Consider the following 288,358-nt stretch of genomic DNA (forward strand, 5'->3'; position numbering starts at 1 on the left):
CTGAGTCCAGGTTTCACCTCAAAGCTGGACCGCAGGTCCCCTGTTGGGCGGGTAGAGGCTCGCAGAGCCGGAGACCCTGAAGTGACATTCCCCTGATGAATGACTTAGGACTGATTTCTTGTTCCTTCTTTCACTGGAGGCAGGATGGTGCAGCCCTAAAGAAATGGGCCTTTGCAGCTAACCAGATCTGCATTTTTCTCCTGTCTCTGCCACTTTTCACCTGTTTACCTTGAGCAACTCCCTTCCCCTTTCAGATCTTCACCTTCCTTACCTGTAATATGGGACGATGATAGTACCCACATTGTAGGGCTCTGGTGAGGATTACACAAGAATGCACGTGAAGGGATCAGCCCTCGATCATAACAATGACTCGAGTTGGAGGCACCCATATCAGCTATTAATACCATCCATTTGTTCATTCAACAAGCATTTATTAAGCGCCCATTGCATGCTGGTGCTTGACATAAATGAAAGTATTTGATAATCCCAGAGGTAGGTTCTATTATCCCCATTTAAAATAACCCCCTTCATTGGAGGAGGGGTGCTTGGTATTCTGAGGCAGTTTTAAGTCTTTACGGATTAAGGTACCAAACTAACCCTAAGGATTTCATCCCCCTACCCCCAATATCCTGCACTATGCAGCAACGTGGGGCAGTGGCTAGGGAAGGATTTCCGTTTAAGGGGTCTAGGTTTGAATTCCAGCTCTTCGACGCTGTATATATAGCCCCTGGGCAATTTCACTGCTTTGTGCCTCCTTTTTTTCTCATTTGAAGAGTGGGACAGTAATAGTGCCCACCTCAAGCATATTAGAGAATTAAAAGATTGAATTTGCTGTAAGAGGTTTTAAAAGGTTTAAAGCCCTGCCTGGCACAGTCTCAAAAAGCTTAGCTAGGGCTTCCCTGGTGGCGCAGTGGTTGAGAGTCCACCTGCCGATGCAGGGGACACGGGTTCGCACCCCGGTCCGGGAGGATCCCACATGCCGCGGAGCGGCTGGGCCCGTGAGCCATGGCCGCTGAGCCTGCGCGTCCGGAGCCTGTGCTCCGCAACGGGAGAGGCCACAACAGTGAGAGGCCCGCGTACCGCAAAAAAAAACTTAGCTATTCCTCATGGGAACACCTGGCAAACCCCTCCACCTCCCTCAAGTCCCCCCAAGGAGCACCTATCCCAGTAGGCACCCCTCCTCTGTGAAGCCCACTCCCGACCAAGCACACTTCCCATCAGTGTTAAAGAAACTTTGTGGATACATACCATGAAGTTGTTAGGAGTACAGACCATGGTGGGTTCAAATGCCAGTGCGACCAACTGGCAACTGTCATGACTTGGTAGAGTGGCTTTACTTCTGTGCACCTCAGTTTCCCCATCTGTAAACTGGGGATAGTTGCAGCAGCTCCCTCATAAAGTTAAGAGGAGTCAAGCACTCTGCTAGATGTATAGGAGTACGCAAGGCAGAGGAGGACAAAATGAAATGCTTGTGAAGGGTTGAGACGGTGCCTGCAGAATTATAATCGCTCAACATGTGTTACATGCCATGTGCTACAAATGAAATAGTATATCATACTTAGAAATGTATATGTATGCTAGATATTTACACAAAATATTTACACATATGTATATTACACCTTTTGTTTATAACTTCCGCATTAATTTCCTCATTTACTCCCACAAGACAGCCCTGGAGGAAAGGCAGGGCAGAGATTTTATGCCATTTTTACTGATGAAAAGACAGCGGCAGTGGGAGATTAAAAAAGCGGGTAAACTGGTGACGGGCAACTGGAGGTGACTGGCAACTGGAGATGGCTGGGCATTTTAAAAAGAGAACCAGCGAAGAGCAGTGTTCCACTTCATATCCCTCAGTGGAGACCCAGCCTCAGCTCTGTGGCCTTGGGGTGGGAGGATCGGTTTGGGGGAGGCCTCCAGGCCCAGAGCGTCCCAGCCACGAGGGCTGGCAGGCTGGCGGTGGACACGCCCGGGGGCGCACGCTCGCTGGCGCGGAGCTTCGAGCGGGCAGAGACGCAGGACGCTGGGCGCGACGCTGGGTGGCGCTGCTGGGCCGTCCCGCGCCAGACCTGTTGCGCCCAGGGCGCAAGTCCGGCAGCTTTAGGGTAAAGGGACGCGCCGATCTCTCCGCGCGCCCCTGCCACCCTGGCCGCTGTATCTTCCCTCGGGGAGCCCAAGGCCCCACCTTAACTTGAGGCTCCCATTCGTTTGGCCTTTGCGTTCCTCACCGCAACAGTTCTAGGCGCGTCGGGATGGGGGGGGGGCGGGAATAAAGTTTTTCCAACCTGGTCTGGGAGAGGGCTGGATGGGGAGGACTCTCCCAGCTCCAGACTACAAGGTGGGCTGGACCGTGCCCCTTCGGCTTCACGGCCGCCTCGGAGGCCCCGCTCTTCGTAGGTGCCAGCATCGGTGCCGACGGGATGGGCTGACCCGCGCACCGCCCCCTCCCACCCCGTTCCCCTTCGCGGTCCCCTCCCCCGCCTCTGGCGCGCACTGGCCCCAGCGTCTCCGGCCCCGCCCGCGCCGGGGTCGCTGCAGTCTCCGTGGTTGCCCCGGGCTCCCTCCCCAGGCGTCCCGGCCTTAATCAAGCCGGGGGAGCGCCTCGGGGGGAGCGCGGGACAGCGAGGGAGGCCGAGGCGGAGGCCCTGGGCGCCCGGGCTCTCCCAACCTGGGAGGCGGCCCCGACTCCGGGAGCCGGAACGCAGGGGAAGGCAAGGACGGGGCGGCCGACGGAGGGGCGGGAGCCGCTCATCAGCCACGCCAGTCACGTCTGGGGCCACCCGGCTGCCTTTTTCTTTCCTTCCCCCTTTGCTTTCTCCCCTCTCTCGGGTTGGCGAGGGCAAAGTGGCCGTGGCGGCGCCATGCCCGGGCCGGAGTGAGTGCGCGCGGGCGAAAATGGCGTACATTCAGGTAGGGCTGAGGCCGGGGGGCCAGGTCCGCGGTGTGGGTGAGGGGTGCCGCGCCCCCTGTGACTGTGAGCGCGCGGGAGGGAGGGCAGACGGCTGCGCTGCCACAAACTTGCCTGGAGAAAAACGGTGTCTGAGCGCAGGCTACCTGTGCAGCAGTGGGGGGTGCGCCCCAGGAGAAGAGGCTGGGGACCCCCGCACCGCGTGACGAAAGGCCCTAAGCGGACTCTTCACGCGCGCCCTCACCTCCTGGGGAAGGAATGGGGGTGGGGCGGAGTTTTCTTCTCCCTTCCCCCACCTCCTCCCTCGTGCACCCCTCCCCAGGGGAGGGGCCGCGGGCAGGGCGGTCCGGGGCGCGCCAGCCGCCCGGCCCGCTAGCTGCCGTTGCCTTGGTGACGGCTCCGGCTAATTGGCCGGCTGAGGGAGCCTGTTCCGGCCAGGAGGGACAAGGACGTCGTCTTTCCCGGGCACTGGGTGTTGAGCGGTGGGGGACACACCAGAGGCGCGCTGGTGGTGTTGGGGGGCAGCCGATTACTTTGGGCCATTGCATTGGGGTCTGGGAGTTGTGGACCACCATCATCTTGGGGACACCCCCCAAGAATCCTTAGGCTGAAATAATTTACAAGCACCTTCTTTAGGGGGCGGTGAGGGGGCGCTGCTTGACTGAAAGACCTTTCTTCTCAATACATGGGGGGGAAGTGGCGACGGGTCAGCGCCAAGGTCATGCAGTCAGACCCGCTGAGCTGCTTGCTTCTGGGGTTGGCTCCTCAGCCTGGCAGAGAAGCCTCCAGGCTCCCACAGTCAGGGTGCATCTGGGCTCACGTCTCCCCTCGGCTACAGCTGGGGTTGCTGCTGGTCCCCTCGTCCCCCTTTGGCTCACGCATCCCCTCGTCATGTCTTTAGGCTTTTCCACCTGCCAGGAGCTCTGCTCTGCCACCTAGGCCATAGCCTTCACATCCCAATCCTTAGATTCGCTCCATTGACTTCTCTTTCATGGAATTCCTAGGTCATCTTTTCAAGTTCAATGAAGGTCACATTTACTGTTCACCTACTGTGTGGATGTTGTCGGGCGGGGCGCTGTTCGACAGTTGCTCAAGAGACACTTGGCTAATCACCTACTATGTATGGGCAGTGGGGACACAGCTGAGAAAGCAGCAGGTCCCTGCCCCTCAGAATGCACAGTGCAGTGAGAAAGGAACAACGCTTCTACGGGTCTTAATGACTGCCTTCAAGCACAGAGTAATTAAGTGACTTGCCCAAGGCCATACAGGTGCTTAGGGGTCATGGTGAGGCCTAAAAGGGGGGCTGGTGGGGATCGGTGGGGGATTTGTTAAGCATCCGGTATGAGGATGGCCCGGTGATGTCGACTTTCCTCCTAGAACAAGGTGTTAAACTTTTTTTGTAAAGGGCTAGATAGTAAATACTTCTTTTTTCTTGGAGGGCTTCATGGTCTGTGTCACAACCTCTTGACTCTGGCACTACTAAACAGCCATAGACAGTAGTAAATTAATGGGCATGGCTATGTCTAATTAAAAGTCTGTGGACACTGAAACTGAATTTCATATACTTTGTATGAGTCAAGAAGTATTAATCTTTAAATTTCTTTTTCAACCAAATAAAAATATACAAACCACTCTTAGCTGGAGGGCCATGGAAAAACAGGCTGCAGGCTGGATTTGGTCTGCTAGCCATAGCTTGCACCCCCTGTTCTAGAATATCTGGGTTCTCCTCTTTCCTCCTTTTTTTCCTGGCTCGAATCAGTTCTCCTCCATTGGGTCAAACACATGAAACCGAGCCTCAAAGACTTGGCATTCCTGGGAGCCTCAGAGCATCTTCCCTTTCCTCTTTCTTCATTTTCCTTGTTTCTCTTTGCTGCCCTGACAGTCACCTTGCACCTGGGCCTTGAGAAAGCTGCGTGGTTGTACCTCATTGGGGCCCCTGAGGTGGCCTTGCCTCTGTTCATCATGGTTTTAGAAATGGTTCTCTTTGGATCACTACATACCCAAGAAACACTTCCCTGTGAGCCTGGCTTGTTGTGAAAAAGCATCACTTTATCCTTGCACTTTACCGTAAGCATTTTAAAGCACTTTCTCACGTAAGCCCCACGAGGGCATAGCTTTTTGCTGCATTGTTCACCTCACCGCTGTATTGGCCAGGACAGTCCCCGGTGCCTAGCAGGTTCCAACTGGACTTGACAAACCGTCTGGTCCTCATAAGCCACAGAAGGGGTTCAGATATTGTGCAGCTGGGCAGGACAAAGCATTTTCATAGTGTCCTAGCTTAGCCCTTCCACTAAAGAGAAGAGGTTAACTGAGGCTCAGAGTGCCCCACCCCCGCCACCCCTACTTGCCCAGGTCACATGATTGGCCACTGGTGAGGCCAGAACTAGCGCTTCTTCACTCAGTTTCATACCCTTCTCCTCACCCGCCTCGGTGTGATTAGTGCCCAAGACGTCGTTTCCCAAGCTGCAGTAAACCGCTTATCACTTCAAGGATTTTGAGTTTTTCATGAGCTGCGAACCACCTGTGCTGTTATTCACTTAATTTTTTTTCTATAAATGGACTTGCAGTTTATTTTAACTTTAAAAAATAGTATGAAAAGGAAACTTTATGTCATTACCATAATAGAAAACCAGGGTCACGTGATGTAAACAGAAGGCAACAGGAAAAATAAACACCATGAGAATAATGCTACATTCTCGGGATTCTAGATGGGTAGGCTGTCTCCAAGGCTTTGAGCTGGGGTCTGTTCTCTGTTGAAAAAGGAAGCCGGGGATGGGATTTGCAACTGTTAGAAAAATGTCACATACAATGGTACCAAATTAAGACTTTCTCCTCCTTGCAAGAGAATTGAAAAAGACAGTTAACTTTCTCCCTCTTGACTCAAAGTTCTGAGTTCTATGGGGGACTCCTCCTAACCTACCTGGTTTACTTGGCCCGTCTGGAAAGCCATTAAGACTCTCTCCCGGAAGGGGGTGGCGGGAGCCTGTGCCTTGGGAACCGGAGAGAAGAAACTGGGGTGGAGGTGGGGCTGAAGAAGGGAGGGGCTCCCTCCCTTCTTCCCGAGGACCAGACTATGGCTTTCTTTTCTTTGGCTCCCTCTATTTGTGGGTGGTCATGTGAAGCTCCCCACCATTGGAGCAGAATTGGAAGGTAGGGCCTCGGGGAGGGCGGGGGAGCCAAGGCACATCCACGCTGTGCCTGCCTGCATGTTAGCTAATCATGTCCTTTTGGGTTGGCTTCATGGCTATTTCTGTATAGGAAGGTTTGCTCCTCTCCTGAAGTGTGGCTGCATTGGATAGCACGACTATCTGTCCACCCGCTCTGATTCATAACAGCATACGGTGCAAATCAAATCGAAATGCTAAAGTTGCCCATTTATTCGGTGTTGGTTAGCCAGGAGGCTACCAGCAACCCTGAAGGTAGCAACACCTTGTTAGGAGGTCAGCTCCCTTCCCAGGATGGTAAGTGGAAAGAAGCAAGCAGGGCTTTTCTTTTTTTTTTTTTTTTTGGGTTGCTGGAATATTGCTAAACTGGTCTTGTCTCTCTCTCTCTGTCACCCCCCTCGCCCTCTGCGCCCCTTGGCTTCACGTGGATCTCTAAAAGGGCAGTTGGAACCTTTAAACGAGGTGAGTTAATTCGGTGATTCGTTTGGTCTGGCTTCTAATCAAGAAATGCTTGCTTGTCATTTTGGAGCCTTATGTGGGGCTGCGGGGATATTGAATATTAAACAGCAACCGGATGTTGATAACGGCACAGTTTCCATCCCCTTCTACGGAAGGGAGATCCCGGTGGAAAGACGACTAGTTGATGAGATAAGTTTTCCTTCCCACTCCCTACTTATTGCCATTTGATTATCTCTGTTTACTCTCACGTCATGAGATTATTTTTTTTTAATATTTTTGCTCTGCTTTCAAGAAGACAAAGTAATATTCATTGTGTTTTGAGAACATACTGCATAGCCCTCACGATGTTGAATAAACCACCCCCATGTCAAGAAAGACGTTCACATAAACTGCAAAAGAAAATAACCTGCAGCTATTTTGCTCGCTATTAATGGCTCGAAAGGGTTGGTGTTTGCCATATCTTTGTGCCTGCAGTTGGTAAATAGAAATGGAAAACATTTTGTTCTGAGTGCTCAGTGGCTGAGACGGACCTCCTGAAAGTCGTTATTTCTCATCAGGGATCAGCTGCTTGTAATTTTGGGTGTTTTTCCTCTTTTTCCTCCCCACCCTTTCCACCTCCCCTCTACCCCTCTTCACTACCCACCTCCCCCAATGGCCTCAGGGTTTTCTTTCTAGAATCTCCGATCTGCTGCTCTGCAGATGGACTTGCCGGCACTGCTGTCAGAAGTGCTATGAATCCAGCTGTTGCCAGTCGAGTGAGGATGAAGTTGAAATTCTGGGACCTTTCCCTGCCCAGACTCCTCCCTGGCTGTAAGTAAAACTGCTCCGAACTTCCTGGAAGGCAATCTTAAGACCTTTCTTTTCTCCGTTTCTGCGAGGGGGTTTGGGGCACGGGAAGGAGGATTTGGGGTATGAAAGTGGGAAAGGCTGAGTTTCCATCGACCTCTTAGCTGCTGATAGGATGTGCTCTGTGCCTCGTTGCGTTCGGCAAGCTGGTGAGACCAGCTGGGGGTGGGGCTTCGGTTTAGCTCGTTTCACATCGGGCCTTCTGAGATATGAACTGTGTAACGCTAAGCATGTGGGCACGTTTAATCACGTTGAGTGTCGTTCCAAGCAGAAAAAGAGATCTGTGAGCATCTATATTCTTCAAGGGATGTCCAAATTCTAAAGGTTTCAATCCAAGTCAGTACGACAAACTCTCCTAGCACCTGGCCCGTGCCTGGCTCATGCTAGATGCTCAAGGAGTATTTGGTGTGGATAGCATGAACAGACAAGTGCCTCTCTGCTGGTTTGAGCAGGAACTTCAGAAACAGGGGAGCAGAAAAGCACCTCCAGTCGCCATCGTGTCCTCCTTCGCTGTTTATGTTCTCTCTGGCGTCTTTCGTTTTATTTCCAATTCGTTTTCCTCCCGCGCCCGCATACAACATCTCCATCTGCCAGTCGCTCAGATATTTTGGGAACGCAGTTTTGAAGCTTCTCAGCCACGTGTCTGGTCCACCTCTCTGTGGCTGGGAGAGGAATGTGGCCGGAGAGTCTGGGTTGAGTCTAGAGGGCCAGGGCCTGGGAATCATCAAGTGTCACTTCTCATGATACAGAGGGGAGGCTCAGAGAGTTGGGAAGACAGTGTGAGGGCCCACAGCTGGAGCCTCAGTGGGGATCCAGTGCTGTCTCAGCTAAACCCTTGGGCTAACATTCCAGAAGCCTCTGGCGCCCCATCTTTCCCTCCAAGTTGGGGGTCATGCCTCAGTCCTCTTATTTTCTTAGAAGCAAGTATCACATATTTCCATAGCCAAATGGCTCTGTGTCAGGCTCTGTGAGTTCAAATCCTGTTTCTCCTACTTTTTTCTAGTTCTGTTCCCTTGGACAAGTTGCTTGATCACTGTGCCTTGATTTCCCATCTGTCAAATGGGCATGATAAAAAGAATAGTATTTATCTTATAGGGCGGTTGTGGTGATTGCATGAATTAGTGTATGGAAAAGTACCTAAGGCTGCTTGATACCTTGTTGGTAATCACAGATGTTAAGTGATTCTTTTTACCCTATTCTGGGTTTCCCCATCTGTAAAGTAGGAAAAGTAATAGAACTTACTTTATAGGGTCGCTTTTAAGTGTAATGAGATATGCACGTAACATGCTGAGCACGGTCGTAAGTATTCATCTCTATTATTATTAGGTATAGATAGAGATTCTTTCAACTGATAAAGATAATGTTAAGGAACTTCCCATTACTCACAGGTTGTAGCCTGAATCCTGCAGGTGTGCATAGAGTTGAGATGTTTGGTGAAACCAACTCGTTAATCAAGGGATCGTTCCCATTTTCCAGTGACAGAGGTTGGCTCAGCCCATCTGGTGTCTTTAAAGCCATGCTCAGAAGAACTCCAGCTCTGCTGTGGCAGGGCTATCTTGTTCATTCCAAAAAATGGCTGTTGACCAGCTGACTAACCTGCAGGCAGAAATCGAGTCCTGAAAGTGGCAGTCATGCCATTGAAAAGTTAGTCTCAGTTTCTTTGGTAGTTTTTCTCTTGAGGTTGCCCTACAAGGCTAGATAGAGTCCTGTTCCCATGCTCAGGGGATTTAAACTTTAGTATAGGAGATACAGCAGGTATATAAGTTCAGTTTGTGTGTTCACACCCTGCACACCCATATGACGGTCTTGCATAGAGTTTTGTTATGGAAAAATCCTGGGAGAATGACTGCAGTCATAGCTGGATCCAGGGGCTCAAATGATGTCATGGGCGTGCATGTACATGCTGTCACTCTCTTTCTTTATGTTTCTTCTGTTTTGGCCTCATTCTTTTTTTTTTTTTTTTTTCCCTGTGGTACGCGGGCCTCTCACTGTTGTGGCCTCTCCCGTTGCGGAGCACAGGCTCCGGACGCGCAGGCTCAGCAGCCATGGCTCACGGGCCCAGCCGCTACGCGGCATGTGGGATCTTCCCAGACCGGGGCACGAACCCGCATGCCCTACATCGGCAGGCGGACTCTCAACCACTGCGCCACCAGGGAAGCCCTGGCCTCATTCTTAAGCTTTGTTTTTCTCTGCCTCGTTTTTTTTTTTTTTTAAAGACTTTAATTAATTAATTTATTTTTGCTGTGTTGTGTCTTCGTTTCTGTGCGAGGGCTTTCTCTAGTTGTGGCAAGTGGGGGCCACTCTTCATCGCAGTGCACGGGCCTCTCACTGTCGTGGCCTCTCTTGTTGTGGAGCACAGGCTCCAGACACGCAGGCTCAGTAGCTGTGGCTCACGGGCCCAGTTGCTCCACGGCATGTGGGATCCTCCCAGACCAGGGCTCGAACCCACGTCCCCTGCATTGGCAGGCAGATTCTCAACCACTGTGCCACCAGGGAAGCCCCTCTGCCTCATTTTTAACAGCAACAAATGTATCAGGAAAGGCTCTCATTGCCCTGTCTCGGGTCGTGTGCCAATCACTGGATGCAATCACTTTTGCTTGGAGGAAAAAGTGCTGGGATCATTCCTGGGTTTCCTGACCATCCTGGAGCCAGGGAAAGGGTTATTCCACCTGAAACACAAGAAATAATAAGCTAGTCGAACAGGGGTTGACAAACTTTTCCGGTAAAGGGCTAGATAGTAAATATTTTAGCCTCATGGGCTTAGTTTCTGTTGCAGCTACTCACTTCTATCCTTGCAGTACAAAAGCAACCATAGACAGTTCATTAGTGAATGGGCATAGCTGTGCTCCAATAACACTTCTACAAAATTAGGCAGTGGATTTGGCCCTGTAGTTTGCAGACCTGGGTAATAAACAATTTGGGTGCTGTGACTGGATCCAGGGTGGACAAACGCCACGAATCGGGGGGCTCATAGAAAACGGGCCTGCGAGCTCAGGTCGTGTAGGGTCTCAAATGCTAGATTAAGGAATTTGGATTTTCTTCTGAACCAGAGTAGACCCCTGATAGACATTGAAAATCACAGCCTGGTGTCTGTTTGCCCCAGATGCGGAGTGTTACAGATGCACGGCCACTGGGTTGGAGGATAGTTTTGCTTTGCCCAGGCTGCCGACCCTTTGTACAAGCAGGGGATTTCTTCTGGGGTGGGACTCTCAGGGAAGACACTTGTTTTGGTTATGCCACAAGCAGAGAAGTGGGCTGGAACCTTCCAGCAGAGCCAGCACACCACACAGCTTCAGGAGGTGCCCTTCACGTGGTGGTCATTATGAATGGGACCACCTAGAGTTAGTGCAGTGTACAGTCTGAGCAGCTGTACATGACCTTCATGCTTCCTAAGATGACCCAGGTCTTCCTTGAATCCTGGGCACACTGAGTACATTTTTGACTGTCAATATCATGCATAATATTAAGAGGAATCTGTAAAGGGGAGGCCGGTTAAATCCTTCAGAAAGAGAAGTTAGTGCGCGTGCTTCCCTCACATTTATTTACCAGGCAGGCAGTTGCATGTTATCAAACAGGCAGGGAGTAGAAACGTCGAGTGTACAGGCCTTGTGGTGCTTTCCTACTGTGACATTAGAACCAAGAACCACAGAACATGCCTCTCTGTGGGGTGGCATGTGGCAGATGAGCTGGCCCTTTGTGTGTGTGATTTGGGGGGGACACACCATTAATTGTCACATATGCTTCCATCATGTGGGTCCCCCCAGCTTTCTTGGGCTGGGCTGGGCTGGGCTGGTGAGGGTCAGAAAAACGGTACAATCCGACTGGCTCCTTTTGGGGCAGTGCCAGAAGGACCCTCACTGAAGAGTGAATTAGGTTATTTCTTTGTCCGACAAGCATGTGTTGAGTACCTACTAAGCGCAGGGCTCTTACAGGCCTCCCAGGGGATACCCAGCTCTGTAGCGTGGGGCATGTGATCCGGAGTCTGGTACTGCTGCATTCCACTGGGGTTCTGCCATTTCACAGTGGTGCAGGTCAATTCTCCACCCCTCCCTCCATGCGATTGGGGCCTCCATTTCCCTGTCTGTAAAGGGGGTGGGGGTGATTCATAACGACTAACTCCTGTATTGATTCAAGGATGAAATGATGGTTCCTACAGAGCATTTAGCACAGTGCCTGGCACACAGTAGGTGCTCAGCACCTGGTACTTTTGATCATAGTAAATACAGATCCCACCGTTAAGATCTGTACCCTGTTATGGGAGGAGTGACAAGGCGTGCACTCAGATCAGAGTGACACAAGATAAGTCAGATAAGAACCACTGGAAAGGTGTATTCATTCACCCATTCACTGAAAAAAATAAATCCGAGCACCCCAGACGTGCCAGGTGCCGTGCTAGGGCAAGGAGGGCAGTGGTGAGTAAGGCAGATACTGCCCCTGCCCGCATGGAGCTGTGGCTTAGTGTGAGACGCAGAAGATAGGCAGGCAGGCCACACTGAAGAAGAGTTATGTGCTGAAGTGGGAAACAGAAAGTGCAGGGATAAGGAGTGACGGAGTGGAAGGAGGTGACGGGACAGGGTGGGGCCTCTCTGAGGAGATGCTGTTGCAGCTGAGATCTGAACAATGAGGAGGAACAAGACAGGTGACGGGGGCAGGAAGAGCATTCCAGGCGGAAGGAACAGAGGGCACGGAGGCTTGATGGTCGCCAAAGGGACAGGGGTGGGCTGGGCATACACTGCTACCGTGTCTGAGAGGACTCAACCAAAGCTTCAGGAAGCAATGGCATTTAAGCTGATCCTTGAAGACTGATGGGACTTCACAGGTGGAGGCAGCGGCCTCGGTGAGGTATGACAGCCGGGGAACAGGCCATGCAGGCAGAGGGGCCCCAGTGGCCGCGTCACATTTTGGTCCCGCCTTCCTTGGGAGGTGCTGCTGCTTCATTTACAGGAGAGAGAGAAGGATCGATCTAGTACGATCGCATCTCTGTGCCCTCGTCTGCCCCCTTCCATGCCCCACATTCCATCTGCTCCATTCTCCTTTTTTTTTTGTGTGTGTGGTACACGGGCCTCTCACTGTTGTGGCCTCTCCCGCTGCGGAGCACAGGCTCCGGACGCGCAGGCCCAGCGGCCATGGCTCACGGGCCTAGCTGCTCCACGGCATGTGGGATCTTCCCGGACCGGGGCACGAACCTGTGTCCCCTGCATCGGCAGGCAGATTCCCAACCACTGCGCCACCAGGGAAGCCCCTCCGTTCTCCTTTTACAGACCAGGAGCAGGAGGCAAGCAAGGACTGGGAGCTTCGCCCCGTAACGTGCCCATTCGTCCTGGCTGTGACCCTAGCTTTGGAGGAACATCAGATCAGTCTCATGTCATGCCCAGGCTGCATCTGCAGACCTTATAGAATTTGAAAGTTGCTATTTTTAAGACTAGTTTCGCCTCAGGTTTAAATGTCAAGTTGGGGGATGCAGTCTTGAAGGTGTGGCTGAGGGGCTTGCTGTCAGCAGCATCAATCTCATGGCCACTTTGCAAGCTGTCTCCCCGCTCCTTTCCCCTCCCAGCGTCCTTAGTAGCTGTGTGAGTATTGGGGGATCTTAAAACCACCTCTGCTATAGTAACATCAACTAAAATGTATTGAGCACTTACCTGCAACATGCCAACCACTGTTCTAAGCATTTTATATTGTTAACTCAGTGTTCACAGCAACTGGGTAAGGCAGGTACTATTATTAGTCCCATTTTGCAGATGGGGAGACGGAGGCACAGAGAGAGGGAGGGACTTGCCTTGAGCTAGCTCTTGATTACTACCTTGTACTGCCGCCCCCCCGAAGTGCTTTCTGTTTTTTCAGCATTTCTCATCCTTACTGGGAGCACATTGAGTTGCGGCGGCTGCTCATTCACAGCTGTTTCTACACTTCAAAATGTTGCTCTTAAATCACTGATTCTCAGGGCCATTTTGTAGCCACAGCCTTGCCATTCAAAGGGCCTTTGCGTGACATTGTTATAGGATATTTTTTAAAGACGTTATAGACACAGTGACTGTTGAAATAGTGGGACACTTCTTACCAAAAGCCACTTGCAGAAGTTCTGATGCGTATAAACAGCCCCATGAAGATTGACAGGTCTTGTCTTGGTTTGGTCAAAGTGACGCCCTCCGTGTGGCAATATCCTGAGTAAGTTTACATATCCCTCCCCCCACCCCAGCCTCAGCGTTGAAATTATGCAAATTCTTGGCAGATTGTTCTAAATTGGGAAATACTCATTTATATCATTTCACATTTTGTACACCAAGCAAGATGTTATTGAGAGTTAACGGCTATTGAGAGTTTATTTCAAATTTGCATTATTCCAAGTTGCATAAACTGGGTCTGAGAGCAGTCTCGTCATGGGTCTGTCTCCCACAGGACAGAGATGCCAATCCCTGGGGATTCTCTGACAACCACTGAGACCTCTTCTCTCCTACAGGTTGGCCAGCCGGAGCAGTGACAAGGACGGGAACTCTGTCCACACAGCCAGTGAAGTCCCGCTGACCCCACGGACCAACTCCCCAGATCGGAGATGCTCGTCCTCGGACACATCTAAGTCTACATACAGCCTGACCCGGAGGATTTCAAGTAAGCGTCTCTGCCGTGACGGTCAGGGGTCCTGGCTCGAGCAAGCCTTGCTGCTCAGCTGCCACTCAGAGTCCGTGAAGTACACCCCCGCTATCTGGGTCCCCAGGACAAATGGAGAAAGCTGGCATTCCCAGACACTCAGGAGCATCCCCGGGAAAGACGTGAAGGACAGGGTCATCTCTGGGGAGGGGGTGGAGTGGTGTGACAGTCCAGGAGACAAGATGACAGAGATCACGGCAGTGTGACAAAGGAGGGCATCGCACCTGATTTCTTCCAAGTTCAGTAAGAAGCGATCATTTTGATTGATTTTTGTAGTATTGATCGCAAGTTTCATTGAATTGGCTCAGTTGATGACATTGTCAGCATATTATCATTTCGGACCCCGAAAGGCAAGTGCTAGTTACCATGTTACGTAGCAGGGCTTGCAAATTCACGTGACTTCAGGGACCAAATGGATTGTGTCAGTGACTGAGTGCAGAGGGTTGGAGAGAGATAGATATCACCCTAATGCAGTGACAAATGGCAGCCGACTCTTGGCCTTGTACTAGGGCAGGGTAGGGATTGGGGCCAGTTAGGAAGCTAATGTCTCATTGAATGGGGCCAGCTACTACTCAGCTCTTGCCATGTGGGATTGTATTGCCTGATCTCTGGAAAGAGAAACTGGCAGTCTGGGTTTTTATATGAAACTTCTTTACTTTTAAACCCAAACAGAATGTATCTCTGGGTTGAATGTGGCCCTGAGGCCACTCAGTTTGTCCACTCTGATGTATAGCCTGTGTGTTTGACCAGATGGCATGATTTGGGTGGGAAGGAGAAAGCCCAGAGACTCCCAACCTCCTGTCACTCCCCAAATGGGTCTCCTCTGTCTCATTCAGCTGGTGTCTGAAATTCACTTAACAGGGAAAAAGCTTAAATTCATGAAACTAATCCACTCAGCTGGAAATGACTGATGTCTGATCTTTCCTGGGACTATGTGGGGAAGAAGAAGGAAGTAAAGTTCAAGGGCTTGAAATAGTGAAACGGAGGGGATGTCAGGCTTCTGTAGCCTCAGTCCTTCCATCTGTAGAATGAGAGGGCTGATCTGCCCCGCGCTGGTCACAGCGGTCACCACCCATGTGGCTGAGCTGAGATGCCCCGCACCTGTTACATACCCAGTGGATTTTGAAGCCAGTGTGAAAAAAGAGAATTTACAGTGTCTCACTAAAATGTTTTTACATTGAGTGCATATTGAAATGATTATATTTTGGATATATCGGATATTAAAATTGATTTCACCTGTTTCTTTGTAGTTTTAAAAACTTGTGGCTACCAGAAAATTTTAAGTTACCTTTGTGGCTGGTACATCTGTATCTGGCTCGCATTTAGTTTCTCTTGGATGGCGCTAGTCTAGATGATTCCTAAATCTCGTGCCCAGCTCTATACAGAGATGACTGCATCTAGCACACATTTATCAGAGAGTGCAGCCATGCACCGGCAAAGGCTCGTGATTTTAGCCAGCAAGACAGGCTTTGGGCAATCAACAAGATGCCATGAAAGGACAAATACCAATGCTATTAATACGAGGCATCTCAAAATCAAACTCCTAAGCCCGGAGAGTAGAATATGGTTACCAGGGGGATCTGGAACCAGGCAGGTGTTGGTTTCACTTACGCCAGATGAGTAAGTTCTAGAGATTCACTGTCCAGCAGAGTGCATAAAATTAACAGTACTGTGTGGAGTACTTAAAAAAGAGGGTAGCTCCTATGTTCTTACCACACACATAAAATTAAAGAAAGAAAGAAAGCAGGAGGAAACTTTTGAAGGTGATGGATACGTTTATGGTATAGGTTGTGGTGACGGTTTCATGGGTGCAAACTTATCTCCAAACTCATCAAGTTGTGTATATTAAATATAGACAGGTTTTTTGTATGTCAATCATGCCTCAATTAAGTGCTTTAAAAATGAAAAAAGAATGCCATGAGCTCATTGCCAGAATAGAGGGAGGAGTAGAGATTGGAATGATGAACCTGGGAGCAGTGAACTCTGCTGCTTGCTGGGGCGAGGCACCCCGTAAGTGACGAGGTGTGAATGTGATCCTTGAAGATGGGCAGTAGCTACCATTTAGTGCCTCTTAACCGTGTGCGTGTTCTGTGCTGAGCCCTCTCTGTGCATTACTCAGTGAATCTTCACCACAGTCCCTGAGATGGGTGCTGTGGTGGACTCCATGTTTCAGATGGGAAAACCGAGTGTGTAAAATGTGCCTGGAGTCACATGGCTCATTACTAGAGATTCACACTCACTGGGAAGTAACCGGGTTGGAATTTGACCCAGGCACTCTGGCCCCAGAGCCTACTCTGTGAAAGTGGAGGCAGTATAGGGTAATGGTTAGAGCCAGCCTCTGGGGCCAGACAGGTGGGGCTGGACTCCCGGCTCCTCCTCTTACTAGTTCTGTGACCTTTGGTGAGTGACTTAAAGTTTCTGTTTCCTCATCTGTAAAGTGGAGATAACAGTCACTGGCTAATACCTTGTGAAGATTAGATAACTGGATATACACGGTGCAGTTAGGGCAGTGCCTGGCGCTTAGCTGCCGTGATGATGGCTATGGGGATGGCGGTACCGCCAGGCTGCCTCCCATAGAGTAAATAAGAGGATTTCCGGGAGTGGAGAGCACCTGGCAAAGCGCATCAGGAAGCAGAGCGAACAGGTGTGAGGATCCGGGAAATGTCGTCAGTCTCACAGATCGGCCCAGGTCCGGTCCAGTACTTGGTGTGGTGTTCATTGTTATTTCTGATGGGTGTGTAGGTCTCGATTCCAGACGACCCAGCTCCCCACTCATCGATATTAAACCCATCGAGTTTGGCGTTCTCAGCGCCAAGAAGGAGCCCATCCAGCCCTCGGTGCTCAGACGGACCTATACCCCGGATGACTATTTCAGAAAGTTCGAGCCCCGCCTGTACTCCCTCGGCTCCAACAGCGACGACGTGGACTTTCTGACGGACGCAGAGATCCTGTCCAAGTACCAGCTGGGCATGCTGCACTTCAGCACCCAGTACGACCTACTGCACAACCACCTGACGGTGCGCGTGATCGAGGCCAGGGACCTGCCACCTCCCATCTCCCACGACGGCGCGCGCCAGGACATGGCGCACTCCAACCCCTACGTCAAGATCTGCCTCCTGCCGGACCAGAAGAACTCCAAGCAGACCGGGGTCAAACGCAAGACCCAGAAGCCCGTGTTCGAGGAGCGCTACACCTTTGAGATCCCCTTCCTGGAGGCGCAGAGGAGGACCCTGCTGCTGACTGTGCTGGACTTTGATAAGTTCTCACGCCACTGTGTCATCGGCAAGGTGGCCGTGCCTTTGTGCGAGGTCGACTTGGTGAAAGGCGGACACTGGTGGAAGGCGCTGATTCCCAGTTCTCAGGTAAGGGATGGGTTGGCAGCGTCTCCTCTTGGGAGCTTTTTAAAAAATGATTATTTTTATCTCAGTAGTTAACTTTTTTTTTTTTTTGCATTTTTAAAACCTCTGGTTTTTAAAATAATTTTTGACTCCCAAGAAGTTGCAAGAACAGTACAGAGAGTCCTGTGTATTCTTCATCCAGCTTCCCCGATGATAAATCTGATACGATCCGGGTGCATTAGCGATACCAGAAAACGGATGTGGGTAGCTAAACTACAGACCCTATGCCATTTTACCATGTGTGTGGGTTCATGTGGCCACCACTGCCCTGGGAGCTCTTTGTCATTGATGCTGGGTTATTTACTAAGGAGAGTGATTGTCCTGGGTATGAAGCTGTCAGTCATTTTGACTTTCAGAAATTGATTTGGGAAAAATAAAATGAAGGCTGAAGAACGGGATGATAGATGGATGTTTATCAGGCAAATTGTGAGATTAGCTTCCTTCCCTCTTCCAGCCCAGGGAAGAGAAACTGGCTGCCTGGGGAGCCACCCATGGACCAGGCTGTCTCACCAGTGGGCTTTTAGGGTCCCTCCCTTGGGCATTCTGTGGGCTGGAGGACAGCACTGCCCCCACCGTGGGTAGAAAGATATGAGGGGAGTGTATGGGAAGGAAAAAACCCCACCAGTTGGAGGCTGGTCTAGACCATCCACACGGGGACAGTGATCCCGTGTAATGCAGATGGGATTATTTTGCATCAAATACATCAAGGTGCTTCTGAAGCTGAGGTCTACTGGCCAGGGAGTTGATGGGCTAGCATCACATTTGGGGTGCAGGTGTTAAACATGAGGACTGGAGGGGCTGTTCCACTGGTGTGTGTGTGTGTGTGTGTGTGTGTGTGTGTGTGTGTGTATACCTCTTCAAAGCTATCACTCTCTTAGTTTATATTCCCCAAGAAAAAGAAGACCCTGAGGCAGGGGAAGTCATTTAATAGGGAGGTGACACCAGAGGAAACACCAGGAGGGGGTGGGAAAGTCGCATGAAGGGTGCAGTTATTGAGCCAACCACCACTGTGGGTGACTGGAGCTGAAACCTGCTGGGGGAACTGGGAGCCAGTGTCAGACACACACCTAAGAGCCTTTCCACCTGAGCAGTGAGGGAGCCGGGGTCTTTGTACAGCACCTCCTATCAGCCGCTGAATGAGGGATGGGGGGATGGGGAGGTTCATTTCCTGCTATTTCTGTCCTGTTACGCTGGCAGGTACAGAGACTTTTATTGTTGTTGTTGTTGTTGTTTTTTGCGGTATGCGGGCCTCTCACTGTTGTGGCCTCTCCCGTTGCGGAGCACAGGCTCCGGACGCGCAGGCTCAGCGGCCACGGCTCACAGGCCCAGCCGCCTCGCGGCATGTGGGATCTTCCCGGACCAGGGCACGAACCCGCGTCCCCTGCATCGGCGGGCGGACTCTCAACCACTGCGCCACCAGGGAAGCCCGGTACAGAGACTTTTGACATCCACAAATGCAAAAAAAGTGCAGGAGCTGGCAGGCTGAAGCGGTCACGGTCAGGAGAAGGTGGGCACGATGTTGGCAATGTCTGCTATAATCCCAAATCCTCTTTGCCGTCACACGATCAGGATATATTTGGTGCTTTCTGTGTATCCTCCTCGATATTTGATATCACTCGGTTTTCAACTGTCAAGAAAATTATGTTGAAAGAGGGAGGCCCACCTGACAAAATAAATTTCAGATTTGCCAGCTCCTCTCTTCACATCAGTGGAAGGCCCCGGAGGTAGAGAATCCGGACATCCCCATACCTGGCTCTTGTAGGTCTTGGATGAAAGGTTACCTTGCCTGAAATGGAAAGTCTTCCTGGCCCGTCTGCCCTGGTTTGGTTCTCCTGAAAGCTGAGGCCAAGGCAGGGGCCTGGGTGCAGATCGTGAATTTAGGAGGTGATCCCAAGAAGCAGGAGTGAGAGCTGAGGAGGAGACGGGGAAGGAGGGATCGTCAGAGTCAGTGGTGGTTCTGAAGGTCGCCATTCTGGCACTGGGACGGGCGTGGAGCCCGTCCTGGCACACTGGCCAGGTGGGCTCCCGAAACCTCACAGAAGGGCTAGGGCAGAACAGAGAAGGACCCCAAGTGTGCTGGTGTGCACCAGGTGTGCTGCCCTCTGCCTGAGCCCTCGCCCTCGTCCTACAGGACCATGGGAGCATTTGTATCAGACGCCAGAGGCAGCCCCCGCCCTGGGCGCTCCCTGCCCGCTTCTCCGGCTTTAGTTTTCCCTGTGGCACTTGTCATCATCCCGTAGACCGTACATTTTATGGTCTGTCTCCCCTGCTAGTATGTGAACCCTGGGAGGGCAGTGGCTTTTGTCTATTCGTTCACTGCTCTCTCACCTGCTCCTGGAAGAGTGCCTGTCACGTGGTAGTGCTCAGCAGTATTTATTGAGTGAGTGGAGGATGGAGGAAGGAAGGATCCCCAAAGTAAATTTCCTTCTCCTCTCCCTCCCCCCTTCCTCCTTTCCTTCTTCTTCTTTCTCATGTAAAGAAAGGCTCGTGGAAATTGAGGGAAGAGTGGACTCATATCTGCCATCTCAAACTTGCTCTGGAATTTATACTCTTTGAGTGGGAAGGTCAGCTGCCTGCGGTTGGGGTCCCGAGAAGCAGAGCTTGAGATAGGATTTCAGTGTGGATTAGTTTCCTTAGGGCTGCCGTGACAAAGCACCACAAATTGGGTGGTTTAAAACTACAGAAATTTGGGGCTTCCCCGGTGGCGCAGTGGTTGAGAGTCCGCCTGCCGATGCAGGGGACACGGGTTCGTGCCCCGGTCCGGGAAGATCCCACATGCCGCGGAGCGGCTGGGCCCGTGAGCCATGGTCGCTGAGCCTGCGCGTCCGGAGCTTGTGCTCCGCAATGGGAGAGGCCACAGCAGTGAGAGGCCCGCGTACCGCAAAAAAAAAAAAAAAAAACTACAGGAATTTATAGTCTCAGAGTTTGGAGGCTTTAATTCAAAGAGCAAGGTGCTGTCAGAACCGTGCTTCCTCTGAAACCCAGAGGGGATCCTTCCTTGCCTATTTCTAGCTTCTGGTTGTTGGCAGTCTTGGCTTATAGCTGCATCGCTCTCATCTCTGCCTCCCCCTCACTTAGCCTGCCTTCTCTCTGTGTGTGTCCGTGTCTTTTCTTGTAAAAACATCAGTCATGTTGGATTAGGGGCCCACCCTACTCCAGGATGACCTCATCTTCAATAATCCCATCTGGAACGACCCTATTTCCAAATGAGGTCACATTCTGAGGTACTGAGGGCTAGGAGGTCAACACACCTTTGGGGGATACAATTCAATCCAAAAGGGGACGCAAGAGAAAACCCTGCAGGGGTGGGTGTGAAGTGGTCTAGGTGAAGGGTGACAACCAAGCAAGGCTGAGCCCCAGCCTGGTGTGTGGTGGGGAGGGGACTCTGGGTCCTGGATCTCATTGCAGCATTTCCTCCTTCAGACAAGGGAGCCAGCCAGCCCACATTGTCAGTCATTGGCGGGGACCGTACTGGGAAATCCGATTTTCAGCCGGGCAGCCCTGGGCCTTCCTGAAGCCTCTATAGTATGGAGCAGTGGTTCTGAACAGGGACAGTTTTGGCCCCAGGACACTTGTCAGTGCCGGGGGACATTTTGGGTTAGGTGGATGGCAGAGTGCTGCTGGCCTCTGGCGGGTAGAGACTAGAGATGCTGTTGAACATCCCGCAACGCACAGGATAGACCCTACAACACAGAATGATCTGGCCCAAGATGTCCGTAGTGCTATGGGGTGAAGGGGAGGATGGAGGTTGAGGGGACGGAGCAGGGTCTGCCATGACAGGCAAGACGGGAGCTGGGCTGTTCCCTGTTGGGGAAGGAGGGTTTTCCAGGGAGAGACAATTGTCAGGGGTCGGGGTCGGGCCAAGGGGAAGATGATGTGAGGGGTAGATCTCCAGGTAGCTGCTGTGGTTTTCATTCCAAATGTGAAAAAGGAGATACCGGTTTTGAACAAAAATCCATATGAAGCAAAATAGACCTGCACTGGAGACAGAAAACGAAATCCTCACGCAGTGCGTCCAGGCGGTTAGGTTGGCCATCACCGCCGATTTCCACTGGAGGCAGGCGTCTGCCTTCACCAGAGAGCTCAGAAGATGCACCTGCGTGGGCGGGGGGTGGAAGCAGTTTCTCGTTTTCAGCCTGACTTCGCGGTATGTGGGTCAGAGTGACTCTGAGGGTTTATTAGTTCTACAGTCTCTGCCGTGGAGACCCCGTGGGGGCGTATAGATTGCTGGCTTGTAGGGCCAGCATATAGGCATCTTCTGGCTCATGGCAGAATGTCCCAGTTGTTTTGTGCCTTTGAACATTGTGTCTTTGATCTTGACATTCAGGAAATTAGCAGCTAATGGATCTACTGCAGATTTTTTGGTCACATTGAGAACGCTGGGCCAAAAGATAATGGAAATGAAGACATAGAAATACCGAAGTGTGTGGTGTGATTGATGTGGTATGAAGTTATAGTGGCCTCTGAGAGAAATTCTCTCATCCAAGTGGATTGACGTGAATTGATACTTTGGCCATTTAGAGGTGAAATCCATGTAGTCTCAACTCTTTTTAAAAATTATTAATAATTGTGACAAAACACACATAACATAAAATTAACCATCTTTCAGTGGTATTGAGTACATACACACACGTCATCACCCTCCACCCATATCCAGAACTCTTTTCATCTTGCAAGAAATGAAACTCTGTTCCCATAAAACAATAGCTCCCCATACCCCACTGGCTCCAGCCCCTGGCAACCACCACTCTACTTTCTGTTTGACTGCTTTGGGTACCTCATACAAGTGGAATGACACAATATTTGTCTCTTTGGGGCTGGTTTATTTCACTTAGCCTAATGTCCTCAAGGTTCATCCATGTTGTAGCATGTGGCAGGATTTCCTTTTGAAGGCTGTGTAATATTCCATTGTGTGGATAGACCACATTTTGTTTTTTCATGCATCCATTGATGGATGCTTGGTTGCTTCCATGTTTTGGTTATTGTGAATAATGCTGCTATGAACAGGGGTGTGCAGTTATTTCTTCAACCGTTTTTTGAGCCAGAAAAATACTCGGGATGAAGGACGTTCGTTTTCTCTTGAGATCATGTGGTTTGGGGAAGGAAGGGGGAGGGAGGTGGAAAGAGCAGAGGTCCCGTAGGCATGCCAGAACCTCACAGAGCATTAGGAGGAACCAGAGTTCTTGTTCCAGCCCTTTCACTAGTTCCCTTGTGACTGGAGTCATGTAACCTTGTAGGTCTTGTTTTGCTCGTGTCAAGTGGAGACATGGTACCTGCTGCCTGCTCCCTTGTAGTGCATCTCTAGGGCTATAAACTCTTCTCAGGAGAAAGTAGCTTCTGGCTGTGAAAGTGCCTCGAATTGAGGAAAATTATAAATATACTGTACATTATAAATATACAATAAAAATATTGTGCATATATAAACTATCTGTTTATTTAGTCAATGAATATTTGTTAGGTGATTGTCATGCTCTAGGGGCTGGAGCTACTAATTTCACTCTGAGTTTCCTGAGTGTCTACCATGAGCCAAGCAATGTTCTACATGTGCTCACTTGTCTATCTTCACAAGGGCCCATTTTACAAAGTGGAGAAACTGGGCAGAGAGAAGTTAAGTAATCTTTCTGTGCTGAGTGGTAGAACTGAGGCTCTTTGGCTTAAAAAGTGATGTACCATAACCAAGACACTAGACTGGTTCTCTACAGCAAGTAAAACAGAGCCCCTGCCCTCATGGAGCTTACATTCTAGTGGACGTAGATACTCAGTGAATGAATTAACACATCATGCCTGTTGGCATTGTCTCTGCCAGGAGGAAAAAGAAAGCAGGATAAGGGGCTGGAGAGGGGTGGCTGAGTGGTGAGAGTGGGGAAGCTGTTCTAGGTGGGTGAGGAGATGGCATTTAAGTAGGAGCTGGAAGGGTTGAGGGAGTGAGCCTGGAGGATATCCAGGGGAAGAGCATTCCAAACAGTGAGTACAGGAAGTGCAAAGGCCCTGAGGCAGAGTCTGTTGAAGGCTGGAGGAGAGTGAGTGAGGGGAGAGCAGCAGGAGTTGAGGTTGAACTGGCTTAAAAGGCCCCATCACATTGATCTTGTAGGCTGAGGTAAAGGCTTGGATTTTATTCCTGTGGGTGACGGGAAGCCTTGGAGTATTTTGAGAAGGAGGGGTGACCCAGCCAGTCTGCCTGGAGAGAACTCTTCCTGGGGGACCCACAAGTACTTATTTCCAAAATATATAAAGCACTCCAACTAACATAACATTGTAAAGCAACTATACCCCAATTTAAAAAAAAGCAAAAGAAAATAAAACCTCCAATGACTCAAAAATACAAGACAAAATCCAATTCTTAAATGGGCAACAATTTTGAACAGGTGTTTCACAGCAGAAGACTCATGCAAATGGTCTAAAAGCACATAGGAGAGTGCTCAACTTCATCATCCGTCAGAGAAATGCAGGTTAAAACCTTAGTGAGATACCACTACAACCCACCTACCAGAATGCCTAAAATCACGAAGACTGACAACATCCAATGTTGGTGAAGGTGTGGAGCCACTGGAACTCGCAGGCAGTGCTGTGGGTATATCATGTGATGTAACCCCTTAGGAAGAAATTCTAGTGGTTTCTTGTAAAACTAAACCGATATCTACCCCACGATCCAGCAGTGCCACTCCCAAGAGAAATGAAAATGTTCTGTCCACACAAAAACTTGTACATGCATATTCAGAGAAGCTCTACATGTAATAGCCCCAGACTAGAAATTGCCCAGGTGTCCATCAACAGGATAAAGGCTAACAAACTATGGTATATTCATGTAATGGAACATTATTCAGCAATAAGAAGGAAAAAGGACTGATACAGCGTGGATGAATGTCACAGCCATTATGCTGAGTAGGACATCCTGCTGACAATCATTATGAGAAATAGAAGTTAGACCCAAGAGAGCCCATATAGATGATTGCATATATATAAAGTTCAAGAAACGACAAAACTAATCAAAACAGTGGTTGTGACTGGGGAAGGGGATTGACTGGAAAGGAGCCAAAGGGAAGTTTCTAGACTAATAGTGATAGGGCGTTGGATACACAGGTGTATGCATTTGTCAAACTCATCACGTAAGGTTTGCACATTTCTTTGCATATAAATTTTATCTGAAAAATAAAAGAGCCGTAAACCTCAAATTCTGGTTAATGATATGCCTGCTGAAGTGTTCAGGTCTCTAGTGCCTGCAGCTTACTTTAAAATGCTCTCAGAAAAAGATTGATAGATATGCGATAAAGCAAATATAGCATATTTTCAAAATATTAGCTGCAGAATTAATAACTGTTCATTGTACGAGCTCGGTGATATATTTAAAGGGGTTCAGTGTACAGTTATTTCAGCTTCTCTGTATTTGATAACATTCATAAGAAAATGTTGGGGAACGCCAGTTAGGAGTCATACGCTGTGGGCTTCTGGGTGGGAAGGGGAGCGGACAAGTGCCCAGCTTGGGAGACAGTTTGAAGGCAGCGTCTTTGATCCCCAGAGCCAGCCCTTAGCCTTTACACTCCAGCTTCAGGGGTGCTGTAAATGAGGGCTCTCAAACAGAGGGGGGATTCTCAAACAGGGGATGCTGCTGTTGTCTTACTTCCCAAGCACCAGAATCAGCCAGGAGCTGTGCCTGTGGGGTTCCCAGACCTCAGCCTCCTGGATTCCGATTTCTTAAGTCTTGGGTGAACCTGCACTTGAGTGAATGTGCTGGGAGAGTCTGACGTAAGTGAACTGTGGACCTCATTCTGGGAGGCACTTGGGTGGCCAGTGGAATGCTGAAGGGGCTGGGCTGTTGCAGCCGGACAGACAGGTCTGAGATGTGGTCTCGCTGGTCGGCTGCTGTGTTGGTTTAGCGAGCTGGCCTGGCTGCCTGCAAGCCTGATCTAGGCTGCCATTAGGATGGTATTTTATGGAGCCATCTGGGAAAGGGGCAGGCTCCGGGTAGCGTGCTCTTAGATGTTCTTGGGGGATAATTCGGAGTCGTGGGGTGTAGTATCTCTTATTACAAAGCCACATTGCCTGCTGAGGAACAGTGTTTGATTTGAGCCCAGAAAAAGAAAATGTGCTTAGTCAAAAGTGATATTTGGGGCTTCCCTGGTGGCGCAGTGGTTGAGAGTCCACCTGCCGATGCAGGGGACACGGGTTCGTGCCCCGGTCTGGGAAGATCCCACATGCCGCGGAGCGGCTGGGCCCGTGAGCCATGGTCGCTGAGCCTGCGCGTCCGGAGCTTGTGCTCCGCAATGGGAGAGGCCACAGCAGTGAGAGGCCCGCGTACCGCAAAAAAAAAAAAAAAAAACTACAGGAATTTATAGTCTCAGAGTTTGGAGGCTTTAATTCAAAGAGCAAGGTGCTGTCAGAACCGTGCTTCCTCTGAAACCCAGAGGGGATCCTTCCTTGCCTATTTCTAGCTTCTGGTTGTTGGCAGTCTTGGCTTATAGCTGCATCGCTCTCATCTCTGCCTCCCCCTCACTTAGCCTGCCTTCTCTCTGTGTGTGTCCGTGTCTTTTCTTGTAAAAACATCAGTCATGTTGGATTAGGGGCCCACCCTACTCCAGGATGACCTCATCTTCAATAATCCCATCTGGAACGACCCTATTTCCAAATGAGGTCACATTCTGAGGTACTGAGGGCTAGGAGGTCAACACACCTTTGGGGGATACAATTCAATCCAAAAGGGGACGCAAGAGAAAACCCTGCAGGGGTGGGTGTGAAGTGGTCTAGGTGAAGGGTGACAACCAAGCAAGGCTGAGCCCCAGCCTGGTGTGTGGTGGGGAGGGGACTCTGGGTCCTGGATCTCATTGCAGCATTTCCTCCTTCAGACAAGGGAGCCAGCCAGCCCACATTGTCAGTCATTGGCGGGGACCGTACTGGGAAATCCGATTTTCAGCCGGGCAGCCCTGGGCCTTCCTGAAGCCTCTATAGTATGGAGCAGTGGTTCTGAACAGGGACAGTTTTGGCCCCAGGACACTTGTCAGTGCCGGGGGACATTTTGGGTTAGGTGGATGGCAGAGTGCTGCTGGCCTCTGGCGGGTAGAGACTAGAGATGCTGTTGAACATCCCGCAACGCACAGGATAGACCCTACAACACAGAATGATCTGGCCCAAGATGTCCGTAGTGCTATGGGGTGAAGGGGAGGATGGAGGTTGAGGGGACGGAGCAGGGTCTGCCATGACAGGCAAGACGGGAGCTGGGCTGTTCCCTGTTGGGGAAGGAGGGTTTTCCAGGGAGAGACAATTGTCAGGGGTCGGGGTCGGGCCAAGGGGAAGATGATGTGAGGGGTAGATCTCCAGGTAGCTGCTGTGGTTTTCATTCCAAATGTGAAAAAGGAGATACCGGTTTTGAACAAAAATCCATATGAAGCAAAATAGACCTGCACTGGAGACAGAAAACGAAATCCTCACGCAGTGCGTCCAGGCGGTTAGGTTGGCCATCACCGCCGATTTCCACTGGAGGCAGGCGTCTGCCTTCACCAGAGAGCTCAGAAGATGCACCTGCGTGGGCGGGGGGTGGAAGCAGTTTCTCGTTTTCAGCCTGACTTCGCGGTATGTGGGTCAGAGTGACTCTGAGGGTTTATTAGTTCTACAGTCTCTGCCGTGGAGACCCCGTGGGGGCGTATAGATTGCTGGCTTGTAGGGCCAGCATATAGGCATCTTCTGGCTCATGGCAGAATGTCCCAGTTGTTTTGTGCCTTTGAACATTGTGTCTTTGATCTTGACATTCAGGAAATTAGCAGCTAATGGATCTACTGCAGATTTTTTGGTCACATTGAGAACGCTGGGCCAAAAGATAATGGAAATGAAGACATAGAAATACCGAAGTGTGTGGTGTGATTGATGTGGTATGAAGTTATAGTGGCCTCTGAGAGAAATTCTCTCATCCAAGTGGATTGACGTGAATTGATACTTTGGCCATTTAGAGGTGAAATCCATGTAGTCTCAACTCTTTTTAAAAATTATTAATAATTGTGACAAAACACACATAACATAAAATTAACCATCTTTCAGTGGTATTGAGTACATACACACACGTCATCACCCTCCACCCATATCCAGAACTCTTTTCATCTTGCAAGAAATGAAACTCTGTTCCCATAAAACAATAGCTCCCCATACCCCACTGGCTCCAGCCCCTGGCAACCACCACTCTACTTTCTGTTTGACTGCTTTGGGTACCTCATACAAGTGGAATGACACAATATTTGTCTCTTTGGGGCTGGTTTATTTCACTTAGCCTAATGTCCTCAAGGTTCATCCATGTTGTAGCATGTGGCAGGATTTCCTTTTGAAGGCTGTGTAATATTCCATTGTGTGGATAGACCACATTTTGTTTTTTCATGCATCCATTGATGGATGCTTGGTTGCTTCCATGTTTTGGTTATTGTGAATAATGCTGCTATGAACAGGGGTGTGCAGTTATTTCTTCAACCGTTTTTTGAGCCAGAAAAATACTCGGGATGAAGGACGTTCGTTTTCTCTTGAGATCATGTGGTTTGGGGAAGGAAGGGGGAGGGAGGTGGAAAGAGCAGAGGTCCCGTAGGCATGCCAGAACCTCACAGAGCATTAGGAGGAACCAGAGTTCTTGTTCCAGCCCTTTCACTAGTTCCCTTGTGACTGGAGTCATGTAACCTTGTAGGTCTTGTTTTGCTCGTGTCAAGTGGAGACATGGTACCTGCTGCCTGCTCCCTTGTAGTGCATCTCTAGGGCTATAAACTCTTCTCAGGAGAAAGTAGCTTCTGGCTGTGAAAGTGCCTCGAATTGAGGAAAATTATAAATATACTGTACATTATAAATATACAATAAAAATATTGTGCATATATAAACTATCTGTTTATTTAGTCAATGAATATTTGTTAGGTGATTGTCATGCTCTAGGGGCTGGAGCTACTAATTTCACTCTGAGTTTCCTGAGTGTCTACCATGAGCCAAGCAATGTTCTACATGTGCTCACTTGTCTATCTTCACAAGGGCCCATTTTACAAAGTGGAGAAACTGGGCAGAGAGAAGTTAAGTAATCTTTCTGTGCTGAGTGGTAGAACTGAGGCTCTTTGGCTTAAAAAGTGATGTACCATAACCAAGACACTAGACTGGTTCTCTACAGCAAGTAAAACAGAGCCCCTGCCCTCATGGAGCTTACATTCTAGTGGACGTAGATACTCAGTGAATGAATTAACACATCATGCCTGTTGGCATTGTCTCTGCCAGGAGGAAAAAGAAAGCAGGATAAGGGGCTGGAGAGGGGTGGCTGAGTGGTGAGAGTGGGGAAGCTGTTCTAGGTGGGTGAGGAGATGGCATTTAAGTAGGAGCTGGAAGGGTTGAGGGAGTGAGCCTGGAGGATATCCAGGGGAAGAGCATTCCAAACAGTGAGTACAGGAAGTGCAAAGGCCCTGAGGCAGAGTCTGTTGAAGGCTGGAGGAGAGTGAGTGAGGGGAGAGCAGCAGGAGTTGAGGTTGAACTGGCTTAAAAGGCCCCATCACATTGATCTTGTAGGCTGAGGTAAAGGCTTGGATTTTATTCCTGTGGGTGACGGGAAGCCTTGGAGTATTTTGAGAAGGAGGGGTGACCCAGCCAGTCTGCCTGGAGAGAACTCTTCCTGGGGGACCCACAAGTACTTATTTCCAAAATATATAAAGCACTCCAACTAACATAACATTGTAAAGCAACTATACCCCAATTTAAAAAAAAGCAAAAGAAAATAAAACCTCCAATGACTCAAAAATACAAGACAAAATCCAATTCTTAAATGGGCAACAATTTTGAACAGGTGTTTCACAGCAGAAGACTCATGCAAATGGTCTAAAAGCACATAGGAGAGTGCTCAACTTCATCATCCGTCAGAGAAATGCAGGTTAAAACCTTAGTGAGATACCACTACAACCCACCTACCAGAATGCCTAAAATCACGAAGACTGACAACATCCAATGTTGGTGAAGGTGTGGAGCCACTGGAACTCGCAGGCAGTGCTGTGGGTATATCATGTGATGTAACCCCTTAGGAAGAAATTCTAGTGGTTTCTTGTAAAACTAAACCGATATCTACCCCACGATCCAGCAGTGCCACTCCCAAGAGAAATGAAAATGTTCTGTCCACACAAAAACTTGTACATGCATATTCAGAGAAGCTCTACATGTAATAGCCCCAGACTAGAAATTGCCCAGGTGTCCATCAACAGGATAAAGGCTAACAAACTATGGTATATTCATGTAATGGAACATTATTCAGCAATAAGAAGGAAAAAGGACTGATACAGCGTGGATGAATGTCACAGCCATTATGCTGAGTAGGACATCCTGCTGACAATCATTATGAGAAATAGAAGTTAGACCCAAGAGAGCCCATATAGATGATTGCATATATATAAAGTTCAAGAAACGACAAAACTAATCAAAACAGTGGTTGTGACTGGGGAAGGGGATTGACTGGAAAGGAGCCAAAGGGAAGTTTCTAGACTAATAGTGATAGGGCGTTGGATACACAGGTGTATGCATTTGTCAAACTCATCACGTAAGGTTTGCACATTTCTTTGCATATAAATTTTATCTGAAAAATAAAAGAGCCGTAAACCTCAAATTCTGGTTAATGATATGCCTGCTGAAGTGTTCAGGTCTCTAGTGCCTGCAGCTTACTTTAAAATGCTCTCAGAAAAAGATTGATAGATATGCGATAAAGCAAATATAGCATATTTTCAAAATATTAGCTGCAGAATTAATAACTGTTCATTGTACGAGCTCGGTGATATATTTAAAGGGGTTCAGTGTACAGTTATTTCAGCTTCTCTGTATTTGATAACATTCATAAGAAAATGTTGGGGAACGCCAGTTAGGAGTCATACGCTGTGGGCTTCTGGGTGGGAAGGGGAGCGGACAAGTGCCCAGCTTGGGAGACAGTTTGAAGGCAGCGTCTTTGATCCCCAGAGCCAGCCCTTAGCCTTTACACTCCAGCTTCAGGGGTGCTGTAAATGAGGGCTCTCAAACAGAGGGGGGATTCTCAAACAGGGGATGCTGCTGTTGTCTTACTTCCCAAGCACCAGAATCAGCCAGGAGCTGTGCCTGTGGGGTTCCCAGACCTCAGCCTCCTGGATTCCGATTTCTTAAGTCTTGGGTGAACCTGCACTTGAGTGAATGTGCTGGGAGAGTCTGACGTAAGTGAACTGTGGACCTCATTCTGGGAGGCACTTGGGTGGCCAGTGGAATGCTGAAGGGGCTGGGCTGTTGCAGCCGGACAGACAGGTCTGAGATGTGGTCTCGCTGGTCGGCTGCTGTGTTGGTTTAGCGAGCTGGCCTGGCTGCCTGCAAGCCTGATCTAGGCTGCCATTAGGATGGTATTTTATGGAGCCATCTGGGAAAGGGGCAGGCTCCGGGTAGCGTGCTCTTAGATGTTCTTGGGGGATAATTCGGAGTCGTGGGGTGTAGTATCTCTTATTACAAAGCCACATTGCCTGCTGAGGAACAGTGTTTGATTTGAGCCCAGAAAAAGAAAATGTGCTTAGTCAAAAGTGATATTTGGGGCTTCCCTGGTGGCGCAGTGGTTGAGAGTCCACCTGCCGATGCAGGGGACACGGGTTCGTGCCCCGGTCTGGGAAGATCCCACATGCCGCGGAGCGGCTGGGCCCGTGAGCCATGGCCGCTGAGCCTGCGCGTCTGGAGCCTGTCCTCCGCAACGGGAGAGGCCACAACAGTGAGAGGCCCGCGTAACGCATAAAAAAAAAAAAAAAAAGTGATATTTGCACATCTGGCTACTGGATATTTATGTTTCCGAAAAATGCTTTAATGTGAGATTTGCTTTGTCCAAAGGAACGCCTTTTAGACCTTCAGTGCCTATAATTCAGGGCCCCGTGGCTTAGGAAGTGAAGTCTGTGTGTGTTGCCTTTGCAGCGTTAAGAGTCAGAGGTGGTGGCAATAAGCGTGCTCTGGTTCTCACCACGTACCAGACCCTGGGCTCGGTGTAATACTTAACGATTCCCCACCAGATGGATGGCACTGGCACCTGCATTTTATAGATCCTCAGGAAGGTTAAGAAACTTACCCAAAATTGCACAGCTGGAGTAGGGACTTGAACCTGAGACTGACTGCAAGCCCATATCCATAACCGCTATGAAATAATCTATTTAGGAGGAAGTCCTGGATGAGGACTTTGTAAATTGACTTACCCCGTGTAACTTGGATGTGATAAGACTGTATTTCTCATACGTATACCCAGATTTTTATAGCAGTGTGTATCTTGCTTCTTTCCACCTTTGGAGCCGTTCAGAGGATTTCTGTGTTTGCTTGGAGCCCCTTAGGAGAGCCTTCAGAGTCTGAGGGGTGAGCTGGTGGCCTTCCTCAGGAGCACCAAACTGATTGGATCTTTGGAAGCGGCCAAAGGACAGTCTGCTTTGGTAACCAAGTTGATTGTCAGTGTGGGGACTGCTGTTCGGATTGAGCGATAGAAGAAAACTTGCATGAGTCTGAAGTAAGAGACTTACTTTCTTAGGTGGCTCCCAAAATGCTGGTTACAGCCGACAGAACCCATCACAGACTGGCTTTGGTCAAAGAGGAAAGTCTGCAGTTGTGTGGGCTCCAGGCTCCACTGAGTCTGGGGTCCAGGTTGTATCCTGGGAATCTCTCAGCTGGAATGTTCCTCAGCGCCGCCTTCATCCGTTGCCTTTCTTCTCAGGAAGACCCTTTCCCCAGGGAAGCAAAACCCGGGCTTACCTCCTGCCAGCTGGGCCACACCAGTGGAAAGAGAGATCCTCTTTCCTGAAAGTTCCAGAAGTCCCAGGGAGATTTCTCAGGGGCCTGGCCCCCCTCATCCTGCCCTCCTCATGCACAGTGGAGCGTGGCTTTTCACAACCACTGGAGGCCTTGAAGTGGGAAGGAGTGCAGTTTCAGAGAAGGAAGCATGACTGTCTCCTCATTTCACTGCCATGGCCACCGTTTTAATTGCTGAAGCTTCTCTGGCTAATGTCCCCACTGAAGAACTTGGCAGGCAGGGTTCAAGAGCTGGCCCTGGTGGCAGGCATGTGTCAACTATTTGGAACGTCCTGGCGGTGGGTGGGTGGACTCCTAGCCCTGGGCGTGTCTCCCATGGCCTCTTACTGTTGAGGTCCCTTCAGCGAGGAGCAGCCCTGGAGGGTGGGCCCTAGTTAGATGGTCCAATCCCAGCTCCCTTTGCCCCCTGAGAGAGTCATCTATTGGCCTAGGTCGAGCTCCCCTAGAAATAGACCCTGAGATCAAGGTTTGAGTGCAAGTATTTTATTTGGGGGGTGATGCCAAGAAGAACCAGTATTATCAGGCAAGTCCCCACTGTGGGCCTGTGGATCGCGACCCTCCTGGGCTCTCGGTGTAGGCTTCCCCAGGGGTGGGGGGCGCTGGGGCATGTGTTCCCCAACTCCCAGCAGGCACAGGTTGAAGGATGTTTCCAGAAGCGCTTCATTCCCCAGGCTCCTCCAGCCTGCCTTATGCATCTGAGGAGAGAGTGTTACCAAACCAAACCAGGGTCGACTCGCCTGCGTACAGTAAAGCCAACCCACTGACACTGGGTTGTGGTGAAGGAGAGTACAACATTTATTGCAGGGCACCAAGCAAGGAGAACAGGCAACTCATGGTCAGAAGACCCAAACTCCCAATGGCTTTCAGAGAAGGGGTTTTAAAGGCAGTGGGAGGGAGGGGGCTGCAGGGTGTGTGATCAGCTCGTGCACAGTTCTCGGACTGGTTGGCATCAAGGTGAAGTTTCAAGCATCATCAGCCTTCTGGTTTCAACCAGCCTAGGGTCTGCGTTCTTGCGATCAGCAGTTTCCATCCGAGGGGGTCAGCTTCCTATAAAAACAACTTAGGACTGTGTGTCAGGCCTGTATCTGTGTCTTTCAGGGAACTGGGAGTTGGGTGATCCTGCTGTGTGGCGGATTTATAGTCTAAATCGGTACCAGTGTCCCGGCCCAATAGCTATTCTGTTTCTACATCTTCACGTTTCCTAATCATGAAGTCTTGAGCCAACCTTTAGAGAATCAAAGGGAGGCCTGGGAAACTAAAGCGAAAGGCTTTTACTTCAAAGGGGCTTGTATATGGTTCCCATGCCCCCTTTTCTTTGGTAGTCCTCAATCTTGAGGGGAACAGGTTCAGGAAAAGAAAGGGAGTAAAGTTTTGGATAGAGAGAGTTAATCATAAACTCAGAAGAGGAACTCAGTTTTAGGGGGACTGGGTTTTAAGAGGACCCAGGTGGCCTGAGACTCTGTGGGCAGAGAGTCTGAGGGCTGGTCAGGGCCGGGGGCTGGGGTGCACCCTCAACATCGCCACACTTAACCTTGCCACGTCGAAGGCTCCGAGTGCAGGGTCTTCCACGTTCCCCCTTCCCTCTCCATTCTTCTTTCCTCTGGGCAGGAAGGTGCAAAGCAGATGAGCAAGACCCCTGGCTAAGTGGATGCCCATGGGTAAAAAGGTGCCCGTCTGCCCTTCCTGAGGAGGCGCCTGATGTTTGCAAGTGACCCTCTTGGCAGCCGTCTCTCTCGGTTTTGAGTGGGTGGGCAGGGAAAATCCCCAGCTCTCCCCACTTGGCCAGCCCCTCCCCTCTGCTTATAGAGGTGGGAAAGGAGGATGGTTTTGAAAACTGCAGGACCAGGTCTCTGCCTCTTAAAAATCCTGGAGGGAGGTGTTGGGCCCAGCTTTTGCCAGCCCCTTGCTGCCTCTCTCTAGTCCCCAGCTTTGGGCCCAGGCAGCCAGTTCTGGCATAACAGGAAAAGTCCCCTCCACATTCTGTCCATGCACAGCTAAAGGCTTCGCCAGACCCGCCATAACATCAGCTTTCGTTATTTATTCTCTGTATCGTTGGCACTTAGAAGGAACTTGATAGGTGTTTTTTGAATTAAATAAATATCATTGTGTAAAGAGTGTTAGCTTTTGAGTTAGACTGACCTGGTTAAGGTCCTGGCTTCACCATTTACTGCTGAATGAACTTGGGTTCAACTCCTCACCTTTAAATTAGGGATAATAATGCTTACTGCGTGGAGAGCTGGGGGAACATTGTGAAGATAACAATAGCAACATCTGACTTACGTAGCACTCACCATGTGCCAGGCATGGTGCTAAGGCTTCTATTGTATTCACTACTATCAGCATCCCATTCTATGGATGGGGAAACTGAGGCATGCATTACGTAACATGCCTAAGGCCACAAAATTGGGATTTGAACCCAGGCTAGTCCAGCTCCAGAGTTGTGCACTTAGCCACTCTACTGCACTACATTGCCTCTTGATGAACCAAGATCTGGCACGCAAAGCACCTGGCGTATAATATGCACTGAATAGTGGTGACCAGGAGCTCAGGCACCAGGAGGTTGGGGAGGGAACTGAGGAGGGAGGAGGGAAAAAAAGAGGGAGGAGAGGTTGGGGAGCAATTGAGATTGAGCCATGAGGAACTGGCCTTAGAATCCGATTCGTGTTTCAATATGTGCTACTTTGGTCTTAACCGTGCCCCAGGCAAATGAAGTTAGAAGGAATTGAGGACATTTTTTAATAGCAAAAATGGTGATGATTTGAGGTACCCAGAGGCGTGTGCTGATTCGGCCTAGTACCTGGAATCTGCCTGGGGCCGTACACGCCCCAGCCACTCCTGACTGCATACTGTATGTGGTGATCACTGACCGCCTGATACCTAAATAGTCAAGGCCCTTGACAAGGCATATGTCAGTTTTTTAATGAGAAGCCGTCTTTAACTTGTCCCGAGCTGTTGTCAGCCTCTCGGCAGAAACCTGTCCTCTGCGTGTGTTAGTTAAAAGGGTTTCCTGCCCAAGTTTGGTGAACAGCAGTGTTGGCATCACTATGCAGCCAGGGCTGGGCGCAGACCAGAACCTTACAAGGCAGCATTAACTAGAAGGTTCTTTCTATGTGGTCCTTCTTGCTTCTTCCTCCTAAAATACAAATGTAGTTTACATTTCAGGCCTTAAAGTGAGCTTTTGATTCCTAGTTTATAATGTGAACTGGAAGGGGAACCAGAGATGATTTGAACCAATCCTATTTTATAGATGAGAAAACTGCAGCACAGAGATGTTGAGTGACTTATCCAAGGTCACACAGCTTTTAGTGACAGAAAGGAGACTAGAGTTAGGTCACCTGATCAGAAGGCAGGAGGTCTTACTCCTGGCACATACTGCTTTACCCCACAAGGGAAGGGATCTATAGTGGCTAAGAGCACAGGCCCTAGAGTCATACAGACCTGGGTTCAAGTCCCAGCTTTGCCATCTTCTACAGATGTGGGTCCAGGAAAGTTAACTTTATCATTTCTAAGCCTCAGTTTCCTTTGTCTATAAAATGGGAATCATGTGGTGTGCTGGAACCAGCTTGAACTGGCCTGTAGAGTCAATTGTTATTTTCAGGAATTTCACAAACCCGCTGACTTCACACTGGCAGATTGAAAATCAGCCACTGTGTATGAAATTGACAGATGCTGTAGCATTTGTAATCAGAGCCTCCACCTTCTGCGCTGCCCCCCCCCCCCCCCGGAGACACGTGTATACAGTGGTGCCATGTCGTGGTCAAGAGCATGACCCAGCAGTCCCAAAATCTTCAGGCCAGAGTCAGTCCAGCCACTTCCAGCGGTGTGACCTTGAGAAGTTACTCAAGGTCACTGGTAATAATGGAAATTGCGGACTCTTCCTGAGCGCTTCCCATAGACCCGGTACTGTTCTGGGGCTTTCTGTTTAAGTCAGAAAACCACCAGGGACTGTCATTCTCCCCATTTTACAGTTAAAGAAAGTGAGACAGAAAATTTGAGTAACTTGCCGAAGGCCATGCAGTCAGTGAAGGAAGGAGGCTCCGTTCAAATCCCAGCATCTGCTCTTGGCCACCACCCTGTCTCGTTGAGGTTCATCTTCCTTCTTTGGAAGATGGCAGGAATAGCAACCCTGACCTCAAAGGCTGTGATTAGGGTGAGATGTGATAACGCCTGTGCTGTTCACAGAGGCCCTGCACGTGGCAGGGCCTCAGCTGATGTGCGCTTACTGCTGGTAAGCACTGAGTAAATGTCACTGTCGATCGTTACCATGATGATTGCACTAAAATCTTCCCAGCCGAGGGACCGCAACTCAGTTTGACCAAGGAGCTTAAAGCAACATTTGCCAGCCGAGCCATTCATCCACTCCAGCTGGGGTTGAGAAGATGAGGCTGTCACTCTGAGTGGCTGGCAGGCTGGTTGGTCCAGGCATCTGGCGGTGCACCCCAGAGAGGATGCCGGGGCTCTCTTCAAAGAGGGAGAGGTTGAAAATTTCCGCGGGCTGTCCCGATTGCTTGAGCACACGCAGAGGGCAGGTTCTGGGGCTACCAACATGAGTGAGACCTGATCCCTTCCTTTAAGATTCTCATCGTAATACAGTCGGCCCTCCATATACAGGAGTTCTGAATCCAGATCCAGTTGGTTGAATCCACGGATGCGGAACAGAAGACAAACTGCACTGCACCATTTTGTATAAGGGACTTGAGCATCCGTGGATTCTGGTATCTGAGGGGGTCCTGGAACCAGTCCCTTGCAGATACCAAGGAACGACTGTGTAACAATAGTAAGCATTTGTCAGTGCTCCCTGTTTCCTAACACTGCACGCAGCGTTTTCCATACATGATCCCGTTGAATCATACGAGCCTGTGAGGTACCGTGATCATTTTACACGGGAGTAAACTGAGGTTCAAGTCGATGAGTGACTTGCCTCCGTGTTCAAGGAATAAATATTGGAGCCGGGATTTGAACTTAGGTGACTCCGGAGCTCAGTCCTTCCTCATTACCTGGAAGTGCCTCTGAGAAACAAGTCAGGGCCATCAGTAACTATGATACAAGGTGAAAATTAGTGGGACCAAAGGAGAACGGTCTGTTCATTTCAAGCAGCAGCAGATCTGACTGTGGCCACCTTAAGGGAAACGATAAATAAAATAATAGATCCACTTACTAAATGCTGGGCTCTAAGCCCTTCCCATATATTAATCCATTTAATTCTTTCATCAATTCTATATGACAGGTGCTCTTACTGTCCCTATTGTACAGATGAGAAAACGGACGTCAGGGAGTTAGCGAACCTGCGCAAGGTCACACAGTAAATGGCAGAGCCAGGCTTCATACCAGGCTCTCTGGGAGAAAAAGAGGGAAGTATAGAAAGGGTAGTGGAGTAGTTCATAAAAGCAAAGGAAGAATTGAGCCCTGAAGGCTCCCAGGCAGCTCTGGGATCCTTTGGAGCAGAAGTATAACGTGAGCCACTTACATCATCTGAAATGGCCTAGTGGCCACATTTAAAAAAACTAAAAGGAACCAGATGAAATTTATTCTGTACTATTTTATTTAATCTAATATAACTAAAATGTTATTTCCATGTGTGATCATCAGAAATTATGAGTGTGAAAATTTTTTTTTTTTAGTGTGAGATTTTACATCTTCTTTCCACACTAGATCGTGGCCTCCATTGTCTATTTCATGCTTACAGCACAGCTCAGGTTGGAGTAGCCATAGTTCAGGAGCTCAGTAGCCACAGGAGGCTGGTGGTGTCTGTTCTGACAGCGCAGCCCTAGAGCGAGAAGAGGGATTGACTTGGATCCAAGGGCGTGGGGTTGCTTTCTTTCTCTCTCTCCATTCCAGTTTCAAATTTCCAGGACACAGGGAATCCAGTGGGCCTGCACCTTGGGCTGGGGGTCTTGGGCAGGTGCTGTCAGTCACCCCCGGAAGGCGTGGCCCTGTTTGATCTGAACAGTTAACTTCAGTTGGCTTTGGCCTCAGGATGTGTGTAATCCCAGTGCTGGGGGCAAGGAGAGAGGGAGAGATGAGATGCCGATTCAGTTCCTGAAGTGTTTCTGCCCACACTGGTGACTCTGCCAGCTTCCTTGGCTCAGCTGCCCCTGTGAACTGGCACAGGAATTAAACTAGGCAGACAGGTCGGTGCATGGAGGCTGAAGGTCAGATCAGCTTGCAGACACATCTGGAAGAAAGGCTGTGCATCCTAGTGGGAGAACCCGCTGGGGAACAGCTGCAACTCCCCACCATCCAGGGCTCTCTCGATGGCCCCTCACACGTTCTCAAGGCCCATGGCAGAGGTCCCCTTCAGCACCAGGCCCTGCTGAGGCCCCGGCCACCCCTGGATGGTCCAGGTGACTACACTACCTGCATTTCAAGCTTGTGTGATAGAGGAAGTTGGTTTCTGTGTGGCAGCAGGGTGCTAACAGAGGCTGCCTATCTGCAGCACGGAGAGGCCGGCCGCCCCTCATCTCCTGGCGGGAATGGGGGCTGGGACTTACCTCCTGTGACATTTGTGAAGTGTGTCGGGACCCTTTGGGCCACCGGGGACACAACCCCAACTCAGGCTTCCTTTATAGGAGATGGGAGGAGAGATGCTGGCTCAGGGAACTAAGAACCCCTGGAGTTTCCCGAGCTTCAGGCACAGCTGGATCCAGAGGCTCGAGCCTTCTTCTAAGGGGCACCTTTCTCTCTTTCTCCATCCCTCAGATAGACTCTGTCATTAGACAGCCACCAGCCAGCTCACAGCCTGGCACCCTGTATTCACTTTCTGTTGCTCTGTAACAACCGCAAATCTAGCAGCTTAAAACAACACCCCTTCCTTATCTCACACTTTCCAGGTACGGCTGAGCTGGATGCTCGGGGTCCCACCAAGTTAAAATCAAGGTGTTGGCTGGGACTTTGATCTCATCTGAGGCTTGGCGTCCTCGTTCGGACTCCCTGGTTATCGGCAGAATTCGGTTTTGTGTGGTTGTAGACTGAGCCCTCGGCTCCTAGAGGCCTCCTGCAGTTCCTGCCTTGTGGCTTTCTCTACAGAGGGCACTTTCTTCAGGGTCAGCTTGAACCTGAACTGGAGAGTGTCTGCTAGTGTTCCTTATCTCTGACTTTGAAATCCCCTTTTAAATGGCTCGCCTGATGAGGTCAGGCCCACCCAGGATAATCTCCCTTTTGGTGAACTCAGAGTAACTGATGAGGGACTTAATTACATCTGCAGACTCCCTTTACGTTTTCATTAATGTAACCTAATCATGAGAGTGACGAGGGATCCTCTGCACAGGTCCCACCCACTCAAGGGGAGGGGATTGATTGTTCAGGGAGGGTAATCTGTGTGTGTGGGGGGGTGTGCACCAGTCTTGGGGACCATCTTAGAATTAGATCTCCCACATCCCCCATGGGGGGGGACTCTGACTGGGTGGTTTGGTCACATGGCCATCTCTGAGCCCGTCACCTGGCCAGCGAGAGGAGGAGTTACTCTAGTGGGGGGGGGGCGGGTGTCAAATGCCCAGGGTTAGCCCCACCCAAACCACAGCCAAAGAGGTTCTGATAAGTGGGAGGGATGCTAAATAGGCAGAAATAACAGATGCATCCTATAGGGCCCCTCCAAAACCTAAGACTGAGAGAAAGTGTGGATTTTCATAAGTGAGGGCTTTTAAGGGCAGCAGGTGTAAGAAAGGAAATGCCCTTCCTTCCTTCCTTCCTCCCTCCCTCCCTTCTTTTTTCCTCCCTTCCTTTTTCTTTCTTCCTTTCTTTCCTTCCTTCCTCCTTCCTCCCTCCCTCCTTTCTCCCTCCCTCCCTTCCTTCCTTCCATCAATAGATGTATTAGACTTACATCTGACAGACCTGAGTTCTAATCCAAACTTGACCAAGTGTAAGTATGCCTTCATCTATTCAATAAACATTTACTGAGCACTTAGGGCACTAGTGTTGTCATAGGGACCACTTGCTATGTGGCCTTGGGAAAGTTACTTGACTCTTCTGAGCCTTAGTTTTCAGTGGGGGAAATGGGGATAAAAGCCCGAGAGCGTAGTTGTCAAGAAGGCGCAATCTGGAGTGAGTCTTCTTGGGTTCATACGCCGTAAACTGCTTTTACTCATAACACTTCTGACACCAAATGTGTGGGTTTTTTCCTCCACACCAGCAAATTCTCCATTTCTCTAGACACCAACTGGGAGTCCTGCAAGTCTGTTTGATTCTGATACTAACTGCTTGGAGTTAGCTCAGACCCCACAGGTTAAGGGCTCAGTCCCACAAGACTGCTCCCACTTCAGATGCCCAGTACAAGTCCCAGGTTGTCAGCCATACTTCTGACCCACCCAGCTATAAATCAGGGGTTCTCACGACCTCTTCCTCAGGTTCCATAATTTGCTAAAATGGCTCACAAAACTCAGGAAGGCCCCTACTATTATCAGTTTATTATAAAGAATACAACTCAGAATGGCCAAATGGAAGAGACGCTTAAGGCAAGGTATTGGGTGGGTTGAGGGGGGAGAGCGTCCATGCCCTCTCCAGGGGTACCACGTTCCCAGTACCTCAGTGTGTTCACCAACTCAGAAGTTCTCTAAACCCTGTTATAAAGCCTCTCCCCTTCCCAGACGATGGGGGTTGTGGCTGAGAGTTCCAACCCTCTAATCTTGCCTTGGTCTTTCTGGTGACCAGCCTCCATCTTGAAGCTATTTTGGGACCCCCAGCCTAAATCAGTTATCTTGTTAGCGTCCAGAAGATACTCATCGCTTCAGAGATCCCAAGAGTTTTAGGAGATGTATGCCAGGACCTGGGGACAACGACCAAATATGTGTTTCCCATTGTATCACACCCTGGCTCTGCTCCCTGCTCACCATGTAAGGTCAGGCGCAAGTCTTAACCTCCCAGTGTCTCAGTTTACTCATATGTGCAATGAGGATAATAATAGTCCCTCTCCCAGAGGGTTGTAGTAAAGATTAAATGGGAAAATAAAGGAAAGGGCTCAGAACTCAGGGCCTGGCACGTGGTGTGTTCTCAGTCGTGTTGGTTAGCATCATCATCAACAACATCAACATAATCACCATCATCATCATCAATATCATCAACATCAACATAATCACCGTCATCATCATCAACATCATCAACATCAGCATCATCACTGTCATCATCATCGTGGGCATCATCATCATTATCAACGGGTTCTTTTGAGAACTGCATGAGATAACACGTGCTCCACCCCACGTGTGGTACAGAAGTATTCAGTCAATGTTTTCTACTGCGGTTGTTCGTTTATTTAGCGAACTTGTTTGCAGGGTTTCCCATGTGCCAGCTCTAGTGCAGACTCTGAGTCTAGACAGAAGGTCTAGACAGTTAGAACCCAGTGTCCTAAGTTGTGCTCTGTGCTGGTACCTCCCTGGGCTGAGGTTCCTGGGGGGACATGTTCACTGCTCTATGTCCAGTGCTGTGCCAGCGCCTGGCTCAGAGCAGAGCTTCTGTTTGTGGAATGAATGACCTGTTGGTAGTATTACCTCTGAGAGTCTGAGGCCTGTGGGAGGGGCCCCTGTCCCCACTTCGGGGTGGGGTGGGAGCATGGAGGGAGCTTGGGTGGTCTGGGATGTTCCGTTTGCCTGGCACATAGTCGGACCCTAGAAGGAATTTCACAGCATGAGATGGAGGGAAACTGAAGCTGGGGAGTGAAGAACCTCATAGATGGCGTTTATCCTGAGGGGAGCATGGGGGCAGGACCCACTGAAAGATGATAAGTAGCAGAGAAACCTGGCCAGGGTTGCATTTTAGGCTAATCATCTGGGGTGTTTAGACCAGATAGGTTAGAGCTCACTCTCAACACTACTGATCTTGGGCCAGATTATTCTCGTTTAGGCGAGACTGAGTATTACTAACAGCATCTCTGGTCTCTACCCACGAGATGCCAGTAGCACCTCCTACCACAGTTGTGACACCCAAAACCGTCTGCAGGCACTGCCAAATGTCCCCTGGGGGCACATAGCCTGGTTGAGAAGCACTCGTTGAGAGAAGTGTGAGAGCAGAGGCGGGTGGCCTGTAACTAGTGGGCGAGGCGTTCTGCTGTGACTGAGGGCAGGGGTGGGCTCGGAGTCGAGGGTGTTTAGTTGTTGGAAGTGACACGAGGGACGAGGGTGAAGGAGGCCTCCAGGATCTTGTTCAGTTTGAGGGGCTTGCTGGCTGGGGGAGCTGGGCAGTGAGGAACAGGTGGGGATGAGTGGGGGTGGTGATGAATAGTTCATTTTGGGATGCTGGGGTTGAGGATGACCGTGAAGCATCCATGTGGAGATTTCCTGTGGACTGAAGTTAAACTCCCTAAGTGATTGTGTCTGATCCCATCACTTGAAACACCTGTGTTATCAGTTTTTCTGGGGCACTTGTTTAAATTATGAATTCCCAGGCCCCTCCTATGAAGAATCTGATCAAGTAGGTTTGGGGAGGCCCTGTAAATCCCCCAGGGATGCTTCTGATGAGGGAAGCTATGGAAACATGGAATTTTGTAAGCCTAGGCCTGTCCCCTGCCTGGATGGATGGCCGACACCTCACTCATAATACGTTCAAGACTGAACTGTTGATTTCTCCCCAGATTGCTCCTCCACATATGTTGTCCATATCCATCAGTGGTATCAGCATTTACCCCTAAACCTAGGAGTCTTATCCTTCAACCATCAGCAAACCATGCCACCCCTACCAACCACTTCCAGTTTCCTCCACTCTGACTGTCTGGTCCAGGCCACCTTCACCTCTCACCTGGATTATTGTAACTCTCCTATGGGTCTCCCTGCTTCATCCGTTTGCCTACCTCAATATATTCTCAACACGGCAGCCAGGGAATCTAGTAAAATGAATATCGGCTCAGGTCTTCTTCCTGCTTTCAACTTTCCGGTGGTTTCCCATCTCATTCAAGATAAAATCTAAACAAGATCCAATCCCTTCTCCCTCCAACCTGTTTTTGCCTGTTGGTGGCCTCCCTCACTCTGCTCCAGCCATACCAACTTTGTTGGGTTTCTCAAACACACCAAGCATGGTCCTGCCTCAGGGCCTTTGCACTTGCTATCTCTGCCTGGAATGCTCTCTCTGCCTGGAATGCTCTCCCTCCATATACCTGCATGGCTCCCTCCTTTCTTCATTTAGGTCTGCCCTCAGAGAGGCCTTCCTTGACTTCCCTCTTTAAGAGCAGCCCCATCACTTTCTATCCCCTTAGGCAGCTTTATTTTTCTTCACAGTACTTACCACTAGCAGACTTTGCAAACTGATTTCTTTATTATCTCTTCCTTCCACTACAATGTGAAGGTCAAGGGGATGGGGATTTTTTTCTGTCTTGTTCACTGCTGGTCCTCCAGTGCCTGGTACATAATAGATGTTCAATAAAAATATTTATGGAAGAGAAGCAAGTAAGGAAGAAAGGAAAGGAGAAGGAGGAAAGAAAACATATAAGGCTTAGGCAGGACTAGAACTCGAAAGAAATCAGCATGTTTGGGACACACAGAAAATATGATAGTTGAAACCCTAGGCATCAACAGCATTTACCAAGAAACACTGTTTAATGTAAGAAGAAAAGGTGACCATGAGTTGAATTCTGGGGAAAACTGCATTTAAGGGCAGGGGAGAAGGATTAGGAACTATGAAGACCAGGAAACAGAAGCTAGAGGGAGAGGGAAGGTAGGTGAGAACCCTGTCGTGCGTGGCGACAGAACTGCAAGAAGAGCTGGTCTCCACTACAACTTCGTGGGGTGTCTTATTATGCCCCCCGTTTTCCCCAGGAGGAGAGGAAAAGAGGCTCAGAGGGGTTCAGCAGCATGTCCAAGGCCACACAGTGAGTACATGGTGGAGCTGGCATTGGGTTGTAGGGCTGTGACTCAGTCCTACTTATACCACCACTGTATCAGTTTCCTATGGCTGCTGTAACAAGTGACAACGGATCGGGTGGCTTAAAACGATAGGAAAGTGTTCTCTCCCAGTTCTGGAGGCTGGAAGTCCAAAATCAAGGTGTCGGCAGGGTCGGGTTCCTTCTGGAGGCCTTGAGGGAGGTTTGATTCCATGATCTTTTTGAGGGACACAATTCAACGCATACCAACCACCCTACCTCCAAATACTGGGGTAGGAAAGAGAGGTGAGGGCGAACATAGAAGGTGCAGCCCCTGCCCCCGAGAAATGATAGTACATGAAAAAGTAAAATAGCCTCATAAAAGGGATTGTTACAAGAGGTGCAGAGAAGTGAATAATTACAACATGAGTGGAAGAGGGAATCAGAAGGAGAAACAGCTTCCATCGGAAGAGGAAGGACGTGCAGCCAGAGAGATCTTTTAAAAATGCACGTTGAATTAGGTGATTCCGTCTGAAGCCTTCTGTGGCTCCCTATTTCTCAGGATAAGTCCAAACTCCTCACCTGGCTGCAAGGCATGAGCTGACCTGCTTTTTCCCCCAGCCTCAGCTCTGCACCTTGCCCTACCCCAGCCCTTCCCCCTTTACTTGTCCATATAGGCCTTTTCCGCTGTTCAGTGGACCTGCTCCTTGGACCTCTAACTCCTTGGCCCTCTAACTCCTGTCCCTACGTCTGCAGGGGAGTCTTAGGAAAGTCGGTTGCCACAGCACCCTGTTATTCTTCATAGCACACACCACAGTGCTAATTAAATCATCTCATTATTAATTAGCTCTGCATAGTAATTCATTAAATAATGTTTACTATCAGGAACTGCATTACAGCGACCTTGACCGTCTTGCTTACTGCTGTGTCCTTTGTGTCTAGCATGACTGCCCAGTCAACAGATAATTATTGAGCACCTACGGTATGCTAGCCCTGTGCCTGACATGTGGTAGACACTCTATAAATATCTGGGGACTGGATGATTGGGTAGGGGGTGGTCTAATTAGGTGACTAAGACACAGAGAAGCAGAGGGGGGCTTTCTGTGCAGAAGTGGGATGAGCAGACGAAAGAAAGGTCTGGGGCTGGACCCCGCTGACTCAAAAGCCCTCCCTTGGCTGGCAGAGCTTCTCCCAGCCACTTCCCTGCAAGTGCCCTGGCCCATCCTGGAAGCTGCTGCTGCTGCTGCTTCTACTAAAGGGGAACTCTCCCTAACTGTCCACTGTTGGTCCTTCATTATGGACACTGGGTAGCTGGAGGCGGGGCTTCATGTCTGCCATTCAGGTTTGGGTTGATAGTGTTGCATATTATGGCGGCATCTCTGCTAGAACAGCTGTCTTTGCTACAAGATGCTCACTGGGGGCCCAATTTAGAATAGAGTCAGTATCTCACTCTTTTGAGATGCTTGAGTGGATCTGAAGTAGGTTGATCTAATTTGGACAGCCAGTGAGCACTAGACATAAACTCTCAGACATGAGAAGATTGAGCCTCTCTCCCATCTTCCCTGGAAGGTTTAGCTTCATACACAGGATATAAACAAACGTTTCTCTTGGCCAACATTCACCCAGGGTCTGTTCTATACCTGGGAAGATGGACAGAGGTAACATAAAATCACTACCCTTGACAGCCTCATGGGCAGAAAGATAGGAGAAAAGAGGGTCACTACCTCAGAAATGAAAACAGAGCCTTACCTCACATCATACACCAAAACCAAGTCCAGGTGGTCCAAGGACTTTTTGAAAAGCCAAACTTTAAGTTTTAGAAGGGAATAAAGGAGAATATCTTTGTGACCTAAGAATAGCAAAGCATTTCTGGAAAATGTCATAAAGTATGAACCATAGAGGAAAAAGATAAATGCATTCTACCACTTTAAAACTATAAACTGGGCTTCCCTGGTGGCGCAGTGGTTGAGAGGCCGCCTGCTGATGCAGGGGACACGGGTTTGTGCCCTGGTCCGGGAAGATCCCACATGCCGCGGAGCGGCTGGGCCCGTGAGCCATGGCCGCTGAGCCTGCGCGTCCGGAGCCTGTGCTCCACAACGGGAGAGGCCACAACAGTGAGAGGCCCGCGTACCGCAAAAAAAAAAACAAAACTATAAACTTCTACTCATCAGAAAACATGGTAAAAAAAATGTAAAAACAAGCCACAGACTGGGAAAACTATACACATGTATTAGTTTGTTAGGGCTCTTGTAACAAAATTCCACAAACTGGAATAAACAACAGCAATTTACTGTTGCACAGTTCTGGAGATCCACATGTTGACAGGGCCATGCTTCCTCTGAAGGTTCTAGGAAGGGTCTATTCCAGGCCTCTCTGCTGGCTTCTGGTAGTTCCTTGGCTTGTGGCAGCCTGACTCCAGTCTTCACATGGCGTTCTCCTTGTGTGTATGTCAGTGTCCAAATTTCTCCCTCTAATTGGATTAAAGGCCCGCCCTACTCCACTATGACCTCATCTTAACTAATTACATCTGCAACAACCCTATTTTCAAATAATGTCACATTCTCAGGCACTCAGGAATGGGACTTAAACATACGAATTTGGGGAAGGGCACAGTTTAACCCATAACATATAACTGGTGAGTAATTCCATAGCCATAATATTTAAAGGCCTTCTTATAAATCAGTAGATGCCCAATAGAAAAATGGGCCAAAAGGGACTTCCCTGGTGGCCCAGTAGTTAAGACACCACGCTTCCAATGCAGGGGGCCCGGATTCGATCCCTGCTCAGGAAACTAGATTCCACATGCATGCCACAACTGAGAATCCGCATGCCACAACTAAGGAGCCCACCTGCCGCAACTGAGAGACCCGGTACAACCAAATAACTAACTAAATAAATAAATAAAAGAGAGACACCTAGTTTTCTTTTTTTTTAAAAAAAAAAAAGGCCAAAAGAAATGAACAGGGTTTTCATAGAAGAGAAGAAAATGAATAGCTGATACTCAGTCGTTTTAGCAGTCAGGGAAATACAAACTAAATCCACAGTAAGATATCCAGTGGACAGGAATAATTAGAAAGCCTGACAGTAACAGACACATACAATCCAGTGCGAAGTGTGTATTGTTGACCACAGCATGGGCATATATCGAGGAGGGGCATTGGACTCACATAGAAAGTCAGTGTTTCCACGTAAAAGAGTAAATGTAATTAAATTGATATATGGCTAGATATTCAATCAAAGAAATGCAACCACACTGATCCCACCCCCATTTGTCAAAATGTTAATACCCAGTGCTGGTGATGTTGTGGTGATACTCCTGTCCTCTCCCTCTCCTGATGGCTGTGAGGTTAGTTCAGCCCTTTTTTTTTTTTTTTTTTTTTTTGCGGTACGTGGGCTTCTCACTGTTGTGGCCTCTTCCGCTGCGGAGCACAGGCTCCGGACGCGCAGGCTCAGCGGCCATGGCTCACGGGCCCAGCCGCTCTGCGGCATGTGGAATCTTCCCGGACCGGGGCACGAACCCGTGTCCCCTGCATCGGCAGGCGGGCTCTCAACCACTGCGCCACCAGGGAAGCCCTAGTTCAGCCCTTTTAACAAACAGTCTGGCAGTTCATTACTGAATGACAGAAAAATATCTGGATATTTTTGATATGTTTTAATATATTCTTTGACCCAGTGATCTCACCCCTGGGTTTTATCAGAGGGATGTAATCTAAGAGAAGAAAAGTGCCAAAGTGCCCTATTTTAGACCATTAAAAATAACGTAAGTACCTAGCAATAGGAAAATGGTTAAAATAAATTGCAGTATTTCAGCCTAATGGAATATTCTAAGTAGACATTACGAATGATACTTGTGATGTCTGGGTAATAACTTGGAAAATGTGTGTGTCTGTTTATTTAAGTTTTAAAATGGTCGGGGGTGGTATTTCGGAATTCACCTGTGCTGTCAGTGCAGCTATGCGAATATTGTTTTGATTATTGACAAGGACTGGAAAAGAGTCTGAAAGCGGGGCAGTGGAGAAAAGAAAGCATTTGATGAAATGTGTAACATGATGCGATTGTGGTTGGATTTCGCTTTTTAAAAAAATCCGTTCCTATTTTAAGGTTGTTTGTGCAGTAAATTAAGAGACAAAAGGTTTCTCCTGACCCACGGGGACAAAGACAGTGGGCGCACAGCAGCTATGTTTGGCATCGTTCAGAGTACGTGCACACATCCGAAACCCCCTCTGCTAGGGGAGCAGGAGCCAGGGTGCCATTAGAAGCACTTCAAAGGAAGTATGTCAGGAGGAGAGCTGGGCTGTTATTTTCCCCAGAACGTGTCTTTTGTCCCAAATGGTTTTCTTTGATTTCCTTTTTATTGATTAGAACTTAGCTGTGTTCAGAGGCTGCAGAGAGACCGAAGTTTTCTCTGGGTGGAGAGTGGAGCAGTATTTGCACAAGCCAGCTGCTGGGGGGCTGGCAGGGTGGTTCTGGATTCATCTGAGTAACTTACGGACGGTCTATTTCAGTTCTCCCAAGCCCACTCCACGTGATTCAACCAAATGAAGCTTATCAGGCTCTTAAAAAGGAAACGAGACCTATTTGTGACGTTGTCTTGAAACGGGAAAAGGTAGAAGTGTCACCAGTCACCCAGGTCCTTCTCCCACCTCAGCTTCAATTCTCTGGAGGTTGGGTAGGACAGGCGACAGACACTGTGCTGATGACCCCTCTCGGACCAGGATGTGGTGCAGGAAGCCTCCACGTTGGGGCCGCATAGCTTGTTCTCGTGGCCCCTGGATTGTAGTTCTTCCACATGCTCGGAGTATAGTGGTGGAGAGACGGACACTGTCTTTGCCTTTATGGAGAACAGGAAAACATCCGACAAGGACAAGTGCCATGAAAGAAATAAAACAAGGTGATGTGATAGAAAGTGAAGGAGGCAAGGAGCTCTTCTCCACTGGGTGGTCATGGAAAGCCTAGAAGAGGTGACATTTGAGTTGAGATTCCCAGGCTAAGGGAACAGCAAGCCTTGGGGTAGGAGCGGTCTTCTGTTTTCAAGGGATAGAAGGCAGAGGTGGCAGCTGGATGAGGTCTGAGACATAAGCAGGGGTCAGATTATTTAGATCCTGGTAGACAAGTGGTTCTCAACTGGTCGCTTTTACACTGAGGGGACCTTTGGCAATGTCTAGAGACTTTATTTGTAAGGAGAGTCCTCACTAATTTATTTTAGAAATCCAAATTATTAACCCTCTTTGGCTACTTTATTATTAGTAGCAAGTTACACGGGGCTTTATGTTTTGAAATCAAGAACCTTCAGCATCAGAGCGGCAAAGGTGCCAGGGCTGCAGTGGAGGGTTCCCTCATTCTGTTCCATCTGTGTGGAGCGTGCCTCCCTGCAATATTTGCTGGACAAAATCCTACTTATCTTTCTTTTTTCTAGCTTTATTGAGATATAATTGATACAGAACATTGTGTAAGTTTAAGGGGTACAGTGTGATGACATATATAGATGTGTACATTTTGAAGTGACTACCATGATCAGCTTAGTTAACACATCCTATCTACCTGTTAGGGATTAACGCAAATGCATCCCGAGTGAAGCCTTCCCTAATCACGCCCCTCCCAGGAGTGGGTTGTGCTTCAGTCTTGCACTAGGTCTGGTTCATATGGCTCATTAACAGTTAGGACCTGTAACATTTTTTTAATTGAATGAAATTCACATAACATCAATTTAACCATTTGAAAGTGTACAATTCAGTGGCATTTAGTACATTCTCAACGTTGTGTGACCATCACCTCTCTCTACTTCCAGGACATTTCTATCACTCCAAAGGAGACGCTGTACCCACTAAGCAGTCACTCCCCATTTCCCTCTCCTCCCAGATCCTGGCAACCACTAATCTGCTTTTTGTCTCTGTGGATTTACCGATTCTGCATATCTCGTGAATGGAATTACACAAGATGTGGTTTTGTGTCTGGCTTCTTTCACCTAGCGTCATGTTTTTGAGGTTCCTCTACACAACATTGTAGCCTGTATCAGTACTTCATTCCTTTTTATGACTGAATAATATTCCATTGTATGGCTGGACCACATTTTGTTCATCCATTCATCCACTGATGGACATTTGGGCTGTTTCCACCTTAATTCATGTGCACATATTTCTGTTCTCTTGAGTATATACCTAGGAGTGAAATTGCTGGATCATATGGTATCTGTACGTTTAGCCTTTCATGGAATGGCCAGACTGTTTAGAGTTACAGCAGAGCAGCTGTACCATTTTACATGCCCACTGGCAATGTACAGGTTTCCAATTTCTCCACATCTGTGCCAACACTTGTTATTTTCTGTTTGGTTTTTTAATAACCATCCTAGTGAGCATGAGGCCCCTGGAATTTTTATTTTTTTAGACCTTCCCTAGTCTTCCCCAACAGACTGACTTGTTGATGGCTGGGATTATGCTTTAATTGGCAGCAACATGGTATGAGAGTTAATGCAGGGGCTGAGCTTGCATCTTGTCCTACTTTATGATTTCTTGAATCACTTGGCTTCTCTGAGCTGGAATCCCTTCGTCTGTAAAATGGAAATTTCTAGGGCTATTGAGGGGAAGAAATGAGATTGAGCCTTAACTTGCCGGAGTCAGTGCCTGGCCTAGGGTGATTTCTCCATAAAGGTTTGCTGTATTTAACCATGTTCATAACTTGCCAGGCCCAGGCCCCAGTAACTTGAATAAATGTTTGTTAAATGAATCAGCCCTTCGATATTGCTCAATTAGCCTTCTTTTCTATTTCTACCAACTGTTCCCCAAATTCCAGACAGCTGTCTTGCAAACTGATCACTCCCTAGACAGAAAGAGTGGCTCCATCAATGGAACAGCTTCCCTGGAAAAATAGAACATGAAAACCTTGATATGCTTGTGTTGGGGGTGGAACACCGGGAGGGCACAGGGAGCTTGTGTCCTACTAAGGGAAGGAAGACTAAAAGAAGCTCTTAGATGGCAAACAGCCTTCTGAGAAAGGTGATGACACCAGGAAGCTGCCTCGTTGAGGGTTCAGTCAATGGCCTCAGGGGAGGGAAAGAGCAGCTCTCCAGCTCTCTCCACTCCAGAGAGCACTCTCCACTTAGAGAGGGCTTGAGGGCCTCTTAGGTGCTGAGGGCTCAGGAGCTGGCCTCAGGCCCCTCTCTCTCCATCCATCTCTTGAACTGGCAACTCGCAGTGTGCAGGCTCCCACCCGGTCAGCCGCTGGGCAGCTTTCTCTGGCTCTGGGGACGCTTCCAGAATCCACCTCTTCTCACCCTCCAGCCACACTGGCCTTTCCTCTGTTCTTGAACACACCGGCTTGGTTTCTCCCTCTTTTCACTTGCTGTTCTCTCTGCCTGGCGTGTCCCCCACCTGCAAGCTCACCTCACAGAGAGGCCTCGCCCTCCGACCACCCTGGCTCACACAGGGGTCCCCACGTGTGCCCCATCAGTCACCACTCTCTTGCCTGACTTTTCTTGCTTTCTTTTTTAATATTTATTTTCTGTTTTTATTTTTTTATTTGTGGTACGCGGGCCTCTCACTGTTGTGGCCTCTCTCGTTGCGGAGCACAGGCTCCAGACGCGCAGGCTCAGCGGCCATAGCTCACGGGCCCAGCCGCTCCGCGGTGGGATCTTCCCCGACCGGGGCACGAATCCGTGTCCCCTGCATCGGCAGGTGGACTCTCAACCACTGCGCCACCAGGGAAGCCCTATTTTGTGTTTTTAAATGAAATATTTCTAACATAAAACAATAAAACAAACACCCATGTGCCCATCTCCCAGACTTGACAAGGGCTAATGTTCTGCGCTACTTGCTTACTTTAGATCTTTCCTTTTAATCAACTTTATCGAAGCATAATTTACATACAGTAAATACATACATTTTAAATATATAGTTTATTGATTTGGGGGCAAATGCACCTGTGTAACCACTACCACAATCAAGATACAGAATATTTCCATCTCCCGAGAAAGGCCCCTCACCTCCCGTACCCTGCAGGAGTTTTCTTCCTGGTACTCAACATTATCTGAAATCACCTCATTCATGACTTTTTTAGTCTGTTTCCTGTCTGTCTTCACCGCCAGAGTGTATGTTCTACAAAGGCAGGGACCGTATCCCATTCCTAGTCCAGGCACATAGTAGGCCCACAAGCAGTCTATGGAAGCCATGATATTGTCCTCATTATCCTGTGTGTACACATCCCGACACACACGTCTGAGGATATCTGTGGGGTAAGTTGCTGGGAATGGAACTATTGGGTTAAAGAATATTTACTCTTTTCTTGTTATCACAAAAGAGACATCTACCCCCCTTTCTCTTGTCTATCCAGGGTTTCTCAACCTCAGCACTGTTGCCATTTGGGGCTGGATCATTCTTTGGGGTCCAGGACTTACACTAGATTTGGGTATCCTACAAAGGGAAGGGTTCCAGGAGCATCCCTGACCCCAGCTGTAACAACCAGAATGTCTCCAGACATTGGCAAATGTCCCCGGTTGAGAACCACTGGTCTGTGTACGTGGGCTAATTTCTTGCCATCCTAAATTGTTCCTCACTCAGTTGAGCCCATCCCTAAACAAACTACCCTCGACGACTGGATTGGTTGCATCCATTTTTTGCCCTGTTTATGCAGCTCAGCTGACTGAATTACAAGTCCTGATCACTGTCTTTACAGCTACATCATCAAAGGAGATGCTGGTTTGTTTTAGAAGCAGGGAAGGCATCACTCTGACTTATAAACCTGGGAGGAACAAAAAGTCCACAGGACATGAATGGCTTCTCCATGGCCTGGGCACTAGCATAATTCACAGCATTCTTTGCCTGAGGACAAATATGTCTTCAGGGTCATGCTCTGAAGATGCGGCATCTTCCAGGCCTTCAAGAGCAAGAATGAAACCCCTAGCAAATGCGTAAAGGGCTCTGAACTTCTTTGATTACTCAGGACACTGAGTTGGCCGTTTCTTTCTTGAAAAATCTGCAAGCTTATGTGCCCAGAGCTGGACAGCAGGAACCTAAAGGGTGAAGGAGGACAGGTGGGGACCCAGTGACGTGAAGAGGCAGGTCCCATCTAGAGGGCACTGCATTGTGGCCAGATGTTGCCAGGTGGGAATGTGGGCCCAGCCTTGCCAGACCTTCCTGTTTTTCAAGAAAAACAAGAAATCCAGACTTTTTTTAGTGTGAAAAATCTTGATTCTTAAATTTTATAATTATTAGCGAGGAATTATCTGTTTAAACATGATGTGAACCAAACAAAACGCATCTACAGGCTGCCAGTCTGCAACCTCTGAGTTAATTTACAAAGTTGTTTCTTGTTTGGGGACTAAGTCGCTCGGTTCAGAAATCTTTTCGTTTGGCTCTTCATCTAGTCAACAAATCTTTATTGAGTATCTACGGAGCATTGTTCTAGAGCTGCCACTTGGCATTAATTTGCTCAAATGGCTGACACCAAAAAGGATAGAGATTATGGGTGTGTGAGTGGGTTGGTGGATGAAGAATGGATGGATAGATGGATAGGCAGATAGATCAATCTGATCTTTGAGAGATACATGCTAAAATATTGCAGATGAAATAATGTGATGTTTGGGAATTACTTCAGAATAATACAGGGAGTTGAACGAGGGGATAGATGAATCAAGAATGGCCATGTGATGATAATTGTTGAAGCTGAGTGATGGTGGCTATGAGGAGGTTCCTTATACTCTTCTGCCTTCTTTTGAATATGATTGGAAATTTCCCATACTAAAAATATTTGTTTTAATGTCCTTATCAGTTAGAAATGCACTCTGAAAGAGATATAGGTAAAATGACGTCATGTCTGGGACTTGGTTTAAAATATTCAGCTAAAAATTTTCACAAGTCAGGGTATAGATGTGCTATGATCTGAATGTTTGTGTTCCCCTCCCCACCACCTACAAATTTGCATGTTGGAATCCTGACACCCAGTATGATGGTGTTAGAAGGTGGAGCCTTCGGGAGGGTGATTAGGTCATGAAGGTGGAGCCCCCCTTGAATGGGATTAGTGCCCTTACTAAAACTCCAGAGAGCTTCCCAGCCCTCTGCTGAGGGTACAGTGAGAAGTCCGCAACCCTGAAGAGGGCCCTCACCCGACCATGTAGGCACCCTGATGTCCCAGCCTCCAGAGCTGTGAAAAATAAATTTCTGTTGTTTATAAGCTACCCTGTCTGTGGTATTTTGTTATTATAGCAGCCTGTATGGACTAAGACAAGATGAAACATCCTTCAGCAAAATGTTGATAATTGGTACAATTGGGTGATGGGTATATGGAGATTCATTGAACTGGCGTGTTTAATTTGTATACGGTTGAAATTTTCTACAGTTAAAAAAATGTTTAAAGGGATAGAGAGGTGGGGGCCTCTTGTTTCTAGGTACTTTTGGAAGTATGGAGTCATACACTGGGTGCGTATGTGAATTTCCCATGAGTGTGGTAGTGTTGACAGCAGAGGAATGGGTACTCTTTAACAAGGGATGTCACAGTCTGAGCTTGCCTTCGTGAGGCAAGAAGCGTGGGCTCTATTGTGGACTCAGCCTGCAGGTTGAGAACAGATTTCTCACCTGGATGGTTTCCCTGCAGGGTGGTCTTCCTCCCTGTTACCCTGCAGGGAGGCAGAATAGCACAATGGTCAGAGAATCTAGAATCAGCCTCCCTGGCTCCAGGTGCCAGCACTACCACTTTCTAGCTGTGTGTAGCCTTGGACATGTTTCTGAGCCTCTGTTTCCTCTGAGCCTCAGTTTCCTCTCTTATTAAATGTAACACTCACATCTCACAGACTCGTTATGAAGATTGAACTAATAATTACATGTTAAGTACTTAGCACAGAGCTCGACATGTAGCATTTATTTATTCTCATTATTGATGCTTTTGTTCTTACTATATTGTGGCTGCTCTGAAACATTCTAAGAGCAGAACAAACTTTCTGAAATAGATGGAAGAAAATACGTGGGGACAGAGGCTAAAAGAAGTCAAAGAAAGAGGCACTTACTGTTAGCTGATCCACCCACAGAAGTCCATTTGTGAGCTGCTAGAATCAGTTTCCTGCATGATAGGTACAAAAAGAATACAAAAAAAAAAATGCACCTTCCTGACCATATCCTTCCTCCGCAGAATGAGGTAGAACTGGGGGAGCTGCTTCTGTCACTGAATTATCTCCCGAGTGCTGGGAGACTGAACGTTGATGTCATTCGAGCCAAGCAACTTCTTCAGACAGATGTGAGCCAAGGTTCAGGTACTGTGTGGGCTCTCCTTCCCCCATTTCTTTAACAAGCCATCTATGTTTGTTTGACACAAGGGACCTGATTTTCTTTTTCTGCATCCTGGATACTATTAATTAACGCGACCCTTTGAGGGTGAAATAGCATCCATATCTAGGATGTTAGTTCAAGAGGAAGAATAAACGATCGGTTGTTTCTTAGGATGAGGCAGGTAAGTGATACCATTCCAGTTACTCCATTTGAAGCAGGGGTTTGACCGAGACCAGGTGTGATAACTACTGGAATCTAGATCCTCTTTGTACACATGCAGCCCCAAAGAAGTTAACTTGCCTTTCCAGATGCTATGCATGTAATGGAGACACCATGCTCCAGGTGGCGGTAGCGTGCACTGACCATGCATTCTAATCTGTGAGAGCAGTGGACACACCCTGAGGTTCTTTTCCCAGCTCTTTTCAAGAGTAGCATAAGACTTTATAAATCCCAGCTCTGAAAAGACTGTTGTATTTAAAGTGCCTATAACACACCAATTCAAGCGTGACTTTTAATGAAATAGAACAGATTACATTCCATTTGTATGTAGCTTTCCCATGACAGCAAAGGATATTATCATGAAAGCAGCCATGGTTGCTCAGTAGTGGAAGTACAGTCTTCTCTAAGTGCCATAGCTAAAATAAATTACTTTTGCTATAAAGTGACAGCTGAATTTAGAAGACAACTTGTATTCTCAAAAACCACATTATAGGGCTTCCCTGGTGGCGCAGTGGTTGAGAGTCCGCCTGCCGATGCAGGGGACACGGGTTCTTTCCCCGGTCTGGGAAGATCCCACATGCCACGGAGCAGCTGGGCCCGTGAGCCATGGCCGCTGAGCCTGCGCGTCCGGAGCCTGTGCTCCGCAGCAGGAGAGGCCACAACAGTGAGAGGCCCGCGTACCGAAAAAAAAAAAAAAAAAAACACACATTATGAAAACAGGTTTTGAAGGGACCAATAGAGGGAATGGTATTAAGGCTGGAGAGTTTCAGAATCACCACAGTGGGAGAGTCAGTATGATAAAATGATTAAAGGCTCCGGAGTCAAACTGCCTGGAACCAAAGCCTAGTTCTACTGCTTATAAATAATGTGGGCTTGGGGAAGTTATATATACTTCCCCATATATAAGTTATATAAGTGTATATACTTATAACCTCTATAAGCCTCAATTTCTCCATCTGAAAAATTGAGATAATAACAGTATTCATCTCACTGGGTTGTTTAAACAAATACAAGATTAGATAATGTACATGAATCTCTTTGTAAACCATAAAGTGATCTGAGAATGACAGTTATAATTCTGTTTTTCCCTGTACGGGCTATGGGCTCACTGACATGTTAATGGGTCTCTAAGGGCAGAAAACTAGAACAGGCTCTGGGTCTAGCTCTTCTTCCACTAGCCTGATCTTAAGCAAATCATTTCCTGTCTTGAGCCCTCAGTTTCTTCATCTGTAAAATGAACACAATGCCTGACACACAGGAGGAGCTCAATAAATTTTGGATGGCTAGAGTAAGAGAGAAAGGGGTGAGCAGAAAAGCAGCCGGATGGGAAAAAGGAAGAATATATAATAGGTGGATAGATGGGAAAATGGATGAATGAAAGGAGGAGTGGAAACCTGGATAGATGGGAAAATGGATGAATGAAAGGAGGAGTGGAAACCTGGAATGGATGGACTGATGAGAAACGAAAGGATGGGTCAGTGGTTGGGCTGTCAAATGGATGGGAAGTTGGATGGATAGGTGGATGGGTGGATGGATGGATAGATGGATGGATGGATGGATTGGGTTTCCTGATCTCCAACGCTATGATTCTGCATCCAATTCTCAGATCCCTTTGTGAAAATCCAGCTGGTACATGGACTCAAGCTTGTGAAAACAAAGAAGACATCCTTCTTAAGAGGCACAATTGATCCTTTCTACAATGAATCCTTCAGCTTCAAAGTTCCCCAAGAAGAACTGGAAAATGCTAGCCTAGTGTTTACAGGTAGGTAGTGTTCCAGACATTGATGAACTGCAGGTGAGACATATTCAGCGTATTGTCCTAGGGATAGAAGGTGATCTAGAGAGGGTGATGTTTAAGAACTTCGCATCTGGTATTCAGCTACCTGGGTTTGAACTCACCATTTGTGGACTTGGAAAAGATTCATAGAACCACAAAGTATAATTGTTACAAATGTAAATTTTGGAGCCAAATTTCCTGGCACGTCCACATAATTACTAAAGTCTTGGGCGAGTTACTTAGCCCAGGGGCTTCCAACCCCCAGTTTGTGGACTGGTACTGGTCTGCGGCCTGTTAGGAACCAGGCTGCACAGCTGGAGGTGAGCAGTGGGGAAGCGAGCAAAGCTTCATCTGCTGCTCCCCATTGCTCGCATTACTGCCTGAACCATCGCCCCCATCGCTCGTATTATCGCCTGAACAACCGTTCCACCCCCAACCTCCGTCTGTGGAAAAATTGTCTTCCACGAAACCGGTCCCTGGTGCCAAAAAGGTTGGGGACCGCTGACTTAGCCTCTCTGAGCCTCAGTTTCTTCCATCTATAAAACGTGAGCAATAATAGTACTTGCTTCATAGGTTTGTCGTGAAGATTAGGTAAATTGTGTCTTTGAGATAACAGTCAGTGCTGTGTTAGCTTTGACAATATGATGATTCAAGCGGCTTATGGTCTGATAGGGAAACATGAGAAAATAGGATCACCTAACTCCGAGAGGAGGATCTTGAAAGGCTTCCCAGAGGACATGGTATTTAAGTAGAGGCTTCAGGTGCCACACTCTGGCTGAATCTATTGTTTCCAGCGTGTAATTTAATCTACTGTTTCCAGAGTGTATTAGTTCTCACCCCAAACTTTAGTGGCTTAAAATAATCAACCCTTATTATCTCATAGTTCCTGTAGGTCAAGAATCCAGTCATAGATTTGCTGGGTGCTTCTGGCTGAGGTTCTCTGGCAAGGCTGCAATTAAGGTATTGGCGAGGGCTGCAGTCTCCTCTGAAGGCTCGACTGGAGGTAGGGTGGGGATCTGTTTTCAAGACCTCTCACATAGTTGTTGGCAGGAATCGTTCCTTGCAAAATGTTGGCTTGGGACCTCAGTTCCTTCCTGGGTGTTAGCCAGTGACCTTGCCCACATGGGCTGCTTCATAGGGCCGTGCACAACATGGCAGATGGCTTCCATTAGAGTGGGCAAGTGAGGGAGTAAGAGAGGGTAAGCAAGACGGAAGCTCGAGTCTTTTTGTAACTCAGTCTTGGAAGTGACGTCCTATCACTTTTGCCATATTCCACTCATTAGAAGCAACTCGCTAGGTCCAGCTCACATTCAAAGGGAGGGGATGATACAGGGTGTGAGCAACTCGCTAGGTCCAGCTCACATTCAAAGGGAGGGGATGATACAAGGGTGTGAGCAACTCGCTAGGTCCAGCTCACATTCAAAGGGAGGGGATGATACAGGGTGTGAGCAACTTGCTAGGTCCAGCTCACATTCAAGGGGAGGGGATGATACAGGGTGTGAGCAACTTGCTAGGTCCAGCTCACATTCAAGGGGAGGGGAGGATACAAGGGTGTGGACACTGGAAGGCAGGGATCATTGGAGCCATTTTAGAAGCTGCCCCCACCCCCACACAGGGTAGTTAGTAGAAGTAATGGTTATTATTTCCCGTGTCCTTTTCATAGACGTCACCTGTGTGATTGCTAATATTCATCATAGTACACCCTGTCAAGTCAACATCATCCTCGTCCATTTACAGGGCAGGGGCCTGAGGCCTAAGATATAAGCCATCCACCCAGGGTCTCAAGCTGGTAAGAGTCAGGATTCAAGCTCTGGTCTTGCTAGCTCCTAAAATCAAGGGATCTGCATTTCCTCAAGCACCCAAGTAGTGCTGGCATTAGGGATCTGACATCGTACTTTGAGGAGTCCTGTTCCAGAGTAATTGGAAACCTTCATCTGTTTAGATCCAGTCTAGAATCCTTGGTGCAGGTGTCCCAAGAAAGCAGGCCCTGGCTGAAAAATCCTTGCATGCAATCCTTCCGCTGTACAAGCTCATTGCTTCTCATCCCCAAGACTACTAATGTTCCGTGCTCCAAGACCCCTCCGAGGCAGTCTGGTTCTGGGCTTTCTCAAGACCTGTCACCCAGAGAGTCTGCATCTAATCAGGGCCACCTGCCCTAGCAGATGTAATGATTTCTGATAGAGCCTGTGATGGCTTCTGTCCAGATTGAGTTACCAACAGACAAGGGCCCCACTCCCTGGAAGGTTTCAGGTCAAGACAAGACAGTGATTCCACTGACTCCTTAAAAGTAGCCAGCAGGCAGTGGGAACCATACTGAACCGAGACTGGATCCAAGTATGGAATATCGATTCCTACATCCCTCGTGAGAATAAAGGACTTAACGTTGCACCTTTAGATCAGGAAGAGGTTCGGGCAGGGGGCGTGTTGCATTGAGAGAGCCTGCATGGAAAATCCTGACACTTTTGTATTTTACTTAAAATTTTATGACAAAAGTAGCACATGCTTGTGAGTGATACAACCGAAGGATGTGTATGGATGGAGAATCAGAAGAACAGAGGGGTTCATTGCATAGCCTGGGTGCTGACTTTGTGACCTTGGGCAAGATCTGCGTGCTTTGGTTTTCTCATCTGTAAAACAGGGATAACCATACAAGGAAACCTCAAAGGACTGTTATGTAGATTAAATGAGATCCATTCATAATCAATGCTGAGCACTGTGCCAGGCACAAAGCAAGCCCTCAGCTAACTGTTAACTATTATTAAAAGGAAACTTTACTCTCTTCCTCACCCTCCTTCCAGGCCCTTCTCCCTGAAGTCGCCACCTTTAACGTCCTGGTGTGTCTCACTCCACACTTTTCCCCTTGTTCACACAAACGTCATCCACATATGGAAGAGTCAGTTCTTTTAAAAAGTTATTCATTAATTCCAGAACTGTGTATTAAGCAGTCCCTGCTCTTGTGGAGGTTTCTGGACCATTCTGTGAACGTCACTCTGAAACTTGCTTCTGTTTCATTAACAATGAATGTGTTCAGTCCCTCCAGGTCAATGCAAATATGAATGGATCTAACTCTTTGTTTTTAATAACTGCATTATATACCATCACGTGGTATACTGTGATAAAAAGCCAAGGTTACTCATTCTGGGGGCAGAGGTAGGAGTGTATGACAGAGCTTCAGAGCATGTGATAGGAACTCTGGAGTACCCTCCCCAGAAAAATACACAATAGGACAGAAAATTTTGCACACAGTTCAGAGGTGTTTTGAAACCCTTGAATCCCATATGTGAGGCCAATACGGCAGAAGCCTCAAACCGGAGTGGCGCTCCCAGCCCCACCTCCCCAACGTACATCTCTCATTTGACATCCCCCCTCCCCCAACTTTAGGGGGCAGTTGTCAGCTGTGGCCATCAGCAAGGCCTGTGCTCTCCATTTATGGAAGACCTGCTTCTCTCCTTTAAAGGTTGGCGTTTCAGGCCCCTAGCTCGGGTTTCTCTCCTCAGGTTAAAAGCCCATTGAAAATATTCTTTGTAGAGCAGGAAGGATTGCAGGCCTCTGTGCCCCCTTAAGCAAGGGATTCTCAAGGCTGGCTGTACTTTAGAATCAGCTGGGAGCTTTAAACTGCTACCAGTGGCCAGATGCCACCTCAGAGACTCTGATTCAGCTGGGCTAAGCTGGGGTCCTGGGCTCTCTATAAGTATCTATATTTTTAAAGCCCCCCCAGATATTTCTAATGCTCAGTCAGCTTTCCGAGCCACAGCTTTGAGTGGAAATCCCAGCTGGGGTGGCATTTTACATAAAGGCCACTGGCTGGAATAATAAAGAAATGTGGATTAAGCTGGTATCTATCTAGGCAAAGCTGTGATTCCCCTGAATTCACATAAGGTTCTAACTTGCTTTATTTATCAACTGGGGGAAAGAGCTGTCACCTCTGAAAGCCAGTCCATTAGCATGTTTCCAAACACTTCCTAACAAAAGGAAGGTTGATCTGCAGTTGAAGCATTTGTGGAGAATCCTGGGAAAAGCCTGTAATTAGCTGGTGGGCTGGGCTTTCTGAACAGTTCCTTTCCTGTGTGGGATGAGGGTTCTTCTGCAGTTTGCAATCAGGTGATTTCTGCAGCTTACGTTTAAAAGAAAAGAGGGGGAAAATTGCTTTTTGACTCCTGAAACAGCAGCCTGAGGTCCAGAGGCCTTCCAGGTAGTCAAGTGGAGTTGGTCACTGGGCTTATTGGGCTGTTCTTGGAAGTAGGAGGAAAAAAGAAAAGAAAGAAAAAAGGAAACGTAGCTTGATAACAGCTCTTCGAAAAATTAAAAATAGAATTGCCATATGATCCAGCGATTCTACTTCTGGGCATATGCCCAAAAGAATTGAAAGCAGAACTCAGACATATTTGTACACTCGTGTTCAAAGCAGCCTTATTCACAACAGCTAAAAAGAGCGGGGATGGGAGCAGGCAACCCAAGTGTGCACTGCTGGATGCATAAATGGGTAAACAAATGTGGTGTGTCTATACAGTGGCATGTTATTCAGCCTTAAAAGGAAGGAAACTGACACATGCTCCTACGTGGATGAACCTAGAGGACATTATGCTAAGTAATAAGCCAGATATAAAAGGACAAATAGTGTGTCATTCCCTTTATATGACGTACTTAGAGTAATCAGATTGATAGGGACAGAAAGTAGAATAGAGTTACCAGGGGCAGAGGGGAGGGGAGAATGGGGAGTTAGTATTTAATGGGTACAGAGTTTTAGTTTGAGAGGATGAAAAGATTCTGGAGGTGGATGGTGGTGATGGATGGCTGCACAACGTGAATTGTCTTAGCGCCACCGTATACCTTAAAATGGTAAATTTTATGTTACATGTATTTTACCACAATTTGAAAAAAGGAGAGAGACAAGAAATGTAGCTTGAGCTCCGCAGAACCCCAGGGGTTCAGCGTAGTTCCTGGATGCTGAGGCCAGACCCTTGCAGGCTGTCCTCCCTGAGGGGGTAAATGCGGTGGTTAGGGGCCAGACCCTTGAGCCAGATGCCCAGGGTTCACTCCGTGATCTTGGCACTTTCCTTGGCCTCTCTTTGCCGCAGCTTCCTCATCTGTAAAATGGGGACAGTGGCCCTTACTTCAGTAGATGTTGTCAAGCCCGAAATGAGTTAATATATGTGAAGGCTTAGAGTGGTGCTTGGCTCAGAGAAAGTGCTCCTTCAGTATTAGCTACTATTATTGCTACTTGATAGACACCAGATTTATGCAGCCAGATGCCATCTTAAAGCTTCTGAAAGAAGACAGGTAATTATACATAAATAGATAATATGTTCTACCCACTTTGTCTATTTAGAGTCTGAGATTCTGTGGAAAGTCCAAAAAGGAAAGGACTTATTTTACAGACTTACCTGGCTGGAGTATTGTCTCATCTTCCTGTCCCTCTCTGAGTGTCAGAGGAAGACCCTCTGTCTGCTTGGAGGTGAAGTTTGGGGGAGATCGCTAGGTTAGAAGGAACTAAAGTTTATGTCATGCTCCTCTGGCCCTATGCCTCTGTCTGTTTCCCCTAAGTACCCTGGGCTTCCTGGCCTTCTGAAAAGCATTCAAAGCTCTTAGTCATCTGGTGACCTTAGTCAGGAGACACTTAGCTTAGAAAAGGTTCCCAATGCCTGGGGGCAGCAGGAGTGGGGACCTGCTGCCTATAGGCGGCCTCTGATGGCAGAGCTGGGGGCGGGCAGGGTCCAGCTGCCCAAGACAGGAGCTAACCAGGTGTCCGTCCCCACCAAATGAATTTTTTTTGAGCACCTACTATGTGCCTGGCACTGTGCTAGATGCTCCTTATTCAGTAGACAACCAGACATTCCTGACACGTGTTCTCATGGAGCTTTCTTCTGGAGGGAGACATCAATCAAATGCCACAGCAAAGCGATGTACTTGTGAGTTGGCCTAAGGGTTATGAAGCAGAGAAGCAGGGCCTATTGTAGAAGTGCCCGAGCCAGTCTGGGGAGTGAGAGGAGGTGACATGTGAGCTGGGAGCTGAAGGGTGTAGGGAGGGAGAGGAGATCAGGCAGGGCTGGAGGAGAAATCGAGGCTGACTTCACATGCCCTGCTGCCCTCCTGTCCTGTTAGAATTTCTCAAGGCAGCTGCTGTAGGAATTGGCCTGGGCATAGGCTTCGAAGGGGGCCTGTCAGTGATAACCAGTGCCGGGCGGCTGCAGAACACCGGGGAAGGGAACCCAGGCAATGAATGACACTCCTAGCTTTTTGCCAACTCTTAGTGTCTCTAGCTAGGACTAGAGAACATGGCACCTCAAACCTTCACATGCAAAGGCGTTCCCCAGGGAATTGTTAAAATGCAGATTCTGACTCCGTCTGGGGCGGGGCCTGGGATTCTGCATTTCTAACAGCAGCCGGCTGTGCTGATGCCGCAGGTCTGCAGACCATGCTTTGGGGAGCAGATATGGAGAGACCCAGAAAGTGCTTCAGGGTGAGTGACAGTCTTTCTGCCTGTGTTAGAAAGAATCAGACTCTCCAGCTGTGATCCTCACCTCTGCACATCATTAGATTGTTAACCCCATCTGTACATTCGTTATTACGTGGGGACTTAAAAAGATCCTGATGCCCAGTCCCTGGCCCAGAGCAGCTGAATCGGCCAGGGCATTTGTATCTGGGGTGAGTGTGGATGTGTGTGTGTGTATTTATCAAAGCTTCCCAGGTGGATCTCTTGCACAGCCTGGGTTGGCAAGCGTTTGCCCGTCCTGTTCTTCCTCCCTCCCGACCCCACTGTCTGCTTGGAGGCTTCCCAGGGCCCCCTGTGAGAGCGAGTTCCAAGGCACCTGGTCTGTTTTCCATAATTGCTTGGCTTTCTGCAGCTGTAGCATCAAATTGGTTAATTGTATCTGCTGGTGAGATGAGACGGGTGGGAGGCGTGGAGGAGAACGAGAGGGGAGGTCTGGAGCACAGTGTGCTGGCCTCTTACCTGGAAAGACCTCAGGGTTGAATGGGCAACAGAGGACGTGCTGGAAGAGTGTCGGGGTTTGAGAAGCGGAGCAGTGGGTTCCTAGCCGAGGAGAGAAGGCAGGCCAGTCCGAGAGGGGCAGAGCCGTTCTGTGAGAGCCAGAAACGCCGTTGAGATCAAGATGCTGTGGGTTCGTTCTGGGGCACAGATGTTCCCCAGCATCTGGCCTCGGCCCACCTATGCCCTGCCCCCTTTCTGCAGCCTCCGCAGGCTCTGACTTCTCCCAGCCCTGCTCACTCGGTACCAGGCCTAGCTCTGCCTCCTGGAGAGATGGTCGCATGGCCACTCAGAGTATGGACGGAAGTGAGATGCAGTTTGGTTCAGATGTCACCTTTACCACTCAGCAAGTGCCTGTGACCTTGGGTAATTGATATCCCTCTTCTGAGCCTCAGTTTCCTCCCCTGTTATAACATTCCAGTCTCAACAATTCATATAAAGAGCTTTAGGGGCTTCCCTGGTGGCGCAGTGGTTGAGAGTCCGCCTGCCGATGCAGGAGACACGGGTTCGTGCCCCGGTCCGGGAAGATCCCACATTGCCGTGGAGCAGCTAGGCCTGTGCGCCACAACTACTGAGCCTGCGCTCTAGAGTGTTTGAGCCACAGCTACTGAAGCCCTCGCGCCTAGAGCCCGTGCTCCGCAGCAAGAGAAGCCAGCGCAATGGGAGGCCCTCGCACTGCAGCGAAGTGACCCCCGCTCACGGCAGCTAGAGAAAGCCCGTGCGCAGCAACAGAAGAACTAATGCAGCCAATCAATAAATCTATAAAAAAAAAAAGAGAGATACCAGATTGCTGATGATGGTGAGATTAATGGACGCTGCCATAGAGGAGTGGACCCTGGAATTACACAGACTTGGGTTTGAATCTTGGCCTCACTGTTAACCAGCTGTGTGACTTCAAGCAAATGACTCCACCTCTCTGAGTCCCAACTTTCTCTCGTGTAAAATCTAGCAAATCATTCCTATTATGGGAATTAAAGGCAGACCATCATGTGGACCTGTCCATCCCAGAAGTGACCACTTAGAAATCCATACCTGCTGTTTTAATAATCGCAGTGTGTATGACTTGAAACACTGGCACTTTTGAGGTTACTAGCTCAGCCCAGCTGCCTGTGGTTGTCTCCCTCACCAAATCACCGTCACCCCAAAGCTGCCAGCTGGTACAGCGTCCAGGAGCCAGGGATGGACACTGAAGCTGTGTGGACTCAGCCACAGGACCAGGACGGCTTGTGCTGCCTTCAGTGCCCTGGGTTTGGCAGTGTGTGCGGGGCTGGCAGTAGGCACTTGGCTCCAGACCCAGTCACGGGCAGTGAGCGGCAGAGTGGGAAGACTAAAGCCTCCACTTTCTAGCCAGAGGGCCTTGAAAGTGTGCCCCTGGAAGCCAGAATGAGAAAGATTGCAGAGAGGAGGCGCTCCAGGAGGGATCCCATAAGCTTATGTATAAACTCCTGAGCTCATCCCAAGCTGCACGTGAGTGGAGATGGCCCTACACAGTGTATCAGAGACTTTGAGAACTGAATCACAGGGTAGACCCCTGGGGGACACACATGAGGCACACATAGGGATGGCACTGCAGAGGCTTTGCAAACTGAACTGGCATCGGAATGACAGCACATGAAGGCAGGTTAGAACTTGCAGTCTGAACCTAATCTTTGATCAGTTGCCTGCTACAGCTAAAAAAATCAACATATTCAATAGGATTTCGACAAGACCTAGACTCTCATAATACAAGATCGAAATGTCCAGGATACAAATGACCTGGTTTATGAAGAACCGGAAAATCTGGCAAGTTCCTAGAGTAAATATAATCAGCAGACACCAACCACAAGATGACCCAGGTATTGGAATTATCAGACAAAGACATTAAAGCAGCTGTTACAACCATGCTTCAGGAAGTAAGAGTGAACCCTCTTAAAAAGAACAATAAGATAGAAAAGACAGCAGATCAATAGAAATAGAAGATATAAAAGAAAAAACCCAAATGGAAACTTTAGAACTGAAAAGTACAGTCACTGAAATGAAATATTCACTGGAGGGACTCAATAGCAGACTGGAGAAAACAGAGGGAAGAGTTGGTGAACTTGAAGAGAGATCAAGCGAAATTAGGCAATCTGAACAGCAGAGAAAAAAAAAATCTCTGGGGGCAGGGGAAGACGAAAAGAAGGGGGAAAAAAGACCTATGGAGAAATACTAAGAAGCCTAATATTTATGTCACATGAATCCCAGAAGGAGAGAAGAGAAACAGTGGGGAGCATTGGGATGAGGGTGGACGACCCCAGCTCAGCAGGACCACTACTGTCCTTCCCTTCCCAGAACACATCAGCAAGTCATGAGTAGACAGTATTGCATTGTGGACAAAGTCAGCCAGACCTGGCTTCACACTCTGTGTGATTCTGGGCAAGTTGCTTTACGTCTCTGAGCCTCAGTTTCCTTGTCTGAACAATGGGAACAGTAATACTGATACTTGTAGTTATGGTGAGGCTCCTATGTACTCAGTATCTCATCGAATCTTTCAACAACCATATAAGGTGTGATCTCTTTGATGGCCATTTTTCAGTTGGGGAAACTGAAGCTCAGAGAAGGGAAATGCAATGAAATGAGTCAACTGCAGAGCCTGAGAGAACATCCCCACAAGACTGTCCTCGCTTCAGGCTCAGTGGTCCCCAGCTCAGGGGTCCCCAGGACCACCCTCACTTCATGCCAGTTGGCTACAAGTTCGCAGTCCCTGTGACCACCCTCAGGTTTAATAATTTACCAGAATGACACACAGAACTCAGGAAAGCACTACTTATGACTACAGTTTTATGATAGCTAAAGGGTACAAATTAAAATCAGCCCAGGAAAGAGACGCACAGGGCAGAGTCCAGGGGATCCCGTCATCTTCTCCCTGTGGAGTCATGGGCAGCGAGCGGTACCTCCTCCTGGTCACTAAGGGTGACAGTGTGCACAGAGTATTGCCAACCAGGGAGGCTTACCGAGCCTTTGATGTCCAGCGTTCTGACTGGGGCTTGATCACACGCTGTCTGGTGGCTGACCTTCCGTCTCTAGCGCCTCCCGGAGGTCCAGCTCGTGTCTTAGTCATCACTTTCTCCAGGGGTCTGAACTGAACTGCGAGGCCAAAAGCTCCCATCATAAATCACGTTGTTAGTCCCATGGCCAGAGCCCTGAGACACACAAAGGCACTCTGCAGGACATTCCAGGGGCCTGGAGATCACCTCCCAGGAGCCAAGGACATTGACCACCCCTCGTTTTGGGGTAGGTGAATTCTTCACTGCACAGCAAGTAACTAGTCACTTGTGCCAAGTCACCCAGCTGGTGAGTGGTTGAGCTGAGCTTCCCACTCAATCTGTTTGATTCCAAAGCCTTCCTGACTGTTCATCGTACACTTAGGTGTGTATGAATCACCTGGGGATCTTGTTAAAATGCAGGTTCTGAATCAGTGAGTCTGAGATGGGACCTGAGCATCTGTATTTCTAATAAGCTCTGGATGACCCCAGTGCTGGTGTGAGGCCCACAGTTTGAATAGCAAGAAGACCTTTCCTCTGTTCTCCCATGTTACCCCACTACATCTAAGAGCAAGGAAGCCAATATGAGTTTGGAGAATTAGCAGAGGACAGATCTAATAGAGCCTGTAGGGCAAGAAGCTTGTAATTGTTTTCTAAGTGCTTCGAGACACATTTGGAGGGGTTTTGACCGGGAACTGATAGGATTTGGATAACGTTTTAAAGTATCATTCCAGCTGTTGAGCTGGGTTGAAGGAGAGCAGGAGGGGGGAGCGAGGCTGCTCCCCACCATGTGTGAGGCTGTGGTGCTGGTCCAGGGGAGAGGTGATGGTGGCTTGGACCAGGGAGGTGGCAGAAGGGTTTCAGGGGAGTAACGTGGTAGGATGTAACTACATAGGCAGAGTCAACAGAACGTGCCGGTGGATTAGATGTAAAGGACCATCTTCTATCTCAGCAAGTTACGTCTCAGTTGCCACCTCACAGAGTGGAGTGTTGCAGGGACAAAAGGAAATCCTGTATGTCACATGCTTAGCGCAGTGCTTGGTGAGGGCTCTGCAGATCGTGGCTTTGACCTTGGATGTGCGCAGACGCAGAACTCCAGCCAAGTCATCAGGAGAGGGAAGCTGAGACCCGTCACCCTGGGGCTCCCCTGGCAGAGCACAGAGCCCGCAGTGGCACCCGCACTTTAGCCTCTTCTCCAGAGAGCTCCTGGAGGCTGCCGGAATCCACCCAGGTGGTAAAACTTGGCTGGATCTTAAACCTTCATTGTGGGTTCCAGTGGCAGCCTTTGAAGAGCAGGCCAGCTGCCAGGGTTCTTGGGGATTTTTATTCCATTTGCATGGTTTTTTTTTAATGATTTTGGTGCCTTTTGATGAAGCCTCGTTCCAGGCAAGTCCCCATGGGGGAGACCATCAGGGGGCTGGGAATTTATCCAGCCATATGTGTGCCTGCAGGGCCTGAGCTACATGGAGTGAGAAGGGGGCGCCAGTGGAGGCCAGGTTCAGCCTCGCCTGTGCCTCCGTGCTGGCTGCAAGCAGTCAGGCCTGGCAGCCAAGGCTAGGGGGCGGTTGAGGTGAAGGCTTGTGCGTGAAGTAAAATCAGAAATCGAAAGTATCCTTTCCAGATCTCCCTTCTGTCCATTGCTTTGACCTGACTTCACCAACCGAGAGCCGCCAGTCAGCTGGAGAAGGCTTAACCTTTAAAATGCCGGGGCCTGCAGGACACAAGCTGTAGTGTTACCTGTCTCTCTATATTTCGAGGAGAGCTTTCACCGTCATGGAAATGGATGTGGCTTAGAAATCAGAAAACCAGATTCCAGAGCTTCGTTGCTGTATCACGTCGTGAAGGACCTTTTAATATCTTTGAGCCTCCATTCTCCATCTTTCAGATGCACATAGAATCTACCTTGGGGTTGTTCAGTTGTTTTTCCTGGTTTTTCATTTTAGATTTCTTTTTTTCCCAGTTTCATTGAGAAATAATTGACCTATATCAGTGTATGTGTTTAAGACATATAGCATGATGGTTTAATTTACATATATTGTGAAATGATCACTACAATAGGTTTAATTAACATCCATCATCTCATATAGATACAATAAAAAGAAAAGAAAAAACATTTCCCCTTGTGGTGAGAACTCTTAGGATCTACTCTCTTAACAACTTCCCTGCGTATCATACTACATTAACTATAGTCATCATGCTGTACATTGTATCCCTAGTACTTCTGTATCTTATAACTGGAAGTTTGTACCTTCTGACTTCTTTCTTCCTCTCCCCCCTCCCCTCCCCTCCCCTGTTCATTCAGTTTTTAACAATAATAATAGCAGATACATATACAGCGTCTCCTACATGCCAGGAACTACTCCAACGGTTTTCACGTGAATTAACTTATTTAATCCTCATAGAAACACTGTGACATGGGCATCGTCATCATTTTAGTGAGGAATGAAGAAACTGAGGCAGCAATAGGATGAACATCTGGTTCAAGATCCTGGAGCCAGGAGTCCGCCTCGGGTCATCTCGATCCAGAATCTGGGCTCTCAATCGCTGGGTTTTAATGGCTTCAAATATTTATCAAGCCTCTACTATGTTGAGGTGCTGTGCTTAGTTGCTGGAGAGATAGCCGAAAGACAGAAGTAATCCATCCTTTCACGATGCGGGCATTCTAGTTGGGGTGAGACAAACAAGAAATAAATAAACACCTAAAGATGAGTAAAGTAAGGCAACAGAGAGGGCCTGGAGCATTACTTTAAACTGGGTAACGTAAGCTGAGAAAGGAGCAGCCCTGCAAAGATGGGAGAGAGGGACATTCTAGGCAGAGGAAATGGCAAATGCAAAGGCCCTGAGGTAAGAATGAGCTTGTTTTGTTCAAAGAAAAGAAAGATGGTTCAGTGGCGAGAGCATAGTTAATGAGGGGAGTGACTTATGCAGTGAGGTCAGAGTGATAAGTAGGGGCCATGGTCAGGAGCTTAGGTGATAACCTCCCGTGTGCCTAGGACTGTTTGGCACCAGAGAAACGGAAATGAGGAAGGCAGATGTGGCTCTGCCTTCACGAAGGATGGGTGAGCTGACGTGAGTGCAGGGCCCTTAGCACACAGCAGATGCTCAGTGGGTGTAATTTTCTCTTTCCCTGTTTGTAAGTTGACATGAAAACTGCTTCCCTGGGTGTCTGCCTGACCCCCGCCCCCTGCATTAAACCAGGACAGAATGTAGTTGGCTTATGGCAATTATTTCTAGAGATGGCCTTAGGCAAGGGCATAATTTACCAGAAAAAAAAAAAAACGACAACAAAGCATACAAGTGGGTGAAGAATAAGCGGAGTGGGCGGAAGGGCTCATCCTTCCCTCTGTCTCTTGGAGCTGGTGCCCACACTGGCCGGGAAGGGAGGGTCTTCGGGGGCTTAACTCTCAGCCACTCCCTTTAGGATCCTGAGTTACAGCATCCGGGAAGGGTATCCACTGGCTTGGTGCCAAACTTCCCATTATGTGTCTGCTTTCAGATTTTATTCTACTTCATTTTATCGGGGCTGGAGAAGCAGAGGAGGGGCAGCCTGTGGATGATTCGTGGGTGGGGTCCTCTTCCATCCTTGTGCAGGGTCACGTTGGCTTCTCAGTGGCCTCTTTGGTACGGAGAGGCCAGGATACTTAAGAGATGCCTGGACAACCGCGTGATAAAATGAGGGTCCCCAGCCTCATTACAAGAAGTATCCCTACAATCCCAGTGTGTCCCTAAGGCATTGCAGGACAGCAGCAAATCATTCTTCTCCAGGTTACTGAGTGTGACTTGGACGAATTCACAGAAGAGATAATGGGAGGGGCAGGAATTCAGTTGTAGCTCTTCTCCCCACTAATCATAATAGCCAGCCTTTATCAAGGCTCAGTGTGTTCCAGGCACTGTCCCAAGCGCTCTCTCAACTGATCCTCACAACCACCAAGTGAGGAACGTACTAGTGTTAGTCCCATTTTACAGAGGAGGAAACTCAGAGAGCTCAAGTGACCTGCTCAGAAGGCACTGTATTAGTTAAGGTAAGGCGAGCAGCTGTAATAGATCAAATGCTGAGGTTTTGTGGCCCTTCTTTCTTTCTTTTTTTTTTTGAATTTTTGAATTTTATTTTTTTATACAGCAGGTTCTTATTAGTTATCCATTTTATACATATTAGTGTATACGTGTCAATCTCCCAATTCATCCCACCACCACCACCACCACCCCGCTTTCCTCCCTTGGTGTCCATACGTTTGTTCTCTACATCTGTGTCTCTATTTCTGCCCTGCAAACCTGTTCATCTATACCATTTTTCTAGGTTCCACATATATGTGTTAATATACGATATTTGTTTTTCTCTTTCTGACTTACTTCACTCTGTATGACAGTCTCTCTGGCCATCCACGTCTCTACAAATGACCCAATTTCATTCCTTTTTATGGCTGAGTAATATTCCATTGTATATATGTACCACATCTTCTTTACCAGTCGTCTGTCGATGGGCATTTAGGTTGCTTCCATGACCTGGCTGTTGTAACTAGTGCTGCAGTGAACATTGGGGTGCATGTGTCTTTTTGAATTATGGTTTTCTCTGGGTATATGCCCAGTGGTGGGATTGCTGGTTCATATGGTAATTCTATTTTTAGTTTTTTAAGGAACCTCCATACTGTTCTCCATAGTGGCTGTATCAATTTACATTCCCACCAACAGTGCAAGAGGGTTCCCTTTTCTCCAGACCCTCTCCAGCATTTGTTGTTTATAGATTTTCTGATGATGCCCATTCTAACTGGTGTGAGGTGATACCTCATTGTAGTCTTGATTTGCATTTCTCTAATGATTAGTGATGTTGAGCATCCTTTCATGTGTTTATTGGCCATCTGTATGTCTTCTTTGGAGAAATGTCTATTTAGATCTTCTGCCCATTTTTGGATTGGGTTGTTTGTTGTTTTGATGTTGAGCTGCATGAGCTCCCTGTATATTTTGGAGATTAATCCTTTGTCAGTTGCTTCTTTTGTAAATATTTTCTCCCATTCTGAGGGTTGTCTTTTCATCTTGTTTACGGTTTTCCTTGCTGTGCAAAAGCTTTTAAGTTTCATTAGGTCCCACTGGTTTATTTTTGTTTTTATTTCCATTTCTCTAGGAGGTGGGTCAAAAAGGATCTTGGTGTGATGTATGTCATAGAGTGTTCTGCCTATGTTTTCCTCTAAGAGTTTTATAGTGTCTGGACTTACATTTAGGTCTTTAATCGTTTTGAGTTTATTTTTGTGTATGGTGTTAGGTAGTGTTCTAATTTCATTCTTTTACAGGTAGCTGTCCAGTTTTCCCAGCACCACTTATTGAAGAGGCTATCTTTTCTCCATTGTATATTCTTGCCTCCTTTATCAAAGATAAGGTGACCATATGTGTGTGGGTTTATCTCTGGGCTTTCTATTCTGTTCCATTGATCTATATTTCTGTTTTTTTGCCAGTACTATATTGTCTTGATTACTGTAGCTTTGTAGTATAGTCTGAACTCAGGGAGTCTGATTCCTCCAGCTCCATTTTTTTCCCCTCAAGATTGCTTTGGCTATTTGGGGTCTTTTGTGTCTCCATACAAATTTTAAGATTTTTTGTTCTAGTTCTGTAAAAAGTGCCACTGGTAATTTGATAGGGATCACATTGAATCTGTAGATTTCTTTGGGTAGTATAGTCATTTTCACAATATTCATTCTTCCAATCCAAGAGCATGGTATATCTCTCCATCTGTTTGTGTCATCTCTGATTTCTTTTATCAGTGTCTTATAGTTTTCTGAGTACAGGTCTTTTACCTCCATAGGTAAGTTTATTCCTAGGTATTTTATTCTTTTTGTTGCAATGGTGAATGGGATTGTTTCCTTAATTTCTCTTTCTGATCTTTCGTTGTTAGTGTATAGGAATGCAAGAGATTTCTGTGCATTAATTTTGTATCCTGCAACTTTACCAAATTCATTGATTAGCTCTAGTAGTTTTCTGGTGGCATCTTTAGGATTCTCTATGTATGGTATCATGTCATCTGCAAACAGTGAGAGTTTTACTTCTTCTTTTACAATTTTCCTTTTATTTCTTTTTCTTCTCTGGTTGCCGTGGCTAGGACTTCCAAAACTATGTTGAATAATAGTGGCGAGAGTGGACATCTTTGTCTTGTTCCTGATCTTAGAGGAAATGCTTTCAGTTTTTCACCATTGAGAATGATGTTTGCTGTGGGTTTGTCGTATTTGGCCTTTATTATGTTGAGGTAGGTTCCCTCTGTGCCCACTTTCTGGAGCGTTTTTATCATAAATGGGTGTTGAATTTTGTCAAAAGCTATTTCAGCATCTATTGAGATGATCATATGGTTTTTCTTCTTCAGTTTGTTAATATGGTGTATCACATTGATTGATTTGCGTATATTGAAGAATCCTTGCATCCCTGGGATAAATCCTACTTGGTCATGGTATATGATCCTTTTAATGTGTTGTTGGATTCTGTTTGCTAGTATTTTCTATCTATATTCATCAGTGATGTTGGTCTGTAATTTTCTTTTTTTGTAGTATCTTTGTCTGGTTTAGGTATCAGGGTGATGGGGGCCTCATAGAATGTGTTTGGGAGTGTTCCTTCCTCTGCAATTTTTTGGAAGAGTTTGAGAAGGATGGGTGTTAGCTCTTCTCTAAACGTTTGATGGAATTCACCTGTGAAGCCATCTGGTCCTGGACTTTTGTTTGTTGGAAGATTTTTAATCACAGTTTCAATTTCATTAGTTGTGATTGGTCTGTTCATATTTTCTATTTCTTCCTGGTTCAGTCTTGGAAGGTTATACCTTTCTAAGAATTTGTCCCTTTCTTCCAGGTTGTCCATTTTATTGGCATAGAGTTGCTTGTAGTAGGCTCTTATGATGCTTTGTATTTCTGCAGTGTCTGTTGTAACTTCTCCTTTTTCATTTCTAACTTTATTGATTTGAGTCCTCTCCCTCTTTTTCTTGGTGAGTCTGGCTAAAGGTTTATCAATTTTGTTTATCTTCTCAAAGAACCACTCTTTAGTTTTATTGATCTTTGCTATTGTTTTCTTTGTTTCTATTTCATTTATTTCTGCTGTGATCTTTATGATTTCTTTCGTTCTACTAACTTTGGGTTTTGTTTGTTCTTCTTTCTCTAGTTCCTTTAGGTGTAAGGTTAGATTGTTATTTGAGATTTTTCTTGTTTCTTGAGGTAGGATTGTATTGCTGTAAACTTCCCTCTTAGAACTGCTTTTGCTGCATCCCGTAGGTTTTGGATCATCGTGTTCTCATCGTAATTTGTCTCTAGGTATTTTTTGATTTCCTCTTTGATTTCTTCAGTGATCTCTTGGTTATTTAGTAACGTATTGTTTAGCCGCCATGTGTTTGTGTTTTTTACGGGTTTTTTTCCCTGTAATTGCTTTCTGATCTCATAGCATCATGGTTGGAAAAGATGCTTCGTATTACTTCAATTTTATTTATTTATTTTTTAAGGTAGTTTTTTTTTTTTTTTTTTTCTGACTGTGTTGGGTCTTCGTTGCTGTGCATGGGCCTTCTCCAGTTGTGGAGGGGCTGCTCTTCATTGTGTTGCGCGGGCTTCTCATTGCTGTGGCTTCTCTTGTGGTGCAGCATTAGCTCTAGGCGGGCGGGCTTCAGTAGTTGTGGCATGCGGGCTTAGTTGCTCTGTGGCATGTGGGATCTTCCTGAACCAGGGATCAAACCCACGTCCCCTGCATTGGCAGGTGGATTCTTAACCACTGCGCCACCAGGGAAGTCCCTGATTTCAATTTTATTAAATTTACTGAGGCTTGATTTGTGACCCAAGATGTGATCTATCCTGGAGAATGTTCTGTGTGCACTTGAGAAGAAAGTGTAATCTGCTGTTTTTGGATGGAATGTCCTATAAATATCAAGTAAATCTATCTGGTCTATTGTGTCATTTAAAGCTTGTGTTTCCTTATTAATTTTCTATCTGGATGATCTGTCCATTGGTGAAAGTGGGGTGTTAAAGTCCCCCACTGTTACTGTGTTACTGTCCATTTCCTCTTTTATAGCTGTTAGCAGTTGCCTTATGTACTGAGGTGCTCCTGTGTTGGGTGCATATATATTTATAACTGTTATATCTTCTTCTTGGATTGATCCCTTGATCATTATGTAGTGTCCTTCCTTGTCTCTTGTAACATTCTTTAAAGTCTATTTTATCTGATATGAATATTGCTACTCCAGCTTTCTTTTGATTTCCATTTGCATGGAATATCTTTTTCCATTCCTTCACTTTCAGTCTGTATGTGTCCTTACGTCTGAAGTGCGTCTCTTGTAGACAGCATATATATGGGTCTTGTTTTTGTATCCATTCAGCGAGCCTGTGTCTTTTGGTTGGAGCATTTAATCCATTCACATTTAAGGTAATTTTTTTTTTTTGTGGTACGTGGGCCTCTCACTGTTGTGGCCTCTCCCGTTGCGGAGCACAGGCTCCGGACGCACAAGCTCAGTGGCCATGGCTCACGCTCCGCGGCATGTGGGATCTTCCCGGACTGGGGCATGAACCCATGTCGCCTGCATCGGCAGGCGGACTCTCAACCACTGCGCCACCAGGGAAGCCCTAAGGTAATTTTTGATATGTACGTTCCTGTTACCATTTTCTTAATTGTTATGGGTTTGTTTTTGTAGGTCCTTTTCTTCTCTTGTGTTTCCCACTTAGAGAAGTTCCTTCAGCATTTGTTGTAAAACTGGTTTGGTGGTGCTGAATTCTCTTAGCTTTTGCTTGTCTGTAAAGCTTTTGATTTATCCATCGAATCTGAATGAGATATGTGCCGGGTAGAGTAATCTTGGTTGTAGGTTCTTCCCTTTCATCTCTTTAAGTATATCATGCCACTTCCTTCTGGCTTGTACAGTTTCTGCTGAGATTCAGCTGTTAACCTTATGGGAGTTCCCTTGTATGTAATTTGTTGTTTTTCCCTTGTTACTTTCAATAATTTTTCTCTGTCTTTAATTTTTGTCAATTTAATTACTATGTGTCTCGTGTTTCTCCTTGGGTTTATCCTGCCTGGGACTCTCTGCACTTCCTGGACTTGGGTGGCTATTTCTTTTCCAATGTTAGGGAAGTTTTTGACTATTAGATAATATTTCCTCGGGTCCTTTCTCTCTCTCTTCTCCTTCTGGGACCCCTATAATGCAAATGTTGTTGTGTTTAATGTTGTCACAGAGGTCTCGTAGGCTGTCTTCATTTCTTTTCATTCTTTTTTCTTTATTCTGTTCCATGGCAGTGAATTCCACCATTTTGTCTTTCAGATCACTTATCTGTTATTCTGCCTCAGTTATTCTGCTATTGATTCCTTGTGGTGTATTTTTCATTTCAGTTATTGTATTGTTCATCGCTGTGTGTTTGTTCTTTAATTCTTCTAGGTCTTTGTTAAACATTTCTTGCATCTTCTCCATCTTTGCCTCCATTCTTTTTCTGAGGTCCTGGATCATCTTCACTATCATTATTCTGAATTCTTTTTCTGGAAGGTTTCCTATCTCCACTTCATTTAGTTGTTTTTCTGGGGTTTTATCTTGTTCCTTCATCTGGCGCAAAGTCCTCCGCCTTTTCATTTTGTCTTTCTGTGAATGTGGTTTTCCTTCCACAGGCTGCAGGATTGTAGTTTTTCTTGCTTCTGCTGTCTGCCCTCTGGTGGATGAGGCTATCTAAAGAGGCTTATGCAAGTTTCCTGATGGGAGGGACTGGTGGTGGGTAGAGCTGGGTGTTGCTCTGGTGGGCAGAGCTCAGTGAAACTTTAATCCGCTTGTCTGCTGATGGGTGGGGCTGGGTTCCCTCCCCTGTTGGTTGTTTGGCATGAGGGGACCCAACACTGGAGCCTACCTGGCTCTTTGGTGGTGGCAGACTCTGGAAGGGCTCACACCAAGGAGTACTTTCCAGAACTTCTGCTGCCGGTGTCCTTGTCCCCACAGTGAGCCACAGCCACCCCCCGCCTCTGCAGGAGACCCTCCAACACTAGCAGGTAGGTCTGGTTCAGTCTCCTATGGGGTCACTGCTCCTTTCCCCGGGTCCTGATGCACACACCACTTTGTGTGTGCCCTCCAAGAGGGGAGTCTCTGTTTCCCCCTGTCTTGTCAAAGTCCTGCAGTCAACTCCCACTAGCCTTCAAAGTCTGATTCTCTAGGAATTCTTCCTCCCATTGCTGGACCTCCAGGTTGGGAAGCCTGACATGGGGCTCAGAACCTTCCCTCCAGTGGGTGGACTTCCGAAGTATAAGTGTTCTCCAGTTTGTGAGTCAGCCACCCAGCAGTTATGGGTTTTGATTTTCTTGTGATTGCGCCCCTCCTACTGTCTCATTGTGGCTTCTGCTTTGTCTTTGGATGGGGGGTATCTTTTTTCTGAGTTCCAGTGTCTTCCTGTTGATGATTATTCAGCAGTTAGTTGTGATTCCGGTGCTCTTGCAAGAGGGAGTCGTGGCCCTTATTTCTTGCACACTGATCCTTTGTGGGTCTTCTCACAAGTGGCCTTCCACTCGGTGATTCAGTGACCCGGGCCCCTTCCATCTTGTGGCTCTGCCATCTTCTCAGGCCTTGGAGGCTTTCATCTCTAGCTGATGAATGGGGGAGAGAGAGAGAGAGTTGAGGATTGTGTGTTGCCTGGGAAGTTTTTATGGGGCAGGCCTGGAAGTTATGAATATCACTTCTGCGTCCACTCAGACACTTTTGGCTAAAACTCCCTGCAGGGGAGGCGTGGAAATGTAGTCCAGCTGCTTGTCCAGGAAGAAAAGGCTTTGGAGACCACACGATTATCTCTGCCACAGGCACCCAAGAGGCAAACAAAAGAGCCAGGCTGGACCCTGAACCAGCTTGCTCCACTGCCTCTCTGAGCACCTGTTACCTGAGTTCATGATCAGTGTCAATGAGCGATCCCACACCACTAAATTCCAAGCTTGGGGAATTCAGCCTAACAAGAGAAGTCCTTGCAGTATATTCACCAAATACCTTTTGGGTGGCAAGCCCCGGGCACCTACTCAAGTAGAAAAGCTGTTAGATGGGTGGTTCTCAGCTGAGCTGATTTTTGTCACCTAGGGGACATCTGGCAATGTCCGGAGGTATTTTTGGTTGTCACAACTTGGGGGAAGCTATTGGCGTCTCGTGGGTAGAGGCCAGGGATGCTGCTAAACATCCTACACTGCACAAGACAGAGGAGAACGTCAGGGGTGCTGAGGTTGGGACCCCCTGAGATGTAGTAGCAGCTCTGCTGGTCTCCTTGGAGTTTGCAGGTGAGGTGGTGGCCTCCGCCAGGAGCTGTGAAGGGCAGGTTGGTGTGGGCTCAGAGCCGGTTTGCTCATGTAATGTGCCTGTTTGGGGCATGTTTCTTCTCTTTATGGCATTTTTTTTTTTTTGCGGTACGCGGGCCTCTCACTGCCGTGGCCTCTCCCGATGTGGAGCACAGGCACCGGACGCACAGGCCCAGCGGCCATGGCCCACGGGCCCAGCCGCCCCACAGCACGCGGGATCCTCCTGGACCGGGGCACGAACCCGCGTCCCCTGCATCGGCAGGCGGACTCCCAACCACTGCGCCACCAGGGAAGCCCTCTTTATGGCATTTTAACCTCTCATCGTTCCCAGCAGTTTCGCTTTAGCTGCCTAAGTGTGAAGAGTTCCGGGGCAGAGCCTGTTGGCTGATTTCGTGCTCATCTGTGCAGGGTTTCAAACGGCTTCCCTGTTTCTGCCCATAATCACTGGGCCAGACAGAAACATCTTGCTCTGCAAACAAGCCCCATGTCCCAGGTAGTGTGGCCTGGGCAGATGCACTGTGGCCTGGCTCAGCGGGAGACAGGGCTGGGCAACCCTCCTGGGAAGATGAGCAGAGTATATTTCAATCAGGTCTCTACTGCACCCCACATTGTGGTTTATGAGTGCATGTCACCTGCATGTGGTGATGTGCAGGGGTTACATGGGACAAGGAGTACTGGAGGCTTTTTTATGTTGTTATTATATGTAAATGTATATTCATATATGTATGTATAATACATATGTGTGTATGATACAAACATACAGGAGAGAGTAGAATAAAAAGTAAAAATCCCTAAGTCCCCCTACTTAAAGGTAACTACTCTTAACGACTTATTGTAGCCTTCTTTCCAGGAATGTACGCACCTGTGTGTGTGTGTGTGTATGCATAGATCTCCATCCTCTGCTGTTAACATCCAAAATATATAAATATACTTTCATGCAACTTACTCTTTTCACATAATATATCTTGGATATTTTTCCATATTAATGTATATACTCATTCAACTCAAATATTCGTTGAGTACCTCTTGTGAGCCAGGCTCTGTACATACATCAGTGAAGGAATGAGACAAAAATCCCAGTTTCATCGGGTGAGTGGTTGAATGTTGTAAACAGAACAGGCAGTAAACAAAACAGCTGAGTTATGTCGAGTAGAAATGCTGTTAAGTACTAGGGAGAAAACTTTGTATACTTAAAAATGGATGGATTTTATCCTGTGTAGGTAAGGTTTTTTTTAATGAAACAACTGGTTGTGATTTTAATTTGCATTTCTCCAATGACCTGTGGTGTAGATCATGTGGAAGGAGGAAGGCATTGAAGGCAGGGGTCTGCTCTGTGGTCAGTGGTCCCCAGTCAACTTGAACCTTTGGTTTGGTGTTGTGAGTAGACAGATCATCAGGGTGAGACCCCTCGGTTCAGGCGCAGGACTGTGTGTCTGGCCATGTGTGGTCTGGTTATTGTGGTCATTGGGATAAGCTGGCAGGACCCACTGGGAGGTCTGCACCATCTCCCCAGAGAGTCTTGTCCTGCTCGCTCCTGTGTCCCTGATGATTCACCAAGTTGCCTACCTACTGCAGGATCCAACAGCCCTGTGACCAGCCTGGGAACTGAATGGGCGCACAGACCTGGAAATTGATATTTCTATGGTATAAAGAAGCAAGCGAAAGCTATAAAATATACAAGTAGGACAATTAAGCTGTTTGTGTGTTTGGGTTTTTTTTAATCCCAACATTTTATTGAGAAACTTTACAAATCTTTTGAAAGAATGGTTCTGTCAGCGTCCGTATTCCCACCACTTCGATTCTGCAATGAACATTTCCCACTTGCTTTATCACACGTCTCTCCATCTCTCTATTTATCTCTTGATTCATTTTTTTTCCTATGCATTTCAAGCTCAGTTGTAGACATTAGTCGCATTCGTTTGTTTTTTAAAGTTGACTTTTTGTTGCAGTGTAATATACATATAGAAAAGTGCATCAGTCTTAAAGATACAATTCATGAATTTTTATAAAACGAACACACCCATGTGACTGGCACTCAGATCAAGAACAAGAGAGTTCCTAGAAACTTCCTTGTGCCCTTTTCAGTTACTGCTCCCTCCCCCAGGGGGCACTGTGCTGACTTTTCTTATCGTACATTCATCTTGTCTCTTTTTGACCTTTGTGTAAGTGGAATCATATCACTTCCTTCACTCAACATCATCCTTATGAAATTTATTCATATAATTATGTCTCCTTGTGGTTATTCATCACGTTTTTTTAAAAGTCTTTATTGAATTTGTTACAGTATTGCTTCTGTTTTTTATGTTTTGGTTTTTTGGCCGCGAGACATGTGGGATCTTACCTCCTTGACCAGGGATCAGACCCACACCCCCTGCATTGGAAGGCGAAGTCTTCACCACTGGACCGCCAGGGAAGTCCCCTTTCATCACATTTTTAATATAGTATTTCAGTGTGTAACTATACAACAATTTATGTATCTATTCTAAAAGTAGGGTGATATTTAAACATACTAGAATGTGCCCATCCAAATCAGCAGCATTTCTTTCAAAGCATGATTTAGAATGCTGCAAATGCCAAGAGAGGTTAAGAGTAGGGACCCAGGAGGTCATCAGGACTTGAGTTCAACCCCAGCTCTACCACTGTCACTCTGGCTGGATCCCAGCTGGGCCTCCACCTATCACTAGGATTTGACACCTCGTCTTGAGCTAGGATTCAAGACAGTTGCTGCATTGACCCACATTGAAGGTTAAGAAAGAGACTCTGTTGGGGAATAAGGAAAAATTATATAGGACAAGTAGATCTCCAGTAGATTCAGTAGATCCTTGATGGCACCTGAGAACTTGCATTTCTAATAGGCTCTAGGTGATGCTGAAGCTGGTGTTCTGGGGTCTATACTTTGAACATCACTGCCCTAGATAGATCAGGGATTGGCAGATCACAGCCCATGGGCTAAATCTGGCCCACTCCCTGTTTTTATAAATAACGTTTTATTGGAACACAGTGAAAAGAAAAAACTGTCTGTTTTTCTCTACTCACAACATTTCTGACACCAAACGTGTGGGGTTTTTCCCCAGCTAAGCCACCAGTCCAGTGGATATTTTGATCTGCTTCTAATACAGTGTGTCTAACCTGACCACACATGAGACTCACCTGGGGAACTGTTGAAAAACACGGACATCCAGTCCCCCACCCCTAAACCAATCAACAGAATCTCTTGGGGTGAGGCCCCGGCACTGATACTTTTAAAAGTCTTCCAAGTGATTCTCACGTTCGTGGTCTCTCTCCTTTATTTTCTCAGTTATTTTAGAAGACGAGGGGCATCTTCTAAAGCTCAAGTGGGTGTCGTATAACTAGCTCGGAAGACAGTTTGCAGTGAACGTTCTCTCCCAAAGCAATGCCAGCATCTCTTAAACAAATATTACAAAGATGATCCTCATTGAGACGTGTAAGTTTCAGTTGTTCATGTAAAAGCAAGCACATTACATTACAGTCACACTTTTAAATGCTTCCTCCTAGACAGTGTGATCCACACACAGATCTGAACGTGATTCTTCAACCCACATGTCATCCCTGTAAACGCAGGCTCCACATGGCTCAGTTTCCACACAGACACCAAGAAGTAGTCCGGCCGTGGTCCGAAGGAATTTTAAAACAGATTGCAATCTTGAGTTCTTTCTCTTGGCCAAGGAAGATCTGATGCATAAGTCACAGCGACATTCTCAGCAGTCCCTCCCCCCACTCCCCGTTTCCTCTCGCCCTGAATTTGCTCTGGAATTTCTTCTCTGTTGAGCTCCCAAACCCTCTTTATCTCAGAGAGGTGACTTCTCTCCCTCCCTCTCCCCTCCCAGCTCTTTTTCCCTGCAGATCTTTGTAGCCACTTGGGTCACAGGGACTTTCCTTTGGTGACAATGGATTGGGTGTTAATGAAGGGAAACCCCCAAATGCGTGCTTTTCCCGTAAGGCAGGATTTTTAACCTTGGCACTTGTGGACATTTGGGGTCAGATAATTCTTTGTCATGGCGCCGTCCTGTGCAGGGTAAGATGGTTAGGAACATCCCTGGCCTCTACTCGCTAGATGCGGGTAGTAACCCCCCATCCGCAGTGTGACAATCCAGATGTCTCCTGACATTGCCAAGCTTGGGGGCAGAATTGGCCCCAGCTGAGAACCGCTGGATTAAAGGAACCCAACACTTTAAGCCATCATTGCCTGCAGACCTGGGCAAAAGGGGCCTCTACCCTGGGCCTTGTACTTTAATTTTTTTATTTTATTTATTTATTTTTCATCTCTTCACGTCTTCTATTACTTAAAGAGGTCTTCTTTTTTAATTAGTTATCTATTTTATACATATTAGTGTATATATGTCAGCCCCAATCTCCCAATTCATCCCACCACCACCACCCCCTTTCCCCGCTTGGTGTCCATATGTTTGTTCTCTACATCTGTGTCTCTATTTCTGCCCTGCAAACCAGTTCATCTGTACCATTTTTCTAGGTTCCACACACATGCATTAATATACGATATTTGTTTTTCTCTTTCTGACTTATTTCACTCTGTATGACAGTCTCTACGTCCATCCATGTCTCTACAAATGACCCAATTTCATTCCTTTTTATGGCTGAATAATATCCCATTGTATATATGTGCCACATCTTCTTTATGAGTTCATCTGTCCATGGACATTTAGGTTGCTTCCATGTCCTGGCTATTGTAAATAGTGCTGCAATGGACATTGGGGTGCATGTGTCTTTTTGAATTATGGTTTTCTCTGGGTATATGCCCAGTAGTGGGATTGCTGGGTCATATGATAATTCTATTTTTAGTTTTTAAGGAACCTCCATACTGTTCTCCATAGTGGCTGTATCAATTTACATTCCCACCAACAGTGCAAGAGGGTTCCCTTTTCTCCACACCCTCTCCAGCATTTCTTGTTCGTAGATTTTCTGATGATGCCCATCCTAACTGGTGTGAGGTGATACCTCATTGTAGTTTTGATTTGCATTTCTCTAATAATTAGTGATGTTGAGCATCTTTTCATGTGCTCTCGGCCATCTGTATGTCTTCTTTGGAGAAATGTCTATTTAGGTGTTCCTGGGCCTTGTACTTTAAATGGGTTGAGGGGGTCTAAAGGCAAGGAGTCCAGGGAGACAAGGAGACGTGCCTACCTGGAGCCCACATCTTCCTTTCCAGATCACCTCTGAGTACTGGGATCCCAGAATTTTTCACCCAGATGACCGAAACCTGCTTAGGGTTTTCTCCAGGTCCATCTTCAGGGAGGCAGACCATGATGCCAGTGTGTGACCTCTAGGCCCAAGGAGATAATAGTACTCTCTTTGTAAATAGAGTTGTGTGAACTAAATAATTTAGTGTATCCAAAGTCCATGGAACAGGGTTGGCACATGATAAGCTCTATATAAATGTTAGCTGGTATTATTATACTTTTCATATCAATGTCCCTAAACATAAGACAACTTCCTTGTCTGCTGCGCCCCTGAAGAAGCAGCCATCCATTCAGATGTTGGAGGTTAACCTGACCTTTCTGGACCCCAGAGAGATGGTGTAAAGGTCTCCAACACGGCACTGTCATGAGGGGGTTTTAGGGCCATTCTCCTTGACATGCTGACTTGAGGACCTGTTGTGTATATTTCTGTTCCTAATCTTGTCTTTGTCTTGTGTCAGGGTCAGTGGAAGGGGGGAATGGGTGAGAAGTCTCTTCTTTCTGAGACAGAAGGAGGAGAAATGATGCTGAGCTTTGAATTTCAATTCGTTCTATGCCCATGCTGGCTGTGTGACCTTGGACACTCAACCTCCTAAGCCCTCTGAGCCTCTAATTCCCCATCTGCAAAATGGGTGTATAAATAGCACCTTCCCTAATAGGATGGTGGTGTTGATTAAGTCAAAAATGTATATAAAGTACTTTGCTCAGTGCCTAGTAGAAAGATGTCAGGATTCGGCATCTGATTTTAAATTATTGTAATACTGCTATCTAAATTGTCACGATGACTATTAGAAGGAAAAACATGGAGAAAAAATTCCGTCCATGCAGCTGCTGTGAGCTGAGAAAGCATGAACGACGTCACCCTTAAATCACGGATGAAACTGGAACTGAAGAAATCTCAGAGCTGAAAGGGACCCTAAATCCTACATAAACCCACTCATTGTGTAAATGGGGAAACCGAGGCCCAGGGAAGTGATATGATCTACCTGGTTTTAAAGAAAAACCTGAAACAGCTTCTAGGTTCCAGAGAGAAGAAACAAGAGGTACTTGCGGGCAGTTGGTTCCAGACCCACCTTGGATCCCAAACTCCGTGGCTGCTCACGTCCCTTATATGAAATGGCCTCCATGTCTGCGGATGCAGGGGACCAACGGTAATTTGAGGAAGTTTTGCAAAAGTTGAAAAGAGAATATGGGTGCGTTTGTGGAGTGGCCTGTGGGGAGGGGGAAGGGGAGGAAGCAGGGGCGTGTAGACTGCTTTGGGCTCCTCCAAAGGCTGAGATCACTCCCGAACAGCCTGCTGAAGTGTGGGGATCCCTCCAGAGTGACAAGTTCAAGAGGACTGTGAAACAGCTAGGATGGGTTTTGGTAGCTTAGTGCAGCTTTTTCAGAAATGCGGGAGCACGTTCAATCCAGCACCCGGAGGTGGACTGCAGGGGACAGCGACGAGGTGGGGTTCCGTGAGGCGGGGGTCTCTGTGCAGGTGGGGGCAGCACCTTGCAAAACCTGCAAACTGGGCAGCTGCCGAGTCTGCTCCCACTGCTAAAGATCAAGATTTTCTTTCCTTTTCATTTGCAGTGTTTATCACACCCACACTCTAAGTCGTCCAGCTTCCCTTCCAGAACCGTCTGCCTTGGCAAACTAAATTAGCAACCAAAGGAGTTTAGCTCTTGTGGGAAAGAACAAAATCATTTTTACAGCACATTTCAACACGTGAAAGCCTCAACTTGCCCCTGACTCACTCAGGGCACGTGGATGTTGACTGGAGCAGGGATCTCCCTGCACCTCTGGGCCTCCGGCTCCCCAGCTGTAAAATGGGCCAGTGACAGCAGCTGCCTTAGAGCAGTGGAAGGGGAGGGGGTGGATTATGTTTGGCAATGTCTGGAGATACTTTGGGTTGTCACAGCTGGGGAGAGGACTGCTAATGGCATCCAGTGGGCAGAGGCCAGGGGTGCTGCTGGACATCCTGCAGTGCTCAGATCAGCCCCCATAACACAGAACCATCTGGCCCCAAATGTCAGCACTGCTGAGGGTGAGAAACCCCATTCTAGTGGGTTGATATGAAGATTAAGTGAGTTAATCCATGTGATATGCCTAGCCCTGGGCCATACACATAGTAGGTGCTTCGTAAAGCAGTGGTGCGCTCCATGTTCCTTCAAAGCCTTGAGCCCATCGGTGCCTCTCATCATGCTTTTGTTTTGCCAGTTGTGGTTCCCTAACCTGAATTGCCATGGCAATCATCACCACAGAAGCAGACAGGTATTGATGTCAAAATATGGGCTCTTTTTACACGGATGCTGAAATAAGATATGGAGACAGAGTTTTGGAGGAGAAAGAGCTTTATTCTTTGCCGGACAAAAAGGGAACACAGCAGGCTAGCGCCTCAAGAACTGTGCCCCCCTCTTCAGGGAATTAGGAGAGGTCTTTTTTCTTTCCCCTCCTTGGGATGTATATCGAAGTGTGCATTTCTCTTCGACATTTTATTTATTTGGTTGCTCTGGGTATTAGTTGCAGCAGGCAGGCTCCTTAGTTGTGGCATGGGAACTCTCAGTTGTGGCATGCATGTGGGATCTAGTTCCCTGACCAAGGATCGAACCCTGGGCCCCCTGCATTGGGAGCATGGAGTCTTAACCACTGTACCACCAGTGGAGTCCCAGGAGAGGTCTTATAGTCTGAGATCTGGGATAGATGATAAGGATCAAAGCAGTGACAGCCTTGTATTCTTTTTTTTTTTGCAAAAAGTTAAAACAGTCACAGCTGGCGTCAGGCAACCCAGTAATTAGGTCTGTTCATCTGTGGGTTATGGCTGGTGACCTTTCTGAAATGAAGAATGCTACAAGGGGTAAATTGTTACAAGGGAGTGTAGGGGATGTAAAGACTAGGTGCAGGATGTAATTCACATGAGTCAGAGAGTGTTTAAGGAGTTAGCTTTGTGAAGGACAAGTAACAGTTAAAGTAAAACTAGGATTGCTTAACTCTTTCAGGCCAGTTTTATGTTGTTTCCCTAGCCTACCCATTGTTCCTTTATTTTCCTTGTTTGTCAGAAAAGAAAAAAACCTCATTTCTGTTTTTGCTACAACATGACAAGGAGGCAGGGGCTTGTACATGGTTTCAATATGTTGGTGATTCTTTAGAGATAAATTTCAGAAAGTAGAATATGCCAGGTGTGTCCACGCCCCGTCTGAGGATAGAGCTGGACTTCAGTGACTCACTGGCCCACACAGAGGGTGATCCTTGGAGACTGTAGCCGTCAGGATGCATGAGGTTTGTCGAGGTTAGAGAGAGGACAGTGTGACAGGGCACAGAGCACGTTCCTGGCATGCCTGGTGCTGTACTCTGATCACTGGGGGAGGGGCACTAAAGGGATTTTGTGTGAGTAAATTTTCTACTCGCCAAACGCGTTCCCCTTAAACTTTAAAAAAGGCTTTAGGGACTTCCCTGATGACACAGTGGCTAAGAATCCACCTGCCAATGCAGGGGACGCAGATTTGAGCCCTGGTCCAGGAAGATCCCACATGCTGCAGAGCAACTAAGTCCGTGCGCCACAACTACTGAGCCTGCGCTCTAGAGCCCGTGTGCCACAACTACTGAAGCCTGTGTACCTAGAGCCTGTGCTCCGCAACAGGAGAAGCCACCACAATAAGAAGCCCGCGCACCGCAACGAAGAGTAGCCCCCGCTCGCCACAACTAGAGAAAGCCAGCGGGCAGCAACGAAGACCCAACGCAGCCAAAAATAAATAAATAAATTGATTTTTTTTTAAAAAAAAGCTTTAAAGTTTTAACTGTTTGATAGAAAACTGTTTGTACTTCCTTTGACCCATTAACCAGGACGTTGAGCTTTCTCACTGATTCAGAATCCTAATTATAAAAATAAATGATCACACAGTGAATTTCCCCAGGCTCTATGAAGGAGAAAAGGGTTGTTTGCCCCTTCACCAAATAACCCTGGTTCTGTTGTACTTTTTTAAGTTCTGGTATCTGTCTGGTAGTCACAATCTACCAGATTAATTTTAATTACTCCAGATGGGGAAACCACATGACCAAGTTTATTTGAATTATGTCTAAAGCCATGAAGAGTAAATAGGATCTAAGAGGAAATGCGAGGTGCCCTCTTCACAGGTTTTGTGGTGCATGGACTTTGTGACATCTATGCGTTTTTTTAAAAATTGAAGTATAGTTAATTTACAATGTATTAGTTTCAAGTGTACAGCCAAGTGATTCAGTTATACACACACACACACACACACACACACACACACACACACACATTCTTTTTCAGATTCTTTTCCATTATGGGTTATTACAAGATATTGAGCACAGTTCCCTGTGCTATACAGTAGGTCCTTGCTGACATCTATGCCTTTTTGTCACTCTCTGGTTTGTAAAGGTTGTTTTGAAGTTCCCTCCAGATGATGAGGGTAAATTAGAGCCTATACATTTTGCAGGTATATACTGTTGACTGCAGTAAGACGAGTCCCCCATAACAGCCAGTGCGGATATTTGGGGTGCCTCACAACAAAATTCCTGGATGTTATTGTTTCTAAAGAGGAGAAATGTAGGGATCTAGTTATGAGGAATTTGCTTCCTTTACAGGTTTTTTGCTGCAAGTGTCTCACCAGCTTGCTTAGTGACTTGGCTTCCCTATCTACAAAGTGGAGTGGTCAGGGGTATCTGGTCTCCTGTCTCTGAGCCCCTTTCTGGATTCAATAAATATCCAGTCTTAATTCCCTATTCTCACACTCCCTAGCATTTACAATGATGGCAAATCTTGATACTCTCCCAGGCAAATTTTATGATAGAAGTCATTAGTTTTATTCCGCTTGTTATAATTTGCATTTTAAATGTATGTTTTTTAAAAGACTGTTAAGATTGCCATAACTTTACCAAGTGATTTGCAAGTCCCAAAGCCTGCCAATTAGGTCAGACGGCCATAGCAGCAACTGCTTCCCATCAGAAGGGCTGAATCACTGAGGAGCGACCACCTTTCAAGTGCTGAGTGATTTACCAAGCCAAGTTACTTTGCACCTTGGGATAAGGAATGTAGGCTATCAGATTTCCATTCATCGTTCTGCCCTTCTGGTAATTTCGATGTTAATTCTCTAATATGAACTTATTTTTTCCTTTGTTTTCTTTCCAAAATAATATATTCTAGTAAGAAGTTCAAACTGTACATACTTATATAATAATTAGAAAAAGTGTCAAGTTCTCTGTTTCCTCTCTCCAGAGAGAGCTACTCTTAACAATTTTGTGAATATTCTTCCAGATACTATTTTCTATTCTATATGTTAACATTTTCTTAAGCAAAAAGAGATTGTGTTTACATATACTGTTTTGCAACTTGATTTTGTCTCCTAGCAATATGTCTTGGAGATGTTTCCATCTTGTATATATAGGTCTGTCTCATTTTTTACCATGGTTCTGGTTTCCATGGTGTTGTCACATCAGAAATTATTTAATTAGTCCTCTTGGGCTTCCCTGGTGGCGCAGTGGTTGAGAGACCGCCTGCCGATGCAGGGGACACGGGTTCGTGCCCCGGTCCGGGAGGATCCCACATGCCGCGGAGCGGCTGGGCCCGTGAGCCATGGCCGCTGAGCCTGCACGTCTGGAGCCTGTGCTCCGCAACGGGAGAGGCCACAACAGTGAGAGGCCCGCGTACCGCAAAAAAAGAAAACTCATAATTAGTCCTCTCCAGTCTTAGTTTGGGTGCTCCCAAATCTGATCCTAAGACAAGGACATGGGTGCAAACAGGCTACTAGGAAGGTGACCCCAGGAAACACCAACAAGAGGCTGGGGAAGTGAGACCAGGAAGGGAGGCAGGCCAATCAAGGACGATTTTTTTCTTAACTTATTTAATTAATTAATTGATTTATTTACTTATTTATTTATTTTTGGCTGTGTTGGGTCTTTGTTGATGTGCACGGGCTTTCTCTAGCTGTGGCGAGCGGGGGCTACTCTTCATCGTGGTGTGTGGGCGTCTCATTGTTGTGACTTCTCTTGTTGCGGAGCACAGGCTCTAGGCACGCGGGCTTCAGGAGTTGTGGCACACAGGCTCAGTAGTTGTGGCTCGCGGGCTCTAGAGCGCAGGCTCAGTAGTTGTGGCGCACGGGCTTAGTTACTCCACGGCACGTGGGATCTTCCCAGACCAGGGCTTGAACCCATGTCCCCTGCATTGGCAGGCAGATTCTTAATCACTGCGCCACCAGGGAAGCCCCCAGTCAAAGACGATTGATGCGTGGGTAACTGCATCTCGGGAGGGCTCCAGGACCACCGTCAGGTTCAGTGATTCTCTAGAAGGGCTCACAGAACTCAGAAAAGCTGTTATACTCCTGGTTATGGTTTATTGAAGTGAAAGGATACAGACCCAAATCAGCAGAAGGCAGAGTCCAGGAGAGACCAGCCGTGAGTTTCCAGTTGTGTATGGACAGCACTTAATTCTCCCAGTAACGATGTGTGGCAGCATGCTCGGAGGATCACCAACCAGGGAAGAGCACTGAAGGCTTGGTGTCTAGGATTTGGATTGACCCTAGTCCCCAGCCTTTTCAGAGGTCAAGTTTCTATTGAGTGGTCCAAGGCCCCTACCGAAAGTCACATTGTCAGCATACACTGGCACGTCCCAGGCAGAGAGCACCGGGCGCTCATGGTAGGATGCCAGCAACAGAAGCTATGGGTAGCCTCTGGGGTGGGCTGAGGGGGCAGGCAGGGTACCAACAAGCCTCAGCCACACTTCATCATGAAGTGTTTTTGCTATTTCCATTTTTCATTCTCACAAATGATGTTCTAGAGCAGGGGTTGGTGAACTTCTTTGCAAAGGGCCAGCTAGCAAATATTTTCAGCATTGCGGGCCACACAGTCTCTGCTGCAGCTACTCAACTCTGCTGCTGTAGCACAAAAGCAGCTGCGGGCATTATGTAAATAAATGGGTTTGACTGGGTTCCAGTAAAACTTTATTTACAAAAAACCAGTACAGACCAGATTTAGCTTGAGGGCTCTAATTTGCCAGCCCCTGCTACAGTGGATAATTCTTGGGTGTTTATCTTTGTCCATTTGTGCAGATAATTCTATGGGACAGATCCCTAGAAGTAGAATTGCTGGATCTGGAGTAATGACATTCTTATTTTGAGCAGATACTGCGAACCTCCCCCAAAAGTTGAACGTGCTTCCTCTTTCACCAACAGTGCCTGAGAACCTTTGAGATTTCCTTTCTTAGAACCACTTGCCAAGGAAGCAAAACCTACACCTATTGACTAGGATGTTTGTGCATTTTCATTCTTGAGCTTTGGAGAGGCAGAGGAAGACAGAACATTTTGCCCCCAGGAAAGAAAACCAAATGGGGCCTGAAATGGTCTCCTAATGCCTTACTTTAGATTTGAGGCCCACGGGGAAGGGGACTTCTGGTAACTTGTTTTCATTTGGTGAAAATTAAACCTTACATTGCCCACTAGGTGTAGTTCAAGAGTCCTGAATGTTACCTATTCAAAAAGGATTTTTTTTTAAAGATGCATCAGAGAGCTTCTCAGCAATTTCCTTTATTAAGCAAAGATTCTTTTCCTAATTTTTCTCTTCCGTAAGGGATTTTCATATAAATAAGGTCTACCTATGCATAGTGAACACTTTACCAAATGTACAAAAAATATACATGGTCCAATTTTTGTTCATGGAGCTGACAGGTACGGGACACACTTGATGGAGATGGCACAGCGTTTCACTTAGCCTGGTTCACTCTAGGTCTTTTTTGGGTTTAAAGACAATGGATGGGATTTTTGATTTTGTTTTCCAACTTTTCTTTTTTTCCCCATATTTTTACGTTTGGAATTCTTGATGTGAGCCCCACAGGGAGAAACAGAGATTTGTTAGCATTCAAGCTCTGTTTTGGGCTGCATCTTTTAGCCGGTTTGTTTGATAATGGGCATCCCTCCTGGGATCCAGCCTGCCTGTGCTCTGCTCACGCTGGGTGAATTTGTGATGGTCCCCATTCTGTAGTCTTTCATTTGTAACACAGACACAGCCTGCTTCCCCGTTAGTGAGATGGCATGCCTGGACTACCCACATGCAGATAAGGAATTAGGCAGAACTCGGCTGGAAAGATAAATCAAGCTAACTATCTCATTAGGCTTGAAAGACACAAATTAAGCTTGCATGGGAATTAACAGCCTTCCAAAGAGTCATGCAGTGCGACAAGGGGAGGAGAAATTGCTGGAGCCCTTTCTCTCAGGAAACTTGCCTCTGTTGCCTAAGTCCTGTTTGTAAAAGGTCAAGAGGTAGAAATTGAGGATCGAAAGAGCAGTGTAGTGTTTATTGAGCACTTACTGAGTGCCAGGCACAGTGTGCATTATCCCACTGAAAGCTCTCAAAGTACTGTTAAGATTCCTGTGTAACCGAGGAGGAAACTGAGTGCCAGAGGTGCTCCTTTGCTTGTCTCAGGGTCTCAGAGCTGTTGAATGACAGAGCCAGGATTCACCTAGGATGTCTGGCCCCATGGCCCAGTGGTTCTTATCTGGGATGAATTGACCCCCTGGGGATACCAGGCCATGTTTGGAGACTCGGGGGTTGTGACAGCTGGGGGCGGTGGGTGCTACTGGGATCTGGTGGGTAGAGGCTCGAGGTGCTGCTGGACATCCTACAGTGCACAGGATGCCCCACAAAGAATCATCCAGGCCCCAGTGTCAACAGTGCCGGGCTTGAGAAGCCTGGTTTAAGTGCTCAGCTGGACTCCAGTGGTGGCTGGCAGTTCCACCAGGACTGTCCGGCTGTAGTGCCCTGAGGACAGTGTGGTGAGTCTACGAGTCAGAAGCTTAAATTTGCAGCCAAGGGACTCGTGGGAGGATGATGAGGGAATCAGGGAATTCTCATGGTTAAAAGTAACAGTGTCCTGAAAACAAGGTCCTCGCATCTACAGTTGAGGAGTCTGGAGACTAACGCCCCTGTCTCGCTCCTGCCTCCTGTCCTGCCCCCTCCTCCTCTCGCCCCTCTGGCTAGTGTTCGGCCACAACATGAAGAGCAGCAACGACTTCATCGGGAGGATCGTCATCGGCCAGTACTCCTCGGGCCCCTCAGAATCCAACCACTGGCAGCGGATGCTCAGCGCCCACCGCACGGCCGTGGAGCAGTGGCACAGCCTGCGGTCCCGGGCCGAGTGTGACCGTGTGTCGCCTGCCTCGCTGGAGGTGACCTGAGGGCTGCGGGGAAGGCAGCTTTCATTTGTGAAAAAAGGAAGAAAACTTAGGACAAAAAAATATGCCATATATGTATACTATTACATCCACATCCGCACACACACTCACCGCCACACACACAGCTCCTCTCAGAACTGAAAGGAAGCTATTGATCACAAACTGGCCTCCCTCAAGGAGCGAGGCCTGAGAACCTTCCAGAAGTCCCATCCATAGGTCAAGAGCCGAGTGGGCTCTGCTCTGAGACTTACGGGCAAGTGCTTGCCCTTGTGGATCCCCCTGCCCCAAAATGCACTTTCAACCTCAGGCCAGAGAAAGGGCCTCCCCAGAGGTGCCAACCTCCACTGAGACAAAATTTTCTAAGAGTTTGGCCAGTGTTGGGAGGCCTGACCCCCATAGGCCCAAAATGCACACCCACTGGGTGACTTCTGAATGGGCTGCTGTTCCTAGGGGTTCTTCAAACCTGGTACCTTTCCCCAGAAGTGTTAAGTACTCTGTCTTCTCTTTAGTGGATGTGATAAATAGATTAGACTATTTGGAGAAACCAAACGGCAACAAAAATTATTCCAGGGTAAGAAGGCCCTCCTGGCTTAATTGAACTCGTCCTTGTGTTAGCTTTTCTTCTGGGGACTCCCTGTGGGTACGTACGTGGATGTTCTGGTGTGTGTGCCCTCAGGTGAGCACGTGTGTGTGCCTGTGTGTCCCCTTAGTGGGCAGGGTGCTGGGCCGGGACCTCAGTCCCGAGCACTCCCTTCTCTCTGCCTCGCCCATCAGTGAAGTTTCACCCAGCGCCCCCCTGTCTGTGAAGACCCCACCTTCAGTAACAGTAGCGTGTGTATAAGTCAAGTAAATAAAATACGATAGAGCAGAAGTAACGTTTTTTGACCGAATCGTGGCGACTGCGACTCACAGAAGACCGGCAGAGGACAGTTACAGGGAATAAAATGGCCACCACGGCTGCTGCACCCCCCATCCAAGACGATACCCCTCCTCGTCACACCCTGAGGATCGCTCCGTGTTTGTGTGTGAACCAAAGTCATTTCTCTTGTGCTAAGAAATTAGTGTAGTTAGAATAGATCTCTCTCTCTGTTGGATGCTTCTGTATCTTTTCCCACAGCGTATTGTCTGGTATAATGGGGAGCTATTTATTGACATTAAAGATTATCTATTTGTGCCACGCATTTGAGTTATCTTTTTCTTCATGAACATGGGCATGGAGGGTGGGAGGGTGTTTCAGTTCCTACCACTGTGTAACAAATCATCCCCACGACTCAAAGCACTGGTATTTATTATGCTCACAGATTTTGTGGCTCCAGAATTGAGACCAGACACAGGGATGGCTTGTCTCTGTCCCATGAGACCTACGGCCTCAGCTGGAAGACTCGAGGGCCACAGTGGGTATAACCAGACAACCGGTCACGCTGGACATTGTTGGTAAGATTAGTGTGTGGTCTGGGAAGGAAGAACGGTCGAAATGTTAAGATATATTCATCTGACGACTGACAGGAGAACCCGTGCAAAGAGAAGACGAGGATTTATGTTAGGTCCCTCCCATTGCAAGCAACAGGAAATTAACACAAAATAGTTTAAGCAACGAAGGAAGTGCTGGCTTCAGGCATAGCTGGATCCAGGGGCTCAAATGAAGTGATCAGGGCTTTGTTGATCATGCTATCTCCTGGACAGGCTCTCCCCATTCGGTGAGCGTCACGGTTACCAGCAGCTTAAGTTCCAACTCATACTTTATCGTCAAGACCCAGCTTAAACTACCACTTCCTGATTTTCCAAGACAGAAATGACAGCTGCTTCCTGTCCTCCCCACCAGAAGCTTATATTTCTATTTAACTCTTGGGGCCTTACTGTGTGCTAAGCCCAATACCTGCACAGTCTTGTTTAGTTCTCACAACAACCTTTTGACGAAGAAGCTGTTATTATCCCCATTTTCCAGGGGAGGGAAGTAACGCTTTTTTCTATAAAACCATTTGCTTGTTCAGGGCAAGAGCCGTGGCTACTTAGCTTTCTATTGGCCATGCCCAATAAAAGGGGCTTGACCTAGGTAACCCCCTGTGGGCTGAGATGGCTTCACCCCTTCTGGCCACATTGGGCATTGCAGGGTCCCCTCGTGGGTCCCTCTGGTGTCTCTCACTCTGGAGTGGAGATGGCATGAAGGTCAAGGGGGAAAGGCTGGGAGGTTGAGTTAGGTTACGTTTGTTAGGAGACAAAAGGAGAAACTTTTCCCTCTCTATAAAATGGCTTCCTTCCCGTGGTTGTACAGAAGAGGATAAAAATATGAGAGAACAAACAGAATGAGGAAAGACAGAAACAGGACAGGCATTCAGGACCAGAGATGAGGTTATATGGTGATTGGGCCCATGGGTTTTGGAGCCAGAGAGGCCATGGTTCAAACCCCAGGCCCAGCACACCCTACCTGTGCCCTCACACAAGCCGCGGAGCTGCTCTGGGCCTCAGTTTCCTCATTACCTTACATTGGGCACTTCAGAAGCCGACGTTGAGGCAAGGACTCGGCTGCCAGTGGTTTATTTGGGAGGTGAGCCCAGGAAGCATAAATGGAAGGATACGTCAGGGGAAGGAGAAACGCAGAGGCTGCTTTAACTGGCACTGTGGGCAGCTGGGGCTCAGTCGTGCTGGGGGCCCACGTAGAATACGCTTGAGAATGATCGTTGCGGGGAAGCTGGACTATTTAACTACTGCCCCCTCGTCTCTCAGGGTCTGAGGGTAAAGCCCCGGAGGCGTTCAATGACGCAATTTAGGACTGTCCTGTGTGGGCTGAGCCAGCTTGGGTAGCACCGAGAACTCCCCGGGGCGGAGAATGAGGGGCGTGTACCTGAGCAAGTGAGCTGTCCCTCAGCATCGGGGGGACTCAGGTGGCCGCGGGCTGGGGGTGGGGCATCCCCAGCATCCGCTCCCCTGATGTACAGTAACCGCAGGGCTGGCTAAGCGCCGTGCCGAGCGCTAAGCATCTCATTTAGCCCTCATGCAGCACCCCAGTGAGAGGTGTTAGCATTCCTCTTTTATGAATGAGGAAGCCGAGGTTTCCTGGGATTGGGTGGCAAGCGAGCATTAGAGCTAGAGTGCCAGCCCGGGCCCAGCTGACTCTAGAGCCTGGTATGGCCTAAACTGTATCTCCCCCCAAACTCACACGCTTCATGAAGCCTTAACCCCCAGTACCTCAGCGTGTCACTGTATTGGGAGGTAGGCTCCTTAAAGGCAATTAAGATTAAATGAAGTCATCAGGGTGGGCCCTAATTCAATATGACTGGTGTCCTTATATTAAGGGGAAATTAGGACGCAGAGACAGACACACAGAGGGAAGACGGCATCTACGAGCAAGGAGGGAGGCCTGGAGACCCAGGCCAAGGAGAGCTCCTTCCTTCCCAGCCTCAGAAGGAAGCAACTCTGCCAACACCTGGACTTCAGACTTCCGGCCTCCAGAACTATGAGACTATGAAGCTCTGTTATTTAAGCCACCCAGTTTGCGGTCCTTTGTTACGGCAGCCCTAACAAACTCATGTAGAGTTGGTATGGCTGACCGCTCTGCTGGGCTGTTTCATCTGAAAGTAGGATGACCGTTTTTACCCCATAGGGTTGTATGTGATGTGAGGGTTAGCCGGGATAAATGCCTGCAAAGGCTTAGCACACAGCACTTGAGGGCTATTCCTACTGGGCACACATCAGGCAATGTTTGCTGAGTGACTGGAGAGAACAGCAGAAGCACAGATGTCAGAGCCATCCATGTCTCCAAGGATAGTTTGTCAGGAGATGAGGGAAATGTGTTGAAAGGTGAAGAAATGACTTGGTTTCTATAGAAACCTGGACCCCAGGTGCCTTATTGTGGGCCACCTGCCCGGTTTAATTAGCATCCTCCTTCTCCTCAGCCAGAAGGTGAGAAAGGAGATGCATGGGCCACCTACACACCCTTTTGGGGGTGCGGGGACCTGAGTTCAAAGGAAGGAGGTAGAGGAGAAGCGGTGGTGTCAAGTTTTAAATCTGCATCTATTTTCCCAGGGCCCATCTTGAGCTGTCTCATCTCTGGGGACTCCAGATCCCCTCAGGGCTCCAGTCTACCCCCTGGGACTTGACAGAAGCTATGACCTCTGCCCAGCCCTGCCCAGATGTGCTGGTTCCCAGGGCACCAGGAACAGCTGTTTTGGGTACTGATACTTTACTCCCAGAAAGCTGGGAATCACTGCAGGGAAAGAGGAAGAGTTCCTTTCCTTTCTGGGTGGCCTGTCTTCCACCGCCAGTGGGATACCTTTTCTTTTTTCACGGTCAAAAATACCATTTAAAAGAATCCAGGAATGAGCACCACTAAGTAAAAATTTAAAACTTATGTCTAGAAAAGAGACTGGAAGACATTGCCCTGAAGGTTGCAGGGGTTAACTTTTGGGAAGTGGTTTTGCTTCTCAATTTTATACCTTCCTATTCAGTTTTTTTGAAGGTTCCATAGTGATGTAATTGTAGTTAACATATATTGAGCATTTATGGGTCAGGCATTGTTCTAAGCACTTGTATGGGGAAAAGTACTGATTTGTCCCCATTTTTCAGATGAGGAAACTGAAGCTAAGACGGGTTAAATAATCAGTGTGTGGTCACACAGAAGCAGGTCTGGAATTTGAACACAGATACAGATGTGCCTGGATTGAAAGGCATGAAATAAACTAGGCTCTACTGTCCCTTTTATGATGGTGGTGAGGGGAAGGGAACTTTGTTTTACTTACTGGTAAATAAATGACAATTTTAAAAAGCTAAGAAACTAAAGGAGATAGATAGATAGATAGATAGATAGGCAAACAGATGATAGGAAGAAAGAAATAGATCTTCACCGAACCCCCAGGCCACCATGAGCACAGTGTGTGTATGCGTGTGTGTACGCATGGGCCCGGGTGGTGGGGGGGGAGAGTAATGTCTTTAAGAACCCAGAAAATATATACTGTGTTACAGAGAGACCTCTACAACCTCCAAATGGCAGCAAAGATCCTATTTGTTAAGTGAATAAATTGTCTATTTCCTAGCCAGTAAACTTGAGGTCTAGAGCGAGGGGTGGCAAGCTACGGCCCGTGGGCCAAATCCAGCCCACTGCTCGTTTTTGTAAATAAAGTTTTATTGGAACCTGGCCAGACCCATTCCTAAAGTCTTTCACAGAGTTGTGACAGAGACCATGTGGGCTGCAAAGCCACTACTATCTGGCTCTTTACAGAAAAAAACGTAAAGTTACTGCTGTGTAGGATGCATAAGTCTGGAGACGTAAGGTACAGCATAACGACTGTAGTTCATCACACTGTACTGAACCCTGGAAGTTCCCTAAGGGGTAGATTTCACGTGCACTCACCACACACAAAAGTAACCCTGTGAGGAGGTAATACGTTGATTAGTTTGACTGTGGTATCGTTTCACTATATACATGTATATCACATCATCATGTTGTACGCCTCAAATACAAACAATTTTTCTTAAAAAAGAGAATTTTTTAGAAAGTTTGCCTACCCCCACCTAGAGCAATGCTTCATAACACTAATGTACACATGACTCCCCGGGGATCCAGTCAAAATGCAGATTCCGATTCAGCAGGCCTGGGGTGGGGCCCGAGGTTCTGCATTTTTAACGAGCTCCGAGGAGATGCCGATGCTGCTGGTCCGTGGACCACACTTGGGAATGAGCGTGTCACAAATACTTTACATGTTTCCATCCAGAGAGGGGGCATGAACCAACTTACCCAAACCTCCGGCCATCACATATTGTATTATCAACACAGGTCATTTAGGAGGTTTATTTGCCAAATCAAAGGCTCCTCCACTTTTCAAAAGTATTTCCAGCGGCCTGTGTCTGACCACCCTCCTTTTCCCCCTGGTTCATTCACGCAGAGGGTGTTTGATTTCCGTGACAGCAGGGGCCTCTAAAGTACAGTCAGCACACCAGATGATGGGGAGTGGGGAGAAAGCCTTCCAACTCTCTTCCATTTTTATAGTTTGTATCAACTTTTTTGAAAAGTCAGTTTGGGGGAGGGCTGTTTTATAACAGACACGATGCACATCACTTATATAATAAACATATGTCATTTATAAATAAGTAAGTGTGCATGCTCTGGGGTGCCTCATCACAAAGCTTTGAGACAACGGGTAGACGTGAGTTACGCCATGGCTGAAACTGGGCCTGGGCTGTGCTCGTAGCCTGAGTCAGGCCTTGGCAGGCTTTCAGCCCCGTGTGGGCCGGCAAAACACGCCGCGTGGGCACGAGTTTTATTCCTCACAGGCACAGCGGCAGGTGTTCCAGAGAGAAAGTGAGCGACTGGAACACGCTTGAGCCCTTGTGAATGCCAGCCACACGAAGTGTCAGGGCACCTGGCTGAGCACTTCGGGAGAGAAAGGAGGGAGCGTGCAGGGAAAGCCAGGAAAAGACCTGCGCTGGATCAATGACAACCGTAGCAAAATTTGCTGTCAGGTATTCAACACCTGCTACTAGCCAGCTTCTATGCTAAGCATTACAAATCATTACATTTAATCTTTGTGAGGTAGGTACTGTTATTATCCCCTATTTTATAAAGGAGGAGAGAGGCTCAGAAAGGCAGAGGATACACAAAGGCTGGTTTTTAGAGGTATCAATTCATAAATGCAGTGAGATTCCAATGAAACACCAGTGGATCTATTTTAAGTTTGAACACGCTAGAACTGTACACTAATGATAACGTTTGCTTCTTTTTGGTGAACACTTCCTCTGTGTCGAGAACCTTCGACCGGCACATCCTTTAACCTCCAAGAGACCCTGCAGGAGATGACGGGCCTGCCCTTCCTCCTCGCTGCGGGGAATCCAATGTCCTGGAGCTGGGCCGACACGTTGGGGCCCCGCTGAGCCAAAGCACTGAGGCCCCGCCTGCAGGGGGAGCCCTGTCTCAGCTCCGCGTAACGTTCCCATGTGCAAAGGAGGCCCAATTCTTGTCAGATCTTCAGATTCGTAGCAGAGGCAGAAATCTCGACTTATACTTAAAATCTCCTGATCTTACACCCTGACAACGAAGTTTTAGAAATTTTAAAACACAGCATGGACCCAACACATCACATCCACCGGTGAGCTCGCTTTGGCCCAGGAGGCCTCTGCCCTAGATGCTGACTTGTATTTTTACCTTCTGGTACTATTTCCTCCTAGGGCTCCGAGATGCTTTATCTGCTGTGCCAGGCGGGGACGTGCGCGCCACTACTGTCCCATCTTACAGAGTCTCGAGGGAGGCAAGCACGTGCCCAAGGCCACTCGGTGGCTCGGAAGCAGGGCTGCACTTCCTCTGAGTTCTCTGAAGGGGGCCGGCCAGGGGCGGCTTTCAGGCTGTCACTCTGAGCTGGCCGCTGCCGTGCAGGGAGGAAACAGGAGTCAAGGGAGGGGCGGGGGAGGAGACTGGGGTCTGCTCAGTCCTCCTGAGCTCTAGTCAGGAGAGCCGTCCGGACCCGAGCTCCCACGGCAGGGCCTCTCTCCTCTGCTCAGGCCGTGAGGTGGCTTTCTCGGGGCCCAGGATGCAGAGGTGGGGACTGTGGGCCGCGGCCGTCCTGACCCTCCTCTCCGCACAGGCCTTTCCGCAAACGGACATCAATATCAGCCCAGGTGAGCACGGGGCCAGGGCCGGGAGGAGAGGAGGACACCCCGCAAATGCTTGAGCTGTCAGTGAGGCCTCGCTGCCTGGGCTGCAGGCCTGCCTGACCCAAGGAACGCTGGGGGGCCAAGCTGAGCCTCCTGACAGCCCCTCCAGCTGCGCTCCCTCCAGCTCATGCGCATTGTGCTAGGACCAGACGCAAAGAGACCTGGTGATACATCCCAGCTTTGCATCTTAAAAGCTGTGTGACCTGGCACAAGTTTCTTAACCTCTCTGAGCCTCAGTTTCCTTCAGAAAACGGTGGTCACAATGGCGCCCTCTGGGGCTACTGTGCAAGGGAGATGAGATCATCTGGGGAAAGTGCCTGGTGCCACAGGAAGATCTGAAGATGGTATTTTTGTTAGGGGTTTGGTATCTGGGCTCCGCGGTCCCACCTTGGCTGTGACAGCTGTTCCCAGGGAGCTGGGCACACGGGAGGACATAGTTGTCCCTCTAGTGACCTCCCTGGCGGCCTGGCCCAGTGACACCCAGCTCTGCGGATATTCAGTGTCCCCAGGGATTGGGATCCATCAGCCTCGGGCATGTGGCCTCCCAGTGTCCCACTTGGAGGACGCGGGGCTTCAAATGAGCTCAATTTCTCCACCCTTGCAATAGGGAGGCTAGGGTGCTGACTCTGGGGTAGGAAGAACCCTGAGTCCTTCAGTCCCTTCAAGGTGGAAGATCTTGCCTGTCACCTCTACCAGGAGGGTTCTTTCCAAACATGGTTTAAAAGCTATAATAATAATACCAATAACAACAAGTGATACTTTTGTAGCCCTCACTATATGCCAGGCACTGTTTTAAACACTTTTTACATATGGATTTATTTAATCCTCACAATAACTCTATGGCAGAGATACTATTTCTATCCCCATTAAAATAAAACTAACACTGTAATGAAACATCTGTAAGATCCCCATAAAGCCATGTTATTGGGCAGTTACAGTGTTGAGGGGAATTTAAATAGTGGGGTGATAAGATTGAAAGATAAAATACCTGATGTCCAGGTAAATTTGAATTTCAGATAAACAAATCATTTTTTACTGTGTCTCGAATATTGCATGGGACATACCTTATGCTAAAAATTATTTATTGTTTATCTGAAATTCAAATTTAACTGGGAATTCTTTTTTTTTTTTTTAATCTGGTAACCCTAGTGATGGGAGATAAAGGGTGGTCAGTTCATTTGGGCAAGCATCAGGGACTCTGGTCTGCCATAAACTCTCTGAGTGTCTGTATTAGTCAGCTCGGGCTGCCATAACAAAATACCGCAGACTGGGTGGCTTCAACAACAGGAAGAGTTCTGGAGGCTACAAGTCCAAGATCAAGATGCCACCTGATCCGTTACCTGGTGAGGGCCCTCTTCCCGGCTTGCAAGTAGCCACATGGTGGAGAGAGAGAGTGCTCTGGTCTCTCTTCCTCTTCTTACGAGGGCACTAATCCCATCATGGGGGCCCCATGACTCCATCTAACCCTAATCACCTCCCAAAGACCCCATGAAAACACCATCACATTGGGTGTTGGGGCTTCAACATGGGAATCTGGGGGGCACACAAACATTCAGTCCATAACAGTGTCTTTGCCTGCTTGCTCTTGTGCCTCAGTATCCTCATCCGTGCAATGGGTGAGCAGGAGAGAAGTTGCACAAAATATCCTTGAAAGATACTTGTGTGTTCCAAGATCTTGCCTCTCTGCCCAGCATAAGAGGAGAGTCCTGAGGCTGAGTTTGAGAGTGGGAGCGATGGGGGGTCCTCTCTCTCTCACTAGCTTGTGACCATGGGACCTTTCTCTGAGCTTCAGGTTTCCTCCTGTGGAAAGTGAGGATGATAATGGTGTCCATCAAACGTTTTGGGGAATCTTCAATGAGGTCATGCAAGTGAAGCACTTAACACATAGAAAGCACTTGAAAAATGGCTTGTTACCTTACTACTTCTGCCACTGTGGTTGATGTTATGATAGAATTGACCAGGAGACACAGTTTTCTGCTGTGATAAAATGCCTTCATAAAGGAACTTCCAGACATCTAGCCCCATGCCTCAGTCCCACTCTACAGATGTGGAGACTGAGATCCCTTCCAACCCAGCAACTTTGGAGACCTCAGAATCGGAGTTGGAAGGAAGGGTCCCGGAAATCCACTTGGCCCAATCCTTCCACAATACAGCTGTGGAAACTGAGGCCTACAGAGGCCAAATAATCTGGCCATGGTCATCATCCATCCAGTCCAGCAGAAAGCCCAGTTCAAGCCTGAGTGGATATATCTGCTAGGGGAAAGTGATTTCAGTGCAGAAGAGAACGTGTGAGTTAAGTGTGTGTGCGTGTGTCAAGTGTGTGTGTGTGTGTGTGAGTGTGCGTGTTGATGTGTGACTAGGGAAGCCTTATCTGGGGTCTTGGTGAGCCGTTGGCAGACCATGAAGGTGGGCGCACAACCACAGCCCTCCTTACTGAAAGTGGGCCTGGTTCTTCTTCCTCTCCTGCATCCCGAGCCTTTAGGTACAAAACAGAACAGGGTCATTCCATCCTTCATCCCACTGCTCTGGACCTTTCATGAACATGCAAATATACGCAAATAGTGCAACCCAGCCATACCCTTAGATCTGCTTTGGAAACAAACCTTTAGACACTTCTGAAAGACTGGGAAGGATTTAGCCAGACTAGATCCTTTCCCTAAAACCCTTCTCTGAACCTGGCTTTGATCACTTTGGTTACGCGGATTAACAAATATTCAGTGATTAAAAGAGGGCCTGGCACCTGGTAAACGCTACATAAATATTTGCTGTTATGATTCTTCAACCATAACCATGAAAAGTTTCCTTTCCATGGCTCCTGAGCCCAAGAACTTTCCACAGCAAAGGAAATTCTAGCAAAGCGTTTTGATGCTCAGGGTCTGCTTCTGCAGGGCTTCAGGGGTGGGAAGGGAGAATCAGTCAAGTTCCATAGCTTCTTCCTCTCCCCTCCAAGGAACTGGCATTGTGCACTCAGCACCAGGATTATTCCAGGGCCCAGGCTGTTTCTGTTGTAATATCTCATGTTTACTAGAACACCTACTATAAGCCAGGCTCAGGCTTCCCTGTGAAGTAGGCACTATCATCATGCCCATTTTACAGATGAGGAAACTGAGGCACAAAGAGGTGAGTTTCTAACTGGAGTCATCTAACTCCAGAGTCTAAGCTCTGAGGCTGGAGCACAGAGGCTTGGGCAACTTGGTGTCCCTACTTCCTAGGGTACACCCTTCCCCACCCACCAGTCTGTATCATAGAGTCAGATCCTAGAGTACCCCCGCCTGGACACTCTAACCCATTCCCTACCCCTCCTCTATGGTCACAGAGCCCTCTGCGTATTTCTAGAATGTTCCTTAGTATATGAGGACTCATTGCCACGTGTGCTATGCATTCCTCCCTCCAGACTGTAAGCAACTTGAGGACACAGACCTCAAGCCAAATAAGCACCCAGGAAACACTGAATTATTACTTAATTATGTTGGTCTTAGTTAGCTCAGGCTTCTATCACAAAATACCATAGACTGGGAGGCTTAAACCACAGGAATTTATTTCTCACAGTTCTAAAGCCCGGAAACTCCAAAATTAAGGTGTTGACCAATTCAGTTCCTGATGAGAGCTCTTTTCCTGGCTTGCACATGGCCACAGAAAGGAGAGCTCTGGTCTCTCCTCTTCTCCTAATGGCACTAACCCCATCATGGGGGTCCACCCTTATGACATCATATAACCCTAATTTCCTGCAGGCCCCAGCTCCAAATACCATCACACTGGGGGGTAGGGCTTCAACATATGAACTGGAGGGGGACACACAAACACTCAGTCCATAATGCTGTTAAATTGGGTGTTTAATAGATTTGTCTTGCCAAATGAGAAAACCAAGACCAGAAAAAGATGTTTTCTGGAGGCACTGTAGTGCTTAGGAATTTTCAAGTCCATCAGACCTTAATCTCATCCTGACACTGCCACTTGCTAGCTGTGGGAGTGAGTGACTTAACATCTTTGAGCCTCAGTTTCTGCACCTATAACATGGGGATGATACAGATACCCCTCCCAGTTTGGTCTCGACGGTTATATTAACCATGCAATGAATGGCCACTGTTATGAGCAATATAAAAAGTCACCCAATGCTGTCTCCTCTGTATCACGTGACCACAAAAGCAGCCTGGAAGGAGGGAAAGCAAAGCTGAGGCATGAGAGGCCTGGGACCAGCAGTTCTGCACCCCAGAGCCAGGGCTCACAGGGAAGGGCCCACTGAGGTGGGATGTGTGGACCAGGGAGACAGCAGGCAATGAAGGTGACTGAGACCTCCCAGTGGCCACCTTCCCAGACACTGGGAGACACTTCCGACCCCCTGGGACATCTGGGGCCCAGTAGTGACGGCGGGGCGGGGAGGCCGCCAGTGTGGCCCCCAGAGCCTCCCCCTCCACTCCCAGCTGGCTCTCAAGGCTGATCTGGGCAGGAGGAGGCAGGGTAGTGTGTTTGTGGGCAGCTGGACTGGGGCCAGGGGAGCGAGCAGCCAGATTGTGTGGGAAGGTGACAATTTATTCTTTTAAAAAGAGAGAGATTAAAGAAACAAGTCCTGAACTCCGGTGGCATGTCCTCTTTCCTTAACAAGCTCAGAGCTTCCAAAGGCTTTGACTCCCACCCCAGCTGGGAGACCTTGGGGGCCTTTGGTGCTGCTAATTGAAGTAAAATACCATGTAGTTTGGCCTCTTGGTTTCCAGAGCAACAAGCTTTGTGCATCCCTCCCCCCGCTTCCACCCCTCCCCTCCGTCACCTCCAGCCTCATCCCTCCCTCAAATTCCCAGCCAGGCTGAACCTTTTGCAATTCTCCAAATGCTCCCTTCTCTCTCATGCCTCTGGGCCTTTGCACGTGCTGTGCCCTCCACTTGGAACACTCTTCCTCTGACTCTTCCTCCTCCTTCAGTTCTCAGTGGGGGGTCTCACATCACCCCCTCCAGGAAGCCTCCTGGATCTCCAAATCTGGGTTTTGTGCCACTTTTAGGTGCTCCTGTGGCAACACCTTTATTTTCCCCATCCGGAAGGGGACTCACTCTGGTGTCCTGTCTTAATCACCAGTGGACACCCTGAAGGCAGGGTTGGGGTGGCCACCAGTTCAACTAGGGAGAGAAAAGGGGCAAACAAATGACCAGTTTCCAAAATAATTTGAGCGCTGCTCCCTCAAGTTTTTGCCTGCATGACATAAATCCATATTAATTGCATATTAATGACATTTTATTTCTGTGCTTATTTTTCTTAATGTCAGCCTCCAGAGAGTGTAAGATCCATGAGGTCAGAGGTCACCTCTGTGTAGTGTGCCACAGTATCTCCAGCACATAGCCAACTACCTGAGACCAAGTAGGTGCTCAAATAAGACTTGTTGAATGAATAAGGGGATGAATGAAGAACCAGACCATCAAGATTGAGACAAAAGGAAATGGGCTTAAATGCAGCAGGAATCTCTAAATTAGGTCTGGAGCCACACAGCCTGGCTTCAAAACCCAGCTCTGCCACTTAGTAGCTGTGTGACCTCAGGCAAGTTACTCAACCTTTCTGTGCTTTGGTTTTTTCATCTATAAAGGGGGATGATCGTGGTACCTACCTTGTAGGATGTATGAAGACCAAATGAATTGATATGTACAAAGCACCTGACACAACACCTGGCTCAGACGGAAGCTCAGTAGGGTTGGCCCTGGTTGTAATGTCACCATCACTACCTGAGTGTCAAGCTATAAAGCTATAGAGATCTCTTCACCAGAGAGACACAAGTTAGCAAAGGCTACTCTGGGTTCCAGGTTGATGAAAGTCCTTTAAGGGACTTCCCCGGTGGTCCAGCGATTAAGACTCCACGCTCCCAATGCAGGGGGCCCGGGTTCGATCTCTGGTTAGGGAACCTAGATCCTGTGTGCTGCAACTAAGAGCCTGCATGCTGCAACTAAGACCTAGCACAGACAAATAAATAAATAAATATTTTTTTAAAAAAACAGAAAGAAAAAAGTCCTAAATCTAATCCTTGTTTCTAAAATCCCAGAGGTAAAGGAGGTAGGGGGTTGCCAGGCAGGGTGGAGTTCATTATCATCCCAGTGCAAGCAAGTGGCTCCTTTTTGCCTCCCAGATCCTCCCAATTAGAAGCCTTTGCCTGCCCAGGTGGAAAAGGGAGTAATTGAGCAGTGACCTGTCACAGCCCCATTTTCTGGTATGTTTCACCCCAGGCATCCATAACCACCACTTGCTCAGTGGAGAAAATCAAAGGGGCCAGGAGTGGGGAGAAGGGCGCGAAGGTGGGGGCTGAGATCCTCCATTGCTAACAAGCTCCCTGGTGATGCCGGTATTGCTCCAAACAGCAGTCATTGTGCTAAGTAATCTGGAAAACCAGAGTCAGTCAACTGCCTTCAGTGCTGAGTTAGAAAAGTCCAGGCACGCCATCCTAGAGTCAAGATACAGCAGGTTGGAGGCATCAGGGCACATGGGCGGTGCCCACACCCTTCTCACCACTGTCCCCCAAAAGGGGCAGTTGACCCAAAGAAGCAGCATTTGATTTCCTAGCATGCATTTATTCATTCAAAACTAGTTATTGCACACCTACTATGTGCCAGGCACCGGGGAGAGAGATGATCACGGCAGACCTTGTGCAGGGGGAGGCCAGACTGAACAAGAATTCACGGGGATGTGTGAAAGGAGGGATGAGGGGCTCTAGGAGCTCTTAGAGAGGCTCCTACCTCGTCTTCCCTAAAGAAGCCACCACGTGGCTGAGACTCAAAGAAGAAACTCGAATTGGCCGAAGACAGGCCAAGGGAAGTATCTGCAAAGATCTGGACACACTTTGAGAAATGGCAAGAGCTGAAGCAAATCTGGAGCATGTTGTGAGCTACAGGGGATAAGCTGCAGGGGCAGGTGGGAGCCCTGTTCCCGAGGGTGATGGGCACTCCTGGAGGGCTTCGGTGAGATGAGATCAGGGTGTTGGAAGGATCCCTCTGGATTTGGAAGGTGAGATAAGGCAGGAAGAACAGCCAATTGAGGAGGTCTCTGTGAGAGACGACAGGGGGAGGAAGAATGTGGAAGGGAAAGAGACAGAGACAGAAGTAGGGGAGGGGGAGGGAGGGAGGGAGGAAGACAGGAAGGAAAGAAGAAAGGAAGGAATTGGAAAGGTGCTGGGAGATGGAATAAACAAGACTTAAACATTGATTCGATGTGCGTAGAGGGAAAGAGAGGAGGTAAAGATGATTTGGGGCAAATATCCAACAATGCTAGACAATTCTGGTCAGTTCCAGCCAATTCTTGTCAGTTTTGTCTAATCAAAACTGTGTGTGTATGGGACTTCCCGGGTGGTCCAGTGGTTGAGACTCCACGCTTCCACTGCAGGGACACGGGTTCGATCCCTGGTCTGGAACTAAGATCCCGTATGCCGTGTGTGTGTGTGTGTGTGTGTATGTGTGTGTGTGTGTGTGTGTGTGTGTGTGTGTGTGTACACTGTGCATTTTTCTGGGGAAAGAAAGCAGTAGCTTTAATCAAGACAGCTATACTATAATATTTGATATCAAATAAATCACAAAGGTAGAGCAAATGTAATGGGGTATCCTAGGTTGGATCTTGGGAACAGAAAAAGAAAAAACTGGTGAAGTGAAATCTGAATAAAGCCTGTAGTTTACTGAAGAGTATGTACCCATATTAATTTCTTAGTTATGACAAATGTACTGTGGGATGTTAACATCAGGGGAAACTGGATGAAGGTTATTCAGGGACTCTGTATAATATTTTTGCAACTTTTCTGTAAATCTAAATTTATTCGAAAATAAAAAGTTTCATTTTTGTTAAGTGAAGGAAAAGAAAATGAGATAGAGGACAACGAGGGTGGAAACTTCCAGATCAGACCTTATGGTAAATTAGAGAACAGAAAATGTCTCCACTATAGACATCCAGAAATACAGATAAACTTTACAAACATCCTTTGAAAATTAAGCTGGGCTTCCAAGAAAGTGAGGAGGGCGACCAGGGGCGGGAAACAAAGTTAGAGATGGAAACCAAAGCAGTGGGCACATGAGCGGGAGAGCACTGGGTGCGGTGTCAGCCTCCCTAATACAGAAGCTCGGGCTTCACATCCACACCGGGGAGGGAGTGATGAGACTCGGACCCTCTCACAGAGAGGAGACCCGTGAAGAGTCCCACCTTACAGGAAAGGATGCGCCAAGTGGGGAGGGGCAGTCCTCCCTCTGTCAGAGAGACGATGAAGAAGTTTGTCAGCTTCATCCCACACTCAGGGAGGAAATGCAAGACTTGCCCTCTGCAGCATCCTTTGGTGAAGTCTGTACCATTAAATTTAAACACAGTGTTCTAGCAATGCCCCGGGGCTTTTAAGCCATGGGTTTATAACAGTTATATATTTTAACTCCAAAATTAGAAAAATAACGCAAACTCTACTTCTAATCGATTGTGTGGCTTAATTTTTGTTAAAGAAACTACAGATAGGCTGAGAAATGTGGACGTTTGCTGTGATGTTTTGTGTTGCTGCCCTGTGGGGTTATTTTACATTTTGGAGTTCTGCCTTCCATCTAGGACGAGGATTCTATTGACATTTGGGGTTAGAAAACCCTTTGCTGCGGGGCTGTCCTGGTCATTGTAGGATGTTTAGCAGCATTTCTGGCTTCTACCCATTGGATGCTAATAGCACCACCACTTCTACTTTTGGCAACCAAGAATGTCTCTAGGCATTGTTTAATGTCCGCCGAGAATCAAAATCACCCCTGGTTGAAAACCAGTGCTCCAGGGTGATCGACTTAGGGGGGCCTGGGATGTGGCACTTTCAGATTTAGAACTGGGACAGTCCTGGGCAAACTGGGGTGGTTACATCCCCTACTTCCATCTCTAATATGAATAGTTAGGGTGCAAAATAGTTATAGGATGGGCGAGAGTGGGGAAAGTGGTTTAGCACCAGCAAGTATACTCTTGGGCTAACTGTTCCAGCCAACACCTGACACACGTGGCCACTTTCTCACCAATGAGTGTCCTGGGTTACAAGTGATGGGTGGAAAGCAGATGGAAATGATTTTCTGCTTCTCATCCATGCAAAGGGGGCACTGCTCCAAAACAGACCCCTGGGAATGATTCAGCCGAATCTCTTTGTGTGGAAGGAATGGGCAAAAGTCCCCACAGGGAGCTCAGCAATGCCCAGCATCACAAGGGGTCCTTCAGCCCTCTCAGCATCGAGGCAATGTCCTCCTAGACCAATGCTCTCAACTGAGGAAGGAGGAGACTGAAGTCCGGGGAGGGGCAGGGAAGGGCCGAGGTCCTGAGCCCCCTAACTCCATAAGCAAGAGTTCTCTCCCTTTGCCATGTAAGGGAGGGTTAAGAGAGCAAATTCTGAATCAGCTGGCTCCAGTTTGGGTACTGGCACACACTGAAAGACGGTTGGCCGGGACTGGTGGGGAGAGGTAGGACAAGGCAGGACTGACCAGCGCAGCTGCCTAGGATGGGGGAAGGGCTGGTTCTGATCAAACAGGAAAGCCCAATGGCTCTCATCAGGGACGGGTAGCCCAGATGGAAGCTGCCTGCTTAGCATAGCTCTGTTTTTCTTTAAAAGCTTTATTTATTTATTTAAAGTAAATTCTATCTATTTATTTATTTGGCTGCCTCGGGTCTTAGCTGCGGTACGTGGGATCTTCATTGCGGCACGCGGAATCTTTCGTTGTGGCACGCGGGCTTAGTTGCCCCGCGGCATGTGGGATCTTTGTTCCCCGACCAGGGATCAAACCCTCATCCCCTGCATTGGAAGGCGGATTCTCAACCACTGGACCACCAGGGAAGTCCCAGCATAGCCCTAGTGACTAAAGCAACTGTCCCGTTCCTTCCCCAGAAAAATTCATATAGATGCGTGTGTGTGCCCATACATGCATACAAACTTTTGATTTTGCATTTAATTTCGAGGGATTCGCTGGACCCCTGAAGCCCATTAACCTCAGTGATGAAACCCTGAGCTAACCGTTGATAATCATACTGTTATGCAGCATCCGTACATGCCAAGCACTCGGTGACTTTCTTTGACCCAATTAGTTGGCCTAGCAACCTGATGAAGTAGGGGCTAACACACAATGAACCATGCTCAGCCCTATTGGTTTCCCATGATGAAGTATCATGTGGATTTTAAAATCAAAGACTTTGGTGTCAGGAGGCCTGGGTTCAAATCCCTACTCTGCCTACTACCGGCAGGATGATCTTGGGCAAGTCACTTAACCTGTCTAAGTCTCAGTTTCCCTCTACGTGCTTGACACGTCATAAATGCTCAGTAAAGGTGGTCCACTACTTCCTTATTCATGAGCCCAGCCAGCTATTACAGTGGCTTTGAAGGCAAGATTTCACACCCCTGGGCATCACAAAAGGGACCCCAAAGATCTTCTAGTCGGACAGCTGAGAAGGGAAGGAATGTGCCAGCATCACATGGCATGTCAGGTGCAGAGCTGGAGCTGGGACCCGGGCTTCTGGATCCCAGTCTAACAAGTTCACCACTGCCCGGTGCCTGCTTTCACAGATGAGCCACCCAACTGAGTTCCAGGCAGGTTCTCAGCATGCCTTTCTCCCCCAGTCAGTCATCTTCAATCGTGGTTTCCAAAAAAAGTATATGCTAAGGGGCCTCCAGAGGGGCTGAGACTTTGGAGAACTTTAGTGTCTCAAACATGGGGTTTTTGTTTGTCCCTTTTCAGAATTAAGAACACATCCTGAACCCCAGTAGTTCCACGGGCTAAAGATATAAGTAGTCTTGACTACAGTAGGGAAATATACACCTTGGCCAGACAGCCCAGAAGTGCAGATTGAAATAAGATGCCATTTTTTGGCTTATAAAATTTGCAAAGATTGCCATTAAAGTCGTAACACTCAGCGCAGGCAAGGGCGCTGTGAGATGGGCACTCTCAGACATCACCGTGGGAGGATAAATTGCTTTCAGGAGGCAATTTAGCAAATTGTATCAAAGCCTTAAAAATCTATCCCCAGGGCTTCCCTGGTGGCGCAGTGGTTAAGAATCTGCCTGCCAGTGCAGGGGACACGGGTTCGATCCCTGGTCTGGGAAGATCCCACATGCCGCGGAGCAACTAAGCCCGTGAGCCACAACTACTGAGCCTGCGCGTCTGGAGCCTGTGCTCCACAACGGGAGAGGCCGTGTCAGTGAGAGGCCCGCGCACCGCGATGAAGAGTGGCCTCCGCTCTCCGCAACTGGAGAAAGCCCTCGCACAGAAACGAAGACCCAACACAGCCAAAAATAAAAAAAAAAATAAAAAAATAAAAAAATAAAAAAATAAAAAAAAATAAAAAAAAATAAAAAAATCTATCCCCAGAAACTCATCAGAAATGCTGAAAAGCTTTATGCGCAAGGCTTTTCATCTCGGGATTATTTCTAATTGTTTTTTAAAAAGAGAAAACAATCTGATTATCCCAAAATTGGGGAATGATTAAATAAACTCTAGGGGGGCCACTAGGGAATCTTAAAGAGCTATTTGAAACAATGTTTACAAAAATTTATAATGACATGAGGGGAAATGCTTATACTCTTAATTTCTAGAAATCAGAATACTGACAGGGGTGTATGGTCAATAAAATCACAATTGCATTTTTAAAAAAATCTTTGCATTCAACATGACAAGAAGAAAAACACTCTAATTTAGTAACGTTTTCCAAGGATTCTATAATGAGCACATATTACTTTTATTATTTTGTAAACTTTAGGTATGCGTTAATCATAAGGCGACACTTTTTAGTTTCATTCTTACAAAGATGTCATAAGCTGTAGCATCAACGTTTGCATGGCCAATCTTCTTCCCAATCCGTATTCTCTCTGCCCCCAGCCATGCCAGAGCTGCCCCAGGCTTCCCTGTGCCCACTGTTCTGGATGGAGTTCAAAGGCCACTGCTATAGATTTTTCCCTCTCAATAAGACCTGGGCTGAGGCTGACTTCTACTGCTCTGAGTTCTCCATCGGCAGGAAGTCCGCCAAACTGGCCTCCATCCACAGGTGAGTGGACTCCTCTGTCCTCTGTAGCCCAACCAAACAGCCCCTCTGGAAAGGGGTGTGAAGAATGCTGTGTCCCACTGGCGTTTCTCTTTGGTAATTGCAGCTTTTATTCAGCCCAATTTCTCATTGAAACTGGCCTTGGCAGTAGAGGACAAAGCATTTAGCAAGGGTAGCAAACAGCAGGCTGGAAGGTCCATTTTTATAAGTGCCGATCTTGTGCTGTGCCCTGTTCTGTATCACAGGGGGTTTGACCCTATGATATAACTCACATAATATGTATGTAAAGAACATAACGTAAGACATAATAACTGATATTTATTTGCTAAGAGTTTATAAGCATCAAGTTCCCTCAAACCATTCTAGGTAAGTATCCTCATTTCACAGATACGGAACCTGAGGCTCCGCGGCGAGCCGCTTCTGACCAGCAGAATGACGAATCACCACACGCTAGATTCTTCTCGCATCACACTTTATTGGAGTACAGCTTGGTTTCGGGCGGATGGAAGGAAGACCCCGTACGCTAGAGCCTGTCTGCTTATATAAGGGCTTAAGGACTCGTGTAAGTCCCTGATTCGTCCGTATGGTTATCGCATTTCGCAAGCCGGACTTTGGATAGGCCACTGCTTCAAAACCTGATTAGCATATTAGATGCATGAGCCCTAGCGGCATACTTAGCGCATGCGCAATGGCTATCCAGCCGCGCCCTACAAGGCTCCAAGAAGGCAACTTGCTATAAAGTGGTGGAGCTGGGATTTGAACGTGAGCAGTTGGGTTCCATAGCCCACCCACCAAGGCCTCCTTCAGTGTTCCTCCATGCCTCCTAAGCCCCAGCCATGCTCACCATCTCGAAGTTCTCCAAAGTGGTCCAACCCATTTACGCCTGCATACTTTGCACATTCTGTTCCCTCCACTGGGAATTCCCATCCCTATCTTCTCCTCCAGGGAGACACTTCCTTAACCTTCCAGACTCAGTTCTGCCATCTTTCCACCGAAGTCACCCCTGACTCGATGGCACCTGACTGCACTCACCACCCACCTCTCAGGAGCACTTTCTTCATCACTTTAGTGACTTCTTTTCACATCTGTCTTCCTTGCTGATTCGTGAGTTCTTTGAAGCCAGGTGTAATGTGTTCCATTGCCACTAAACTACAAATTTACAATCTTACCTCATTTTTCAAGAATCTCAGAGACTTGAAATTACAATGACGGTTGGTTCTTTATGCTTTACAGTCACTGAGTTTTGTTAAGAGTGGGGAAGGGGTCCTCAATCTTAGTTTCCAGAGAAGTCTTGAATCCTTGCATCAACTCATCCAGCAGATTTATTGAGCACCTACTGCATCCTTGGTGGTGCTGAAGAATATAGTGAGGTAGTCAGGGTCTGACCAGGAAAACAGGAAGCACTACAAACATTTAACACAGAGAGACTTTCATACATACACAAGTGATGGACTCTGAGAACTTAAAGAAGCAGTAGTGTACCTAGAGATCCACACTAGCAGGAAGCCAACTCCACCCCTAACTGGAGGGCGGGCCAGTCCTATGGGAGCTAGAGCCACAGAAGGCAGGCAGCCCCTGCCAGCACCTCCCCAGGCAGAGAGGGAAAGAAATACCCTGGCTTCTCTCTCCCTCCCATCCTTCCCATCAGTGCCTCCCATCACAGGGAGGGCAGCTGACATGGAAGCCTGGGAAAGGCAATCTTCGGGGGTCAAATCCCCTGTGATACAGAGCACAGCACGTGACTGGCATTTATAAAGATGGATAAAATAAGTTCTCAAAAATAACCAACCTATAGAGGAAAATGAAATTTATGTAATAAACAGTAAATTTAAAAGTGATTCCAAATGAAGATTTCCCTTTGGCCAGTCCGCAGGAAGGACGGCTCAGCCTGCCTCATGGTGCTTGTAATCTATCCCTTGGTTTAATAGGCATTAGAAAGGATTCCAGGCAAATTCAGGGGTTTTCCAACAGCCCCTGACCCAGATCCTGTTCCTTTCTGCCTAAACTTACCTCCTTCCTCTCTTCTCAAGTCCTGACATCCCTCTTTTTCTCTCTTATACTAACGTTTCCCAAATGTTATACCAGCATTTCCTCTCTTATACAGGTAGTTTTCCACTTTGGTATATAATACTTTCCCAAAGACATGTAGAAAAGTTGAATTTGCACAACGCATTCTTCTGTTATAAGTTCAGTTCCCATAAAGCCAGACGATATTATAAAATCTCTAATTACATCTTGTCTTTTGAATTTTTTTTTTTTTTTTTTTTTAACGGTACGCGGGCTTCTCACTGTTGTGGCCTCTCCTGTTGCGGAGCACAGGCTCCGGACGCGCAGGCTCAGAGGCCATGGCTCACGGGCCCAGCCGCTGCGCGGCATGTGGGATCTTCCCAGGCCGGGGCACGAACCCGTGTCCCCTGCATCGGCAGGCGGACTCTCAACCACTGCGCCACCAGGGAAGCCCTACATCTTGTCTTTGAGACACAATCCAATTTTCTAATTCTGGCATTTTTTCATGCTTTGTAATTTTGTTCTTTTCCTTCATAATTAAGCACGCTATCAACTTATGTTCATGGAGCAACTGATTAAAGTTTAAGGTTTTCATACTTTCAGCTTACCTAATAATTTCCATCTTTGCTTCAAGTGACATTTGAATTGAATTAAGTTCATTTGATCTCTGCTTACTACTTGCAGTAGCACCTTGGGCCTTTCTATGTCCCAGTTATTTTGAACAGATATGGGGAAAATGCAACAAAATATTGAAATAGTTTCCTGAGCAGGTGCTGCTGAACAAAGACGGCACTAGTGTTAACAGGGCTGGGCAGCCACTCCCCCAGATGACCGCTCACCGCGCGTGTTCAGCAGTTGCTGTAGGACACCCCAAACTGCGCATGAGAGGGGCACTTGGGGATGCCAGTGCCTCACTGGGTAGGACCAATGGCAAAGACCCATTGCACTGGAGAGCACTTTGTCCCCAGAAATCTACCACTCTGGTATTAGACAGAACACACTGCCTTAGAACATCGGCGCTGAATAGAGCCTGGTGATGGTGTGAGATAAGATGTCAAATAGAAAAAAGGCGTCGTGTGGGTCCGTGTGGGTCTCTCTCTTTGGGGAGACCAGCCCATCAGAAATAGAAAACTAAACCAACCAGCCTGCCCTGGGGAGCATGGAAACTTTGTGCTACAGGTGGGCAAGAACTGGATAGAGGGTGCTCACGGAAGGTTTTCTGGAAGAACTAGTCCCGGATCAAGATCTTGAAGGCTTGGGAAGCTTAGGGAATGGGGGCAGCAGATGTTCTAAAGGAAGAAACCTGTGCAATGTTATGTGCATTGATTGAGGGCATTAGAGTCAGTCAGCCCTAAGCTAGTCCCCACTCCACCACTTCCCACCTGGGCGACCTCGCCCAAGTCCCATAAACTCTCTGAGCCAGAGTCCTCAGCTGGGAAACAGAAGTAGTCACACTGACTTTAAGGTTGAGGGGCTTTAGAGGAGATAAAAATGGATCTGAAGTTCTTACACAAGTGCTCGGGTAACTCAATGCTCCGTGGTGGGAGCTGTTATTATTTTTATTAATTATAATTACGAGTGTCTCGTAAGAGGTCACTGCTTACTTAGCGTACGCACGTCAGTGCTTACTTAGCGTACGCACGTCAGATCATCTTTCGGAGGGCAAGTAAGCCTTGACTCACCCGCCCTGTTTCCTTTCCATTGCCCCTAATAATATCTGTCTTCGTCCATTTAGGCTGCTATAACAAAAATATCACAGACTGGGCGGCTGATAGACAATAGAAATCCATTTCTCACCGTTCTAGAGGCTGGAGTCCAAGATCAGGCTCCGTCATGGTCAGGTTCTGGTGAGGGCTCACTCCCTGGCTTACAGATGGTCATCTTCGTGCTGTGTCCTCACATGGCAGAAGCGGGAAGGGATCTCTCTGGGGCCTCTTTTATAAGGGACTCCACTTTCATGAACTAATCACCCCCAAGGGCCCCCACCTCCTAACACCATCACATTAGGGGTTAGGATTTCGACATATGAATTGTGGGGGCAGGGAACTAACATTCAGTTCATAACAATATTTGTTTAGCAATGCCCAGCATGTGACTGCCTAGAGCACTGTGTTGAGAAGGATTCTGAGAGCCAGAATTCTGAGTGTTTCTGGGATGGATTAAGAATGTCTTCCACAAACACAAAATTAAGGAGAGTAGCTATGTGTGCTTTGACTTGCCACCAGCGTCTCAAGCAAAAGGAAATCTATTGGTGGGTGTTCTAGACAAGGTGGCAGCCTGTAGAGAGCGGTCATTTAGAACAGCAGTCTCCAACCTTTTTGGCACCAGGGACCAGTTTCGTGGAAGACAATTTTTCCGCGGACCAGGGTGGGGGTTGCAGGGGTGATGGTTGGGGCGGTAATGCGGGCGATGGGAAGCGGCTGATGAAGCTTTGCTCACTGGCCCGCCGCTCACCTGCTGCTGTGCGGCCCGGTTCCTAACAGGCAGCGGACTGCTACTAGTCCACGGCCCGGGGGTTGGAGACCCCAGATTTAGAAGCCGCCAATGGGAGCAGATATACACCGTTGTAAAGGGTACCTCAACATAGTCCTGTTTTTTGTTTTGTTTTGTTTTGTTTTGTTTTGTTTTGTTTGCGGTACGCGGGCCTCTCACTGTTGTGGCCTCTCCCGTTGAGGAGCACAGGCTCCGGACGCACAGGCTCAGAGGCCATGGCTCATCCGCGGCATGTGGGATCTTCCCGGACCGGGGCACGAACCCGGGTCCCCTGCATCAGCAGGCGGACTCTCAACCACTGCGCCACCAGGGAAGCCCCATAGTCCTGTTTTGAAGTGAGTTATTGGTTAGGTGTTTGTTAAGTCTGGGGCTGATTATTATTACTACGTAATGACTTCTTCAACACACCAATGTTCACCTTTTAGTGTCATGTGGAAGCCAAAAATGTGGAATCCCTTGTCCAGTGGGATCTGTCCCTCTGGGTCTGTGAGCTGCTTGAGTGAACTGTGCCTGTTAGTTGTTCGTTTTCTGTCACATCCCTTGCCCACCCTTCTCATCTCTGCAAATGACATTCCCCAGGTTCATGGATATTGGGGCACTAGGTGAGTGGTTACCTTGGCCCCCCCCCCCCCCGCCCAGGGCCTCCAATGCAGCAGCTCCAAGTATCATGTCCACACACAGCTACAACCCCAGGAAGGGAGGCAGTGGTGGAAACTGGGACCTTTTCCACACACCACTCTCCATTTATAGGGGAGGAGAATGTTTCCAAGACGTCCTCTACCAATTCCCCCATACATCTAATTGGCTGAACTTGGTCAGATGGCCAATGTTAGCTGCAAAGGAGGCTGAGAAAGTGAAATCTGGCCTTCCTAAATTTGGTTGTAGGCAACGGGCAAAAGGATTAGGAATGACCGTGAGGCAGGTAACCTGTAGCATCTGCTGCTGTGCCTGCTTGAGGTGAGGGTGAAATGAGTTCATGTATATAAAACATTCGGCATGGTACCTGGCATGAAATCAGTGCTCAAGAAACATTTTAATGACCTGAAGAAAAAAATCGCTGTGTTCCTATCTATCTATCTGTCTTATCTATCCATTCATCCATCCCTATTTCTCTGTTGTTTTTGGCAGCAGACTGCCTCCAGGGTCCTCCATCAATTTCTTTTGTTGGGTGAATTACTTTATAAACTCTTTAAAATAGGAGGTGAGAATCCCCCAAGAAGACACCAATGCCTTCTGCTATGGTTTGAATGTTTGTGTGCCCCCCAAGATTCATATGTTGAAATCCTAATGCCCAATGTGATGGTATTAGGAGATGGGGCCTTGGGGAAATGCTTAAGTTCTGAGGGTGAAGCCCTGATGAATAAGGTTAGTGCCCTTATAAAAGAGGCCCCACAGAGCTCCCCTGCCCCCTTCTGCCATATGGGGGCACAGCAAGAAGTCTGCACCCAGAAGGGGCCCTCACCTGACCATGCTGGCACCCTGATTTTTCATTTCCCAGCCTCCAGAACTGTGAGAAATAAATTCCTGTAGTTCATAAGCCAGCCAGTATGTGGTATTTTATTGTAGCAGCCTGAATGGCCTAAGATACCTGCTGAAGAGGGTGGACTGATAATTGCAGGATTTGGTTTTGCTCAGTCGTCTATGCAGGTTCATGCCTCAAGCTGAATTTTCCAGCAAAACAAAAGATTTTGAAGATGTTCTGTGAGAAAGGATTAGGAGAGAGGAGGCTATGTAAGGACTGGCGCCGTAAGGAGGGCTTTTGAGAAAGACCAAAAACATCCAGTGGAGATGTTCGTTATTTGATGTGTACAATGCAAAGTCAGCTCCTTTCTTTGTGTCTTCAATATAATCCACCTTGTTTGCTAGTGTTTTTACATTTCTAGGATGAGTAACAGTGTGTGCTGAGTCCTGCTTTGGACCAAATCCAGAGATGCCCCTGAGAGGACAACACATATGGGTGCCTTAGTTAAAAAAGGAAAAAGAGAAAGCAGGACCGCATCACATCCTCTATTTACTTTGGTCTGGGAGGGCTAACAAAGACTTCTGTCCATTTTCAACTCAGTCCTATGGCAAGAGGCGACGAGTAACAGGCTACCGGGTTTCTTACCTTTGCAGTTGGGAGGAGAATGTCTTTGTGTATGACCTCGTGAACAGCTGTGTTCCTGGGATACCAGCTGACATCTGGACAGGGCTTCATGATCACAGGCAGGTGAGGAAGTGCTGACCTTTTGGAAGTTCCAGCCAAGATTCCATTTTGATTTAATCAACCTTTCACATGGAACCTGGGTGCCAGGTCACTGCTATGTGCCCAGCACACAGAGAGATCAGACACGATGATGCCCCAGTTAGAATATGATAATCGTTTTGAAAGAGGGTATTATGGGAACATATTGGATGGCCAGGGACGGCCTCTGTTTAGGTTTGGGTTCTCCAAAAAGCAGACACAAAAACATGATTGGATGGGTAAGAGGCTTTTGAGGGAAAACATTGGCGAAGGAAAAAAGACGGGAGGGTTGAAGAGGCAGAGAAGACCTTCAGGCCATGATGTGGGTCTGAACCCTGTCAAAGAAGAGGCAGAGGGAACGACTGAGTGGGGAGAGCCTTAGATCACAGCTCACCCTGGAAAGTCTTAGCTCAGCCAGTGGGGTGTCCCCAGGCAAAGGATGCCCATTCCAGGAGTCCCACCTTGGGCAGGAGGAAGCCAGCACTAATACCCCTGACATCCTAAGTCACTAACTGGGAACAGCATGGAGGAAGCACAGTCTCACTGTGAATGCAGTGCTGGGTCCAAGGGGCTTTCAGTCAGCCATGCTCCCTCAGCTGGTCCTAAGCTAACGTCTAGTGGATAAATAGGAATCAGCCAGAGGAAGAGCATTCCAGGTAGAGGGCACAGCATGGGCAAAGGTCCTGAGGTGGGAGACATCACGGCACACTCAAGGACATTAAAGACTAGTGTGCCTGGGATGCAGAGTGGCGCAGGGGTGAGTGGAATAACGGTGGAGAATAAGGCCAAAGAGGCTGGCTTGGGCCAGATCTCATACCTGGCAATATCACGGCACACTCCACCTGGAGATTTGGTCTCCACACTTTCCATGGACAAGTTGTATCCTGAGCATCTCTCCTGCATGTATGCCTCCAGCCCTGCCTCAGATAGGGTTCCAGTTCCAGCTCCTGTTCTGCCACTTACTGAATGGTAGGTTACTGGGACTTTTGTGTGTGTGTGTGTGTGTGTGTGTGTGTGTGTCTGTGTGTGTGTGTGTCTCTGAGCTTCAGTTTCCTCAGCTGTAAAATGGGATGACAATAATTAATAGTGCCTGGTTGTAAAAAGTCAATGGGCCAAGGTACGTAAAGGACTTAGCCTGTGCTCGGCACACTGTGAGAGCTCATTAAGGGTGGTTGAAGTTGCTGTCAAAGTAGCAGAAGTGGGACTTCCCTGGTGGTCCAGTGGCTAAGACTCCACGCTCCCAATGCAGGGGGCCTGGGTTTCGATCCCTGGTCAGGGAACTAGATCCCGCATGTATGCTGCAACTAAAAGCCTGCATGCCGCAGCTAAAAGATTCTGCATGCCACAACTAAAGATCCTGCATGCCGCAACGAAGATCCTGCCTGCCATAACTAAGACCTGGTGCAGCCAAATAAACAAATATTTTAAAAAAAAAGAAGTAGCAGAAGTATCAATAGTGGCCAAACTCAGTATAGATATTTCAAAAAATCAATAGAATTCATCTGGCAAATACTTGTATAGAAGTTGTAACATTAAAAAACCAAAATGTCCCATTATAATAGTAACTTTAAAATTGGCTTATGAATATACTTAGAGTTAAGGAACTTGTATAACAAGACCTGAGAATAATAATAACAAATGATACAGTAAAAGGACTTGTTTTTTTTGTTTGTTTGTTGTTTGCGGTACGCGGGCCTGTCACTACTGTGGCCTCCACTGCCACGGAGCACAGGCTCTGGACGCGCAGGCTCAGCGGCCATGGCCCACGGGTCCAGCCGCTCCGCGGCATGTGGGATCTTCCTGGACCGGGGCACGAACCCGTGTCCCCTGCATCGGCAGGCGGACTCTCAACCACTGCGCCACCAGGGAAGCCCAGGACTTCTTTTTATAGTTTTCAATCCTAGGCACGGAATGCCAGGCACTAGCTAAGTCTCTTAATGCTTTTAATTCATTCACTTCTCTCAATAATTCTCTGAGGGAAATATTAGCTCTATTTTATAGTTGTGGAAACTGAGGCTCAGAGAAGTTAAGTAACTTGTCCAGATTGCAGAGCTAGGAAGTGGATGGAGCTGGAGTCCCAGGCTCTAGTCTCTCCCAGAAGGAGCATGCAGTTTCCATTATATGACATGGCCTCCAAAATCATCAGTGCTTTGGGAGACACTTCTCTAAAAACTTGAATAAATGGAGAAATGACTTTTGTTCCAGGACATTGCAAAGAAGTAGTTCTTTCCATAGTTAATTTGCACATTTATTGCAACACCTGTCAAATTCCCAGCAAGACTTTTCTTGTAATTGGACAGACTAGTTCCACAACAGGCAAGAAAAATACACACTATTTCGACAGAAAGAAAAGAGATGAAGGGTGACTCCCACCCACTGGTAAAAAACATTTTCTTTTTAATATGGTAGTTAGGGTCTTGAGTACTGAAGTCAGATAGACCTGGGTTTGAATCCTAGCACTAATGCTTTAGTAACTGTGTGGATTTGGGTAGACTAATCTGAGTCTCAGTTTTCTCGTCTGTAAAATGGAGATGACAACGCCTGCCTTGCAGGATGGTGAGGATAAAATGAGTAAAGCACACCTGGCATGGTACATAATAAGCCCTCAACAAACGGCAGCTTGTAATGTTACCAGCCGGAGCCAGAACCACACTCAAGTTTGGCTGTTTATTGCTCAAAAGACAATGTTCGAGAGACAGGGTTGGTAGAACGAGAAAGATGCTTTATTCCAGAAGCCGGCAACCTGGGGAGATGACGGACTCGCATCCCCCAAACCATCTCCCGGTTGCTGGTTAGGAGACAAAGGTTTTAAAGGGGAGTTTCAGGGGTGCACAGGCAGGGGGGCTACGAGCAGAACAGCACAGCCAGCTCCGACAGTCACCTCGAAACTGGTCATGCGGTGGTTGGATCAGCATCATCTTGATTGTTTTAAGCATAATCTTCAACTCCAGGGTCAGTTTGTTCTCACTTCCTTGAGGCCAGTTCTTGGCACTGAGCTAGCCATAGATTCAGTACTGCTCTAGGTGGAGCAGCTTATGTCATGGCTACAGTCTGGTCAGGCAGTTAGCTTTTTCCCTCTGGCGGCAGTCATAATATCTGCAAAACAACTCCGGAATGTGCATAGGACACTGTGATCTATATCTTTCAGGAAGGAACTAAAGATTCTGTGACTCTATTGTCCTAATCTTTAACTGTTTGAGCCTGCCTTTTTGTGACTCAGGGAAGGTCTGGGAGACTATAGCTTTTCTGCAAACAAGAGGCAGGGAACATGGAGGGGCTTTTGTACCTGGGAGGGCCCTGTAGGGTCCTGCTCAGTTTCAGTAATGGTGGTTAATAATAGTATATCAGATAAAAGTGAGGGCTTCTGCACTGTTAGATATGGAGGTATTAGAATGTTACCCCAAGCTGGAGCTGGCTCAAATGCCTGACCTTTCTCTCCTTGGCTTGCTTCCTTTCCTCTGGGTGCAACCCCCCAGGAAGGGCAGTTTGAATGGACAGACGGCTCATCCTATGACTATAGCTACTGGGATGGGAGCCAGCCGGACGATGGCATCCACGCGGACCCAGAAGAGGAGGATTGCGTGCAAATATGGTACCGACCCACCAGCGGTGGGTGCCCTCGAGACCAGGGCTCTTGCAGGGGTGCTGGGGAGGTGCCAGGGGTAGCCAGGAAACTGTGAATTATTCAACACCTTGGAGAGTGACCAGAGGTCACTGGGGGGAGGGGGGGTGTTAGGGGCGTGGCAGTTCCCTATGGTGGATGCATTTTTTGTTTGTTTTTTTCTTTTTTTTTAGCTTTTTTTTTTTACATCTTTATTAGAGTATAATTGCTTTACAATGGTGTGTTAGTTTCTGCTTTATAACAAAGTGAATCAGTTATACATATGCATATGTTCCCATATCTCTTCCCTCTTGTGTCTCCCTCCCTCCCACCCTCCCTATCCCACCCCTCCAGGCGGTCACAAAGCACAGAGCTGATCTCCCTGTGCTATGCAGCTGCTTCCCACTAGCTATCTACCTTACGCTTGGTCGTGTATATATGTCCATGACTCTCTCTCGCTTTGTCACAGCTTACCCTTCCCCCTCCCCATATCCTCAAGTCCATTCTCTAGTAGGTCTGTGTCTTTATTCCTGTCTTACCCCTAGGTTCTTCATGACATTTTTTTTTCTTAAATTCCACATATATGTGTTAGCATACGGTATTTGTCTTTTTCTTTCTGACTTACTTCACTCTGTATGACAGACTCTAGGTCCGTCCGCCTCATTACAAATAGCTCAATTTCGTTTCTTTTTATGGCTGAGTAATATTCCATTGTATATATGTGCCACATCTTCTTTATCCATTCATCCGATGATGGACACTTAGGTTGTTTCCATCTCCGGGCTATTGTAAATAGAGCTGCAATGAACATTTTGGTACATGACTCTTTTTGAATTATGGTTTTCTCAGGGTATATGCCCAGTTTAAACAATGTTTAATGGTGCGTTGTTGACATGCAAACTGTGATTTGGATGAAAAGACATTAGAGATAGAAGCATGAAAAAAAGAAACTTGTATAGAGACCAAAGGATGGTGCTTTTATGTCATCTCACCAATGCACCAGAGGTGGCTTGTGCTCCTGGACATTAGAACGAAGGGATGCCTGGAGGAGCGCCCAGGTGTAGTAGTGAAAAGAGTACCCAGATGGGTACAAGTACTGGCCCTGTTGCCTTCTAGTTCTGTGCCCTTGCAGGCAATTACTTATTCTCTCTGAGATTCCCTTTTCTCTTCTGTAAAATGGGTTTAATAATCGTTGCTACCCACAGGGCTGTTCTGAGCATTGAAGGTGATATAGTTGATACAGCACAGTGGTAAAAGCATGGACTCTGGAGCTGAATGTCCTTGCCTGAACCCCAGCTCAACCACTTATGAACTGTGTAGCCCAAAGTAAGTGCCTTAACCTCTTGGTGCCTCAGATTCTTCTTCTGCAAAATGGGGCTAATGACACAACTCACAGGGTTGATGTGAAGGAAAAAGAAGATAAGAGACATAAAGTGACTGCAATGGTTTGCATGTGGTATCAGCAATCACCGCCATCATCGTGAACAACAACGTCACTGCTCACGCCAACCTTAAGAAGTAAAAACTATTAATATTTCCATTTTGCAGATGAAGAAATCAGGACTCAGAGAAGTTAAGTGATTTATTCAAGTTTGTCCAGCAAGCAGATATGGAGCTGGGTTTCAAACCTATATCTACTCCAGAAGCAAGTGCTGAACTGCTGCCATTCCTACTTTGCTCCTTTTTCTTTTTCTGATTGCGGGAGGGAGGCATGGAACAGCGACTTGCTATCCTGGGAGCCAGAGCTGGGCGAAGCCTCTGGGTGAGGCTTGTCCTGTTCCTCCACAGTGACAAGTCAACACTAGCCTTATGAGAGAGTAAGGCTGGACAGCAGCCTCACTAAGCATCTGCAAGAAAGGAATGCCAGTGGAGACACCAGGCCTACGGGAGAGGACTTTTACTCTGGTGGGATGGCGGGGTGACTTTTACTGTGATGGATGGACCTTCACGCAGAGTCTCTGCTTTTTCCCATCACAGCTCTGAGGTCATGGAATGATAACACCTGCAGCCGAAAGTTCCCCTTTGTCTGCAAGATCGCAGCTCTGACCATTCACTGATCCAGTCTCGCCGTCTCGGAGCAAGCCCAACTCCAGGATCGACTTGTAGATGTACCTAATGTAAAGTTGACACTCAATAAATGTAAAACACACAGAGGAGACAAATCTCCCAGACAGAGATTTTATACAAGCAAATCTTAAGATACAGAGTGATCACTTGGTGACGAGTGACAGGAAAACCAACTCAGCTGGCTTGATAAATAAAGGATGGTGGATTTATTGGTCCAAGTAATAACAGTCCAGGGCTTGTTCTAGATTGAGTTGAATCTCACTGGCCTGGCTCAGGGCACATGCCCATTCTTGAAGCAATCTCTTTGGTATATGCTGGTAGGCTAGACCCTGCTTAGATGCACATGGCTGGGCAGGAGGGGTGGGGTCAACATCACCTGAACCACATGGGCCCAAGGAGGAAGGTGGTTCCCCAAGGAAAAGGAGAATACCACCAAACTCGTACATTGCTGGTGGGAATGTCAAACGGTAAAGCCATTCTGGAAACCAGTTTGGCATTGTTCAAAAAGTTAAACACAGAAATACCATGTGGTCCCAGCAATTCCAATTCTGGGTATACACCCAAGAGAACTGATAACAGGTATTCAAATATGAATGGTCATAGTAGCATTACTCATAATGGCCCCCAAAGTGGAAACATCTTTGGGGGCACCACCCAGATGACCCCATCCCATGGTCAGGATCCCAACCAGGGCCTTGACGGTAGCCTAACACGCTGGCTTGGTTGAGGGCTCAACTCCCTTTGAAGTTCGGACACTCTGAGTCCCAGGCTTGATCTGCCTCCTGCCACAAGAGATGAGAACTTCTTTGTCTGCAACCGAAGAGACTCTTTGGCTTTCACTCTTGGAGCAAGAACCTGTTACTTGTCCTCGGCTGTTTATTTTATTATTATTATCATATATATATATTGGGGGGGGCTGTGTTGGGTCTTCGTTGCTGCCCACTGGCTTTCTCTAGCTGCGGTGAGCGGGGGCTACCCTTCGTTGCGGTGTGCGGGCTTCTCAATGCAGTGGCTTCTCGTTGTGGAGCACGGGCTCTAGGCGCACAGGCTTCAGTAGTTGTGGCTCGTGGGCTCAGTAGTTGTGGCGCATGGACTTTAGTTGCTCCACGGCACGTGGGATCTTCCTGGACCAGGGATTGAACCCATGTCCCCTACATTAGCAGGCGGATTCTTAACCACTGTGCCACCAGGGAAGCCCCTTGGCTGTTTATTATCTTTCTGTAGAACATCAAAGTCTTAGCAGTAGCCACAGTCTAGTTATGCTTATAGGTACTCTTCTCTGCTCATCAAGTACCTGCTACCTCACTCCTACTAGTGCATCCCCTTCCCGTAAACCCTCCCAGTTCACTCCATGGAAGTTTGAACGGTTGAAGACCACCTCGTGCCAGGGGCTGTCTGTTCCACACACCACCACTGATCGCTAGTTTGGAGGTAAGCGATCCAGCTTCTAAGCCCCATCTTGTCACTTGCTTCCTCGACTGCTCCCGACTGGGTTCTCTGGAAGCAGTTGCTGAGACAGGGTTTGTAAAAGATGTTTATTAGGGATAAGTACCTGTGAAGGGAAGGCAGAGGAAGAAGGGGAATTGAGATGCAGTCTGACAAATTATCGGTCCACCTGGCAGGGAGATCTGGGGCAAACGGAGGCGATCAGAGTGGACCACATAGGACTGAAATGGCCAGGCCTTTAGCCGCACACTCCACCCAGTCACTGATGTGGGCTCCCCTGGAAAGGAGTTGACTTTTCTTTCTTTTTTCTTTTTTTTCTTGGCTGTGTTGGGTCTTCATTGCTGCATGGGCTTTCTCTAGTTGTGGTGAGCAGGGTCTATTTGTTGCCGTGCATGGGCTTCTCATTGCAGCAGCTTCTCTTGTTGCAGCGCACGGGCTCTAGGCACGCAGGCTCGGTAGTTGTGGCACTCGGGCCCTAGAGTGCGCGGGCTTCAGTAGTTGCGGCTCATGGGCTCAGTAGTTGAGCTGGCTTCAGTAGTTGCAGCATGCAGGCTCAGTAGTTGTGGCTCGCGGGCTCTAGAGCGCAGGCTTAGTAGTTGTGGCTCGCAGTCTCTAGAGCACAGGCTCAGTAGTTGTGGCTCGCGGGCTGTAGAGCACAGGCTCAGTAGTTGTGGCTCGCGGGCTTAGTTGCTTTGCAGCATGTGGGAATCTTCCCGGACCAGCGCTCGAACCCATATCCCCTGCATTGGCAGGCAGATTCTTAACCACTGCGCCACCAGGGAAGTCCCAAGGAATTGACTTTGATTAAGGCAGCTCTCTGCAGCTGAGGCTGACCCTGTAGGAGCTGACAGCTGGAAGCCACTCTGCCCCCTTCCTTGAAGGTGAGGATCTGGGTGGTACATCTCAGTGTTACTACATCTGGAATCAGAAAGACATGGGGTTCAGAACTTCCCTGGTGGCTTATTTGCCACAACTACTGAGCTCGCACGCCTCAACTAGAGAGCCTGCGTGCTGCAAACTACAGAGCCCACACGCTCTAGAGCCTGTGCACCACAACTAGAGAAGAGAAAAACCCGCAGGCCACAACTAGAGAGCAGCCCACGCGCCACAACGAAAGATCCCACATGCCTCAATGAAGATCCTGGGTGCACAACTAAGACCCGACACAGCCAAAAGTAAATTAAATAGGTAATAAATAAATCTTAAAAAAAAAAAGACATTTGGTTCAAATCTCACCATTGCCACTTACCATGTGATCTCACGGAAGTGGTTTAACCTCTCTTGAGTTTCAGTTTTCTCCTTTGTAAAATGGAGACACAGTCCCTTCTAGCTCTAACTGATTTATCAGGCAGCTTTGGGAAATGAAGAGCTCTGCATAGGTGACGTTTCCAGAAAACTAAAGTTCACTCCTCAAGCACCACAACTACCTCTACTTTTTCCACTTTGGATAGAAATCTTTCTAAACCGTGTTATACATTCTCCTGCTTCCTTAAACAGAAGCTACTCGAGGGGATTAGTCTTTTCTTGATGACTCAGGGTCATGTGGGCTGCATCAGCTTCAGGTATTTTTGTCTCCTCTTATCATATCTGGGTGTCACTGTGCCAGTCTCTAACAGCCCACAGAATCCCCCATCTTTTCTAGGTTGTTGCTGCTGAGATGCTGTGGGCTGGGAAGCCAGGCAACCAGGCCTGAGAATAATTTGAGGGAGAAGAGAGAGAGAGAGAGAGAGAGAGAGAACTCGCCTTAGACTGCAGGACAGTCTAGGACGCCTCCACGTTCTCTCCTTCACTGGGAGTCAGACTTGCATCCAAGTCTGACGACTTTACCAGCCTTCCCTGGCTCCCTTCCTGTTTTCTTTCACACAGGCATTTCCTCTAATAAAATCTTTGCATATACTTAATTTATCTCTGCACCTGCTTCTCTAAGGGCCCAGATTAATACGTACAGTATATTCAGACGGCCCTCCCAAAAGTCTGCCCTAATTTACACTCCACCTGCAGTGTAGGAGAGCCCCTCTTCACCTGCACTTTTGCCAACACATTGGTCCCACCTTCAAATTGAACCTCCAATGAGCAGGTGGACACTCCTTCCACTCCCTTGGCAACCCTCAGGGGCATTCTGTCGGCAAATGCATCACTGAGACTGATTTAATTGCTGGTGACAGAAAACCCAACCCAAACTGCCTTAAACACAAAAGGGCTTTTATTTACTCATAGACTTGAAAAGTCCAGAGGTATCTACCTTCAGGCTCAGCTTGATCCAGGAATTTAAGTGATATCACCAAAGACATTTGTGTCCATGCTCTGCCTCCATGCTGTTGGCTTGATCCTGAAGCTCCAGTGTTTCCCCTTAGGGAAGCAAAAATGGCCAGGGTAATTCTAAATCTTACACCCTTCAAGAGAATGAGGGGCCTTTCTTTCCCAGAAGCCCTTGCAGTCACCTCCTCTTGCCTCACTGGCTGTACCAGGTTACTTGGCCAACTTTTAACCAATCACTCTGGCCAGAAGACAAGCCTGATTGCTTTAGCCAATCAGGCTCTGTGCAATCAAGGCTGAGAGCTGGGGAGAGATGGCTTCCCAAAAGGAACTGGAGGTGCTATTTTATCAAAAGAGAGCTAATGTTGAAAGTCATGTTGAAAACAAAACAAAATATCTCAGTTACAAGAAGGCAAGGAGGAGCCAACTTTAAATTTCAAACTCGGGGGGAGGGTTGAAAACATGGAAGAGTAACTGCAGCCTCAGGAGAGTCTTCTTAGAGAAGGGCAGGACCGCATCTTGCCCCATCAAGAGCCCTTGCGGGCTTCCCTGGTGGCACAGTGGTTGAGAGTCCGCCTGCCGATGCAGGGGACACGGGTTTGTGCCCCGGTCCGGGAAGATCCCACATGCCGCGGAGCGGCTGGGCCCGTGAGCCATGGCCGCTGAGCCTGCGCGTCCGGAGCCTGTGCTCCGCAGCAGGAGAGGCCACAACAGTGAGAGGCCCGCGTACCGCAAAAAAAAATTATTTTTTGGCTGCGTTGGGTCTTTGTTGCTGCGCGCGGGCTTTCTCTAGTTGCGGCGAGCGGGGGCTACTCTTCGTTGTGATGCACGGGCTTCTCATTGCGGTGGCTTCTCTTGTTGCGGAGCACAGGCTCTAGGCATGTGGGCTTCAGCAGTTGTGGCACGTGGGCTCAGTAGTTGTGACTCGCGGGCTCTAGAGCGCAGGCTCAGTAGTTGTGGCGCACAGGATTAGTTGCTCCGCAGCATGTGAGATCTTCCCGGACTAGGGCTTGAACCCGTGTCCCCTGCATTGGCAGGCGGATTCTTAACCACTGCACCACCGGGGAAGTCCTGAAAAGGTTTTAAAATGTCACTAACTCCGCCCCCTGTCTCATGATTACCATCCAGTGCAGGGAGCAAACTATGAGCCACAGGCCAAATCTGGCCTAGCACGTGTTTTTGTAAATAAAGTTGTATTGGCACATGGCCATGCCCATTTGTTTACATGTTGTGTTCCCACTACTCAACTACATCAGAGTTGAGTAATTGTGGCAAAGACCACCCGCCCCACAAAGCCTAAAATAGCATCTTATCTGGATTTTGACAGAGAAAGTTGGCTGACTCCTGCTCTAGTGTAACCCCCCAAAAAGTTATTGCTCCCTCTAAATCTCAAGAGAAGTCTGCTCAGACTTCCAGTGCCAACCGTGTGGTGGAATTCACACAGGCAGCGAGTTTAATGCTTTGTGCCTCAGGATCCGCATCTGAAAAATGGGTGTAAGTGTCTTTCTATAAAAGCCTGCCCTGGAGCTTCAAGATTATACTCTTGCATGTAAAGCACCTAAGGAAGGAGTTGGCACTCAGCAGAGACCTACTGGTTGGGGAAGCAGAGCCTGAGGCTGTGCCGATTTGAACGGGATTCAGTCCCAGTTCGTTTCACTGGATTCTCATGGCCTCTCAGTTTGTGTAGGGGCCACCCTGGGGTCTGACCTTGGGGAAGTAAATTCCCGTTTCTTTTTTTTTTTTTTTTTTTTGCGGTACGCGGGCCTCTCACTGTTGTGGCCTCTCCCGTTGCGGAGCACAGGCTCCGGACGCGCAGGCCCAGCGGCCATGGCTCACGGGCCCAGCCGCTCCACGGCATGTGGGATCTTCCCGGACTGGGGCACGAACCCGTGTCCCCTGCATCGGCAGGTGGACTCTCAACCACTGTGCCACCAAGGAAGCCCAAATTCCTGTTTCTTAACCAAGCCATTCCCAAATTGCCCTGGATTGGGTCTGAGGGGCTCACACACCATGTCTAGTCTCCTAGATGGGTGGCCAGATGCTGCCCCCACTGCTGCACCCCTCCCAGGGGCCTCCTCCCACTGAGTGAGACAGCCCTTGGCCCATCCACAAGCGGACTTCCCTCAGTGATCCTCTCAGCCACCACATCTAAGGCCAGCTGAACTGACCTAGAAGGTTCTGAGGTCATAAGACTCCAGGCCTCACCTCAGACTTACAACGTGTACACATGGAAATCTTGGCAAATGGAGATGGATTAGGGTTTGGAGTTAGAGTTTGGGGCCAACAATCGCTACCTTAAACAAAGAAGCAAAAATTTATGGAACGTATACAGAATATCTCACGGGAAGGAATGAAAAATGGGAGAGACAAGACTTGAAAAGGACAGGCACAGTCTCAGTGTGGTAGGTAGAATTCTAAGAATGACCCCCACATTCTCCTCCCCTTGAATGTGGGTGGAATCTGTGAATTTGCTAAGATAGCACATTGATGATTATGTTATGTTATATAGCAAAATTGATTTTGCAGATGTAATTAAGGTTTCTAATAAGTTGACTCTGGGTTCCTAAAAAGGGAGATTATCCAGGTGGGGCTAATCTAATCACATGATCTCTTTAAAAGCAGAGTTTTCTCTGGCTCATAGCGGAAGAGGAACTCAGAGAGACTCCCAGTGTAAGAAGTATTTGATGCACCATTACTGGTTTTGGAGAAGGAGGGGACGCTCAGAGGTGAGAGTGGCCCCGGCTGATGGCCAGCAGGAGGCTGGGATCAGTCCTATAACTACAGGGAAGTGAATTACCCAACCCACCTGAATGAGCTTCACCAGGGCCTCCAGAAAAAACCTCAGCCCAGCCGGCATCTTGATTTCAACCTTGTGAGACCCTAAGCAGTAAATCCAGCCAAGCCTGCCCGACTTCTCTAACCTGCAGAAACGTGAGATAATAAATGGTTCTTGTTTTGGTTTTTGTTTTAGTTCATAGATAATGACTTTCATGCTATCTTTGTTACAATTTAAATTTTATATTATTATTACATATTTATTACAGTATTTTAAAGCACAGTTTGAAAAAACCGAGTAACAATTTTCGCTGCGTGACAAATTACCACGAATGTAGGGGCTTAAGCCAAAACAAATTTGTTATCTCACAGCTTCTGTGGTTCAAAAGTCCACATGTGGCTCTGGGTCTCATCTGGCTGAAATCAAGGTGTCAGCTGGGCTGTGGTCTCACTTGAGGCTCGGGTCCTCTTCCCACCTTTACTGGTTGTTGACAGAGCTCCTTGTAGGTGTAGGTGTGAGGCCCTCAGCTCCTGGAGGCTGCCCACTGCTCTCTGCCACATGGCACTGTCCACACATGGCAGTTGGCTTCTTCAAGGTCATCTGGAGAACATCAGCGAGGCTTGAATTTCTTGCCTTCCTCTGACTCTGACCTCTAGAACCAGATTCTAAGGGTTCCTGTGGTTAATTCAGACCTACTCAGGATAATCTCCCTTTTGATTAACTGAAAGTCAACAGATTTAGGGACCCTAGTGACATTTGCAAAATCCTTTCACCTTTGCCATATAATGTAACTTAAGCGGTGAGGTCCCAAGTATTCACAGGACCCACCCACGCTCAAGGGGGAGGGGACTGTACCGGGAGTGTACACCAGGGGGCGCCAGTCTTGGGAGCCATCTTAGAATTCCGCCTGCCAAATTTATCGAGCATTTACCAGTCTCTCTACCAACTGCTTTATTGTACTCATTTAACCTACCCATCAATCCCATGAAGGAGGAACTATTGCTTTCCCCATTGCACACGTGAGCAAGGCCAGGCACCAAGAGGTTAAGAGACTGGTCACACAGTTAGTGAGCGGCAGAGCCAGGGTTCAGACCCTGCTGGTCTGCCTCTCCTATTTCTCCTTCTGTCTCTGTGTTTGTACCTCTCTATGCTCATGTGCACGTCTCTGTGTGTGTATGTCTGTCTGTCCCTCTCCTTTTTTCTTTGTGTGTGTCTCTCCCCCCTCTCTGTCTGTCTCTCTTACACTTACACTTACACACGCATACACACACACACTCACAACACCTCCCCTCAATCCTTTCCTTCCCCCACCTTTTGGTGAATGTTTGCTTTCAGAGGGTTGTTTGGAAGGGCTTGAAGGGATGAGGATGTTTAACAAAAGGAAGGGTTAGGGAGCTCGTAAGTCTGATCTTATTGATTGCTCACAATTACTGAGCACTTACTGTGTTCCAGGTGCTGTGCTATGCTAAGCACGTTACATCCATCATCTCACTCATCCTCACAACAACCCCCGTCGCTATGATATCCGTTTGACCGACAAGGAAATGGGGGCTCAGAGAAGTTAAGCTACTTGCCCAAGGTCACACAGTAAGTGACCAGGTCAGGATGCCCACCTCACATTAGTCCAACCAGCTGCTGGCTTTCCCCTACTCCCTACCGCCTCTCCATCACGGTGAGCAGCTGAGGCGGTCCTGCTGCCTGAAACCTCAGCTCACGTGGAAGGGGAGCAAGAGACAAACAGCAGGGAGACTGCCTCCCAACCCCACAGTCCTCTCGCCCTGCTTTGCATTCACGACAACATCAATCTTGTTCCAACCCCAGAGCTTGGGAGCCCCGCTGGGCAGGCAGTCTCTGAGTCACTGCACACTGGCAGACGATGCTAAACTAATTTCGCAGCATCTTTGGGAAGGATTTGGTTTCTGTCTCCCCAGCTAAGAGCCACACAGACGGTGGTGGCAGGCTGGCAGGACCCAGGGGCTCCCTGCCTGGTCTGGGAGAGCCCAGTCTGAGATGTGATAAGATCCTGATTAGCAAAGCGGCTGGGCTTGGAAATGATCCAGGCTGCAGCCTGAACTGGATTAAGGGATGTGACATTTGGTGCCAAACCACAGGGATGGTGCTAAAACATCCCTAGAAATCTAACCAGATAGAGAAAATTGTCATTATTTTTTACAGTGACTCACAGGACTCCTACTACATGGAGAGATGATTTAATCTTCATTACAACTCTACAAGGTAGGCGTCATTTATTATTGCCTTTTTACACATGGGGAAAGTGAGGCACAATGTTCCAGTCACTTGCTCAAAGCCACAAACCTGGTAGGTGATGGAGCCAGAGTTTTAATCCTGACCACCTGACTCAATAGGACACCAAATCATTAGCCTGACCAGGTGTCCACACATCTTGGTCCAACCCTGATGATAGCACCCATAGAAGGAAAAACAGTAAGTCGGGGAAAAAAAGCCATCCTGGTATTTCCCAAAGTCTTTAAGAGACTTCCTATTTCAGACTGTGACTAGGGTTAAAGAGTTTCAGAAGCACAGCACAGTTTCCTAAATAGAGATGACAGCTAAAATGTTTCTCTTTGGTGAGTCAAGAGGAACTGAGCAATGGCCTGAAGAACAAATCCATTCTTGGCAGCTCTTTTCTTCCCCATTTGCTTTCATTCTCTCTGCATCACAAATTGGACACAGCTTTCAGGGGCAAGTTCTCTAGGATTAAATGATTAAAATGGAAAGGTTTCCCAAAAAAGAAATCCCTATATTAAAGATCACTTTTTTCCTAAGAAAAATAAATGAATAAATCACTCCAAAAAACAAAACAAAACAAAAAACAGTAAGTCGGTTAACATCTTTCTTTGGAATTGGTTTTGAATTGGTCCCCAAGTGAGTAGTGATGCTGGGTTTCAAAGCAGGCCTAGCCATCTTCCTGACCTGCATCTTCCTGCTTCTCCTGCAGGGCTCAGGGTGCTACTTTCCATTAGTTAATTCCATGAACAGAAGCAGTGTGGGCTGAGGAGCCAGAGCAGAGCAGCCAAGTTCAAGTTCCAGCTTTGCTGCTGCCTATGGCCTTGAGCACTTAACTCCCTGAACTTCAGTTTCCTTGCCTGAAAAAAAGGCATTGATGATGCCTACCTTGCTGACTGTTTAGAACTGGCCTAGAGAGGTGTATATATATGTTCCCTCATGTAGATAAAGGCATATGGTCAGCCCTCAATCAATGACAGTGGCAGAAGTGACACAGCAGTAATTGTTGCAGTAATCCTATTGGTTAAGTACACAGACTTTAGAGCCCATCTGGGTTCAAAGCTATATAGTCCTCTATACAGTCATCTGTAAAGTGGGGATACTATTAATACCCACACTTTATTTTTTTTAAGATTTATTATTATTTAATTTATCGTTTTTGGCTGTGTCGGGTCTTCATTGAGGCATGAGGGGTCTTTTCGTTGTGGCACGCGGACTCTTCATTGTGGCACTCAGGCTTCTCTCTAGTTGCGGCACGCAGGCTCTCTCGTTGAGGCACGCAAGCTCAGTACTTGTGCCGTGCGGGCTTAATTGCCCCGCGTCATGTGGGATCTTAGTTCCCTGACCAGGGATCGAACCCATGTCCCCTGCATTGTAAGGAGGATTCTTTACCACTGGACTACCAGAGAAGTCCTGCCCACACTTTAATTAGTTAAAATATATAAAAGTTTAGGACACCACTGCAAACTAAATACTCATAACGTTACTTAAAATCATGATAGCAAAAAAAAAATCATGATAGCAGAAACACTACATGTCCATTTCAACCTTGACCTTGGCTTTGGCAGATGGATATTAAGATTCTGCCAAATGGACTCATTTTAACCAAAGTCTTATTACAGCAAAGCAATCAGTAATAGAGTGGATATTGTGTACAATTCAGTGGTATTTAGTATAAAATGGTAAATTTTATGTTATATGTATTTTACCACAATTTTTAAAAGTATTCTACCCATTCGTTTGTTCATCCTAGCAATGTCACAAAGTCTGGACTATTTCGGACAGATGTTGAGTGATCTTTGGGTTATAGTATTATTTTATTCAAAGGATATTGCTGGCCATACAGTGATATTTGAACAAGTGGAACTGTTCCCTCTGCTATGAGAGAAGTTTTCCCAGCCTGCGGTCTGGTGAATGTGCCTTACTGACTGACAGTGGGATCGTAAGTAAACGCAGCCCAGGAGAGCTCGGCTCTGTTCGGATCCAGGGCCAGCCGCAAAAGGCGTAACTGTTCACAGCCCCCTCCAAGCATCATTGCAAGCGTGTTTCACGGCCATGGGAATAGCCCTTTAGAATCCATTTTCTTAATGATTCTCTGTGGTTCACAATATACCATAAATTTATGAAGTTAAACACGACTCTGCCAGAACATCAGGCTGGAAAGGATATGACAGGCACCAGTTGAAAACCAGTTTATTTAAAACCCAGTTACCCAGGGGCTTCCCTGGTGGCGCAGTGGTTGAGAGTCTGCCTGCTGATGCAGGGGACGCGGGTTCGTGCCCTGGTCCGGGAAGATCCCACATGCCGCGGAGCGGCTGGGCCCGTGAGCCATGGCCGCTGAGCCTGCACGTCCGGAGCCTGTGCTCCGCGACGGGAGAGGCCACAACAGCGAGAGGCCTTCGTACTGCAAAAAAAACACAACAACCCAGTTATCTGAAACAACAGCTTTGGAAGAATGCAACTTATCTCATGGACCTTCTCTCCTGGTTAAGAGCTGCCCCATGGCTTTTGGAACTGAGGACCCCAAACCTCAGGTGTCTGAAAGGTGGCCATTACAGGCAAAATGCCCTCTGTTCATCTTACTTGGCATCATTACATTTTGGCAAGGTTTCTTCTCAGAGAAACACTAGTGGTCCACGAGCCTGGAGCATTCATGTGGTAGCAGGTAGGGATCGAACATGCCCAGCAGCACCACCTGACACTCCCAAAGCCCCCCTGGAGCACATATGGGTAGCACGTGCTTTGAATGTGATGGTTGGTTTCAGTGTGAAAGCTGGACTCTGAGGTCCACACAGGAAAATCCTAGCACTGTTTAAATTTTTTAAAAAATCTTATAGATAGCAAAGAACTGTGTCTGTGATTGCCTGAGATTTTGTTTAGTTTTTATTTTCAGAGCTAATCACAGGTTTTATTCCTTCCACTTGGAGAAGGCAAATCCCAGCTGAGTCCTATTGATCCTCTTCTTGCTTCTGGACTGCATCCTCTTTGGATAATTGGCATCAGTGAGCTCAACAAATTCCAGCCTTTTTCCTGAGAGACTGGGGAGCCTGAGTAATACATGGCAGTAAAAATACTTTCTTGATTCTGTAGGGGATGTAGCCAGGCTCCTGGTTCTCCGGGAGATATAAATCTTAGGCCTCATCAGGCCACCTCCCTTCAATCTCTAGCTCTCAGTATCTCTGGGAACATCAGGGGCCTCCCAGGAGCAAAGAAGCTGTAATTCTCACATGGAACCCAACATATCTGCAACTAGAAGTAACTTGGGATGTTAATATTTTAACTGTATCACTGATAACGCTAAGCTGTATATAACCAAGTCTTCTTGGATCAGTCTTTTCTTTAATCATAGTGTCAGCTACAGTGCTTTCATCTGGAAGCATTAAAGCTTGCAGAAAACCCATTTCAACTGACTTCAAACAATGATAATCTCATATAACAATATGAAATCATGGGACTTCCCGGGTGGTGCAATGGTTAAGACTCCATGCCCCAATGCAGGGGGCCTGGGTTCGATCCCTGGTCAGGGAACTAGAACCCACATGCATGCCACAACTAAGAGTTCGCATGCCACAACTAAGGAGCCTGCCTGCCGCAACTGAGACCCGACACAACCAAATAAATAAATATAAACAATACGAAATCATAAATAAGGCAAGAATGCTTATTCCCACTACTTCTATTCAACATTGTACTGGCAGTTCTAGCCATTGCACCAACACGAGAAAAAGAAATAAAAGCATAAAAATTATAAACAAAGAAGTAAAACTGTCTCTATTTGCAGATGACATGATTATTTACATAGAAAAGCCTAAAGAATCTACAAAACAACTGCTAGAACTAATAAGTGAGTTTAACAAGGTTGCAGAATCCAAGGTCAATATACAAAATAACATAACAAGATGCCTCACGAGGGGAGGGGTCCCAGTGGCTCAATAGTATCATCAAAGACCTAAGTCCCTTCTAGCTTTCCACATTGCCAAATATAACATTGATCTTCATGGTTGTGAGATAACTGACACAGCTCCAAACATCACATCCCCACAAAACAATATCCAAATGTGTACATTTATGAGATGAGAAAATTTTCACAGAGCCCCACCCTCCAGGCTTTCCTTCATTAGCCAGAATGATATCACGTGCCCATTTACGAACCAGTTGCTGGCAAAGGTAGCAGAATTACCATGATTGTCTCGAAATATTCAGTATTCACCCTCCCTATTCAGTGGGGCTGGGGAGAGGCACTGCATTCCTTAAAGCTCATGGCCACAGGATATCTGACAAAACCAGAATTTGACTGATGAATAAAAAAGTAAAAATAGTTACCAGGTAAGGAACCAACAGTATCTGCCATAATATCCCACACAATTTCCAGAAATGAAGCCACTGGGTGGCTCCAAGCTGGTCATTTATGAGATTTTATCTTCTGTGGGCACTGGTATCTATTTCCTGGGGGTGGTATACAGACCCTTTCTGAGTTTCATCTCAACCAGAAAAACCCTTCAGCTATTTATATATTCCTGAATGATAAAAAAAAAAAAATTTCTTCCATTCACGAGTATGTTTTTATAAATTGGGGGCTCAGGGGTCTACCTGAACTTACGTCTTTGATGATATTGTTGAGCCACTGGGACCCCTCCCCTCGTGAGGCATCTTGTTATGTTATTTTGTATATTGACCTTGGATTCTGCAACCTTGTTAAACTCACTTATTAGTTCTAGCAGTTGTTTTGTAGATTCTTTAGGCTTTTCTATGTAAATAATCATGTCATCTGCAAATAGAGACAGTTTTACTTCTTTGTTTATAATTTTTATGCTTTTATTTTATACCTGAGCCCCCAATCCCATCTTCTTTAACCTCTAAATTAGATTTCTTTTTTCTTTTTTTTTTAATCATCTGGTCCCAAATGCCTATGCTCAGCTTGACTTTTTTAGAGATTAACTCGTCCAATAATCCCCTTGAAGTTTCTGCCCATGTCATCACAAATAAGAATAGTCTTGGAAGGCAGAAACAATGGAATAGGGAGGAGGGAGGCTTTCCTTCATTTCTTTAATCTGCCAAGCCCTCTTCCCCAACTCCCACCCCACCATCACCCCATAACCTGCAACTCATCCACAGGCCTCCAGCAACCACACATCCTACGTGATCTTGGTCCTGTAGTATTTGCCTCAACTTGCCTTTCACTCACAGACGATAAATTCTGGACTTTCCTGACTTCCAACTCTGAGACTGCCAATTTTTCTTCTTGCCAGCTGCATGTCATTCTTTGATCCCAATTCTTTTTTTTGAAGTATAGTTGATTTAAAATGTTGTGTTAATTTCTGCTGTACAGCAAAGTGATTCAGTTATACATTCTTTTTTTAATATTCTTTTCCATTATGGTTTATCATAGGATATTGAATATAGTTCCCTGTGCTATACAGTAGGTCCTTGTTGTTTATCTGTTTTATACATAGTAGACGTATCTGCTAATCCCAAACTCCTAATTTATCCCTTTCCCGACCTTTCCCCTTTGGTAGCCATAAGTTTGTTTCTTCTATGTCTGTGAGTCTGTTTCTGTTTTGTAAATAAGTTCATTTGAGTCATATTTTAGATTCCACATATAAGTGATATCATATGGTATTTGTCTTTCTCTTTCTGACTTACTTCACTTAGTATGATAATCTCTGGGTCCATCCATGTTGCTACAAATGGCATTATTTCATTGTCTTTTATGGCTGAGTAGTATTCCATTGTGTATATGTACCACATCTTCATCCATTCATCTATCGATGCACATTTAGGTTTTCTCCATGTCTTGGCTATTATGAATAGTGCTGCTATGAGCATAGGGGTGCATGTATCTTTTCAAATTAGACTTTTGTCTAAAAATATGCCCAGGGGAGGGATTGCTGGATCATATGGCAATTCTACTTTTAGTTTTCTGAGGACCCTCCATACTGTTTTCCATCGTGGCTGCACCAACTTACATTCCCATCAACAGTGTAGGAGGGTTCCCTTTTCTCCACACCCTCTCCAGCATTTGTTATTTGTAGACTTTTTTTTTTTTTAGATGCTGGGGGTAGGAGTTTATTAATTAATTAATTTTTTGTGTGTTGGGTCTTCGTTTCTGTGTGAGGGCTTTCTCTAGTTGTGGCAAGCGGGGGCCACTCTTCATCGCGGTGCGCGGGCCTCTCGCTATCGCGGCCTCTCGTTGCGGAGCATCGGCTCCAGACACGCAGGCTCAGTAGTTGTGGCTCACGGGCCTAGTTGCTCTGCAGCATGTGGGATCCTCCCAGACCAGGGCTCAAACCCGTGTCCCCTGCATTAGCAGGCAGATTCTCAACGACTGTGCCACCAGGGAAACCCCTGTTATTTGTAGACTTTTTAATGATGGCCATTCTGACCAGTGTGAGGTAGTACCTCGTTGTACTTTTGATTTGCATTTCTCTAATAATCAGTGATGTTGAGCAACTTTTCATGTGCCTATTGGCCATCTGTATTTCTTCTTTGGAGAAATGTCTACGTAGGCCTTCTGCTTACTTTTCGATTGGGTTGTTTGTTTTTTGTTGTTGAGTTGTATGAGCTGTTTGTATATTTTGGGAATTAAGCCCTTGTCGTGCACCCAGTTCTTGATGCACTTTTTCTGCTCGGCGCTCTGGGAACCTGGTTGTGGTACCTACCCCTCTGTAGGCAAAAAGGCTGCTCAGGTCTGCCAGACCTCTGAGACCACACTTCTGATAAGATCTCCTCCCTGTCAGAGTGGAGGAACCAGCTGTATTCTATCCCATTCTTTCATATTCCATGCTTAAATATTTAGCTCAGAAGCTCTCACAGATCTAGGAAAGCAATGGCAGGAGGGGGAGCAGTTTTAGGTGAGCAAAGGGCTGCACATGGTCAAAATATCTCTTCTTCTTCCCGTTTGAAAACTCACTGCCAGCCCCCTCACTCCTTCCTAACTGCTCGCCCATCTCTGACTCTCCCGTTAGCCGGTCACACATAGCTTTTCTCACACCCCCAAACAGACCAGAGGCCGGGACCCTGTTGCACCCACTTTTTAAAGAACACTTTCTATCTTCAATTTCATTAAAAAGGATAATATAAAAATATTACTCCATGTGTCCTGCCTCCTATCTCTCCAGCACAATTTGAATTTAATTTTGCTGGGAGAAAAGGAAGAACTTTCAATATCCCTCTTTTATCCTCTGATTTCATTATAAATTGTGAGAATTAAAGCAGTATAATTGTATCATTCAGGGATGTTTTCGGGAAATTGACATTAAAAGGGAATTAAAGAAAAAAAATGTCCATTTTTTATCTAGTTAGTGAAAATTTGGAGAGAATAATATTCTTTAACCAGACTTGCCTGTTATCTCTGACAGATTCTTTCCAACACCATTTAGAGAGTAAATGACATCAGCATGAAAAGTGGAAATGTATACTGTACAAATATTCTCACTATTCTAATCAAAAGAAAGATAGTTCAGCAAGAAGTTTAAGGCAATTTGGTGCCTTTCAGGCTGGATTTGGTTCATAGACACAGTTTGTTTGTTTTGTATAGTGGGAACTTTTTTTTTTTGGCCGCCCTGCACAGTTTGTGGGATCTTAGTTCACCCCACTAGGGATCAAACCCGGGCCCACGGCAGTGAAATCACCGAGTCCTAACCACTGGACCGCCAGGGAATTCCACTGGAAACTTTTTAAATAATTAGTTGCTATGGTTTGTCACCCTGATGACTTCCCAACTCCATTCTCTCTGCCCATATCCACTACAGAGATTGAAAAAAGCCAGATACTTGTGTTTATGTGTCATTTCCTGATTTTGATTATTCTACTGTGGTTTTATATAAGAATAAACTTGTACTTGGGAAACACACTGTGAAATACGTAGAGGTAAAGCGCACTCTGTTTGCAACTTATTTTTAAATAATTCAAAAAAATAGAGAATAGTAAAGCAAATGTGGCAAAAAGTTAATTGGAGAATGTGGGTGAAGGATATATGGTTGTTCTTTATATTATTCTTGCAACTTTGCTGTGTTTGAAATTATTTCAAAATAAAGTTACCAAAAGTAAGAAAAAACATTTTTAAGAAAAAGAAAAGGAAAAAAGTGAGATACTCACTGTCCTAGCCCACCTTGAAGCTAAATGTGGTCACGTGACCAAAGTTTGGCCCGTGAACTATAAGTCAAGACCTGCTGGGCTTTTGTTGACCCTCATGAGGAACACTTAAGGATGCTATCCCATCTTCTTCTGCATTCCACAGCTGGAATGCAGATGTGATGTTTGAGCTCTGATAACCATATTATGATCATGAGACAACAAGACTAAGTGCAAAAAAAGCCAGTATTTGAAGGATGTGTGTGTAAAGAGAAAGAGCCTGGTCCTTGATTACACTGAGGAATTACTGAGTCAGCTCTGTGACTCCCAGTCTCTGGTTTCTTGTGTCCTTGGGTTTTAAGCTCTTCATACCCTTTTTCAAAGAATTAGAAAGGGCAGATATTCCCTCTCTCAGTTCCCTGGAATCCAGGGTGCTGGGACATGCAAACCAGGTGCTGCCAGTTGAAGATCACACCCAGTATTCTGAACGTGGGGGGCAGTTGGAAGATGCCAAAGGCAATGGGATTGATGGTCTAGGGGGGCGTTGCTCAATGTCCCATGGCAGGGGTGCCAATGTTAGCTTTCTCCCAGCCTGCTCCCCTCACGTGACCTGGGTGAGTTCCCAGCTGCTGGGCCTCTCGTGGATGTTGCCCATTTCCTGAGTCCAGTTCCCCACCTTGCAGTTAATTTTCTGAGCCACCTAATATACCTTTCCCATAAACCCTTCTTCTGCTAAGCCATCTTGAGAAGATTCTGTTAGCGGTTGGTAACCCTGATGGTATAATTGCACACATCTAAAAATCAGAAAATTCACATCAAAATCCACATTTCTGACTTGTCTTGAAAAATGAGAAGATTATGCAATAGTGGGGCTGAATAGCAGCAAAAACCTCCCTTTAAGTGGTGCCTTGTAGTTACCTAAGCGGCACTTGGGCTTGTGTCTTCCAGTCCTAGCTGTCCGTATTAAATGTTTCCTTTAAAACTTTTCTTCATTTATATCTTATCAGAAATACTCAGCACTTTAACATCCAGTTAACCCATTTTAACTCTGTCAAAATTTTTTTGAGATAAGTCAGATTTGGTAACTGCATGTAGTAGGTACCAATAAAAACATACAAAGTGGATGAATTAATGCATATAAAGAATGATTGTAGCATCTGGAGGTGTTTCACCTGGAGAAAAGAACATGAAGTCTGTAAATAACCAAAGGGATATTAGATGAAAGAAGAATATGTGTGCTTTGGATTGATCCAAAAGTCAGAACTAGAGCTGTCGTGTGGAATTTATACAAAAGCAAGTTTCCCTTTAGACTAAGAAAAACCGCAAATAATTTGAGCTGCTCATCATGGAAGGGGCTGGCTGCTGAAGCACAGAATAAGACCCTGTGACTGAAGGTATTCACACCAAGACTAGATGGGTATTGGGCAGGGATGTAGGAATTTCTGCGCTCTGTGAATGTTGCGGAGGAATCACTTGAGAATCTTGTTACTGTATAGACTGATTCAGTTAGTTTGGGGTGGGGCCTGAGGTTCTGCACTTTTTTTTTCTTTTTTAATTTTTTGCTGCATTAGGTCTTTGTTGCTGCGCACTGGCTTTCTCTAGTTGCGGCGAGTGGGGGCTACTCTTCATTGCAGTGCACGGGTTTCTCATTGCGGTGACTTCTCTTGTTGCAGAGAACAGGCTCTAGGCATGTGGGCTTCAGTAGCTGTGGCACATGGGCTCAGTAGTTGTGGCTCGTGGGCTCTAGAGCGCAGGCTCAGTAGTTGTGGCACACGGGCTTAGTTGCTCCATAGCATGTGGGATCTTCCCGGACCAGGGCTCAAACCTGTGTCCCCTGCATTGGCAGGCTGATTCTAAACCACTGTGCCACCAGGGACTTCCCGAGGTTTTGCATTTTTAACAGGTTCTCAGGGGGAGGCTGATGATCCTGGTGCACAGACCACACTTCGAGTATCTAGAAATTAGATTAGCTCAGAGCCCCCTTAGGACTCTGACATTCCATGAATCTACTGTGGATGTCTCTAAGCTCTAAACCTATAGGATCCATATCTGCCCTATCTTTTGTTTTGTCCCAAATACCTAGCTCAGTGCCTGGTACATAGTAGGGTGCTCAAAATACAATGTTATTGAAGACCACTATTCGGTAATAAAAAACTGAGCGACAGAGGCCAGTCTCCAAAGATCATCTATAGAAGGTGACATCTACATGAGATTCTTGAGAAGATAAATCTGTAGTGACACAGAACATATCAGTGCTTGTCAGGAGTTAGGGCTGGGGGAGAATGTAATTACAAAAGAAAAGCACAACGGGGTTTCTGGGGGTGATGAAATGGTTCTGTATTCTGTTTGTGATGGTGGTTATAGAAATCTATACATGTGTTAAAATTCATAGATCTGTACACCAAAAAGTCAATTTTAATGTATGATAATTTTTAAATAAAATAAGTATTTAAAAAATAATTATTGGGCTTCCCTGGTGGCACAGTGGTTGAGAGTCCGCCTGCCGATGCAGGGGACACGGGTTCATGTCCCGGTCTGGGAAGATCCCACATGCCGCGGAGCGGCTGGGCCCATGAGCCATGGCCGCTGAGCCTGCGTGACCGGAGCCTGTGCTCCGCAACGGGAGAGACCACAGCAGTGAGAGGCCCGCGTACAGCAAAAAATAAATAAATAAATTATTATTATTATTATTGAAAACATATATTTTCTGAATCACATTAATTGAATACCCACCCTGGGCCAACCCAGAGCCAGGTACTGAGGATTTAAAGACAAATGAGACAAACCCCTCACTCCCAACCTGTTTCCTCCATGTTGTTAAAACTGCTCTGTGAAAATAATTATCCAAGAGTCACAAGGGACAAATGGTGGTGCAGAAACCATCTAAGTCTTCATCAGTTTGTAATCACCGTTGTTTACACTGGGAATTAAGATGAGTACTAATTACATTCTGTGTTTTTGATGGGCTTGGAAGAAGTTCCAGGAAACCTGCTCAAATTGCCTTATTTATTAACCTGTCCCCACTTAACAAGTCCACATGTTTGCCTCCAGACTTAACCTTGGAGATTGTCAAATCCATCCAAGAGGAAAGCCAGTTTGCATAATCCAGTCTAGATGCCAAATGACAGATGAAACAGATCCAGCCCAGAGCAGAGGGAATCTTGACTCAGAACTTGTAAAAATTCAAATACAGAAATCTAAAATGTATGGATAGCTGCTGCTGACAGTTTGGTATATATTCCTCCAGTGTTTTTTTCCTATGCACATACTAACATATGTCTATAAGTTATTATTATTTTTATTTTATTTATTTATTTTTTTTGGTATGCGGGCCTCTCACTGCTGTGGCCTCTCCCGTTGCGGAGCACAGGCTCCAGACGCGCAGGCTCAGTGGCCATGACCCACGGGCCCAGCTGCTCCGTGGCATGTGGGATCTTCCCGGACCGGGGCACGAACCTGCATCCCCTGCATCGGCAGGCGGACTCTCAACCACTGCGCCACCAGGGAAGCCCTTATAAATTATTTCTTTTACAACAATGTGATCATACTGAATAAACTGCTCCACAACGTTTTTTTTTCACTTAACAATGTAGACTTTTTCCATCTCAGTAATAAAGACAGAACTTTTTTTTTTTTTTTTTGGCAAGGGCTGCACTAATAGACTATTGTTGAAAAACACCGTAATTTATTAGCTTAGTCCCCTAGTGCTAGATATTTGCATTACTTCCAGTTTTCAGTGTTACAAACTCAGTCAGGATGCTAGGTTAGGCTGCTATAATGAATATTTCAAGTCTTAGTATCTGAGAAAGGTTTATTTCCTGCTCATGACACATTTCCATACTTGGTCAGCTGGGGCTCTGCCCTATGTCATCCTCGCTCCAGGAACCAGGCTGATGTAGATGCCATTATCTGAAATTAGCAGGACAGTGTGGCATAAGGAAAGAGAGTGTGACGACGCACAAAGGCTTTAAAGCTTCTGCCAGATGGTGACACGTGTGACCTGTTCACATTTTGTTTTGGCCCAAACAAGTCACCTGGTCTTGCCTGAGTTCAAATGACAGAGAAGTATAATCCTCCCATGGAAAGGGGAGCCAAATTTTGGCAGAGTCAGTCTACCAATGAACTTCCTCTCACTTGCATCTTTATATTTTGGGGGGAATTTCTCAATAGGATAAATTCCTACGGGTAGAATCACTGCTCAAAACAAAGGCACACACTGCTATGTGTTTACTTGAATTGAACAGCTAAGTAGATGGATGGCAATGGTGAGAACCAAAGCTCTCATTGTTGGAGTGGGAGAGTGTAGATCAGCAAGTAGAGAGGGCTGGAATGATCCATGTGGTGATGCATTAAAGTTGGAGACCTCAGTATGCACTCATATTTAGCTTAACATACATTCAGATGGTTCCAGACAGAAACATTTACTGTTATGTGTATATATACAGATTAGTATACAGATACTTTTCTTTGCACTGTCTGCTGAGAAGGCAGAGAATCAAGGACACCTCAGTAGCAATAAGCACTTTGAGCTCTCAGATCTATGTGTTTAATACCATTCTCCAGTGCAAGGAAATAGGGCTCCTTGGAGAGATGGCTGATTCTAGGATAGGGACAAGAAATATACAAGATGAGCCTAGAGCATCTTGTAATGAAGAAAGTAAGGAAGTGCTCAAAGGAAAAACCATGATGAAGGGGGATGTCAAAGGGACACGGGAGCCCAGTGGTCAAAGCTGGAATGATTTGAACACCAAAATAAATAAAGTAGTATTGGATTATAACCCAAAGTAAAAAAAATAAATAAATAAACTCAGGAGTCCATACTGATATAAATGTCAAAATTTGTATGATCATGATTCACTAAGCTAGTCATTTGTGTGTGGTTTTCAGTATGTTTCATTTACAATAAAAATTTACAACAAAAAGTTAAAAGAGAAAGAAGGGAGAGGGATTTAATAGGCATAATAGTCAAATGCAGTGTGTTGACCTTGTTTAGATCTGGATTTGAACAAACCAACTGTAAAATATAACAACCATTGAATTATTCAGTCTAAATGAGTGAACTTCATGGTATATAGATATCTTTTTTTAATACAATTTTAAAGGTTACACTCCATTTACAGTTATTACAAAATATTGGCTATTTTCCCCATGTTGTACACTACATCCTTTAACCTATCTTACACCCAATAGTTTGTACGTCCCGCTTCCCCACCCCTATACTGCCCCCCCCATAGATTATATCTCGATACAGCTGTTTTTAGAAATCCAAAGTAAAAGAAATAATCAGTGTTCTATGAATTAATCTAATTATTTTGGAATTTACTCTTATTATCTGAAAAAATAGATGTTTATTTAAATAAGTAATGCATGTGTGAGGGAAAAAAACCTAGCAGTACAGAAGAGGAAACAGATTATCTCCCACCAACTGCCCAGGTCCTGCTGCTTTTCTCATGGGAAATATCTCATCACTCCTTTTGCTTCCCTATTTCTTCTCGGACCAATACCATGGGCATGGCTTTGGTTTAAACAATCCTTAATTCCCAAGAAAAGAAATACAAGAAACTGATGAATGGTTGCCTCTGGGGAACTATAGGACTACTTCCTTTTAAATATCTCTCTATTTAACCTAGAAAAGGTTGGTTTTGTTTTGTTGTTGCTTATTTTTAATTAACCACCACATCTAAATCCCCAGATCAAGGTTTTCTCAGCAGCTGCCAGTTCCTGTCTGCCAATTAGCTTATGAGAAGGAAGTCTTAAATACTAGCTCTGCCAAGTTATTAAGTGTATTGTGCCTCAGTTTTCTTATCTGTAAAATGGGGGTGTCAAGAAGAGCACTACCACACACATATTTTCTGTGACTTAATAGGGTAGAGCTGAGAACCATGTCTGGCACTGGCCATTCTCATCACTGTCTTTTACTAAATGGACCACTTCCTGCATTTGGAACAGGTGAGGCAGCTTCCCTGGGGCAAAAAAAAAAAAAAGTGTTGTACAGCTCAGATATTTACTAGCTTTGTGACCCAGAGCAAACATTTCATTTCTCTGAACCTAAAAATGTATGTGCAGTGCTGGGCACGAAGTGGATATTCAACAAATGTGTAACTAGAAACCTCCTGGAGCACTGCACAGTGAGAATCAGAGATCTAAGCTATTGGTCTTGAGACAAACTATCACCGATGGGAAAAACAGAGACTGAAATTAGCATGTGTGAGCCAGTCGGGATGCTCCATCTGCAAGTACGAGGAAACCCAGGTGCCAGTGGTTTAAACGGAGGAATTCGGGCAGCAGAGAGCATCCAGGGCCAGTTAGTTCAGTGCTCAACAAAGTCATCAAGGGACATCCCTGGTGGCGCAGTGGTTAAGAATCCGCCTGCCAATGCAGGGGACACAAGTTCGAGCCCTGGTCCAGGAAGATCACACATACCACGGAGCAACTAAGCCCATGAGCCTGCGCTCCAGACCCACAACTACTGAACCCGCATGCCACAACTACTGAGCCTGTGCACCACAACTACTGAAGCCTGCGCACCTAGAGCCCGTGCTCGGCAACAAGAGAAGCCGCTGCAATGAGAAGCCCGCGCACTGCAACGAAGAGTAGCCCTCTCTCGCCGCAACTAGAGAAAGCCCGCGTGCAGCAACGAAGACCCAACACAGCCAAAATAAATAAATAAATTTTAAAAAAGAAAAAGTCATCGAGTCCTTCCGTCTTCCGGCTCTGCCATAAACATGTCCCCTCCTCTGGTTGACCTCAGTTTCAAGTCTCGTGGGCAGGCAGGACAATGCCCAGAGCAGGAGGAATAGGACCTTTTCTTCTTACACATCTCTTTTGAAGAAGAGCAAAGAACCTTTCCCAGGAGCCCCCAGCAGACTCCCCTCATGTCCCATTTGCCAGGTCAGGACCAAATGCCTATTGCTAAAGCCCAGGCCATCATTGTGGGCTTAGACCAATTAGGATTTACTCTGGAGTCACATGGGGAGGGCTGGACACAGGGTAAAAACCAGGACTCAGGCTGCAGGAGGGCAAATGTTATCTTCTGAACACAAGCGAGAATTGAAAGAATGCTTCCTTTCACGCGTAATTAGAAAACCACGTTAATAATTATGCTCCCATCACCACACATACACCCCCAAAGCTGGATTTTCTCTGTAAGCTGCTGTATAAGGTCCTACCCAAATGAAATAGATTACCAGTTCAAGACCCTTCTACTCCAAAGAGACTGAATCCAAAACCTCATCTGGCTGTGTGACCTTGCACAAGTAACTGCCTTCCCTCTGAACTCCAATGTCTTTGATTATAAAATAAATTTGTTACCATGTCTAATTCCCCACTTTCTTGAACTCACTGCTTACTCATATTTCTTTTAAGTGTACAAGTGTAATCACCTTTTAATTAATATTTTGCCATCAACATTATTGTATTTATTAAAGAGGCAGTAAAGCCAATTGATTAAGCATGCAGACTGTATGAATGTAAATCCCAAATTTATAGCAAATCCATTATTAGCGGCATCGTGACATTAAACAGGTTAATTAACTGCTCTAAGCTTCTGTTTCCTTGGCTGTAAAATAATGACATTTACCGCCAAGAAGAATTGTATGAGACCTCTGTCTGATGTTCTTCAAATGTGTCTGGCATATAATAAAGCCTCAATAAAGGTGAACCCTTATATTCATATGAAGATCATTCTCATATAATTATCTCCTCTCCTGCCATCACATGCAGATAAATTAGAATGATCAGGTGAGGGCTGGAAGGGGCCTGTGGTGGGCAGAATAATGGCCACCCCAAAGACGTCCATGTCCTAATTCTCCAGAAATTGTGAATGTGTTACCTTACATGGCAAAAGGGACTTTGCAGATTTAAGTTATGGATCTTGAAATTGGGGAGCTTACCCAGATGGGCCCAGTCTAATCACATGAGTCCTTAAAAATGCAAGAGGGGGGCTTCCCTGGTGGCGCAGTGGTTGAGAGTCCGCCTGCCGATGCAGGGGACACGGGTTCGTGCCCTGGTCCGGGAGGATCCCACATGCCACGGAGCGGCTGGGCCCGTGAGTCATGGCCGCTGGGCCTGTGCGTCCGGAGCCTGTGCTCTGCAACGGGAGAGGCCACAACAGTGAGAGGCCCGCGTACTGCAAAAAAAAAAAAAAAAAAAAAATGCAAGAGGGAGGTAGAAGAGTGGGTCAGAGAGATGCCGCATGAGAAAGACTCAACTCACCATTGCTGGCTTTGAAGATGGAGAAAGGGAAGCAAGGAATGTGACAGGAGCCGAGAGTAACCCTCAGCTGACTGCTAGCAAGAAAACTGGGACTCCAGCCCTATAACTGCAAGGAACCAAATTCTGCCAACTCACATGAGCAGAACACTGACTCTCCCCCAGAACCTCCAGGAAGGGATGCAGCCCTGCAGACACCTTGATTTTAGTCCAGGAAGACCCATTTCAGACTTCTGACCTACTGACCTGTAAGATAGTAAATCTGTGGGGTTATTATTATCATCATTATTGCAGTAAAAAACATGCTCCACAAAATATACCATCTTAATCATTTTTAGGTAAACAGTGAAACTATGTTAATCCTATGCACTCCATTTTCAAAGAGTGAAACTGAAACTTTATACCCGTTGAACAACAACTCTCCGTCCTCCTCCCCTCAGCCCCTGTCAGTCACCATTCTGCTTTCTGTTTCTAAAAATTGGAGACTCCTTTCAATACGTCGTATAAGTGGAAGCATGCACTATTTGTCCTTCTGCAATGGGCTCATTTCACTAAGCATAATGTCCCCAGGGTTCATCCATGTTGTAGCATATGACAGGATTTCCTCCCTTTTTTTTTTTTTTTTTTTGCGGTACGCGGGCCTCTCACCGTTATGGCCTCTGCCTGTTATGGCCTCTCCCGTTGCGGAGCACAGGCTCCGCTCAGGCTCAGCGGCCATGGCTCACGCGCCCAGCCGCTCCGCGGCATGTGGGATCTTCCCAGACGGGGGCACGAACCCGTGTCCCCTGCATCGGCAGGCGGACTCTCAACCACTGCGCCACCTGGGAAGCCCCTCTCCCTTTTTAAGGCTGAATAATATTCCATTGTGTTGAGACCACATTTTGTTTATCCATTTATCAGTTTATGCACATTCAAGTTGCTTCCACCACTTGGCTGTTGTGAATAATGCTGCAATTAATATGGGTGTGCAAATACCTCTTCAAGATCCTGTTTTCAATTATTTTAAATATATACCCAGAAATGGGATTGCTGGATCATATGATAATTCTATATATAATTTTTTAAGGAACCTACATACTGTTTTCCATAGCTACTGCACCATAAATTTGTGTTGCGTTTAATTTGTTAAGGCAGCGATAGGAAACTCATAGAGGACCTTTATTGGTTTTGCTTTTTTTTTTTTAACTTTTTTGAAGTATAACATACACACATAAAAGTACACCTATTTTGACTCACAGACATAGAAAACAAACTTATGGTTACCAAAGGGGAGAAGGAGGGGGAGGGATAAATTAGGAGTTTGGGATTAACAGATACACGCTACTATATATAAACCAGATAAACCACAAGGACCTACTGTATAGCACAGGGTACCACATTCAATATCTTGCAATAACCTATAATGAAAAAGAATACGAAAAAGAATAGATATATTATAAAAGTGTACACATTATAAGCATACATCTTTATACACTTTCACAATTTGAGCACACCTGTATAACAAGCCCCCAGTTCAATAAACAAATTTTTAAGCGCCCCTAGCCCACCCAAGATCCCCACATATGCCTAGAAAGGGACTTTGGAAACCATCTTTTCTCCTCAATTTTACAGAAGGAAGGACAGAAGCCAAGGAAAGTGTAGGCAGTACCGCCATATTTTTATTTTTTAAATATACCGAGTACTTTTCGAAAATACTTAGAGGAGATTGTCAGAGGACAGAAATTCATTCCTCTTCTAGGGATATTCATTTAACATTTCCATTTTTAACTGAATTTTTAAAGGATCCCCGAAAGGATTTTAATGTGCTGTGAACAGAAATTATTCCATAAATTTGTGGAATTGTTCGTAAAAACAATTTTTTTAAATGGAAACCCACCCGCGACCTAAATGAATGGGAACACGGGTTTGTAATTCTCAACCGTGGCCTAGCCTCTTGCGCCACCTGCTGGTTGACTGAGAGAGCTTCACCACCACACCCTGTTCAGGAGGCCAGTTCACTTTTTCCACAAACACACAGTATTAAACATGCAGTGTGTGCTGGACAAAGTCTTATGTCCATAAGGCTCAAGATCTTGCAGAGGAGACAGACATTCATCCACATATAATTCATGTAAAATTACAAGTGTAATAAATTCAGTAGTGACAACCTAGCTATTCATTAAATCCCCTGTGAAAATCTTGTTAGAATAACCTTTACAAAAACTCACTCCCAGAGATCTGAGTCCATAGGCCTCGGGTGGGACCCAGAGAACATCTGTATTTTCTACTAACATCCAACAAGATTTTTAATGCACAGATAAATATGGACACCTTAGATTACTTTTGGAAGGGTTAGGTGTAAAGGGAACTTTGAAAACTGAATTTGATTTTAAACGTGCCAAGAGTAAAAATCTGAGTTAAGCAAAGATGTCAGGTGGAAATCATCAGGGTAGGAGGGCAGTTATAATTAGAGAAAGTTGTAGAGTATTTTGAAGAGACAAAGATAGAGTCAGAGAAGTAAAACAGAGCACAAAGTACAAATCAGAGAATGGAGTTTTACGTGCAGGGAGAGGAGGGAGAGAAAAAGCAAGAGAAAAATGAGATCTGCAAAAACACAGTCCCTCACTACTTGAAAACCACACCAGGTTACTCAACCCCTACTACTGTAAATCACCGTATCGTGTATATATTATAAGGGCCCAAAGGATCAAAACAGTAACCATAACTTTGGCACCCACTGGAACATAGGGGCGTTAACAGGAAGTGAGCTCCAAGATATATATTTTGGAAATTTCTCTACTCTATTATGCCAAAGGCTAGCAAGTTCCCCAAGACCACACTAGACTGTAAACTCCCGCAGGGCAGGGACCCACCAGCCACTTTCTATAGTACGCCACACAAGGGTGTTCATAGAAAAGACCCACTGCGTGTCCAGGTTGTACTACCACCCTCCCTGCTGCAGGCGCAGGTGTGTGAGCAAGTCTGAGCCAATCCAGCAGCACTTTGACTTTCTGACACACTGATTGGTCCAAGGTGTTGTCATGTGATTCAAAAATGAGCCAATCACTGTCCTTCCTTAGCCTTGTGGAAATTGAGGCTGGGATACTTTTGCTGAGCACTTACTTTGAGAGGCTTGCCCCTCAATGTTTCCTTGCAGCTCCACACACAATCCATGAAACTATAAAAATAAATCCCTTTTGAATTTCCACACTTGAGAACAATTACTTGCTAAGCACGTATTACACTCTGAGAAGTATGCTATATGTCTCTCAACAACCATACAAGATAAGGAATTCTTTTGTCTCCATTTTTCAAATGAAAAAACCAAGATTTACCAAAAATTAAGCAATTTGCCCAGGGTCAAATGGCCAGTAAATGCCCAAGTTTGGAATCAAGCTTAGCTTTCTTTGACTCCAGAGTTCAAGCTCTTAATGAATGGCTAACCTGATTCTCATCTACATGACTATGCTTTAAACACAGCCCCAGTACATTATGATTTCTTCGAAGACACCATTTTTAGTGGCTACATCATTTTCATCTTATGGATGTAGTATAATTTAAATAATTCCCAACTGTTGAATATTTAGAATATTCTCAATATATGCCAATATAAATAACATTTTGTTCTAAATTTAAATAACAAACTCTGGCCTGATGAGCCAAATCCAGCCCTTGGCCTGTGTTTGTAAATAAAATTTTATTGGCACACAGCCACACCCATTCATTTCCATATTGTCTACTGCTGCTATCACAGCAGAGTTGAGTACTTGCAACAGAGACTATATGTCCCACAAAGCATCAAATATTCATGATCTGGGTCTTTACAGAAAAGATTTGTCAATCTCCGTTCTAAACATTTGTTTACATTGTTGATGGTAACCTTAGGATAAACACATAAAGAGTCAAGCCAAATCGTTTTCTAGAAAATTGGTTTTGAGTAACATTGCCACCAGGAGTTTGCTTGAAGGGTCCATTTCTCCTACCTTCCACTTTTGCTGGCAATGGCCATTATGCAAATGGCTGTCAAGATTTTCCACGGCTCTAGGCACCAGAGAGACAGCAGTGACGAGCAGGCACAAGCCGCTGTCCTCAAGGAGCTTGTAATCTAGTAAAGGGCTGAGGAAATAAACTACTTGACAGGTATATACACCATTTGTCAGATGGTGACAGGTGCTCTAATGAGCACTAGAGTGGTAGAGGGTGTTGACTCTGAGCACGATGGAGTGGGTGCTGGTTTACACAGCGTGGTCACCACCTGTCACTGGTAAGGTGACATTTGAGCAGAGACCTTAAAGGAAGAGCATCCCAGGTGGAGGGAAAAGCAAATATAATGAAGATGGTATTTTCAGAATTCAGCAGGAAAATGGTTATTTTTATCTCCATAGTAGAGCTGTGCTATGGTGTAGATAACTTCATAGAGCCTGTAAGTCAGACGTTTTTTTCTATTTGACTCTGAAGTCCCTTGTACTTATTCAATGGCAGCAGCTGATTTGCTTCGAGGTTAGGTTGTGCTAAAGCTAACGCTAAAATTAGTTTTCATTTCCTAAGTAAACAGCAGCTGGTAGTACATTTGGGGGTGGAGAGCATCCCGAGTGAGCTGGAAGAGGAGAAGAATCATCAGAAGGCTCACATTTTCCAAGGAAGGAGAAGTACGTATCAGTGGCTGAGGGGGAGTGCATGTTCCAAACCCCCAGGCAAGGCGTCTGCTTAAAGGACAACAGGAAACCTCACTGTCATCCCTCATTCATTCAATCACTGAATTCTGTTATATTTCCCTCAGAAAGAGCACTTGATTCTGGCGCCTTGTCTCCCTCACCATTGTCACTCCTGGATAGAGAGGGCTAGTTGTCCTGCATGACTAATCTCTCCTTCTTCCTCCCTAAACACACAGCCAACCAAAATAAAGACTACATTTCCCAGCCTCCTTTGCTGCTGGTGTGGTCATGTGACTATGACCACACTGTAGTACTTCTAGAATTATAAGTTCTGACCTATGAAGTGTGGAGCAGAGGTGATGCATGCAGTTTCTGGGTTGTGCTTCTAAAGGCCAGGAGCTTGTCCTCCACTGTCACCTTTCCATCTTCTCTCTGGCTGGAATGCAGGCATGCTGGCAGGATCTTAGATCATAAGGTGGAAGCAGGTGTTGAGAATGCAGAACAAGAAGATGGAAGAAGCCTGGGTCCCCAACCCTTTCATGCCGCAATTCCAGCCCTAGATCTCCAACATGGACTGTTATGTGAGAGAGAAAAAAAACATCGTATTCTACGGTTTCTTTGTTACAGCAGCCTACCTGTCTCTTAATCATTTACTCTCTCTCCATTTACACTATTACAATAGCTCCCAAATGGATCTGCTGCCTCTAATCCCTCACTTCTCTCTATATCTTCAGGAGATATTACCAGCAGCACCAGCACCCTAAGTGCAAACTGATCATGTCACATCCCTGTAATAATTACGTTTGTTGGTTCCCAGTTAAAACTGTTAGACTTGGCTTTGATAGGCTTCAGAACCCTAGCCCCAAGCTGCTTTTCCATCCACAATTCCTGCTACATCTGCCCCAGATGCGCTATACTTCTACCAGACTCAGCTTCTCCCCTAGAATGTGACTGTGGTGGCCAGCCTCCAAGACGGCCCCAGTGAGTGTCATCTCCTGGTGCTCACGTTGAGCAGGGCTGTGGAACCAGTAGGATGGTGGGGAAATGGCAGGATGTGACTTCCTAGTGGAGGTGCCCTCCTCCTTGCTCTGTCTTGAGTCTCGCTGGAGGAAAGTCAGCCCTCTTGTTGTGAGGTCACTCAAAGAGCTCTGTGGAAGTGTCCCTGTGGTGGGAAACCGAGGCCTCCAACCCAGAGCCAGGTGAGTGAGCCTCCCTGGGAGGCTGATTCCCCTCAGCCACATGACAACTTCTGGTAAGTCTGCTGAAGCACAAAGCTGTTTAGCAACGTCTGTGTTTGGGACATATTTGTTCACTTGCATCCTAGGCCCCTAGAATTCAGCAGTGGGGTGGGAATCTCCAATCATGTCAAATTATTTGGGGATCCAGTTGATGCAACCGTCATCAGCAAGGACTTTCTTAAGTGAAAATACCCAAAGCTCGAGTTGACCTGGAGTTTCTGCCGTGCCTGCCGTTCCGATTGTAAAATGCAAACCTAATCAGTCAGTAATTATTCCCATGTAACTTGAGATCATCTGCTACAAAGAACTATTCTATGGTTCCATAGTTTGGCATCTTCTGATGAGAAAAGAAGGTTCTTGAATGGCAGTGAGTGCTTGGTGCTTTCCCTTGAAAGTAGACCTCTCACCTGGAATTTCCATAACCGCTCCAGAGCTATGCACTTGAGGCAGTGCACTCAGTGGTTGAGGGCACAGCTCCTGGAGCTGAAGTCCTAGTAGAGGTTAACAGGCCAAATATGGCCTGTTACCTGTTTTTTGTAAATAAAATTTTATTGGGACATAGCCATGTCCATTCATTTACATATTACCTATGACTGCATTCCTACAAAAGACAGAGTTGGGTAATCAGACAGATGTTTGACCCAGAAAGCTTAAATTATTTACCATCTGGCCCTTTACAGAAACGATGTGATTGATCCCTGAATTAGAGCATTTACTAATTAAATAGCTTTCTTGTCCCTCATCAGACACTTTGGAAAATATAGCTTTTTCTGTCACAAGATTTTGATGAACAATGCACAATTGATCAAACGCAGTCCCTTTACTCTCCTATAAGAGTATGCTCAGTTATAATTTTACAGCCCAGTAACAAAGTCAACCCCAAACATGATTTTTCGTTTTTGCCTTTTAGAAAACTAGCCATTCTTTTATCTAACTTAGCAATCTTATTTCTTGCATTTTTTCCCCCTGACTGATATGTAAACTTTGTACCTCAAATACTCTTCAGATCAGCTTTTTTGGTTTCTGGCTGGTAGTGACTTAAATAAACATTGACACCTGCTAATGAACAATTGTGTATTTATGACTGCCAACAGCAAGGTTCTCAGGTTTTAATAAATCTAAAAATGGCCCAGAGAGTTGATTTAAAAAACATAGATTCCAAAGATCTGTCTCCAGAGAGCATGCGTCATCAGATCTAGGTGGGTCCTGGAAATCTCCATTTTTAAATAAAGACATCCTCCTCCCATAGAGGATTCTGAAATTGGTGGTCTCCAGAGCCCACTCCGAGAAACCTTGTCCTACAAGATGAGACCCAGGCTCCCTGGAGTGATTGACAATACACGGGCCTCTCCCGTTGCGGAGGACAGGCTCCGGACGCGCAGGCTCGGCGGCCATGGCTCACGGGCCCAGCCGCTCTGCGGCATATGGGATCTTCCCGGATCGGGGTACGAACCCGTGTCCCCTGCATCGGCAGGCGGACTCTCAACCACTGCGCCACCAGGGAAGCCCTCCGACTTATACTGTTAAGAGGAAGGCTTGAAGAAGAAGCAAAGTGCCAAAGTGTGTATAATGTGATCCCGTTTATGGGGGGGAAGGGAAGATGGGGACACACTTGACACGCGTGTATATGCAGAGGAAAATTCTGGAATTTTCTGAAATAACATGTGATACTATTTGGGATGTGAGAAAGTTGGTCGGGGAAACTGGCCTTTTACATTACGATCTTCGAAACTATAACCATAATCATAATTAACTTTATAATTACAATTTTTTGAAGTCAGTTGATCTAGACAGCCCTTCCTACAGCCTTTCCTCCCCCCCCCCCCAAGTGGCACATGCTGAGACGGACTTTCCGGTTTAAGTGTGACAAATTAAGTGTGGCTGAAATTGGCCCCTTGCTCTTGCACACTACGCTGGAGAACGGAGGACAATTGCCGAACCTTCCACACATGGCCACGAGAGGGCGCGCCGAAGTAGCCAAACTCGCTAAGGAACCGGGCGGGCCCCTGGGAAACATCACGAGCTAAAAAGCCATCTTATTCTCAAAAGGCTGATAGGGGTCCCCACCGGGTGTTCACAGTCGGTCTCCTCCTAAGTAAACGAACATAATTGCAATTTAATTTCTTCTAAATTGCATCAACAATTAAAGAGAAATTACTCCCCTTGCCCTTTCTATTTTTTTTTTTTTTTTTTTTTGCAATAGGCTCCTGGTAATTTCAGCAATTTAATGAAGTCCTTTGTGGGCAGACAATTGGACTTCAATGACTTTCTCCCTAGAGCTGGCCTGGTAGGTAGAATCTGCCTTCTCTGCCTACTTGTTGACTTACTGTGAATCTGCCAACATCTTAATGCATCATTTTGCTTTTGCTGTCTGATGGTAAATAACCTCCTTCCTCAGAACTGGGTATATAAAGATGTCTCTCTGTGGCCATCATGATTCACTTTTTCAAGTTCAAAAGGTAGAAAATAGAAAGCTTTTCTCCAGTTGGGCCCCTCCTTTCCTCCCTCACAGTGGCTTCCACTGTTACTGCCTCTCTGGTCATTTATTCTTTTGATCTCAGATCTACAAGCCTTCTAGTAATGCCCATTATCTACTGGGGAGGATAGAATGAATAACACCTGGCCCACTCTTCATTCCTCAGTTCTAGGCATTGGGGGATAGGAGTGGACCAAAAAAAAAAAAAACAACCCTACCTGTTCACAATCACCAAAAACTGTTAACAAATGAATGGATAAACAAAATGCAGCCTATCCATACAATGGAATATTATTCAGCCATAAAAAGAAATGAAGTACTGATACATGCTACATTGCGGATAAATCTCGAAAACATCATGCTAAGTGAAAGAGGCCAGACACGTATTGTATGACTTCATTTATATGAAATGTCTACAACAGGCAAATCCTTAGAGGCAGAAAGTAGATTAGTGGTTGCCAGGGGCTGGCTAGAGGGATTGATGGGGAGGGACTGCTTAATGGGTACAGGGTCTCCTTTAAGATGATTACAATGTTTTGGAACTGGAGAGAGGTGATGGTTGAACAACACTGTGAATGTACTTAACGCCCCTGAATTGTATACACTTTATAAAGGTTAACTTTATGTTATGTGAATTTCATGTCATTTGAAAAGAAAAAAGCCCAGCCCTTATAGCATTTGCATCCTAATGGGAGTTGATTGAAAATAAACCAACAGGTAAATAGATAATATGTCACATGATCTTGGAGTCATGTGGGAGAGACACACAACAAATCCTTTCATTCTAGTGTGAGCAATGCCCTGGCTGACACATGCTAAGGGAAGGAAGAAATTCCAAGTGACGATACTGCACCCTGGGGTTGAGTTCCACAGAAGTTTCCAGTGGCCTCAGATGGCACCCTGGGGTTGAGTCCCAGCCCTGGCCAACTGGCTGTATGACCTTGGGCAGGTCATGTGTCTTTATTAATTTATTCACTCACATGAGATACACTGAATCTACAGAGATGCTGGAAGCTCCCAAGTGATTCTGTCCTTTCTGGATGCATCCATTGTCTCTCTCCATTTCCAAAGTCTTAAGTCCTGTTTTAACCAGTCACAATCTGATACCTCTGTTGAGTGATGTTACTCGGGGAGTCAGAGGGCGCTGGGATTTGTGAGAAGCAGTAGAGCTTGTTTATCTGCAGGATGGAGAGAGAGAAAACAGAAAGGGAACTCATTTGGCTGGACCCTGAGAATTCTCACCTTCCTGGTCTCTGCTTCTTTACGGGACTTGGAGGCATTGGTTTGAGTGACTTGAGTGTGAATCTCAAGCCACAGCTGATGCTCAGAGGCCAATGAAGAACCCTGGGCAGGACCTGCTGGAGAGCAACCTGCTAGTTGGTAGGGACACAGAAGATGTGCACATCCAACCCTGCTGCAACCTTCACCCTGGTTTATTCTAGGGCACGGGGCGACAATAAACAGTGGCTGGTCCTGCTTGCTGAAACTACGTGGCTGTTGTGGCATAGGGGTAGGTTATATGTGTGTATACATATATGTTATATATAAGCTGAATTAGGGCTCACCCTCATGACCTCATTTTACCATCATTACCTCTTTTTTTAAAAAAAAATTATTTATTTATTTTTGGCTGCTTTGGGTCTTCGTTGCTGTGCGCGAGCTTTCTCTAGTTGTGAAGAGTGGTGGCTTCTCTTGTTGCGGAGCACGGGCTCCAGGCACACAGGCTTCAGTAGTTGTGGCACGTGGGCTCAGTAGTTGTGGCGCACGGACTTAGTTGCTCCGCGGCATGTGGGATCTTCGTGGACCAGGGCTCAAACCCGTGTCCCCTGCACTGGCAGGCAGATTCTCAACTGCTGCGCCGCCAGGGAAGTCCCATAATTACCTCTTTAAAGGTCCTATCTCCAAATAATGTCACACTCTGAGTGAGATACTAGGAGTTAGGACTTCAACATATGAATTTTGGAGAGACACAATTCTGCCCATAACCCTCCCTACCATCCATAAGCATCTGGTAGAATTAAGTCCTAAAAAACCAACTCAGAAAGATTTCTGACTCTCCCTCTCTCACCTCCTCCTGGTCCAAGCACCTTAGTTAGGCAGACAGGCCACTGAACACCGATGTCCCTGGAAAGGGATCATCTCCTCTTGGCCACTCCTTGAGTAATGTTCAACATGAAAGGGGTAGGGGTAATTTGTTTTAAAAATCAGAATCTCGGGCTTCCCTGGTGGCGCAGTGGTTGAGAGTCGACCTGCCGATGCAGGGGACGCGGGTTCGTGCCCCGGTCCGGGAAGATCCCACATGCCGCGGAGTGGCTGGGCCCGTGAGCCATGGCCGCTGAGCCTGCGCGTCCGGAGCCTGTGCTCCGCAACAGGAGAGGCCTCAACAGTGAGAGGCCCACATACCAAAAAAAAAAAAAAAAAATCAGAATCTCATCTTAACCATTTCTGGGCTAATTGCAACCCAAGTTATCTTCTCCTGGAATATATTAGTGAGGCTTCTCCAGAGAAACAGCAGGAAATACATACATGCAAACATACATAGAGATATATAGATATAGATGATAGATGATGTACACAAGAGAGAGCGCTGTAAGGAAATGGCTCACATTACTATGGAGGCTGAGGTCCAAGATCTGTGGTCATGAAGCTGGAAACCCAGGAGAGCCGCTGGTGATGGGGTTGTTCTAGTCTGAGTCTGAAGGCCTGAGAACCACGAGGACCAACCATGTGAGTTCCAGTCCGGGTCCAAGTCCAAAGACAGAAGACTGATGTCCCAGCTGGAAAACAGTCAGACAGTCTCATCCAGAGACACCAGCACAGACACACCAGAATAATGTTTGACCAATTGTCTGGGTACCCCAGTGGCCCAGTCAAGCTGACATATAAAATTAATCATTACAAGATAGAAACCTGGCTAAAGGGGGCCTAGGAGATTCACACTTAATTCTGCTTCAGCCACCTGGACTCTCTTGTTGGATTAATATGGTCCTAGATCATAAGGTTAATGAATGCTTCATTGAGTACCCTGCTCACTTAGTCGCCCGCTAGTAGCCCCCTAAAGCGAGGGCCATAATGGTTCTCTATAAGTTTGATAAAACCATCCTTGTCCTCGCACCAGCCTTTCAGACAGAGGTCTGGGTGTGAGCAGGGGGTGACTGGAAAAGGTGAGGTTATAGCTCCTGGAAGGTGCACAGTGATTCGTGGCAGTGGAGGAAGAAGGTCAGCCCAGGCACCAGGGAGGGAGCACCTTGGTCTCCAGAAGTTATGGAGAAGGAAAGGCCGTTAGCAATCTTTTGTCTTGCAGAGCCACCTCTAGAGCTTTCCTTACAAAGGAAAGTGCCCTGATCTCAAACTGCTGCAAATGCCTTAAATCTAACTGTCAGCTGGCCTGCCATCCCCCACTAGCTGGCTCTAACCGTGATTTGATCACCCGTCTCCTTAACCTTACAGAGAAGTCTATTGGGAACAGCAGGGATTGGCCCCAGCTCCTGTACCTCCCAGGGTCAACCTCTTGTCTATCTCCATTCCCATAGCCATTGCTCAGTAATTTGGGTGAATGCCCCAGTTGGTGGCATGGATGGGCAAGACAGGTTGCCCTCAGGCAGTTTGTTAATTACTCAAACTGAACTGGCATCTTTAGGCCTACCAGTTTGTCACCTGCCCCCTCTGACAGATGTACGTCCCACTTGGGAGGCCCCAACAATTGTAAACAACACTCTCTTTCCAGGAGCACCATGGGCAACCCTGGGACTGTACTTCTTGTGTTTAAGTCAGACATTGACTTGTCTCCCTCCTGAAAACACCATGACTTGCACCATAGGGATGGTCATAAAAGATCTTCAAGTATTTAAGAAAATACTGGCACAACTGCAGGGATCTCTCCAAAATGAGGCTATTCCAGAATGATACCTGGCTCATTGTTTTTCACACTTATTACTTTTCACAATTATCCCCAAGAAGGAAGTCATCCAATTGGAATAGATGGTATGAAACCAGTCCCTGACTTCAGCTAAATGGATCGGTGATACGTCCTCATCCCTGGGAGACATTTAGGTCAGCCTCATCTCACTGGCCAGGGTTGTTATGGATGACGTGATTGCCGTAGGCTTCTTTTCTGCCGGTCACAGTGGAATCTGTGCAACCTCTAGTACCTCCTGCTGTATCTGAACCAATTCCTTGGGCCAAGAGGAAAGGTCAGCACAACAATTTAAGGAGAAAGCCACCTGGCTTTCTAAGGGTGACCCAGATGGTTTATGGGATTTGTTCAGCCGACTGAGTCCAGGACCATGGGTGGAGGAATTGCCAAGGGCAATACTATTGGCTGGAGTCCTATTGAGAGTAGCCCTAATTAAGTGCTGTATAAGACAAAGTGAATGGACTTGGTTCTAGCCTTTGTCGGTTAGATGAAATGACGTGGCCAGTGGAGTAGCATACTCACAGGAGAATTTGCCAAAAGCCAAGACAGTATAGAAATGAAGGATGGGTGTTGTTGGGGGACAATTCTCCATGAGTCTCGTGTTTCTGCATGTTTTATGAACAGAACTTTTCAGGACTGTCTTTTTAAGAATGTTTGTATAACAAACAGCCTTGGAAGATTGAGATAGTATCTCTCCCTGGAGCAAAGGGCAAATCAGTTTGCTGTCCAGTATAAGAAGGTAATGTCTCAAAAAAGAAGAAGAAAGAGAAGGAGGAGGAGAAGGGGAAGAAGGAGAAGGAGAAAAAAGGAGAAGAAAAAGAAAGTAATGTCTCCCTCTGGGCAAAGTTCAGGCAGGCTTGTTGCCCATTATAAAAGATAAGCGGTCTCTAAGCTCGAGCTTCCTTACCTGCAACACATCCTATTGTGTGTGCCGGTATCCCCTCTCCCTTTTGCATCACCCTTGGGAAATTGGGGCTTGGGGAACTGGCACAAATGCTGTACACCAACCACTGCTATTGCAGTGAGTGGTAAGGTCCTTTGTCTCTGAGCCGGGAGTCCTGTTTGCTCTGCCAGCATCCATGAAGCTGTGGCAGGCCACCTTGTTCACTTGCAAGTAGAATAAGGTCTCAGGCCCTTCAAAGTCCTTGACAAATCCATCTAGCAGATTTTTTATTGAGAACCTACTCTTTTCTAAGTACTATTGTAAATATTGGGTCTACAGAAATGAACAGTGTCTATCTTCCTGAAGCTTCTATTCCAATGGGATGGAATGTGGGAGAATAAATTGGGCATCCTTTATGCAGAGCAGTTTGGCAGAACATATTTAAAAACTTAAAAATGTGCCCAGTATAACTGATTCACTTTGTTATAAAGCAGAAACTAACACACCATTGTAAAGCAATTATACCCCAATGAAGATGTTAAAAAAAATGTATTTAAATAAAGAACTAAAAGGAAGAGAATTAAAAAAAAAAAATGTGCACACCTCTTGAGCAATTGTAAGAATTCATCCTAAGGAAAGCATCAGACAAGTACACACAGAGGTATGTACCCAGGGATATTTATCATAGCACTGCTTGCGGCAGAGTTTTCTAAACTTGTCTCATTCAAGCACTGTGCTCATGGTCTGTTTTATATCCACATACCATACCATCCTACTCTTTTTTTTTTTTGTGGTACGCGGGCCTCTCAATGTTGTGGCCTCTCCCATTGCGGAGCACAGGCTCCAGACGCGTAGGCTCAGCAGCCATGGCTCATGGGCACAGCCGCTCCGCGGCATGTGGGATCTTCCCGGACTGGGGCACGAACCCGTGTCCCCTGTATTGGCAGTCGGACTCTCAACCACTGCGCCACCAGGGAAGCCCATCCTACTCTTTTCTTATTCTTCTAACTGACCCAGGACATTTAGTTAAATTAATTTTATTTTAAAATTAAACATTACATGACTACCAAAAGGCTAGTTACACTGTTTCTAATAAATATGTAATATATAAGCAAATATATATAATATGTATACAAATAAATACATAACTATTTAAGTGTTTAAGAATTCATCAATGTACTATCCAAAATCACATTGCATTACTCCAGTTACTTGTATCACCTTATGGGAAATTACTGCTTCTCAACATCAAAAAGTTGGAAACAACAGCAACAGTTAAACAAATTGTAGTATATTTGTATAAATCAAAGGAATGTTAGCAGGCATTGCAAGTGATGATATAATGTATATTTATTGTCATGGAAAAATCCTTATGATAAAATATAAATTGAAAGCAAAGCAGATCCAAAATAATATATATTATACATATTTCATGTATTTATTTTTATACATGTGTATAAAATATTCTAGAAGCATTTATTATCATTGAGTGATTGGAACCATGGGTAAATTTTAATTTCTTTTGGTTTCGCTAAAAAGAACCTTAGTTTGGGTTTTTTTTTTTAAGACTAGAGAGAAGTAATTCACTAGGTTTATATGCTCTGAGGGAAAATATGATGTCTGTATTGATCTAAACACCAATTTTTCTATAGTATTAGTTTCGATAGATTGCCAAGTAATTGAATAGAGTTGGAAGAAACACTCTTGAAAGTTAATAAACTTGAAATATGAAATTAACAAACCTGGTGGATCAACTTACTCTTCAACCTCAAATGTATAATAAATGACTGAAAACACTGCAGGAAGGAAGGGTGTATATCTTCATAGTTTATATTAGAAGTAGCACATAAAGTCACAGAATATTCAAGCTTGAAAAAGAACTCATAAAGTTATTCTACTGCCACCTGGACATTGGAAAAATGCAGAAATTGAGACTCACTCATATTGGTTGATACATCCAAAGTCACACATTTGCATTAGTGGCAGAGAGAAAGACAAGAACCCAGGTGTCTTGGGCCCCAGCTTAGTGGGAAGGAGTGAGTTGTTGTGAAATGAATGTATTATGTCCAAATCTCAATCCTGTTATATCCTTATATCCTGGCTGAGGCAACTTGGCTGAGTTAATTTAACTTTTTGGAGCCAGGATTTCCTCATTTTTGAAATGGGAATATTGCTTATCACAGAGAATTTTTGTGAGATTTCAACAGCATGGCAGACACTGCAGGCTGCCTACCCAATGTCCATTACCTCTCCTTCCTGAAAGGACCCCGATTTTGTTTGGGGGCAGCAATGGGCCTTTGTAAGCATGCTTGTCTCCACGATGGAAGTGACACAGTTTCTGTCGATGACTAATAAGCTGAGGGTTTCTGGGAAAGCTTTTGCCTTATGAAATCAGGCTCTGTCCCTTCCTGCTTCCCGCTTGTTCCTGCAGACGATGCAGATGTAGGGCTGGAAGTGAGTAGCCACGTCCCAGTCAGGGAAACTTATGCACACAGGCAGGCTCCAACATGCTGAAGATGGTGAAGAGGAATGAGAAAAGGCCTGGGATGGCACTGTCATTGAACAGCCTCACCAGCCATGGGCTGCCTGCTTCTAGACTTCCTACGGGAGAAAAAAAAATCCCCATTTAGCTAACCTATAGAGGTATATTGGCAGGTTGGTCCCAATTATTTCCTGTTCTGTGGTGAAATTAACCATCTACACTCTTGGCCTCATGAAGGGCATCCTTCCCCATGTCTTAACTTTGGGCTTGGTCAGGTGACTTGAATAGACTATTGAGATATTGACCAATGAAATGCATGCTTGTGTAGCTGGGCTTGCCCTCTTAAGCCTCTGACATCTCCTTGGAAGAATGTGCCTCAAGAAACCTGCTTGTCTCAGAAGAGATGTGGGAAGAAGGATTTAACCAAACTCATGAACTGGTGCTAAGCCCAACCTAGAACAGTCAACTCCAGCCAATCCACAGATGTATGAGCAAGAAAAAAAAAATGTTTACTATCATAAGGCCACTGAGATTCCGGGATTGTTTGTTATCCAGCAATAACTGATGAATACATCCCAGTCAAATATTCTCTTACTCATACCCAAAAGCATTCTTAACAAATATAAACAAGGCAATACATGAAGAATGCCAGGTACCTATTGGATGTTTAATAAAGATCAGTTGTTTTCTTTTTACTTTCCACACAGTATCATTTCTGGAAAAGGAAGAAATTTCTTTGAGTGTTAGTTGGCCTTTAGTTTTGGTCTGTGGCTCTTTCAGTGGGTTTTCACCTCAGATTCAACTATTTCTATTGTGTTTATTTTTCCAATATAACATTATTCCAGACTTCAAAAAATAAATTAAAACAAACCCTCAGCAACATGTGCCATGGACTTAAAATTCAAAGAACCAAGATTTCTGGGATGGGATTAATAACTTCAGCCAGAAGAGTTACGGAAAGCATCAAAATGCTGACTTTTTTTCAGTCATGAGAAGCAATAACTTAAATCAGCCTGTGAACTTTCTCATTTATTTTATTTTATTTGTAACTTTTATGTGTGTACTGAGACCATAATACAAGGTGACTGCTATGTAATGGTCTCTTGCTGCTTGTGAATGCCCAGGCCAAGCCACAGAGATTATTCTCATAGCAGGAGACATTGATCTCTCGACACTGTCCAGTTACTGTGACTGTGCCTATTGTACTAGGTGACTGAGGGGGCTGAAGTACACTTGACTTCAGGGTCCTGTTCCTGGGCAGCTGCCCTTTCAGGAGCTCCAGAGATAGAGCTGTTGTGTTTGTGTAAGCTGAACTGCTAAGTCAAAAGCAGGCTAGAGCCTCAACTTGCTACTTAGTATGGTCCAAGGACCAGCAGCATCTGCATCACCTGGGAACAGGTTAGAAATGCAGAATCACAGGAGCAGCCCCAGCCCTACTGACTCAGAATCTGCATTTTAACAAGATCTCCAAGTGAGTCTTTTTTTTTTAATTTTAAAAATTGAGATATAATTCACATAAGTTCACACTTATAAAATGTACAATTCCATGGTTTTTAGTGTATTCGAAAAGATGTGCATCCATCTCCACTAATTCCAGAATGTTTTCATTGCCCCCAAACAAACATCACTCCCATTAGCAGTCATTCCCCACTGCCCCCTCCCCCAGTCCCTGTCAACTACTCTATGGATTTGCCTACTCTGCACATGTCACAAACATGGAGTCAAACATTCTGTGGCTTTTTTGGTCTGGCTTCTAACCCTTGGAAGGGTTAGATGAAGGGTTAGAAGGGTTAGATGAATCTTTTCAAGGTTCTTCCATGTTGTAGCATAAATCAATACTTCATTCTTTTTTATGGATGAATGATATTCCATTGTATGTATAACATTTTTTCATCCATTCATCAGTTGACGGACATTGGGGTTGTTTCCACATCTTGGCTATTATGAATAACGTTGTGTACAAGTTTTTATGTAGACATATGTTTCCACTTCTTCGGAGCATATATCTAGGAGTGGATTTTCTGGATCACATGGTGACTGTATATTTAAACTTTTGTACAATTGCCAGACTGTTCCCAAACTAGCTACACCATTTTACAATCCCACAACAGTGTTTGAGGGTTTCTCCACATCCTCGCCAACACTTGTTATTGTCTTTTTTTTAAAATTGTGGGTAAATATATATATAACATAAAATTTACCATTTTAACTCTTTTTCAGTGTACAGTTCAGTGGTATTAAGTACATTTATATTGTTATGCAACCATCACCACCATCCATCCTTGGATGTTTTCATCTTGCAAAACTGAAATTCCATGCCCATTAATCAATAACTCCCCATTTCCCTCTGCCTGACCCCTGGCAACCACCAATCTACATTTTGTCTCTATGATTTTGACTACTCTAGGTACCTCATATTAGTGGAATTATATAGTATTTGTTTTTGTGTGTGTGTGTCTGACATTTCATTTAGCATACTGGATTCAAGGTTCAACCATGTTGCAGTATGTGTCAGAATCTCCTTCCTTTTTAAGGCTGAATAATATTTCATTGTGTGCATATACCACATTGTGTTTATCCATTCATCCATGGACAGCCACTTGGGCTGTGTCCACATTTTAGCTATTGTGATAGCTAAACATTTGTGTACAAATATCTCTTAGAGACCTTGCTTTCCATTCTTTGAAATAATTGAAATTCAGAATTTCAAAAGTGGATTTTCTGGCTCTTTTGTTAATTCTATGTTTAATTTTTTTAAGGAACCACCATACTGTTTTCCATAATCACTGCACCATTTTACATTCCCACCATCAATGCACAAACGTAACAATTTCTCTACATCCCCACCAACCCTTGTTTTTTTCGGTTTTTGTTTGTTTTCCAGTAATAGCAATTGTAATGAGGTGGTATCTCATTGAGGTTTTTTTGCGAAGTACAGGCTCCGGACGCGCAGGCTCAACGGCCATGGCTCACGGGCCCAACCGCTCCGCGGCATGTGGGATCTTCCTGGACCGGGGCACGAACCCGTGTCCCCTGCATCGGCAGGCGGACTCTCAACCACTGCGCCACCAGGGAAGCCCTCTCATTGAGGTTTGATTTGCATTTCCCTAATGATTAGTGATGTTGAGTCTCTTTTCATGTGCTTATTGGCCATGTGTATGTCTTCTTTAGAGAAATGTCTATTCAAGTCCTTTGTCCATTTTTGAATTGGGTTGTTTTGTTATTATTGAGTTATAGGCATTCTCTACATATTCTGGATATGAATCCCTTATCAAGTATATATTTGCATATATTTTCTCCCATTCTGTGAATTGTCTTTTCACTCTGTTGATAGTGCCTTTTGATACACAAAAAATTTTAATTTTCATTAAGTCCAATTTGTCTGTTTTCTCTTTTTGCCTGTGCTTTCTTGGTGTCATATCCAAGAAATCAATCTGATGTCATGAAGCTTTTGTCCTATGTTTTCTTCTAAGAGTTTTATAATTTTAGTTCTTATATTTAGATCTTTAATGCATCTTGTGTTAATCTTTTTATGATATTAAATAAGGATTCAACCTCATTCTTCTGCATGTGAAATTCTGTTTTCAGAGTCAGTATAGTATAAAGTGTTCTGTCCTTACCCTTACCCCCAACTCTCCACATTCAGTACCTTCCTCTGCACTCCAACACTCTTTTTATATCTCCTTCATACTGTTGCAGGAAAATGGGGTGCAACAGGATGGTCATGCCCCAGGTCTGGGGTAAGTCCCTGAGGTGGGCCCCCAAGTGAGGGTCCTTGGCTTCGCACAGGAAAGGATTCAAGAGTGAGCCATGGTAAAGTGAAAGCAGGTTTATTTAGAGAAATACACATTCATAGGCAGAATGCAGTCGATATCAGAAGGCAAGAGCAGCCCTGGGGTGCTGGGATGATTAGTTTTTATGGGCTGGGCAATTTCATAGTGGGAGGATTATTCCAACTATTTTGGGGAAAGGGTGGGCATTTTCAGAAATTGGGCCACAGCCCACTTTTTGGCCTTTTACATCAGCCTCAGAACTGTCATGGCGCCTGTGTATTACATGCTAAGGTAGTACAATGAGCGTATAATGAACCTCTAGGTCTACTGGAAGTTGAATCTTCTACCATCTTGGGCCTAGTAGGTTCTAACCAATTTTTGTTGTATCTTCAATGGCTGTATCTTTCTTTTAATGGTTGTGCCTCGCCCCCTTTCCTCCTGTCTCAATACCACTTATAAACTTGAATTGTAATTGCCTGTTTAGTTATCTGTCTCCCCAACTAAATTTCAAGCTCAGTGAAGGCGGGAACCATGCATTTCTTGTCCCCCCCTCCCCTCCCACCCCACCCTCCAGGTCCACTGCACCTCCAGCCCTTGACCCAGTCTCTGGCACAGAGTAGACAATCCGAAAATATGTACTAGTGTGACATAATAATAAGAAATATATTGGATCTTCGTCCTGGATTACTAAAATCCTTTGAATCTCCTGAGAGATAGGAGTCTTTTGCTATTCGTTAACAAGCTCATTTCCTGGCATCTGAGTGTATGCTAATGAGATGATTTAGGATGGGGTCTTTAGATAGCCTCAGGGTGGGGCTCGTTACCCAAAAGACCAAACATATTCAACCCGTGGTATCCATGGGGGATTAGTCCGAGGACCCCCTCAGATACCAAAATCCACAGATGCTCAAGCCCCTTATATAAAATGGTGTAGTATTTGCATATAACCTATGCACATCCTCCCATATGCTTTAAATCATCTCTAGATTACTTATAATACCTAATACAATGCAAATGCTATATAAATAGTTGTAAATACAATGTAAATGATATGTAAATAGTTGCCAGAACACAGCAAGTTCAAGTTTTGCTTCTTGGAAACTTCTAGATTCTTTTAAAAAATATTTTTGATCCTCAGTTGGTTGAATCTAAGCATTCTGAACCCAAGGATGAGGACTGACTATCTGTGATTAGAGGGTGAGAACTTTCAGTCCCACCTACGGACCTCCAGGGAGGGGAGGAGGAGCTGGAGATGAGCTGTATAAAGACTTTTACAATAAGATTGAGATTCCATGAGTTTCTGGGTTGGTGAACACACCAAGGTGCTGGGAGGGTGATTCGCCCAGAGAGGGCATGGAAGCTCTGTGCTGCCCTCCCCTCAAACCTTGCCTATGCTTCTCTTCCATGTGTCTGTTCCTGAGTTTTATCTTTTACAATAAATTGGTAAATATAATGAAGTGTATTCCTGAGTTTGAAACAGGAGGGAAGGGGGCAGGGCACAACCTTTAAAAGAATGACATATGTATAGGACATGACAAGAACTGGTAAGAACTAACTAGATTCAAGATGGCAGAAGATTTGACTCCCAGTGGACCTTGAGCCTCTTTATACACTCATTGTAATACATTAGCATAAGCTAAGTGACACACCCACCAGTGCCATGACAGTTCTGAGGCTGACCATCAAAGATCAAAAAGTGGGCAGTGGCCCAATTCCTGGAAATCTCCACCCCTCCCACAAAATAGTTGGAATAATCTTCCCTCTCATTAACCTATGAAATTACCCACTGCTCTGAAAGCTGACAACTCCTGGTGCCTTTCTCACCTCCAGAGATGGCCCACGTTCTGTCTGTGGAGTGTGTTTCTCTTTGAATAAATCCACTTCTTACCTATCACTTTGTCTCTCACTGAATTCTTTCTGAGATGAGGCATCAAGAACCTGAGCTTCATTAAGTCCTGAGACCAAGTGTGTGATCTCAGTTAAAAGACCATGGGTTCAAGTACCAGTCTGGGTTTTGGCTGGGTTTGAGTCCCGGCGTGTGGGTTCAAGTCCAATCTTAGTTACATGGTTTCAAGTTCTGTGAGTCATCCTAGCAAATTATTGAACTTGAGGAGGGAATTGTGAGAACCCCCAAATTTGTAGCCATTGGTGAGAAGTATGGGTGGCCCAGGCCTTGTGGCTGTCATCTGAAGTGTGGGCCGTCTTGTGGGACTGAGCCCTTTAAGTTGTGGGATCTGATGCAGGTAGTGTTCAAAGGGAACTGAATTGTTGGACACCCAGTTCGTGTCAGAGAATCAGAAAACGTGTTGGAAAGAACACCAGGCAGCAAGGTATGTGACAGGTGTTCGGTAAATAGTAGCTATTTTTATAATCATTATTACCAGTCCCCTACTCCAACCTTTGCAAACTTCTTCAGAAGTATCTGAGTGTTTTCCACTTGTCTTTCCTTCTACAATTTTAAGTCAATTTAGACATCTATATTTCTGATTAATGAACCAGAGATAATGATTGAAACTGGAGCCAGATCTTAAAATGGCTTTTTGAACTTTTCTGAAATTGCCTACTTCAACACCTTTGGAAGGAAAATGCACCAAAATGATAAAATCAAAGCAAAGAAATTCATATCCATTTATTGATTAAAAAAAAAGTAAAGGATAAAAATGCATCTTGAGATTAAAGCAGTCTTCTGAATATGGAAGAGGAGTGTGGGGTGGGGGAGAACATTTGCAGCTAATTTACTTGAATAATTCCTTCCTATCCTTGGCTGCTAAAGATTAAAGTTGTTTTTTAAAGGCAGGACACAGTGGCTGGGAGAAAACTCAGCATGAAGTTTGCTGGAGACAGCTATAGAGAGTGTAGGGACATCAACTTGAAGACACTTAAGTGGGACCAGAGGAGCAGAGATTTCATTCAACTCAAGGCTGGATTAAGCCCTTCCTATACTGCAGCATGCAATGCTGTGTGTCCTCCTGAGGTGATGCACTCTGATGGGCATACCACCTCTGAAGGGTTCTTGCCCCAAAACAATTAGCCTGAATCCAATCAAGCCTCTAGAACTAACTTCCAGTTTGTCAGAAAGACAGGGTAGGAAGTCACCATCAGGAAGAAGCAAGAAAATTCAGAAGGTGGGACATATTTGAAGACAACTGGCTTGAGGCTTTTAAAAGTCAATGTCACTGGGACTTCCCTGGTGGTCCAGTGGGTAAGACTCGGAGCTCCCAATGCAGGGGGCCTGGGTTCAATCCCTGATCGGGGAACTGGATCCCACATGTGTGCCGCAACTAAGAGTTTGCATCTGCAACTAAAGATCCCGCATGCTGCAACTAAGAAGTCCACATGCTGCAACGAAGATCCTGCATGCCTCAACTAAGACCCGGCGCAGCCTAAATAAATAAATAAACAAACAAACAAATAAATAAATATAAAAAACGTTAATGTCGTTCAGTTCAGAAAGTTCATTGTTAGTTTAAAGAAGCCCTACTGGTCTTTTATGTTCTATCCTGCAGCTTTACTGAATTTGCCTATTAATTCTAATAGTTTTTTGGTGAAGTCTTTAGGGTTTTCTTCATATAGGATCAAGAACAGTACAGTTAAAAATGGTTAAGGGGGGCTTCCCTGGTGGCGCAGTGGTTGAGAGTCCGCCTGCCGATGCAGGGTACACGGGTTCATGCCCCGGTCCGGGAAGATCCCACATGCCGTGTAGTGGCTGGGCCCGTGAGCCATGGTCACTGAGCCTGCACGTCCAGAGCCTGTGCTCCGCAACGGGAGAGGCCACAACAGTGAGAGGCCCGCGTACAGCAAAAAAAAAAAAAAAAAAAAAAAAAATGGTTAAGGGACTTCCCTGGTGGTCCAGTGGTTAAGACTCCACGCTTCTACTGCAGGGGGCATGTGTTCGACCCCTGGTCAGGGAACTAAGATCCTGCATGCTGCAAGACATGACCAAAAAAAAAAAAAAAAAAAAGGTTAAGATGAAAAAATTTATGCTATGTATATTGTACAAAAATTTTTTAAAGTGAATGTCAATTAAAAAAAAGATGGAAAGAGATGAATGGACAGTTTTGAATAAAAAGGGACTAAAAAGACAATACAGGCCAAACATGAATTTTAATGGAATCCTGGTTTGAGAAAACAAAACAGTCATAAAAGACATTCTGAAGACACCTGGAGAAATTTGAATGTGGACTGAATATTAGACGACAGTATAGAATTACAGTTAATTTCTTTGGCTATGATAATGGCATCGACATTGTATAGGTGAATGTCTTTATTCTTACAGATGTATGCTGAAGTATTTAGAGGTCAACTGTCCACAGTGTTTGCAACTTACTTGCAAATGTTTTGGAAAAATATGTAAAATAAAGGAAAATAAATAAACAATAGAGAATAAAATCGACAAAATGTTAATGATTGTTGAATCCAGGTGGAAGGTATACTGGTGATCATTCATTGCACCTTTAGGGATTTATGAAAGTTTCCATAATAAGATGATAGGAAAAAATGATTGTGATTCCTCTCTGTCCTTTTTCTTATGTAATTCAAAATGGAAACAAAACTAACAGCAAAGACAGCAAAGTGTGGAGGTGGGGATGGGGGTCAGCGGAAAGCACCAGGGATTTTTAAGGCAGTGAAACTCTTCTGTGTGCTACTGAATGTTGGATACATGATGTTATACATTTGTCAAAACCGATAGAACTGTACACCTCAAAGAGTGAACCCTAAAATGAGTTATGAACTTTAGTTAATAATAACGTACCGATATGGGGTCATCAGCTGTATCAAATGTATTACACCAATGCCAGTTTCTTTTTTGAAAAAATTAAAATTTTTATTGAATTAAATTTTATTAAAAGGGTAGAATTATGGGGTCAATAACTTCTGGTCTTAAAATTTGCTTGCTGGTTAATACTTAACAACGAATAAAAATACGAAAAGATCATTCTATCTTCTCCAGCTAATTTAGTTGTGTAAGGCCCAGCGTCAGTTTTAATGTCTTCAGCAAAAATGCTTCCAACAAAAATGCTTGAAACTCATTTCTCTTAAAAATATAGAACGTTTCACGAATTGGTGTGTCATCCTTGCACAAGGGCCATGCTAATCTTCTCTGTATCGTTCCAATTTTAGTATATGTGCTGCTGAAGCGAGCACCCAATGCCAGTTTTTAATAACAGGGGAAACTTAAGGAGGAGAGAATATATGGAAACTCTCTGTGCTTTCTGCTCAATTTTTCTATAAACCTGCTGTTTCTGTAAAACTGCTATAGAAAATAGTCTGTTAACTGAAAAAGCAGCAACAACCATGGTACAGTTAAGCTTGAAAAGTAAAGTAATAAAAAAGAAAAATGAAGGTTAAATAATAATCTGAGAAGTTAGTAGTCAGAAAAGTATTGCATAATTCTAAAATATGGGCCACAAATTCAGTGCAGACCTTCATGGAAGCTAGGCAAAGAGGGAGACAAAATTTAAAAACATACATCTGCTCAATAGAGGTTAAGATTGTATTTGGAAGGAAGGGAAGAACTATGAAAGAAATCTTTCCTGCAGATCCTAATTTTTTTAAAGTTAATAATGAGGGCTTCCCTGGTAGTGCAGTGGTTAAGAATCCGCCTGCCAATGCAGGGGACACGGGTTCAAGCCCTGGTTGGGGAAGATCCCACATACCACGGAGCAACTAAGTCCGTGTGCCTCAACTACTGAGCCTGCGCTCTAGAGCCCACGAGCCACAGCTACTGAGCCTGCGTGCCACAACTACTGAAGCCCACGTGCCTAGAGCCCAGGCTCTGCAACAAGAGAAGCCACCGCAATGAGAGGCCCGCGCACCGAAACAAAGAGTGGCCCCCGCTCACTGCAACTAGAGAAAGCCCGCACGCAGCAGCAGAGACCCAACACAGCCAAAAATAAATAAATAAAATAGATACAACATTAAAGAAATAAAAAATGTTTTAAAAAAATTCTTCTAAATTATTCTAAAAAAGTAAATAAATATAAAATAAAATAGGAAATAAAAAACCTAGACAGCAAGAGGAACGTAAGGAAGTCCAACAAAATCCTCATTTCCTCTATTTTCTCAGAATGATGACCTTATTGCTTTTATTCAACTATCACATATCAAAATCTTTCCAATTAATTTGGGGGTGGTTCCCCTCTTTCACTACCAGCCCTAAGGTCCATTGGGTAATCCAGCCCCGATACGGTTCTTTTCTTGCGCAAACATTTATTTGCTCAACAAGTATTGACATTTTGATATCTGCCAAGTGTCAGGCGTTGTATTTGGTTGTGAGATGACAAAGGTTAAAAACTAAAATTTCTGCCCTCAAGGAATTTACACAATGGGGTGGGGGATGGTGAACTGACCAGCAAATCTCACCCTAGTGTAAGGAGCCCAGAATAATTGATCCGGTAAGAGGAGGGGATCGTGGCAGTCAGGACGAGGCCTCCCCCACCCAGGCAGTGACTCACTGAGGCTTGAAGAAGAGGAGCTACCTGCCAAGTTAAGCGAGGGGAGGGAGGGAGAGCAAAGAGTGCCGTTGCCTGGTGTGTTCATGGTTAGAGTATAGGCTGGACCAGATTTAAAGCTGGGAAGGCGGGAAGGGACCAGGTCTGGGAGGCCCCAGAAAAACTCTTCTCGTAGGTTTATTATTTGTTTATTTTGGCCGTGTGATGTGGTGAGCGGGATCTTAGCTCCCCAACCAGGGATGGAACCCTGTGCCCCCTGCACTGGGAGCGCAGTCTTAACCCCTGGATAGCCAGGGAATTCCCTTCTCTTAGGTTTAGACTCGAATCTGAGGGTGGCTGGAAGGTCACTCTGCAGGGGCATCTCCTGGTCAGAAATGTGTTGTTCAGGGGAGTGTCCCCTGGCTGTTTTGGAGGAGACCAGACTGAAGGCAGCTAGACCAGTTCTGGGCTGTTGCTGCAACGAGGGCCTGTCCCAGGAATGGAGCCAGAAGAAGGGGTGGATTCACCAGGCATTCTGGAGTAGAACCAACAGAACTTACTGACAGATTATTGGTTGGGGAGAATGAGAAGGAAGTAGGCTGACTCCCACATTCCAGGCTGGGCACTGGGGGGACCCTGGGCGATAAAACCAGGTGAAGAGCTGTAGAAGGAAGGGGGTGAAGTGGCCAGTAGATGTGGGACACATTGAGTCCCAGGGGTCTGTGGATGTCCAGGCAGAGATGGCATGTCAGCAGGTCTGGAGTTCTAAAGAGAGAGTGGGGCTGGGATAAGACCAGAGAGTGTGCTGTGGGCTTGAGTATCCAGGCAGGGGACTGTGATAGGACCACACAGGCCCTTCCTCAGCAATGTGTGTTCACACCATCAGCAGTTACTGACCAGGCCCCCTCTGTGTGCCAGGCCCTGTCCAGGAGATGGAGGTTGTGGAAATAGACAAAGACCATCCAAAGGAGAACATAATCAATCTATGTATTCAGAGCTTGCTAGAGCAAGGGAGTCAGCCCTCATCATTTGCCTTTTGGCAGAGACTCAGAGGTAGGCAGAGGAGTGGGAAAGCTTTATAGTTAAAGAAAGGGGGATGAGAGAAGGAGCCAGGTGTGTCCGATTGGAGGCTGTTGGCACAGGGAAGTTGGAGGTAGGCTAGCTAGAAGCAGGGCATCCTGTGTGATTGGTTAAGCGTGAACGTTTGGCTTTCTCTGGTTGGTCCTTCCAGTTAGAAGAGGGGACAAAAATTAGGGAAGCTGTCCGTTATGAATCAAGTCCTGGTCATTTGGGGCTGATGGTACAGGGGTTATTATTTGGCTTCTGGGCTGGCTGCTGAGGACGGTGGTCCTCCAAGTCGGACTTAGAGAGAGCAGGCCGGCTTCCTAGGCTGGTTACTTGTGATAATGGGTTGGTTTCCTGGGCTGGTTGCTGCAGATTGTGAGTCAGAGTTCTATTTTTATACGTGGTCTGGGCATTGTCTGTTTGTATATTCAATCTCTCAAGGTACAGCAGTGAACATACCTACAGTCCTGGCCCTCATGGCCCTTGCATTCAAGGAGGTAAGACAGGTATTATGCAAGCAAGCAAATGCATTATCAAGACCCTTTTCATCCAGGTCTCAGTCCTTTTACTGTCCATCCAGCTCATTTTTTTTCAGACACTTAGCACTGTCTGAAAGCGTCTTGATACTAGAACTCCTGACAGATTTTCATGTACATGAATGTTCATCAGTGCACTGGTCACACTAGCCCTAAAATGGAGACAACCCAAATGTCTATCGGTGGATGAATGAATAAACAAAACATGGGATATCCATACAATGAAATATTATTTAGCCACAAAAAAAAATGAAGTACTGATACATGCTACAGTACAACACAGATGAACCTTGAAAACACTACGCTAAGTGAAAGAAGCCAGGTACACAAGGCCTCATACTATATGATGTCACTTGAATGAAATATCCAGAATAGGCAAATTCATGGAGAGAAAAAGCCAATTAGTGGTTGCTAGGCAATGGGGTGAGGGGGAGAATTGGAAATGAGTGCTTAGTGGGTACCAGGTTTCTTCTGGGGATGATGGAAAAGTTCTGGAACCAGATAGTGGTTATGGCGGTACAACATTGTGAATGGTACTTAATGCCACACAACGGTACACTTTAAAATGGTTAAAATGGTAAATGTTAAGTTATGTGTATTTTAAGTGTATGATCAGTTCTGATGATTTAATTTGATTATAAATATGTACAGCCAAGTCTTTTATTTGGCCAACTTTGATCAAACAGAGGAAAATTCATTTTGGGGGGAAATTGACAATATCGGCTTCTAGATAATTAATAAACTTCTAATGTAAAATATAAAGTGATATCCTAGAAAAGACAGTTTTCACTCTGTATGGACAGTTCACTTTCTAATCAAACTAAATTATTATTAATGCTAAATGGGTAATCATTTCCAAGGCTTTTATACGATAACAAAGCCAATAATAGTGTCAAGTAAAAAGGTGATTTTGTATTTGATAAATATTGCAGTTTTTACACTTAAAAGATATCTAATGTAGAACAATAACTCCACTTGAATTGCCGCAAAGTGATTTTAATGACATAGTAATGTAACCTCTTTAGGAGAAGAGCAATGAACTTTTTTTTTTATAGTTAAGGACCCCTGGCTCTTTTTCTGTTATTCATTGAAAAACACTATCAGTCTCAAAGAGGGTGATTTTCAGTCTCCCTCCTCTGTTGGGTACAATGTATTGTGCGCTTTCTCAGCACTAGGCTGGAGGCTGAACATAGTCACCTAGTAGACATCATCACAGTCCCCTGCAGGATAAGATTTCTTCTCTGCATTTTACAGAGAGGTGGTGGAATTTGCCCAAATTCTCCCTGATAGCTAATAATAGATACAGGGTTCAAACTTAGCTTTCTTTGATTCTAAATCTTATTCTCTTAATCAACAAACTTGTAACAAGTGACAGGTAGTAAATATCTGAGGCTTTGTGACCACACAGTCTGCTGTCGTGGCACAAACGTAGCCACATACAGCACATAAGAAAATAAGCATGGCCATGATCCATGTTCCAATATGGCACTGAAATTTGAATTTTATTTAATTTTTCATGTGTCATGAAATATTCTTCTTTCACTTTTCCCCCGCCAGTTTCAAAATGTAAAAACCATTCTTAGCTTACAGGCCATACAAATACAGGCAGCGAGCCAGATTGGGCCCAAGAGCTATAGTTCACTGACACCTGCTCTTAATCCCTGCAAGGTCCCCAAATCCAATGTCTGCAGTGGACAGGGAGATAATAAAATGAGTGAAAAAGGCTGGGCAAGACATTAGGGGTTAGAGGGGACTGTGGCCCAGTATTGCTATTGCTTCCGGGTTTTCAAAGGAAAGAAGCTGGAAATTTAAGTTTGTGTTTGCAATCTCCCTGTTTCAGTATTAGCAGTAAATTCAAATTTCTGAAAGAAAATAGTGTTGTCAATCAGACATGGCCCACAGGACTTGGTGGTCCAGTGGGTAAGACTCCACACTCCCAATGCAGGCAGCCCGGTTCAGTCCCTGGTCAGGGCACTAGATCCCACATTCGTGCCACAACTAAGGGTTGCAACTAAGAGGTCCACATGCCACAACTAAGAGTCCACATGCCACAACTAAGAGTCCACATGCCACAACTAAGATTCCGCATGCTGCAACTAAAAAAAAAAAAAAAGATCCTGCAGGCCACAACTAAAGGTTCCGTGTGTCACAACTAAGACCCAGTGCAGCCAAAATAAACAAACAAACAAACAAACAAATAAATAAAGATATGGCCCACAGGTCCCCTTTATTGCAACCTCTTCACTGTGATTGGATTCTCCACACTGGCTACTCTTGGGAATCACTTTGGACTAAAAATAAAACCACCACCAAGATGTCTGGGCCTCACCCCCAGAAACTGGATTTAAATGGTCTGCAGTGGGGCAACTGGATATTTTTAAAGCACCCCAGCTGATTCTGAAATGTAGCCACTAATGCCTCCTTCAGCCAATTACACGTTCTCCTCCCCAGAGCCCTGTACATCCATCCTGGAGGAAGGCAGATTTACAGCTGCTCTTGGTGAAAAGTCACCCCATTTAACCTACTCCTGTGGTTGCCCCAAAGCTGCTGCATATAAACACCACTGCCATAAAGGACTGGAGTTCTTCTCCCTTGCACATTAATCCTTCTACTTGTTAGATACAAACACCAGCTCTTCTTGTCAGGACTGAGGGGTCAAGTGATAGTGACCCCCGGCCAGTGAAGCAGGAGGACACAGGGCACCAGGCGTGGGGCTGACTTGGGAAATAGTCTGATGGCAATTTTTTCTGCACAGTGCCCTGCTCCGTTTAGAAGCCCAGGGGCCTTGAACCCTGGCTAGAGTCACAGGACCCCCACTCGCAGATGTAGGCCACTGCCTGTCTCAGAGGCCTTTGATAGCTTCCTTTGTTCTTCACCTTGGCCCAGGTGGTCTGGTCCACTGTATCAGTCAGGGTTCAACACAGAAACACAATGGGTCATGGGATAGGAGATTCATCCTAGGGATTAGACCTTACAGAGCTATAGGAGGAGGGGGGAGGGGACAGTCCAGGAGGGAAAATGCAGGATCAAAGGAGGCACTAGCCAGTCCCTCTGGGAAGCCAAGCACATTCAGTCACCAAAGTAGGACAGCCAAGGGAAGGCCCTCCGGCAAGTTGTGCCTCTGTCAGTGCCACCACCAAACACCTGCTGGGACAGAGCAGGAGGCAGAGCAGAGGAGAGCAAGCTCAGATGGAACCTCTGGGCGTCTCTGCATCTTATCAGCCACTGCATCCGACCACAGTGACTTTCAGTGATGGTGATTGCTGCACTTGCACTTGCCTCTTTCTGCCAAGTCTTAAAGGGAAGAGGCGTCTAGGAAACATTTCCAGCTGAGTCAAGTTGACACAATAGAAACCACACATCCCTGCCCACCTTTCTTGCCTCTTCTTGCCATCATCCTCTGTGATGGTTCATTTTAAGTGTTGACTGGGCCACAGGATGCCCAGATACCTAGTTAGACATTACTTTGGCAGTATCTGTGAGGGTGTTTCTGGGAGAGATTAGCATTTGAATGGGTAGACTGAGCAAAGCAGATTGCCCTCCCCAGTGTGGGTGGGCCTCATCTAATCAGTTGAGGGCTTGAATAGAACAAAAGATGGAAGAAGGGAGAATTCCTTTTGTTTTTAAACAATCCTTTATTTTTAAAAAATATTTATTTATGAGGCTGCACCAGGTCTCAGTTGCAACATGTGTGATCTTCGATCTTCATTGTAGCATGCAGGATCTTTAGTTGTGGCATGTAGGATCTTTCAGTTACAGCATGAAGACTCTTAGTTGTGGCATGTGAGATCTAGTTCCTTGACCAGGGATCGAACCTGGGCCACCTGCATTGGGAGCGTGGAGTCTTACCCACTGGACCACAAAGGAAGTCCTGGAAGAAGGGAAAATTCTTGATCCCTACCTGGCTGCTTAATCTGAGGCATCAATCTTCTGCCCTTCACCTGGGACTTACACCATTGACTCTACTGGTTCTCAGGCCTTCAGGATGGACTGGAACCACACCACCAGCTTTCATGGGCTTCCAGCAGATTGTGGGACTTTTCAGCCTCCATAATTGCATGAGCCAATTCCTTATAATAAATCTCTCTTTCTATCTCTCTCTCTTCATATATATATATATATATATATATATATATATATATATACATAAAATTTGTTCTCTTTCTCTGGAGGACCCTAATACATCCTCTTTTCTATATCACTCTTCTTTCATTTCCCAGAAGTCTCCAAGTTCTTTCCCACCTCAAAGACCTTTTACTTCTAGCTGAAATATTATTCCCCTCACCACCTCCTTGCCTAGCTCCTTTTTCCTCATCCTTTAGAGTCAAGCTAAAGTCATTTTCCCTGGACTTCCAATATAAATTATCTTCCCGTTATTTTTCTCTTATATACAACTTGAGGATGTATACATACAACAAAGAGACAAGTCTCAACACACAGCTTGGGGTGTATATTTACTTGTAACATCTCTTTCTTGTGCCAGCTCTGAAGCTCTCTGAGGACAGGGATCGTGTCTATTTTGTTCTTCAGTGTAAACCCAGTGCCTGGTGTGTTGTAGCTCCCAAAACATATCTATTAAATGAAAGAACATAGTCATTTTCAAGGCCAATGTTTGATATAGTATTTTAGAGAAAAAAAAAGGTCCCTTGCCTAATACCTGGCTTCATTTTGCTATACAATTTATGGTCGACACAGTATAATTTATTATACAGAGCAACAAAAAATACAATATTTAAAGTTTCTGCCAGGAGGCAAAAATTAGCCATACCACCCACTAACTCTGGGAGACCCCATAGACTTGGAAAAACCATTGAAATCAACTGCTAAAACTTTGTTTGTGATGTGATTAAATAACTGGCTCTCAGAAGGAATTTTTTTTTTTTTTTTTTTTTTTTTCAGAAGGAATTTTAATGCTCATCGTACAAGGTCCAGAAAGTTTCTGTGGCATAATGGCCCACATACATTCAGAGCTCTACGTGTTTCTTTAATGTCTACATCATTTTCTCTGTGAGAAAGAATGCTTTATCTTTAGTTTGCTTAAAAATTTGTTTCCAAAAATTCCAGACAATCATAATCCCAGTGATAGCAGAGCTTTCTACTATAGTACATGAGCTAACGAGCACGAAGAGGTTTGTGGAATCCCTGAGACATAGTGCATGCTTAATAAATGATACTTTCCTTCCCACATCCCTAGGATCCCACATCCTCTAAGGATTAAACAAACTTGCAATAAGTAGTAAATAAATCCTAGAGATCTAATGCATAGTATAGTGAATGTAGACAACAACACTGTATTATGATCACCAGACTGGCTAAGAGACTGGATCTTAATTGTCCCAACCCCTAAAAGGAAATGATAACTGTGTGATGTGCTAATTACTGCTACAATAGCAATCATATCACAATACCTAAATGTATCAAATCAATATGTTGTACACCTTAAATGTACATAATGTTATATATCAAATATATCTGAATTTTTTTAAAAAGTGCTATTTAACTCAGACTACTGATTATGAAAATGTCCCTGAAAGAAAATAGATAAGTAAGTAAAGGAATTTTCTTTGGGGAAGATAAAAGTGAATATTTAAAAAGAGCTGCTGGGCCTTACCTCCGCTCTGTCTTGAAGCTTAGCTATAAATCTATAGCATGCTTCTTTCTTTCTTCCTTTTTTAATTTAAAAAGCTGGAGAAAACATTAAATTTGGAAAATAACTCTTTGGAGTAAGGAGCTCAGTGTTTTCGGGGACAGTCCTGGACGTTGAACATTCTCCCATATGGTCCCCATAGGAGAATTCTCTCTTCTTCCGCCACATCTCAGCATCCCTGTGGTTATAACTGAGCTCTTCCACTCTTTACATAAGAACCAGGCTAGCTAAACCATCTCTGTGGAATGGGATCATGGGCTTTTCCTGAGGCAAAGGTGGATGTTCTACCACTGTCTGGACTTGGTGGGCGATCTGCAGCTTGCACAGGTGCAGCATTCATCCTCCGCATCAGCATCACCTCTCTGAGGATGACGCCACCACCCTCTATTCTAGAGGGTTACAACTGGCCTGAACTATGGCAAAGGGGGTCATCCACATAGATTGGACAGATTGGAGAGCTGGCAAGTCTTGTGCCATGAAGCGGGGGCCATAGGCTGGATGTAGTGGGTGGACAGTCCTCTCCAGGTGGCAAGAGAAGGACAGTCAATACAACTTCCAAGCACTGGTAATTTATGCTTCCTTAAGTGCTTACTTAAGTGAAGATTGATGTCTTCCCTTAGTGACACAACTCTGTGTTCCTTCTCAGAGCACAAACAGTGGCTCTCAAAGTGTAATCCCCAGACCAACGGCATCGATAGTGCTTTGTTAGAAAAGCAGATTCTCGGTCAGTCCCCACCCAGACCAACTGAAACCCTTCAGGGTGGGGTCCAGCAATCTGAATGTCTTAACAAACCCTCCAGGTGACCCTGATGTGCACTAAAGTTTGAGAACTACGGCTCTAGTCTAGGGCAGTGCTTCCCCAGCTGTGCTTCGTACTACACTCTCTTGGGAAGCTTTGAAAATCCTAATGCCCAGGCTTCACCCACACTAATTCAGTCAGAATCTGGCAATGAGACTTGGGCATCAGGAGTTCTTAAAGATCCCCCAGGGTAATTCAAAATGGGCAAGCGAGTTTGAAAACCACTGCTCTATCTAGGGCCTCACTGCTCAATAGTGTGGTCTCCGGACCTGCAGCATCCATTGGCATCACCTGGGGGCTTGTTAGAACTGTCAGATCTCAGGCCCCAGCCCAGACCTGCTGAATCAGTCTGCACTTTAACAAGATCCCAAGTGACTCATAAGCACATTAAAATGTGACAAGCACGGGCCTGGGGTACAAAAAACGCAATCTGAAGTGCGTGTCTCAAACTTTCTGACTTATAGATCAATGATTTACTGAACCGGGTCCAGAGGTTGCTGATTTTGTTTTTCTGGTTCTCTGGTGACACTCCCACAACCTCCTTCAATGGGGGAGGGGAGAGCACCTGGGGGAAAGGAAATAAATTCAAAAAGCACCTCAAGGGGGCCCTACAGAGCGAGTAAGGGAGGAAGAAACACTTTAGTTACCATTTGGGTGTATTCTGGCCATATTCTGTTCACCATATTATTAATCACCACTTTGTCCAATAGCAACTCCCAGGAGGCCTCCCCATAAACCAGCTGTTTCTTTCTCTCTCTCTCTCTCCACCCCACCCTCCAATTTCTTATTTCATTATTTCTCAACATCTTACCAGACCACTACTGAATGATTTAGAAAGTGAAACCAAGGCTGATTCAGAATTGGAATAAATATTAACCACAACTTACTATTAAAGAAGTGGAAGGAGGTCCAGATTAAAATAGGCCGACGCTGTGACCAAAGGCAATAGAAATTTTATTGCCTTGCAATTTTTTTAACCTATACGATCTTTTTTATTAACCCAATCCACATAGTCAGCTTTTTTCCTCATCTCTGTATATGTGTGTTTGTGTGTTGTCATGACAAATATGAATTTTCAGGATGCCTGTGTATCCTGGGCAGCAGGGTATAGAAAGAGCTTTCAGCTGGGGGTAAGTGTCCTTCACAGCAAGTCACTTTGCTGTGCTGGACCTCAGTTTTCTTGCTTCTACAGTAAGGGAGTTTACAGTTGTGTTTGCAGATTCAGATACCTCCAGGGGCCTAGGTAGACATCTAAATGGGGCAAGGGCAGCCCCTCTCTCTCCTTATTAACCTGTGAAAATGTGGGTCCAATGCTGCCAGATTTCAAAGGAAGCAAGAAAAGAAAATCTGGACTTTTTTGTTTGCAATTTCTCAGTTTTTGAATATTGGTAACTAATAGAAAATTTCCCCCAGAATTTGGAAACCACACCAAACACTCCTGAGGCCATAGTCCACCAGGGCTAGCTAAGTAATGTCCTCCAGCCTCAGTGATATCTCAGCACTCTTTAAGAATTCCAATTCTACCCCTTTAATGAATTTGTTTTTTTTTTGTGTAGTCATATTTTTGTCTCTAGTTTATTCTTTCAAAAAATATTTGATTACCCATTATAAGCCAGAAACCATAGTTGATTGGAAAAAGAAAAAGAATGAGATGGGGCTTCTACTTTTAGGTGAGCAAATGGGAAAGCTAAGTGAGATACTCCAATAAATAATAAGGCTCAGTGAATAATCAGGCTTTTTGAAAAGTGTAAGGAAAGGCAGATCTGGTTCTTTAGTCAGACACACAATCTTTTTGAGGCTTGGTATTTTCATCTGTAAAATGGGGGAGAATAATACCTCCCCATCAAGCCTGCGTGAAGATTAGAATTCTGTCTGTAACGTACTTGGCATATAGATGATGCTCAATAAATAATGCTATCTAGCGCTACTACTTTTATTGTTACATTATAAACTCCTAGGTGTTAGGCATTGGGTCTGATGGAAATCATGTGATGTCAGTTCTTAACTTGGAAGCAGCTGGTTGTGTTCCCAAATGTATACCTTCAAGTTTGTTTTCCTGTAGAGATGGCATCAGTTGGTTACTTCCCCAAGCAAACCCAAAAAAGCCTATTTAAACTATAGGATGGGGACTTCCCTGGTGGTCCAGAGGCTAAGATTCTGCGCTCCCAACGCCGGGAGCGCAGGTTCAATCCTTGGTCAGGCAACCAGATTCCTCATGCCACGAGATCCCGCGCACCTCAACGAAGATCCCGCAAGCAGCAATGAAGATCCCGCGTGCTGCAATTAAGACCCAGCACAGCCAAATAAATAAATATCTAAAAATTAAAAAGAATAATAAACTATAGGGTGGCCTAAATATTGCACAACTGCAATTTTTTAAAAAATCAGAAAACCCCATTGATGTGATGCAACTACAACAGAAGAAGCCCTTTGGGGTTCTTTTTAACAAAGTTAAAGGCTTTTGGCTTATTGTGAGTGGTGCTTCTAGTTAAACATGCTAAGCCAGGTTTAACTGGAAGACCAAGAGCAGAGTTGCATACTTGGTGATTCCGAAGTGGGCTTGTAGGGAGGGCCTTTAAGATGGATGATTCTAGGTTTTTTAATTTGTTTGATTGTGCTTAAAAACATATAACTTTCCTTTTGTTTGAGCCAATTATCTCTAACATTGTATTCACACTTACCCTTAAGGCACCATCTTTAGGCTGATGACTCTCAAATTTGCATCTCCGGCTCTTGGCTTGGCATCTCTAGTTGGAGATCTCATATGTATCTTAGATCTGACTTGGTCAAAACAGATCGCTTGACCCAAATTTGCCTCCTCCCAAGCCTTTCCTATATCAATAAATGACAATGCCATATGTCAATTCCTGGAAAACATTCTAATTTTTTCTTATTCCTATCACACCCATATCCAATCCCTCAGGTAGCCCTGTGCACTTTCACTCCAATATTCCATGGCATTATATGAAAAATAGGATCACTCCTCACCTTGTGCACTGTATAGGTCAATTCGAGCCATCATTTTCTCTACTCCAACAGCCTGCTAACCCATCTCTCTGCCTCTCCCACTTCTGACCTAACACAGCAGCCAGGGTGATCTTCTGAAACCATAAATAACATCTCTTTTTGGCTCAAAACCCTTCAAAGGCTTTTCATTGCAAGTGGAATAAAAATCCAGACTGTTAACCATGCCCCAGAAGTCTTATGTGATCTAGCCTCCACCTGTTTTCCCCCTTACTGGCAACTGAGGTCGCTTGCACATCTGCATCTCCTGCCAGTAAGTTCTTTCATGACAGCCTTCCTTCTCATCGCCTCTTCCTTAGAAAGGCCTTCCCTGACCATCTCTTTCACAAACTTCTAGCCGTCCCAGTATCCACTCTTCCCCTTTTCCAAAGAAATGGAACCTCCTATTTTTAGCTGAGTCCGTAATTGGCCAGTCTCCCTTAAACTGGTTATGGCTACCTGACCAAGTTCTATCCAATGCAATATAAACAGAAATATCATGTGGCACTATCCAAGAACCAGCCTTAAAAAATCATTGGTACATGCCTTTAGCTTCTTCTCCCCATTTATTCATTCTGCTGGCTGGAACATGAACTGATGGCTGGAGCTGGAGCAGCCACCTCAGACCATGAGGTAACTTTGGAAATGGAGGCCAAGCACGGCAGAGCAACAGAATGGAAGGAGCTGGATCACTGAGGACTTCATGGAGCAGAACTGCCATAACAGCCCTGGATTACTTGCTTTTGGACTTCTACTTGAGAGAGAAACAAACTTTTGTTGAAGTCACAGTCATTTTGGATCCTGTTACCAACTTAATTCCAACTGATAGAGTACTCTGTCTAAGGCAGCCCTCTTTCATATTTATCTGCAATTTTTCTTCAAAGCCCTTAGTGCCTAAAATTACCCTCTGTATTTATTTATACTTTTATTTATATTTTTAATATCTTGCCCCCTCTGGAATATAAACTCCTTGAAGCCAGGGATTACCTGATGTTCAGTGCTGTATTCCTATCTCCTGCAAGAGTGTCTAGGACAAAATAGGTGCTTAACAAATATTTGTGGAATGAATTGGTGAGTGAACACCTACTATGTGCCAGGGAGAGAGATACAAAGATGATTAACACATGTTTCCTGAGTCCCTTGTCTGAGAAGCTCACTGTCTGTTGGAAGTGGTGGTCATCCTCCTTGGGTTCATCTAACCATGGTTCTCAGCCAGGGGCAGTTTTGCTCCCCAAGGGGCATTTGTTGATGTCTGGACCTATATTTGATTGTTACAAGTTAGTGGATGCCACTGGCATCCGGTGAGTAGAGGCCAGGGAAGCTGCTAAACGTCCTGCAAAGGACAGCCCCCCGCAGCAGGTAATTATCTGGCTCCAAATGCCAACAGTGCTAAGGTTAAGAAATCCTGAGCTAGTCAAGGTCAGTGTTGATTAGATTTGCCAGGGGGAAAATTGTTTGGGCTGCACAAGAGTAGAAGCCATGAAATGTGTGGGATGGCTGAATTGCTGAGGTCGGCTGAGTTGTCAAATTCTGCAAAGCTCTCCGCTGAGAGGCCAGCTCCAACCATTAACCATTACTTGTCACTGGGCCCACGTTTGGAGGACACTGTGCATTCAGAACAGTAAAGTTATGTCCAGAACTCTAGAAACCAAGCCAGAGAAGCTCTTTGAATGGTATCGTCATGAGTAGAAAGAACTCTAACATGAATACTCACTTTGCCCGCTTTCCCCAGGGAGGCTGACAGAGCTGAGTCTCTCTCCTACTTTCTGCTGCAATAAGTCTCTTCTTTATTTCTGTTGGATGAAAGGAGTGTGTCCGCATTCCCAGACCTCTCACAAAATGTAATTTTCTCTTGCAAGTAAATCAAGTAAACAAATGAAAGATGAGGGTAGTCTAAGAGACAGGAGATTATGGAGGTGATAGTTCTGGGCCACTTCATATTTTAACTACCACCCCCCCCTTTTATTTTTTTTTAAGCTTTCTAATTTGTTAGACACTGATACGCTTCGTGACTTTGGCTAGGGCACTTAATCTCCCTGAGCCTCAGTTTCCTCATCAGCAAACTCAAGGGGGTGGATCAGGCCATGGCTTATTTGTCTTCCACTCTAAATAACCATGATGATTCATCTATCACCGGTTAACCATCAATTAAATGATGGCAACAAATGCCCGGGTTCGAAGAAATAAGTTTGAAAATAAAGGAAAGACTACAGTGATTCTTAGCATCAGTGTTCCTCCCTCCCACCCTCTCCTGAGCCATTTCAAAAACAAAGCATCAGCGCTGATCTTTGGAACAGTATTTCCTAAAATATGTTTCTTAGAACGTAGCTCCTCAAGATGTGAAAATGGGACTCTACATCAGAAAAATTGGGGAGCATACTAGATCCTCTTTTTGGAGAGTAACAATAAATCATTTTAACGTTTTATAAACCCAATGCTTCTCACTTATTTGACTAGAGAATTCATTCTTCATTGAATATTTATTAGCATCCTAAGAATTACAGAACTAGTGTTCTGTGAAACTCACTTTTGGAGACCCTGACGTGGTATATAATGCTAATACCTTTTGTTCAGTACCTACTTGGAGAGGGAATGAGGGACCTGATGAAAAGAATCCCCAAAAAGACAGACAACATGTTTTACAACTTCCCCGGTCTTCAGTAGACACATGGGCATTACCCATATACCTGGTGTCAGGCAACAATAGCATGCTGAAGACACACTATTAATAAAATCTACTTATTGGTCTCATTTTTTTGTTATATAGCCTATGATTCAAAGAGAGAAAACTTTAAACATATGCTTCTTTGCTGAATTTACTCTGCCAATCTTATTCACTAAGACTCTATTACAGGGTTGACAAATAGGTTTTTTCTCTCATGACAATTTTGATCAATGGGTAGTGGCTGCCTAGAGCTCTGTATTAAAAACAATAATAAGACCTTGAAAGGACTTGGAGGGCAAATATGCTGTGATTGATTTTTTTTTTTAATGTGTTTACTTATGGCTGCATTGGGTCTTCATTGCTGTGCAAGGGCTTTCTCTAGTTGCGGCACACAGGCTTCTCATTGCGGTGGCTTCTCTTGTGGCAGAGCACGGGCTCTAGGTGCAAGGGCTTCTGTAGTTGCAGCACACAGGCCCTAGAGCACATGAGCTTCAGTAGTTGTGGTACGAGGGCTCAGTAGTTGTAGTGCACGGGCTTAGTTGCTCTACAGCATGTGGACTCTTCCTGGACCAGGGATTGAACCTGTGTCCCCTACATTGGCTGGTGGATTCTTAACCACTGCACCACCAGGGAAGTCCATGTGATTGATTCTTAATGTCTCTTGTGGGTATAGTGCTGTGATTGATTGTTGATGTCTGTTGTGTGTATAGACTAGTAGAAGACATAGGGTGCTTGTTGTGTGTTTCCTCACCAAAAATCTTACAAACTACCCACATCGGCTTGATAGAGGAGTTAAGACTTAATACACTTAGGTGTCAAAAGGAATGGTTAAGATAATTCTATAGGGTCAGGTCTTAAAGATAAATTGAATGCAAGATCTCATTTGGGCCTTGAAGGTTACAAAGGTTGGGTCTTGTGAGGAGACCCTGGGAGGTAATTCTCAGCAGAGATTGCAGATGAGCTGCCAAGGCCCCAGGAATAGCTTGTATCTCTAGAGCTGCCCAGATACAGTGTCAGCATCCCTTAGACAGTGCTTAATAAAGGTTCATTCTTATCCTTTATCTAGCACAGCTCTGTCCAATAGAAATATAATTTGAGCCACATATATAATTTGAAACTTTTAAAAAGTAAGGAGAAAATAACCACATTTAAAAAGTAGAGAGAATTCCCTGGTGGTCCAGTGGATAGGAATCCATGCTTTCACTGCCCAGGGCCTGGGTTCAGTCTCTGGTCGGGGAACTAAGATCCCACAAGCTACACAGTGCGGCCAAAAAAAAAAAACAAAACAAAGAAAAAGTAAAGAGAAACAGATGAAATTAATTTTAACAATATAGTTTATTTAACCCAATATATCCAAAATATTATCACTTCATACAATCAATGCAAAAATTATTAATGAGAGTTTACACTCTATTTTTGGTAATAAGTCTTTGAAAGCTGGTGTATATTTTACTTACATCATATCTCAATGGAAACCAGCCACATTTCAAGCGCTCAATAGCCCCAAGTGGCTAGTGGCTACCATGTTGGACAATGTTAGTATAAACTACCACTCTTATTCATATGTTCTATCTTCCAGAAAGTTTGAATACAGTTAATTTGGTTCTAGCAGTTTTCCCAAACTCTATTCTGATGCTGGTGTTAGCAATATTTTTTTTTTTTTTTTTGCGGTACGTGGGCCTCTCACCACTGTGGCCTCTCCCATTGCGGAGCACAGGCTCCGGACGCGCAGGCTCAGCGGCCATGGCTCACGGGCCCAGCTGCTCCACGGCATGTGGGATCTTCCTGGACCGGGGCACGAACCTGTGTCCCCTGCATCGGCAGGCGGACTCTCAACCACTGCGCCACCAGGGAAGCCCAGCAATATTTTTTAATCTAAAAAATATTTCTATAAATAGCACATAAGAAAAATCCATTATTCATTACTTTAAAAATAATTTAAATTATTATTATTTTTAAAGTTAGAGTTGTTATTTTTGCTTCGTGTTAACATTAGGAAGGCAGAGTTATTAGGTAGAGACCAGTAATAGTTCCTACGACTTGTTCTTTCTCTACTTTTTTTTTACCATTTTAAAATTGATGTAAAATATACATAACATAAAATTTACTATTTATGTGTATAGTTCAGTGGCATTAAGTACATTCACACTGTTGTTCTACCATCACCACCATCCATCTCCAGAAACTCATCATCCTCCCAAACTGAAACTCTACACCTATTATTTAACAGTAACTCCCCATTCTCCCCTCCTCCTAGGCCCTGGCAACCACCATTCTACTTTCTGTCCCTATGAATTTGATTACTCTAAGTTCCTCCTATAAGTAGAATCATACAGTATTTGTTTTTTTTTTTTTTTTCAGTATTTGTTTTTTGTGTATAGTTTCTTTCACATAGTATAACGTCTGGAAAGTTCATCTATATTGTAGCATACGTCAGAATTTCCTTTCTTTTTAAGGTTGAATAATATGCCATCGTATGGATTTACCACATTTTATTTATCCATTCATCCATCAACAGACACTTGGATGGCTTCTATCTTTGGCTATGTGAATAATGCTACCATGAACATGGGTGCGCAAATACCTGTTTGAGTTCCTGCTTTCAATTCTTTTGGGCATATACCCAGAAGTGGAATGTCTGAATCATATGGTAATTCTATTTTTTAATTTTTTGAGGACCTTCCATACTGTTTTTCACAGTGTCTGCACTATTTTACATGCCCATCAGCAACTTACAAGGGTTCTATTTTCTCCACTTCCTGGCCAACACTTGTTAGTTTCTGTTTGTTTGTTTATAAGGGCTGTCCTAATTGGTGTAAAGTGGTATCCTATTGTGATTTTGTTTTGAACTTTCTTAATGATTAGTGATGTTGAGCATCTTTTCATGTGCTTATTGGCCATTTGTGTATCTTCTTTGGAGAAGTGTCTCTTCAAGTCCTTTGCCCATTTTTTTAATTGACTTGTTTATTTTGCTGTTGCCCGTGTTGAGTTGTAGGAGGTCTTTATATGTCCTGGATATCCTTTTCAGATATATGATTTGCAGATATTTTCTCCTTTTCACCCTGTTGATAGTGTCCTTAGAGGCACATCATTTTGGTACTTTATGGACTGACCAGAAAAAATATTCCTCCATTACATGCCCCTCAAGTGGTTTTCAGGTTTTCTTTGACATCAGATAGCCCCAGGTTTAAAACCAGGTTCTGCTACTTGCCAGCTGGGTGGTCTGGGGCAAGTTACTCACTAAACTTTCTGAGTACAGTTTCCTCCTATGTAAAAATCAGGATTTGATAATATTTACCTCCCAGCGTTTGAGGAATGGTGGCAGTTAGAAATAAATATAATTAAAATTCCCAGTAAGTAGTCACTATTATTTTAACAAAATGGTGAAAAGGGTGGTTTCTGAGTTTAAATTGGGGAGCTCAAGGCCAGGCTTTGTCTTTTATTAGCTCTCTTCCATCCCTGGTATTTGCTAGGAATAAACACTTCCCAAACACTAGCCAGTGATTTGGAGATTAGGCTATTATTTTCCTACAATCCTATTATTTTCATATTTCTGTTTCCCTTACCCCAGGTGATGTCATACTCGGCCATCTGCTTCCCCTGCATCCAAAAGTCACCTCAAGTCATGCTTTTACTGAGAAGCTTCTTCCAAGGCCCAGCAGGAGGGTCCCCTGAGAGGTGGTATGCCTGCGGGATGTTCCAAACACCCAGGCCAAGCAGAGTGACCTTCAAATCATTGTAGCACAGAAGACCTTCCAGAATAAGCCTGCGTTTGCCTCCTTGGCATGGGATGAAGGGATCGTTTCAGTTTCAGTAACGCATATAGCAGTGCACTAAAGAGGTCAAAGAGTTCTATTTCAGCGAGAAGCTCTGCAGGGAAATATTTATCCCTCCCTTATTTGGTAGGCTCTTTAACTATAGTGAATTAAATTTGCAACACCTGTTTGCTTTTTTAAAAATGGCTACTCATAGACATTGATGCATTAAGTCAATTGTTGGGTAAAGTAAATTATCCGGGCAACATGGGGACAGGCATGTGAATTTAAGCTTCAGCTCTACTGTATGCTACCTATGTCACCTTGGGCGAGTTGTGTCCACTATAAGCCTCTGCATCATCTGTAAAAGGGGAATAAGAAGAGCAATCAGTCTTATGTGATCATCTTGAGGGTTCCATGAACGATGAGCTAGTTATTGTAGAGCCTTTGTACCATGACTGGGGAGGAGCAAAAGCCCAGTAAATGTCAGCTATGGTTATTATCAACTGTATCATCATCATCATATCAGACTTGGGTGACTTCCAGGCAGTGACAACAAGTACTAAAGGCACCACTCTTCTTTGCCCTGGGTTAACTTCCATCTCTACACCTCCTCTTCCCACCCCCAACACATTAATATCCTTTCTCTTCAACCCAATCCTGGTGGGCCCTGACTTCAGGCAAAACGTTTCAGAAGGCTGAAGGTGGATAAGAGACCAGGAAACGACACTAGAAGTCACAGATTAAAAAATGAGGAAAAACCAAAGTCTACACTGGTAGGAGCTTCTACTAAAGGCCTGCGAGAAAGGAAGATAAACTATCTTTGGCCGGACGATACTTAACAATTAGCATTTGAAAAAAAAGTTTTGCTCCCCTACAATCCAGTTCTTCAGAAAGACATATACTAGGTACAAGAAGGAGATATACACAGAACATCTTTTTATTTATTTAAAATTTTTATTTATTTATTTTTGGCTGCATTGGGTCTTGGTTGCTGTGCACGGGCTTTCTCTAGTTGCGGCGAGCGAGGTCTACTCTTTGTTGCGGTGTGCGGGCTTCTCATTGCGGTGGCTTCTCTTGTGGCGGAGCACGGGCTCTAGGCACGTGAGCTTCAGTAGTTGCGGCTCGCGGGTTCTAGAGCACAGGATCAGTAGTTGTGGTACATGGGCTTAGCTGCTCCGCGACATGTGGGATCTTCCCTGACCAGGGCTCGAACCCGTGTCCCCTGCATTGGCAGGCGGATTCTTAACCACTGCGCTACCAGGGAAGTCCAACACAGGACACCTTTTTAAAATGTTAAAAGATGACTGTACAAACAATAGACGGCAATGACTTGCTGGGGAAATTTTATTTATATAATCTGCATTTTATTTACATATGTGCCTGATATTGCTTAAATCTTAAAAAGCAAAGGAGCTGGCTCCTTTAGAATCATCATATAACTTCCTGGGCACCTCAGAGCCAAGCATGGGGGAATCTCACCCTCATGTTTCCTGCACTTTATGTCACAAACAGCTTTGGATGGGCATCATTGTCCTCCTATTTTATTGTCTGGAGTGTGCACGAGTCACTGGGCAGCACATCTTGTGCCCTGATTCACAGAAGCTTGGCCTTGCCTCAAGCTGAGGCAGCCTGAGGGGAGATTTCAAATGTGTCAAGAGGTTTCCCAGCCAAATTCCTTCAGCACCAACTTGAAAACTGGCTATAAAAATAGCCCTTACTGAGGGAGCCTGACCTGTGACAAAGCTTTCCTAGCTGGGAGCAGGAATATGAGGGCTGCTGTTTTTCTTTTCAAAAAATCTGCTTTAATGTCTCTATGATGTAGGTTTACTTTTTAAAAATCCCTCTTGTACTCCAGTCTCCTGTTTGAGAATGACGTCCCTTGATTTTTGGAGACGAATTGGGGTTAATCCTGCACCAGATCTGGGGATTATAGATCCCCAGATTTGTTTACTCAGGTTATACATTTGAGTGTCTGTCTAGGAAATTTGGAAGATCTATCTAGGAAAATCCTGGTGCCTGTGTTCAAATCCTGATGCCAGGGTCTTTCAGAAGTTAAAGGCTCAGGTCAACTTATAGTTTTGGAGTTTCTGAGTGTATTAAAAAATTAAGAAATAGCGAACAGGACACAGCATTTATGGTATATTTTAACAGTTTTCCTTTTACAACTGACCACTTTTAACACAAGGGGGAAGAAACTACAATGCAAAAGGATTACCTATTCAACAGGTGAATAATGTAATACAATTATAAAGGGTAAATGCACAGCCCCTCCAGGTGTGTGGGCTGGTAAGGGGACACAATTTTTAAAATCCAGGCTACTTCCTTGTCAGTGTGTTTTTGGGACTTTGTGTATAGCCTCATTAGGCAATAACGTCAAAGGTCTAAATCTGAAACCTTGATGAATTTGAAGTCAGGCGCGGGACCAAATGTCCCTTCTGTTCCTGCCTATGACAGTCCCCTGCCTGCTACCAGCTGGGTGATTTTGGACAGGCTGCTCAGTTACTCTTGGCATCAGAGATACCTACCGCATAGCGTGGTTTTGGAGAATTCCATGAAGTAAATTAGTAAAATAGGCATTAGCAAATGCTCAATAAATATTAGCTAGAGTTGGTCACCATTATTAGAGCTAACACTCTATGCCTTGGCCAAAGTTTATTTAATTGTTCTATGTCGGTCACTGCCACATAAGAGTATTGTTTCTCTGTTCGTTCATTCAACACGTATTTATCAAATGCTTTAGCTTTTTAAAAAAAATTGTGTGTTTCGGGCTTCCCTGGTGGCGCAGTGTTTGAGAGTCCGCCTGCCGATGCCGGGGACACGGGTTCGTGCCCTGGTCCGGGAAGATCCCACATACCGTGGAGCGGCTAGGCCCGTGAGCCATGGCCGCTGAGCCTGTGCGTCCGGAGCCTGTGCTCCGCAACGGGAGAGGCCACAACAGTGAGAGGCCCACGTAGCACAAAAAAAAAAAAAAAAATTGTGTGTTTCTTTTTAATTAATTAATTTATTTTTGTCTGCGTTGGATCTTCATTGCTGTGCGAGGACTTTCTCTAGCTGTGGCGAGCGTGGGCTACTCTTCCTTGCAGTGCGCAGGCTTCTCATTGCGGTGGCTTCTCTTGTTGCAGAGCACGGGCTCTAGGTGCATGGGCTTCAGTAGTTGCAGCTCACAGGCTCAGTAGTTGTGGCACGCAGGCTCAGTAGTTGTGATGCAAGGGCTTTGTTGCTCCGTGGCATGTGGGATCTTCCTGGACCAGGGCTCGCACCCGTGTGGCCTGCATGGGCAGGCGGATTCTTAACCACTGTGCCACCAGGGAAGTTCCTTAAAATTGTGTTTTCAGGGCTTCCCTGGTGGCGCAGCGGTTGAGAGTCCGCCTGCCGATGCAGGGGACACGGGTTCGTGCCCCGGTCCAGGAAGATCCCACATGCCGCGGAGCGGCTGGGCCCGTGAGCCAGGGCTGCTGAGCCTGCGCGTCCGGAGCCTGTGCTCCGCAACGGGAGAGGCCGCAACAGTGAGAGGCCCGCGTACCTCAAAAAAAAAAAAAATTTGTGTTTTCAAATACTATTTCTATATTTTAATTAGAAAACGAGCAATAAGCAGGGGAAAAAATCACCCGTGATCCCACTTATCACAGTATATCAATATTAAGTAAATTTAATACATTTTTTCTAATCTTTTTTCTATAAAACCTTCCCCTCCCTTTTTTAACTGAGCTGAGGTCATAGCACATGTTCACATTTGGATCTCATGCTGTTTTTAATTTATTTTTTACTTTTTAATTTAATTTTTATTTTATATTAGAGTATAGTTGATTTACAATATTGTGGTAGTTTCAGGTGTACAGCAAAGTGGTTCAGTTACACATATACATGTATCCATTATTTTTCAGATTCTTTTCCCATATAGGTTATTATGGAATATTGAATAGAGTTCCCTGTGCTATACAGTAGGTCCTTGTTGATTATCTATTTTATATATAATAGTGTGTATCTGTTAATCCCAAACTCCTAATTTATCCCTCCCCTCCACCTTTCCCCTTTGGTAACCATAAGTCTGTTTTCGAAACTGTGAGTCGGTTTCTGTTTTCTAAATAAGTTCATTTGTATTTTTTTTTAGATTCCACATATAAATGATATCATATGATATTTGTCTTTCTCTGTCTGACTTACTTCACTTAGTATGATAATCTTTAGGTCCATCCATGTTGCTGCAAATGGCATTATTTGATTCTTTTTTATGGCTGAGTAGTATTCCATTGTATATATGTACCACATTTTATTTTTTTTGGTTCTGCCACTCTTTTATTTCATTTTACTTTATTTTACATATAAATGTATCTATTCTTTTTCAAATTGTTTTCCTATTTAGGTTTTACATAATATTGAGCAGAGTTCCCTGTGCTATACAGTAGGTCCTTGTTGGTTATCCATTTTAAATATAGCAGTGTGTACGTGTCAATCCCAAACTTCCTAACTATCCCTTTCCCCTACCCTTCCCCCCCGGTAACCAGAAGTCCTTTCTCTAAGTCTGTGAGTCTGTTTCTGTTTTGTAAATAACTTCACTTGTATCATTTCTTTTTAGATTCTGCATATAAGTGATATTATACAATGTTTCTCTTTGTCTGACTTACCTCACTTAGTATGGCAATCTCTAAGTCCATCCACGTTGCTGCAATCGGCATTATTTCATTCTTTTTAATGGCTTAGTAACATTCCATTGTATATATAGACCACATCTTCTTTATCCATTCCTCTGTTTTTTATTTTTTCATTTTAAAATTAATTAATTAATTTATATTTTATTTTTGGCTGCGTTGGGTCTTTGTTGCTGTGCGTGAGCTTTCTCTAGTTGCGGTGAGTGGGGGGCTACTCTTCGTTGTGGTGTGCAGGCTTCTCAATGAGGTGGCTTCTCTTGTGCAGCACAGGCTCTAGGCACGCAGGCTCAGTAGTTGTGGCGCACAGGCTTAGTTGCTCTGTGGCATGTGGGATTTTCCCAGACCAGGGCTCGAATCCGTGTCCCCTGCATTGGCAGGTGGATTCTTAACCACTGTGCTACCAGGGAAGTCCCCTCCATTCCTCTGTTGATGGACATTTATGTTGCTTCCATGTCTTGGCTATTATAAATAGTGCTGCTATGAACATTGGGGTGCATGTATTTTTTTTTTTCGGTACGCAGGCCTCTCACTGTTGTGGCCTCTCCCGTTGCGGAGCACAGGCTCCAGACGCACAGGCTCAGCGGCCATGGCTCACGGGCCCAGCCACTCCGCGGCACATGGGATCTTCCCGGACCGAAGCACAAACCCGTGTCCTCTGCATCAGCAGGCAGACTCTCAACCACTGCGCCACCAGGGAAGCCCCATGTATATTTTTGAATTATGGTTTTCTCCAGATATATGCCCAGGAATGGGACATGGGACAGCTGGATCATATGGTAGTTCTATTTTTAGTTTTTTAAGGAACCTCCAAACTGTACTCCATAATGATTGTACCAATTTACATTCCCACCAACTGTGTAGGAATGTTCCCTTTTCTCCACACCCTCTCCAGCATTTATTGTTTGTAGACTTTGTTTTTGGCCATGCTGCATGGCATGTGGGACCCCAATTCCCTGACTAGGGATCGAACCTGTGCCCATGTCCATTGCAGTGGAAGCACAGATTCTTAACCAGGGAAGTCTCTGTTTATAGACTTTTAAAATAAATATTTATTTATTTAATTTATTTGGTTGCACCGGGTCTTAGTTGCAGCAGGCAGGCTCGTTAGTTGCAACTTGCTGGCTCCTTGGTTGTGGCATGTGAACTCTTGGTTGCAGCATGCATGTGGCATCTAGTTTCCTAACCAGGTATTGAACCTGGGTCCCCTGCACTGGGATCACGGAGTCTTAACCACTGAGCCACCAGGGAAGTCCCCCTGTTTGTAGATATTTTGATGATGGCCATTCTGACTGGTGTGAGGTGATACTTCATTGCAGGCTTTTTTTTTTTTGCGGTACGCGGGCCTCTCACTGCTGTGGCCTCTCCCGTTGTGGAGCACAGGCTCTGGACGCACAGGCTCAGCGGCCATGGCTCATGGGCCCAGCTGCTCCGTGGCATGTGGGATCTTCCCGGACCGGGACACGAACCCATGTCCCCTGCATCGGCAGACAGACTCTCAACCACTGCGCCACCAGGGAAGCCCCTCATTGCAGTTTTGATTTGCATTTCTCTATTTCATGTTCTTTTTTAAACATGTAAGCATAATATCTTCCCGATTCCATTAAAATCTTCATAATTATAATTTTTAATAATCTGAAGAAAATTCAAAGTACGAATGGACCGTCTCCTAATGTTTCCTACTGTTGGACACTGAAATAATGCCTCCTCTTTTTTTGTGTGTGCTATTTATAAGTAAAACTGAGACCAATACTTCTGTATCAATCTTGGTCCGTATCTTAGTTAATTTCCATTTCATTCTTTCCACTAACAACTATTTTTTGAGTGCTTACTCTGAGTCAGGTGCTGTGCTGTGTGCTGGGGATGGAGGCGGTAAAGGTGAGACAGGTATGGACTTGAATCTCACAGAGCTCATATCCTAAGGGTGAGACAGATAATAAATACGCAAAGAGACACAATACTTGCAGATGGTGATGGGTGTTACCAAGGAAAGAAATAGGGTGTGTGATAGAACACACCTGGAAAGGGCACTGGCCAGCTTTTTTGAGCAGGGAGTTCAGGGAAAACCTCTCAGAAGACTTGAGATGGTATACCTTGAGAAAACCATCATTCAAAAAGAGTCATGTACTACAATGTTCATTGAAGCTCTATTTACAATAGCCAGGACATGGAAGCAACCTAAGTGTCCATCGACAGATGAATGGATAAAGAAGATGTGGCACATATATACAATGGAATATTACTCAGCCATAAAAAGAAACAAAACTGAGTTATTTGTAGTCAGGTGGATGGACCTAGAGACTGTCATACAGAGTGAAGTAAGTCAGAAAGAGAAAAACAAATATCGTATGCTAACACATATATATGGAATCTGAAAAAAAAAAACAAGTTTCTGAAGAACCTAGGGGCAGGACAGGAATAAAGATGCAAACGTAGAGAATGGACTTAAGGACACCGGGAGGGGAATGGTAAGCTGGGATGAAGTGAGGGAGTGGCATGGCCATATGTACACTACCAAATGTAAAACAGATAGCTAGTGGGAAGCAGCCACATAGCACAGGGAGATCAGCTCCGTGCTCTGTGACCACCTAGAGGAGTGGGATAGGGAGGGTAGGAGGGAGACTCAAGAGGGAGGGGATATATGTATACATATAGCTGATTCACTTTGTTATACAGCAGAAACTAACACACCATTGTAAAGTAATTATACTCCAGTAAAGATGTTAAAAAAAAAAAAAAAAGACTTGAGATGGGCCAGGAAAAGAGGGCCAGGACTAGGGTGAGACAAAAGAGGTGCCTAGAGGCCCTAATTTAAGGAGGCACTCACTCGCAGGCTGGTGCAAGTGCAGGGTTGGCACTTGGACAACCTCAAGAGTGAGTGCCTCCTTAAATTTGGCCCCAGAGGCGCTCCACTCTTTACCCCAGTACCAACCTTGATGGGAGTAAAGGTAGGAAAGGCATTCCAGGCAGAGGGAACAGCAAGTACAAAAAAGTGCAGGGGCTGGAGAGGCTAAGTGTGTTTCAGGAACTGAAATTCTGTCTCTATTATTGGAGTGCTAATGGAACCAGTGAAGCAAAACTACTAAAAGAAGTGAGAAAAAATTTTGGAAAGTTTTCAGAGTTGATCATATTTGATGTGTATATATTTTTAAGTATCCAAGTAGTCATCATGGGAAAAACCGGGCTTTTAATTCTTTCTTCTCAGTGGTTTAGAATTGTCTTTATAGTTCACATGTATTGGGAGGTGAGGATGTGGTGGGGTCCTCAATAACTTTTTCAGTGCTTAGGTGCTCAAAAGTGGTGTTACTCAATCTTGGCTGCATATTAGAATCCCCTGGGGAAGTCAAAAGTATTGATGCCCAAGTCTACACTGAGAGATCCTGATTTAATTGGGGTACAGCCTACATGAGGGCATTTTACTCTAAGGACAAACTTTAGAACCATTGTTAGGATCCTGTTTTCGGTATGAGCAGCCCTGGGATGTTTGCAATGCAGGAGAAGCCAGCTTTTACAGGCTCTTAGTAATGATGAGTCTGGATTTTATCCTAAGAATGGGAAGCCATTGGTGCATTTTAAGTAGGATGTTCGCATGATCTGATTTTTATTTTAAGAAAATCACTTTGTCTGTAATGTGGCACATTTCCTTAGGATAGTTTCCCAGGAGAAGAATTAGTGGGGGAAAGGGCGTTAATTTTAAGTCTTTGGATACACACTCTTAAGTTGCTTTCCAGGAAGTTGCTGCCAAACGACACTCACCCACCTCCTATGTCCTCACACTTCCCCTGTGCCAACACTGTTTTTGAGGGTTAATCATTTCCATGAAAGAAGTAGAAAAAACAATGATAAATAAGAGGGAATTGTTTGAGCAACTGGGCACAACCCCTGCCAGCTACTTTTCTTTTTTATTCTTTTTCTTCATTGGTCAAATATTATCCAAATAGCCACGTGCTTCAGAGAAGTGGTGAATCTGATTTTTAGGTAATTTTTTTTGATTGCTTACCATGTGGAAGGCACTGTGAAAAACACTTTACATGCAAGATCGCTATTAATCCTCTCAACATCCTCAAGAGGTCAGTGCTAATATTATCATCTTCATTTTACATATGAGAACCTGGGGCACTGCGAGAGTCAGGAGCTTTGCTGATGCTCCCTCAGCTCTTAAGTGGAGTTGGAATTTGAACCCAGAGCCCTTCCTTGAAGTACTCTGCTGTTGTTCTGTAATTTGAAAAGGTTAAAGGACTCCTGACATTTTTCTCAGGGGTCTAAGGTTCTGATTATTCTGTTGGGAATCATTTTGGAATCTGAACAATTGACATAATTTGGTCATCACTGCACCTTTGTTGCAATCAACTGTTGAAGCAAGTCAAAATGATTAATTGGCTACATCAGCCATTTGTTCATGGGTCTGAGGGTCCCAAAGAGGAAGAGAGCATCAACTTACCTGGAGCACAAAAAGGAAAGGATCTGAGGAAGACAGGTCCAAGAATCGTCAAAACTTAGAATTAAGAAAAGGCTTTGGGGGAAGGGGCCTTTTTAGTCAGATTGCAAGACAGGCTTGCAGGTTGGTGGAGAGAGGGGAGATTGAGCAAACATAACAATTCCAGACATTTCTAATAATAGATCTATCTCTCTGACCTCTACTCCCAGAGTTGCTTAAGGACAAGGATTGAGTCTGGATCTCTGTCCCTGTCCCCAACTGCTTGGTTAGTAGATGATCAATAAATTTTGCTGAATGTTGAATGAAAGAATAAATCATGATTAGGCTGCACATTAAAAACATACTTGAGGACAATATGTTCACTGTTGCTTATGTAATTAGACATTAACTACAAACAAACCAAAATAACTTGTGGCAGGATTAACAATTTTCCAGAGAGAACCATACTGAGTGAGGGGACCCTAATCTTGGGACTCCATTCAAGAGGGACTTTTTCTCTTCATCAGAGAGTAGGGAAGAAAAGATACCTCTTGTAGGGCCCCGTTTACAACTGGTGGGATCCTTCCTCACAGCAAGTGCAGGGGAACCCAGGGCAAATTTCAGGGTAGAGTGTGTACCTTCCAGATGTATCTCTCTTCACTCAGGTATTTTATTTAAAAAAAATTTTTTTTACACATGTGGGTGACCATGCTTGGGTCTGACCTAGTGGGAATTTCTGTGTTGAGTCAAATAGCCCCAGTTCAGAGGAGTTTCTTTTTTCCTGAATGGGTGGAGGGGAGAGGGGAGAAAAGTGCTTTTGAAAATCTAACTTTCTATCCTCTAGAACTGGCAGGATCATACCTTTATGAGGGGTTGCTGGGCACAAGAAAGGAGCCCAGGGTTGAAGCGGGATGAGTGTGTAACACCTCATAATCTCAAGTACTTTTGGTAACCATTTTAAATCACACAAGCAACATATAAAGACTTTCTTCTTGCAACATAAAATAGGTTAAGACCCTCTGTGCAGACAAGGGTAAGATCCTTTTTACTATCCTCCCCAAAGGTAACTCCTGTTACCTGTTCGATGTGCATCTTGCTGACCTTTTCTCAATGTATATGGATTGCATTCACATCATGTATCAGATGCTTTAGTGAAGTCTTTCTGGCAGACTGTCGCTGTGGGGGAGAGAGTGCTCAGGTTTGCCCCCCAGCCCCCCGACTCTTTTTGGAGGGGAAGGTGGGCAAGTGTAACGGTGAGAGGATTTCAGAGCATATCTCACATTGCAGGGAATCGGGTCTGGTGCTCGAGAGTACTCCGCTTTCTCTATTTAATTTAGTTTTTTGCAATGTGAAGAAATGGTCAAGGTGTCAGGACTCCATGGGCATTTCAGGTGTTGGCTGGGTAAATAGATACCCACCCTCTTTTTTTTTTTTAATTTCCACTTTTTACCGTAGAAGGTGAGGAACGTGGAGGCACGTGAACCCTAAAGGCACGCCTCCGTATGTATGTGTGTGTGTGTGTGTGTGTGTGTGCGCGCGCGCGCCCCCCCGCCCCCAGCAAGGGCACCCCAGGTTCTTAATTGGATGCTTGTTTACACCTACTGCCTGACCCTCAGGGGGTCAGGTGTTTTCCCGGGCTTATGTGGGAGGGTGTGCGTGTGGGAGTGGTGGCGGAGATTCCCCTCTCCCGTGATCCCCTGCGGCGGGGCCAGACCTCGGCGAGGTCCGCGGATAGTGCAGAATACCGCAGGGCGCGGGAGGATCGTCCGCTCGCTGAGCCCGGCCCCGCCCCAGGCCCCGCCCAGGCCCCGCCCTTCCGATTCGGCCCCGCCCCTCGCTCCCAGCATGCCGTGCGGCAGCGGCGGCGCGGCGGGCGGAGTCGGGAGGTGGGGTAGCCGTGGCTGTGTGAGCTTGAGGATCCGCCGCCACCGCCTCCTCCTCGCTGTTCTCCTCCTCCTGCGCCCCGGCGTCGCGGGCCGTGTACGGCCCTGTAAGAGACGTCGCCTCCCCTTCCTCCGCCTCCCTCTCACCGCGCCGCTCCCACCTCCCAGTCCTGCGCTGCGGGCTCAGGCGGAACCCGGAACGGCCGTCCGCCTCCCCCGCCCTCCGCCGCCTCCTCCTCCTGCTCGGCTTCCTCCTCAGCCCCGGGCCGGAGCGGAGTGTCGGCGGCGGCCGGTTCGGGCGGCGATTCGCGCTTCTTCGGGCGGCGGCGCTTGGCCATGTCGTGTCGGGGAAGGTAATGAGCCGCAGAGCCCCGGGGTCTCGGCTGAGCAGCGGCGGCGGCGGCACCAAGTACCCGCGGAGCTGGAATGACTGGCAACCCAGGTGGGTGAGCCGGCGCCCAGCCCGCCGACCCGACCCCGGGCCCCGCCTCGGGCGGGCCGAGGCCTAGGACCGCCGGGGTGGGAGGCGCGGCCTAGGCTCTCCACCCTCCTCCCCCCACCCCATCCCCCGCCCCGGGGAACCAGGCGCGGCTTCCTGGGTCCCCTCCCGCCCCGGCCGGGGGAGGAAGGCCGCTGGGAGGCGAGGCCTAAATGCCTCCCCTCTCCCTGCATTTCAACTTGGGGGCTGGAGCCGAGAGCCAGGGCGCCGGGAGAAGGCACTGGCCTAGGAGTTGGGTGAAGGAAGGGGGACCTGGCGGTGGGGGCACTTTTTACTTGCCACCTTGCCCTCAAGTTGGGATATGAGTTGGGGGATCCTGAGAGTATGGAACCCTCTCTGTTACCCATTAACTTCCCTGATCTTTAACCCTTTGAGTCCCCACGTGAAAGATTTCCTTAACTGGGATCCTTTCTGTGACCCCCACGTGTTAATATTTAAAAAAACAAAACAAAACCCAGCACTCCAAGGCATTACTCTGACAACAGCATAGTTGTGGAGCATGAGACTAGATTGTGACTGTGTTAATGGGGCCGACCGACCCTGGTACTAGGAAATGAAGTTTTCCCTAAGTGCAGGGGCAGTTACTCTGGCGGAGAGCAATTCATACCCGGACACTTGTACGGACAGTTGCTTAGAGGAGTAGAGAATTTGATTTGATTTCAGACAGGTTTGGGGCCTAGTTGGAAATGAGTATATGAGGAGAATCGAGTTTTGTTCTCCGCCCCCCCCCCCCCCCCCCCCGCCCCCACCACCACTTTTTGGCCACCCCGGGCCGATTGCAGGATCTCAGTTGCCCAACCAGGGATGGAACCTGGGCCTCGGTAGTGGAAGCACGGAATCCTAACCACTAGGCCACCAGGAAACTCCCTGCGGAGCATCGAGTTCTTAAAAAAAATTAATTTTCGTGTCTTTCTGATTAATCATGGGGCAGTTGTACCTAATTTAGGACTAATTTATTCTTATCTCTCTTACTGAATAAGTGCTTGTAATACTCAGACTATCTTGGAACTTAGCCCAGTGCCTAGAAAAACTTCCTAAATGTATATAATATTTTGGGGTTAGTTGATTCATGGAGCTCTCATACTTTGAAGCACACTTGCCATATGATTGTCCAGGAACTGGCCAAATAAATGTTAGACAAACACACATTGTTGGGATGACTTTTGCTTCTTGATGGTTTCATGTAATTCCAGCAGTGTTTGGAAATAATTTGGTAAGATGTTCGAAGGTAACACTTTAATACTTGATAGAAAAATCAAAATGCTCTTTTGGCTACTGAGTGGTACACATCTCATTCTGTTTAATATGCCTTCCCAAATCCTGTGTCTGTTGAGATCGGGTGTATATAACTAGGTGACTTTAAAAGTTAATGCCTGAGCCTAGAATTGAGATAAGTAGTTAAAAAAAAATGTTTTGAAAGCATAGTTTTACTTGTTCTTTACTACTTAGGGGTTATGCCTGCTTTACATAAAATCAGTTAACTAGTTTTGGTATCTTTATCTGTAATTGACATTCTTTTGTATGTTCATTGAAATGTGTGAAATTTGATTTTTTTTTGCATCTAATGAATTAGATGATAAATGAGCTTGAATTTGACATTTGAGAACTCTTTGACAGTAGATTTTCCATTATTTTTCAGTACTGTGGTCAGCATATGTAAAAGAATGTACACAGTATCCCTTTAGAGGACTAAATAAAGTGTCTTTCACAAATAGTCCTGGAGCTTCTGGAAAAGAATAAGTTGTAGCTTGTGTTTCTAAATAAATGGAGTAGCCCAGTTGCAGCTATGGGTTGACATCACCTGGCTTAATTTGACAGGTATGAAGCAGAATGGCTTATATAGTTGTGGAATATGTACGTGGGTTATTAGTATTGTCTGTTTTTCTTCAAGTACTTTATTTCTTGGCTGTGTGTGGGGGAGGATGTATGCATTCTTGGAAGCTGTGCTGTTTCACAGTCTCAGAACTTACTGCCTAGGTAGACAGATACTGTGAGATACCCTTGGTTACATGGAGTAACAGTTGATTAGGATGTTGGAAATACTTGACTTTTTTGTAGAAGAGGGAATAGAAAAGTATGGACAGTACGCCATAGCAAAACTTGATTTCTTTGCACTGTTGCCTAATTGTTTTGTTAAATAGCCAATAAAAAGCTTCAGGTGTTTGCCAAGTCATAAATTTTCATGAGTTAAATTTGAGGTTGTTATTCTGTACCCTCTTCACTTTAGAAAGGTGACAGACTCCAGTTAACTGACAGAATGGAGCTCGATTTTTCCCCTTGCTTAAATGGGGGTTTGTTTTTCTAAACATCTTCAAATGCAGACAGATTCCGTATGGCTCATCAGAGTCATTTTGGTTTAAAAAATTTTTTTTTTGCCTTTCTGTACCAGTCCTTGTCTGATTTTTTGGGTTCTATTTTACTAGATTTAGTCTTTTTGAAAAGTAGGATTTAAAAAAGCAATTTTTGGTTGGTTTCTTTTAGTGTTAGTTTGTCAGTTAGTCTGGAAACCAACTGTTGAGTCAATGATGGCCACACCTGATACTTCACACGTATTGACAGGAAGTGTTCCAGGTGGCTGAATAGACTAGTGTCATGTGGCAACAGAGCAAGCCCACCTTTGCTAAAAGCATACCTCTAGCAGAAAGCATTTTCTTCGTTTTCATTCGCTGTACTCTCCATTGACTTTTTTTTTTAATAAATTTATTTTATTTATGTATTTTTGGCTGCGTTGGGTCTTCGTTGCTGTGCGAGGGCTTTCTCTAGTTGCAGCGAGTGGGGGCTACTCTTCGTTGCGGTGCGTGGGCTTCTCATTGCAGTGGCTTCTCTTGTTGCACAGCACAGGCTCTAGGCGCACAGGCTCAGTAGTTGTGGCTCGCGGGCTCCAGAGTGCAGGCTCAGTAGTTGTGGCGCACGGGCTTAGTTGCTCTGTGGTATGTGGGATCTTCACGGACCAGGGCTCGAACCCATGTCCCCTGCATTGGCAGGGGGATTCTTAACTGCTGCGCCACCAGCGCAGCCCCTCCATTAACATTTAAGAATGATTAGGCAAATGAGTGGTTTTATTATTGGCACTAACCAGTCTCTCCTTTTCTTGACTTTATTTTGGGGAGTAATCTTCTGGGTGCACCAATCAAGATAGAGATCAGAATGATTTGTTTTAAAATTAAGTGTATATGGGACTTCCCTGGTGGTCTAGTGGTTAAGACTCCTGGGCTTCCACTGCAGGGAGCGCGGGTTTGATCCCTGTTTGGCGAACTAAGATCCTGCATGCCAGGCGGTGAAGCAAAAAAAAAAAAAAAAAAAGTATGTAATTTGTTATATTGTTCATTTTAATTCTCCAAGATGACAAGACCGATTTGACATTGGAGTCAAATATAGATTAGTTCAACAAGCAAGAGGGAGCGTTGTCAAATGAAAACACATAATTTTACTTCTACACTTGGGCATCTTAAGACTTTATTTGTTTAACAGATATATCTTGGGTATCTTACTGTGCCTAGTGTTAAGATCTTTCTACAGTTCTAAAAGGATGAAACTGTATATTAAAGACAGCTTCTATTTTTGGTAAAATGTAGACAGATTGAAGTTCTCACAAGTACAAATACCTTCATTCTCCATTGTCACAGACCAAAAGATGGGGAAGAGGGCTGTGAAGATAGAAAAGCCAAAAACTAGTATGTCTGACATTGTGAGAAACTGGATTTTTGAAACTAGAGTTGTCTATTCAGCCTTTTATGAGTCTGTAGTGTCTGATGTCCATAGGTGCATAATATAGTGAAATACATAAAGGGTGAAATTAAGTGGAGTTACATATTTTATAACTATAAATAGAGCTTTAGTTAAACAGAATTTAATGGTTGCCAATTCTGTACCACAGATTTTCATGTACATTAAGGAGTTCCAGATAATTGTGTATGGGTGTTTAATTTGGGGGGAAAGTTTATTTTTTCCATTATAGAATAAAATATAATCCTTATGAAACATATGGCAATTTTATCTTTAAATTGGACCCTTTTCCCCCTTCTGTTGTGGTTCCTTTTTAAGTTGGGAGTATAACTGAAGGGTTTTTTAAATAATAGGAGATTGTGAAATATTCTAATTCAATGAAAATATTCTAATTCAGGAAATAGTGATCCTGTAGGGATTTTTATGACTAATAGAGCTACTGTCTTTAAGGAGATTATCGGTTAGTATGGGGGATAAGAAAGGGCTTTGTAAAAGGTAAAGCAGTATATGGATATTAATTGTGATATAATTCTTGGTAAAATTCTTTTTATATGTGGTTTACAGTTTAAAACTTGGAGAGTCAGAGGAGGGAAAGCTGTACAGTTGAGTAGGGGGCAGTGGGACCATGAAATTGATCTGTTCTATTTTGACAGTAAATTTGCGGGGGGGGGGGGGGGGGGATCAAAAAATAGAAGAAAGCAGGGAAATGGCAAAATGCAAGTTGTCCTTGGTAAAATGTTACCAGTTTGGTTAGAAGGATGGGGTATTTGTGAGGTGTGATACAAATAAGAGATGAAGCTTAAGAGCTGGAGTGGGGCTGTATTGTAGGTCTTGAATCATACTGGACGTGTTTGGAATGACTTTAGGGAACTACTGAAGTTTTACCAGCATGGAAGTGGCATAACTGAGGAAGATTAAAATTAGGTGTGTGTGTGTGTGTGTAACCACAGTAGGAGGCAGTTGGAACCGTCTAGACAAGAGACTGTTGAGGACCTGAATATTGTTTATAATTCATGGTTTAAATTCAGACAAAAGTATTCAGCTCAATATATGGAATTTCCATAAGCAAGAGCCCCTTATTTGTTATCTGGTGTTGATTGAGGGTGATCACTAAAGTGATACTTTTTATCTGCTCACACTTCAATTCAGGTTAGGACACTTACATTATATAGGATGATCATATACACAAAATGGAGTGTGGTTGATGGTTTTTTTTTTTTTTTTTTTGTGAACACTGAGTTCTCACAACTTTTAAATTTAGGCTTTCCTGCTTTCACTGCTTGGCACTTGCTTACTTGATTTTCTTTCCCAATGCTAATCACCTAAAATAAATCCCTGAGGCGGCTTTCAGTGGACCTCCCTTTATAGATTCACACAAGCTGTCATTTGTTTGGTGTCTCTTCATATTGTTTTCTGGTTACCTGTCTTTGGCTATCTTAAAGTTTTCTCAGAATCCATTTTATTTTGGGGACTAGAAAATAAAACACATCCCCTCTTGTTTAGAGGTCTAACAGTGAAGGTTGCAGACATTTTGTGGTTTAATTCCTGTATGAAATACTCCAGCTTATTACTTTTTTTAATGTAGAATGTAACCTATTAAATTTTTAGGGAGACATTTGTGTTTTTCTTTTTTTAAATTGAGGTATAACTGAAATACAACATATTAGTTTCAGGTGTATGCATATGTTTTTATTATGTTCTGCTCCATCTTGTATGAGTTGACGGTACTTTTTCTCTCTTAGTTGAATTGTTTTTTGAACTTGTTACTTTTTTGAGATAAAATTTATCCATGTATAGGTCTTAAGTTGAGTGATTTTTGACAAATGTATACACCTGTGTAACCATAACCCTGATCAAGATACAGATACACAATGACTTTGCAGTTGGATAACTTCCTTTCCCACTGCACCCCCCCCAAAAAAAACCAAAAACCCTGGCAGAGTGTATGTGTGGATCTTACCTTAAAAGTTATTATAGACAGGAAATTTTTGAATATTATCTTATGATTTATTACCAACTTATGGTTTCTGAAGATTGATAACCTCGTCATCTTCAACATAGTTCTGTTATTCCTCTTTTGCTATAAACAAACTTGGAATATCTGAAGATCCTTGTGAAAACAGTTTCAGATGGTGGATCCACTGTTAACCTTTTCAGGCATTTGAGTCCTGGAACACAGAAGAGCTCTGCTAAGTTTGTTGGCTAAATTTATTCCTGTGAGCTACAGGTTCACGGACTTTTCTCTTCCCTCTTGAACCTACCATTGGTAGCTCTGTTTTTTGTCCTCTCCCCAACCTAAACATTGCACTTCCCTTAAGATCCTTACCCTACCTCTGCCCTCTGTGATCCTTTCCAAATCTTGGTACAGGTCTGCAATGAAAGGTGACTGTGCTTATCACTTCAACCTTTTTTTGTTCTCCCAACTAGTTTGTCCCTGAAGGCTGAGCCTGTCATTTTCTCTACTGTTCTGTGTACTTGCCCTAAAGCACTCCCCAAACTCATTTCTGTCTTAAGGGCCTTTGCAAGTCCTGTTCTTGCTGTGTAGCTACTGCATAGATTGTTCTTCTCAGAGTGCTTGACCTGGGTGTTTTCATGCTATCTCAGCCTAAGTGCACCCCCTCAGTGAGAAGCACCAGGCTTCTCTAATAACACTCACTATCTGAGTTTTTTTGTGTCTTCCCCAGTAAGACATAACCTTTATGTATGCATGCATCTTGTATAATGGTTTTACTTCTGTATCCCTTCTTCCCTACCAGTGCATCAGTAAATAGTAAACACTCTAAATTTGAGTGTCCTTTCTCAAGTAAATACATGAAAATGGAATTCTGCAAGTTTGTTTTTGTGTTTAGAGTTAACTGCAGGGCTTAGAACACTGTAACTGTAGGAGGCATTTTGAGAGGAACTGTTCCTTGTACAGCAGCTCGGTTAGCCCGAGGCAGCAACTTAAGTAAGGTGATTGTACAGGTTCAAAGGGACAATGTTCTAGTGGACTGAGGTGGCCAGATCAGACTGTGGCCATTTAAGATTCATAGGTTTTATCCATCTTGAAGAAATACTCTGTTCACATAAAGTTAATTTACACATTGACAGTTTATCCCATATCTGTTGTATCTATTTGTACATTATTTAAACAGTCTAATCACCAAAAAGTTAAGCACTGGGTGGGTTGAGCCTCTTTTGACATTCCATTAGAAGGCCTGAGGAAACAAACCTCTTGCCAGTTGTATGCCTGCTGATTGGGGAATGACTGAAATCCAAATTTTCCAGAATCAACAGGTTTCTTTCATAGTGAATTACTTCTTTCATATTAATCTTCATACCCTTTGAAGAAAGGAGATTGTATTCCTGTTAGAAATCATTCCTTAGGAAGTTAATGTTGCTACTCATAGCATGTCTAGGATCTCATGTTTATTATTTAAAAACCTGTTACGGACTTTTTGTGTTTATTACTTAAAAATCTTTTTCAAAAGAGGAGTTTCTGGGGAATTCCCTGGCAGTCCAGTGGTTTGGCGCTTTCACTGCCAGGGCCTGGGTTCGATCCCTGGAGGGGGAACTAAGATCCTACAAACCACACAGCCCCCCCACCTCCCCCCCCCAAAAAAAGAGGAGTTTCTGGCTTCCCTGGTGGTGCAGTGGGTTAAGAATCCGCCTGCCAATGCAGGGGACACGGATCTGAGCCCAGTCCTGGAAGATCCCACATGCCGCGGAGCAACTAAGCCCATGTGCCACAACTGCTGAGCCTGCGCTCTAGAGCTCGTGAGCCACAACTACTGAAGCTGTGGTGCCTAGAGCCGGTGCACCGCAACAAGAGAAACCACCGCAATGAGAGTCCCGTGTGCTGCAACTAGACAAAAACCCGCGCACAGCAACGAAGCCCCAGTGCAGCCAAGAATAAATAAAATAAAATAAATAAATTTAAAAAAAAAAGACTTTCTGGTATCAGAATTGTAGATTGCTTTTTGGTATGGAACTTACTAAATTCTGCTATTTCTTTGTTTATAAGGAAAGGCACTACTTTTTTCTTTTACCCTTTTTATCATCAATAAAGCACCTCAGCAGTGCTCTTATAGGTCTACAAGAAAATTATTACAAGCTCTGCAGTGGCCTAAGGTAATTATATGTATATGTCTGCAGATTTTTTTAAAAAATTGTTGAACTTAGTATTTACTAGATTTTTATTTTTGGGTGGCATCTAATGGATTAATACCTTTTGCTGATTAGGCAAAAGCCTTCACTAATAAGCATGTCTTGAACTATATAGTGACACGTATTAGTTTTTCCTCTGTATATAACAGCATTGGCAACAATCTTGTTTTTTACTGAAGTTCTTTGAATTAAAATTTTCCCTCTTATTTAAATTTAATTGAAAAATTATCTTTACTGTCTCCTCTTTAGCATTTTAATCTTCTGATTTAAAAAGATGTGTGTATATGGAGTGTGTGTGTCAGTGTGTGTGTTTGAAATTTTAACTTTCATCTTGGAATATTTAGTTCTTTGAAGCAACCCATGACTCTCGCTATCCTGCCTCTTAAGGGTCTCCCTAGTTTATATTCCTAGTAATATGAACCCTGGAATCCTTGTCTGAAATATATCACTTTATTTCCAGTCTCTTTGCTTTGATTCTGACACTGGAAATTCAGACTCATTGCCCTAATGACAGAGTGTATGTTGACTTCCTGCAGTTTGCCAGAAATTAGGCAGAAAAATCTATTAATTTGAGGGAAAATGTTGAACTTTTTGTCTGTTCTCTGTAGAATGGGACTCTCTTCTGATTTGATGATTAAAAAGATCCAAAGATGATCACCAGTATCACATAGTATTGTACAGATGAATTAATGCATATTTAATTGGAAAGAAAACACATCCTGGATTTTCTTTCCTAAAAAGATTGATTGTTTTTCTTCCTGTCCTTATATTCTTTTGATAAATGTGAAGAAAAATGAAAATGGTTTTCCAGAAGTAAGACAATGAATCTTGAGATTTAGTATCTATTCATTAGTCTGGTTTAGAGGAATCTACCTTGAGGTACAGTTTGTATTGTTTTTGCAGGACTTGAGTTAGAATTCTGTTATAAATGATTAATTGTCATTATTTGAAATATTGACGTAATTTTCATATGTGGTATCTTGTTCCTTTTTGAAAATACTGAAACTAAAGATGAACTTATGCTTAATAAAAGTGTGTTGGGGGGTGGTAATCAATTGACTGACTATAAGACAAAGTTTTGTAAAAGCAGCCTTTTATTTAATTAAAGTGGCCTATCTTGTATAGTTACTATAATGCTAGTATTCTGTATGTTTTTATTGTAATCTTATTGAAGATGTGAAAATTACACCACAGTGCTCTTCTCCCTGCTCTTTTAGTCCATTTAAAAATCCACTTGTCTTAGTATAATTACATTGGAGAAGTTAGAAGTAGAACCAGAGTGTTTTAGATTCTTCTCTAAGGTATATTTATTTTTAAGAATGTGTGCATTTTTAGTTTTGATCCCTTACAAATATTTGTCTTAGGAGAGGCTGGTGTCATGAAAATAGCAATGGACTAAGAATGGGAAGACAGAGGTCTTTTGTACTGACGTTACCAGCTGTCCCTCTGAGGAGGGATGCATTCCCTAAGACTGCAGAGTTGTGAGGGTTAAAGATAAAGTTTGGGAAATTACTTTCAAAACTGTAAAATGCTATACAAATGATATTTATGTTGTCACATCTGAATCAAATTTGGAATTTTAAAGAACCTCCCTCTTTTATCTCTTCCTCAAAAAGTTACAATTTACTACACACATGCACCCACACTCTAGTTCAAATTTCATTTTTCTCTTCTAGAACTCTAAGTACTAGAGTGTGTGTGTCTGTATGTGTGTGTGGTAACTTCTAAAAGTTTCATGAAGGGCATTTATGTCAAGTGTCTTAGAGGATATATGACTGGAAGCTCATATAATTATTAAATTTCTATTAGGTATGGCATTTGCCATCCTTAGTATAGTAGTGGCTTTTCTTTTTACATTTTCTACTTACAGGCTTCTAGAATGAAAATTTCCATTAGGCTGTCATCCTGTTTCAAGTTGGCCAATGAGGAATTTGACTGTATCATTCTTTATTTTTTCTATATATCTTATAATTCACACTTTAAGAACTTGATACCAGTTGAAATTGTGAGACAGCAAAAATAATCTAATCTTTCTGACTGCATTTATTGTAGGGCAGGTGCAAATGGAATTAAATAGAGACAGGGTAGGTTAAAAGGTAGCTTGTACCTTGCTTAACTTTCATTATACAGTTGGAATTTAAGAACTGATTCTTAAAAGAACATCAGTTGAATGCTGCATTGCGTTTTCTCCCCTACTCTAGTACGTATGTATGTTTGTTTTAAAGGGAGTAGGGAAATCATGGAATCATGGAAAGGATAGACTCTGGCAGTGTAATAGTTTGAAATACATAAAAAAAGAAGAACCACATACATCTTCTAAACAGATAGGAATTAACGAAGTTTTGTATCATTATGTAGTGTATATACAGTATTAAGCTTTCATGAGATTTTGGTACTATTTTACATTATAGCACTATAAATTTACTCAAAATGCGTAAATACTGTCTCCTAAGGAACTTCATATCTAGAAACATTGATTTTTCTCTTTCGTTGTAAAGTTTTTATTTTATACCACTTAAATCGATCTGATACAAGTGTGTTTAGTGTAAAATGTAACAAAAGAAAGAGATAGGGTTTGTATAGGCCTTTTGAGTTTAAAGTGGCTTAAGTGATGATTTTGAACTGTTTCATAGCTTTCTCAAACTTATAGCTAAATACTTTAAATACCTCAGTGTATTTCTGGCCACTGCTGAGCACAGTTGGAGTGCTGTTTCTTGGCGCTTGATTGCTGCTTACTAGAATATTTCAATAACTACCCCAAACTGTCTTCATTTAATAAATATTTCTGCAGTTAGAAGGGTAATCTGGTTTTTGTGAAAAATATCTTCCTTTCCCAACTGTTTCATTTAGGAGCCCATGTCTTTTGAGATTTATCTATGATACATTTTTATTTGTTTATGTTTAAGTAGGGGAGGATATGGCTGTTCAACATCACCTCTGAAAAAGAGGTTCCAATGCTTAAGTAGGAGGGTTTACCATGATACCACTGATTACAGGTAGTATGTTTCTTTACCAGTTTGGTGTTTAATAGTGTTATTTCCTACCCCAGGATACCTAAGGAGATAGGTCCTAAAGGAGTTACTGGACATGTTGAAAGGAGTCAGAGTCCATTTAAAAATCCACTTGCTGTCTTCGTATAATTATGTTGGTAAAGTTAGAAATAGAACCAAGGTGTTTTAGATTTCTCTCTAAGGTGTATTTATTTAAGAGGGTTGGGGTTGGGGGTCATGTGTCTGATTTGAGAATGGCCTAAAGATATTTCTGGTAATGTCTTCCTCTGTTGAGAATCATGTGTGGAATATGAAAATCAGTGTCTTTTCCATACTTGCCATTATATTTAAGATGTGTTACATGTTAAGGAGTGCATGTTAGAATATTGCTTTTTCGATGCCCGCATCCTTGACTCTGCCCAGGATTTGTAGGGTATACCATACCATTGTGGCAGTAGAGCCTAACTTGGTAATAGTTTTCTTTAAAAATACCTGTGTCTAAATTGCCTAGTATTTACTTTTTCTTGATGTGTTACAAGTGATTTTTGGCAGCCACATCATTTTTCTACATACATCTTCTAAACAGATAGGAATTAACGACCTGTTTAAAAAAAAAAAAAGTGGTAATGATGTTATCTGTTACACAGTACATTTTTGTACCACAGTGCTTTTTTGGATTATTTTTAAAGGGAAAATTTAAAATATGTAATTCTTAGAGAATCTCACAAGCATGTTAGTCCCTTGGGTATATGCTTGAGTCCATTAGAGGAACTTTATCAGAATAACTCTGCAGTCGTTATTTGCCTGTTTTCAGGACTTTTGATTTTTATTTACTTATTTGTTTTGCCCCCCCCCACCCCAGTTTTCAGGACTTTTTATGTTTTTAAATATTTATTTATTTGGTTGTGGTGGGATCTTCGTTGCAGTGTGTGGAATCTTTTAGATGCGGCTGCAGGATCTTCAGCTGCGGCATGCAAACTCTTAGTTGCGGAATGTGGAGTCTAGTTCCCTGACGAGGGATCAAACCCCGGCCCCCTGCATTGGGAGTGCAGAGCTTTAGTCACTGGACCGTCAGGGAAGTCCCCAGGACTTTTTAAAAGATGGTCGCCACATTTCTTATATTATAAAACACTCTGCCCTATCCTAGATTAGAGTCCCCCTCTGGTCTCAAGACTTCGTTTTAGGATTTCTTTAGTGTTTAACTCTTAGTGATTCTTAATATTCTGTGTCCTAAGTGGCTATGTTTGGCATATAACTGGAGAGTCTGCGTGAGGGTGAGGGGTTGGGACATGTTTCTTGGTAGACTTTCAGTCTTTTTGTCCTTCCTTTGCTAGGGAGGTCACGCAGTAAGAGATTTCCTTTCAATCTTGGCAATTTCCCAGGCTGAATGGGATGTTTCTAAAGTACTTCCAGGACTTGCTGACAAAAGAGGAAGATAAGGGATGCAAATGGTAGCTGAAGCAGGGTTTTATTTAAGGCTGTAAACTAGCTTGGGTTAAAAATAAAGGTCAGGGCTTCCGTGGTGGTGCAGTGGTTGAGAGTCTGCCTGCCGATGCAGGGGACACGGGTTCGTGCCCCGGTCTGGGAAGATCCCACATGCCGCGGAGCGGCTGGGCCCGTGAGCCATGACCGCTAAGCCTGCACGTCGGAGCCTGTGCTCCGCAACTGGAGAGGCCACAACAGTGAGAGGCCCGCATACCATAAAATAAATAAATAAAGGTCAGAAGAAAGTGAGTCCAGTTAACGTGGTGCCTTAGATTCGGAAGCCTTCAGGTGAACGATTATTTAGCATTAACAAAATTGTTTTGTTTTGTTAAATGATGAAAATTGAATTCACATCTGTATTGGAGATTAAAAGCATACCACCTTTTATCAATATTCTTAATGCCTAGTAAGAAATGAATTTATGCCAGATGAGGTACAGAACCTCATAATACTTAAATACGTGAAATAAATTAGAAGTGGACTGCCTGTCTCTCAGGCAATGATTTTTCTGATTTTGACAGCGACAGTGCTTTGACTCTTTAAATTTTTTTTGAAAGCTATCAAAATGGGTAGGCAATAAAATATTAGGAATTTACAGGGTGTTTCTTTTTTAAAAAAATAAAGTGCTATCAGGACTTATCTCAGGCATTTCTCAAGCATTGCTAAAGAGTAAAATTACTATCTTGCTAGAAATTTGGAACTTTTTTACTATTAGTCTAGGTAATAGTTGTCTTTTACTGGTTTAAGTGCACTGTTTTGTTTCTTTCTGTACCTTGGCTAGGTTAATCCTTCCCTAGCTTAAAGTTCCAGCTCTCATGCCTGATTAATTCAGACACTGACAGTCTTTGGTTTCATTGGAGAGCATCCAGTGCTACATTTTTGCTTTTCCATTGAGAATGGCTACAAAATATGGCAGGCAATATAAGACATGAAATATCGAATTATTAAAAATAAATCAATGTTCTTTTACTTTTATACCTTTACTGTAAAGAAATGTACTCTTTCCTATATGTCAGATTTATTGAGGTTTAGTTTATATGCTGTAGAGTTCTTTGAGTTTTGAGGAATGCAGATAGTATTGTAACCATGAGCACCACAATCACGCTGTAAATAGTTCCATCATATCTTCCCTTCCCCCACCCCAAGTTTCCTTACTCCCTTTTGTAGTCAACTTCTCCCAGCCCTTGGTAACTGGTCTTTTTTCCCCTATAATTTTGTCTTTTCAAGAATGTCATAAATAAGGTTTTAAAAAGTTGTTGTCAAATACACATAAAATTTACCATTTTACAATTCAGTGGTATTACGTACATTCATAACATGTGCAACCGTGACCACAATCTAGTTCCAGAACTTTTTATCACCCCAAGTGGAAACCCAGTATCAATTAAGCGGTCACTCCCCATTTTCCCCTCTTCCCAGCACCTGGCAACCACAAATCTATTTTCTCTGTGGATTTGCCTATTCTGGATATTTCATATAAATGGAATCATGTAATATGTAACCTTTTGTGTCAGACCTCTTTGACTTAGTATAACATTTTCAAGGGTCATCCTTGTTATAGTAGGTATGGCTGAATAATTATCTGTTGTATACCACATTTTGTTTATCCATTCATCCTTTGATGGGCATTTGAGTTTCTGTCTTTTGGCTATTGTGAATAGTATTGTGGTGAACATACACCTATAAGTGTTTGTTTGAACATTTGTTTTCAGTTCTTTTGGGCGTATATATACCTGGGAGTGGATTTGCTGGATCATGTGGTAATTCTATGTTTAACTTTTTTTTTTTTTTTTTTTTTGCTGTATGCGGGCCTCTCACTGTTGTGGCCTCTCCTGTCGCAGAGCACAGGCTCTGGACACGCAGGCTCAGCGGCCATGGCTCACGGGCCCAGCCGCTCCGCAGCATGTGGGATCCTCCCGGATTGGGGCACGAACCCGTGTCCCCTGCATCGGCAGGCGGACCCTCAACCACTGCGCCACCAGGGAAGCCCTATGTTTAACTTTTTGAGGAACTGCCAAACTGTTTTCTGAAGTCCTTTGTACCATTTTACATTCTTATCAGTGATGTACAAGAGTTCCAATTTCTCCACCTCTCACAACATTTTCCATTAAAATTTTTTTGGCTATTCTAGTGGGTGTGGTTTCTGTTTGTGGTTTTGATTTGCATTTTCCTATTCACTAATGAAGTTGAGCAACTTTTCATGTGTTAATTGGCCATTTGTATGTCTTCAGAGAGATGTATCAATTCAGGTCTTTTGCCCATTTTTAAATTGGATTGTTTGTCTTTTTGTTGAGTTATAGGAGTTCTTTGTATATTTTGGATATTAGACACTTCTCTTATGAGGTATATGATTTGCAAGTATTTTCTCTGGTTTTATGAGTGGTCTTTTCATTTGATAGTGTCCTTTGCACAAAAATAAATAAGACTTCTAAAATGCATATTAAGTAGAATTTAAAAATTTGGAATCATTTAAATATATTACTGAAGCCATCCCTTTCTATTACTGGCTTCTTTTTTGTGTTCAGAGAAGTTATTCTTAAGATCATATGTATAGACCATATTTTAGTTATATAAAGTTTTACCTTAGAAGACAAAATTTTTACTTAATCACAATGGATTTTGATCCAAGGTCATCTTCTCCTCAGTTCCCCACCCCTCTCCATGCAGCAACCACTATACTGTTTTCCTTTCCCTATGAAAGGTGTGTGGTATTAGATAATACAGTACCTCTGCCTTCAATACTAGCATCTTTTCAAACTAGTGGGCAAATTGAAGCTAGTATATAACTACTAAAGTGCAAGCTAGTGTGGTTCTCTCTTTGAGTGTTGTAAGAGTTTGAAGAAGGGGCTGAATGATGGAATTTTTATTTTATTTTTCTTTCTGAAAGCACAGAACATTTTATACTCCTAATTGGAACTTATACTAACAGTTCTTTTTATTCTAGATTGTAAATTCTTAGAGGGTTGGAACTATCTTACTTAGTTCGCCTTTTGGAGTCATTACTCCTAGTTAGTGCTCTTGTTGTAGAACATAACCAAGAAAATATTGTTGATTAGGGAGTATGGGTTCTAGGTTGAATGTTGAAGAAAACTTAGTGTTGGGTTAGGTTAGGGGACTGCATTCCAGTGTCAAGAGAAAGGCCTCAATTGTGAGAATAGGCAATCATTTAGTCAACAACTAATTTGTGTGCCATCAAGGCAATGAGGGGTACAATGATAAGCAACGCTAACAGGCTCTTGCCCTTTTGGAATTTACAGTCTCCTGGCAGAACACAGTTAAATAAGCTTCTCAAATGGTGTAAGAGCTAAGGGAACTATTAGGTTCTCTGGAAGCACTTATATAGCAGGGACTCCTAGTCACCCTCAGGGGAATCAGAAACTTTGCGAAGGAAAGCTGAAGCTTGAAGGACATTGAAAAATTAGCTAGGGTCGGCGAGTGCTGAGGACAAGGCTGTTCCAGGCAGACGAGCTGAGCAAGGTGACTGAAAGATTGGGATGGATGGAGCATAGAATGTAAAAGGATTACAAGAGTGTGGAGAGTTAGCTGAAAAGGGAAGTAAGGTACATAAGATGATAAAGGGCAGTGGGAGGACATCAGATTTGTGTTTCATAAGAATTATTTTTGTTGCACTGTGGAGGAGAAGTGAGAGAGAGGTGAGAATTGGAGGTGGGAAACATACTGTGTCTGACTGGCCAAATAGTGCCATTTATTGGAAAATACCTGATGATGGTACCATTTATTAAAATGGGGGTTCCAGGAAGAAAGGAGCCAGTTGTGTTTGAGGCATTAGAACATTAAGATTGTTTTTTTAAACAGTTGGGTTTATAGGTCTGGACCTCAGAGTGGACATATATGATGGAGGCCTGGATTTGGGAGTCGATGTCCTATGGGTGATAAGTACTGCCATTGGCATGGATTGCGGGAGAGAGTACAAAGTGAGATGCATAGAGGGCCTGTGGTCAAGCTTTGAGAAACTCCAAGATTTAGTATTTGGTAGAGGAGGCTGAGCAAGCCTTCAAAGGTTCCTGAAAAAGCAGAACCAGAGAGGCAGCAAGAAATACAGACTATAACATACTATAAGCCAAAGGAAGGGAAGAATCTGGTTACTTTGAATTCTCAGGATCTGAGCCCAAGTTATTGTAAGGATTTTAAAAAGAAGTTTTCATTCATCCCACCTCATTCTTCTGTAAGGCACCTTTGTGTAGGCCACAGCCTGCTCAACCCTGCTCAGAAGCCCTGTGAAAACCTGCTATGAGAGGATGAGTAAGAAGCAGCCTGGAATATATCTTGCTTTTATCAACCTGGAGGTCTTAGTTGGTTTTGCCAAAAGTGATAGGGCAGAAGTTGGATTGGTGTAGCTGGAGGAGCTAGTGGAGGTAAAGAAATGATACAGCGAGTAGAGACAATTCTTAGTTTGACTGCAAAGAGCAAAGGCAGATTGTTTGGTTGGAGGGACGTGGAATTGATGGACTTTTTCTGTTTTTTGGGAGGTTGTGTTGTTTTGTTTTTTTGCGATACGCGGGCCTTTCCCGTTGCGGAGCACAGGCTCTGGACGTGCAGGCTCAGCAGCCATGGCTTACGGGCCCAGCCACTCCGCAGCTTGTGGGATCTTCCTGGACCAGGGCACGAACCCGCGTCCCCTGCATCGGCAGGCAGACTCTCAACCACTGTGCCACCAGGGAAGCCCTGGGTGTTTTTAAATTTTTAAAAATTTTTTTTTTTTTTTCGATACGCTGGCCTCTCACTGTTGTGGCCTCTCCTGCTGCGGCAGGCGGACTCTCAACCGCTGCGCCACCAGGGAAGCCCCCTGGGTGTTTTTTTAAAATATGTTTTTGTATTCTTACATTGGAGATATTAGAAAATTTTACATGTTTAAGGAGAGCATTCAGTTTGGTGGGAAAGGTAGACTCCCTAGGAGAAAGACTGTTTGTGAAAAGGTATGAGAAGGTAGACATAGAATCCTAATCAAGGCCTAGAGTTGGGTGCAGGTGTGTTATGGTATCTTTTTTTTTTTTTTCCCCCCCTTGGTTAAGTAGAAAGAATTTGTCAGGGATTTAGGAGAGTATTTTGGAATCTGAAGAGAATGGGGAATGTCTGGATAGTGCATGTGGGAGATGAACATTGGAGGACCTGGGGATGTGGTGCTTGGCACTGATGGATGATGGAATTGATAATTGGGTTTATGCAGGGTTGGGATTTTGCCAGATTGGTGTGAGGGAAATGTTAAGGCAGGTTAAGGGAATTGGCAAGAGTTATTGAAATGATAAACCATGAAAAACTGGTTAAAGAAGGAAGTTAAGAAGAAAAAAGTACTTGAATTGGAAAAAAGTAGAGAGAATCACTGGAATTAAAGTTACTAAAAAAACCTTTAGAGTGGTATTGAGAAAGTGTGAGTAGTAGAGAGTTGTCAGAAGCAAAGCAAGTCATTGGGGGCATTGAGCAAGAAGAACTGAAAAGGGCTTGTGGGATTTTAGAGACAAGTAAGCCACCAGTGGCAGTTGCTACTGGGGCAGGAGCAGTTTCTGTGGAGTGCTGAGGGTGGGACCCTGGTTACAGTGAGTTGGAAAGTGAGTGATGGCAAGGAAAAGAAATTTTCAAGAGGTTTGGCTGTGAAGAATCTATCTAGACAATTAACTTTAGAAGGAGAGAATTAATGTTTTTGTTTTTTTAGAGGAAAGACCTGAATGTGTTCATATGTTGATGTTGTGATGAGCATTGGGAAAGTCAGATGCAAGGCATACTCCAGAAGGTAGGGGAATGTATGAATCCAAAGGGTTACTGCAGATAGGAGGTTTACTTGTTCCATTATGTGAGTGTGATGGGAAGAAATGTTCTGTGTGCAGACATAGGTAAATTTGTAGATTGCTGGAAGGAGGTTGGCAGGCAGTGGTGGAGTGTTGAAGAACTTGAAAGTTAGAACTGAGTTGAGTTCTTGCTCTGCCTTTAATTAGCTGTGCTGCTTTAGGTAAGTTATGGAATCTTTGTTACCTCATCTGTAAGAAGGTAACTTACCATCTTCAGTAATCACAATAGGATTATGTTGAAGATTAAATGAGGTGGTAAATGTATGTAAACTGCTTGGGGAGGTTGCCTACCAGACTTTATTATGAGCTCAGAATTTAGTTCTTACTATTCAGAGTGCTGTAGAAAAACTTGTATTTCTAATATAGCAAGAGTCTGTAAGGTTATCAGTGGTAGTGCTGGGGGAAGGAGAAAAGTGCAGAAAGTTTGAAAGCTGTTTTGGAAAGCAGAAAACCCTGGCTAGGGAGTCACGGGCAGCATTGAAGGGAGTGGTGTATTCACCAGCCTTTACACTGAAGATACTTGTGCACATGAAGCAAAGGTTAAAATCTAATGTAGTACCCTCCTAGTTACTTTGTTTGTCCTTTGTGGTTAATATGATTAGAGGTCTGTCAATAGAGGCTGTTTGAGATTCCTTGGGAGGGATATAAACTATACTGAAGTTGAATCTTTTCTATGTTTTGCTTAAAGATATTATATAAAAACAAAATTTACAACCCTTTAAATTTTGGGTTAGAGTATATTCAGTCATATAGGTACAGAGTTAGAGAGAGCATGTCTGTAAGACCACCCTTACTTCTGATAGTTGCAAGTTTGGGAGTCCCCAAGACCATTCCTGGGTTGGATAATTCACCGGAAGGACTTATAGGACTCATTGAAAGCTGTTATACTCATGGTTACAGTTTATTAAAGCTATAGGATACAGATTAAAATCAACCAAGGGTAAAGGTACATAGGGCAGAGTTTACGACAGTTCCAAATGTGGAGCTTCTCCCCGTGGAGTAGTGAGCAGTGTTACTTTCCTGGTATTGATGGGTGATAATACGTATGGAGTATTACCAGCCATGGAAGCCCAGCCCAGCCTTGGTGTCCAGAGTTCTTATTTGGGCTCCATGATTGACTGCCCACATGCACGAACTTAGTTTCCAGCCCTACTAGAGGTTGAGTTGATCCGTGTGACTCAAAGGCCCCACCATACATAGATCACATTGTTATACTTTCTAGTGTGACCCAAAGTTCCCAGGTGGACGAGGGCACTCTTTTTTTTTTCTTAAATTATTTATTTATTTTTGGCTCTTTTGGGTCTTAATTGCTGCCTGTGGGCTTTCTCTAGTTGCAGCGAGTAGGGGTTCCTCTTCGTTGGGATGCGTGGGCTTCTCATTGCAGTGGTTTCTCTAGCTGCGGAGCACTGGCTCCGGGCTTCAGTAGTTGTGGCTTGCGGGCTCTGGAGCGCAGGCTCAGCAGTTGTGGCGCACGGGCTTAGTTGCTCCACGGCATGTGGGATCTTCCCGGACCAGGGCTCGAACCCGTGTCCCCTGCATTGGCAGGCAGATTCTTAACCACTGTGCCACGGGGGAAGCCCAAGGGCACTCTTATTAGGCATTATATTCCAAGAGTTTAGAGATTACCTTCCAGAAGCCAAGGGTTAAGGCCAGACCTCTCTTTGGGCAAGGTAAAATTCTTTACAGTTTTACAACAATTGTTAAATATATTTTTATATTTTGAGGCTGCAGAAACTAATTAGTTGATGTTTGATTGATGATTAAAAGTTGGTAATAAAGAACCCATAAATTGTATGGGTTTGGTATCGTAGACACTTAATACTTAAGTAGCTAAGGAAGTTTCATTAAGAAATACTAGCTGTTAATATTTATAGTAAAATTGAGGTAAACATAATTTTGGCATGATGGTTCAATTCTGTTATATTAAATTTGAACTTACTGTTTTCTCCTGTGGAAACAGTTTCATATAATGAAGTCCCTGAGCCTCCCAAGTGAATTCTTTAGCCATAGACTCATATTTTAGAGCAATGTCTCTAATGTGAAAGTACACAAGCCTCAGAGTTATGCATAGTTTCACCTTTTCTCTTATACTTTTTTGAAAGTATGTCTGAATCCAGGTGAGTAAGAGATATCACAGAGATAACCTTGAATTTATTTATTTATTTATGTATTTTTGCGGTACGCAGGCCTCTCCCGTTGCGGAGCACAGGCTCCGGACGTGCAGGCCCAGCGGCCATGGCTCACGGGCCCAGCTGCTCTGCGGCATGTGGGATATTCCCGGACCGGGGCACGAACCCGTGTCCCCTGCATCGGCAGGCGGGCTCTCAACCACTGCGCCACCAGGGAAGCCCTTGAATTTATTTTTAACAAGTAAATCAGTTTTAGTGGTATTAACTGTTAGTATGAAAAACTCACAGCATATCCTACAACTGCTTTGTGACAGTGATGCTATACATCTTTGAGTACCATTGCTTTAGAGAATAAATGCATTCCCACCTCATTGGCTTTAGTGCAAATATCATTTCCTAGTTGATATCCATTACAAATTAGATCTCACCATGAGAACGAAATCCCTTAATAAGCCTAGTTAAAAACAACTTGAAGCAATATGATGCTTATTCCGGTGGCACCACTAGGTGTGGTGTTTGCATCAAGTCATTTCCAGGTGCTTTATGGAAATGTTTTCTGATAGGGAATTCCCTGACTTCACATTTCCAGGCTGACTTTTCCCCCTTAAGAACTGGACCACAAGACCACACTTAGCCAGGAGATACTTAACTATCCCCTAACACGTGGTAGGTTGTTGACGTGAGGTCTGAGGGCTTGGGTCATTGAAAATGAATAACCTCTTAGATTTATTACATTTTCTGTATATTGAGAATAGGTGACTAAAATGAGCGGTAACTATATTTGCATGTGATTTGTATGTTATAGTTAACATTTAAATTCTTTTGTACTAAAAATTTTTTTGTTGCCACCTTAAGCCTCTGTTCTCTAAGGCATAGAGTGGCATGTGCCATCTCAGTTTTTGCTTCAACATATAAACCCTAGAGGGCCATAGTGCAATTAAAAGCACCTAACCCATAAATGATATTTGCTTCATGTTTGAACAACAAATGTTTTAACCCACTGTCTTCACTAATATTGTAACTACTGTCTTACAGATTGACTTGATGCAAAAACATCACAAAGGCTCCATATTATACAGTATGCGATTTTTGAGGTATGAGCTTTAGAAACTTACCTCTCATGTGGCATGTACATCAGGCTTTAACTTCAGTTTAATCATTTTGGGGAATTTATGCATTTCTTTTTTTTCCCTCTCTCTCTCCATAATATTTTTAGAGTATTAAAGGGGCTGTGGAGGTATTTTTGGATTCTTGCTAGGATACTTAGTCTTAACAGATACATTTTCTTTTTATCACTAAATTGAGACACTAATTCTGGCAGATGATAGCTTTTTCAGCCCTTATAACTAGCTTAACATTTATGCCTGCCTCTTTGAGTTCAAATCTGCATTTTCTATTTTGTGCCTTTGATTGCCTCATTTTAAGTGCTCATTTCCGTTCTTAACAGTTTTCTATTTATTGGACTGGGATGATCTTGTTGGTGCTAACTGCCTGATATTGACTTTTTGAGAACTAAGCTGTCTAGATATTATAAAAATAGAGATTTCATATAAATGCTGAACTATTTTGTGATTTTGGGTTCAGAATACCTATAACTTGAATTCTGGTTAGAAATATTTTGATCAGTTTATATTAGAAGAACTTAGCAACCAGGGAGTTTTTAGACAGTTCTGAGACAGTAGTTCTACCCTAGTGAATTTTTTGCTATATTTCTGAAAACCCAAATTCTGAAAAAAAAAAAAACTTGGTGTTTATTACTAATGAGATTTAAAAACGTATATTTCTAACAAATTGGGAGGTTGTTCCTGTTTTTTTTCAGTTTAGTTTGAAATCAGTGCTTCCTAGTTAGCAATGGATTTGTTGGTAGCAGTAGATTGCTTAATTTCTTCAGTGAAGAAGTTAAAATCAGCTATTGTATATTGAGTATAAAAACTTGTTTTGATCATATTCATATGTTTGTGAACTATTTATATTTATTTGTTTAGACTGAAAACCTTGAGTATATTTACTATTATGGTCATAATAACTTCAAGTGTACCTTGTAAGCTAAGTATTTCTTAAGAACTTATCTTTCTTAAGCCTCACAATAACATTACATAATAGATAGGTATTATCCCCATTTTATGCAAAAGACAACTGAGGCTTGGAAATTAAGTTCCTTGTGCAGAATCACACATACCTTTTCAGTGCTAGAGCTGGGATTTGAGCCCAGACCTTTTTTAACCCATATTCGCTATTGCCTTGTGTTTACTGGTATGTCACCAGAAAAAGATACAAATATTTAACTCTCAATGGTAAGAGTAGTATATGTGATGCATAAGCATAATGAAAATTAGAAATTCAGATTATTTAGATATTAATTTAAATATTGATAGACTTAAGTTATCTTGATGTTTTAGAATTATTTTATTCATTCATTTACTAACAGCTTCCTTTTCTAAGTTGTGTTAGATGCTATATGTATAGACAGGTTCAAAATCTGCCAGAAAAGCTCATAAGTTCTCTTTTATTTTTCAGTTCCCTTTTAGAAATTAATGATATGTTATGGTTTATTATAGGTGCTCATTTAGTGTGCTATTTTAGATACATGGGGGTAGATCATTATGTTAGTTTTAAAAAGTTCTCATGCTCCATTTAGCGGTAAAGGTATTTAAATGCTTATACTTAGTATGCTTAGAAAATATCCTAATACATTTTTTTTTTGAAATTCCATAGATTTTATTTTTCATATGTTGGAAGTTCTGAGCTTTGTCAACAAGTGAACTCTGAATGTTTGAAGAAGATACTTCACTATGGAACCTTAGTTATATGCATAGTATGCTAGGGTTATGGATTTTTATCAAGTTTCAGATTGAGAGCCTTTAGGAATAATTTAGATTGGTGCCACATAGGTATCCAAGTTTAATTGAACCTATTTGTCTACATTCTATATTAACAGTGATTGCAGTAGGTACAGATCAGGGTGTCTGAGCCTATGTACCTTTTCATATTTAGTGTTCTTGGGGGGGGCAACGAAAGGATGATAAACTCGAAATGAAATACACAGACACTTTTTTTTACACATAGGGGAGGGCCATGGGGGTTGAGGAATAGCTCAGTTTCTGCTCTTGCCAGTGTCCTTAACTTTTCCAGATAATTATGGGTGCAGCAGGTGTTTTAGTAAGTATCATAAAAGTGATTTTTTTTCCAGAAGATTGTTCCTCTCAGAAGAAATATCAATAGCAGAGGAACTTTTTTCTTGGTATTTTTCATACACTGCCATAGGGTAGTTAGTGTTTTCTTATTTCTTGATACCTTATGGTTGATGGAAGAATAAGGCTCATGAGAAATTATAAAGTTTAGCTCCCTATTTTACTGATGGGGACATTGAGGCATAGAGATGATCCTTAGATAAGGGTACTAATTTTATCCTGGGGCTGAGCAGCTTGTTAATATCAGGCATCTCGGATTATTCTAGGCGGTGCTTGAATTTTAAATAGATTATGGACTGCAACCTTCAGCTTTATTGGATTCCTGACACCTTGCTTTTATTTTCCTCACTTTTTATAATTTTAATAGATATTCTTTATATGAGGAATCTTCAGTGAAGTCCTCAGTATTGCCATACATTAAAACAATCTTTGCAGCTAATGTGTTCTTCCCTAATATCCTATTGAGCTTGCTTTCAAATTTCATTCTATAATTTATTTTCCCACCAAATAGTCAAGTTACAAATTGAGGTGAGAGAAGGAGAGAGCCACATTGCCATGAGGCAGTACTTTAAAAATAATTTGGTAACACATTGCCCCTGCCTGATATGTTGCCAGTGTTTTTTTATTTTTATGACTGGGAAGATTGTAATTTTTCCACTGGTTAAAACCCTCTTCTGGGAGGAGGAGATTTAGGAAGAACTATTCCTTTTATCAAGTCATGTGAAAAGAATCCTGGGACCAGGGTGACCAACTGTCTCAGTTTGCCTGGGACTGAGGGAGTACTTAAGACATGGAACTTTCAGTGCTAAAACCTGTTAAGTTTTGCGTTGGCCACCCTAGTCCTGGTAGTTATTTATATTTCTGTATGGGTGTTTAGATAGCAGGAGGGGCTGAAAAGCTGGTATTTCATCCATTGACAATCCCTTCCCAGTTGAAAGGCTTCTTATTACACATTGGAGTGCTTATGTATAATAGTAATGAGAAGAGGGAGGCATGTATGAAAGAAAGATTGATGATTTGGGTTATCAAAATGTTTGTTTAAAGTTGTAACCTTATACTCTTCTCTCTTTGCAGAACTGATAGTGCATCAGCCGACCCAGATAATTTAAAATATTCTTCATCCAGAGATAGGGGTGGGTCTTCCTCTTATGGACTGCAACCTTCAAATTCAGCTGTGGTGTCTCGGCAAAGGCACGATGATACCAGAATCCACGCTGACATACAGAATGACGAAAAGGGTATATATATTTCCTTGCTGCTAGAGGCATGTTTTTTGTGCATTTGTTTTTTTTAACCTAGCTGCCTCTCCCTTTCTTCCTCCTTGCCTGTCTCTCGCTCCCTCACCTCTCTCTTCTAATATGTTTAAAATATAAATATTACACACAGTGCTGTTCTTGAAACTTCTTAAGTTTACCCCCTTAATTAAAAAAATATTTAAATGTACTTTTCACACACGCAATACATAAATGCAGTTTCCTTGCCCCCAAAATGCAATATTATCACTAAGGCTTTCCTGACTACTGTCTCTCCTCTAGACTTCTGAAAAGTTTTAAAGTGCAAAATCTGAGTTAATTTAGTTTCCATTTCTCTTCTTATCTTCCACTGAAGATAACAAAATGAAATCAATGCATGCATCGCAGGGAAAGAGTAGAAGCCAAGGCTGGTTGAACTGCAGATTGGGTCAGAAGAACCTGAACTATCAGGAATTGAGTGAAACAAAGAGCCCTATTGAAATAATGTAAATGTTGCTGTTTTTAGGTGGCTACAGTGTCAATGGAGGATCTGGGGAAAATACTTATGGTCGGAAGTCGTTGGGGCAAGAGCTGAGGGTTAACAATGTGACCAGCCCTGAGTTCACCAGTATTCAGCATGGCAGTCGTGCGTTAGCCATCAAAGACATGAGGAAATCACAGGGTAAGGCTGGGTAAACTGGGGACAATCACACCAGCCTCTGCTGAGACATCTCCTAAATGCCTCTTCCTGTACCAGTGCCTTGCACCTGTGTGAGTTGGTTGGCTTACTGAGTTGAGAAACATGTGCAGGTGATAATTGTTTGCATTCCTTTTCCTGTGAACTGTTCCCTACCATGAATTACCACAAGAAGGTTTATAATACTTTTTTTTTTTTTTTTTTTTTTGCGTTACGCGGGCCTCTCAATGTTGTGGCCTCTTCCGTTGCGGAGCACAGGCTCCGGACGCGCAGGCTCAGCGGCCATGGCTCACGGGCCTAGCCGCTCCGCGGCATGTGGGATCCTCCCGGACCGGGGCACAAACCCGTGTCCCCTGCATCGGCAGGCGGACTCTCAACCACTGCGCCACCAGGGAAGCCCTTAATACTTTTTAAAGGAGATTTCTCTTAAAATAAGATTAGAAGACTGGGTAAGATTTTAAAGAAAGGATTTTCCTGATTATAGTGGATACTGAATGTATAGTGGACTCTTAACTGCAGCAAGTCCTTGAACTCTAAGGTGAGGGTAGGGGTGTACATGGACTGGGCCCTTTTCTAAAGTTAAATACACAGTTACTGCTTCTTGCTTTATAACAGAAGCCTCACTCTATAGGTAAAGTGTCTCGAAAATTCATAGGATTAAAGGTAACGATCTTTTTTTTTTTTCCAAAAGAGAAATGTATTGTATTGGTAAAGCTGCTTAAGAAATCAAGATTTCTGATTTATACACTTTGTTGGATATAATTACTCTTTGGACATTAAGTTTATGACCATTTTTTCCCAGTGAGGGCTTTGTGTGTGTGTGTTGTGTGTATCTTGGTGAACATCTTTGTGTTTATAGTTTTTTGCAGTTTTAAAAAAATTTCGATAAATTTTCTAAAGTGGAATGACTAGTCAAAGCCTATACTGTCTCATAAAAGTGTTTGAAGGGACTTCCTTCGTGGTCAAGTGGTTGGGACTCTGCGCTTTCATTGCAGGGGGCACGGGTTCAATCCCTGACCAGGGAACTAAGATCCTGCATGCCGAGTGGTGCGGCCAAAAAAAGAAAAAAACCACCAGTGTTTGAAGTCTTAGATTTAGGTATGATAGAGTTAGAAAGTGACTCTAAAGCTTATTTAGTTTAGATCCCCCTTGCAAGCTCAGAGTTATGCAGTTTGCTAGGGGCAGAATTGTAAATAGAGCCTAGATTTCCTGACTAGTAACCTAAATACATTTTTAGCAGTCGTCCTTACTGAAAATAGGCTAGGGATTTTTAAAAATCTTATTCCTTCTCTCAGATGTTGTAATTTCTTTTATTATCTATTTTCCTTTCATTCATTAGAAATGAAACTGTCAGACGCTTTAATGCGGTTTGCGTTAATGTGCCTCGGTTAATGATGATAAATTGTGCAGCTGAAAATTTAAAAAGAAGAACTTAGTACTTAAAGCCATCTTTATTAGTAGTGCTCAGCATTTGAGTACTCCTTCTCGTTCTTGTCATTAAAACAGGGAAGAAAAGTTTTGATTTGCCACTTTCCTTGTGGCAGCATACTTGCACATGGCAGGTGGTAATTAGACATTTGTTGAACTGAATATGTGATTGCCGTTCACCAAAACTTTGTCCTAGGAAAATGATGATGATGTGAACAAGAGGCTCCCCTCCAGTGGGAGACCTAGGTGAGAAATAGAAGCATGTATCCTGTTTCTGCCTGATAGAGACTTTATCCCTAACCTGTTGAAGTTTCTTACCTATGCTCTTTACCTAGATGTTGAAAACAGTTTGGAACAGATTCGAAGAGAATAATTTCTAAGCCTTTCCTTTTTCTCTGTCAGTTGGTCCTCTGGAATGAGGTGTTTGTGTATCCTTTTTGAGGGTCTGCTGTGTGCCCGCAGTCTGCTGGGGCTGGGTTTATAGTGATGAACAGAAGTGTTAAAGGACCTACATTCATTGAGCTTTTATTGTCTGGTGGACTGTGATTTTTAATATACTTTAAAATATTTGGGCTGTAAAGTTTCTGTGCTGATTCATACTCAATGTTTATATTCACAGAGCGATCGATGTCTTATTCTGATGAGTCTCGACTGTCGAATCTTCTTCGGAGGATCACCCGGGAAGACGACAGAGACCGAAGACTGGCTACTGTAAAGCAGTTGAAAGAATTTATTCAGCAACCAGAAAATAAGCTGGTCAGTATAGTATGTTTGGAAATGTTGATAAGTTTCATTTTTCCATAGTTCAGTAGATAATGTTACCTAGAGTGGTTTTAAGAAGGGAAAAGTTTTGCTTCCAAGGAAAAATAATAGGGATTCCTTATTCCAGATTGATTTGGCCTGTATTATGATGGTCTAGAACTTAATGCCCCTAATGTATAATTTATCTATACAAATGTTAGATCCACATTGGTTCCTTCTGCTGTAAAGTGCTTTTGACCTTTTACACATTTATTCTGTTGTCCTTGGAATTTTTTTTCTGTGTTCCAGGACAGAATATCTCTGTTTTTCGTATGTGAAATTGGGGTAGGAGGTACATATTTTGTTCATGGGTAAGTTTGGTGGCCTGGGCTAAATAAATGGAAAAACACTTTAAAGAGTAAAGTACAGGAGGGAGTTCCCTGGTTGCCTAGTGGTTAGGATTCCGGGCTTTCACTGCTGTGGCCCGGGTTCAATCCCTGGTCAGGGAGCTGAGATTCCACAAGCCGTGTGGCCCGGCCAACAAAAAAAATAAAATACAGGAGCAGTTACAGATTTCTTTACCCTCCAAGTAAGTCTCCTAATGTTAAATTAAGAACTTGCTATAGGGCTTCCCTGGTGGCAGTGGTTAAGAATCTGCCTGCCAATGCAGGGGACATGGATTCGAGCCCTGGTCTGGGAACACCCCACATGTCGTGGAGCAACTAAGCCCATGCGCCACAGCTACTGAGCCTGCGCTCTAGAGCCTCCGAGCCACAACTACTGAGCCCGCGTGCCAGAACTGCTGAAGCCCGAGTGCCTAGAGCCCGTACTTCGCAACAGGAGAAGCCACCACAATGAGAAACCCGCACACAGCAAAGAAGAGTAGCCCCCGCTTGCCGCAACTAGAGAAAGCCTGCACACAGCAACAAAGTCCCAACACAGCCATAAATAAATAAATAATTTAAAAAAGAACTTGATATAGAACCGGAGAAAATTAATGAAATGGTATAGTGAGTCAAATAACATTTGGTTCAAAGCAAGCTTCCTCCAACCCTCCTCCCCATTTTATTATGAAAAATTTCAAATACACAGCAAATTGGGAGAATTTTACAGTGAATATCATAGTGTCTAAGCTCTGTCATTAACACTTTATCGTATGACTTTATCATATATCTCTCTACCTCTTCCTCTATCCATCAGTCCATCTTTTGTTTTAAAAATGCATTTCAGAGTAAATGAAACAAGCTTTTAAAGTTTTTTTTTCCCCCCCATTGATGATCATGGCTGTATATTTCTTATGGGTAAATTTCTTTCAGAGTCTGAAAGGAAACTTATGACACAATTGGGACCTGGGAATAATAAGAAAAGTAAGGTGTGGTCCAGTTATAATTTGGAGGGAAACACAAGTTAAAAAAAAAAAAAGTACACAGTGTTATTCTTAAAAGTATAGGAATCTGAAGTTTTTATTAATGTGTTTTTTTTTTAAGGTACTAGTTAAACAGTTGGATAATATCTTGGTTGCTGTACATGATGTGCTTAATGAAAGGTAAGTAATTAAAAAGACTAAAATATATTTTTAGAAACTATTAAAAAGTGTACAAGAAGATAAACCCATTGGCTTCATTTATGAACATCTACTTAATGTTTAACTGGGTTCTCTTGTCATTTTTATTTGTGTAAAAGTATTTAAACAGTAATTACCACTGAATACAAACGAATCCACTTGAAAGGGAGAGCCATTCTTTTTTCTTAATTTGTCAACATGACTGAATAATTGAGCATTGACTTGTAGAATGACATAAGCGCTTAATGCAAGTGTGAAAGAATGCAATTAACTTCTGTAAACTAGAGCATTTGGAAACTGCTTAGAGAGTAGAGGTGAAAGGGAGCCTCCTTCTTTGGGCAACAGTGGATTCAGGCCATCTATCTTGTGAGGCTACTGGGGTTCTCCAAAGGTGTGCAGTCATTTCTTCATATGGTGATTCCCAAAGAATTGCAGTGTTGGAAAGCATCCAAAACTCATCTCAGCAGATCACAAACCTTACTGCTTTTTGATGGTTTTATTTTATATAGTTTCTCATTAATATAATACTTAAATCAGTGTTGTCCTTTAAGTTTACTGTATTTAACTATTACCATTTCCTATTTTATAGTCCTTACATATTGAATATTACCAAGTATATAATTATATAGTGTGTTTTATCTGATCACTTGTTGCTGTCCTTTTCTGCAAATCAGTTAATGTAGTTTGAGATGGAATTTGAAGTCTGAATTTTAGTATTTCTAAGCCTTTCCTTACTGTTTGTAAATAATTGATTCTATAAAAGAAAATCTAAAGTCTTAACAAAGGTACTTTTGGCATTGCAGGAGACAGAATAGAGAGAATATTTAAAGTGGATAAAATTTCAACCTTTTGTGTAGTTTGAATAAAAATTATAAAATCATTTAAGACATTCTGTTGTAAGATGTGTCATTCTTGTCATCTTTGAAAGCTTAAGTTTTTTGTGTATTTTGTTTTGTTTGCATTAAAATAAACACAGTAGCAAATTGCTTCAGGAGTTGAGACAGGAGGGAGCTTGCTGTCTTGGCCTTCTTTGTGCTTCTCTGAGCTATGAGGCTGAGAAGATCTTCAAATGGATTTTTAGCAAATTTAGCTCATCTGCAAAAGATGAAGTTAAACTCCTCTACTTATGTGCCACCTACAAAGCACTAGAGACTGTAGGAGAAAAGAAAGCCTTTTCATCCGTAATGCAGGTAAGAATTTCTGGAGGGTTGGGGGGAATGATGATGTGCTTGGGAAGAAAGTTGTCCTTAACACACATCCTTGAAGGGGAGCTTGAAGAAAGGAAACTTAGAATAGGGGTTATATACTGATTGATATATGATGTAAATAAAACTCGTGTTTCTGAATTAGAGTAAATGATACACACTGAAGGTAGATTTAAAGTAAGTTATTTTAAAAATTTTGTCTTTTTGCTTTTTAGAAGCTTTCTTTTGAATTTGCGTAGTACTAGAATCATTTACAGATTTGAAAATAGAAGCTCCATGAGGAAAGCCACGTAGAAGGGGGCTTCACATTTTTTGAGGGAGATAAAAACTAAACACCACAACTTTTTTTGGGCCTAAAGTTTTGATAATATGTCAAAAATTCTTATTCCTAGTGATATAAAATAAATAATTGTGTGTCTGAATTACTATTATTATTTTTTTGGCTGTGTTGGGTCTTCGTTGCTGCACGCGGGCTTTCTCTAGCTGCGGCGAGCTGGGGCTACTCTTTGTTGCGGTGTGCGGGCTTCTCATTGCAGTGGCTTCTCTTGTTGAGGAGCACTGGCTCTAGGTGCGCGGGCTTCAGTAGTTGTGGTTTGTGGGGGGTGCGTGGGCTCTAGAGCGCAGGCTCAGTAGTTGTGACGCATGGGCTTAGTTGTTCTGCGGCACGTGGGATCTTCCTGAATCACGGATCAAACCTGTGTTCCCTGCATTGGCAGGTGGATTCTTAACCACTGCACCACTAGGGAAGTCCCTGTATCTGAATTATTAAAAGATCATTCCCAATTTAATTTTGAGCAAACTTTAAAGTAATTAAATTTTTGTTGAGCTAATGTTTTTAAAAATTTAGGATGTGGTGTCTTTAGAATATTTGATATCTTTATTTAATTTGCTTTTTTTATTAAACAATTCATGGTATGTTTTATTTTGGTTAATTTTAAAAAACATGAGAAATCTATTCTGTCTTTAAAATTTTTATTTTTATTTGATTATAGAGGTTGTGACAAAATTTTGGAAAAGATGCAGAAAATAATTTGTAACTAACCAGCATAACACCAAATTTGGCTTATTCTGCATACAGTTTTCATAATATGAACATTTCCCCAAGTATTTATTTTGAAAAATTTTAAATCCACAGGAAAACAGTTGGGCTGGTACATTAAACACCCATATATCTTTTACCTAGATCTGTTACTTATTAACATTTTGCTGCAGTTGTTTTGTTTCTACACACACACAGACACAGACACACACAGAGACGATTTTTTGTTGAACTATTTGAAAATAAATTCCACACATCATGATGGTTTATGCTGTGATACTTCAGCATGCCTCTCCTAAGGTTAAGGCTAATCTCATATTAACATTATAATCATACCTAAGAAAATTAATTTTGTCACATAAGACAATCCATGTTCAAATTTTGCAGCTCACTAAGATGTCTATAACTTTTGTCTTAACCCAGGATCCCATCAGGGTTCATGTATTGATGAATCTTTAATCTCTTGAAGATGGTGGTGTGCCTCTTTAACCTCTTAAGTAGAACAATTCTCTGCTCCCTTTTTTGTCCCCCTTATTTTGTAGAATGTTCTATGTTTTGGGCTTGTCTGATTATTCCTTCCTGTTTAGATTCAGTTCAAATATTTTGGTCACGAATACTTTATGGGTTCATACTTAGTGTTGTATCACACTAGCAGGCATATAACTTCAGGTTCACGTAACTCTTAAAGAGTTTCATCACTTGGTTAAGGTGATGACCAACCAGATCTTTCCATTGTGAAGGCTTATTTTTCTCCCTTTGTAATTAGTGAGTAAATGTGGGCATGATACTGTGAGACCTCCTGAATATCCTGGTTTTTTCACAATATTTCACTTGATTTTAGCATTCATTCATATTCTGTGCATTGTATAGATTATAGCATTGGCTGTTGCAAAATGGTGGTTTTCTAATTGTAGCATTTCTTCTACACTTATAACATCATTCTTTTGTAGAGAAGAACTTTCCTTTTGGGGAAAAAATTGATTTTAACAAAAATAATTTTAGCTGCAAAATATTCTATAGGTAGTATGCCATATATTTATTTCAAAAATATATATAGTGGTAACATGAGCCCGTGTGTCATTCTTGTGTTGGGGCCATGCTAACCTTCTTTAAATCATTCCAATTTGAAGCAAGTACTAATATCTTAAAGTATAAGTCGTACAACATCTGCTCTATGTTTTGAATTGGAAAATTATTCTGGTACTTTAAAGACAAGTTTCCCAAGCACATCTTAGTTTTTCTACTTGAAATTTTAATCACACCCATGGTTTTGAAGATAGCACTTAGGAGCAATGTAAACATGTTACTTAGGAATAATGTTAACAGATGTTAAATGAGGGGAAAACAGTGGATTGAAATGTTTTCAACTTTTTTGGGAAAACTATAGAATTTATTTTCTTTGATATAGTCAGTTTTGGCTATAGTCACTATTAAATAATGAACCTAATTTGCTTGTTTTCTCCCTATTTTATTAAATGTTCATGGTTTGTAACTTTTATTTTTTAGCTTGTAATGACCAGCCTGCAGTCCATTCTTGAAAATGTGGATACACCAGAATTACTTTGCAAATGTGTTAAGTGCATTCTTTTGGTAGCTCGATGTTACCCTCATATTTTCAGCACTAATTTTAGGGTGAGTTCCCTGCCCCCTCTTTCCAGATGATGGGGTAAGGGATTGGCTGCATGTATGAGGACCTGGGGAATTAGATAGAAAACAAAGTTTCTGCTCCTTTGAGTATAATTGGTTTTAAGGTCCAGGATTGAATGATGCAGTAATGTAGTTTTATAAAAAATACTATCTGTACTTGCTAACACTAATACCTTAACATACTGAAAGAAATATTTCATCAGTGTCATAAAGAAAGTTCCATTATTCTCCTGCCCTGCCCCTCCCAACCCCGCTTTAATGTATAATGTCAAGAAGGTGGGACATAAGATGTTCTAGGTTCTCTTACTCTGAAATGTTCCACAGGTTGGAATAGCAATAAGACCTTAAAATGATTAGTCCCCTTCTCTGTCTCCATCCAGGATACAGTTGACATATTAGTCGGATGGCATATAGATCATACTCAGAAACCTTCGCTTACACAGCAGGTGTCTGGTGAGTCGTTCAGCATATACCAGTCATTTAAATATTGTGGGAAGGAGTGTTTGTTTCTCAAAGACCAGCTGTTAACACTGCTTTTTTTGATAATGCAAGAAAAATAATTGCTTCAGAGGATATTTTGGTGAAGATTACTTGTTAGCTAAATTTATCTTTTAAAAGGAAAAATGTGTACTTTTGTAGTAGGTAGGGAGAGTAAATACAGATTGTAGTGTTGCACCTGTGAGTAAGGACTTTATCTCAAGTCATTTGCTGCGTGTGCTGGTAGGAGATACCACAGTAGCAGTACCCTGAAGGGTAGAAAGGAAGATCCTGGATATTCTTGATTTATTGTTTTTCTGTTGATTAAACAAATGGATTAATTTGGAGGATTGTCATAAATGATAAAGAAAAAATTTTTTTTCCGTGTTAAATGAATGACTGATATGACTCACTTGGACATTTCAACTTGTTCCAGGTGCTGTAGTTTCTCATAGCTTATTTGGTGAAATAAACTTCTGAAATTAAGATATACAGGTGAGAGTAGTTCTCTCAATTCCACTGGCAAGTGGTCCCATTTCCCCTGGGGGGATGAGTGTACACTTTTGGTGACCACGTGTGGCCCTGGAGAAGAAAGCCAAGGTGGCCGTAGATTGGCACATTTTAGTCTAAGTCCTGTGTGTAGTGACAGTATGGGTACTGAATCTACTTATTAAAAAAAAGGACATGAGATTATATTTTAATTTCTGGAGAATTTTCATTTCTGTAGCGTTAAAAGAGGTAGTGGTTAATCATTAGTATATTAAATGGTTTACAGGGAATTCCCTGGTGGTCCAGTGCGTAGGACTATGTGCTTCCATTGCGGGGGCCCGGGTTCAGTTCCTGGTCGGGAAAATAATATCCCGCAAGCCGCGAAGCATGCAGCACGGCCCCAAACAAACAAAAAACAGTTTACAGTCCTAATTTTATGATATAGGGCATGTTTCAAGAGTGGGCAACTTGAAAACCAGATACCTTTTAAAAGAATTCTCTTAAATATTTTTTTAACTTGGACTTAAAATTTTTTTCTACTCTTCCAAAATTTCTTGTATGATTCCTAGGGTGGTTGCAGAGTTTGGAGCCATTCTGGGTAGCTGATCTTGCATTTTCTACCACTCTTCTTGGTCAGTTTCTAGAGGACATGGAGGCATATGCTGAGGTGAGTATATAAAAAATGAAGTTATTTCCTAAAATTTCAGGTAAGAAAAGAGCAAAAACAAAAATCTAAAGCAGTGCTAGATTTATTTTAAAACAATTCAGATCACCTGACATTTAAGCAAAAATTATGAGACCATTGCCATATTTTAATTATTTTTAGATGTTTTTAAGTTGCCAGCAGAATTACCAGAAAGATAGAAAAATTGCAGGCCTAATTTCCCAAAGCTTGAAATAATCTTGGTGGCTGGTAGTTTCCTGAAGACATTTTCTTCAGTTGTTTCTTATTTTTTGTTATGAAAAAGGTGAATTGATATTGTATAAAAGCCCCTAAAGGCTTTTTTCTCTTACTTCTATTGGCAATCTTGGATCATGCTTCGGAGGACAAGGCTTGGCTTCAGCCACCTTTGAGTATGGAACCTTTAATACTACTGTTGAAGTGTCTATTATTGGTTCTTGGATTTCCTGGCCACTGTCCTGACTTAAACCTGCCATCTTAGTGTTTCTTCCCTACTCAGTTGGTAATTACCAAGATTCTTGTTTGGTGGTCAAGGCTTCTATGAAGATTTAGCTTCATCTTTTCTTTATACTTTTGCTACTTCTAGCAAACAGTTACTTCACTACTTTTAACTGTACCAATCTATCTGCTCCCTTTCAGAGAAAAGTGAGGGAATATTTTGCTTCCACATGTTTCTTTACCCCTTTGCCTAGGATGTCTTGGTTCCTAGCACACCTTTAAAGCTGATCTGCTTCTGATAAGCCACCCATTCTAGTTTGTAGAGACTTCCCTTTGCTATCCCTAAGATTGAATTCTCTTTGATTATTTTGGTGCTTAATTATGTGTAGGTATATGTTGGTTGTAGTACCCCATTTTTTGCTAATCTTTTCCTTTGAGTATGTCTAATTTCCTCAGCTAGCTTATAAATCTGTAGGCTAGGTCTTCTAAGGTCTTATAATTTTTTAAACCAACCTCCTCTAAACTCCCCCAACCCCCCTTGCTCTTCATGTGAATAATATTGGCTTAGTATACTGTTGACTTGAGTGGCTCAAAGAATCTGTTGAGGTTAATATTTGCTTATTTAAATAATTAGAGAAGCAAAATCTACTTTTATACTTAGATTCATGTTTCCTTTTCTCATAAGCCAAAATTCCTCCTTATTTGTAAAAATGTATTATAAAGTTAATTGATTTAAAAATTGGGAGTTGTTTTCTGTTTTTTAAACAATGTTTTACTTAAATAAGAATGCTGTTGAATTCACATGTAGGACCTCAGCCATGTGGCCTCTGGGGAGTCAGTGGATGAAGATGTTCCACCTCCATCCGTGTCCTTACCAAAGTTGGCAGCGCTTCTCCGGGTATTCAGTACTGTGGTGAGGAGCATTGGGGAACGTTTCAGCCCAATTCGGGGTCCTCCAATTACTGAGGCATACGTAACAGATGTAAGTTTTAGTAGTCTTTAGTATCATTCAGCAAAAATTGCCTTTTCTTTTAAATGCTTCTGTTTATCTAGTGAGCTTTGTTATTAATCCCTCATTTGTTTAGCATGTGTGTAGGTGTCTGACCACTTTCTTAAATGGCCAGAAAAGTAGGGAATTCTATATCTCACTCCCCTCACCCCCCAACCTGATGAAAAAAAGTCCACTCTGAATTTTTAAATGCCTATGAACTTTTCTTTTAGGAGATTCTCTGTAGGTTCATTTATTCTTGTTTTTAATATGAATTTTAAAATCTTATTCTTTAGTTTTTTAATAATACTGAGTTTTGCTTTAAAATTATTGTGTCTCCTTTTAGTTTTTCAACATACTAAGAATAACTCTTAACAGAGAAGGCCTCGAAAAGTAATTTTCTCTAAGCATGACAGGATGAAACAACTTGATAGCCTGACATCAAAGGATATAAAGATATAAGAACTTAAACTATGTAATAGCCTGAGACCAATTATAAGAAGTAGCTATATTGCCACATTTCAGCAGCCCCAGACATCAGCTGCACCGTATTACAGTCCAGTGATGAGTGGTTCAGTGTAATGAATGTGAGAAATGAACCCCCATCATTATATTCTGCTTGAATAAGAAGGGAGAAGAAACCTGTGTGATACTCATAAAAGATTTAACCTAAATGATTAAAATTTTACTGCTAGTGTAAAATTCTAGCTTTTATGAGCATTTACTTTCGTTGAACACTTTGCTAGATAAAAGAGGGCATTATATATGTAATTCTTGGTAAGTTAATTGTGTATTTGAGCAGAAATGTCCTGAAGATAATTAAAACCAGCATGTTAATATTTTGAAACTGATCCAAGTAGTTTAATATTTTTATTTTTACTGTCTAAAAGATGGGTGGTTGATGACTTTGTCAGTGTTGAAATAAAAGCAGTTTATTATATCTATTTATTTATGTATGTAAAACAAAAGGACAGGAATGTATCATTTTCCAGGATAGTTCTATATTAAATGTACTCTTTTATGAAGGTCTTTTAGGTTTTTGCCAAAAATGGTCTTTTAGGCCTTTTAAATCTATATGCAGGTTTACAAAAAAACCCTGTATGTAGTGGTTGTTGAATATTACAGAAAAATTTGAGAAATATTTTTCTGTATCAATCTTTTCTGTGTCTTTTTCTGTACTTGTTTTTTCCTAAGTTAGTTTTATTAGAAATGTAGTACATTGACTACTATAGTTTACTGGGGTTTTTTGGGGCTGGAAATGATAAGATTTTCATAATTCTCAAATAGGTATTATATGTTATGAATGAGAATATTTATATTTATCTTTACATAGAGACCATCAGTACATGAACTTTCATAAGCTAAAACCATCATGGATATTTAGTTTTAAAAGATTGATTAAAAGTCCAAGTGCTAGATTACGGAAAGTTATTCTCACGGCAGGTTATTGCCATGTTGTTAATACTGTTACTGTTCTAAGTTCTGGTATATTTCATGATTATTATGAAGATTCTGAACTTCAACCATTTAGTGACTTTGGTGGGGGGATAGGAATTGGGTATAAGGGAAATAGAGTATGGCAAATTCCATTCCTCTCACAATAGTACTTTAGAATACTTAGGCAATATCCTTTTTGTGTGTTGTACCAGAGATACCCTTATTATTATTCAGCCACTGAGAACTAGAATATTAAGAGACTACTGACAAGGCAGGCAGTTAATTTTCAATAGAAACTGCATTAAATAGAAAATATTTCTTGCTCTGTGGAAGAATATGAGTTTTTTTTAAAGCTGCTTGTTTTCCCCATTGCAGGTTCTGTACAGAGTAATGAGATGTGTGACGGCTGCAAACCAGGTGTTTTTTTCTGAGGCTGTGTTGACAGCTGCTAATGAGTGTGTTGGTGTTTTGCTCGGCAGCTTGGATCCTAGCATGACTATACATTGTGACATGGTTATTACATATGGATTAGATCAACTGGAGAATTGCCGGACTTGTGGTACAGATTATATCATCTCAGTCTTGAATTTACTCACATTGGTATGTGAATTCTTTTTTGTTTAATACGTTTATTCAGGCCCTTAAATTTAAATTGATGCGGAAGACGTTAAGCCCTTGTTTGTTTGTGTTTTTTTGCATTAATTAGTCTTATCTATAGAATCTAGTTTGTTTTTGCTCTAGTGTCTGTGTACTTTTAGTATTTGAGAGCTCATCTCAGTGTAGCTATACTTTTTTTTTTGGATGAAATATCATCCTTCACATGAGACTATCTAGCACTCCTGATAAATACTGTGTAGAGAAGGTACTTGATAGCTATTTTGAAAGACCCTGTTATGTTTTGTTTCTGAAACATGAAAACTTCTTTGATAGTTCTTATTATTTTCTTAATCATAAATATCCCCCCTCTCTCCACCTTTTATTATGGACCTTTTGAAGTATATTAAAAAAAAGTAGAGTAGTATAATGAATCTCTGCATACTTAATACTCAGTTTCTATAATTAGAAGCACATGGCCCATCTGGTTTCATCTAGGCCTCCTACGCTCTGCCTCCTCCTTGCCATCCCTGCATCCCCAACTGGATTATTTCAAAGCAAATTCTAGATGACATTCTGCTAAACATTTCTGCCATAGTTACACTTCCCTTTGCCAATGTGAAAAAAAAACCATGTTTAAGTGTAAATACATGTATACTATTTCGGTATCTAAACATTTTAATGTCACAATGTTAAGGCCTAAACATATAGCTTAGATATATTACTTTTTTCTTTAATAGATTATTTTTCAGGGCAGTTTTTAGGTTTACAGAAAAATTAAGCAGAATGTACAAAGTTCCCATATAACCTCTTCCCCCAATAGTTTCCTCTATTACTAATATCTTTAGTTTTAGTGTGGTACTTTTATTACAACTGATGAGCCAAATTGAGACATCATTATTAATTAAAGTCCATAGTTTACTTTAGGGTTCACTCTCTGTATTGTACATTCTATGGGTTTGACAAATGTATAATGCCATGTATTCACCATTACAGTATCATGCAGAAGGGTTTCAGTGCCCCCAAAATCCCTTGTGTTCCACCTATTCTCTCCCCTCTTCTGGCTGGCAACCACTGATCTTTTTACTGTCTCTATGGTTTTTGTTTGTTTGTTTGAATTTATTTATTTTTGGCTGCACTTCGTTGCTGTGCGCGGGCTTCTCATTGTGGTGGCTTGTCTTGTTGTGGAGCATGGACTCTAGGCACGCGGGCTTCAGTAGTTGTAGCACGTGGGCTCAATAGTTGTGACTCGTGGGCTCTAGAGTGCAGGCTCAGTAGTTGTGGCGCACGGGCTTAGTTGCTCGGCGGCATCTTCCCGGACCAGGGCTCGAACCCACGTCCCCTGCATTGGCAGGTGGATTCTTAACCACTGCGCCACCAGGGAAGCCCCTATAGTTTTACCTTTTCCAGAGTGTCTTATAGTTAGAATCATACGGTATGCAGCCTTTTCATATTGTTTTTTTTTTTCCCTTAGAAATACGCATTTAAGATTCCTCCATGTTCTTTTGTGAATTGATAGCTCATTTCTTATTTTATTCTTTTAGATTGTTGAACAGATAAATACAAAACTGCCATCATCATTTGTAGAAAAACTATTTATACCATCATCTAAACTACTATTTTTGCGTTATCATAAAGAAAAAGAGGTGAGTGATTCATTGATCAGACTTTTGATCAACTTAGGTCATTGAAGAGTTTGACTCCTGTTCCTTAGTAGGCTACATAAATGAAATCGAAATGATAAATATTTGATTTAGAATATAGAAATTATAATGATTCACTTAATATTTGATTTTCATACTGTATACTTTGATGAGTGATATGCAGATAGTTTTTTCAGATTTTATTAAATTTGTCTTATTAAAATGTGACGTGTATGTTGTAAATAATACTTCATTGTTAGCTTCTTAACTGACTCCCAGTCAAAGCCACTATAGACTTTTTTTTTTTTTTTTTTTTTCACTATAGACTTTCTAAGTAGATGTAGGAAAACCTATCTTAATAAAATGCTATTTGTGTGTGTTTTGATACTGGCTTGAAAAAAAAAAAAAGGACTTTTAAGAAATTTCACATTTTCATTTTTAATTTAGAGGACCCTTTTTTAAATAAAGCTTTATAGATTTTAAAATGCTTACTGATACTATGTAGGTTTCCTAAATTGCTTTTTTAAAAATTAAGGTCTTTGGTGTTTTGGACAGTAAATTTATCCGTCTTAAACTGATGTGCATCATCACCATTATGCAGATAGTAATATACTTTCCATTTAATTATCACTTTCCTGAATTCTTGTTTTAAGGTTGTTGCTGTAGCCCATGCTGTTTATCAAGCAGTGCTCAGCCTGAAGAATATTCCTGTTCTGGAGACTGCCTATAAATTAATTTTGGGAGAAATGACTTGTGCCCTAAACAACCTGTTACATAGTCTACAACTTCCTGATGCCTGTTCCGAAATAAAACATGAGGCTTTTAAGAATCATGTATTCAATGTAGACAATGCAAAATTTGTAGTTATATTTGACCTCAGTGCTCTGACTACAATTGGAAATGCTAAAAACTCACTGATTGGGGTGAGTATTTACTTGTAATGTCTTTGTTTTATCCCATTTCAGCCTCTTCTTATTGCATGTTTACATATTTCATTTACCTATCAAGGCAGTGTGTCTACAGAATCACATAGATCAAACGGCCATATTTTGGTCATGCCTGGATAATTAAAATTGACAGGAATATTTTCTTGCCATTATGTTTAGCTCTTGCTTTCCTTGATAAGGTTTTTATATTTGTTTTATTTTTTACAAAATGTATTTTAATGCTTTCTCCTATTTACTCTAGCATGCTTTTAGAAAAATTGTCAACATTTTCCACAGGACAAGTTTGTATAGTTCTTTTAATATGCAACCCCTTCTTCCCCTGGTACTCTTTTCCTTCTTCCCACTAGAGTTAGTGCTTCCATATGGTCCTTATTTTTTGACTAACTACTTTTCTCTAGGAACATTCATATATTCTTTTGGAAAAAGAATAAAGATTTCCTGTAAGAAATTTGAAGTGACCATGCTTTTCATTTATAATTATTGCTGTGGTTAGTATATTCCTCCCTCCTGTTGGACCTTGCAGGATTGAAAAACATGATTTATAATGAAAAGTAATGGGATATTATTAAGGGGATAATGTAGTCTAAGAGAGAAGGGAGGGAAGAGTCAAGATTTGATGTTTATATTTGCATGCTTTCCATATTGTTAGATCAGACTGCCCTGTGTCCCTCCATAGCTGCTCTTTCCCTCACTGCTAGGCTGCGGTAGACTCTTCCATTCTTTTTTTTTTTTTTTTTTTCTTTTTTTTGACTCTTCCATTCTTTGCATTCTAAAATTTGGTTGTTGAGAAATTCACATTGTGCTCAGATTTGAGGTTTACATCCTGCACTCTGGAAATGAGAGGGAGTCGGGACCGGGCAGTCAGATGGAAAGGAGTATCTTAGCAGTGGAAAGAAAGGGAAGGATGGAAAAGGCTTAGAGTGGCAGGGTGTGCCTTTTTTCCTCACTGGACAGGGCAACTTGCCATTTGAAGTACATGGAAAACTGAGGAAATACGATCTACTACACTGAAGGGTGCAAGGGCTTTGTTTAGACGAAGGATCAGCAAATTACAGTCCATGGACCAAATCTAGCCCACTACGTGTTTTTTTTTTCTTTCTTAAAAAAATAGAGATATAATTCACATACATTATAATACTCATTTAAAGTATGCAATTCAGTGACTTTTAGTATACTCACAGAATTGTGCAGCCATCACCAAACATCACCTCTTTCTGTAAAGAATTTTTATTGGAACATAGCCACTTTTATTCCTGTTTTTTTGTCTGTAACTTTTCTCTCTGCAGTGGCAGAGTTGAGGAGTTGGACATTGTACCAGAGGTGTCATGTGGCCTGCAAAGGCTGAGATATTTACTCTCATCTTCACAAGAAATATTTGTTGATCCCAGGTTTAGTGTACTAGCTTGTTTCCAAATTTAAATCTGTCAATTTTAATTTTTAAAAATGTGTAGACATATTTTGAAGGATAAACTTTTTGTATGCTCATGTATGTCTTGGAGGAGCCATACGTTTACTTTCTTTTGTATGTCATCAGATGTGGGCGCTGTCTCCAACTGTCTTTGCACTCCTTAGTAAGAATCTGATGGTTGTGCATGGCGACCTGGCTGTTCACTTCCCTGCCATTCAGTACGCAGTGCTCTACACATTGTATTCTCATTGTACCAGGTAATGTATTTACATATACTTCTTAAGAAAAAAAAATTTTTTTTTAAAGGGAAGATGGGTCCTTTAGAGTATACATTTATTTTATAAGTTTATTTTATTTTATAAATTTATTTTCGGCTGTATTGGGTCTTCATTGCTGTGTGCGGGCTTTCTCTAGTGGCGAGCGGGAGCTACTCTTCGTTGTGAGTGGGCTTCTCATTGCGGTGGCTTCTCTTGTTGCGGAGCACGGGCTTCAGAAGTTGTGGCACTCGGGCTCAGTAGTTGTGGCTCGCGGGCTCTAGAGCGCAGGCTCAGTAGTTGTGGTGCAAGGGCTTAGTTGCTCTGTGGCATGTGGGATCCTCCCCGACCAGGGATCGAACCATGTCCCCTGCATTGGCAGGCGGATTCTTAACCACTGTGCCACCAAGGAAGTCCCTAGAGTACATTTTTTAAAATGTGTATTGACTTAACTTTGGAATTGCCTTTTTTTTAAACATGAGAGATGAAAAGATGATCCAAATTTTTGTCTTCCAGGCATGACCACTTTATATCTAGCAGTCTTAGTTCCTCATCCCCATCCTTGTTTGATGGAGCGGTGATTAGTACTGTAACTACAGCTACAAAAAAACATTTCTCAATTATATTAAATCTCCTGGGAATATTGCTTAAGAAAGATAATCTTAACCAGGACACAAGGTAACTAATACTTATAATATTGTTTCTAACTTTTGTTAATTTGGCTTCATAATTTGAGAAAAAGAAATGAAGACTGTCATTTGAATGGGTAGAGCAACGTCTTCATTATGAAACACTTGAAATTTTTGTTTTATTATTTAATCTAGAATTTCTTGTTCTTTCCTGAAAGAATTACATAAAACCTCCCCCTCCTGCAATATTTTATAGATGAATGTATTTATAGAGATTTAAAAATATTTTTTGCTACAATTTATGCTAGTTTGGGGAGATTTTCTTAAAAGACAGTTTTGGCAAAGGAATTTCTCTAGTTTTAATATTTGTTTCTTATCGCTTGAGGTATTTAAAAGACCAAAAGAAAACTAATGTAAAAAGAATAGGTTTTTCAAGGTGTTTTTCTATTTTTTTTTAATGTGAAATCAACTGTATATTTTGTGTTTCAGGAAACTATTAATGACCTGGGCTTTGGAAGTGGCTGTTTTAATGAGGAAGTCTGAAACATACGCACCTTTATTCTCTCTTCCATCTTTCCATAAATTTTGCAAAGGCCTTTTAGCCAACAGTAAGAATCTGAGATTATTTAATTTTGTTAATCAGTGCTTAAAATAGATCTTTGTTAATGGCAGAAAGATAGTCACTTGAGTGCTTTTCATGACTGGAGATGTATCATCCCCATTTTAATGACAAATGCATAATCTGTCTTAATTTTTTTGCCATTCTTAATATGTGAAAAACAAGTTGTTTTTAAGTGATTGTCACATTTTTAAGCTTATGTGATTGTTTATACATTCCATGTACTTTTAAAGTTTCCTTCAGAGAAAGGTTTGGGTGAAGACTAGTCACCCTGAGTGGGTTTTGTTGAGTATCATTTTCCCAAATGTTACTGCCAGTGATGGTTCCAGGCAGGAGCAGCCCCTCATCCATAGTAGGCACTCATTGTCTATTGAAATGAATGGGTTCAGAAAGTTATGACATAGTGGCATATAATTTCTTCTGGCAAGCTGAAAGTGTCTTTAAATTTTTAATAGCTCTTGTCGAAGATGTGAATATCTGTCTACAAGCATGCAGCAGTCTACATGCTTTGTCCTCTTCCTTACCAGACGATCTTTTACAGAGGTATGGATTAAAGATCCAATATTTTGACCCTGGCCCTTTTGATCCTTGGAAATATTCCACACTTGTATTATCTGTTTCATTTTTTTGTAGGTGTGTTGATGTTTGCCGTGTTCAACTAGTCCATAGTGGAACTCGTATTCGACAAGCATTTGGAAAGCTATTGAAGTCAATTCCTTTAGATGTTGTCTTGAGGTATGTTGGTGCAAAGACATCCCACAATGTTTAGTTCAGGAAAAGACAAGTTGCCTGTTAGTGAATTAATATCACATCTTGTATGGCACTTCTCAGTGACTGAAGAGATGATAATTGCTACAGAATAATACTTATAATGTCAAAATATGTTTCTCAGTAGTTATTATTCATAAAACTAAATTGTATTCTTTTATAGTTTTAAATTAGGTCAATTTTGGTGCTTTAAGAACCTTAAATTTCAAAGTTGTAACATTTCTGTATGTATTTTTTAAGTCTTAATTTTATCAGTTTTTACTTTCAAATTTAGTTGGCAGGGAAATGATTCATTTCCAGTATGAACTAACTTTTTAACGAAAACATTTTGCATAACAATGACTTTATTTTCTGTCGACAGCAATAACAACCACACAGAAATTCAAGAAATTTCTTTAGCATTAAGAAGTCACATGAGTAAAGCGCCAAGTAACACATTCCACCCACAAGATTTCTCTGATGTTATTAGTTTTATTTTGTATGGGAACTCTCATAGAACAGGGTAAGATTATTTCTTTGACTCTTTCATCTGGGAAAAGTAATTTAAATACACATGAATGTCTTAACCCTGTGCCCAGTTTTTGAGGAGAAAATATGTCAGGGCTGGCAGAGTAGAAAGTAATATTCTTCTCAAATGGGTTGTTTTAAGTTTTCAGTAGTAGGAGGAATTGCTTTGAAGATGGCATCTGAAGAAATAAAAATGGGCTTTGCAACTGACAGTGATGGTGAAATGTAGTTGACAATTAACTGATCTGACCTAGTCATCAGTGCTTTGCGGAGGGGCCTGGGGGCGTAGGCATTCTGGAGATTTTTAGTTGCAATGAATGTTTTATCCTGATAGCCAAATTGTCATGAGCCTTTTACCCTAATAATCTGTCTATACCATACCCCATCCTATTTCAACTCTAAAAGACCTCTTTAAAATGAGAGGTGGGGACATAATGCTTCCCAATTTTACATGTTTGCCTTTTTCAAGTAGGGAAGATTGTAGTCCCCTACTCCCATTTCCCTTGCAGTTTGTTTTTTGTTTTTGTCTTTTTTTTTTTTTTTTTAATGAAGTTATCATTGTCTGTTAAATATGAAACTGCTTTTCCCAGGAAGGACAATTGGTTAGAAAGATTGTTCTATAGCTGCCAGAGACTGGATAAACGTGACCAATCAACAATTCCCCGCAATCTACTAAAGACAGATGCTGTCCTTTGGCAGTGGGCTATTTGGGAAGCAGCACAGTTCACTGTCCTTTCTAAGTTGAGAACCCCACTGGGCAGAGCTCAGGATACCTTCCAGACAATTGAAGGTAATTGACTCTGCATTGTTTCAAACTTTGTGATGTAAATACTTTCAAGCTTACATTAAGAAATAATGGATTTCTTATCTTGTTAAAGCAAAAATTTGAGAGTATAGGACTTTTTTCTTTAGTACTTTATCAGTTAATCTTCTAGATATGTTTGTGAGAATAAACTTTTATTAATTAGTCATGTTGTATGTGTTTTTGTTCACAAATTTAGGGGATTTGTGTGGAGAAGATGTTTTTTTCCTCTAAAAATGAAAAGATCTTGTTGGGACTTTTGTTTTTAAATGATGAATATACAGAGGATACTTGATAAATGTGAATTTGTGAAATTATCTCTAAGAACTTCTAGAATCTTTGAAGATTCCTTTTAAATTTGGAATGCTGTTTTTGGTTTTAGGTATCATTAGAAGTCTTGCAGCTCACACATTAAACCCCGATCAAGATGTTAGTCAGTGGACAACTGCAGACAATGATGAAGGCCACAGTAGCAACCAGCTTAGACTTGTGCTTCTTCTGCAGTATCTGGAAAACCTGGAGAAGTTAATGTATAATGCATATGAGGGATGTGCCAATGCATTAACATCACCTCCCAAGGTTGGTTTCAGTGGGCTGAATGTTGCTTGGTCAGTTTCGTGGTCAAACCTGGCAGTGTGTGTGTGCAGAGCTGAAATCGCAGTGGACCTATGTATATGCTTTATGTGTATTTGAGACATCTCTGCCTGTAATTTGAACCAGTCCTGAGCTCTTCTTTCTCGTCTAAAGGTCATTAGGACTTTTTTCTATACCAATCGCCAAACTTGTCAAGACTGGCTGACTCGGATCCGACTCTCCATCATGAGGGTTGGATTGTTGGCAGGACAGCCTGCTGTGACAGTGAGACATGGCTTCGACTTGCTTACAGAAATGAAGACAAATTCATCTCAGGTAAAGTGGTGTGTGTGTGGAGTTAATTAAATCTGTTAATTAGAAAAATTTGGGCTTAATTCCTTTGCTATGATCTAATCTATGGATAAAAGAAGTTAAAGGTTCTATTCATTTTTTTAAAATATAAATTTACTTATTTATTTATTAATTATTTTTGGCTCTGTTGGATCTTCGTTTCTGTGCAAGGGCCTTTCTCTAGTTGCAGTGAGCAGGGGCCACTCTTCATTACAGTGCGCGGGCCTCTAACTGTTGCGGCCTCTCTTGCTGCAGAGCACATGCTCCAGATAGGCAGGCTCAGTAGTTGTGGCTCATGGGTCCAGTTGCTCCGTGGCATGTGGGATCTTCCCAGACCAGGGCTCGAACCCGTGTGCCCTGCATTGGCAGGCCGATTCTCAACCACTGTGCCACCGGGGAAGCCCCCATTTTTTTTTAATGAACTTTTAAAAAAATATATTTATTCATTTATTTAATTTTTGGCTGCATTGGGTCTTCGCTGCTGTATGCGGGTCCTCTCTAGTTGCTGAGAGCGGGGGCCACTCTTCGCTCTGGTAGCCTCTCCTGTTGCGGAGCATGGGCTCTAGGCATGTGGGCTTCAGTAGTTGTGGCTCGTGGGCTCCAGAGTGCAGGCTCAGCAGCTGTGGCATATGGGCTTAGCTGCTCCACAGCATGCAGGATCCTCCCGGACCAGGGCTTGAACCCGTGTACCCTGCATTGGCAGGCGGATTCCCAACCACTGCGCCACCAGGGAAGCCCGGCTCTATTCATTTTTAAAGCTTTTGTTCCAGTATTTTTATACAAGCAGTAACATCCAGGGTCACCTATTCATATTTTTTACTTAGAATGAAAATATTCATTACTTATGCTTAAGGGTTAGAACTTTAAAGGTAATTCTAAGAAATTTGTGTATAGAAGAATTTTTATAACAATTTATAATGATTGTATAAGTATAAGAAAGTAATAATTTTATAATAGATGTAAAAGTATAGTACTAATAATGTTATAATGTAGGGAATTGTGCTGGCTAGTAAGTAGGGTCACTAAATAAGTGGAATCCAAAAATTGCACATGTTTACTAGTTAAGGTAATGTCAGTAGGCAATATTCAAAGACATAAAATTAAGCATTCTTTAATTCATGGTTATTTAATTTTTGTTTTATATTTACTTCACGTGTTACTCCCAAAGATGCCACAGTTTAAATGTTTAAGTTTGTTTTGTAAAGACTGACACGCATGTGCTATTAAGGTCCATCACCACCACCCCCCTTTGTATCTACATTATATGTAACATTTTAGGTAATTCCAATAATGCAGTTTCATTGTTGTAAAAATAATTGTTAAATAAATTTGACTTCAGGCTTTAGATTGTGATCGGTAGTTGTAAATTTAGTAGAGATTTGGATTTTGAAGGTATTGAGGTCTGTGATTGATTTTTCTGAATGCCACTCTCAGGGGAATGAATTGGAAGTAACTATCATGATGGTGGTAGAAGCACTGTGTGAACTTCATTGTCCTGAAGCTATACAGGGAATTGCTGCCTGGTCATCTTCGGTCCTTGGAAAAAATCTTCTCTGGATTAATTCAGTGGCCCAACAGGCTGAAGGGAGGTAAGTTGGAAGGAAGGAAATGGGTGATAGGATTTCTCTATGTTAAATTTTTTTGTATTACTGACTAACATTGTAATTAAATGTTAATTACACTTAATGTTGATTCTTAATTGATAACCTTTCATGTCAGAGTCTGATACAAATTGCCCTTTATGGCCAGAGTTCTTGCTCATTAGCTCTGTGTACTAAATGTTCAAACTCATTGCTCTAGGTAAACTCATTCAGTGCCTCTATGTATGCTTATGTAAGTTTTACCAAATCTGGAAAATGTAGGGAAAATAAAAGAATGGCTCATAATTCCATCTCTTAGTGGCAACTGTTAGTTTTGGTGTACATATATGCCTTCTTTCTAGTTCTTTTTTCTCTTATATATAGTTTTTTATCCTCTTCACAGAATAGCAGTATTTCTGCTGGTCTCATGATTTTGCTTTTTCTACTCAGCAATATTTAAGAAAATATTTTGCCGTGTTAAATATTCTACGATGTGATTTTTAACAACACATTTTCTTTTTTTTTTTTGGGAATGCACCATAATTTAACGTTCCTTATTGTTGGACAGCAAGGTTATTTGTGATGTTTTTACTAATCTTAATGCACCATGGTACTTAATTCTTTGCTCTTGTTTGTGATTGTTTTCTTTGAATGCATTCCTACAAGTTGATTTACTAGAAGAAAGGCTATAGACCATAAGGCATATGATATAGACTATTGCTAATTTACCCTACATAAAAGATGGTTCCAATTTGTATCTCTAACAGTAGAGTAATACCTCTTCCCTGCACGTTTGTGAATACAGAGGGCTACTGAGAAACAAGAACCCTGCCACCATATTAGTGAAAATGTTTAATTTACATTTCTTTATTAATAATAGAACTTTCCCCATATGTTATTGACCATTTGTGATTTTTAAAAACATAGATTATGTCTTTGTGGCCTCTCGGTTTTTTCATTATTGATCTGTGAGATTTTATTATACACCAAGATTATTGATGCTAACTTCTTGATTGGTAATTTGTTTTTAATGTTCATGTTTTTTAAAAAATAAATTTATTTTTATTTTTGGCTGTGTTGGGTCTTTGTTGCTGTGTGGGGGCTTTTTCTTGTTGCGGTGAGCAGGGGTTACTCTTCACTGCAGTGCGCGGGCTTCTCATTGCAGTGGCTTCTCTTGTTGCGGAGCACGGGCTCTAGGTGTGCAGGCTTCAGTAGTTGTGGCACGCAGGCTCAGTAGTTGTGGCTCATGGGCTCTAGAGCACAGGCTTAGTTGCTCCACGGCATGTGGGATCTTCCCCGACCAGGGCTCCAACCTGTGTCCCCTGCATTGGCAGGCAGATTCTTAACCACTGTGCCACCAGGGAAGTCCCTTTTTTTTTTGGACGCCCAGAAGTTTCAAATTATGATGTCATTAGATCTGTTAACTTTATGTATTTTTTTTCTTGTGTTTGTTTTTCTGTTTAGTCTTTGCACACATTGAGATTAAATACTGATATATTCTGTTAGTTATTTTATACTGTCTCTTAAACATTTAACTATTTTTGAACTTATTTTCATTTTTTGTGAGGAAGAGATCTAATTTTGTGCCTGCTCAACCCCACACAGAATAATCAACTCATTGTCTCAGCTCAATTGATTAACTCATTCTTTCCAGTTTTTTTAGAAATGAAATATGTGGATAATTAAAAAATAAGACTGTTTGAACTTGTGTTGAAGGTTTGAAAAGGCCTCTGTGGAGTACCAGGAGCACCTGTGTGCCATGACAGGTGTTGATTGCTGCATCTCCAGCTTCGACAAATCTGTTCTCACGTTGGCTAATGCTGGGCGTAACAGTACCAGCCCCAAACATTCTTTGAATGGTGAGCATTCAGGGTTTAAATAAAAAGTTGTAGTCAAATAGTTTGTGCTCATGATCTTACTGTATATTTTTAGATTTCTCTGCTCTTTGAAATATTTATAACCGCTTTGGGTCTCTCTCTCTCTCTCTCTCTATTTTATGAAATACGTTCACTCAGGTGAATCCAGAAAAACTGTGCTGTCCAAACCAACTGACTCTTCTCCTGAGGTTATAAATTATTTGGGAAATAAAGCATGTGAGTGCTACATTTCAATTGCTGATTGGACTGCTGTACAGGAATGGCAGAATGCTATCCATGACTTGAAAAAGAGTACCAGCAGTACTTCTCTCAACCTAAAAGCTGATTTCAACTACATAAAGTAAGGATTTCTTACCCCATTAAACAAATTTTCAGTAAATTTAAAGTCTTCTTTTATGGCAGAAAAATATTAAAATTGTCCATATTTACTATGGCAAGATGGTTATAGTTCTAATAATACTGCCATTCTAAAAATGACTACAATGAAAAACCAACTTTAGAGGTGAGGTGGGTATTCATGCAATGGGAAGACAGATTTCTATGTTGAAACAGTCATTTGGTATTGATTCTCAGAGCCTGTTCTAAAATCATGATGAATATAAAGAGAAATTTGTCACTGCTTTAGAAAGGATAACGTTTGATGGCTTTGTTTCTAAATTAGGTGTGAATATATCAAAAAGATTTATTATAAAGAGGTCAGAGTTTATGACATTTGTAAATTAAACTCCCTTTTTTGTTTTTCCCTTATTCCTCTCTGCATTTATTAATCTCTTAATTTGAAATTTGAGTATAGGCTGTGTCCCAGACACTTCGCTGGGATGATAAGGGTCATTAGCTGTCCTCACCATCAAGGAGCTCAGCTTGTAGTGAGTAAATGAATTAATGGGTAGTTTCTGCATTGAGCACGTACTGAGTGCCAGCCACTGGGGTGTAGCACTGTGTACGACAGACACAAATTCTAACCCTTGAGGAGCTAACCTTCTAGTGAGGAGGAGACACACAGACTAGGCTGGGGAATGCCATCAGGATGTCATTTGAGCACAGACTTGAAAGAGACCTGATGCAAGGATGCTAGGCTTGGAGTGTTCTGGAAATGCCTGGGAAGCCACTGTGGTTGGAGCAGAGTGAATAATAGGAGATAAGGGTAGAGAAGTAGGTGGGAACTCTGAAAAAGACTTTGACTCCCAATAAGGTAGGAAATCTTAGGTGGGATTTGAGTAAGAGAGGCATATCATGATCTGACTTACTGGGCTCACTCTGCTGGGTTGTCAGGAGACTGGAGGTAAAGGGCCAGCGTGGATGCATGTAGACTATTGATCTGTGGGGCAAAGGTAGAGGGAGGAAAACAGATGCTATTAATTGAAGTAGGAACACACAGAGAACAATGAAGTATGTTTAAAGTATGTGAAATATGCAGACGAGATTGTTTTAGTAAGCAGTTAAGAATTGGATTTGGAACTAAGGTGAAAACCTTAAGCTTGAGAGAGATTTGGGAAATCATTAGTATATAGGTGATACTTACAGGCCCTCTTTCTTTTTCACTCTTTATACTCCAGAGCCTTCATAAACCACCAAACCACAGATAATGCTCTGGAGAAGAGTGAGTGAAAAAGAAAGAGGGCCATGGTTAAAAGAGGGCCTTTTGAGCATCTTTGTTAAGGGATGGGAGAAGAAGCCGCTGAGGAAAACGCAAGGACATTGAGGAAGGCAATGTTAGAGATGCAGAAGAACCAGACAGGAATAATCATCCTTGTAGGGAGCTTCATAGACTTTGAGCAAGAAGAGCTTTGTAGAGAGAGAAGGAGAAGCAGCCAGGTGGAATACTGTGGAGTGGTGGAGAAACTTGAAAATGAAGTTTTAGTTAGGTTAATTGGGTAATGAAGTCAAGGAAGGAACGCTGTGGCTGGAACAGAGTACTGTGTGTTTATTATAAATATTGGAGAGATTAAATGTTCTTTTAAGCCTTGGGGAAGGAGCCATAAGAAGACAGGTTGAAGAAGCAGGGTAAAGAAGAGTGATTGAAGGATTAACTGGACTCCACCTTTCCTGTGCCTCAAGGAAAGCAGTTAAAGTTGGATATATACAGTTTGGGGAGTGCATGCGGATTGGGGGGTAAAGGTAGAGAAAATGAAAACAGTCTGTGTTTGTTTTTTTTCCTGAGGTGTCAGTCATTAGCTGAAAGTGCAAGGGCATTGTAGAGCCTAGTGGGGACACAGCAGACCTGCCGTTTCTGTGGTGGCAGAAATGATAAGTGTGTTGGTCACCACACCGAGACAGTTCATCAGTGCCAAGTGATTATGGCTCACCTGAGAAGCTGATGGTTGCATTGATCCAAGCTTGGGGTTTATTAAGGTAGAAGCAGGTACAGTCAAGTGATGTACACTTCCAGTGCTATATTCAGTGCTGGAAATGTAAGGGAGGTGGCATAGTGAGAGGGACAGGAAGAGATGAGAGATTAATGGAAAAGAGGGAAATTGAGAAACTGTAAGTCATCTTGTTGGTTGGAGAACAGCTGTAATAGGAATGGGAACAGAATGCAAGATCTGGAAGTAGCAGTGGGTTGCTAGGAGGGTAAGGCCCTCATCCTGGCATTGAAGCTACAGACTATCGGAAGGAGTTCCAGAGGTGTACCATTTTCAGGTAAGGTGAGGAGAAGGGAAGGAAAAATTCTTTGAAAGAAGAGAAACAGCGGAAAAGGGAGAGGAGGAGGGAGGCCAGCAATGAAAGAAGGCAGGAGTAGGATATCAGATTGAGATTAATAGAATAGGAGACCTACTGGGGCTTGCGCTTTAGGTGAGCAGTGAGGCCATGCAGGGAATTTAGTGGTAGCTTGGGGAGAACTAGATGTTGAAGTTGCCCTGCAGAGCTCTACTGTTAGTGTTTTGGTCGGGCCCCCAAGGATAACAGACTGCAAAAAGAGGAAGGAAACATGGAGGGTTGAGTATGCTAAACTGAATGTCTGTAGCTATGACTTTCCAGTTTGCCTCTCTAATTAAGATGGTAGTCACATCTTCAAAGTAAAAATAAAATGGTGGCCTACGTGGAAGGAACTTTCATCAAAGGAATTCTGTATAACTGCTTTCTTTTTCTATAATTTGTTCTGTATTTTTGAATGGTTCCACAGGCTGGATAGAGTGTAAAACAAGCTAACCAATATTTTAATTACAGATCACTAAGCAGTTTTGAATCTGGAGAGTTTGTTGAATGTACTGAGCAATTAGAATTGTTACCAGGAGAAAATATCAATCTACTTACTGGAGGATCAAAAGAAAAAATAGGTATTTGAGATAATTTTAAAATTAAGTATTTTAATGAACAAGTTGTTTAAAATGTTTGACTTAGTATATTTTAGTGGAAAATCTGGAAGTTTTTCTGTACATTTTTTGGGGCAGAGTGTGAAGCAGAAAATTAGGGCTGTTCCCTTTACCTTTGATTTAGCAAATGAAAAATAGTTTAATTCAAATTAAGCAAACTAAGAAAGGCTACTGTAACACTTGGAGATTTATCTAGCCATTTTCTTTGAAAAAGTGCAAGTTGTGTTTAAATATTTTTCTTGCTTGACATCTTGATGTGGTTCATTAATTAATTTCTTTGTCACAACTGGAGCATTTTGTAAAATGTAGTACTGAAGTTAGTATTAAGAATATTTTGTGTGTTAACATTGACTTGCTAAATTCAGTGTTTGCCCCTTTTAAGTAGTAGGTTGACTTACTGATTTTTGAGTCTTTGAACTTATTTTGAGAGGTCTGAGGTATTATTTTATGTGAAGTATTTTTATATAGCTACCAGAAATGCTTAATCATAGTATCTGAACTTAATATGAAACTGCCTGAACTTAAATATGAACTTAAACATGAAAGGAGGTATTCATTGGTGATTTTTTTAATACTGTCAAGGTATCTTGTTAAAAGTGAATTAACTTAGTGGAACTTATTCAATTTCTGTAGATATGAAAAAACTGCTTCCTAACATGTTAAGTCCAGATCCAAGGGAACTTCAGAAGTCCATTGAAGTTCAGTTGTTGAGAAGTTCTGTTTGTTTGGCAACTGCTTTAAACCACATAGAACAAGATCAGAAGTGGCAGTCTATAACTGAGTAAGTGTAAGCCTAAGGAGGTAAATATGCATTATGTGTACCATATGGTAAATGTGTGTAGATTGGTGGGGGTGAGACAGTTACCAGATCACTGCAGCGCTAGTCATGATAGCTTCATTTTAGTTGTAGAAGTCGTATGATATGTGAATGTCACTTGCTAATATACAGAGGTTGAAACTAAGTAAAATTAAAAGTTTTATATCCCCAAAAGCTAATATTGATATCTTGACTTGCTTGTGTCATTTTACTTAAGAGCAGGCAGTTCCTTTTTCTTCCCCCACTTTGGATGCCAGTATAGTAGCATCTTATCACACTGCCATATCCCTTTAGTGGTTACAAGTTGGAAAATCTTATTTATTAATTAGCAGTAAATATTTTCTTTCAGAAATGTGGTGAAGTACTTGAAGCAAACCTGCCGCATAGCTATTGGGCCACTGAGACTTTCTACTTTAACGGTTTCACAGTCTCTGCCAGTTCTAAGTACCTTACAGCTGTATTGCTCTTCTGCTTTGGAGAACACAGTTTCTAGCAGACTTTCAACAGAGGTGTGTATATGTGTATTTTTAACCAGGATATCCTTCTGAACATTAATAGGCATTAGTGTGGAACAAAGGCTGTATTTCACATTTTAAAAATAGCATTTGTAGCATTTTTTGGACAAGCTAGTAAGTAAATCCAGAAATCTAAAATTCCATTTTCAGGCACATTTTTATTGGAGAAGTATGTGAAGAAGATGGAACCTAAGATGTATAATCTCAAGGATGGCTGGTTGCTTAGGGTTTTTTCTCCCTCCCTCCCTCCCTCCCTCCCTCCCCCCCTCCCCCCCTTCCTTCCTTCCTTCCTTCCTCCCTCCCTCCCTCCCTCCCTCCCTTTTTTTGGAAGAGGAGTTGGTTACGTAAATGTATACCAGATTATATAAATTTCAGATTTGACTGAAAAGAAGAGACTGTGCCTCTTCCTTCCAAATAGGGTAAAGTTTAACCGAAGATGGGCCTTTCCCAAAGGAAATAATCTTTGAGAATCTGTTTATGAAGCAGTAGTTTTATGTTTTTCTGTAATTTAGCTTCTGCTTTATAGTAAATGAGCTGTTTATTTTTTTATAAAAATGTGACTGCTTTATTGATAAGTACAATGATAAATTGGACTTAATATTCTGAAAAAAGTTTTTTCTTTTGGCAAAACATAGGTTTTTCTCTTTAGCATGTTGTTTTCTCTTATAATTAGAAGATACAGTGAAGAAAGGGGAGCGTTTAATAGATAAATCTGGAGTAGATCTGAAGTAGCTGACCTGTGGGGTCATATAAGGAGCCTGTTTACATTAAGTAGTTTTGGTTTTTCTCTGGCAGGACTGCCTTATCCCACTCTTCAGTGAAGCTTTGCGTTCATGTAAACAGCATGATGTCAGGCCGTGGATGCAGGCATTAAGATATACCATGTACCAGAGTCATTTGTTGGAGAAAATAAAAGGTAATTCGCTTTTTTTAAAAAATGGCTTTGTTGAGATATAATTACACATTTTGAGTGTATAGTTCATGATTTTTGACATTTCTTCACCTGTGTAGCCACCAATTCAGTCAAGATATAGCATACTTATCTCACCCCCAAAGGTTTCCTTATGCTTCTTGCCAGTCATTTCTCCCATCTGTCCTGTCTTGGGCAACTGCTGATTTGCTTCCAATCACTATAGATTAGACTCATCTTTACTAAAGTTTTTTTTATAAATGGTACAGTATGCTCTGTGTCGAGCTTCTCTTGCTCAGCATTTTATTTTTTAAGGTTCCCTGTGTTCCATGTGTCAGTTGTGCCATCCTTCCTATAGTTGAGTAGTATCCATTGTATGAATATACATCGTATGAATATACATTGTATGAATATACCACAATTTGTTTATCTGTTGATCCTTTGATGGATATTTGAATTGTTTTCAAATTTGGGCTATTATGTCTAAAGCTGCTGTGAAATTCATGTACAGGTCTTTGGGTGGATATGTATTTGCCCTTCTCTTAAGTAAATGCCTAGGATTGGAATTGTTGGGTCATATGGTTTAACTTTTGAAATAGTTCGGCAGTTTCTTATAAAGTGATTGTACATTTTACACTCCTTCTGACATCTACATACTTGCTATAGTGGTTCTTTAATTTTAGTCACTGGAGTGAATACAGTAGTATCTCATTGTGGTTTTATTTGTATTTTCCTGATGATTAATGATATTGAGCATCTTTTCATTTGAATAGTGGCCATTGTATATCTTATAAGTGTTCAACTCTTAGCCATTTTTAATGAAATCATAAGACTTAAATATTCTGGATTCAAATTCTTTGTCAGATACAATGTACCGTGAATGTTTTAAATGCTTCAATTGAATAGTTAGAGAATTAGTATTTGTATCAGTATTCATAGGTCTCATATTTAAGAAAGAAATGTCATATTAAAGGGATATTAGCAATTTCCTTTTCGCTCTAATACAGAAAAGTTGCCAGAATTCTGTAGAATTAGTCAAAAATGTGGTCGCTAGGGTTACCGAATAAATTTGAGTATTAAATTTTAAGTAAGCCAATGCTGGGATATGGACTTGTAGTGCAGGGTGATTACTGGCAACTGTGACTCACTTGGACCCTCAGTGCCAGATAGATCTGGGTTTGGATCTTTAGCCCAACACTTGCAAATCGAGGGACCTTAGGGCAAGTCATTAAACTTCTGAGTCGCTTTGCTTTTCAGTTATGGGGATTGCCCCACTCATGAGATTCTTGTAAGGACTATAGGAAATGAGACAAGGTATATAAAAGCCCTAGCACAGAGCATGGCATATAATAGGAATATAAATATCATCTCCTTTCCCATCCTTCCCATATTGAATAAGTTTTAAAACTGAGAAGAAAAAGGCAGTAACCCAGTAGTTACATTTGGAGACAGAACCTCACTCCTCCTTACTTTTCTTTCTTTATTCAGCAAGTGTTTATCAAAATATGTGCTTTGTGCCAGGTACTTTGCTGTAAGTTGGGATGTAATGGTGAACAAGACAAGCCTTTTTTCTGCATTCCTAGGACCAAAGAGATTCTGGAGTCTAGCAGGGAAAATTGTCATCAAGCAAGGAGTAGCAATATGGTGTGCTAAATGGAAGTGCACATGCATGGTGCTTAAAATAGCACAAGGGCACCGATTTAATCCTAGGAATCAGAAAGGACTTGGGGAGGAAGTAACATTTAAGCTGAGACCAAGGGGCGGGTAGAGATGAGAAAGAAGGCAGACTGGTTTAGTTAGAGAAAATATCATGTGTGAAGTCCAGCAGCAGTAGTAAAATATTCTTCGATGACTCAATTCTCAATTCTCGCCTAAGGGAGAATGGGAAGAGATGAAGCTGGATGAGATTGAGATTAGAATGCAGTGTAAGCATCAGTGCCTCATAAGCCAAATTTCAGAGTTGGGGCTTTATCGGAAGGACACTGGGAAGGCCTGAAAGGGAAGTTAAGTGTTCAGATTTACCTTTGTGTAAGATCAGTTCAGTTGCAGATTGGAGAATGAATTAGAAGAGGCTAAGGCTGGGGGCAGAGGGACCAGTTAGGCTGAAGTCCCTGCTAAAGGTAACCAGGGTAGTAGCAGTAGGGACAGAAAAAAGCAGATGTGATATGAGGATTGAAAGTAAAGGCTAAGATGACTGCCAGGCACCTGCTTAGGTAGCCAAGTTGATCATGTGCCTTTACCTGAGAAAGAGAAAACAGAGAAGGAAGTAGCTTTGGAGGGTGGTGGAAAACAGATTCCATGTAACACAGGTTAAAGCGCCTTTGAAATACCTGAGTATAGGTGACTGGTAGGCAGGTGGGACTCAGATGTCAGGTCTGGGCTAGAGATAAAGATTCAAGAGTCATCAGCATTTGTATGGTAATGGAAGCCACAGGAGCAGATGATATTGTCCAGGGAGAGTATGCAGAGTAGAGTACAGAGCCTAGGACTGACCCCGAGGAACACCAATTATAATGGATGGGTAGTGGATGAGAAGGAGACTGAGAAAGATTCTTCAGAAAGGTAGGAGTAGGGCTTCCCTGGTGGCGCAGTGGTTGAGAGTCCGCCTGCCGATGCAGGGGACACGGGTTTGTGCCCCGTTCCGGGAAGATCCCACATGCCGCGGAGCAGCTGGGCCCGTGAGCCATGGCCGCTGAGCCTGCGCGTCCAGAGCCTGTGCTCTGCAACGGGAGAGGCCACAACAGTGAGAGGCCTGCGTACCACACACACACACACACACACACACACACACACACACACACAAGAAAAAAGAAAGGTAGGAGTAAACCAGGAGAGAATGGCATGGTAGAAGGGCAGAGGGTACTTACTCAAGAAGGGGGGATGGTCTAGCCTTACCCTCATTCCTCACCCTTTGGCTTAGGCTCTTTATACTAAAACGATTCAGAAGCTAAAAAGTTAAATTTCTTTTTTTTTTTTTGCGGTGCGCGGGCCTCTCACTGCTGTGGCCTCTCCCGTTGCGGAGCACAGGCTCCGGACGCGCAGGCTCAGCGGCCATGGCCCACGGGCCCAGCTGCTCCGCGGTACGCGGGATCCTCCCGGACCCGGGGCACGAACCCGTGTCCCCTGCGTCGGCAGGCAGACTCTCAACCACTGCACCACCAGGGAAGCCCAAAAGTTAAATTTCTTATACTGAACGATTTTTACTTTTGTCTACTCTGTTGTATACATTTATTTTAACAAACATTTATTGTTTATTGTATGCCAGGCACTATGCTAGCTGTTAGGGATTTAAAGATGATGAAAAACGAATTATCTTTATTTAGGGAGGTAGTGGGGAAGGGAATAGTTGGGGAAGCAATTTTTTGGCCATGTTTCTCTGCAATCTGGGATTAGACCAGGCAAGGACTAATAAAACATTTTCTTCTCTCCAGAACAAACAATTCCAATTAGAAGCCATCTCATGGAATTAGGTCTAACAGCAGCAAAATTTGCTAGAAAACGGGGGAATGTGTCACTTGCAACAAGACTGCTGGCACAGTGTAGTGAAGTTCAGCTGGGAAAGACCACCACTGCACAGGATTTGGTCCAGCATTTTAAAAAACTATCAACTCAGGGTCAAATGGATGAAAAATGGGGGCCTGAACTTGACATTGAAAAAACCAAATTGCTATATACAGCAGGTTAGTAAAATGAATTATGATTAATACACGACTATAATAAAAATCATGTGTGTGAATGTTACTGTGTATGGTGTAAGGCAATAATAGGAAAGTTGATTTTTTTCAACTGTTGCAGAAAATTTGGGTCCTGAAGAGTAAGTTATGTGTAATTGACTTACCTCTGCAATGTGGTCCTTTTAAAAGAGGTAATTTTGTTATTGTTTATTAAAGTAGGAAATGTTTCCAGAGATCATTGGTTATCCCTGAATTTAAAATATTACTTTATCCTGAAAGAATGTCATTTGTTTGCTTCTAAGGCTTCTAAGGGCTGGTGTTTTGATTTTTTATAGGCCAGTCAACACACGCAATGGAGATGTTGAGTTCCTGCGCCATATCTTTCTGCAAGTCTGCCAAGGCTGAACATGCTGTTGCCAAGTCAATTCTGACATTGGCTAAATGGATCCAGGCAGAATGGAAGGAAATTTCAGGGCAGCTGAAACAGGTTTACAGAGCTCAGCAGCAGCAGAACTTGACAGGTCTTTCTACTTTATCTAAAAACATACTCACTCTAATTGAACTACCATCTGTTAATACAATGGAAGAAGAGTATCCTCGGATCGAGAGCGAATCTACAGGTAGGATTTGTTTGATTAGCTTTAAAATATTAATTTTAGAAGTTATTTCCCCCTATTTTAAAGTTCACAGTGTTAGGCAGGCTATAATTGGCCACAAAAACTGTCTCTGTGGAAATTTAGTGTATTATATTGCCCAGAAGTGACTAAAGCACATTTCTTTAGCATCTGATGCCACTGTGGAAGTCACTGAACTCCACCTCCCAGGCCATACTTCCCACCTCCCTAGTTCATGGTGCTTTTATGGACCTTGATGTTTTTCCTGGCAGTAAGGTCCTGCCTGTGATATCTAAAATTCTACCTCATGCTAGGAGAAACAACAAAGTTACAGAATAGTGGCCTCTGGTCCCGTTGACTGGTGGAGCACAGAAACTACAGAAAGGTTCAAGTTTCACATCCTGACACTAGTGCTAGTAACAGAAGGGTACTCGACAAATAGGATAGTTAATTCATTCAGTGTTTGAGTGCCTGTTATGGTAGGCACCATTGTCCAGGTTTTACAGATTGGGAGGTAACTAACCTTTTTGCTGAAACATGAGAATTTTGTTCATGTCATTCATTTTGTTGTTGTGAAGCCTAGAATTGTAGTTACTTACATTGGTCTTACTAAGTAATTCTAATCTATGTACGGTAGGCATCTTTATTCACAAGGGATATGTCTTGTGATCATTATAAATCTTCATATTGGCAAGTGGCACTATAGCAGGAGATTTCTTCACTTCTAAACTGGAAATAAAGATATTTACCTCATGAATCTTTTTTTTTTTTACCTCATGAATCTTTGATTGAATGAGATTGTATACTCATCACCTATCTGTCATTTTTGCCAGAATGTTTAAGCTGAATCTAATTGTGAGGAAATGGCCAGTCAGATCCAAAATACAAGACATTCTAGAACACATCTGACACCTGAACTGTTCGTAAAGTTCAGTATCATGAAAGACATAGATGTGTTTTACAGGGTGATAATTTAAGCTTACTTGGGAAGCTGAGTGATTCATTTCAACATATTAGCCTTTTAGAAAAGCATAATACAAATATGTGCTTTATCAAATTATGTACTATATAACGTTATAGAACTTATTATTTGCAGATAGTAAAATCCTAAAATGTTAATGGGAATGCCATTAGAAATTTATGAATGTGACATTGTTATTTCTTTCTCCACTACGGCAGTACATATTGGAGTTGGAGAACCTGACTTCATTTTGGGACAGTTGTATCACCTATCTTCAGTACAGGCGCCTGAAGTAGCCAAATCTTGGGCAGCGTTGGCTAGTTGGGCTTACAGGTGGGGCAGAAAGGTGGTTGACAATGCTAGGTATGTATGTTGAAATGTGTAATTTATTTAATGCATTGCAAAATAGAGATTTTTTTTTTATAAATTTATTTTATTTATTTATTTATTTTTGGCTGCATTGGGTCTTCGTTGCTGCACGTGGGCTTTCTCTGGTTGCGGTGAGCGGGCTTCTCATTGCAGTGGCTTCTCTTGTTGTGGAGCACGGCCTCTAGGTGTGGGCTTCAGTAATTGTGGCACATGGGCTTAGTAGTTGTGGCTCGTGGGCTCTAGAGTGCAGGCTCAGTAGTTGTGGCACACGGGCTTAGTTGCTCTGCGGCATGTGGGATCTTCCTGGACCAGGGATTGAACCCATGTCCGCTGCATTGGCAGGCGGATTCTTAACCACTGCGCCACCAGGGAAGCCCACAAACTAGAGATTTAAAATCTCTGCTGACATGGCAAAGTTTAGGTTGCTGAAATACTGATGATTTGTTTTATTTTTATAGTCAGGGAGAAGGTGTTCGTCTGCTGCCTAGAGAAAAAGCTGAAGTTCAGAATCTGCTCCCAGACACTATAACCGAAGAAGAAAAAGAGAGAATATATGGTATTCTTGGTCAGGCTGTTTGTCGGCCAGCGGGGATTCAGGCAAGGAAAACATGATACAGTTTTTGGGGGAAATAGTGTCAAGTTCACTGTTCTAAATCACATATACTTGATTAAATGTTTTGTTTCAAATGAAACTTTGATGAGATGAAAGTGAGTTAAAGTATTTTTCTAATAAGAAGAATATGATTTCTTGAGAAATCAAGTCATTTCCTTAGGGTCCTGTTAAAAAAGGCAAAGTTTATTTTATGTAGATTTCTCTTTTAATTGCTCTTCTGATCAGAAATTCTTAATACTGGCTTGGAAGCTTTTAAAATATGCCAGTGTCTAAGCCCTTCTCCACATATTCTGGATGGAACGTTTGTGTATGTCTTGGGGATGGGAGGGTTTATTGAAGTTTTACTAGGTGATTCTAAATATACAGCCATAGCTGAAAACCAGCTGACTAGATGGTCTGTAGCATTTACTCCCTCCCCTCTCAAAGTTCTGTGAATTCTAGAATGTTATAACTATTAAGTATTTAGTTGTAGACTTTAGAAGTTTGCGTTTTATTTGCTGAGATAAAACTGTGTTGACTTAGTTCCTGCTCTAGACTTCAGCATATATCAGTGTCTGTCAAAGCTGGTGTTTAAGTACATGTGCAGTACTGTAGACAGAGTAAGGTAATTCTCTGCAGGCAGAGTATTATGTTGTAACTCTGAAGCATTTAAATTCCCCAAATCAAAATCTTTGATCTTTGCTAAATGCTTATATCCTTCATCATTAGCTACGTTAGTGAGTATATCATAAAGAGAAGCATAGTAACATTGATTTAATATGTATAACACTAAATGTGGAGTATTTTGGTCTTTCATAAATGAGAAAATGCTTGCATATATTAGGAAAATCACGTACCTTTTCTCCCTTTTTTAATTTGTGCCCAAAAATAGCAACTTTTTTTGCCCTATTTTTCTTCAGGATGAAGATATAACACTTCAGATAACAGAAAGTGAAGATAATGAGGAAGATGACATGGTTGATGTTATCTGGCGTCAGTTAATATCAAGCTGCCCATGGCTTTCAGAACTTGATGAAAGTGCAACAGAAGGAGTTATTAAAGTGTGGAGGAAAGTTGTAGATAGAATCTTCAGCCTGTACAAACTATCTTGCAGTGCATATTTTACTTTCCTTAAACTCAATGCTGGTCAGGTAGGTAGCACAGTGTTCTGTTAGGAAAGTTTATTTGAAATTTCTTTTCTCGTAGATGGAAACAGTATTCTGAATTGTCTTATTTTTTCCTTTGTTTTTCATCCTTAGATTCCTTTAGATGAAGATGACCCTCGGCTACATTTAAGTCACAGAGCAGAGCAGAGCACGGACGACGTGATTGTGATGGCCACGTTGCGATTACTCAGATTGCTTGTGAAGCATGCTGGAGAGCTTAGGCAGTATCTGGAACATGGCTTGGAAACAACACCTACTGCGCCATGGAGAGGTGATAGCCTAAATGTTTCAGGAAAAATTATTTCTGGGTAGAAGATAATAAGACTGTTGAAAAATAATAGTTCCCTGGACTTCCCTGGAGGTCCAGTGGTTAAGACTCCGCGCTTCCACTGCAGAGGGGCATGGGTTCAATTGGTGGTCAGGGAACTGAGATCACACATGCCAAGTGGTGTGGCCAAAAAAAAAAGTTCCTCTATGTTTACTATTTGAGTGTGTTATGAAATAGCTATATTAGTTCATAGGACACTCTGGACTGCTTGTTATACCACTTCCCTCCCACCTTTCAGAGAAATGGAAGGCTGAGAGGCGGAAGCTTTTTATATACAAAAGGAATTTTGGAGAGAGTGGTAAGAATAAGTTTCAAAAACTTTCATATACCCTTTGAAAAAATTGTTTCTGCCTTCTTTTACAGGCACTCACGAAAATACATTTCTCTATAACATTTTTGAATTGCTTAGGATTTTGATTATAGCTCTGTACCCTAACTAAACTTGCAAATCAAGAACTATTGTGTATGGTTCTTTGCTATCACAGGGAGAAATTTGAGGTTCTTGGAACTAATGCTGACATATATCAAGTTTTATCCTTTTGCCTCCGCCATGTTGACTGTTTTTAATAACTTTAAAGTATTTTTCTTTCTTATCCTGAAGGAATTATTCCACAACTTTTCTCACGCTTAAACCACCCTGAAGTGTATGTGCGCCAAAGTATTTGTAACCTTCTCTGCCGTGTGGCTCAAGATTCCCCACATCTCATATTGTATCCTGCAATAGTGGGCACCATATCGCTTAGTAGTGAATCACAGGCTTCAGGTAAGGAATTTTAAAATACCGCTACTTTAAGTATAAATGAGTTTGCAAACAACGTTTGTTAGGTAAATTTTTTTGAGCTTTATGTTCCAGAGTTGATAGAGTTTGTAATTTTTCCATAATAATAATAGTAACAATAATAACACCATTTATTGAGTGAGTAACTACCATGTCTGGCAGGAGGATGTGTGCTTTACATGATATCTTCAGTCTCACAGTAACCCACCAAGGCTTGGAGAAATCTCAGGTTCACCTAGCTGAATTAACTGGCAGACAAGGATGGAAAATAAGTTCTGGACTCTGGCTGGGGGAACACTTTATTTGTTGAGACTCATTTATTATATTTTCCCCCACCTATCTTTTTTTTTTTTCGGTACGCGGGCCTCTTACTGTTGTGGCCTCTCCCGTTGCGGAGCACAGGCTCCGGACGCGCAGGCTCAGAGGCCATGGCTCACAGGCCCAGCTGCTCCGCGGCATGTGGGATCTTCCCGGACCGGGGCACAAACCCATGTCCCCTGCATCAGCAGGCAGACTCTCAACCACTGCGCCACCAGGGAATCCCCCCCATTTATCTTTTATTAGCTTATAATATTAATAAATATAGAAGCTGAACTTGTAAAAAGGCAAAATATCCATGATCTTTGGTCAGCTTAGTGCACAGAAGGCAAAATTAGTTAAATGAGTGCTCTGGGACCAAATACATTATTGATGTTTTCCCTAACTCAACATATGCACATGGAGAAGTATCCAAATTATACCTTATTCTCCCATTTCACTTTAGGAAATAAATTTTCCTCTGCAATTCCAACTTTACTTGGCAATATTCAAGGAGAAGAATTGCTAGTTTCTGAATGTGAGGGAGGAAGTCCTCCTGCTTCTCAAGATAGCAATAAGGATGAGCCTAAAAGTGGATTGAATGAAGACCAAGCCATGATGCAGGATTGCTACAGCAAAATTGTAGATAAACTGTCCTCTGCAAACCCAACTATGGTATTACAGGTACAAAAAAACCAACTCATATGTTTTAAAATAAATTTTTATTGTCACCACCCCCCCACCCAAAAAAACTCACCTAAAAACTAAACCCATAAAACTGTTACAGAAATATTATTCAAGGAGTAAAGCTTTGAAACTAACCAAAATTGGTTTTATAAATCTTTACTGATAGAATCACTGATCAAGGTTCTCTAATTGGTTAATGAACAAGATGCACACATTTCACTTGCAATATCCAGTGTTTGCAGAACTGTGCTGTGTGTAGATTTGTAGATGAGCATATTTGGATGTGCCGTGTGTGCAGGTTCAGATGCTCGTGGCTGAGCTGCGCAGGGTCACTGTTCTCTGGGATGAGCTCTGGTTGGGAGTTCTGTTACAGCAACACATGTATGTCCTGAGACGAATTCAGCAGCTGGAAGATGAGGTGAAGAGAGTCCAGAACAACAATACCTTACGCAAGTATGTTTTCATATACTTACACTCCAAAAACATAGCTGCCTCTTTTTTTTTTTTAATGTAAAATACATATGAAGTTTGTCATTTTAACTAATTTTAAGTGTACAATTCAGTTGCGGTAAGTACATTCACAGTGTGATGTCCAGTTCCAGAACTTATCCATCATCCCAAACAGCTCCGTACCCATTTAATAGTACTTCCCTTCTCCCCTATCCCCAGCCCCTGGTTACCACTATTTTGCTTTCTGTCTTTATGAATTTGACTATTCTGAGTACCTCATGTGACTGGTATCATACAGTATTTGTCCTTTTGTGTCTGGTTTATTTCACTTATCATAATGTTTTGAAGGTTCATTCCATGTTGTAGCATGTATCAGAATTTCCTTCCCTTTTATTGCTAAATAACATTCCATCGTATGGATATACCACGTTTTATTTATGCACTCATCTGTCAATGGACACTTGAGTTGCTCTTGTCTTTTGGCTATTGTAAACAATGCTTCTATCACCATACAAATATCTGTTTGAGTCCCTGCTTTTAACTGTGTGTGAGCCAGTGGATTTGCTGGGTCAGATAGTAATTCTATGTTTAACTTGTAGAGGAACTGGTAAACTGGGTTCCAATTTCTCCATACCCTTGCCAACATTTGTTGTTTTCTGTCTTTGATAGTAACATCCTAATGTGTGTGAAATGGTATCTTGTGGCTTTGATTTGCATTTCTCTAATGACTGATACTGTTGAGCATATTTTCATGTGCTTATGCATTTGTATATCTCCTTTGGAGAAGTGTCTATTTGAATCCTTTGCCCATTTTTGAACTGGGTTGTTTTATTGTTGTTGAGTTTTAGGGGCTCTCTAAATATTTTGGATATTAATCCCTTATCATATGCATGATTTGCAAATATTTTACCCCTGTTTTATGCATTGTCTTTTTCACTCTCTTGAGTGAAAAAAAAATGTCTTTTTTTAAAAAAAATTATTCCTGGCTGTTTTGGGTCTTTGCTGCACGCGGGCTTTCTCTAGTTGCAGAGAGCAGGGGCTACTCTTCGTTGCGGTACGCGGGCTTCTCATCACGGTGGCTTGTCTTGTTGCAGAGCGTGGGCTCAGTAGTTGTGGCACACGGGGTTAGTTGCTCTGTGGCATGTGGGATCTTCCTGGGCCAGGGATCGAACCTGTGTGCCCTGCATTGGCAGGCGGGTTCTTAACCACTGCGCCACCAGGGAAGTCAAAAAAGAATGTCTTTTGATGCACATGATTTTTTAGTTTTGATGTAGCCCAGTTTATCAATTTTTTCTTTTGTTTTCTTCTAAGAGTTTTAAATAAAGCCTTAGCTTTTATGTTAAGGTCTTTGATCCATTTTGACTTACTTTTTGACATATAGTAAAAGGTAAGAGTTCAGCTTCATTCTTTTGCAAAAAGATATCCAGCTTTCCCAGCACCACTTGTTGAAAAGAGAAGGCGCCTCTTTTATATGCTGGATTTTTTGCAATGCTGTTTTTAGTCAGTTACCTTGCTTATATTTTATTACTTTATTTTGACTGTTCTTTGATACTGTTTACTTACACTTGACAATTAAATTGTTCCTTGTTTGTATTGAACTCTTTACGTCTTTCTGGTCAGAGAAGAGAAAATTGCAATCATGCGGGAGAAGCACACGGCTTTGATGAAACCCATTGTGTTTGCTTTGGAGCATGTGAGGAGCATCACGGCGGCCCCTGCAGAAACACCTCATGAAAAGTGGTTTCAGGATAACTACGGCGATGCAATAGAAAATGCCCTAGAAAAACTGAAGACACCATCAAACCCTGCAAAGCCTGGAAGCAGCTGGATTCCATTTAAAGAGGTACAGAAAAATCTCAAGAAAGCTACTGAAATAGGAAATTCCCTGAGATGAAAAATTTAAGTAAGGGGACTCCTTTTACTTAGAACACAAGAGAACTTTCTAAGCCCATGGAAGGCAGCCAGTGGTCAGTTGCTTGTAAAGAATATAGAGAAAGGTGTTTTCTTCATTTTTAAGAATTTGAGGGTGAGTGGGCCTAGGGTGGCAAACTTTAATCTACTGAGGGTTCACACCAGGGAAGAATATACTGTAAGAAATTAGACAAGGAGGGAGCTGTGGCCTTGAGCTAAATACTGACTGCCTGCTATATTCTTCTCATAAAAGATTAAGAAATTTAATCTTGGACCTATGTAGTTTTTCTTGGTGGAGTGGTATTCAGTATTTCTAACAGACAAAATATTCACATGTAACAACATCAATTTTTATAAGGAATTCTTTGACAGCAATTCTGCATAGCCTGTTTGAGGGATGATTAGTGTAATTAAATACTTGAGAATCCTTATCTTTTATGTTTTGGTCCCCTTAATTCTGTATGTTCTTTGGTTTTCACATGTTTCAGCAACAGCACCACTAGTTGGGGGAGCCTGTTTATTTATTTATTTTAAATTTATTTATTTTATTTTTGACTGTGTTGGGTCTTCGTTGCGGTGCGCAGGCTACTCATTGCAGTGGCTTCTCTTGTTGCAGAGCACGGGCTCTAGGCACGTGGGCTTCAGTAGTTGTGGCATACGGGCTTAGTTGCTCCGCAGCATGTGGGATCTCCCCTGACCAGGGCTCGAGCCCATGTCCCCTGCATTGGCAGGAGGATTCTTAACCACTGTGCCACCAGGGGAGCCTATTTAAGCTACCTTGTAGCTTTTTTTCTTATCCCTTCTTTTCCTATCCCTTTCCTATATTGCTCTTAACTGATTTCATTAACTTTAGTAATGGAAAAACTATTAAAAGATACAGTGTAGAGACAAAAAATACACCTGACTTTAACTAGTAAATGCAAAGTAGAGGAAACTAGAGGAAATGCTAAATTCAGGAGAAATGCCTTAGAAGCACAAGATAAGAGCACTAGCATGAAGGATGAAGTTTGTTACGTGTGGCCTAGCCAAAACTTGTTTTCTTGTGTTCCAGCAGTAGTTTCTTGCTTCTTTGTGTTCTTCTCAGTAAATCAACCAAGAAATCCAGAGGAGGAGACAAGGAGAATACTTTTTTTTAAATTGAAGTATAGTTGATTTATAATGTGGCGTTACTTTCTGATGTACAGCACAGTGACTCTTTTATATATATAGATTTACATTCTTTTTCATATTCTTTTCCATTATGGTTTATCCCAGGATATTGAATATAGTTCCCGGTGCTATACAGTAGGGCCTTGTTGTTCATCCATCCTATGTATACTAGTTAGTATCTGCTGATCCCAGTCCTTCCCCCACCCCCTTCCCAGGGGGAGTACTTTTAAAAATCCCCGTGTGTGTGTGTGTGTGTGTGTGTGTGTGTGTGTGTGAAATAAGTCATAGAGAAAACTTTTAGAAGTCCTATGTCCCTCCATAATTATATCTCCCTTTCCACAACCACTGCTCTGAATTTTGAATTAATCATTACTTACTTAAACAGTTTTTATTGATACATTTCTAAATGGTATATTGTTTAGCTTCTCCTGTTTTTGAATTTCATATAAATGAGATTATATTGTATGTACATGCATGTGTTTACCACTTCCATAATTGATGGATCAGCATTAGGGTTTTTTTTTTTAATGTCATCCATATTTTGTATACAGCTGAACATTGATAGATTATGGGACAATACCACAGTTTATCCTTTGTCCTGTCAGTGGATACTTGAGGTGTTTCCAGTTGTCTTTTTCCTTTTATGAACAAATGTTGCAAAAGATTGATTTAAAAATTTTCACATGAAAGCAGAGCCCAGAGTTCATTAAATCAGGTGTAGATTATTGAGTTAGCTACAAGTAGAGATACAGCTATACATGATCCACTCCTGTGAGTTATAAGAGATTGTGTGTTTTTCTGCATACTTAAAGTAGTCAGAGCTCTAAATTGTTACCACATTTTCAGATGGCTTCCTTAAGGGTGTGTCTACCTGACAGCCAATAGCTGGCTATATCTTTTGCTCTACTGCAAGGACTGAAGTAACTTGTTTGGGCATTGATTGGACATAGCTTAACAGTGGGGAATTTGCTATAAGCCTTGAATTTTGTGATCACAGTAGTGATTTCTTTCCATCTGCTATGATTTCATTGCGTATTTGTACGGAGGAGGTGGGAGAGGTCTGAACAAAGTAGAAATCACCTAGAGCATATCAGCACACCAATGTTTCCCCTCCCAGGATGGCCCGAATATGTAACATCAAATTAAATGTAAGAACTAGACAGGAGGTGTTTGTGTTTTAAATTTATCTGTAAGCCAGATTGAATGTAGAAGAAAATAAGTGTTGTAATGGTATTGTAAACTTTTCCTATCTTAAATATAGATAATGCTGAGTTTGCAACAGAGAGCACAGAAACGTGCAAGTTACATCTTGCGTCTTGAAGAAATCAGCCCGTGGCTGGCTGCCATGACTAACACTGAAATTGCTCTTCCTGGAGAAGTCTCAGCCAGAGACACTGTCACAATCCACAGTGTGGGTGGAACCATCACAATCTTACCTACCAAAACCAAGCCAAAGAAACTTCTCTTTCTCGGATCAGATGGGAAGAGCTATCCTTATCTTTTTAAAGGTGAGATTTAAAAGAAGAACATTAGTCTGATTATTAACACTGTGTGTGTGAGTGTGTGTGTGTGTGTGTGTGTGTGAGTGTGTGTGTTAGGATTGTTTTAGGTGAATATATGTTGTGAATAGCCTGGAGTATCCTGTGTTTTGATAGAAGTAGTTGGAGGCTGTGTAGTATGATTTTCCATTGCTTCCTCTCTTCTTGCTTATGAACTGTAGAAGCAGGGCAACTGAGGTACAGCTAATAATTCTAGTATCTAATACCTTGTGACAATAGAATGTTGTCTGATGCTCTCATTGTGCTTCTTTGGCTGTCACTTCTTGACTGCTGTTGCTAATTGAGAGGAACACAAAAAAGTGGTATGTTTCCAGTCCCATCCCATTGCACTTCACCCCATCTGGTCACCTACTCTAGCTACTTTAATTTTGTTTCCATAGGATTGGAGGATTTACATCTGGATGAGAGAATAATGCAATTTCTGTCTATTGTAAATACTATGTTTGCTACAATCAATCGCCAGGAAACACCCCGTTTCCATGCTCGACACTATTCTGTAACACCACTAGGAACTCGATCAGGCCTAATCCAGTGGGTGGATGGAGCCACACCCTTATTTGGTCTTTACAAACGATGGCAACAACGGGAAGCTGCCTTACAAGCACAAAAGGTTGATTAAAATTAAAATATGTGCTTTTTTTTGAATGTTAATAAACAAGTATATGTATTAGTCTGTTCTCTGTTATATGTGACATATTTCTAGTCTTACTGCCCTTGAGGTTTTTTCCAAGTTTATAAGAGTTAAAGAAGGAATAGACACAACTTTAAATTTGGAGTTAATCACTGTGGCATCCTATTTTGTACCCGTGAAATTTATTACGATTTAGAACAGTTTTTTAGAATTCATTTTAGCTAAGTATGAGTGCTTAGTGTATATGACAGGAGTAGTACTAAGTACTACAGATAAGAAGATAAATTTTTAAAGTCACAACTTCAGGTTCCAACATCTAGACAAATAAAATGAATCTAAGTAGGGTAGGTATGGGAAGGAGCAAGAGTTTGAAAGGCTTCAGATTTTTTTAGGTAGGCCTAGGAGACTACAGAACAGGTACTGAGGGGGTGAATTGGAGGTGGAATTAGAAAAGGGCTATTTAAATTTTTGTCTAAGGTGTTTCTGAATATCTGTTGTTAATTTTACATTGATTAAGTCATATTGGTGAAGAATGAAATATGTGCGATAAATGAGTGATAAATTTTAAACAGAATTATATGTTACAAAGAAGAATGTAACTTGGATGTTGAGCTTGAATTGAACCTCAAGAAAATATAACAGTAGACAGAGTTTTCAATAAAGTAGTAATACCAAATTAAGAAAATGATATGTAGATTGTAAGAAAGATGCATAGTCCAGACGACTTGGCTATTTGATGGATGAGGTTTAGCTGGCTAAGTAGAGAGTTCCGCTGAAAAACCAGTTTTTAAGATACTGCTTTATATTCAAGGTAATCTTTATCCTTATTTAAACAAAGTTGATCTTTCCTTAAAAAAAATTTCTTTTAAGGCCCAAGATTCCTACCAAACTCCTCAGAATCCTGGAATTGTACCCCGTCCTAGTGAACTTTATTATAGTAAAATTAGTCCTGCTTTGAAAGCAGTTGGACTTAGTCTGGATGTGTCCCGACGGGATTGGCCTCTTCATGTGATGAAGGCAGTATTAGAAGAGTTAATGGAGGCCACGCCCCCAAATCTCCTTGCTAAAGAGCTTTGGTCATCTTGCACCACCCCTGATGAATGGTGGAGAGTCACACAGGTATGTGTTTTGTTTTAGACTATCATCAGTATTATTGTTTCTTTGCCTGCTTCCTGTCTTGTCTTGTTCACCCTCCTCCTGCCTCCCTCCAGACTTGGTAGTTTGAGACCTGCATTTGAATCTTATATTACATTTATTTTTATGAGGCATAGCCATGACTGTGTGAAGGCAGAATGGAGGGGATTATGGATGAAATGAAAAGGAGAATAAAAACTTTAGAAAGGGAAAAACTAGAGAGGCTGAAGAATAGTTCTGTTTTTTTAAATCCTGCATTCTGATAATGATTAAGTTGGACCAACCCGTGTCGTATGCTGTTGCTCAGTGCAGAGTTTCTGTGACTACATGCAGCGTCCCTGCAGAGCGCTAGGTGTTTATTTAGAAATAAGGGAGTAGGATTATGGAGGTTTGTAAATTTTAGAGAATCAAGTCCATGTTGGAAGGAAATTTGCTAATGATGCTTAACTTGCTCCCCCATCCCCTCTTCTTTAGTCTTATGCCAGATCTACTGCAGTCATGTCTATGGTCGGATACATAATTGGCCTTGGAGATAGACATCTGGATAATGTTCTCATAGATATGACGACTGGAGAGGTTGTTCACATAGATTACAATGTTTGCTTTGAAAAAGGTAAAATTAAAGACTTTTTATATGAGGGTCGAATTTATTTTGGTGAAAGGACAAAAATATAATGATTTATCTTTTCAAGGTAAAAGCCTTAGAGTTCCTGAGAAAGTACCTTTTCGAATGACACAGAACATTGAAACAGCACTGGGTGTAACTGGAGTAGAAGGTGTTTTTAGGCTTTCATGTGAGCAGGTATGTGGTTTTTTTCTCTTACACCTCTTAGTGTACCTGTTTAAATCAACAAATCCTTTGTAATGAAAAACTACATTTTAATGAGGAAACTTGTGGCAAAACTTAATTAAAAGTCTTCTGAAAACAGGTTCTACACATTATGCGGCGTGGCAGAGAGACTCTGCTGACACTGCTAGAAGCCTTTGTGTATGACCCCCTGGTGGACTGGACAGCTGGGGGTGAGGCTGGGTTTGCTGGTGCCGTCTATGGTGGAGGGGGCCAGCAGGCCGAGAGCAAGCAGAGCAAGAGAGAGATGGAACGAGAGATCACTCGCAGCCTTTTTTCTTCGAGAGTAGCTGAAATTAAGGTGAGGCCAATGATAATAAGTCATCGTCATCTTTTGTTTAATAGTTAACGTGTCCAGGACTTCCCTGGTGGCACAGTGGTTAAGGCTCCGCTCTCCCAATTCAGGGGGCCCAGGTTTGACCCCTGGTCCAGGAACTAGATCCCACATGCATGCCGCAACCAAGGAGCCCGCCTGCCACAACTAAGACTTGATGGAACCAAAAAAAAAAAATAGTTAACATGTCCAGGGAATTCCGTGGCAGTGCAGTGGTTAGGACTCGGCGCTTTCACTGCTGGGGCCTAGGTTCCAGCCCTGGTCGGGGAACTAAGATCCCACAAGTTGTGTGGCATGGCCAAAAAAAAAAAAAAGTTAACATGTCCATAAAAAAGTTGAGTGAAACTTTTTCTTTTTTTTTTTTAAATTAATTTATTTACTTTTGGCTGCATAGGTCTTTGTTGCTGTGCACGGGCTTTCTCTAGTTGTGGCGAGCAGAGCTACTCTTCGTTGCGGTGCGCGGGCTTCTCATTGCGGGGGCTTCTCTTGTTGCAGAGCACGGGCTCTAGGCACGTGGGCTCAGTAGTTGTGGCTCGTGGGCTCTAGAGCGCAGGCTCAGTAGTTGTGGCTCGTGGGCTTAGTTGCTCCGTGGCATGTGGGATCTTCCCGGACCAGGGCTCAAACCCGTGTCCCCTGCATTGGCAGGTGGATTCTTAACCACTGCACCCTCAGGGAAGTCCAAGAGTGAAACGTCTTCTAAAAATTGGTTTTATATGACTGTAGTGTATAATACTGAAATGACAGCGAAGTAAGACGCAGTTTGCTGTGATCTTTCACTAAGAAATGCTCCCATGCAAAGACACACAGTCACTCTCACACATGGGAGGTGGGTTAATGATTTGAAAAAATTATACCTTTTTTAATAGACTGAAAAGTGTTTACCAATGACGGTTTTAAGTGTTCTTTACTTGGATAGCCTCCCTCCTTCTTGATTTTAATATCGTGGTAGCCAGTGATGCTAATCTTGTTTTGTGTGGCGTGGTGGTAACTGCGTGTTATTGTGGAATTGAGTCTTCGTTTTATGGCTGTTTGAATTGACCATATTAGTTATCTTTGTAAAAATATGGGTGATGCCATCACACACACACACCCCGGCTTTGTTGAGATTTAAGTAGAGTAACATGTGCAGAATGTCCTTCTAACATGATCCTTCTGACAGACATCATCATATCTCATAGTCAGCCCTATATAAGAATCTTCCTAATAATGTATTTTTACAGGTGAACTGGTTTAAGAATCGGGACGAGATGCTGGTTGTACTTCCCAAGCTGGACAGCAGTTTAGATGAATACCTGAGCTTGCAAGAGCAACTAACAGATGTGGAAAAACTGCAGGGCAAACTGTTGGAAGAAATAGAATTTCTAGAAGGAGCTGAAGGAGTGGATCATCCTTCTCATACTCTGCAACACAGGTTTAAAACAAGTGTTGAACTCTTATTTCTAAAGATATGCCATTAAGGATAATTTTCATATTTTTGTGTAAACATTGTCAACTTGAATTAGAATTATTGCAGCAACTCAGATAAATAAAGCTCTCCCAAGGGCTGCATTTTCAAAGTGTTAATAAAGCAGAATTCACTTAAATTTTCTGCTTTATTATATTTAATTTACATGTTTGAGTGACTATGGGAGATGGTGGACTTGGTGGTTAGAACACTGAACTTGGATTCAGAAAACCTGGGGTTTGGTTTTCTCTCTGCAGTTTGTATCTGAATCCTTATTCATTTGTACAGTGGATCTTGTCTGCTTGGCTGAGTTTTTTTGAGCATTAAACTAACAGTGATCTAAGTGAATGAACCTTGCACAGAGCGGCTACCCGGCTCAGTGAAGGGTGGTTAAATGTACAAGTGCCAAACACTGCCGGAGACGTTGAGATTACGAAGACCTATTAAGTCTCAGTCTTCCATACTTCAAATAACTCGTAACCCTGGCAAATGTGGTAGAATTTTATTTAAAATGTTCTGAGTATAGTTAGGGAACTCTGTAGGGTCAGGAAAAAACAGAGAAGGAAAGGACATTTGAGCAGTGCCCTCAAGATTGAAAAGGAGCTTACCAGGCAGTCCAAGTATAAGCAAAATGTACTTTCAGGGTGATGAAAGTACACAGAAGAAAGAAGAGCAATCAAAAGTTTTTCCTTCCATTAGGTATTCTGAACACACTCAACTACAGACTCAGCAAAGAGCTGTTCAGGAAGCAATCCAGGTGAAGCTGAATGAATTTGAACAGTGGATAACACATTATCAGGCTGCATTCAGTAATTTAGAAGCAACACAGCTGGCAAGTTTGCTTCAGGAGATAAGCACACAAATGGACCTTGGTATGGGCTGACTTATTTTAGATATACATGTGAGCATGTGGGTTTTGTTGTTGTTGTGTTCATGTGTGGAGTTCTGGTTTGTACTCCCTTTCAGTAACTGCTGATTTGAAATGGTTTCATTGTGATCAATGATCATCTTTTACCCAAAGGTCCTCCAAGCTATGTGCCAGCAACAGCCTTTCTGCAGAATGCTGGCCAGGCCCACTTGATCAGCCAGTGTGAGCAGCTGGAGGGGGAAGTCGGTACCCTCCTGCAGCAGAGGCGCTCGGTGCTGCGAGGCTGTCTGGAGCAGCTGCACCACTATGCAACCGTAGCTCTGCAGTATCCAAAGGCTATATTTCAGAAACATCGAATTGAGCAATGGAAAACCTGGATGGAAGAGCTCATCTGTAACACTACAGTAGAGCGCTGTCAGGATCTCTACAGGAAGTAAGTTTGATCACTCTCCATTTTCTTTACTTCTCATTGGGACTGGAAGCAAAGTTGTGTTCATGTTTTTAATTGCATAGTATTTTATTTTTCTGAAAGAAATGGTTGATAGATGGAATTTAAATGGAGTCACTTTTCTCTTGGTTTTAAGAGGGTTTGAGCTCATGTTTTCCTTTAAAAGACAGTGTGTTTTTCCTAATTGATTAAAATGTATCCCAATGTAAGCATGGTTGGATCAGAGTAAAGAGAGCTGAATTCAAATATTGATTCTATCGCTCACTAACAAGTTATCTTAGGAAGTTACTTTCGCTTTCAAGACCTTTTCTGTAAAATGGAAATAATGATTTCTACTCTTCAAGGTTTGAAGATCAAATGCAGTATTCCATATTGTCTTTTTTCGTATTTTGTAAGGCGTGAACTTTCTTTACAAGCACCTCTTTCTCTGTTTACAGATATGAAGTGCAGTATGCGCCTCAGCCACCCCCAACAGTGTGTCAGTTCATCACTGCCACTGAGATGACCCTGCAGCGGTACGCAACAGACATAAACAGCCGTCTTATTAGACAGGTGGAACGCTTGAAACAGGAAGCTGTCACTGTACCTGTTTGTGAAGATCAGTTGAAAGAAATTGAACGTTGTATCAAAGTTTTCCTTCACGAGAACGGAGAGGAAGGATCTTTGAGTCTAGCAAGTGTTATTATTTCTGCCCTTTGTACCCTCACAAGGTGAGTTAGCTGACCACATAGTGAGACCATTTCATTGTCTTGCGAACATTGATGCTTATGGAGAGTTCATGTGTCTTTTGTTTGATCCCAAACTTAAGATATCCTTTTTCTTTCATTAGTCTTGCTCGGTGTAAGACTGCTTTATTTCCTTTCAGATTTTGAGGTATCCCATTTATGTGTGTTTAGCTAAGTCAGTTTCACTGTACAAATATTTATCTCATTTTTTAGACGTAACCTAATGATGGAAGGTGCAGCTTCGAGTGCCGGAGAGCAGCTGGTTGATCTGACTTCTCGGGATGGAGCCTGGTTCTTGGAGGAGCTCTGCAGTATGAGTGGAAATGTCACATGCCTTGTTCAGTTACTGAAGCAGTGTCACCTAGTGCCACAAGACTTAGACATTCCTAACCCCATGGAAGCATCTGAGGCAGTTCACTTAGCTAATGGTGTATACACCTCACTTCAGGTGAGTACTTCTAAATTAGCTTAAATTTTAGAAGTTTGTTTTAGGTATTGAACGTTGTGTTTCTCATCTCTGGGTCCGAAAAGTGATTTGACTTCCTCCCTTTTTAATGCTGCTTTCTCTAAACTCAGAAAGCATTAAAATATGTTTCTCACATATTTATAGGAATTAAATTCAAATTTCCGGCAAATCATATTTCCAGAAGCACTGAGATGTTTAATGAAAGGAGAATACACATTAGAAAGTATGCTTCATGAACTGGACAGTCTTATTGAGCAGACAACTGATGGTGTTCCTCTGCAGACTCTAGTTGAATCTCTTCAAGCCTATTTAAGAAATGCAGCTATGGGACTTGAGGAGGAAACACATGCTCATTACATCGATGTCGCCAGGCAAGTGAATGCTAAGCTGTGTTCTCTTTGCTTGTGAAAGAGATGGGTAGCCAGATAAAAGTTTTGAGTTCTTATTTTACTGTAAGCTTACTTTTAATTTTCAGAGCAGAGATATATATATATATATATATATATAAGCACTTATAAGTAATGTCTTTTAAAAAAAAAAACCTTTTATTTGGGGGAATTCCCTGGTGATCCAGTGGTTAGTACTCTGCGTTGAGGGCACGGGTTCAATCCCTGGTTGGGAGCTAAGACCCTGCGAGCCTTGAGGCAGGACCAAAACAAACAAACAAAAAACAAAAAACCCTTTTATTTGGAAATAATTACAGACTCATAGGAAGTTGTGTTAAAAAAAAAAAAGTGTGCAGGGAGGTCTTGTGTACCCTTCATTCCTCCTTCAGTGTAACATCATGCATACCTATGGTACAGTAGCAACACCGTGAAAATGACATCAGTACAGTCCAGAGAGCTTACTCAGATTTCTCCAGTTACACATGCACTCGTGTGTGTGTGTGTGTGTGTGTGTGTGTGTGTGTGTGTGTAGTTTTATCACATATATATATTCTTTTAGGGCTGTAGTTTCACCATACATGTGCACACACACAGAGTAGAGTGTGGTACTTTTTAAGCCAGCCCTTGGAACTCCATAGAAGCATCTGAGCCAGTTTAGCTAGTGGAGTATACACCTCATTTCAGATGAACACTTTTAAGTTAGCTTAAGTTTTATAAGTTTGTTTTAGGTATTGAACATTGTATTTCTTGACTCTTAAATCTAGGGTAACAATTTGACTTTGGAACCTGTAGAGGTTGGGCAGTTTCTCCAGCCATGCACTGTACCCAAAGCTAAGCCCTACCCTTTGTGCTTCCTGACTCAAGGCCTCTTTCTTTGACATTCTGATGTCCAGTTCCCTTCAGAAGGTATAATTGAGAGAGTAGAAATGAATTGACCCACCATACTTCCTCCCATGGGAAAATTCCAAGATACAAGAAAGTAGAATAGTAATGAACCTCCATTTTACCAGCTTCAGTAATTATCTGTACCTGGTTAATCTCTCTCTCTCTTTCTTGCACCTGTTTAATCTTATTTAAATTGTACTGCTCCAGTTATTTTGAAGCAAATACCTTTTCATTCTTAAACTGCAGGAAGTATATATCTAAAATGTAAACTTATTTTTCTTAATTTATGGTGCCTTATTTCACCAAAAAAGGTAACAACTCCTTAATGTTTTCTTTTATGTTGCATTAAAATTTTTCCTATTTTCTTGTTTCTTTGTAGTTGTTTTACCATAAAATTCAAAAAGTAACTGTAATCAGTATAGCATAGACATCAATGGCAGCCAAATAGTGATTTAGATTATTTGCACAAGAGCTTTATCATAAAATTTCTAACATTATTTTAAAACTTAGATGCTAAATCTATACACTTTTCTTCCTCACAAAATTTCAGCCCTTATTTTCCCTTAATATCTAATCTGGATTCCCTTTACTGTCAAATGGAGGAATGTTTCCTTCCATGTATGCATTGGGTTACAGACTTCATGTTTGATTCTGTTACAGCCTGTGTGTATCTTGTATTAGAGAACCTTTTTGGTAATCTCAAGTAAAACTTTATACCATCATGCAGCTCTTTTTCCATTAGAAATTTCTCGGGTAGCCTAAATTTTAAATTCTCTTAATAATTCCTAATAGTTTTATAGCTATTTATGTGTGTGTGATAAAGTTGAAAATCTAGTTAACATTAGTTTTACTGATAGTAGTCATAGGTACTGGGAATTGTATTTTTGCTTTTTTATATAAAATGTTTAGAATAGTGCTTGGATACATAAACACTACATAAGTTCTTAATTTAATGATAATGTGAAAGGCAAATTTCTGAAGACCTACCTTCAAGCTATGCATTATTTGAAACTCAGCATGCCAAAAATGATAGGTATTTCCATTTACTGTCTGTAGCTGGTTCTGCCATGTGACAGTAGTGTGAACATACTTGACAACTTTTGCTAGGTCCACCAGCTTTAGAACTGTGTGATTCTTGCCATTTAAAAAAAAAATTGGCATTTTATATTATTTTACATCCTGTGTATAATAGTGAGACTGTAATACTTTATATATAGTTCTTTTTAAAATGTCATAGTTCAAATTTGCATAAAATTTACTCACATTAATGATGGCTAATAATACTCCTTCCTTCATACAGAGACTTTTCCCCTAGACTCCACACACTAGCTGTAAGACTTGTTGATCTTACATTTTCCCCCAAATTTAATACTCTTCAGCGAGGGTTTTAACTCCCCTTTCTTTTCCTCTAGAATACTTCATGCTCAATATGGTGAATTAATCCAACCAAGAAATGGTTCAGTTGATGAAACACCAAAAATGTCAGCTGGCCAGATGCTTTTGGTAGCATTTGATGGCATGTTTGCCCAAGTTGAGACTGCTTTTGGCTTATTAGTTGAAAAGGTAAATATTGACCTGGTTTTATGAATAATGCAAGTGTAGGAAAGTAGTTGTTCAGTGTGTGAAGAGTGGAGAAGTGAACTTGCTTTTCTTTCATTTACATAGCTAAATAAGATGGAAATTCCTATAGCTTGGCGAAAGATTGACATTATAAGGGAAGCCAGGAGCACCCAAGTCAATTTTTTTGATGATGATAATCACCGACAGGTGCTTGAAGAGATTTTCTTTCTAAAACGACTACAGACAATTAAGGAGTTCTTCAGGCTCTGTGGTACCTTTTCTAAAACTTTGTCAGGTAATATTTCACTCTTAAACAAGCTGGGTTTAGTTGTGTAGTACTTTGGAGGGGGACAGGATAGAGTAGGCTTAATTTAATTGTAAATTAAATTAAAATACTAAGTTCATGCAATCTTCAAGTTTTTAAATACGCAGCATTATTACCTTATTTTAGTGTTGCCTGAAATACTGAAAGAAAAATTTCCTTTTTTAGGATCAAGTTCACTTGAAGATCAGAATACTGTAAATGGGCCTGTACAGATTGTCAATGTGAAAACCCTTTTTAGAAACTCTTGTTTCAGTGAAGACCAGATGGCTAAACCGATAAAAGCATTCACAGCTGACTTTGTGCGGCAGCTCCTGATTGGACTCCCGAACCAAGCCTTGGGCCTCACGCTGTGCAGCTTCATCAGTGCTCTAGGGGTAGACATTATTGCTCAAGTGGAGGCAAAGGATTTTGGTGCTGAAAGCAAAGTTTCAGTTGATGATCTGTGTAAAAAAGCAGTGGAGCACAACATCCAGATCGGGAAGTTCTCTCAGCTGGTCATGAACAGGGCGACTGTGCTGGCGAGCTCCTACGACACTGCCTGGAAGAAGCACGACTTGGTGCGCAGGCTGGAGACAAGTATCTCCTCCTGTAAGACAAGCCTACAGCGCGTTCAGTTGCATATCGCCATGTTTCAAGTTAGTATTTCTCTTTATAAAGGGGTTTTTCCTCAATGTAGGAATTTGAAAAACTGCGGGAATTAATACAGAACAGTATAAAGAGAAAATTTTAAACTTCCTGGATTGTGCCAGCCCAGAGCAAACACCGAAATGTATTAGCATTCCGGTGCTGTCTTTCCAATTATTCCTTGTTTCTCTTTTACGTAGTTGAGATCATTTTGTGTTCATGGTTTGTGTCCTTTGAATTAGTTTCCATCAGAGTTGTATGGTTAGTGTTTTCATTAAGTATTACTTGTAAATGTAATTTTTAACAGTTGAATGTGTTTGTTAGGTGGATATGCCTTCTGTACTGTCTAACATACTTATTTCTAAAGTGACTTCTGTTTCCCTGATTCTCTAAGCTCTGTGCATACATTGGTCATCACTTGGGAACTGTTTTTTAGAAGCCTGTTTTTGTCCTTGTTTGTTTAGAGGCAGTATGACAGGCTTTGGGGGAGTGAGATGGATTTGGATTCAGGTATATGAACTTAAGTTTAACTTCCCTTAAGGTCTGATTTCCTTACTTGTAGAATGGGGACAGTATCTCTCTAAAATGTTGATGACTCTGCAGGTTAAAAATGATGATTTGTCTAAGACACTAAGCACAGTATAAATTATAGCTATTTTTCTTCTTTATTTCAAATATAGGCTTCAATATTGTCAGTAGCTTCAGACAAGTTGTAACTCGTGGAGTAATATCGGGGGACTACATTATCCTGGGATCTGTTTTGGCACAAACACTGGTTACTTTGTGTAACCAAATTTGTTTTCTGAAATGTATATAAAGCAGTTATATTTGGCAGTGTTACAAACCAGTTAATAACTTCATTTATATTGAATCTACTTCCCAAGAGTGGAATTGGTGGGGCATGGAACCAGTGTATTTCCTTCTGTTGGCAGTTTTATCATTAGCTGTGTTGTTACCTCATAAGAAAAGTAATTTATTCAAATTCTGAAGTTGCATTTATTATATATTAACAGTCCTTCTAGCACATTGGGATTTTTTGGTATTTATTTTACTTCTAAAAAATATAATGTTGAGGGGCTTCCCTGGTGGTGCAGTAGTTAAGAATCCGCCTGCCAATGCAGGGGACACGGGTTCGAGCCCTGGTCCGGGAAGATCCCGCATGCCGCGGAGCAACTAAGCCTGTGCACCACAACTACTGAGCCTGCGCTCGAGAGCCCGCGAGCCACAACTACTGAAGCCCGTGTGCCACAACTACTGAAGCCCACGTGCCTAGAGCCTGTGCTCCGCAACAAGAGAAGCCAAGACAATGAGAAGGCTGCGCCCCGTGACAAAGAGTAGCCCTTGCTCACTGCAACTAGGGAAAGTCCGCGTGCAGCAGCGAAGACCCAGTGCAGCCAAAAATTAAATAAATGAATAAATAAATTTATTTAAAAAATACATATATATATATATAATGTTGAAAAGTTTTATTTAATACATAGAGTTTATTCCCTTAAAAAATGGACAACTATATGGAAAACATTATCAAAATCCATCCAGTTTTGTTCATCTGAACACATTTTAAGCTGTAAGCACAATGTAACTTTTAAATTTTAACCCAAATGTCCCTTGGGCCTTCTGGGGCCACCTTACAGCATACAGGATGGCTTGATCCTCTGTCAGTAGTTACCTATGCCTTCCTGTCGCTTGTAGGTTCTCTGGAGAATTCTTTCTTCTGTGACTGCTGCCATTGCTTCTTTCAGTTACTTGTTAATTCCGTGCTGGGGAACTCTTCCCCTACCTTGCCTGTTCCAACTTCTTAACTGGAAATTATATTTTAGGGGGATTGTGCAGCAGATTTTTACTTAGACTAGGAAACATCTTCAGAATTACTATTTAAATGTTGCATATCAGTGATCCCAGAAATTTATCAGCCATTCTCTACCTCAGGAAATTTTCCACCTGGTTGATTCTTTTATTGTGTTTCTGTTATTCTTCCCTGCTCACCCCACCTTGCCGCAGCTGGGTTTTTTCCCTCTTCCCCCAGTCCTAAATCACACCTCCCCTCCCTTGTTTATCTAAAGGCCTTTTTCCTGCTTATTTTATTACATTTCTTTTTCTTTGAACAGTGGCAGCATGAAGATCTCCTTATCAACAGACCACAAGCCATGTCGGTCACTCCTCCCCCTCGTTCTGCCATCTTAACCAGCATGAAAAAGAAACTCCATACTCTGAGCCAGATTGAAACTTCAATTGCAACAGTTCAGGTGTGTTTTGTCAGATCCTCCTTCTGGTACCTCTTACTTTTAGAAATGACCTCCACTGTGGTGAAGTGTTAGTGCTCTGTTGTTCAGTCTGTCCTTGGCTTCTAAGCCACAGGAACATAATACCTTTTCACTTTTATTTGTAATTTATATCTTTTTTTCTTACCCTCCGAAGTAACTGAATCTTAGCAGTATATTTTGAACCAAGAATAGAGATATACTAAATATTTCAAGTTTTTAATGAATTTGATATTACCGTGCTTTTATACATTAAGGGGACCTTGGTAATGGGAAAAACTCGAATACCAAATTTATTTTCTGAAATGTATACAAAGCAGTTATATTTGGCTTATTATTAATATCCAAGAAGCTTAGGCATTTCTTTACTTCTATTGTGCAGTTACTTAATGGAATTTTGTGATGTCAAAGGCAGCAGAATATTTTTCCAAGCCATTTTTATTGACTATTTTTTGGTCATTTCAGCAAAATATTTAATCTTGCTTTCCTTTTTTAAATAAGAAAAACTGGTTTGATGATGGCTTTATATATCTCTCTATAGTGAATATTCCTATATCTCGTACACTCAGTAGTAACTGACATGTTTCTGTTCTTTTTATAGATTAATACCAGTATAAAATCAAGTATAATGACT

The 288,358-nt window shown here is 43.7% G+C and overlaps 3 protein-coding genes and 2 non-coding genes across 5 annotated transcripts in view; 3 read left to right on the plus strand and 2 right to left on the minus strand.

Annotated features, from left to right (window-relative positions):
- The first annotated feature begins 2,892 nt into the window (after window positions 1-2,892).
- Window positions 2,893-93,125, plus strand: SYT17 (synaptotagmin 17). The gene is made up of 8 exons (XM_065892727.1): window positions 2,893-2,907; window positions 6,514-6,531; window positions 7,190-7,338; window positions 13,832-13,980; window positions 16,762-17,381; window positions 55,081-55,201; window positions 57,043-57,198; window positions 92,640-93,125. Exons 1-8 carry the CDS (start codon window positions 2,893-2,895, stop codon window positions 92,834-92,836), a joined length of 1,425 nt encoding a protein of 474 aa, XP_065748799.1. The 3' UTR covers window positions 92,837-93,125.
- A 7,225-nt stretch (window positions 93,126-100,350) lies between these two features.
- Window positions 100,351-124,838, plus strand: CLEC19A (C-type lectin domain containing 19A). The gene is made up of 5 exons (XM_065893623.1): window positions 100,351-100,438; window positions 112,294-112,459; window positions 119,072-119,165; window positions 122,657-122,789; window positions 124,759-124,838. Exons 1-5 carry the CDS (start codon window positions 100,351-100,353, stop codon window positions 124,836-124,838), a joined length of 561 nt encoding a protein of 186 aa, XP_065749695.1.
- Window positions 124,839-174,297: 49,459 nt separating this feature from the next.
- On the minus strand, window positions 174,298-174,404 carry LOC136135782 (U6 spliceosomal RNA). The gene has a single exon (XR_010656624.1). It is a non-coding gene; the product is annotated as a U6 spliceosomal RNA (small nuclear RNA).
- A 30,061-nt stretch (window positions 174,405-204,465) lies between these two features.
- SMG1 (SMG1 nonsense mediated mRNA decay associated PI3K related kinase) overlaps window positions 204,466-288,358 on the plus strand; it is a 93,749-nt gene continuing 9,856 nt past the window's right edge. The window contains exons 1-55 of the mRNA XM_065892945.1: window positions 204,466-204,551; window positions 229,154-229,317; window positions 229,838-229,993; window positions 232,056-232,192; window positions 233,665-233,723; window positions 234,718-234,931; window positions 237,492-237,617; window positions 238,013-238,085; window positions 239,168-239,265; window positions 240,527-240,700; window positions 242,519-242,743; window positions 244,282-244,383; window positions 245,034-245,303; window positions 246,862-246,992; window positions 247,506-247,667; window positions 248,108-248,226; window positions 248,693-248,780; window positions 248,871-248,972; window positions 249,367-249,507; window positions 250,103-250,302; window positions 250,697-250,893; window positions 251,062-251,223; window positions 252,673-252,827; window positions 254,535-254,677; window positions 254,834-255,035; window positions 257,864-257,973; window positions 258,643-258,790; window positions 259,176-259,335; window positions 260,137-260,257; window positions 263,683-263,931; window positions 264,261-264,545; window positions 265,719-265,863; window positions 266,328-266,466; window positions 267,382-267,612; window positions 267,721-267,898; window positions 268,557-268,718; window positions 269,497-269,714; window positions 270,016-270,170; window positions 271,788-272,010; window positions 274,489-274,735; window positions 275,167-275,396; window positions 276,288-276,536; window positions 277,026-277,164; window positions 277,244-277,353; window positions 277,481-277,699; window positions 278,953-279,143; window positions 279,876-280,048; window positions 280,198-280,477; window positions 280,930-281,202; window positions 281,431-281,665; window positions 281,828-282,054; window positions 284,367-284,517; window positions 284,620-284,809; window positions 285,005-285,474; window positions 287,572-287,709. Of these exons, the coding sequence (XP_065749017.1) occupies window positions 204,466-204,551; window positions 229,154-229,317; window positions 229,838-229,993; window positions 232,056-232,192; window positions 233,665-233,723; window positions 234,718-234,931; window positions 237,492-237,617; window positions 238,013-238,085; window positions 239,168-239,265; window positions 240,527-240,700; window positions 242,519-242,743; window positions 244,282-244,383; window positions 245,034-245,303; window positions 246,862-246,992; window positions 247,506-247,667; window positions 248,108-248,226; window positions 248,693-248,780; window positions 248,871-248,972; window positions 249,367-249,507; window positions 250,103-250,302; window positions 250,697-250,893; window positions 251,062-251,223; window positions 252,673-252,827; window positions 254,535-254,677; window positions 254,834-255,035; window positions 257,864-257,973; window positions 258,643-258,790; window positions 259,176-259,335; window positions 260,137-260,257; window positions 263,683-263,931; window positions 264,261-264,545; window positions 265,719-265,863; window positions 266,328-266,466; window positions 267,382-267,612; window positions 267,721-267,898; window positions 268,557-268,718; window positions 269,497-269,714; window positions 270,016-270,170; window positions 271,788-272,010; window positions 274,489-274,735; window positions 275,167-275,396; window positions 276,288-276,536; window positions 277,026-277,164; window positions 277,244-277,353; window positions 277,481-277,699; window positions 278,953-279,143; window positions 279,876-280,048; window positions 280,198-280,477; window positions 280,930-281,202; window positions 281,431-281,665; window positions 281,828-282,054; window positions 284,367-284,517; window positions 284,620-284,809; window positions 285,005-285,474; window positions 287,572-287,709 (9,732 nt within the window). The remainder of the gene's footprint in view (window positions 204,552-229,153; window positions 229,318-229,837; window positions 229,994-232,055; window positions 232,193-233,664; window positions 233,724-234,717; window positions 234,932-237,491; window positions 237,618-238,012; window positions 238,086-239,167; window positions 239,266-240,526; window positions 240,701-242,518; window positions 242,744-244,281; window positions 244,384-245,033; window positions 245,304-246,861; window positions 246,993-247,505; window positions 247,668-248,107; window positions 248,227-248,692; window positions 248,781-248,870; window positions 248,973-249,366; window positions 249,508-250,102; window positions 250,303-250,696; window positions 250,894-251,061; window positions 251,224-252,672; window positions 252,828-254,534; window positions 254,678-254,833; window positions 255,036-257,863; window positions 257,974-258,642; window positions 258,791-259,175; window positions 259,336-260,136; window positions 260,258-263,682; window positions 263,932-264,260; window positions 264,546-265,718; window positions 265,864-266,327; window positions 266,467-267,381; window positions 267,613-267,720; window positions 267,899-268,556; window positions 268,719-269,496; window positions 269,715-270,015; window positions 270,171-271,787; window positions 272,011-274,488; window positions 274,736-275,166; window positions 275,397-276,287; window positions 276,537-277,025; window positions 277,165-277,243; window positions 277,354-277,480; window positions 277,700-278,952; window positions 279,144-279,875; window positions 280,049-280,197; window positions 280,478-280,929; window positions 281,203-281,430; window positions 281,666-281,827; window positions 282,055-284,366; window positions 284,518-284,619; window positions 284,810-285,004; window positions 285,475-287,571; window positions 287,710-288,358) is intronic.
- LOC136135807 (U6 spliceosomal RNA) lies at window positions 237,029-237,137 on the minus strand. Its single transcript, XR_010656643.1, has one exon. It is a non-coding gene; the product is annotated as a U6 spliceosomal RNA (small nuclear RNA).

The sequence above is a fragment of the Phocoena phocoena genome, chromosome 15, assembly GCF_963924675.1.
Source record: "Phocoena phocoena chromosome 15, mPhoPho1.1, whole genome shotgun sequence".
NCBI classification, from domain to species: domain Eukaryota; kingdom Metazoa; phylum Chordata; class Mammalia; order Artiodactyla; family Phocoenidae; genus Phocoena; species Phocoena phocoena.

What these genes read in the sequence shown, in the direction of transcription:
- SYT17 (XM_065892727.1), top strand. An exon ending in GCCCAGACTCCTCCCTGGCT is followed by an intron (nt 7,339 to 13,831) that starts GTAAGTAAAACT and finishes TCTCTCCTACAG; the next exon opens with GTTGGCCAGCCGGAGCAGTG. An exon ending in AGATGTGAGCCAAGGTTCAG is followed by an intron (nt 55,202 to 57,042) that starts GTACTGTGTGGG and finishes TCCAATTCTCAG; the next exon opens with ATCCCTTTGTGAAAATCCAG.
- CLEC19A (XM_065893623.1), top strand. Translation starts at nt 100,351, where the DNA reads ATGCAGAGGTGGGGACTGTGGGCCGCGGCCGTCCTGACCCTCCTCTCC. An exon ending in GGACATCAATATCAGCCCAG is followed by an intron (nt 100,439 to 112,293) that starts GTGAGCACGGGG and finishes CTCTGCCCCCAG; the next exon opens with CCATGCCAGAGCTGCCCCAG. An exon ending in GGCTTCATGATCACAGGCAG is followed by an intron (nt 119,166 to 122,656) that starts GTGAGGAAGTGC and finishes GCAACCCCCCAG; the next exon opens with GAAGGGCAGTTTGAATGGAC.